This window comes from Sus scrofa, chromosome 13, assembly GCF_000003025.6.
Source record: "Sus scrofa isolate TJ Tabasco breed Duroc chromosome 13, Sscrofa11.1, whole genome shotgun sequence".
Taxonomy (NCBI): Eukaryota; Metazoa; Chordata; class Mammalia; order Artiodactyla; family Suidae; genus Sus; species Sus scrofa.
This window is the reverse complement of record NC_010455.5, coordinates 82,742,086-82,946,207: the sequence shown is the minus strand read 5'-3', so window position 1 is coordinate 82,946,207 and position 204,122 is coordinate 82,742,086. Positions and strand designations below refer to the sequence as shown.

Genomic DNA, 204,122 nt, shown 5'->3' with positions numbered 1-204,122 from the left:
GGCTATTGTGAATAGTGCTGCAATGAACATGCGGGTGCATGTGTCTCTTTTAAGTAGAGTTTTGTCCGGATAGATGCCCAAGAGTGGGATTGCGGGGTCGTATGGAAGTTCTATGTATAGATTTCTAAGGTATCTCCAAACTGTTCTCCATAGTGGCTGTACCAGTTTACATTCCCACCAACAGTACAGGAGGGTTTCCTTTTCTCCACAGCCCCTCCAGCACTTGTTATTTGTGGACTTATTAATGATGGCCATCCTGACTGGTGTGAGGTGGTATCTCATGGTAGTTTTGATTTGCATTTCTCTTATAACCAGCGATGTTGAGCATTTTTTCATGTGTTTGTTGGCCATCTGTATATCTTCTTTGGAGAAATGTCTATTCAGGTCTTTTGCCCATTTTTCCATTGATTCATTGGTTTTTTTGCTGTTGGGTTGTATAAGTTGTTTATATATTCTAGAGATTAAGCCCTTGTTGGTTGCATCATTTGAAACTATTTTCTCCCATTCTGTAAGTTGTCTTTTTGTTTTCTTTTTGGTTTCCTTTGCTGTGCAAAAGCTTTTCAGTTTGATGAGGTCCCATGGGTTTATTTTTGCTCTAATTTCTATTGCTTTGGGAGACTGACCTGAGAAAATATTCATGATGTTGATGTCAGAGAGTGTTTTGCCTATGTTTTCTTCTAGGAGTTTGATGGTGTCCTGTCATATATTTAAGTCTTTCAGCCATTTTGAGTTTATTTTTGTGCATGGTGTGAGGGTGTGTTCTAGTTTCATTGCTTTGCATGCAGCTGTCCAGGTTTCCCAGCAGTGCTTGCTGAATAGACTTTCTTTTTCCCATTTTATGTTCTTGCCTCCCTTGTCAAAGATTAATTGACCATAGGTGTCAGGGTTTATTTCCAGGTTCTCTATTCTGTTCTCTATTGGTCTGTCTGTCTATTTTGATACCAGTACCACCCTGTTTTGTTGACTGTGGCTTTGTAGTATTTCTTGAAGTCTGGGAGAGTTATGCCTCCTGCTTGATTTTTGTTTCTCAGGATTGCTTTGGTGATTCTGGGTCTTTTGTTGTTCCATATAAATGTTTGGATTGTTTGTTCTAGTTCTGTGAAAAATGTCATGGGTAATTTGATAGGGACTGCATTGAATCTGTAGATTGCTTTGGAGCTTATCCATTTTTAATGTAATAGTTTGCATCTGCTACCCCCAAACTCCCAGTCCATCCCATTCCCATAAAATTATTTTTAATGAAAAATCCAGCTTAAGAAAGTGTAGGAAAAAGTAAATGAGGATGAATGGGAGTAATCGTGGATTTTTTGCTATTTAAAAAAAGAAATAGTCCATTAAGGGGTGAAGATTGTAGGGCAAATATCTTGGATTTGCTCTGTTCCCCTTCCTTCTCACTCACCACTTGGGCAAGAATATTCGCTATCAGATCTCAGGGAATTCTCATGTCCTTTAACCCAGCTTACAGAGTTCTTTCTCTCCCAGAAAGTCCTGTCTGTCAGCATCACAGCTTCATGACCAAACTCTGTCAAGAACTGAGAAGAGTTTGGAATTTTACTCTACTTGGAAACTAACAAGTTAGCCTCCTACAATTCCATGGATCCTGGCAGGAGATAGAAGACTCCTGCCAGTATCAGAGATTAAAGACTTTATATGATATAACAAACATCATGATCTTTTTATTTGCATCATTTCCCTTTGCCTCTTAACTCCCACATGGAATGTCCAGGTTGATCCTGTGCAGGCAGTGGGTTTGCTCTACAGTTGAGCAATCACAAGCTCAGGAAACTCTAGTCTTTTGTAGTGGACAGCAAGCATTGTGCCTGATGCTTGCTCCAGAGGAAATTATTTTTATTATCCAGGACAGGAAACAAAACTACCCTCCACTCTGGAGGGAGATCTTACTGCTGTTTTACAACAGAGACCTTGGTGCCTCTGCTTTTAAGGAGAGCAAAAACGAGGGAGCCACATAAAATTGCCTCCCAATTCTAATAAACTCACTATCTTGATTGTGGCAGTGGTTTTATGGGTATATACATATGTCAGAACTCATGAGTTACTGCATAGTTTATGTCAGTTTTACATTAGTACAACAGGAGGGAAAAAAAGTCTTTCGACTCCAGTGTGTTGCTGGGACCAATAACCTCAGTGTCACCAGAGTGCTTTTCAGAAAAGCAGAACTTTAGGCCTCATTCAAAATCTACTGAATCAGGGAGTCCCTGTTGTGGCTCAGTGGTTAATGAATCTGACTAGGAACCATGAGGTTGTGGGTTCAATCCCTGGCCTCGCTCGGTGGGTTAAGGATCCAGTGTGGCTGTGGCTGTGGCTGTGGCGTAGGCTGGCTACTACAGCTCTGATTAGACCCCTAGCCTGGAACCTCCTTATGCTATGGGTGTGGCCCTAAAAAGACAAACAAACAAACAAAAATCTGAATCAGAATCTTTGTTTTAATAAGATTCCTCTAGTATTTAGGGTTGGGTTTTGTTTTACTGTTTTTGTTTTTTTGTTTTTGGCCATGCTTGCAGCATGCAGAAGTTCCCAGGCCAGAAATTGAACCTGCACCACAGTAGTGACCTGAGTCACAGAAGTGACAACACTGGATCCTTAACCCACTGAGCCATCAAGGAACTCCAAGGGTTAGTTTGTGGTTTTTTTTTTTGTTTTTTTTTTTTTTAATTGAAATATAGTTGATTTCCAGTGTTTGGTTTTTTAACTTTTTATTCTGAAGTAATTTTAGACGTGCAGAAAAGTTGTAAAAGTAGTACACCGAGTTCCTCCTTCCCTCCAGTTTCTCCTAGTTAACATCTTACATAACCATAATAGAATTACTCAAACAAGGAAATCCACATTGATACAGTAGTATAAACTAATCCACAGACTTTACTTGAATTTTGTCAGTTTTCCAACTCTTGTCCTTTTTCTGGCCCAGGATTCAAGCCAGGATTCCTACATTGCATTTAATATTCATGTCTTCTTAGTCTCCTCCAATCTGTGACATTCCCCTAGTTTTTCTTTCTTTCATGAGCTTCACATTTTTTGAGAGCACTGGCAGTTATGTTTTAGAACGTCTCTCGACTTGGGTGGGCCTGATATTTCTTGGGATGAGATTAGGGTCTGAATTTTGTTAGGATCCTGCAGAAGTGATGTCCGAGGCCTTAGTGCATCCTCTCAGGAAGACATCAGCATGTCTTACTATTGTTGTTCATCTCGGTCACTTGATTAAGAGGGTGCCTGCCAGATTTTCCCATTGTAACATTACTATTGTCCCCCTTTGTAGGGGATAAGAATCTTCTGAGGAGATACTTTTAGACCATGTAAATATTCTTGTTTCCCATCACACTTTCACTCACTAATTTTAGCATCCTCAGATGCTTTTTGCCTGCCACAATTATTCCTGTACTATTTGCTTAATGGTGGTGATTTTTCTATTTCCTGGGTAATGTTTAAACAACGAGGATGGGAGGCCGTGTATAAATCCTACTCTTTTTTTCTCCTTAAGTGGACAGTTCTGAGTGTGCTCTTCATAGCTCCTTGGAGAAGAGTTCATTTCAGTAACACATCCTTGGATTGGCTTTTCCTCCTTCACGTGTCACCCTTCCTAGCCCCTACTTTTGTTCCTTGGAATCATCGTCCAAAATAAGCCACTTTCACATAAGAATTTGTCTCAAATGGGAGTAGGGAAGGACAAGCAAAGATCTGTGTGTTACCTGTTGTTAAACATTTGACTCTTTAAGACTCTGTGGAAACTTCCATGTGTGCAAGAATATTCATAACAGCAGAATAGGAAAAAAAAAATGTAGAAAACCCAAATGCCCATCAATAAGAAAATGGATTATATAAATTTTGTTATTCTTACATCAGTGAAATATAATGAACTACATCCATCAAGATGGATGACTCAAAATTTTGAGCAAATACACAGTTCAGAAAGACGCAAAACCAAGAAATATATTGTATAGTGTTACATACATATATGCTAATTTTTTTTTTTTTTTTTGCTTCCGTGGGGTCAAATCAGAGATACAGCTGCTGGCCTACAGCCACAGCAATGCAGGATCCAAGCTGCATCTGTGACCTATGCCATAGCTCATGGCAACGCCAGATCCTTAGCCCACTGAGAAAGGCCAGGATCATACCCACAACCTCATGGTTCCTAGTCGGATTCATTTCCACTGCGCCACGATGGGAACTCATCTTTTTTTTTTTCATATGTTTTAAAATTATAAAGAAAACCAAGGAGGAGTTCCCTAGTGGCTCAGTAAGTTAAGGATCTGGTGTTGTCACTGCTGTGGTGCGGGTTTGATCCCTGGCCCCAGAATTTCCATATACTGCAGGCCCGACCAAAAGAATGAATGAATGAATGAATAAATAAATAAATAAATATTTAAAAAAATAAATAAATAAATAAAGGAAACCAAGGAAATTCAGAATTGGGTTTTTTGGGGGAGGGAAAGGCAGAGAGGCATGTGGGGTAGGTACATTTTCTATTTCTCAGGCTGGTACATGAAGCTTTATCATTTCTTATACCTCATTTATATTTTTATTTCTAGGATGAATAAAATATGTATCAAAGTAATTTTAGGAGTTCCCATTGTGGTGCAGTGGAAACGAATCTGACTAGTACCCATGAGGATTCAGGTTGATCTCTGGCCTTGCTCAGTGTGTCAGGGAGCTTCCATATGCCGTGGGTGTGGCCCTAAAAGGCAAAAAAAAAAAAAGTAATTTTAGGTTTGATATTAAGAAGAGGTTACTTTTATTAATGGTGACTGTGGAATCCTTCTGCAGCTAGAACCAGTTCATTTCAGAAATAAACTAAGGAGAAAGTCATGTCCCTCATGGAGAAAATTCCAAGGCTTTGATCCTACCCTGCCTTATTAATGTGACTAAGCTGCACATAATAGGACTGTCTCTGGAAGACAAAGCTTTGATTTAACACCTTTTTTCTCTTAAGTGTTTTTTCTTTTGTCACTGCATGGCTTAGGAGTGAAAACCGGATGCTTTTTTTTTTTTTAAGTCATATTTGCAACTATAAAGGTCTAGACAACTATAGGCCTCTGGGAATGATAGAAAGGTGTCACTGAGGACCTTGTCACTCAAAGTGTGATGTCTGGTGAAGCAGCACCATTTGGGAGTTTGTTGTAAATTCAGACTCTACACCCCGCCTCAGGCCTGCTAATTCAGAATCTGAATTTTAGTTTTACAAATTTTTATGGAAATATAGTTGATTTAAAATGCTGTGTTAGTTTCAGGTGTGCAGCAATGTGGCTCAGTTATATATACATATATATAATTATATGTATATAATTTTTTTACATTCTCCTTTATAATAGGTTATTATAGGATATTGCGTGTAGTTCCCTGTGCTATACAGTAGGTCCTTACTGGTTACCTATTTTATATTTTAGTGAGGTGTATATTTTAATCTCAAATTCCTCATTTATTCCTTCCACTCTTTCCCCTCTGGTAACAATACATTTGTTTTCTTTGTCTGGGAGTCTCTTTCAGTTTTGTATCTAAATTCATTTGTATCCTTTTTTTAGATTCCACTTTGTCTTTGACTGACTTCACTTAGCAGGATACTCTCTAGATCTATCCATGTTGCTGCAAATGGCATTATTTCATTCTTTTTTTATGGCTGAGTTTGAATTTTAACAAGATCTCTGATTCCCTGTGCACATCAAAGTCTGAGGCACTGGTCCTGGGGTCTATAGCTCCACCTACAGGAAGTGGCATCAGTCCCAGGACAGGGGCAGCACAGGGACATTTCTCAGGTTGAACTGTAACAGATCTGTCTCTTTCATGGCTATTTGTTTGTGGGTTTCCAAATTTACAAGTAGGGACCTATTTATTTATGCCTGTCTCCTCTTTCCAAGGGGGCTGGGCTGTGGCGCTCTAATCCATTCGGTAAAAACTTAGTGAGCTTCCTTCAATCACAGAAGATACTGTAGTGAATAGGGTGGACAACATAGCTCCATATCGCAAGGAGCTTGCAGTGTAACAGGATACAAATATTTAAAGTAGGAATTACAAGTCCGATGAATGTTAGAAAGACAAAGAATTGTATGGGAAAAGAGCTGGAGATAAGGAGTCAGAGGAAGCTTTCTGGAGAAAATGCTGTTTTAGTTAGGATGAGAAGGTTCATGTAGATGAGCTGTTTGTGAACTGGAGATGTTTTAAATTTTTTGGCCATGCCCTCTGGCACGTGGAAGGTCTCCAGTCAGAAACTGAACCTGTGCCATAGCAGTGACCTGAGCCACAGCAGTGACAACGCCGAATTCTTAACCACTTAGGCCACCAGGGGGATTTTTCTAAGCACAAGGAATATCCATGAATGAAGCTCTTTGGACATTTGTGGGTGTATTTCCAATGCCTTGCACTGTTGTTGGCATACAATAAGTGCTTAATAAGTGTTTGCCAAATCAGTAAGCATTCTGTTATGGGTCTGACATCTACTCTCTTGCCTTGGAGATAGTGGAAGCTTTATTTTCCTCTTCAAAGGAAATCAGATCCCTTAATGGGGAAATGAGAAGGAAGGGAGAAAGCTGACTCTTGTGCAAATTGCTAAATTGGAACTGTGAGTGGGAATGCAAAATTGATTTACATGAATTTTCCTCCCTGAAGCAACCTGACAATTTATTCTGTTCTGAAGAATTTTCAGTTTTTGGCTTCAAAACCAAGCTGTTCCTTATTCTGAATTTCTTGGCCTGCTGTGAAACTAGCATTTAGTGTCTTTTACAGCATACCCTGATTAGGTCATGGAAATTCACAGCTAGATCAAACCAGTATATGGAAAATTTGAAACTTGCACTGCCCATTTTACTTCATGGTTTTGGAAGGTGTTATGAAACATTGACTTTTAAATAATTTTTTTTTCCAAAAGCACTATTCTCAAGTGATCATAATAATTGCAATCATTGGTAGAACCCTTACTATATGCATTATATTGCAAAATCCTCATCTTAACTCTAAAAGAGTAAGTTGAGCCATAGGAAAATTGCCCGATATGAGCAATTTCATATGGTTGAACTTACTATTATGTTCAGATTCTCACCTTAAAAATTTACCAAGAGCTTAGAGAATCCCTGATAACCATAGCCTTACTCTAAAATTTAGCCCTGAGTTGTCTTCACAGATAAAGAGATCTTGGGGTCCAGCTCCTTAAGATTATCTACCACCACCCCTCCCCCATGAGCCCAAGCACTGCTCTGTTTCTCCCGCCACAACTGCTTACACTTTGTACTCTGTGTCTTGCTTACACCTTGTGCTGGGGAGATTTACAATCCATCTCCCCTGCTAGACTGAGCTCCCTGAGGAAAGAAGTTTTGTCTCTTTTGCTCATGTTCATACCTTTGTGCCTAGAGTGTCTGAAAAGTATTGAAGTTGAAACCTTAACAAAATTTCTGTGGAAACTAAACAAAACCTATTGATTTGTTACTGAAAAAATGCAAGGTAATGACTCCATCGGGGCTTTTGCATTTTAGAATCAGTCCAAGGAGACTGCCTTTGGCATTCTTGAACGCCTGACTTTATCTAGGTACAATTATGCAGAAATTATCTCTCCACTCCACCCCAGAGAAAGGTCCAAAGGTACTTTCTCACCTCCCCCACCTCGTTTAGGTATTTATTTAAATGGCACCTTTCCTGCTGCCTTCCCTGGGTACTGTGTTTAAGACAAGCCATCCTTCAAACACCCTCTCTACTAGACTGTTTTCCCCACAGCATGTGTACCAGCATGTAACAGCTAATATCTTGCTTATCTCTTTTGCATATTGTCTTTCCCACCCCACTAAAATGTAAGCTCACATGATTTTCAGATAGGCACACAATTAATAAAATGTATTAATATTGGAAGTGTATTTGGGGATAGGAGCCGTGATTTTCTCTTCAGCTTCTAGTGACCTGGCCTGGTTTGGATCTTATATGCCAGTGATTGAAGGACCCACATCCCGGGGCTCTCTAACCCACTGTCTGAACAATTCACAGGGTATTGCACACTTGGCCTCACACGTGGCCTCAATCACTTGTCCCCATTCTCCTTCACTCTGCTCCCCTGGAGATGACCCATTCGAATGCCTAGGGACGGAGATGTAACCGCCCTAGTTCCCCCTTTTCTAAGGGAGATAGGGTTTTCCTGCTTTAGGCTGAGGGGATGGGGGAGGATGAAAAAGTCAAGATTCCCACCATGGCCAGGGGAGACAGGGGAGGGTGTTTCTATATATTTTAGGCCTCAGGCCTGTAGCCTGCCCTGGAGGGGGCCGGGGAGCCGTGTGGTGGGACCGCTGCGGGGGGCCCACCAGGAACCTCCAGTGAGCTACCCAAGGCCGGTGCAGAGTGCAAGAGACCCCGCTTCCCCACCTGGCGGCCCCCTCCTCTCTTTGGGAAGCCTGGGGGCGGGGTTTGTTTACTCCTTGCACGCACCGCCGGCTTGGCCAATGCGTGGGGAGAGGCGCCTTACGTCACTCATGCCGAAGGCCAATCGGCGCTCACCGTGCTGCTCCGCCGCCAAAGCTCGCGCGGGGGAAGCGGGGCAGTGGCGGGGCCGGGAAAGGGCGGACGAAGCCGCCAGCGCTCTCTGCTGCAGCCGCCGGAGCTGCTCGGTAAGCGGGGCGCGCCCTGACCCTTCCTCTTTGGGCAGGCTCGAGGTCGCGCGCGCGCGCGGTCGGCGTCCCGGGGCCTCGAACTCCAGGGCCTCCACTGGGCAGGCCGCGGATCGCCCACCCTGCCCCGAGTGTAAATCCACCGGGACCTGGCCGCCGCCAAGCGCCGGCGCCACTGGAGCGGCGGCGCCCGAAGACGCGCCCCAGGCTCGAAGAAGAGCCCTGCGTGGCCGCCTTGTCCTCTGCAACCTAGCGGCGGTAAGGTCCAGGGCGAGGGCGCGGGCTCCGTGCCGAGGGCCTCTGGATTCGGCCCGCCGAGTTCCCGGGCAGGTTTCCCTCCATGAGCCTCCGGCCCCCTTGCAACCTCGGGTCCCATCTGTTTATTCCCACGCGTTCTTCCAGGCCTCGCCGAGTAACCCTTAAGGGTCTGGGGAAGAGTCGGAAACTCGAGACTCCCCTACTACCCCACTCCCCCGTACAAATTGGAGTGAGCCACCGTGCCTGAGTCACGCCTCGTGGAAGAGAGGAAAGGCTGCTTTCTCCTCTCTCGGCATCTTCAGGGGAGAAGGATGGCGTTAAGTCTAGGTTTCCGACTTTTCCTCCTTTCATGACCCATAGGCCTCCATCTCTCTCTATCAGGTGTATTTCAGAGTGCCAAAGCCTTTTGCGATTGGAAGAACCTCATCGCCCCCATAAGGGAACTTTTCTCTAAAGTAGAGGATCACTTTTGGGGCCCAGGCTCCTTTGAGAAATTCCAGAGAGCCAAGGTCTCCTCCCCTCTCCACCTTCCAGAAAAGTATAAAGGTTTTTGTAGGATCTTGTAGAGAGACTATGCAGCCAAGTGGGTGAGCTCTCAGCCTCTGCTACCAGCTGGTATTACCTTGCGTGTGGTCTCTTTCTTCATCTGTAAAAGAGTATCCACCTATTCGGGTTGTTGCCGGGAGTAAATGGACTAATAGGTGGAACCCTTTGGAACAAAGCTCATCTCCTATTAAGTGCTCTGCCCTGAATGAGTTAGGCCTTTAATTGACCACCGTGAATGGTGGTTTGTAAAAGGTCCCTCTATTGATGTTTCTCTTTTTTCTGCTGAAACAGTTAACAGGCTCATCATCCCTTTCTGTATTCACTGCTGAAGCTCCTTTTGAGCCTTTGAATACTTTGAATGCTTTTCTCTTCCTCATTCTATCTCTGAGGATTCAGACTCCCTTCCCACTTCTTTACTCTCTTTTTAGTAAGGCATTCCCTCCCTTCTCCGTTCTCCCCCAAATCTTTGTCTTGTGTTTTTTCATTTGACTTCTATAGCCTCATTCCGCCCCCCCGCCCCCCCACCGGGCCACTTTTCTTTTCTCTTATTGGCTTGTAATCATCTTCACCTAGTTGACATAGTTGAGGTTATTCATCTGTCCTCTGTACAAAATTACATAGAATTTAGTTGATTTGATCTTGCATGTTGCTTTTCCATTTCATTGGTTAGCCTATAATTTAGCTAAGCTTTATCACTATCCTGTTACTGTAATAAATCTTTCATGGCAGTGTCCATTCTCAAGTAGCACCCGGAGAAAAATCAAATGCCTAGACCCCGGATTCTGTCACACTTGTGTGCTGGCTCTCAATGCATTTGTTATTTATTAGAACATCTTGTGCCTGGAACTAGAGTCTAGTCTCATGGCAGACATGGTGTCTGTAGCACTGTTCTGGCAGTACAGTTGCAGTTTCAGCAATATGGCGCTTATATTTAATAAATGCCCAAGGCTTATTAAACTCTTATTTTTGAGTTCTCTTTATTTCTAATTGTTTAATTAAGAGGAGAAAACAATTTTCAAGTGTGTAATACCGTACATTACCATTTTGTGGTCATGTACCTTTCCATCCAACTCTTGGAACTCTGTCCTCCAACTGGCACCTTTACGTTTTTCCCTTGCAGCCAAAATCTTGACTGAGCTATGTCCTCTCAATGCAGCTTGAAATTGGATGTACAAATATGTTTCTCCTTTATGGGAAGGCATTTGCTGATGCAAATTATTCACTAAAACATACCCTAAGGATTCAGAGATGGCTTTTTTGTAATTAGGAATCGAAATGTGAATATACATTTGCTTTGTTGTTTTTTTTTTTTAGCGTGATAGATTGGCTTTGTTTTCTTGCTGTTGTTGTTTTATACAAAATGCATGAGTTAGTTATATTTACATTGACTTTACCATTTTTAAAACCCGTTTAGATATATGAAAGTTTTTAGAACATGGTGGGGAAACAGAGTGAGCTAAAATTAAATTCAAGGCAAAGGGAGTTCCCGTCGTGGCTTAGCGGTAGTAAACTCGACTAGTATCCATGAGGACATGGGTTCCACCCCTGGCCTTGCTCAGAATCCGGCATTGCTGTGAGCTGTGGTATAGTTCGAAGACGCACTCAGATTCAGTGTTGCTGTGGTGTAAGCCGGCAGCTGAAGCTCTGATTTGACCTCCTAACCTGGGAACCTCCATATGCTGTGGGTGGGGCCCTAAAAAGACAAAAAGTAAAAAAATTAAAAAAAAAAACATTCATAGCAAATTTAGTAAAATAGAACCTAGTGCTCTGACTTCTGGTCCATTGTTTCTTAGTTTGTCAAACTTAACAGTTAACCAGGAGTAAAAGATGAAAAGGGAGAATTTAAGATGAAGTCTTGAAAGCAAAGGGGGGACTTTCTAATTTGGGCGTTAAATATTAGATATTGAGTAGTACATTATCACCTTATTTTATCTTTAAGCTTAGGTATGTTTCTTTTAAGGTTTAAATAAATAATAAGACATTATTACTTATAGTCACAACTTACTTATGGGCAGTTTACATTGTCATTTGGCAAACTTCATTTCACTTTTTTGTGAACTCGCCATCCTTCTTCTTTTTTGCTGCACTCATAGAATGTGGAAGTTCCTGGCCCAGCGATTGAGCGAACCTGAGCCACACAGCAACTCAAGTCGCTGCAGTGACAAAACTGGATCCTTAACCCACTGCACCACAAGAGAACGCCCCAATTTTTTTTTTTTTTTAAGTAGACAGACCTTTTTGAATTTAAAAAATTTGTATTGATTTATTTTTATTTTTTGGCCACTGGCGTGCAGCAGCTTGATGGGGGGTTTCAGTTCTGAGACCAAGGATTGAACTCTGGGCCTCAGTGGTAAAAGTACCGGATCCTAACTACTAGACCACCAGAGAACTCCCTTGCCATCCTATTTTAAACTCTTACTGCAGCATGTATCTTAATATATGTTAGAGGAGACTAGAAAGCATAGAGTTCAGGGTTTTTAGATCATAAAATTTTAAGTTGTAATCAGTTCTAAAGATTATTAAATATACTCACCTTTTCTACTTAAATCCTTTCCATTTTAACCTGAGATATATGATTTTAGGGGTAGGAAGGACATGAATACATTTAAAGTAGATTTGTGAACCCTTGGAAATTTTATAAAAAAATATATGCATTTGTGTATTTTTCTGAAGCAAAGATATTTGGACAACTCTAATTTTTGTACAATTATTTCTTTTACTGAACTGGAAGTTACATCTTTACTGGTTCCAGTTCTGTCTCTTCTATATGTGGGTTTTCAAATATCTGGAGATACCTCCTATATTCTGATTCTTCAATTCTCTAGTCAGAAAATATTTTCGGTCTTTAATCTCCTCTAATGATTTTATTGTTTTGATCTGTACCTCCTCATAATACCTATGGCTCATTTGTGGATTTGTGTCATTTCCTCCATATTCTTCTTAAAAGTGTGGTACCCATAATTAGATGTTAACCAGCAGAGAAGACCATGTTACCACTCTGATTTTAAAGCATGTACTTGAAGATTAAGAGTGGACTTGTTTCTTTGGCAACCGCATCACACTGTTAATTCATGCTAATGACCTGTCTAAAAAAGACAGACTCAGGGGCCAGCCTGCTTGGGTTTAAATCCTAGCTCCACAGTTAATCAGCAGGATGGCCTTGAGTAAATTATGTAAACGTTTTGGGGCCTCAGTCTTCTCATCTGTAAAAAGGGTTTGTAACAGTACCCATCTCATAGGGTTGTTCTAAGGAATAAATGAGTGCATATATGTTAAACACTTAGAATGGTCCCTGGCATTTGAGTGCTATGTACTTTAACCATTATTGATTTTTTTTTTCTTTTTTTTCTTTTTTTTTTTTTTTTTTTGGCTATTTCTTGGGCCGCTCCCTCGGCATATGGAGGTTCCCAGGCTAGGGGTCAAATCGGAGCTGTAGTCTGCACCAGAGCCACAGCAACGTGGGATCAGAGCTTCGTCTGCAACTTATACCACAGCTTACGGCAACGCCGGATCGTTAACCCACTGAGCAAGGGCAGGGACCGAACCCGAAACCTTATGGTTCCTAGTCAGATTCGTTAACCACTGCGCCACGCCGGGAACTCCCCCATTATTGATTTTTTAGTCAACTGAAATTCTTGAGTTGTTTTGTCCATGCTCCCAGTTCTTTAATAGATTATTTTTTTTTGGTAGGATTTTACATTTTATCCGAATTAAATTTTGCTTTGTCAGATTGGTTCCAGTATGTTGACTCTGAAGGAAAAAAAAATCTTCAATAAAGAAGCTTTTTGGTTTATGCATAGATTTGATAAACTATAAGTTTGATAATGTTGACATAGCCCTCATGTAAATATTATTAAAATGTTGACTAGGGAGGCCTAAGAGCAGAGCTCTTGCCCTTCTAGAGACCTCTTAATATTGATTTAAAAAAAACTTGTTGGGGAGTTCCTGTTGTGGCTCTGGTAATGAACCCCACTAATATCCATGAGAATGCAGGTTTGATCCCTGGCCTCACTCGCTGGGTGAGTTAAGGATTGGGTGTTGCCATGAGCCCAATCTGTAGTGTAGGTGTAGGTCGCAGACACAACTGGGATCCTGCATTGCTGTGGCTGTAGTGTAGGTAGGTGACGACAGCTCCGATTAGACCCTTAGCCTGGGAACTTCCATTTGCTGTGGGTATAGCCCTGAAAAGACAAAAAAACAAACAAACAAAACAAAACAGAATTTGTTGGAGTTCCCAGGTGGTGCAGCAGGGTTTGGGGATCTGGTGTTGTCACTGCTGTGACTCAGGTTGCTGCTGAGGGCCTGGCCCTGGAATTTCCACATACTGTAGATGCTGCCAGGAAAAAAAAATCTTTTTAATTCTTTGGTTGTATGTGTTCAGCCAATTAAAAATCCAGCTAATTTGTCATTATCTACCTCAGATATTTCCAGGTTTTCACAAGGGATATATAAGGAACTGTAATGATTGCCTTCTTTTAGGAGGTTTTAACCCAGATAATTTTATATACTTCATTTAAAAAGATCCTGTCTGTTCAGTAAATGTCAGGAGAAGAGCATTAATCTGTCATTATGTGTCCTTAATGAAACTGTACTCGTTTCCAACAGCAGTATGTTGGTTACTACCTTTTCTGTGTTCATAAACTTCTCTCAGTAATGACTCTAAAATCTTGTTCAGAATTACATTTAACTTCACTGATCAGGATCCCCTTTCTCCAGCAGCTGCATGAACATTTATCTGGAGTTACATACCTTGTTAAAGATTTCCTTAGAGCAGTTAGGAACTCTCTTTAATCTTCTCATCCATATTAGCTTTGGTTTCCATTAATTCATGTTTAAATTTATTAAATGCCTATTTTGCACACGATAACAATGCTTGTTTAACCCCATCTGATCTGAAAAGAATTTTTTGGAAGAGATACTTGAAGGAAGAAGGTAATCCTTGTCCATTTTTCTCCATTCTTGTGTAGTCTGGACCTCCATTCCTTCTTTACTCTGCAAAAACAACTTCCTGTTAACCTTTCTTCTTCCGGATCTTTTTCTGTCTCCAGTCCTTTAGCACTGTAGCTAGAGTCATCTTTGTTTTTAAAGTGCGTATACCTCGGAGTTCCTGTTGTGGCTCATCGGAAATGAATCTGACTAGTATTCATGAGGACGCAGGTTTGATCCCTGGTCTTACTCAGTGGGTTAAGGCTCTGGCGATGCTGTGAGCTGTGGCGTGGGTTGCAGACATGGCTCGGATCTGGCATTGCCGTGGCTGTGGCATAGGCCAGTGGCTACAGCTCTGATTCGACCCCTTAGCCTGGGAACTTCCATATGACATGGGTGTGGCCCTAAAAAAAGGATAAAAATAAATAAATAAAGTACATATATCTCTAAAGTCTTTACTTCCCTGATAGAAAAATCTAAGATGATCTAATTAGATTTTTAGTTTCAAGTACTTTTCAACTCTCTTATTCTGTTTTCTATTTACTATCCTTCTAGATTCAAGACCCTTTCCCCTTTTTCACCTTCTTTATTCTTAGAGATGATATGAACCATCAGCCAGGCAGTAGGCATGGAGAGATAGTGGTTCCCCACAAGCTGGTCCATGTGTGTCCCTCGGGTTGTCAGCTGTTACAGGCACTGTGTGAGGCACTGAATTGACAAAGGAGCATGACATAGCCTCAGGCTTTGAAGAATTCTAAGTGCAGGGAAAGATAGACCAGAGGAAACTGTTTGGAGAAAACTTTTTTTTTAATACTCAAAAGCATAATAGGTTTATGTAACGGATTCCATTTTACTTTGAAAAGAGCCAAGTATGTTGTTATGAAAGAATGAGTTTGTTAAAGTGACCAATTCCATTCTGTTTAAGTTAAATCAAATTGTAAAATCATAAACCCATGAATGTAGAAGAACAGTCTATATTTCAAAACTGCCAAAATAAACTATTTAATCAAAACTGGAAGTACTAACGTGTTTTTTACATGCCACTTGAGAGTGAACAATTGCAAAATCAGCCTACCAAGTTTTTCTTCACAGCATCCTTGAAATTGTGGTGATGAGATAAAACTACCTGTGAAAGAGAAGCTTTATGCTATTCAGAGGAGTAGGGGGAGAGGGAGAGAAGGAAAGGGGATGAGGCAGGAGAGGAGAGGATGATCAACAGTCGCTATTAGAACTAGGATGAAATATACAATGTGACAGGTAGAATTAAACACCTCTGTATGTTATACAAGAAAGCTGTTAAGAGAGTGAAACCTAAGAGCTCTCATGGCAAGAAGAACAATTTTTTCTCTTTAATTTTGTATCTATATGAGATGATGGATGTTCACTAGGCTTATAATGATATTCCCTTCCTGAGGTATGTAGATAAATCATTATGTTGACCACCTTAAACTTATATAGTGCTCTTTGACAACTAGGCCTCAATAAAACCGGAAGAAAGGAAAGAACATATACAGCTATGGGAGTTCCTGTCCTGGCTCAGCAGTAACAAAACCGACTAGGATCCCTGAGGACATGGGTTCAATCCCTGGCCTCACTCAGTGGGTTAAGGATTTGGCATTGCTGTGAGCTGTGGTGTAGGTTGCAGACAAGGCTTAGATCCCAAGTTGCTGTGGCTGTGGCAAGGCAAGCTGCTGCAGCTCTGATTTGACCCCTAGCCTGAATGTGGCCCTAAAAATACAAAAAAAAAAAAAAAAAAAGGAACATACATAATTAACAAACAGTGAATAAAATGATTTCTGGACTAATGAAAGTGTGGAAAAACTGTTACATAAATGATTCTGCACTAATTGATACATTTTTAGTTATAAAGTTCTTTACAAGTACATTTTGTGAGCATGATGATGATGTATTTTTAAGCTGAACAGACCCATGTTCAAAGATAAGACTATTACTTGTATAGGCATTCTAAGACGTATACACTGAAAATGTGTGTCGAAAGTGCCATCATTATATATGAAAAGCAGTAGGATACTTATTGATGTTAACATTTTGCCTACATACAATTTTGCCATTAAGTTCATACTGTTCAGGGAGTTCCTGTCATGGCTGAACAGTTAATGAATCTGACTAGCATCCATGAGGACGAAGGTTCGATCCCTGGTCTTGCTCAGTGGGTTAAGGATCCAGCATTGCTTGTGAGCCATGGTGTAGGTCTCCGACATGGCTTGGATCCTGCGTTGCTGTAGTTGTGACATGGGCTGGCAGCTGTAGCTCCAGTTAGACCTCTGGCCTGGGAACCTCCATATGCTGTGAGTGCGGCCCTAAAAAGCGCACGCGCACACACACACACACAATTCATACTGTTCAGCACGTTGTACTATATCACAGTTAACTGTTTTAAAAAACAACTACTGGAGTTCCTGTGGTGGCTCTGTGCTTAATGAATCTGACTAGGAACCATGAGGTTGTGGGTTTGATTCCTGGCCTCGATCAGTAGGTTAAGGATCTGGCGCGTTGCCCTAAGCTGTGGTGTTGCCTGCAGATGCGGCTCCAATCCTGTGTTGCTGCGGCTCTGGCATAGGCCGGTGGCTACAGCTCCAATTTGACCTCTGGCCTGGGAACCTCCATATGCTGTGGGTGTGGCCCTAAAAAGACAGACAAATAAATAAATAAATAACAACTACTAAACATCTTTAAAGAAAATGATTTATGGAATATTGAGAATTGTGGTCAGAAAAGTTGTTTTAGAAAAGTTTTCCAAGAGTACTTGACTACTTTGGATCTTGAAAAGCTTATTTGAAAATAAGCTTACTTTTTTTAAAAGTTAGTTTTTCATAAGATGATTTATTTTGATTGGAAAAGGGTTGCGTGAGGGCAGCTTAAATTCTTATCTAAAAAAAACAATTACAGTATGAATTCCTTGATTATTATATGGGAAAAGAATCATGAGCCTTGTTATTGAAATCTTTGTACTGTCATAATAAAAACTTTAGATGATAATTCAGACAATTAAGATAACAAAAATGAAAAGCAAAAGGCAAACAATCATCTGATTTTAATTCAGGTGCCAAAATGCTAAGCATTAGTCAGTGGTTCTTGTCTTTTTTTTTTTAAATGGAAGAATAAAAAAGGCATTCTCTTGTGGCACAGTGGGTTAAGATCCAGCATTGTCCCTGCAGCAGCCGTGGCATGGGTTTGATCCCTGGCCAGGGAACTTCCACATGCTGCCGGTGTGGCCAAAAATTCAAAGCAGTAATAAATTAAAAATAAAACCCGGAACATTTAGTAAAGCTCAGGAAAAACTGGAGTAGATGCAGCTGTTTAGTTTTCAAATATAAAAAGTGCATGGTTCCTAGGGATGTGTTTGGCTTCTTTCAAGTTTCAGCTTGTGTGTGTGTGCGCACGCTCTTTTTTAGGGCCGCATCTGTGGCATATGAAGTTCCTGGGCTAGGCATTAAATAGGAGCTGCAGCTGTGGACAGCAATTCAGGATCTGAGCTGAGTCTTTGACCTACACCACAGCTCACGGTAATGCCAGATACTTAACCCAGTGAACGAGGCCAGGGCTCAAACCTGCATCCTCATGGATACTAGTTAGGTTTATAACCCATTGAGCCACAATGGGAACTCCCTCAAGTTTCAGCTTTTCAAAGCTGGAACTCAGCAGAGCAAGTAAATGAACAGGTTTACTGTGGAAGCAAGTAATAGAAAAACAATTGTTAAATAATTCAATGCTGAAATTTCTTCAGTAGTACTATCAGTGAGTTATTTTGAACCAAGAAACTGCTATGGCATACATTTCCATTATGGGGTACCAGTATTTATTTAGGTGTTAACAGATGTTAGATTCTTTTCTAATTCATATCAGAATGATTTTAGGACTATGGGTTGTAATAACATCTTCCATTGACCTTAACATTTGAGCAGACTTGCTAACTTAATTAGTAAACTAGTTAATTACAATGTTAGAATTGGATAATTTTTTTTCAATAAATGAGCTCTGAAAGAATTTAAAAAAGTATTCCTTCTTCCCAGGTTGAATTATTTTCTTTTATTGTTATTATAGCAGATCCAGTAATATCCTTGAGAAAAATCTGTTCTGAATTAGTAATTTCTTAGGTTAATTGAAGTTACACCCTGGGGAAAAAGTTCAGACAATTGAATTCCCTCTCTCTCTCTCTTTCTTTTTTTTTTGCTTTTTAGGACCGCACCCCAAGCATATGGAAGTTCCCAGGCCAGGGGTCGAATTGGAGCTACAGCTGCCAGCCTAAGCCACAGCCATAGCAACTCGGGATCTGAGCTGCATCTGTGACCTACACCACAACTCACAGCCACGCCAGATCCTCTATCCACTGAGCGAGGCCAGGGATTGAACCCACATCCTCATGGATGCCAGTCGGATTGGTTTCTACTGAGCCACAATGAGAACTCTGAATTTCCTCTCTTGACATAAGTGACATAAAGTAAGAATAAATTTCAAGAAACTGAAATACTGAGCAAAAGCATGTGAAACTAATGCTAGGGAAAAAAAGACTTTTAGAAAGAGGTCACTACATAAAAAACCCTTCTCGCCCATAAGGAAAAGAAATTTCAGAAGAGATGAGACGATAGTAAAGAAAATAAAAGATTGTATTAGTATAAGCAGCTCAATGAAAAAAGTGAAAGCCTGTTTACTGGGCTGTTTTTTTTTTTTTTTTTTTGTCTTTTTACCTTTTCTAGGGCCGCTCCCGCTGCATATGGAGTTCCCAGGCTAGGGGTCTAATCAGAGCTGTAGCCACCAGTCCACACCAGAGCAATATGGGATTCGAGCTGCGTCTGTGACCTACACCACAGCTCACGGCAACGCCGGACTTTTAACCCACTGAGCAAGGCCAGAGATCGAACCCGCAACCTCATGGTTCCTAGTTGGATTGGTTAACCACTGCGCCATGACGGGAACTCCAGGGGCTGTTTTTTTATAACCTACAAAATGTAAAAGACTGTAGCAAATTTTCTAGGATTGAGTAAGGAAATAAAGATCCATAATCTAAAAGCTTTGTATCCATTATGAATTTTAATGACTTGCTTTGCTAAACACTTCCAATGCGAAAAGGATCTCATTTAATCCTTCCCCAAAGTGTACGAGATAGGTTTAATTGTTTTTCATTTTATAGGTGAGGACACAGTTGCTTCACTTGGATTAAAAAGATAGGGAGGGTGGAGTTTCTGTCCTGGTGCAGTGGTTAATGAATCTGACTAGGAACCATGAGGTTTCAGGTTCGATCCCTGGCTTTGCTCAGTGGGTTTAAGGATCCTGTGTTGCTGTGAGCTGTGGTCTAGGTTGCAGACGTGGCTCGGATTCCGAGTTGCTGTGGCTCTGGCATAGGCCGGTGGCTACAGCTCTGATTCGACCCCTAGCCTGGGAACCTCCATGTGCCGCGGGAGTGGCCCTAGAAAAGGCAAAAAGACAAAAAAAAAAAAAAAAAGGACAGGGAGGGCAGAGCTCCAACAAGAATCTGACTGTAATGCTAGCCGCTGCACTAGATTCCTTCGCTGAAATACTTAGGCCTTCAGCATTCACGCAAGAACCCCCATGAATTTTGGCCACCCGGAGGCATATGGAATTCTTGGGCCAGGGATAAGGTCTCTGCCACAGTCTTGACCTAAGCCACAGTTGACTTAACCCACTGTGCCGGGCCAGAATTCAAACCTGTGTCCCAGCACTCCCAAGATGCTACCAATTCTGTTGCACCACAGTGGGAGCTCCATGGGTCTTCGTATAGTATCTGTTTTTTCCTGGTGTGTTATAAATTTATCCAAATAGTGAGTGAATTGAAAATTAGCCTTTTTTTTTTTTTTTTTTGGCAGTAGTATGCAGCAGCTTGATGTGGCATCTCAGTCCCCAGACTAGGGATTGAACCTGGTGAAAACCCTGAATCCTAAACACTGGACCAGCAGGGATCTCTTCATCATTTTTGATTGATCACCCTTTCTCTAGCATCACTGTTTACTGTAATTTATTTATTTTATTTTTTTGCTTTTTTTTTTTAGAGCCACACAGGTGGCATATGGAAGTTCGCAGGCTAGGGTCCAAGCCTCGTCTGTGGCCTGCACCACAGCTCATGGCAATGCCAGATCCCTCAACCCACTGAATGAGGCCGGGGATCGAACCCAAATCCTCATGGGTACTAGGTGGATTTGTTTCTGCAGAGCCATGATGGGAACTCCATTTACTGTAATTTAAAAACAGACCATTTCTCCGGAGTTCCCATTGTGGTGCAGTGGAAACGAATATGACGAGGAACCATGACGTTGTGGGTTTGATCCCTGGCCTTGCTCAGTGGGTTAAGGATCCAGCATTGCCGTGAGCTGTGGTGTAGGTCACAGATGTGGCTCGGATCCTGAATTGCTGTGGCATAGGCTCCGATTAGACTCCTAGCCTGGGAACCTCCATATGCTGCAGGTGTGGCCCTGAGAGGACAAAAAACAAACAAAAAACCCAGACCATTTCTTTATAATGTTGTGTATGGTATCTTAAATTTAGCTGTATTTCAGTTAATGAGTTAAATCATGATTATGAGCTCTGTGAATCTAATATACTGACGGGTCTGCTGTGAATAGAAACAAGAACATGCTTAGATAAGACATTAACCTAACTCCTTTGTAACATAAATTTTAAGTTTTATTTTAATAGGCTATTTTGACTTGTTCCAAAATCAAATACTTGTGGGCTAAGAGAAAAAAAGGTCATTCTGAAATGATATAGAATCTTAGAGTTGTGATGAAAGGAGAGACAAAGGCTAAAAGTGTTCCTAAAAGTGAGAAGAATAAAAATAATATAGCAAACAATAGGAGCAGTGTTTATTCTTAGTCACAGAGCAGGAGCACCCTGTATTTCATAGTCAAAGATGCTGTGGCTAATGATGCTGTTATCAGCAGGATGTGGATGTGTCAACAACGAAATGTATACATGAAAATAAGAATGATAGTACATATCTTTTCACCAAAGTAGAAGACATTGTACAAAGGATTTTTTTTTTGTCTTTATCTTTAGGTATATATTGAAGCCTTCCAACCAACTGCAGAATAGAGCTCAGACTGGCCATCTATCTGTCTAGTTATTTATCTATCTTAGAATCAAAAGCCTTTGACATCTTATGGTACTTCCTGTTTGTATAAAACTCTCTCCCCCATTTCACCCTGGAAAGAAACTCTTTGACTCAGATTGGCCTTGAGTGAAAACAGGGAACTCTTGGATTAATTTGATTTAGTCAGTGTAAACCTTTTTCTGTTTTTTTTTTTTTAATCATTTTAACTACCTCAAGGATAGAGAAATTCTCAGCCCACTATCTAATTATTTTTTAGGCTTTCTGTAATAACAGACACAATATGAAGTGCTTTTTTCATGTTGTGACTAATAGTAACTTTGATGAATTTTTCACATTGAATCTACATGTCTTATGTAACCAGTCTGTGTTTGGTAATATTTTATGTCCCATATGAGGAGCTCTCACAAGTTGTCATTTTCTAGTGCTTACTATGTGTGAATCTTATTGTGTCTGATAGTCCCTTGATGATACTCCCTATTATAGCCACTCTTAGTTTTAGCTCTTGATTGTCTTGCACAAATCCCACTCTTTCTTGGAAGAATAAGGGTGAGGAAGAACATTAGATCAGTTGGGCTTTCTGGATTCTTCTGGACCTCTGGTCCAAGTTTGCCTTTCTGAATACGTGTATTAATATTTGGCAGCTATCAGTTTTAAAACTTTCTGAAGGAGAAGTCTTCTTCATATTTGTACTTCCACTTTCCAGAGGTAAAACCACATATTGAAAAAATGCATTTTTACTGAAAGATGATAGATTTCTACATTCTGGCAGATTTTTACTAAATAGCACATCTGTGTAACTAGCACCTTAGATTCAAAACCAGACTGTGACCAGTTGTATCTCTTTCCAGTAGTGGACATCTCTTTCCTGACTTCTAAGAGCATAAATTGGTAAAACTACCTTTAACCATATCTGCCTTTAGGTTTTTTTTTTTTTTTTACTGATTATCACTCTTAATGGTATAATTATTGCTGTGTTTCTTTTAAAAACCTTCTTTTGAACCAGTTTTAGACATAATAAAAAGGATACAGTTTCCTAATGTTGAGATTTTCATAACCATGGTATAATTATCAGGGTCAAGAAATTAACAACAGGGGAGTTCCCATTGCGGCACATCAGGTTAAGGACCCTCTGTTGTTTCTGTGAGGATGTGAGTTCGATCCCTGGCTTTGCTCAGTGGGTTAAGGATCCGGCATTGCCACAAGCTGCAGTGTAGGTCACAGCTCAGATCACGGTGTTGTGGTGGCTGTGATGTAGAGTTTGACCCCTGGTCCAGGAATTTCCATATACTGCAGGTACAGCCATAAAAAGAAAAAAAGAAAAGAAATTAACATCAGTACAATATTATTAACTAAACTACAGACCTTAGGGAGTTTTTGTTGTGGCTTAGCGATAGTGAACCCAACTAGTATCTCATGGATGAGGGTTTGATCCCTAGCCTCACACAGTGGGTTAAGGATCTTGCATTGCTGTGGCTCTGGTGTAGGCCAGTGGCTAGATTCAGCTCCTAGCCTGGGAGCATCCATGTGCCGCAAATGTGGCTCCAAAAAGAAAAAAAAAAAAAAAAGACGAACTTGTTTTAATGTCTGGTTAGGGCTATTTTCCTGTCATAGTTTTTCTTTTTCAGTACTTTTCTAGTTATTCTTGCATATTTGTTTTCCATATCAACATTAATGGTGATTTGTGTAACTATAAAATGACATGTAAGTATATTTACTTGTTGGGATTACATTAAATTTATATATTAATTTAGGGAGAATTTATATCCTTACAATGTTTAATTGTCTTATCAAAGAGCAGGGTATGTCTTTTTCCTTTGTTCAGTCTTTTTTTGTTTTTGCTCTTTTTGGCTATACCCATGGCTTGTGGAATTTCTGAGGCCAGGTGTCAAACCCTTGATATAGCAGTGACAATGCCAGATCCTTAACCTGCTGAGGCACTAGGGAACTCCTCTATTGTTCAAGTTTTTTTTTTTTAAGAGTATTTAAATATTTCCTGAGCTTTTTTTTAAATATAAAGAGCTTTTTGAGATTTAATTCACATATCATAAAATTTTATCATAAAAGGTATAAACATACCTTTTAAAGTGTATGATTCAGGGGTTTTTGGTACATTCACAGATATGTGCAAACATCATCACCACCTCAATCCAGAACATTTCCATCACCACAAAGAGAAACGCTGTATCGGGAGCAGTCTTCCCCATTCCCTTCTCCCTCCAGCCCTTGGCAACTATTGATTTACTTTGTTTCTAAGGATTTTCCTACTTTGAACATTTCATGTAAATGGAATCTTACATCATGGGCGTTTTGTGACAGTCTTTTTTTTTTTTTTTTTGGTCTTTTTGGAGCCACACCCATAGCACATGGAGGTTTCTGGGCTAGGGGTTGAATCGGAGCTCTAGCCGCTGGCCTATGCCACAGCCACAGCAATGCAGGATCCTTAACTCACTGGGTGAGGCCAGGGATTGAACCTGCGTCCTCATGCATGCTAGTCAACTTGTTTCCACTGAGCCGCTAAGGGAACTCCGCGACAGCCTTCTTTCACTTACCCTCATATTTCCTAGGTTGATACATGCTGTAACATGATCAGTATTTCATCTCCTTTTTATTGCCAGATAATATGCGTTCCATTGCATAGGTATAGCCCATCTTATTTACCCATCACTTTTTGGCCATAATGATAATGCTGCTGTGAGCATTCACAGGCAGGCTTTGTGTGGGCATATGTTTGTTTGTTTTGGTTTTGTTGGTTTCTGGCTGCCTGGAAGCATATGGAGCTCCCGGGCCAGGGATCAGATCTGAGCCACAGTTTCCACCTAAGCCACAGCTGGGGCGGATCCTTAACCCACTGTCAGGCTGGGGGATTAAATCTGTGTCCCAGAGCTCCCAAGACAGCACTGATCCTGTTGGCCACCGCAGGAACTTCTGTGTAGGTGTATGTTTTCAGTTCCCTCTTGCAAGTTTTATACATTTCTTGTAATTTATTATGAAGTGTTTAATCTCTCCTACTATTGGACTTTACCATTATACCCCTCCTAGTGTTTATTGATTTCTGTGTTTTTCTGTATTGATTTTGTTTTGGTATATAAGTTAAACTCGACTGCAATTTAACATATTGGTCCTGTCGTTATCTGGCTTTGGTGTAAAGGTTATACTGACCTCATTAAATGAGATGCTGTTTTGAAGAGAATTCTTTGGAAGACAATGTGTATTCTCCCATTTTGGGGGCAGCTTGCTACATGTGTCTCTCTCTCACGCTCTCTCTCTCTCTGTTTTGTTTTTTTTTTTTTTTTGGTTTTAGGGCTGCACCTATGGCATATGCAAGTTCCCAGGCTTGGGGTGAATCTAAGCTACAGCTGCCGGCCTACACCAAAGCCACAGCAATGCTGGATCCAAGCCTCATCTGTGACCCACACCACAGTTCATGGCAGCAACGGATCCTTAACCCACTGTGTGAGGCCAGGGATCAAACCTGCATCTTCATGGATTCTAATCAGGCTTGTTTTCTCTTAAACCACACTTAACTGTGTTGATGCAATTTTGTATATCCTTACTGACTTTCTTATTTTATCTGTTTGGCTGTATTAGTCTCTTGTTATTGTGGATTTCTCAGTTTGTTGTTGTACATTTGTCTCTTCTTTCGCCTTATACATTAGTAAACTGTGTTATAAAATACATCAGATTTAGAATATTTGTCTTCCTGCTGAAAAGAACCTTTAATCATTGTCCTCTTTATCCTCTGTAATGCTCTTACTGTAAAGACTATTTGTCTATTTATAGTCACATTGTCTTTCTTTTTTTCACTCTGTTACTTTCTCTGGCGGTATGCTTTAGAGATTGCAGAGAGCAGTTGGATTTTGTTTTGCTTTTTGTTGTTTGTTTTAAACCCAGTGTGACAGTCTTTAAACTGATGAGTTTATTCACGTATTTGCTTTTCTTTCTACCATCTATTTATGTTGCCTTTTCTGAGCTGCTTCTATTCTTCTGTCCTCTCTGCTTTTGATTACTCTTTTATACTTTCAGTGGTTGCCTTTAAATTTTTAGTGAGCATATTTAATTTAACACCATATTTCCTAAATAGCATCAGGCTCTTAGAATTCTTTAATTCTGATCACATGCCTCCCTCCTGATGTTATTGTTGTCCAAGAGGCATATCTTCTCCTGTTTTTACCCCCTACATTCTTCGTCTTCTAAAATTTTTCAGTATAGCTATTGTACAGATGTTTGTACACACTCATATAATTTTTGTTCATTTCTCTTTCTTGAATTTCTTTTGCATTTTCAGTTTTGTTTCCATTTTCCTGAGGGACATCCTTTGGATGTCTCTTTTTTGAATGTCTATTGAAGGTAAATGCATGGAAAATGTCTTTTATTTCACCCTTATTTATATTATTGCTTTTTAGGGCTGCACTGGTAGCATGTGAAGTTTCCCAGGCTAGGGGTCTAATTGGAGCTATAGCTGCCAGCCTACACCACAGCCACAGCAACGTGGATCCGAGTCGCATCTGCGACCTACACCACAGCTCATGGCAACGTAGGATCCTTAACCCACTGAGTGAGGACAGGGATCAAACCCGCAACCTCATGGTTCCTAGTTGGATTCATTTCTGCTGTGTCTTGGCGGGAACTCCTATTTCACCCTTATTTTTGAAAAATAGTTTAGAATTCTAGTTTGCTCTTATTTTCCCTTAACACCTTGAGGCTGTTACTTCACTATGTTTTTGCTTTTACTGCTGTTGAGAAATCTTCTGCAGGCTAATTGGCATTCCTTTGTAGATAGTCTTTTTTCCTCTGCCTGTGTTTTTTCCTTCAGTTTTTTTTTTTTTTATTGTGGTAAAATACATATAACAAAGTTTACTATTTGAACCATTTTAAAATGTATGGTTCCGTGTTAAGTACATTCATATTGTTGTGCAATCATCACCACCATCTCCAAAACTGTTTTCCTCTTGAAAAACTGAAACTCTGTGCCCGTTAAACAATAATGACCATTCTCCTCTTCTCCAGTCCCTGACAACTACTGTTCTGCTTTCTGTCTCTGATTTTGATTACTCTAAGTAGTGATATATAGCATAGATGTAGAATCATGCAGTATTTATCTTTGTGTGATTGAATTATTTCACTTAGCATAGTATCCTCAGGGTTCATCCATGTTATAGTATGTGTCATAATTTTCTTTTAAAGTCAAACAATATTCCATTGAATACCACCCCCCCATATTTTGCTTATTCATTCATCTGTCAGTGGTTACTCAGGTTACTTCCAAGTTTTAGCTGTTGTGTGTAGTACTGCTGTGAACATGGATGTACAAATATCTCTTTGAGACCCTGCTTTCAGTTATTTGTAGTATATACCCAAAAGTGGAATTGCAGGATCACACAGTAATTCTATTTGCATTTTTTTCAGTAACTCTCATACCATTTAAACTCTACACTGGCTATACCATTTTATATTCCTACTGGCAGTTCAGAGTCTCAGTTTTTGTACATCCTTGCCAACACTTCTTGTCTGGTTTTTTTTTTTTTTTCTTCTTATTTTGCTTTTACGGGCCGTGCCTGCAGCATATGGAGGTTCCCAGGTCAAGGGTTGAATCGGAGCAATAGCTGGTGGCCTACGCCACAGCCACAGCAACGTGGGATTGGAGCTGTGTCTTCGACCTACACCACAGCTCATGGCAACGCTGCATCCTCAGCCCACTGAATGGGGTCAGGGATAGAATCTGCATCTTCATAGATTCTAGTCAGATTTGTTACTGCTGAGCAATGATGGAAACTCCAAAAATGTCAATTTTTTTGGTATAATGTCTTTCCTTTTATTACGCTTTCCTTTTTCTGAAACTCCCTTTTAGTTGGACATGCTGGATTGGTTTTCTTATTTTTAAAACTTCTGTTCTGGTTTGTGGGAGAGTTCTGGCTTTTTCTTTTCTCTCTCTCCTTCCTTCTTCCTTCCTTCCTCCCCTCCCCTCACCTCGTTCCTTTCTTTCTCTCTCTCTCTCCTGTTTTTTAATTCAGTCTCTTTATTTCACGTTAGACACTTTCCTCAATTTTTTGATAAATTTGCCATCTGTTGAGATTAAAGAGTGAGGCAATAAAAACTCTGTCCATGGGGAGTTGTTAACTGCAAGTCTTAATACAGGTGACTGTAGGTCTTTTCTGGTGCGTCAGATTCCCTGTGGTGGAATCTCCTAGTCTCCTGCTTGATTGGCCTGTGTTCCGGAAGCTAGTTTGGGGAGGAGGGCTGGGGTCCGCTGCTCAGCATGTAAATCTTATTTAATCTCTTTGTGGTATCCTATGACACACAACCCTGTGTGTGCCTGAATTCTACATCCTGTCTGATCTGCTGTCTTAAGGTAAACCATGTGTCTCTTGCTAGGGTGCAGGAGATCCAGTTTCTTGGCTACATGGGAAGGCTTCTGGGTAAAAACTGTTCCTTATTCAATTTTTCAACCAATATTCTGTTGTCATCTTTGATCCAGACCCCTACCTTAGGATGCCTCCAATTCTTAAGCCTTTCTGTTGTGTTTGCAGCTTACTGGTTTCATACCCTCACCCACCCTCACATGCATAGGTTTGTGGTCTATTTTACCAAGCTGCTTACTGTTCAGCTATCCTCTATCTAACTTCAGAAAGTTTTATTTAGGTCCCTCATCAGCTCTTGTTTCCTTTCAAGATATATCTGTATATGTTTTTTGGTAGGTTTGTTCTTTGTAAATCCTTTAGCCTCATTTTAGTGCCACGTCAGGAGAGAATGGATGTAAACCTATGTTTTCATATTTAACTAAAAGAACCTTGGGGAGATGGGATTAAGATGGAGGAATAGAAGGACTGGGGCTCAACTTCTCTCCTAAAAACAACAAAATTCACAACTTAAGACTGAGAAGTCTTCACCCAAATGGACTGGAAGCCTTAAAAAAGGCTACTCCAGAAGAAAAAGAGGAGGTCACATCAAGAGGTAGGAGGGGTGATTTCATGATATAAACAACCCCATACATCCCGGGTGGGAAGCCCCACAGACTGGAAAGTAACTGGTTCGCAGAAACTCACAGGAGTGAGAGTTCTGAACCCCACATCAAACTCTCATGTGTGGAAATCTGGCACTGGGAGAAAGAGCCCCTGGAGCATCTGGCATTGAAGGCCAGTGGGGCTTGTGTGCAGGAGCTCCATGGGACTGGGGGAAACAGAGACCCTGTTCTGTTCTTAAAAGGCGCACACAGACTTTCACATGCACTGGGTCCCAGGGCAAAGCAAAGTCTCTGTAGGACTCTGGGTCAAACCTGGCTGCAGTTCTTGGAGGACATCCTGGGAAAACAGGGGTGGAGGTGGCTTGTTGTGAGGGAAGGACATTGAAAGCAAAGCTCACAGGAATATTCAGCGGCCATGCCTTTCTCTGGAGGGGGCCATTTTGGGAAAATCTGGCCCCACCCGTCAGTGAGCACTGAGAAGCCCCAGGGCAAACAACAACCCAGGTGGGATCAGAGCCCCGCCCCTCAGTAAACGGGCTACCTAAAGACCCCTCAGGCACACAGCTGCCTCTAATCCCATCCAGAGACTCAGCCTCACCCACCAGAGGGATTAGAATCGGCTCCACCTACCAGGGGGCAGGCATCGGCCCCTCCCATCAGGAAGCTGCAGCAAGCCCCCATACGGACTTCAGCCACAAGGGAGGCAGACACCAGAAGTACTAGAGGCTACAACTCTATTATCTGTAAAAAGGTCACCACACCAAAAACCTATAAAAATGAAAAGACAGATAACTATAACTCAGATGAGGGAGAAAGGAAAACCCCCAGAAAAACAGTTAGGCAATGAGATTCTCAGCCTGCAGGAAAAAGACTTTAGACTGTTGATGCTGAAGATGATGCAAGACGTTGGAAATAAACTGGAGGCAAAGATGGATAATTTACAGGAAACACTGAGCAAAGAGATACAAGATTTACAACTTAAACAAGAAGAGATGCAAAATACAATAACTGAAATAAAAAATTCACTAGAAGCAGCCAACAGCAGAATACAGAAGGCAGAAGAACGCATAAGCGAGGTGGAGGACAGATTAGTGGAAATCACGGATGCAGAACAGAAAAGAGAAAAAAGATTGAAAACAAATGAAGAGAGTCTCAGAAAACTCTGGGACAACGTTAAATGCACCAACATCCGTATTATAGGGGTGCCAGAAGGAGAAGAGAGAAAGAAGGACACAGAAAAAATATTCCAAGAGACGATAGCCGAAAACTCCCCTAACATAGAAAAGGAACCACTCACTCAAATCCAGGAAGCACAATGAGTACCATATAAAATAGACCCGAGGAGGAACACCCCGAAACACATACTAATCAAACTAACCAAAATTAAAGACAAAGAGAAAATATTGAAAGCAGCTAGGAAAAAGAAACAAGTAATATACAAGGGAACCCCAATAAGGTTATCGGCAGATTTTTTAGCAGAAACTCTGCAGGCCAGAAGGGAGTGGCATGACATACTTAACGTGATGAAAGGAAAAAACCTCCAATCAAGATTACTTTACCCAGCAAGGCTCTCATTCAGATTTGAAGGAGAAATCAAAAGCTTCACAGATAAGCAAAAGCTAAGAGAATTCAGCAACACTAAACCAGCTTTACAACAAATACTAAAGGTACTTCTCTAGGCAGAAAAAGACAGCGACAGGAAACAAAAATTCCACAAATGATAAGGCTCACCAGTAAAGGTATACATACAGTAAATATATGAAATCATCCATGCACAATTATACCACCAAATTCAGAAATCATGAGAAGAGGTGGGTACAAATGCAGGACACTGGAGATGAACTTGCAATTAAGAGAACAACAACTGAAAACAGTTTCATATACATATACACTCTTATATCAAAACTTCAGAATAACTGCAAACCAAAAATCTACAATTGATACACAAATAAATAAGAAAAATCAACTCAAATACAACACTAAAGATAGTCATCAAACCAGAAGAGGAGAGAATAAGAGAAGAAGGGAAGAAAAAAGAGCAACAAAAACAAATCCAAAGCAATTAATAAAATGGCAATAAGAACATACATATCAATAATGACCTTAAATGTTAATGGACTAATTGCCCCAGCCAAAAGACATAGACTGGCTGAATGGATCCAAAAACAAGATCCATATATATGCTGTCTTCAAGAGAACCACTTCACTTCTAGGGACACATACAAATTGAAACTGAGGGGATGGAAGAAAATATTTCCTGTAAACAGGCATCAAATAAAGCTGGAGTAGCAATACTCATAACAGACAAAATAGACTTTAAAATGAAGAATATTTTAAGGGACAAAGAAAGTCATTACATAATGATCAAAGGATCAATCCAAGAATAAGATATAACAATTTTAAATATCTACACACCCAACATAGGTTCACCACAATATATAAGGCAACTGCTAACAATCTTAAAAGGACAAACTGACAATAACACAATAATAATGGGGGACTTTAACACCCCACTTACAGCAATGGACAGATCAACCAGACAGAAAATCAATAAGGAAACACAGGCCCTGAATGATGCATTAAACCAAATGGACTTAATAGATATTTATAGGCCATTCCATCCAAAAGCAACAATACACATTCTTCTCAAGTGCACATGGAACATTCTCTAAGATTGATCACTTCCTGGGCTACAAATCCAACCTTGGTAACTTTAAGAAAATTGAAATCATATCAAGCATCTTTTCTGACCACAACGCTATACAATTGGAAATCAACAACAAGAAAACATCTGCAAAAAACACAAACACGTGGAGAGTCAACAACATGCTACCAAACAACCAATGGATCACTGAAGAGATCAAAGAGGAAATTAAAAAATACCTAGCAGCAAAGGACAATGAAGGTAAAACACTCCAAAACCTATTGGATGCAGCAAAAGCTGTTCTAAGAGGAAATTTACAGCAATACAAGCCCACCTCAGGAAACAAGAAAAAGCTCAAATAAACAACCTAACTGTATAGCTAAAGCAGCTCAAGAGTGAAGAACAGACAAGACCTAACGTCAGCAGAAAGAAAGAAAGAAATAAAGCTCAGAGCAGAAAGCAATGAAATACAAACAAAGAAAACCATAGAAAAGATCAATGAAATGAAAAGCTGGTTCTTTGAAAAGATCAACAAAATTGATAAACCCTTAGCCAGACTTATCAAGAAAAAGAGAGAAGACTCAAGTCAATAAAATTAGAAATGAAAAAGGAGAAGTAACAACGGACATCACAGAACTACAAAGGATCATAAGAGACTACTATATGCAACTATATGCCAATAAAATGGAAAACCTAGATGAAATGGACAAATTCTTAGAAAAGTACAATCTTCCAAGACTAAACCAAGATGAAAGAGAAAAGATGAATGGACCCATCACAAGAACTGAAATTGAAACTGTGATTAAAAAACTTCCGACAAACAAAAGTCCAGGACCAGATGGCTTCACAGGCGAATTCTAGCAAACATTTAGAGAAAAGCTAACACCTATCCTTCTGAAACTATTTCAAAACATTGCAGAGGAAGGGATACTCCCAAACTCATTGTATAAGGTGCCATCACCCTGATACCAAAACCAGACAAAGATACCACAAAAAAAGAAAACTACAGGCCAGTTTCACTGATGAACATTGATGCAAAAATCCTCAACAAAATACTCACAAACCGCATCCAACAATACATTAAAAGGATTGTACATCATGATCAAGCGGGATGTATCCCAGGGATGCAAGGGTTCTTCAATATCTGCAAATCCGTCAGTGTGATACATCACATTAACAAACTGAAGAATAAAAACCATATGATCCTCTCAATAGACATGGAAAAAGCCTTGACAAAATCCAACACCCATTTCTGATGAAAACCCTTCAGAAAGTGGGCATAGAGGGAACCCACCTCAACACAATAAAGGCCATATATGACAAACCCACAGCGAACATCATTCTCAATGGTGAAAAGCTGAAAGAATTCCCACTGAGATCAGGAACAAGACAAGGATGTCCACTCTCACCACTATCCTTCAACATAATTTCGCAAGTGCTAGCCATGGTAATCAGAGAAGTAAAAGAAATAAAAGGAATCCAAATTGGAAAGGAAGAAGTAAAACTATTCCTACTTGCAGATGACCTGCATGATACTATACCTAGAGAATCCTAAAGACTCTACCAGAAAACTGTTAGAGCTCATCGATGAATTTGTCAAAGTTTCAGGATACAAAATTAATACACAGAAATTGACGGCATTTCTATTTGACAGAAAGAGCAGAAAAAGAAATTAGGGAAGCAATCCCATTTACCATTGCATCCAAAAGAATAAAATACCTAGGAGTAAACCTACCTAAAGAGACAAAAGATGTGTACTCTGAAAACTATAAGACATGATGAAAGAAATCAAAGATAACACAAATAGGTGAAAAGATATACTATGTGGATTGGAAGAGTTTATATTATCAAAACATTATACTATACTACCTAAGGCGATCTACAGATTCAATGCAATCCCTATCAAATTACCAAGGACATTTTTCACAGAACTCGAATAAAATATTTTAAAGTTTGTTTGGAAGCACAAAAGACCCAGAATAGCCAAAGACATCCTGACAAAGAAAAATGGAGCTGGAGGAATCAGGCTCCCTGACTTCATACTATACTGCAAAGCAACAGTCTTCAAAACCATATGGTATTGGCACAAAGACAGAAATACAGATCAGTGGAACAGGATAGAAAGCCCAGAATTAAACCCACACACCTACAGCCAACTAATCTATGACAGAGGAGGCAAGAATATACAATGGAGAAAGGACAGCCTGTTCAATAAGGGGTGCTAGGAAAATTGGAGAGCCCCATGGGAAAGAATGAAATTAGAACACTCCCTAATACCATACACAAAGATAAACTCCAAATGGATTAAAGACCTAGATAGAAGACCAGACACTATAAAACTCTTAGAGGAAAACATAGGCCAAACACTCTCGGACAAAAAATGACAGCAGCATCTTTTCAGATCCACCTCTTAGTGTATTGACACTAAAAACAAAAATAAACAAATGGCACCTAATCAAACTTAAAAGTTTCTGCTCAGCAAAGGAAACCCTAAACAAAACGAAAAGACAATCCACAGAATGAAAGAAAATCTTTGCAAGTGAATCAACTGACGAGGGATTCATCTCCAAAATTTATAAACACCTTCTGCAGCTCCATACCAAAAAAAGCAAACAACCCCATCCAAAAATGGGCAGAAGATCTAAACAGACAGTTCTCCAAAGAAGACACACAAATGGCCAAAAAACACATGAAAAGATATTCAACATCACTCATTATTAGAAAAATGCAAATCAAAACCTCTATGAGGTACCACCTTACACCGGCCAGAATGACCATCATCAAAAAGTCTACACACAATAAGTGCTGGATAGGGTGTGGAGAAAAAGGAATCCTAGTACACTGTTGGTGGGATTGTACATTGGTGCAACCACTGTGGAAAGCAGTATGGAGATTCCTCAGAAAACTTAACATAGAACTACCATTTGATCTAGCAGTTCCACTCCTGGGCATCTATCCAGAGAAAACCAGGACTCGCAAAGACACATGCACTCTGATGTTCATTTCAGCACTATTTTCAATAGCCAAGACATGGAAACAACCTAAATGTCCATCGACAGAGGAGTGGATCCAGAAGATGTTGTACATATACACAATGAAATATTACTCAGCCATTAAAAAGAATGAAATACCGGCATTTTTAGCAACATGGATGGACCTAGAAATTATGCTAAGTGAAGTCAGCCATACAATGAGACACCAGCATCAAGTGCTTTCACTGACATGTGGAATCTGAAGAAAGGACAGACTGAACTTCTTTGCAGAACAGATGCTGACTCTCAGGCATTGAAAAACTTCTGGTCTCCGGACGAGACAGTTTGGGGGGTGGGGGGATGTGCTTGGGCTGTGGGATGGAAGTCCTGTGAAATCAGATTATTATGATCATTATACAATTACAGATGTGATAAATTCATTTGAGTAATTAAAAAACAAAAAAGAATGGAAATAGCCTAATGTTCACCAATAAACTGCTTTTTTTTTTTTTTTTTTAAAAAGAACCTTATGTAAACTACATACAAAAGAATGACATTAGAGAAGTTCTCTCGTGGCACAGCTGGTTAAAGATCTGGCATTGTCACTGCTGTGGTGTCGGTTCAATCCCTGGTCCGGGAACTTCCACATTCTGTGGCCACACGCACCCCCCCCCCCAAAGATTGACATTACAACATTTTCTTATACCATATACAAAAATAAACTCAAAATGGACTTTTATTTATTTATTTATTATTTATTTATTTATTTTGTCTTTCGTCTCTTTAGGGCTGCACTCGCGGCATGTGGAGGTTTTCAGGCTAGGGGTCTAATCAGAGCTGTTGCCACTGGCCTACTCCAAAGCCACAGCAGTGCCAGATACGAGCCGTGTCTGTGACCTACACCACAGCTCATGATAAAGCCAGATCCTTAACCCATTGAGCAAGGCCAAGGATTGAACCCTCAACCTCACAGTTCCTAGTCAGATATGCTTCCGCTGCGCCACCATGGGAACTCCCAAAATGGACTTTTAAAGTAAGCCTGGAAACCGTAAAACTCCTAAAAGAAAACATAGGCAGAACACTCTTGGACATAAATCATTGCAGCATTTTTTTTTTTTTTTGAAGATCCATTTCTCAAGGCAAAGGAAACAAGGTAGAAATAAACAAATGGACCCAATTAAGCTTAAGAAGCTTTTGCACAGCAAAGTAAACCACTGACAAAATGGAAAGACAATCTACTGAATAGAAGAAGGTACTTGGAAATGATATGATGATAAAGGATTAATACTCCAAATATATAAACAGCACATACAACTCAGTTTTAAAAAACAAACAGCCCCATCAGAAAATAGGCAAAAGATCTGAATAGACTTTTTTTTTTCAAAGAAGACTTACGATAGCCAAGGGGTGTATTAAAAGAGGCCCAACATTGCTATCATTAGAGAAATCCAAATCAGAACCACAATGAGATATGAGCTCATGCCTGTCAGAATACCTGTCCTCAGACTACAAATAACAAATGTTAGCAAGGATGTGGAGAAAAGGGAACCGCTGTATACTTATTGTTGGTGTGAATGCAAATTGGTGCAACTACCATGGAAAAGAGTATGGAGGGTCCTCAGAAAACTAAAATCAGAACTACCATGTAATGTAGCAATTCCACTCCTAGGTATATGCCTGAAGAAAATGAAAAACACTAATTCAAAAAGATACTTGCACCCCAGTGTTCCTAGTGGCATTATTTATAATAGCCAAGATACAGAAGCAATCCAAGTGTGGCATCAACAGATGAGTGGGTGAAGATGTATGTATATTCAATGGAATACTACTCAGCCTTAAAAAAAGAATGAAAAATTTCCATTTGCAACAATGTGGATGGACTTGGAGGGTGTTATGTTTAGTGAAATAAATCAGAGAAAAACAAATACTGTAAGTTATCACTTACATGTGGAACCAAAAAAATAAAACAAACTAGTGAATATAACATAAAAACAGGCTCAAATGTAAAGAACAAACTAATGCTGAGCAATGGGGAGAGGGGATAGGGAAAAGACAAAATAGAGTTAGAGGATTCAGAGGTACAGACTACTATGTGTAAAATAAGTGACAAGGATGTATATAGCACAAGGAGTATAGCCAATATTTTTTATAATAACTATAATCTTTAAAAATTGTGACTCACTATATTATACACCTAAACTTATAACAACCTTATAATACATTTTAAGTATGTTATATTCACTTAACATAGTATTGTTATAAATTCAAGAATTTCCTTTCTTCCTTTTCCACTAATGTTTATTTCAGTTTCACATCTTGCGTGAAGAGTAGGATAGGTAAATATAGGAGGGAAGGAGGAAGGGCAACCAGAGAGACCTGAAGAAGATCTGTTTATAACAGAAGCTGAGAGGCTTAGAGGTAGGTACCAGGGAGACTTTAATGAAGTAATAGCGCCCTCTTCTGGCTTTTTAAAAACTTGTGTTTCTGTTTGGAATTCCACGTATTGGTTCCCTACCTTATTGTGGAAGGCTTTTCTTTACACAGGATTTGATTACAGTATAACAGCTAGGTTTTTTTAAGCTCTCTAAGCAAAGATTCTGTCTGAAGTATTATAAAAGCCATACTCTATCTCTGTACCTCAGGTGGTTATTTCTACTTATTTTTTTTGAAAGCAAAAAGTATTGTTTCTGTACAAAGGAAAACACAGAATTGAAAAAGTTTAAGTTAGTGTGGTATATAGATACGTTCTTTGTGTTTCTGGTGAAAATAGAGAAGGTATAAAGGATGTAAGTAGCTCATCTTATTATTTCCTTAAGATTAGTCAAATAAAAGAAAAATGTGTTCTTCTCACACTTGCCCATATATCCACCCATTTCCTTTGCCTCTGAGGTAGTCTTTCTCATACAAATGCTGTAATGTTACACACACTTCTCTTTCACTTGCTTCTTTTCACTGGACAGTTTACATTGGAGGTCATTCTATCTATACACAATGAGCTCCCTTCTTTTTTTAGACTGCGATTTGTTTAACCAGTCTACTACCAGGGTTTGTCTTAACTTTTGCTATGAAATAGATACCCTAGGGAGTGTCTTTGTGTATCTGTGGTTTCACATGACCCTAGGAAAAAACCTCATGGGAATATGTGCATGTATAATTTTCATAGATATGCTGAAGTTATCCTCTATAAGATTGTACCTATCTATTCTACCACCAGCAGGTATGATAAAGTCTATTTTCCTTCGTCTCTATCAATACAGTGTACTGGTATCAATATTTTTGATCTTATATATTACAACTTTATTTTGTATTTCTCTTATGAGAGAGGTTGGATGAGTTTTTTTTTATGTTTAAAAGCCATTTGTGTTTTCTGTTATGCATCCTTTGCCCTTTTTTCTTTAGGCTCTTGGTGTTCTATTTATATATAGGAGCTTTCATAGGCTAGAAATTAACTCTTTTTCTGTAACGTGAATTGCATGTATTCTTTCCCAGTTTATTTTTCCTATGACTTGCATTGTGGTGTTTTCTTTTCTTTCTTTCTTTCCTTTTTTTTTTTTTTGTCTTTTTAGGGCCGCACCTGCAGCATATGGAGGTTCCCAGGCTAGGGGTCGAACAAGAGCTGTAGCTGCTGACCCACAGCCACAGCCATAGCAATGTGGGATCTGAGCCGCATCTGTGACCTACACCATAGCTCATGGCAACGCCGGATCCTTAACCCACTGAGCAAAGTCAAGGATCAAACCCACATCCTCATGTATCAGGTTCGTTAACCACTGAGCCATGAAGGGAACTCCCAAGAATTTTTTTTATTGTGGTAAAATATACATGAAATTTACCACTTTAACCATTTTAAGTATATAGTTCATATTGTATAACCAGCAGCACTCATGTCCATAACTCTTTTTATCTTATAAAACTGAAACTCTGTACACATTAAATAGTCATCCTCCATTCCTGCCTCCCGTCCCCCAGCCCTTGACAGCCATCATTTACTTTCTAACTCTATGATTTTGTCTTCTCTAAGTACTTCATATAGGTAGAATCATAGTTTTCTTGTGACTGGTTTATTTTGCTTAGTGTAATGTCTGTAGGGTTTATCCATGTTGTGGAATATAGCAGAATTTCCTTTTTTTAAGACTGAATAATATTCCATTGTATGTATATATGTACCACATTTTGCTTATCCAATCATCTGTCAATGGATACAACTGCTTCCATGTTTTAGCTATTGTGGATAATGCTATTATGAACATGAGTGTACAGATACCTCTTTGAGATCCTACTTCCAGTTCTTTTGTGTATGTATCCAGAAGTGGAATTGCTGGATCATACAGTTATTGTTTTTAATTTTTAATTTTTTTTCTATTTTGGCTGCACCTGCAGCATGTAGAAGTTCCTGGGCCAGAGATTGAACCCATGCCACAACAGGAACCCAAGCCACAGCAGTGACAATGCTGGGTCCTTAACCTACCACACAACATGAGAACTCCTTAATTTTTAATTTTTTGAGGAACTGCTGTACTGTTTTCCATAGCAGATATACTATATTATAGTCTCACCAACTGTGTACAGGGGTCCAGTTTCTGCACATCCTCACCAACACTCGTTTTCTATTTTTTGATAGTGGCCATCTAGATAGGTGTGAGGTGGTATCTCATTGTAGTTCTGATTTGCATTTCACTAGTGATTAGTGATGTTGAGCATCTTTTCTTGTGCTTATAGGTCATTTGTATATCTTTTTTGGAGTGATGTCCATTCAAGTCCTATTTTCATTTTTGAATTGGATTTTTTTTTTTTGTCATTGAGTTTTAGTTCTTCCCATATTTTTTTGGATGTTAATCCCTATCAGATTTTTGAATCTCTTTCAGATTTTGGATTTGCAAATTTTTTTCTCTTTCATGGGTAGCATACTTTGACTCTATGGCTTGTGTCTTTTTTTCAGCCGCTCCTGTGGCATGTAGAAGTTCCTGGGCCAGGGATCGAGCCTGAGCCATAGCAATGACCAAAGCTGTTGCAGTGACATTGCCAGATCCTTAACTCACTGTATCACAAGAGAACTCCAGGTTGTGTCTTTTTTTCTTTTTTTTTTTTCTTTTTTTAGGGCCGTACCTGTGGCATGTGGAGGTTCCCATGCTAAGGGTTGAATAGGAGCTGTAGCCGCCAGCCTATACCACAGCCACAGCAATGAGTTATCTGCTGTATCCCTTACTGGGAGTCGCCCTTGGCCAAGTATGTTCCCTCCCAGAGGTGTCCTGTGAGAGCTAACTGAGTGCTGCCGGATATAAGATCCGACCAGATTCACCTCCTTTTGGGACAACTCTGAATGGCATCCCAGCTCTAGAGCTCCATTAATATCAGCTGAGGCCCAAGTTGCCCCTGTGTTGGGCCAGTTTCTTCCCATTCCCACCTCTGCCTCCTTCACTTACTTATAGGTGTGTCTGCTAAGGGCATTTCCCAGGAAATTTCCCTGCATCCTAGTCACCCTCTCTCTTTTTCAAGGGAATGAATTTAAGACAAGTTGGTATTTTCTTTCAGATGGATAATGAATTGTGTAAAGTAATCTTTTATTAAGTCATCTCTTATGAGGCATAAATCTTAAGTGCCTTATAATGCCACTTACTGTTTGTCATTGCCGTGTGTATTATGTTATATTTACTGTGTTTATTTATATGTTCTCTTTGCTTTTTTAAAGCATCTCTTCTGGCATTTAGGAATATTTGTATTTTTATTCTAGTAGTCCTAGTGTGTTAATAATTTTTATATTGTCCTTAATCTTTTTTCACTTTTTATTACAGTTTTAATTGTCATTTGACTCCCATCGTTAACTATATAACAGTTAGTGATCTTATTTTACTTTCCTCCTTTTCCTTCCTCTCTCCTTCCAGTTTTTAGTTGCCTTCTAACTACTTTGTCAGAACACGTAATGTTTACACATTGTTCTTCACACCATAACCTCAATCTTGTTTTAGTGTTACCTTTACAATTGAATGTGTAAAGTGGTCACTGCAGGTCTTTTTGCAATACTTCCCCAGGCATATTTTGGTTGGTGAAGCTAATTCTCTAACAGATTCCTCAGAGGGGGTATATATTCATAGTATTACCATTCAGACTCCCCCCCCCCCAGTTTTATTGATGTAACTAATGTAACATTGTATGAGTTTAAGGTGGATAATATACATGTTTTTAAAATTTTTATTGAAGTGTAGATGATTGACAATGTTGTGTTAATTTCTACTGTATAGCAAAGTGATTCAGTGATACAAACATACATATTTTTTTCGTATTCTTTTTTTTTTTTCTTTTAGGGCCACACATACAACATATGGAAGTTCCCAGGTTTGGGTTTGAATCAGAGCTGTAGCTGCTGGCCTACACCACAGCCACAGCAATGTAGGACTCAAGCCACATCTGTGACCTATACCACAGCTTACGGCAATGCTAGATCCTTAACCCACTGAGTGAGAGCAGGGATTGAACCCACATCCTCATGGATACTAGTTGCGTTCTTAACCTTCTGAGCCTCAATGGGAACTCTGTATTTTTTTGTATTCTTTTTTTTTTTTTTTTTTTTTGTCTTTTTGCTATTTCTTTGGGTCGCTCCTGCGGCATATGGAGGTTCCCAGGCTAGGGGTCAAATTGGAGCTGTAGCCACTGGCCTATGCCACAGCCACAGCAACTCGGGATCCGAGCCGCGTCTGCGACCTACACCACAGCTCACGGCAACGCCAGATCGTCAACCTACTGAGCAAGGGCAGGGATCAAACCCCCAACCTCATGGTTCCTAGTCGGATTCGTTAACCACTGCGCCTCGATGGGAACTCCCGTATTCTTTTCCATTATGCTTTATTACAGGATATTAAATATAGTTCCCTGTGCTACACAGTGGGACCTTGTTATTCATCCATTCTATATGTAATAGTTTGCATCTGCTAATCCCAAACTCCCTATCCATTCCTCCCCCACCTCCTGTCCCTTTTGGCAACCACAAGTCTGTTCTTGGTCTGTGAGTCTACTGTTTTGTAGATAGATTGATTTGTGTCACATTTTAGATTCCACTGTAAGTGATCTCATATGGTATTTGCCTTTCTCTTTCTGACTTACTTCACTTAGTATGAGTATCTATGGTTGCATCCATGTTGCTGCAAATGGTGTTATTTTGTTCTTTTTTATGGCTTAGGATTCCATTGTATGTGTGTACCACATCTTACATTCATCTGTTGATGGACATTTAGGTTGTTTCTATGTCTTGGCTACAATATGCATGTTTTTACTGTAAAATGATGACCACAGGAAGTTTAAATTATTAATTCACATAGTTAAACATTTTTTTTTGTTGTTATTTTTTTGTCTTTTCTAGGGCCACACCTGTGGCATATGGAGGTTCCCAGGATAGGGGTCTAATTGGAGCTGTAGCTGCCGGCCTGCACCAGAGCCACAGCAACGCGGGATCTGACCAACGTCTGTGACCTCCACCACAGCTCACGGCAATGCTGGATCCTTAATCCACTGAGCGAGGCCACGGATTGAACCTGCAATCTCATGGTTCCTAGTCGGATTTGTTTCCACTGCGCCACGATGGGAACTCTGAGATAGTATTGTTTATTGTAGCCACAATGCAGTGCACTACAGCCCCAAAACTTATTTATCTTATTTAAAAGTTATTTATTCCATGTGTAGGTGAGATCATACAGTATTTGTCCTTTTCTGTTTGATTTATTTTACTTAGGTTATTACATTCAAGGTGTATCCATGTTATTGCAAATGACAGGATGTCTTTCTTTTTATGGCTGAATAATATTCTCTTGTACATATAGCATATTTTCTTTATCCATTCATCCATCAGTGGACCCTTAGGTTGTTTTCATGTATTGATTATTGTAAAGAATGCTTTGATGAACATGGGGAGGCAGCTATCTCTTTGAGATAGTGGTTTTATTTCCTTCAGACATGTACCTAGAAGTGGAATTGCTGAATCACATGGTAGTTCTATTTTTAATTTTTTGAGGAGTCTTCATACTGTTTCCAGTAGGGACTGCACCAGTTTACATTCCCACCAAAAGTACATGAGGGTCCCTTTTACTCCACATCCTTGCCAACACTTTTTTTTTTTTTTTTAATGATACCATTCTAACAGGTATGAAGTGGTATCTCCTTGTGGTTTTGATTTGCATCTCCCTGATGCCTAGTGATGTTAATTAAGTACCTTTTCATGTACCTCCTGATTTTCCTGAACCTCTTGAGTAAAAGTATGTCTTCTTTGGAAGAAATGTTTATTCAGATACTCTGCCCATTTTTAAAACTGGTTATTTGGTTTTTTGCTATTGAATTGTATGAGTTCTTTATGTGTTTGTTGGATATTAGTCATCAGATATATGATTTACAAATATTTTCTCCCATTTGGTAGGTTGCTTTTTTGTTTTATTGATGATTTCCTTTGCTGTACAGAAGCTTTTTAGTTTGGTGTAGTCCCATTTGTTTATTTTTGCTTTTGTTGCCTTTGCTTTTAGTGTCAAATCCAAAAAATCATTGCCAAGACCAATATCAAGGAGCTTACCCTCAACATTGTTTTTTGATGTTTTTGAAACCTGCAGAACAGCTTGGCAGGATATAATATCCTTGGTTTACATTTTCTTTCCTTAAGTTGCTTAAAAATGCTGCTCTGCTGTTTCCTTGATTTATATGTTATTTTTGAAGTAATTTATTGCTGGCCTAGCTTCCTTACCTTTGTAAATTATTTCATCTTTTTTTGCCTGAATGTCCTGAAGTGTTTTTTTTTTTTTTTTTTTTTTCTTCCCTTTAAACAATTTTTCAAGGATATGTCTTACAGTTGCTCATTCTGGGTCAGGTTTCCCAGGTTACCTGGTAGGCCTTTTGAACATGTAGATTCAGGACATTTATTTCTGGAAAGTTTTTGTATTTCATAGTTTAGTGCTGACCTGTTGTTTTGACTCTCTTCCTTAGGGACTTCAGTCATATTGCTGATGTTCTCCCCTCTTTGCTTATCATCTGTATCAGCCAATTTCTCTCTGACCCGTTTGCTTCTTTCTTTTTCCTTTTTTTTTTTTGGGCCGGTGGGGGGGGGCTCACCCTCAGCAGGTGAAAGTTCCTGGGCCAGGGATCGATCCCACACCACGGCAGCAACCCAAGTCACTGAAGTGACAATGCTGTATTCTTAACCCACTGCGCCACAGTGGGAACTCTGCTTCTTTCTTTATTTCACTTTCATTTTCTTTATTGTTTTCTGCTTTTCTTAAACATCCTTTGTTAAGTCTTTATTAATACCCCTTATGTGCCTTATAATTAATTTTCATTTTTATATGATTTTATCTTCTCTTTCTTTCTGGAGTTCAGTCTACTGTATTTAATTTCTTTTTTTTCTTCCAGTTTTATTGAGATATAATCAACATACTGCACTGTACAAGTTTAAGGTGCATAGCAAAATGACTTGACTTTATATACATCATAAAATGATGATCACAATAAGTTTAGTGAACATTCATCATCTCATATAGATACAACATTAAAGAAATAAAAAACAATTTTTTTCCTTGTGATGAGAACTCAGGATTCACTCTCTTGACAGTGTTCATATATAATGTACAACAGTGTTAACTATATTTATCATGTTGTATGTTACATCTCTCTCTTGCTGGTTTTGTCCATTTTGGCTCTTAGTTTTTTTATTTCTGACTCAAGGTTTTCTTTCATACTCATAAAATCTTTTTTGAGGAGATGTAATTCAATATTGAGTGTGTTACAGTTTTTTCCAACTTCGTAGTTGGTTTATGGGGGATAAAACCATCAACAGAAAAGCTTTCTTTTGGGTTTTTCTGGCTTTCTGCAGCACTTTTGTTGTTGTTGTTGTCTATTCATTTTGTGGACAGAGTTTCTAGTTTGAGAGTTCTGATTTTGTCACTATTCCCTCTCCTGTTCAGTATCTTTTATGAATTTGTGGCGTAGATGGTGAGGAAGAAGGCTAGAGGAAGGCTTGGTATGTTTTGTTTTTATTTCCTTTCTGGAGAATCCTTAACTTCCTACCTCCTACAGCCTTCCTTCCATTCATTGCTTTGTCTCCAAGAGGTACCATCTCCTCTTCCATCTATATACCTGATTCTCCTCTGGAAGTAGTTCTCAGGGGCTGTCACTTCTGTTCCAGCAGTTTCCATACACTTTCCACATTCCTAGGGCTATCAGTTATCTTCCTAATTTGTGTCCACTATTAGCTTTCATTGTTTTACTTTTTCTGGGGGTCATTTTGTCTGTGCTTTCTGATCCTCCTTGCTTTTTAAAAAAAAAATTTTTTTTTTTTTTTAATGTTTCCATGGCACAAGGAAATTCCTGGGCCTGGGATTGAACCCACACCATGGCAGAGACAATGCTGAATCCTTAACCACTAGGCCACCAGGGAACTCCCCCTCTGCTCTTTGCATAGTCTTTTTAGCTTCCTCACTCACTTTCTGCATCCACCAGCTTGCCGAAGGTAGGCAGTTGGACTTCTTATGGAATTTATTTTTTTCTCCCTAACTTATAGGTAATTTGAGTGTTGTTGTGATCTCTGTCTTCTGATAATGACAGTGTTGAAGGCATGGGTTCTGTGTGGTTTTATTTATTTTCCTTGTTTCTTTTATATCTGCTTGGGGAAGCTGAGGGAAAGATTTGTACTTTGAGGGAAAGATGGCTACCAGAATTATTCTGCAAACTTGAAAGTTTCAACAATCCCTATTTTCATATAATTTTATACCTGAAAAACCCAAAAGAGTCAGCTGAAGAACCACTACAGACGACAAGAGGATTCAGTTATATAGTACTGCATAAAATTAATTAACAGAGGGAGTTCCCACTGTAGTGCAGCAAGTTAAGGATCCAGTGTTCTACATCTGTGGCATAGATTGCAGCTGTTGCTCAGATTCAGTCCCTGGCCATGGGTGCATAATAAAAAAAAAAAGAAAAAAAATCAATAGAAATCCATAATTTTTTAAGTACAAAGAGTTCAGAAGATATAATGGAGAATTCTATGTATAATAGGAAAACGACCAGCTAAAAAAAACCCTCAAAAAGCAAAAAATAAAATGCCTAGAATAACTGTAACAGGAAATGCCTAAAACCCGTTGCATTAGTTTGCTAGGGCTGCTATAACAAAGTACTGCACACTGGATATCTTTAACAACAGAAATTTATTCTTTCCCTGTTCTTATAGATATCTGAAATCCAGGTGTCTGCAGGACCATCCTCCCTTCAAAGCCTTTAGAGAAGGAGCCTCCTTTGCCTTTTTCAGCTCCTAGTAGTGCAAGGCATTTCTTGATTCTGGAAGCATAACTCCAGTCTTTGCCTCCATCTTCACTTGGCCAACTCCCTGTTGTGTTTTTGTATCTTTTCTCTTTTCTTTTTTTTTTTTTGGGGGGGGTTGCACACACGCATATGGAGGTTCCCAGGCTAGGGGGTTGAATCAGAGCTGTAGCTGCCAGCCTACACCACAGCCACAGCAAAGCCAGACCCAAGCCCAATCTGTGACCTACACCACAGCCCATGGCAACGCCAGATCCTTAACTCAATGAGCGAGGCCAGGGATCAAACCCACAACCTCATGGTTCCTAGTTGGGTTCATTACCACTGAGCCACAACGAGAACTCCTAATTAGTTAATTTTTAAACCAGTGTTAAATAAATCAGATTGAAAATATGTTATGTGATTGTTCTTTTTAAGTGGCTAGAGGGCTCATACAAAGAAGACAAGTTTTCTAATACTCTCTTGTCTCCAGAAGTCTCTTTTAGATAATTTTAAACTGTATAATACTGGTGTTTTTCAGATAACCCAAACTTCCTTAAATGTTTTAAAAATCTTAAATTACTTTAAAATGAAAACTGCCCGGGACTCATCTTTTTGTGATATCATGGAACGTGTATATACTCACATCCCGCTAACCTAAACTTTATTATGAATTTTGGTTGTACGTGACCTTGCCCAAGTTATTTGTGCTGACTCAGTTTTCCCGCCTGTAGAAATGGAGTTAATAACTATTTATAGGGTTATTTGGGGGTAATAATATAGTAAATAGCTTGTGTGATGATGCTGATTATAAAATTGTTTCATTTTCGTGGAATATAGGTTAAGTGTTTATATAAGTAAAGCACTATTCTAAATGAGGATTAGAAAATGCTATTTTCTTCAGAGATTGCTTTTATTGCTCCCATTTTTCTTTTCTTCTTGGACTCAGAGGTAAACTGAACATTTTATGCTTGCATAGTTTTGTACAACATTTTGGTCTGTAAGTTATATTAATACACAAATGATATTTTAAAAACTCATCTAGCCTTATCAAGTAAGGATGAGTCTTGACATTTGTATTACTAATCTAAAGATATATTTATTTGGAGATGAGACTTTGCTGAAGAGCATATGGGCAACAGGTGACCTAATCCATGTAGTCATTGTGCATAAATTGATTAATGGTTTAAAAATTGGCTTGTACTACTTGATAAAAGAACCTTTCTTTGGGTTCTTTGCAGGATCTTGAAAGGTGATTTTGTTCTGAATTTGGGTCATCTCTTCTGATGCTGCTTATTTGGACAGGGCAGAAATAAGTTTTCTCTCTTGTTTTCAGTAATTAAGAACAAATAATAAGTGTTATGATTTATGAAAATGTTTGAAACAGAAGCATTCCTTAGGTTTTGTTGTGTGTATAGGAATATGTCATTAATCCAGTTTTGCCAAGGAATGAGGGAGGAATTCTGTTTCAGTAAATTTACTTGGTAAAATACAATCATGTGTATATTTTTCTTCAGTACTAAGCTGCCAGTTGTCAATTTGTCAGTATGCTCATCTGTAACAGTGCCTAGCTATTTGCCCCCTATCCTTTCTATTGAGTATAATTGGCTTCAAGCCTGATAACCAAGATAAACAAATTTACTAAGAATTTTATGTTGAATTAAATCAGTAGGGTGAAGAAAGGCCTAAGTGCTTGAGTTACTGACCAGTGCATAGGTTTTGTGGAAGCTAGTTTAAGAGCTGGGGACTCCCCCCCCCCCACCTTATTTCTGAGTTTTGAGTTTTGTTCCAGTTGGTTAAGGTAAATGAATTGTAAATGGTGGGTATACATTTATTTGGTATAGTCAAGAAATGGAGGTATTCCCTTGTGGCTCAGCGGTAACAAACCCGACTAGTATCCATGAGGATGTGGGTTCAATTCCTGGCCTTGCTCAGTGGGTTCAGGATCCGGTGTTGCTGTGAGCTGTGGTGTAGGTTGCCTTGGATGTCATATAGGCTGGCAGCTGCAGTTCCGATTCAGCCCCTAACCTGGGAACTTCCATATGCTACAGGTACGGCCCTAGAAAACCAAAAAAAAAAAAAAAAAAAAAAAAAAACCAAAAAGAAAGAAAAGAAATCTTTAAAAAGAAGAAAAGCCTGACCCAGTGATATATGATTTGTCCTATATTAAAGGAATTCTTTTGGTAAATAAGTTTTCCTTTTATACATGGATTTATTATCATAGTAATTACATATTTTGTTGTATTTTGGGAATATATTATATCTCAAAGCAAATATATTTTATAAATTAGCATAGCAGTTAACATGCGTGCTGGTCTAAGTTCCTGGATTGATATTCTGGCATTGCTATTTACACAGTTCCTTAACTGAGCAATTATTTCAACTTTCTAAAGCTCAGTTTTATCTTCCGTAAAATGTGACTAGTAATAATGTTTACCTGATAGACTTGTGGTATGAGTTGATTGAGATTATATATGTGAAGCACTTAGGTAGATATGCTTATCACCAAAGAAAAAGCTACATACTATCACTTTCTATGAGAATATCTTCTAATCACCACCATTTATCAAGTTTAGAGTGCAGAAAAAGAACACTGAAGGAAGTTAACGTCAAAAACTTACTGTAGTTGCCTTTCAGAGGCTGCTGTTTGTTACCTGCTTTATTGTTGTGTATGTTTTTCCAAACTTTGAGATATGAACAGGTATTTAAAATTTCTACTGTCTTCCTTTTAAATATGCTGGCTCTGCTGAAATTTAATTTTTAGGAGCCTGTTTTTCAGCAATGTTAGAAAGTCTGCAAACCCCACTTCAAGTAATGTTAGTTCTACAGATATATCCATAATTATTTTTGCTTTCTTCCCTATGTTCTGATTAATGTTGTACCAATTTAAAAGGCTTTGTGCCCACAGCTGCTAAATTGTGATTGGAGAGGAAAGGGGTTTGAATTTTGAGACCATCTGTGGGAGTTGCATTGTCTGAGTCTGACAAGAGATCATGGCAGATGGTGAGGTCACTAAGACTGACTTTTTGAGCTTGACATAATGTGTTCATGAAGCTGGAAGAAGAAATCCGACTTATTTTTTTAACCAACAGAAGAGCATGGTGACAGGAAGAAGTGCACAATTGTTAAGTCTGGATGAAACATAATGCATCAGTGCACATGACTGGTTTATCTTTGAGAATCACCAGTACTGCCAAAGATGGCAGTTTCTTGAAACATTTGGTGCCTTGTTTATTTACTTTCTAGGCACTTGGTTTAAGTCATACACGGCAAATGATTTTTAGATTAAAGACAGTGTAAAAGACAAAAGCTTTACAAATACTTAGAAATGTATACTTTTGAATTAAAAGGGTATAAGCTGTCACTCAAAGCCAGTACATTATACTTCTTTTTTTTTTTTTTTTGTCTTTTGTCCTTTTAGGGCCGCACTCATGGCATATGGAGGTTCCCAGGCTAGGGGTCTAATGGGAGCTGTTGCTGCTGGCCTAGGCCACATCCACAGCCACAGCAACGCCAGATCCCAGCACAGCTCATGGCAATGCCGGATCCTTAACCCACTGAGCAAGGCCAGGGATTGAACCTCCAACCTCATGGTTCCTAGTCAGATTCGTTTCTGCTGCGCTGCAACAGGAACTTCATACTTTTTCTTTTTTTTTCTTTTTGTCTTTTGTCTTTTGTCTTTTTTGTTGTTGTTGTTGTTGTTGTTGCTATTTCTTGGGCTGCTCCCGCGGCATATGGAGGTTCCCAGGCTAGGGGTTGAATCGGAGCTGTAGCCACCGGCCTACGCCAGAGCCACAGCAACGCAGGATCCGAGCCACGTCTGCAACCTACACCACAGCTCACGGCAATGCCAGATCGTTAACCCACTGAGCAAGGGCAGGGACCGAACCCGCAACCTCATGGTTCCTAGTTGGATTCGTTAACCACTGCACCACGACGGGAACTCCCATACTTTTTCATTTTTAATTGAATGCAGATCTCTATCGTAGTCCCATTTATTTTTATTACATTTATCATAATGTAATTTTATTTAAGCTAAATTACCCTTGAAGGTTTATGCTTAACCTTCATCTGCTAGGAGGTCTCCAGTGCCTGCATTAGTGTTTTCACCCTCAGTGGGTATTCAGTAAATGCGGGATAGAAAGGTAAAGTAATGAATGAAGTTATTGCCTACTCCTGTTGATTTTAGAAGAGTTTTTCCTAACCACAATTAATCACTTTTTTTCTGCTTTAAAATTGTATTTATGTTGTGCTATTTATTACTTCCACTCCATGTGAATTATGTATTTATTTTGGAGGAAGAAACTTTAATTTGTCAGAAGTCAATAAACCACTTTTTCCCTTAACATTGATTGAGTACTTTACCTCTTGTTAGGCAGTGTCCTAATTATTTTCCTTGTCTTGACTCATTTAATTAAGTAGAAGTACGACGGCTATTTTACAGAGGAAGAAATTGAGGCCCAGTGATGTTTAATGTAAATTTGCTCAAGTTATTCATGCACTTTGGCTCTATTTCAAGCATTTGTTGTTTAGGTAACATTTAGAGGTTGCAGTTTATGCTGAGCTCTGGTGAGAAGATATAAAGGGAATACTAAAGAAAACTATGTTTTGTCCTATCAAACTCAATTAATGTGGCTAAGAAGTATTTTCTGTTGATCACCTCTTAACAGTGTGTTGAAATAGTAACACCCTGTTAATTTCTCTTTGTTTGCATGAGTAACACAGTGCTGCTCAGTAGCCCAGCCCTTGTGACATATAATCCTGTGTTGAACACTGAATATAGTAATGAAGCAGATGCATGGAGACAAGGAGCTCTAGCCATGACAACCATACTCTGGAAATGAAGAAATGGGGAGATGTGGGAAAATGATATTTACTAGCTGAATCTGGTAGCCCAGCCCAACAATGTCTGCTTATATTTCATTGGTCAGAATTATATCATAGTCAATCCCATCTGAGAGGAAGGCCAAGAATATAGTATTTTTAGTTGGGCAGGTTGCCACCTTCAACTTCTCCCAAGGAAGAAGAGGAACATGATAGGTAACAGGATCTGCCTTAGGTAGATATAGCGGCTTTCTAAAATTTAGCAAGTATTTTGGATGGAAAAACTTCAATTTTTTTGTTATATTTTAATAAGTCATAAGGCAATCTAGAAAATATTTAATACTGAATTTTCTCCTTGGCTGGGAGTGTTCAGTAGAAGGCATTTGTTACATTGACTTGGTGGATCTGGTGCTTGTCACTTTGATACAATGTATCCAATTTATTTCTACCCTAACCCTGAAAAATTCTACATACCTATTTTTCAAATGAGGACACTGAGGCTCAAAGAGGTTAAATCCTTTGTTCGAGGTCATACAAGTAATAAATATCAGAGCTGAGACTGAGTCTGTGTTTAAAACGAAAAAAAAATTCCATGCTCTTTCCATTCTGCCACACTGCTGCTTTACTTCTTAGATGTCTATGTCAAGTAGACATCTATTTAGTAATAATAAAATCAAAAGAATGGCTTAGAAACAGTTGTTATTTTGATTTTTTTCCATTAATTCTTGCTCCTTGATTTTCTTCTTTCTTTGAGTTCCCACTTATCTTTTTTAAAATTAATTAATTAATGTTTGTCTTTTGTCCTTTTTAGGGTCACACCCTCGCCATATGGAGGTTCCCAGGCTAGGGGTCGAATCGGAGCTGTAGACGCTGGCCTCCGCCAGAGCCACAGCAACGCGGGATCCGAGCCGCGTCTGCGACTACACACCACAGCTCACGGCAACAACGGATCCTGAACCCCACTGAGCAAGGCCAGGGATCGAACTGGCAACCTCACGGTTCCTAGTCGGATTTGTTTCTGCTGCGCCACAACAGGAACTCCCCCACTGATCTTTTTAAACTTTTAAGTTAGTCACTTAATAAATTTAAAAAATGTAAATTTACTTCTGTTACTACTGTTTCACTGGTACTTTACAATTCATTCCTAAATATTTCAAATTTCCCTCTTTAATTCATGGTTTCTTTGAACAGTAATATAGTTTTCTAAATATATGACTTTTTAAGAAATTATTGATTCCTACTTTAATTGCATTGTGATCTGAGACTATAATCCACATAATATTGTCTCTTTGAGATTTGTTACTACTCCATTGGTGATTTTTGTATGTGGACAAATTTTGTAAATATGTACTCAAAGAGATGTTTCGTATCCACTAGGTACAGAGTTTGATGTAGATCTGTTAAATCAAGCTTGCTTAAAATATTAATCTTCGGAATTAAATACTTAAATGTTAGCCTTAAATTCTTAGTTTGAATATGTCAGATGGTTTTGTCAATGGGATATCAAGAATTTGTGCTTTATTATTTATCTTATATTTGTAACACTGAAGAGGACATAAATAATTGATAAATGTGAGACAATTCCAGTGTAGGAACTTGAGTCTTATATTAGGTCATAATATCCATGACCAAATCCATGGCTACAATGGAAAGCAAAAATCACAGTTGTAGTTCAGGTCTTACTTGGATTTTTAAAATATATATTTTATCATTGAAAAATAACCTTGTATTGAAAAGTAAAAACCAGAGATCCCGTCGTAGCTCAGTGGTTAACAAATCCGACTAGGAACCATGAGGTTGCGGGTTTAATCCCTGGCCTTGCTTAGTGGGTTAGGGATCCAGCATTGCCGTGAGCTGTGGTGTAGGTTGCAGACGCGGCTCAGATCCCGCGTTGCTGTGGCTCTGGCGTGGGCCGGCGTACAGCTCCAATTCGACCCCTAGCCTGGGAACCTCCATATGCTGTGGGAGTGGCCCTAGAAAAGACCAAAAAATAAAAATAAAAAATAAAAAACCTCATTCCCCTCCCCAGAGTTTTACTTGTGGATTCAAATTCTAGCATATAAGGCAAACATTTGAAGCCTCCATTTCTTCAAGCCCCTATTATTTATGATCTTTTCAAATTTTTTACTTTATCCTTCCTCTTGAATGTCTAAGTCAAGAAGTTTAATTGTGAAATAATTTTAAAATAAGAGAAAAGTGGCAGAAATAGGGCAAAGACCTCCTGAATACCCTTTACCTAGATTCGCCAGCTGTCAGCATTTTGCCACATATGCTTTAATGCTCCCACTTTCTATGTATAGATTATGTACTTTTTTCATGATTTGAAAGTAAGTTCCTGCTATCATACCCTTTCACTCCTAAATATTTTGATATATTTTTTTCTAAGAACAAGGATATTCACTTAAAAAAAAAAAAATAACCACATACACAAAGTCCTCTGATCAAAAGCGGGAAACGTTAACAGTCTCTGTTACTTCTTAGCTGAGTTGATTTGGTCAGATTATTTAACATCTCTAAATTGTAATTTTTATCTGGAAAATGACAATTAGAATGGTGTAGATCTCATAGTGTTATAAGGATTAATTTAGATAATTCGCTTAAAGAACAATGCATGTCTCATAGTAAATATGACAGATGTTGCTTATTATTATCATATTATTATTATTACATTACTATTCCCTTTTTTCCCTTTAACAGGATGTTCTTTTAAAGAATTATTGAAGACGAAGTTTTTTTTTATTTTTGTTTTTTGTTGATTTTTTAATGGCTTTACAGAATTTTAAATTGAATACAGTTTGACATGACGGCAAAAAATGTAAGTACTTGTAAATTTTTAAATGTAAGTATTTTAAAAATGGGTTGTACTTTTTCCTATACATATTTTTTCACTATTCTGGATTAATCACATTCAGTTTACCACATTAATTTATCTCTGTTTTTGTTTCTGCGTAGAGAGATGGTAAACTTTAACACTACTGAGTGTCATGCTCTCATGGGCATGGTAGCAATCTTGTAAATCCCTGCCAGGTCGCTCCATCAACAGCTGCAAAATTGCTGTCTCCGGAAAGTTTCCCACCCCCTCCTGTTTTGGCTACTGTTAATACATTTGTTTTGGTCCCTGCTAGTGAGTTAGCTCCTTGGCCTAATTGAGAAAAATCAGTGTTTTCTTCAGCTCCATTTTTTTTTTTCTTTGGGATTTACTCTTGGAAATGTGTAAGTCAGATGTTGTGCAAAAAGCAGCCTGCTGTCCTCCATGAGATGATTCCCGAGAGAACAGTAGACTTTGGATGTTGTAGGGAAACTAGTTGTTTTCTTCTGCTTCAGATAGACTGTCAATTCTGAATCTTCTTCCTTTCTTTTTTTTTTTTTTTTTGTCTTTTGTTGTTGTTGTTGTTGTTGCTATTTCTTGGGCCGCTCCCGCGGCATATGGAGGTTCCCAGGCTAGGGGTTGAATCGGAGTTGTAGCCGCCGGCCTACGCCAGAGCCACAGCAACGCGGGATCCGAGCCGCGTCTGCAACCTACACCACAGCTCACAGCAATGCCAGATCGTTAACCCACTGAGCAAGGGCAGGGACCGAACCCGCAACCTCATGGTTCCTAGTCGGATTCGTTAACCACTGCGCCACGACGGGAACTCCTGAATCTTCTTCCTTTCAAGTTACATTCTTACGGTCACCCAGTATCAATGGATTTATTTCCACTTATGGTGAAAGATTATGCCAGAAAGTAAGTACTACAACAGACAGGAAAATAACTGATTGTAATTGCTGTACTGGTCCCAGATTATTATGTTGGAAACTTTGATCACAGGTAACAAAAAACAGCTTGGCTCCCTTAAACAGAAAGAGGATTTGTTATAAAGATGCAGGAATGTCTCAAGGGATACAAGAATAGAAATTTAGCAGGCCCTCAGAAAGATCTGGGTCCAGAAACTTGAAAGCTACCAGGCATCGAAGCAGGATTTGATTTCTGTTTGTCATCCCTATTTGTTTCTGTGCATCTACTTTGTTCCTCTCTGTCTCTCTGCAAATCTTACTCAGTTCTCTGGTCAGCATCTCCACCTACATGTTACAGCACCAGTTTGTTCAGGGACAGAGAGAGATGAAGGAAGGAGGGGGCAGCCTGACAAATCCTGTCTGCCTAACTGCAGACTCCTCGGGAAGGACCTCTGGCACTGCTGCTGTCTGACATCCACTAGTAGTGTGGCTAGTTGTGACCAGAGCAAGTGTTATAATGTGTAAAAAGATCTTGTGAGTCGGACAGATAGTCCCAGATACTACCCATTATATACATCTAAAGAAGAGCATCAAAAACCTGTGTTTACTTATCTCTATTTTCATATTATTGACCTTGCTTTTAACATGCATTTGTAGCTATAAGCAGGTACAGATTTTGCTTCATTATCATCTAATTAATTTTATTTTGATAAATTATCTGGACTAGATTGCTTTAATTTATGGCTCTTGTATGTATTCATTAGACTGCTGTTTGGGGAAAAGAAGAAGCAAAGTTTTGGTCTGTGTATTGGGAATTTTCTCGCAGGATAATTTCTTGATTTTTCTCTCCATTAGAAAAAAAACTGTTGCCTTTGGAATGGATTAACAATGAGATTCTGCTGTGTAGCCCTGGGAACTATGTCTAGTCACTTATGATGGAGCATGATAATTTGAGAAAAAAGAATATATGCATGTATATATAACTGTCTTGCCATGCTGTACAGTAGAAAAAAATTTGTATTGGGGAAATAACAATTAAAAAAAAAAGAAAAAAAAAAAGAAAATGTAAAAGTTATCCTGAACAGTAAGGTGGTTCACATTCAAATAGCAAGTATGTTTTGGCTTAAAATGTACCTTGAATCAAATATAATCTTCCCAGCTGTAAGTACTGTTTGCTTTATTAAAAGTTGTTTTCTGGAGTTCCTTTTATGGCTCAGCAGTTAATGAACCTGACTAGGATCCATAAGGATTTGGGTTCAATCCCTGGTCTCACTCAGTGGGTTAAGGTTCCGGCGTTGCCATGAGCTGTGGTGTAGGTCACAGGCACCGCTCAGATCCCATGTTGCTGTGGCTGCGGCACAGACTGGCAGCTGTAGCTCTGATTCCACCCCTAGCCTGGGAACTTCCATATGCCGCAGTGCAGCCCTAAAAAGCAAAAAAAGCAAAAAAAAAAAAAAAAAAAAAAAAGTTGTTTTCCGAAGGTAACATAAAACCTTTGAGCCAGTGGTAACCGTGCTCCTGTTATTTTGTTTGGGTCTTTGAAAGAACTCAAACAGTAATGCAGTTCGTTTCTCCTTCTGCTACAGCAGTTTAGGAGCAGGGGGATAGTGAGCTGACCCTCTACTGATACCCTGGAATTGGGGACGTGGAGGGTTCAGGCCTCAGACTGGGCGAAGCATGTGGGAAAGAATTGAGATAGGCTGTCTGAATATCCAGTCAAATTCACAGCCATTCTGCAATAGACAAGAACATTTTTGTGGCTTTTAATAGGGTCAGAATACTTACTGGAAGGATTATACCAGGGCCACGAGCAATTCCCTCTCCTCTCTCCCCTCCCTTTCTTTCTCCAACAAATAAATGTATCCAATAACATTCCAGGCTCCTGCCTTCTTGAAATTTATAGCATTGTGGGAGAAGATAAATAAATAATGTCCCATAATGATAAATGTTATGAAGAAAAATAAAACAGGGTAAGAGGAGAGAAAGTGATGGGAGTAGGGGGATCTTTTTAAACAAGGTGTTTAGCAGAGTCCTCTTGAAGGCAATAACGCTTAGGCAGAGGAATGCTCTTAATTCTCAATCGAAGAAGGCTCCAGCCATGTGATTATCTGGGGAAAGAGAATTCCAGGTAGAGGCAGGAGAAGGTGTAGTTGTTCAAGAACAGCAAGATGGGGAGTTCCCGTCATGGCTCAGTGGTAAGGAACCCAACCGTATCTCTGAGGATGCAGGTTAGATCCTTGGCCTCGCTCAGCGGGTTAAGGATCCGGTGCTGCTGTGAGCTGTGGTGTAGTCTCAGACGCGGCTCAGATCCTGAGTTGCTGTGGCTGTGGGGTAGGCTGGCAGCTACAGCTCTGATTTGACCCCTAGCCTGGGAACCCCTATATGCTGTGGGTATGGTCCTAAAAAGACAAGACAAAAAAAAAAAAAAGAAGAAGAAGAAGAAGAAGAAAGAAAGAAAAAGAACAGCAAGATGCCCAGTTGACAGATGAAACAGTCCTAACTAAGCAAAGGATCGTGGGAGGAGATGGAGTTGGGGAGAAAGCAGGAGCCAGGTCACGGGGAGCCTTAGCCTTGAGGACTGGGGTGAGTGGTATATATTTTAAATGTCAGTGGGAAGCTATTGGAGGTTTGAGGATGGTTGTGTGACCTGACTTAGCATTTTGAAGAGTTTGTTTTGGATGCTGAGTGAATGGCCTGAAAAGGGACATAGTAGAAGGAGGAGGACTCATTTGATACTTAGTCCAGTAGTTAGACAACAGAGTATGGTGACTAGGTCTGGGGTCCTGATATGGGAGAGGGGGAAAAGCGGCTGGACCTGGGATGTATTTGAAAGGACAGCCTTCAGGACTTATTGAGTAATTAGGATATGGGGACAGGGAAGAAGTTAGAGATTTCTCAGCATTTGGCTTGTGTAACTCGCTAAGTGGCTTTGTGGTTTAATAAGAAGAGGAACTCTTGGGGAAGTGCAGGATTTTGTGGCAACTTCAAAAGTTGTTTTGAACATATTAAAGTTAGGGACCTGAAAACAGGAGATATTGGCCAGGTAGTTAATTAAATGAGAAATAAATGACTCTCAGGGGAAAGTATGGGGCTGGATATAGAAATTTTGGAATCACTGCATATTAAATTACTTTAAAGCAGTGGGACTCCATGCATGGCCACAAATTACATAAGTACCAAGGTCTGAACACAGGGTTCTCCAACAACTGGGGAGGAGGAGAGGCAGCAGAGGAGACTTATGGAATGAACAGAAAAGAAGGAACTGGGGGTACCCTGATGATGTGGAAGCCAAGTGAAGAAAGTGTTTCAAGAAAGAGTGAGTGATCATTGTGTCACACACCACTGAATAGTGACTCTTAGACATGGAAGAGATTGCCAAGGTCTTACAGAGGCGTTATTAAACGTGTCCAAATATTTATGTCTTTATTTCGTGTTTCTCATTTTGCATTTCTCTTATGAGAACTGGTTTGTGGGTTTTGTTTTGTGAAGACTTACTTTTGCCTTATCTATGCCACTCTAGGTCTCTTATGGTTACAGGTGTTAGAAACTCTATTCAGAATAGCTCAAGACAAAAAGTAGAATGGTTTGATTGGTATAACTGGAAAGTCTGGAGTACTCTGGCTTCAAATACAGCTGTAGTCAGGGGATCAATGGAGCCAGGGCTCTGTCTCCGTTTTTCCAGCCCTTGGCTTCATAATGCTATCTCAGAAGAAAAGAGGGACCTCTTTTTTTTTTGGCCGTATCCATGGCACATGGAAGTTCCTGGGCCAGGGACTGAACCTGCACCACAGCAGTGACATCAGATCTTTAACCCACTGAGCCACCCAAGAGCTTCAAGAGGGAACTTTTCTTTCCTGACATTACATTTTAGATTCCATGGAGGAGCTTTGGTTGATGCCTCTTGGCCCACATGCTTAGACAAGTAATTGTAGAGAAGGAAGTGGGGTACTGCAAACGGCCCACTGCTTCCCTCTGAGTTGCGAGTCCACTTCTGCTGCTGTAGCACACTTGAGGCTCTCAGATTAACAGCCCTGCCAGAACTCCCATGGATTGTGGGATAGATCATTTTGCAAAAGGATGTTCTGCAGATCTGGCTATATATTCATTGTATCTGTGATAAAGCTGTTATCAAGTAGTATCTATTATCCAGTGATAATCTTCTAGAACAGAAATGCAGGTATGGGAGTTCCTGTTGTGGCTCAGCATACGAAACAAATATGAGTAGCATTCATGAGGATGCAGGTTCAATCCCTGGTCTTGCTCAGTGGGTGAAGGATCCAGCGTTGCTGTGAGCTGTGCTGAAGGTCACAGATGTGGCTTGGATCCCGCATTGCTGTGGCCGTGGCATAGGCCAGCAGCCACGGCTCTAATTAGACCCCTAGCCCTGGAAACTCCATATGCCATGGATGCGGCCCTGAAAGGGGGGGGGGCAAAAAAAATCCAGGTGTGTTCTCAGTATACAGTAAAAGAATTTGAAATATATTTGAGATACAATTTTTTGCCTTGTCAAAGAATCTTTTAAAAATATGTAAGCCATGATATTTATTATAAAAAAAATTAGAAAATACAGATAAAGAAAAACTAGCATAGAGATTATCAGCAAAATTCTATGAATATATCTGGTATATACACAAACGTGTATGTATATGTCATATAAAATTATGTATTATATGTCAGAGATGTACATTATGCATCTATGTATATTATATATCCGAGAAGTTATAGTCTATGTATATTATATATCAGATAATTTTGGGTTTTTTGGCTATGCCTGCAGCATGGAGAAGCTCCTGGGCCAGGAATTGAACCCATACTACAGCGGCGATCTGAGCCTCAGCAATGACAATGCTGGATCCTTAACCTGCTGCCCCAGCCCGGAATTCCTTTCTTAACTTTTTATTCTTGTTTACTCCTTGGATTACTTCTAAGAAGAAAAATCTTATGAAATTACTAATCCAAAGGATGTGTACCTTTCAGGGGACTTTTGATTCATATTGCTAAGTTGCATATCAGAAAGATTGCACAGTTTATATATTCACCAGTGGTGTATGAGATTGCCATTTCCCTTTATTTTCTTTTTAATCTTTGTCAAACCGAGCAAAAACGGTATGTAATTTACTAAATTTCTCTGATTGCTAGTGAGGTCAAACTGGTATTCTCTATATTTACTGGTCAGTAAACATATAGAATGTTTCTCTTACGAATTGTCTAGGTCCTTGTGCAAGTAGTAGAACCATTGCCATTTGAATAACAACCCACATTTGAATATTGCTCTGCCGTTAATGAACATGTTCACATAATTATCTGAAGAGCTGAGTTTGTCGTACACATATGTATTGTCATCCCCATTTTGCAGTGACTGTTCTAAGATCACCTTGATTGTGAGTGAACAGTAGAGCTCTGAATCCTGTTTTCTTTCAGTTATATCAATCTGAAATGTTAACTATCAGAGAAATTATAATGCTATTGTTGGGCAGTATCATTTGACTCAACATTTGGGCTTTGGATATTTTTATTCAATAGACATTAAATGTCTGTGTTTGAATGTCCAGATAGAAAACTTTTCTCAGGAGCTTATTAGATGAAAAATGTCGCATAAAATGAGTTTACTTTTTTCTCTTGATTTGTGAATCATTATAGAAAGATCCTTTTTAAAATAGATCAAGGAAAAAATAGCTAATATTTTTAAATGCCTCTCCTAGTTAACTTTTTCTACTCTCAAATAATCTACTTTTTCTTTAAATCTTTAAACTATACAGTATTTATGAAAGAAATTAATACATTTTGAAATTTTAATTAAGTTTTAGTAGTAGTTATTTAAGTTGTAAATACAGACACCATCCTTCCGTCTATGAGACCAAAATCACACACACTTTTGACTCACAATTGGCCTTTGCCTTTTTGGAGTATAGTCTGTTGGTTACTGAGGTGCAGGTGTACAGCTGCTTAAAAAGTTTCCGAATTTGTTTGCCCCTTCACTCTGCAGAAGTTGGACAGTAGAGCAGGTGTTTAAATGTAGCAGTAATCCAGTAACCGTGAACTCTCGGCTGTGAATATGTGGTTTTAGTTGAGGTTTTTGCCGTTATCTTTATATAATAACAAAAAAGAGATAAACTGATATTTTTCAAGTTACTGTAATACATGTGTTAAACAATCACATTGAATTAAGCATGGACTATATTAAAGGTTGTCTTTGCCTTCTTTGCTCTCTCTTTACAGTAGAACACCAAGTTTCGCCTTTCTCTTCTTTTTATAGGAGAAGAGCTTAAAAAGAGGAGGCTGTTAGTGATGCCACAGTAAACTCTTGACATTTACAAATTGAACACTTAACCTTAATATTTGTGAGTGCCTCTGGAGATCCATGCAGTGGTAATTTGTTGGAAATTTTGGTGCAAAAGGTTTACTTCTAATAGAATACTTATAAGAAACTGGACAAGATTAAAGATCTGCACCATTATCGACATGGATTTAAGAACCTATGTCTTAGATGTCTTTGTCTCAGCCGCTGCCATGAAAATTTAATGTTAGATGCTGGAGATAGATTATCAGAATTAATTTTTTCTGTGATTCGAATAATAGTAGAAATGCTTCTGGCAACATTTCTTGACAAAAAGAAATAGCTCTTAGTAGAACATGTGAACTACCAAATGATGAAATAATTAGCTATGACATTGTGAAATTATAAAGTGTCAAAAGAGTAGTTTTGAAGGATATATAGTGTTAAAGTAGTAGATAGCTTAAAAACATAAAGCAAGTACATACATATGAACCTCAAGAGCTTTGTATGCCTATAAATGCTTTCAATGTGTTAGTACTTTGAAATGATATTTGGGGTACCAAATCAGCCTTGATGTTTTAAGATTACACATCTACAGGGATTAAAACAATAATATTGTAGTCATAGTAGAACCATTTATTGGATACTGCTTTGTGACAAGTTTTCAAAAATGGAGGGTTTTTCCTGCTGTCTTTATAATAAAATTTTAAAATTCCATTTGATAATCCTACCATATTGAGTTCTTGATTCCAGGTAGTCCAGTGGACATCACATTAAAAGAAATAAATTGTCTAAGGGTGAATTTATAAACAGTCCTTCAAGTTATCATGCAAACAGTAATGAGTGTTAGCACGGATTAGGCACTGTGCTTTATAAGAATTCTTTCTTAATCTTTTTTAACAATCTGAATCGGTAAGCACCTCTAGCACCCCCTTATTGACAGATGAGGAGACTGAGGTATAGAGATTTTATGTGTCTTGATGAGCTGGAAGATGAACTGAAACAGTTAGACTTGAGGTCTGTGGACCTCACTTCTGTATTGTGGTATTGCTGGTCTTTAATAATCCATCACATGCCATAATGGTGGCAGGCATTATAGGCAGTGATTATGAACAGTAAGAATTAAGGGCAGCACCGAGGGTGGAATTTTGGTATATCTATTAGCAACGTCATGGCTGCCACAGTATTTACTTTCAAATAACCATCGGTAAAACCTGCTGATACCATTTTGCTCATAAGTGACATTATTTTATTAATTTCTCTTCATCTGGGCAATTCATATTTTTCCCAGTTCAAGCAATACGGCAAGATTTTTCTTTAAATCCTAGTCCTGCAGTTGATATAATTAACTCATCTTTATGTGACTACATATACTATTTGATATGGAATTCTGGTGGAAGGTTATTAATAATAGCTTATTAGGTGATCACATAATATTTAAGAACCTATTTTTAATTTTTAAAACTATTTTATTTAGGTTGGTTTGACTTCCACAAATGCAGAACTAAGAGGATTTATAGATCAGAATCTCAGTCCAACAAAAGGTAAGGACAGTTGAACAAAAATTTTCTGCATTGAGCTAGTATTTTTTTTTGCATTTGTTTTATAAAATAAGCAGCTACTTAAATTATATATATAGTAACAATTACCTAATATTACTTTATGTATACTAACAATTATGTAATATTACTGTGTTGTATTATCAAATAACTTGTATCATAAAAGTCAGTTACTCTGAGAGGTAGAGAGAACAAGAGAGAGTGTATGTATTTGTGTTTGTGTTTGAGAGCCTTACTTCCTAGTGATTTGACTTGTAAGGCAGTGCGATAGAATGAATGCATCTGTATGTAATACTTCGGTCTAATATATGGTTTACTGAGGGAGTGCTTATATTAAGAAACTGGCCCAACAGTACAAGAATTTATGCAGGACCCTGGTCAGTATCTTTCACTTATGTACCTTTCAACAGTATCTTTTGGAATGTAGCAGTAATGTACTGATATCTTTATGGTTGAAATAATATGACCTTTGGGATTGGCTTCCAGGTGATCCATTGGGGGAAGAAAAATAAAGTGAGTGAAGGTATAGATAAAGAGAATTGTCTGTGAGTTAGTTAATTGAGCTTGGTGATAGCTTCAAAGGGTTTCATTACTATTTTCTCTCTTTCTTTGTATATGTTTGAATTTTTCCATTATACATGTACAAAGGTAGATACAAAATGTATGCTGTTAGAATACAGATAGCTGAGAGAGAATCATCAGCTTTCTCAAAGGCTTTATGTCTAAGGGCTATATACTCTGGGAGACAGCTAGAGAAATCTGTATTTTAGTATAAAAATGTCTAGCTTATTAGTAGTAATGGTCTATAGAAATAGTCTAAGAATTTAAATGTATTAGGAAGCAATGAAAGAGATGCTTGAAACCTTGATGGTTCTCATTTTCCCCCAATTTTTTTTATTGTGGTCAAATACAAGTAACTTAAAATTTATTCTTCAAATATTTTTGGGAGTATAATTCAGTGGCCTTGAGTACATTCATGTTTTGCAGCTGTCCCACCATCATCCACATCCATAATACTCCTCATCTTGCGAAACTGAAATTCCAGACCCATTAAACAACAACTCCCCAATTCCTCCTCCTCTCAGCCTCTGGCAAGAACCATTCTACTTTCTGTATCTATGATTTTGACTACTCTGTGTACCTCATATAAGTAGAATCATATGGTATTTGTCTTTTTGTGATTGGCTTACTTTGCTTAGCGTGATGTTCATTTCATGATCATGCATCCTTGGCCTCTTTTGGCTCTGCCAGTGTCGCATACTTTCCATGGTTTGATAACTTGACAGTTTTGAGCTTTACTGGTTAGATGTTTTGTGGAATGTCCCTCAACTGGGATTTTTCTGATTGTTTTTATCATACTTAGATTGGAGCTATAGGTTTTTGAGAGAAAGACCACAAAGATAAAGTGCCGTTTTTATCACATCAAGAGTTATCAACATGATTTATCATTATTTCAATTAAAAAAAATGTTTGCAGCCTATAGTTGACTTACAATGTTGTATTAGTTTCAAGTGTGCAGCAAAATATTCAGTTAGGTATATGCATATATCTACTCCTTTTTTCCCATAGAGGTATTACAGAATATTGAATAGATTTCCTAGTGCTATACAGTAGGGCATTGTTAATTACCTATTTATATACTGTAGTGTGTATGCCCCCAATTTATCCCTCTCCCCCATGCTTCCCCCTATGGTAAAAAAAAGTTTGATTTCGAAAATCTGTGAGTTTGTTTCTATTTTATTTACTTTATTTCATTTTATTTTTTGTCTTTTTATTAGGGCTGCCCCCTGAGGCATATGGAGGTTCCTAGGCTAGGGGTCGAATCGGAGCTGTAGCTGCTGGCCTGCACTGCAGCTGCGAGGGATCCTTAACCACTGAGTGAGGCCAGGGATCGAACCTGAGTACTCAGTGGATGCTAGTTGGGTTTGTTAACCACTGAGCCATGACAGGAACTCCTGTTTCTATTTTATAATTTCTTTTGTATCATTTTTATTAGATTCCGTGTATAAGTGATACCATATGATATTTATCTTTCTTTGCCTTACTTCACTTAGTATGATAATCTCTAGGTCCCTCCACGTTGCTGCAAATGGCATTATTTCATTCTTTTTTATGGCTGAGTGGTATTCCACTGTATATATGTATCACATCTTTTTTTTTTCTTCATCTTTTTGCCTTTTCTAGGGCTGCTCCTGCAGCATATGGAGGTTCCCAGGCTAGGGGTCCAATTGGAGCTGTGGCCACTGGCCTACGGCACAGCCACAGCAACACCGGATCCTTAACCCACTGAGGAAGGCCAGGGATCGAACCTGCAACCTCATGGTTCCTAGTTGGATTTGTTTCCTCTGCAGCATATTGGGAACTCCATACCTCACTGTAGTTTTGATTTGCCTTTCTCTAGTAATAAGTGATGATGTGTTGAGCATTTTTCTGTTTTTTTAAAAAATTTTTTATTTAAAATTTTTTGATATTTATTTATTTACTTTTGTCTTTTTGCCATTTCTAGGGCTGCTCCCATGGCATATGGAGGTTCTCAGGCTAGGAGTCTAATCGGAGCTGTAGCCGCCGGCCTACGCCAGAGCCACAGCAACTCGGGATCCGAGCCCCATCTGCAACCGATACCATAGCTCACGGCGATGCCGGATCCTTAACCCACTGAGCAAGGCCAGGGATTGAACCCTCAACCTCATGGTTCCTAGTCGGATTCATTAACCACTGCGCCATGACGGGAACTCCTGATTTTTATTTTTTTCTGTCTTTTTGGGGCCTCGCCTGAGGCATATGGAGGTTCCCAGGCTAGGGGTCGAATCGGAGCTGTAACCGCCAGCCTACACCACAGCCACAGCGACGCCAGATCCCTAACCTACTGATTGAGGCCGTGATTGAACCTGCAACCTCATGGTTCCTAGTCGGAGTCATTTCCTCTGCGCCATGGTGGGAACTCCTTGAGTATCTTTTCATGTGCTTTTTGGCCATTTGCATGACTTATCATTATGGATGTGAACCTTGATCACCTGGCTGACAGTGTTTCTCATATGTCTCTACTCTACAGTGACTCTCTACTCCCCACCCCCACCCCCTCTTTCTATACTATAGGCTTTGGAAGGAAGCAATTATGTGCAGCCCACACTTGAGAAGTCGAAAGTTTGCTCTTCTTCTTTGAGGTGCGAGTATCTACATAATGTTTTTTCTTTTTCTTTTTTTGGGGGGCTACACCCATGTCATGTGGAAGTTCCTGCATCAGGGATCACACCCATATCACAGCAGTAACAACGTGATCCTTAACTTGTTGTACCACCAGTGAACTCCTCTACATGATTTGTTTGGAATTCTTCTACCCTAGATTTGTCTCTTCTTTCATATTTATTTCTTTAGTTAGTTAGCTAATTCTTTATTTATACCAGAATGGACTCCTGAATATTTTGTTTATACTTTGGATCATTGTCTAACAGTACTTTCTTGTTCAGGTTGTTAGAGCTGTGGGGAATCGGTGGCTTCTCTGGAGCACTGGAATGCAGGTTCGATCTCTGGCGAGGCACAGTGGGTTAAGGATTCAGCATTGCTGCAGCAGCAGCATAGGTCATAACTATGGCTCAGACTTGATTCCTGGCCCAGGAACTCCATCTGCCTTCAGGGCAGCCAAAACAGAAAAAAAAACTAAAACAAACCTATTTCCCCTTTTCTTTTTCCCATCTTACTGAATAGTAGTACTTTCCACCCTTTGCCCAACAACCAGAAACTGAAACATCTATCACCTTTGACTCTTTTTTCTTTCTCTTTTATTTTAATTGTATTGTCACTATTATTATTTTTTTTTTTTTCAGGGCCGCACCTGCGGCATTTGGAGGTTCCCAGGCTCGAGGTCCAATAAGAGCTACAGCTGCCGGCCTACACCACAGCCACAGCAATGCCATATCCAAGCTGCATCTGTGACCTACACCACAGCTCACAGCAATGCTGGATCCTTAACCCACTGAGTGAGGCCAGGGATTGAACCTGCAACCTCATGGTTCCTAGTCAGATTTGTTTCTGCTGCACCACGACGGGAACTCCCAATTTTTAAGTTTTAATTAATTTTAATTTTATTTATTTATTTGTTTAGGCCACACAGCACGCAAAGTTCTGTAGCTGGGGGTCAAGTTTGTGCTACAGCAGTAACCCCAGCCACAACAGTGACAATGCTGGATCCTTAACCCACTGAGCCAGCAAGGAACTCCTCATTTTTCTTGCTCTTTACTCCCAATCAGATCACTTACAAGACTTGCTAATTCCACCTAAATCTCTCAGTCCTCCCACCCATTTCCTCTATTCCATTGCTATTATCTTAGTTCAGACTACTGTAAACCATTTCCTGGATACTATAGCTATTTTCCTTCCCGATTTTATTTCTTTCTGTTTCATTCACTTTACTATAGCTACATTTTCTCAAACACAAATCTGAACAAGCCTTTTCATGTTAAAAAATTATTTTTCGTTCATTATTACCTTCAAGATAAAGTCCGAACTCCAATTTTCAAGATCCTTCAAGATACGATTCTTGCTTTCATCTTTAGCCTTATCTCAGACCTTAGGCATCTGCCACCCTGAACTACATTCTCTCTGTCTCTCCCCCACCTCTTCCTCCTCTTCTCCTCTCCTCCCTTCTCCGTCTCTCCCTCTCTCTGCCTTTGTCTTTCTGTATGTTCTCCTCTGTGCCTGTAATGTTATGACTCTGTGACACCGTCTTCTACTTTGCTCCTGATGTATATATATAGATAGATTTTTACCTGGCTAACTTCGGCTCATTCCTCACATCTAAGTTTAGGTCTTATTTCCTCTTGGCCCATAAGCCTGAGATACTCTCTACTTATCCCTGTTACAGTGTTTATCACCCTGGACTTTAATTACTGATTTACTTACCGGCCCCCACCTGACTCCATGAAGTCAGAGACTTTTCATCTTATTTATCATTGTATGTCTAGGATAGGCATTTCAAAGTATCTATCCCATAGTATCTGTCCCACTCTAGGACCTTTGTTGAAAGAATATATGTCTTTCCTTCTCTCTCTATTTCCATTGGCCACTGGACAAATTCCTGTACACTCTTTAAAATCTAGCTGACCATGAATTCCTTTGTACCTCCATATTGCCGTGCCTCCTTTGTGTTAACCTTTGGACCCTGTACTTACTTTATTATTGTCCTTGTCACATTATATTGTATTTCTTTATGCGGTTGTCCTTTTCTTTTACTAGACTCTGAACTCTTTAAGGGCAGAGTCTAGTATTTTTTTTTTTTTTTCATATTTTCTTCCTCAGAATCTAGCCTAGAGTCTGGTGTAGTTAAACATAGTACATTTTTAAACTAATTAATTCGTAAAATTGAAGTGTAGTTAATTTACAAGGTTGTGTTAGTTTCTTTTTTTTTTTTTTTTTTTTGTCTTTTGTCTTTTTGTCTTTTGTTGTTGTTGTTGCTATTTCTTGGGCCGCTCCCGAGGCATATGGAGGTTCCCAGGCTAGGGGTTGAATCGGAGCTGTAGCCACCGGCCTACGCCAGAGCCACAGCAACGCAGGATCCGAGCCGTGTCTGCAACCTACACCACAGCTCACGGCAACGCCAGATCGTTAACCCACTGAGCAAGGGCAGGGATCGAACCCGCAACCTCATGGTTCCTAGTCAGATTCGTTAACCACTGCGCCACGACGGGAACTCCGGTTGTGTTAGTTTCTGTTGCACAGCAGAGTGATTCATTTTTTTAAAATATATATGTATGTCCATATACACGCACACACACATACTCTTTTTCATATTCTTTTCTATTATAGTTTATTTCAAGATATTGCATATAGGAGTTCCTGTTGTGGCTCAGAAGGTTACAAACCCAACTAGTATGCATGAGGATGTGGGTTAATCCCTGGCCTCAATCAGTGGATTAAGGATCTGTCATTGCTATGAGCTGCGGTATAGGTCAGAGATGCAGCTCAGATCCTATGTGCCTGGGGCTGTGAGTAGGCTGGCAGCTTCAGCTCTGATTTGACCCCTAGCCCAGAAACTTCCATATGTCGCAAGTTTGGCACTAAAAAGAAAAAAAAAGAAAAAATTAAAAAGATATTGAATATAGGAGTTCCCGTCTCAGCTCAGTGGTTACCGAACCTGACTAGGAACCACGAGGCTGTGTGTGATCCCTGGCCTTGCTCAGTGGGTTAAGGATCTGGCGTTGCGGTGAGCTGTGGTGTAGGTTGCAGGTGTGGCTTGGATCCTTTGTTGCTGTGGCTCTGGCGTAGGCCAGTGGCTGTAGCTCTGATTGGGCCCTTAACCTGGGAACCTCCATAGGCCATGGGTGCAGCCCTGGAAAAGACAAAAAAAAAAAAAAAGATATTGAATATAGTTCCTTGTGTTATACAGCAGGACCTTGTTTATCTATTTTATATAGCTCGTATCAACTAAACCTGAATACCTAATTTATCCTTCCCTATTCCTCTTTGCATACTCAGTAAATATTGAGCTTACGAGCTTAATTTGCCAGTCTTTTGATTTTTGATGAAGATGTTTATTTATCTGACCTTTGAGAAGTATATAAAGAAAGAACTTATCTTAAATACTTATGGAAACAAAACATTAAGGTATTCAGTGAGGAAGGTTTTCTGAGCTTTTTGTTTTAGGGCATCTGAGAGTTGGAGGTCTAAAAAAGTTACATAATTCATTAAAATAAGAATAAGCCTGAAAGTGATTATATTCAGTCATAATGAGAGGAGTAGCAGAGTATTTAAAGCAGTTGAGTATTTGCATATCCTTTCATAATCATGGAATTTTGTGTTATTTTAAAAAATGAAAGAAAAAAATATTGTAAGTCAGGGCTTCAATATCTATATTTTTGAAAGCCCAGTGGAACCTTTGTTGAAGATCAGGGATTCCTCAGTTATCTGAGAGGCACTTACTGTTTTGTGAGCTGTACCTTTGGGTGGTTCTGGCATGTGAAAGAGGCAACATTTGCTTCTAAGCTATATGTAGCCCTCTGGGAAGCTGCCCGATCAGCAGTGGCTGTCGTTTGAATTGCTCATATCCCTGCAGGTAGATGAACTCCACCCGGTATCCTCCTCTTGTTCCTTAATGTCCTCAGCAGAGCAGTGCCACCTTGCCAGCTCATACATTGCTTGCCCATCAGATTTGAAATATGTGTATCTTTTATTTACTGCCAGTTCTGCACCATCCAAGAGATTACAGTAGCCTACAGCTATTAAAATGACAACCTATTGAAAGGAATGCAACAACTCAAAAGAGGGAATATCACTGAATAATCAGTTTCCTCCTGTGGAGGCAGAACTAATGGACAAGGTGAGAGAGAGCATCATGGGAAGAAAGGGGAATGGAAACTCTCAAGAGGATACAGTTGCAACACAGAGAAAGTTGTTTTGGAACTGAAAATATATTCAGGATTCTTAAATCTCAAAAAGATTGAAAATAAAAATATTGCCAACGATGTACCATGAGTAAAATAATATTGATATCAAATAAAATGTACTAACAGACTCAAGCTATTAAAAGGACAAAGAGGAATATTGTGTAGTGATGAAAGGAACAGTCAAACCAACAATCCAGTTTTTTAGGGAATGGGCAAAACTTACTAGTTTACAGAAAATATTAACGGCTGTTACACAGATGAAAGTGTACTCTACCTCATTCATAAAATATAACGTAGTTTAAGTACTGAGTACCATTTTTCACTGTATAAGATTGGTGAATATTAAGAAGTTTGATAAAGCACTGTTGTCAAGGGTGTGGAATATTTCTACTGCTGATGGGAACATAACCTTTATGGGAAACGATTTCACAATATTTATTTATTTAACATTCACATTTTCTATGAACAGTTCCAGTTTTAGGAGTGTGTTCTACTGATACGCTTGTAAGTTTAAGTGATAACTCTTAATCTTTACTATATTGTATGTAATAGCAAAATATTGGCAGTAGTGTAAATCCATCAGTAAGACCTGGTTAAAAAAGTTGCGTTTGTGGGAGTTCCCCTCGTGGCTCAGTGGTTAACGAATCTGACTAGGAACCATGAGGTTGCAGGTTCGGTCCCTGCCCTTGCTCAGTGGGTTAACTTGCGGCTCGGATCCAAAGTTGCTGTGGCTCTGGTGTAGGCCGGCGGCTACAACTCCGATTCGACCCCTAGCCTGGGAACCTCCATATTCCGCGGGAGCGGCTCAAGAAATAGCTAAAAAGACAAAAAAAAAAAAAAAAAAAAAAAAAAAAAAAGTTGCGTTTGATACATGTAATGGAATACTATGCAGATGTAAAATTGGGAGTGAAAAAGCTATGTGCAAATGTGGAATGATCTACAAAGACACATTAAGTCAACAAAAGTGCAGAACAGTGTGCTTAATAACCGTTTGTTTAAAAAGAAGTGACATACAAACACAGGTATGGCGTTTCCTGGAAGGGTACACCCAGACTCGACATTCCTGATCTGGTAGTGGAGAAACAGTATCTTTCACAGAGAAGTTTTAATTTGGATAAAGTCCAACATTAAAGTCTATTAATTTTTTTTTGTTCATGGATCATGCTTTTTGGTGTTGTATCTATACAGTCATTACTACACTGACGGTCAGTTAGATTTTCCCCTGTTTTTTATTCCTAAGAGTTTTTTGGTTTGCATTTAAGTCTGGGATCCATTCTGAGTTGATTTTGTGACAAGTGCGAGGTCTGTATCTAATTTTTTTTTTTTTGCATGTGGATAGACTCATTTGTCGAAAAGACTTTCCCTTCACCATTGAATTCCCTTTGCTTCTTTGGCAAAGTTGAGTCGAATGTATTTGTGTAGGTTTGCTCCTAGGCCCTCTATTCCATTGATCTATTTTCATATTCTTTTACTGATATCACTGTCTTGATTACTCTGTGTTTATAATAAATCCTGAGGTTGGGTGGTGTCAGTCCAGTCCTCTAACTTTTCTTCTTCAGTATTGTGTGGGCTATTCTTTTTTTTTTTTAAAGGGCCACACCCGAGGTAAATGGAAGTTCTCAATCTAGGGGTCGAATCGGAGCTGTAGCTGCTGCCAGTGCCACAGCCACAGCAACTGGGGATCCAAGCCATGCCTGCGACCTACACCACAGCTCACAGCAATGCCGGATCTTTAACCAATTGAGCGAGGCCAGGGATCAAACCTACGTCCTCATGGATACTAGTCAGATTCATTTCTGCTGAGCCACAATGGGGATGCCTGTGTTGGCTATTCAGTCTTCTGCCTTTTCATATAAATTTTAGAGTCAGTTTGTTGATACCCACAAAATAACTTAGCAGAGTTTTGATTGAGATTGCATTAGATCTGTACATCAAGTTGGAACTGACATCTTTTTTTCCCCAAGGTATGTAACTATTTTGAAATAGTTTTAGATGAACAGAAGAGTTGTAGAGTTACTACAGAGACTTTCCCTACACTCTTCACCCAGCTTCCCTCATGTTCATATTTTACATAACTAGGGCACATTTATCAAAAACTGATAGGTTAATGTTGGTACAGACTCTTAACTAAGTTATGGATTTATTTGGATTTTACTCATGTCCATTTCTTGTTCCAGTATCTAATCCAGGAAACCACGTCATTATCTCTCCTCAATGTCCTATTGTCTGTGACAGTTTTCCAGAGCCTGCTGCTAAATCAGGGGTTCTCAGCCCTGACTGTCCTCTAGAATCACCTGGAAGCCTTTGAAAAGCACTGAGTCCAGAGCCATCCACCAGTTATACCAGAGTTGCTGGGTATGGGCAGGACTAACATTTTTTCCTAAAGCTCCAGATGATTCTGATGTGCAACCAGTCAGAGAGTGACATCTTCTTAACTGTATTGATTCTTCCTAGCCTGTGAACATGGACTCTCTTTCTATTAATTACATCTCTGATTTCTTTCATCACAATTATGTAGTTTTCCACATATCAATCTTAAACATATTAATTAGATATATCCTTAAGTATTTCGTTTTTTTGGTGCTAATGTAAATGGCTTTGTGTTTTTAATTTCAGACGCCAGTTATTCATTGCTGGTATGTAAGAAAGCAGTTGAGTTTTCCTAACCTTGTATCCTGCAACCTTGCTGTGATCATGTATTAGTTCTGGGATTTTTTTTGTTTTGTAAATGGTATTTTTAATTTCAGTTTTCATTTTCTTTGCTAGTAGGCACAGTTGGTTTTTGGATTTTTTGAAGCCTATCATCTTGTGCTACTAATTTCTGGTAACTTTTTTATAGATTTTTTTTTTTAGGATTTTCCCCATATAGTCTCATCTTTTTTGTAAAAACACTTTAACTTTTCCATTCCAACGTGTATTTCTTTTTCTTTTCCTAATGTCTGATTAGGACTTCCAGTTCAAGGTTGAATAGAAATGGTGAGAACAGAAATCCTTGCCTTGCTCCTCATCTTAGGAGGAGAGTATTAAGTTTTATATTAGGTATGACGTTAGCTGTAGAGTTTTCATAGTCACCTTCTATCTGGTTGAGTAAGTTTCCTTTCTACATTTTCTGAGTGTTTTGATAATGAATGGTTGTTGGATTTTGCTAAATGTTTTTTTCTGCATCTATTGCAATGATTATATGGTGGGATGTTTTAGCGCATGAATTACACTGGTTGATCTTTCCATGTCATGAAAACTTCCAATTCCTCTGGAAAGACACTACTTAATTATGAGAGAAGCTTGTGAGTTCTCCATTTAGAGAGTATTGTTGATTAGAACCTGTTTTGTACAATTTTTAATCCCTTATAATCTGTAAATGATTCTGGGATCCCTGAGTAGAAGCAGGGAACCAGTCGAGGTTGGAGTACCTAGAAATTTATAGTGGAACCAATTGTTCAGGTTTTGTAACATTTTTTGAAAAGATCTTCACAGCCTGGAAACAGGAATAAAAGAAAGCATTTTGTGGGCAAGGCAGTAGGAATAGACAGAATTTAGAATTTCCCCCAAACTGTTGCTGGAATGTCTCCTTATAGGGACCATTTGAGTGCATGTCTGCCAAGACGGGAATGTGAAAACTTCACTTTCTTGATGAGAAAAAGTTTACAAGGAACTGGAAAGGTGAAAGGGTAGGGAATTGATGTTAGAGATTAAACACTTCAGTGCTCAAAATCTTAAAAACAGAAGATAGTTTGTATATTTTGGAATTATATGTTTAGGCTGCTAATATTTGCCCCTATTCTTTTTTTCTTTTCTTAGTACCTTCACAAATTTAAGTCTAGTAAACTTTTGTTTTACTGTGAACAGGAGGTATAAGTGACATTTGGTTGTTATTTCTATAAAAATTCTTTGGCAGGCGTCTAAATTTGAGGTCATGTTAGGGTAACTTGGGCTGCTCTTACAGTGTGAGGCTTAGTGAGAGATTGTATTTTAATAAACACAGTTAATGGTTCTGGCTTTGCCTTTTTGAATCTGGATTTAATTTCAGGATATTTAAAAATATAATGATCTGAAAATAAGACAACTAGCCCTTGTACAAGTAGTTTTATTGACCTGTTCAGTCCAGTAGCTTGCTTTTCCTGTAGGACCTGTGCCATCTGATCTTTTTCTCTCTTTGTACTTTTCCTCTTATTTATCTACAGTATGTTTTACTTAAATAATCATGTTTAGTTTGCCATATTACATAATTAAATATTATAATTCAAATGAAATAAGAATTATCTTTTAGAAATAATATTTGAGTTCCTGATTTAAAACAAAAAATAAAGGAAAAAATTAAATTGTTTTAAAATAGACTGGTTACTACATCTTTTATCTTCCTCTTAACTGCTTTCACAATATGTATTGTGGTTAGATAGAATTACATAACTTTCCTCTGTGTTTTGATTGCATGTTGTAGACATAAATAATTTTGATAACATGTTATACCTCAGCCCCAATAAATGGCTTTTTTTTTCGTTTTTAATATGAAGTTTTGTTCTCTGTTCCGATAGTTTATGTAAATTGCTTTATTATACAGCATGACATGAGGCTACCTATTTTTCATTGTTATGAGATAATCAGTTACGGTTTTTTGTGAAAGTATAATAAACAGATATTCTTTTTGGTGGAAAGGATATCTGCAGTCTTGTTTCTGTGGTATTTCAAAATTCATTTTCAGTGAATCAGCTTGTAACTGAGTTGGCAGAATAGAAGCTGTTGACAAAAGGTCTTTCTTTATATGATTTCTTATTTGCTTAGCAGTTGGAAAATGGAGTTGATCTAATTGTCTGTTTTTATTTCCTATCCCACATGACTTATGATCTTCTAGAAGAAAACTTTTCCGTATCTTTAACTTAGCTTTAACCGTTTGCTTAAGGTTGGTGGCACCTATTGGTACTTGTTAATTTCAGACCCACACATGAAGGGAAAAAGATAATTTTGATTGCCAGTTGGAATTCAGTTCTAAAAGCAACCTCTTACATGTTTTTGTTTTCTTTTTAAAAAATTATTATTATTTTTGTCTTCTTTTTAGTGCTGCACTTGTGGCATATGGAGGTTCCTAGTCTAGGGACTGAATCAGAGCTGTAGCTGCTGGCCTGCGCCAGAGCCACAGCAACGCCAGATCTGAGCCACATCTGCAACTTACACCACAGCTCACGGCAATGCCGGATCCTTAAACCACTGAGCGTGGCCAGAGATCAAACCTACATCCTCATGGATGCTAGTCAGATTCATTTCCACTGAGCCATGATGGGAACTCCCTCTTTTTTAATTTCATCATTTAAATTTATCCTGTTTATGACCAACTAGACTTTGCATGAGTTGCCAAAAGTATGTGTAAAGCTGTTAAGCTATATTGTCAACACAGTGTTTTTAAAACTGAATATTGCAATTTAAATCACAAATGTTTATTATTTAGGAAAGATTAAATTGCCTTTTCTGACATTTAACCTGATTTTTCCTCTTCTTTATAAATTACATAATAAATAAAAATGGTAGCGAAACTCTTCTTTTTTAAAGCTACCATATATGCTTTAAAAAAATACTATGTAGGAAAACTATTAAAAATTCCTAAAATGTTACTACCTATAATTATTGCTTGAGAAATTTTTATTCACTCTAATGAAAATACCTTGTGTTTTGTTTTGTGTTGTAAAGTTTGATATATTTGAAAAGGTACAGCTTTTGGAACCATTGAAGCAAAGCTTCACATTTCAACTTTGCTATTTACAAGGTCTGCAGTTGATAACATAGAAATTTGACTAAATCTCTATCACCGTCGTATTTTGGCGCTAGTAATACCAACCTCAGAGGGATTATATTTTCTCATTTAACTCTCATCTATAAAGCTTTATCTTAGGATGTAGTGAGTGCTCAGTAAAATATTAATTCTCTTCTCCTTTACTTCCTTCATTGTTCCTTTGATAGTTGAGCCTAATCGCTATATTAAATAGGCAGAAAATATCTGCAACCTGGTTACATTATTGAAAAAGACTAGCCTGAATACAAGCTGTATTTTGAAGTGAAAGGAAATTGTTACCGGGATTTACTGATAATACAAATTACTTATTTCATTTTCTGCTTGTGAAACTAAGTAATTTTTGCATATCACAGAATAAGCTTGGAACTCTTTCATCATCCATTCTCTAGTGACATGTGACATCCTTTACATTCTCTTTAGTGTGGCCTTTTAGGACCCATTAAAGTATGAAAAGTAGCACAACTGACCTTGCAGACACATAAATCACTAGTCTAAAGGCAGTGTAACAGAAAATGAAACTACGTATCCAACAAGAAGGTCCTCAGTCTCCCAGATGAGCAAAGTAGCAATTAGAATAATCCTTTCAAAAAATTATTTATCTTTTTCCATTCCCTAATTAATAAAGGTGAGGTTTCCTTAGTATCTGTGGAGGTTATGAATGCCTTAGTCCAATTGTTCTTAAATTTTAGCAAGCATCATGATCACCTGAAGGGCATCTGATAAAGATTGCTTCTAGAGTTTCTGATTCAGGTGGTCTTAGGTGAGTCCGAGAATTCATCTTTCTAGCAAGTTCCTAGGTGTAGCTGATATCGCTAGCCCTGGACCACACTTTGAGAGTTAGTGCTCTAAGGGTGTAGAGAAGTGGGGATTAAGCAAAAGGTAGAATCAAACTCATTTTCCTGCCACTCCATTCAGAAAACTTCCCCCCCCCCCAGTACTTTCTGTGTGTTCAATACTGAGGTATCATCAAGCTTCACGTGCCTTAGACTTTTGGGCCACAGATTTTCACTTCACTGAGGGACTCTATGGGCAAGGGAACATTTTCCAAAAGGAAAGGCTAGTGACAAAAGGAAGAAAGGTTATCAATTTTGTTACTTTTTATTTCTGTTTTGTTGCTTTTTCAAATATCTGTGCTCATGTTATAGCAGTAGTTTATCTTTTTCTAATTTTAATGCAAGAACATTGGCTCAATTCTAAGTATTCTAAGGAAGTAAATTTTGACTTACAATTAATATAGACAAAGATAATTATTGTAGCATTATTTATAGCAAAAAAGTAGCCCACACACAAAAGTGTTTTACTAGGTGATTTTAAAGTAAGTTGTGGAGTTCCCGTCGTGGCGCAGTGGTTAACGAATCCGACTAGGAACCATGAGGTTGCGGGTTCGGTCCCTGCCCTTGCTCAGTGGGTTGACGATCCGGCGTTGCCGTGAGCTGTGGTGTAGGTTGCAGACGCGGCTCGGATCCCGCGTTGCTGTGGCTCTGGCGTAGGCCGGTGGCTACAGCTCCGATTGGACCCCTAGCCTGGGAACCTCCATATGCCACGGGAGCGGCCCAAGAAATGGCAAAAAGACAAAAAAAAAAAAAAAAAAAAAAAAAAAAAAAAGTAAATTGTGTATGTATGTATATGATAGCCGATTTGGTAGTCAGACCTTGCTTTTGAAGAGAAACATTTTAAAGATTAAAAAATGCCTGCTACACACGATTATTTTATATAGAGTTATTTTTATATAATTTAACCACTCACATACAAGTAAAATTCTATGTATTATATGTTTTTATCTATATGACATTTATAGAGAAAATAAGGAAATATGTCAGTTTACTACAAGTATCTTTTAGAAGATGAGATAGATTATGATTGATTGGTCCCATGTATTCTTTTTTGTATTCTGTAGTGTATCCATAATGGGGTTTTTACTTTTATAATGAAAATATTCATGTCACATACTTATGTTTGTATTTATATTTCAAGTTTTTGTTTAAATATATAGAGAAGAGCACACACGTAGGTGTACAGCCCAGTGAAATTTCACAAACAAGCACTTGAACTAGAAGCAGAGTACCAGCACCTCACACCTCAGAAGTCTGCTTTGAGTTCCCTTTCAGGGCTGACTGATATCTTGACTTCTAACAGGATAGACTATTTTTGTCTGGTATGTGTGCGCGTGTGTGTGTGTGTGCGCGCACGCACGCACGCTTTACATATGCAGTCATACAGTATTTTTCTTCTGTGACTAGCTTTTCCTGCTCAGCATGTTTGGGAGATTCATTCATATTGCATGTAGTTGTAGTTGACTCTTTCTCATTGCTATGTAATGTTTCATTGTGTGTGAACCATAATTTATATATTTATTCCAATGTATTTGGGCATTTGGGTAGTTTTCCTTTTGGGGCTATTGCAATTAGTGGTCTCATGAACATTCCAGGTAATGTCCTTTAGTGAACATTTCTGCAGGGCATATACCTTGGATTGTAATAATTTGGTTGGAATATACAGATGCTCATCTTTAATAGATACTTGCAGAAGACTTTTTCCAAGTGATAATACCAATTTACTCTGCCACCAGCAGTATATGAAGATTCCCTATGGCTAATACTTTTTTTTTTTTTTTTTTTTTTTGTCTTTTGTTGTTGTTGTTGCTATTTCTTGGGCCGCTCCCGCGGCATATGGAGGTTCCCTGGCTAGGGGTTGAATTGGAGCTGTAGCCACTGGCCTACGCCAGAGCCACAGCAATGCAAGATCCGAGCCGCGTCTGCAACCTACACCACAGCTCACGGCAACGCCGGATCGTTAACCCACTGAGTAAGGGCAGGGACCGAACCCGCAACCTCATGGTTCCTAGTCAGATTCGTTAACCACTGCGCCATGACGGGGACTCCCCCTATGGCTAATACTTTTTTGCCAGTACTTGGTATTTTTCATCTTTCTGTTTATGCTCACTTTGGTGGGTGTGTAGTAATTAATGCATTGTGGTTTCACTTTGCAATTCTCTGATGATTAATGAAGTCATGAGTCTTTTCTGTATTTTTGGTTGTAAATTATGATAAAATCATGTTGTGATGTGCAGTTCTGTATCAGACATATTTTAGCTTCATTCCAGAGAGGTGAATTTCAAGAAATATTTTACCAGTATTTTATGCATTAAGGAATATAACCCAAACAACCCAATTAAAAAATGGGCCGAATACCTAAATAGACATTTTTTTCAAAGACACACAGCCAACAGGAATATGAAAAAATGCTCAGCATTGCTAATTTTTAAAGAAATGCAAATCAAAACTACAATGAGGCATCACCTCACACCAGTCAGAATGGCCATCAGAAAGTCTACAAATAATAAATGCTTGGAGAAGGTGTGAAGAAAAGGGCACCCCTGTACACTGTTGGTGGGAATGTGAATTGGTGTAGCCACTATGGAAAACAATAGGGAGTTTCCTTAAAAAATAGAGTTACCGTATATATGATTCAGCAGTCCAACTCCTGGGTATATATCCAGAAAAAATGAAAACTCTGTAATTTGAAAACATACACACCCCGCAAAGTTCATACCAACACTATTTACAATAGCCAAGGTATGGAAACAACCCAAGTGCCTGTTTACGGACAATTGGCTTAAAATGGTGTAGTATGTATATTACAGTGGAATATTACTCATCCATAAAAAAGAATGAAATATTGCCATTTACAGCAGCACGTATGGACCTAGAGAACATTATGCTCTATGAAATAAGAGAAAGACAAGTACTGATAATCACTTCTATGTGGAATCTAAAAAAATAATATAAATGAATCCATATGCAAAGCAGAAACTGACTCATAGACGTAGAAAACCAAATTTATGGTTACCAAAGGGAAAGGGAGAACAGGAAGGACAAAGTGGGAGTATGGGATTAGTAGATACAAACTGCTGTACATAAAATAGATAAGCAACAAAGATTTACTGTATAGCATAGAGAATATTATCCAATATCTTATAGTAAACTATAATGGAAAATAATCTTTAAAAAAATTAAATCGCTATGCTATACACCTGAAACTAATGCAATATTATAAATCAACTATACTTCGGTTTTAAAAGAGGGGGCATATAACCTGAGGAAAGATCATGGGTATGGATCTTAAAAATACCATACATTTAATACTTGAAGTGTTAAATCTAATAACTCATAGTATAATGTCATATTCTTTGATATGATATCTAATAAGATTTGTTTTGAGTCTGTCAAGTATTTTTTGTAATTGAATTTTATTATCCTGTTCAGTTATATAATTGAGGATATGTTCTCATATGAAAATTCTTCAGTAAAATGAGTTTAAATTTTTTGGTAAGCTGATAGACCCAGTTGGCAGTTGTAATCAGGAACATTGCTAGACTTGAATAAAATAATATTTATGAAGCACTACACAGATTTTTATATTGCTTTTAGAGCTTTGATAACATTGAAATGTTCTTATCATCTTGATTTTCTTTCTGTTTTTATTCACGGAAACACTTATTCCTAACTGTACATGTGCAGTTCTCAGAATTTATTCCTCTCTTCCTATTGGCTGAAACTTTAGGACAAAATGGAAAGCACAAAATAATTTAAAAACTCTCCCTCCAAACCCAGTTTGTGTATATATTAATTATGTGTATATAATTTTGGTATTTTAAGATTACATTGCAATGGCAGACTCTTCAGACAAAGTGGGATTTGTACCTAGTGCCTGACTCATAGGGGCATGATATCTATTTGTGGAGTGGGTGAAACCATGACAGAAATTCCACTGTCAAGTTTTTCTGTTTTCAGGTTTCATTGGAGTTTCCACTTATCCCCTTCTGTCCAATTTTGAATCTACAGTTTAAAAATAGGTACTTGAGAGTTCCCTGGTGGCCTAGTGGGATAAGGATCCCACATTGTCACTGCTGTGTCTCAGGTCACTGCTGTGGTGATGTGGGTTTGATCCCTAGCCCAGGATTTTCCTTATGCCATGGCCATGGCAAAACAAAACAAAACAAATAAAAAAACCAACCAAACAAACAGTACTTGAGATAATAAGAGAAAATTGTTACTAGTGGAATTTTTTTTTTTTTTTTTTTTTTTTTTTTTGTCTTTTTGCTATTTCTTTGGGTCGCTCCTGCAGCATATGACAGTTCCCAGGCTAGAGGTCAAATTGGAGCTATAGCCACTGGCCTAAGCCAGAGCCACAGCAATGCGGGATCTGAGCCGCGTCTGCAACCTACACCACAGCTCATGGCAACGCCGGATTGTTAACCCACTGAGCAAGGGCAGGGACCGAACCTGCAACCTCATGGTTCCTAGTCAGATTCGTCAACCACTGCGCCACGACGGGAACTCTACTAGTGGAATTTTTTAAAGTGGGACTTTCTCTCAAGATAACCCACCCCATAGACAAGTCAGAAAAGAGAAAGGTAAAATCATGAAGTCACTGGAGATATGGTTTTAGTGGGGTGTGTGTGTGTTTTTATATGTAGTTCTAATTTTGGGAGACTATTCAAATTCTCATTAAAATAAAAAGCAGAATTATCTTAATATTAATTAAGATGTATCAGTGAAATTATTTTTATATATGTATATATGTGTGTGTGTATATATATATATATATAGAGAGAGAGAGAGAGAGAGAGAGTTAATTATGAACTAGGGAAAAATGACGCTTTAAGAAGAGTGAAATAAAAGAAGTTCCAAATATGAAGAAAGCAAGCTGGAGGCAGAGAGATCAGGAACAATGAAACACTGTCTAACCAGCATCTGTTATCCTAGATGATATTAAAGAGTTTTGTGTTGAATGTTTTTTTTCTCAACCCTCTTCTACTTTAGATCGCAAAATTTTATAGTGTATTGTTTATTTAGAAAAGACAGCTAATCCTCTAGAAATTGTTGATTATTTGCTGCCAGTTTTTAAATGTTTCCTTAGTTTTTGGTTCCAGATCTTTAAACCTCACTATGAACCAACCCAGTTGTTGAGAAACATTGGATACAGTCACTGGAAAATCGTAACCATGTGTGTTAAGAGTGGCTACAAAGAAAATGCACAGGGCTTAGGTCTGAAACTTCAGTGCTGTGTTTAAGATGTGTATCCTCTGTTTGGGAAAAGCATCTTAGGAACTTTGGAAACCAGCAATTTAAGAACCATTCTTCTAATCCTGGACTTGAGCTGCAACAGCCCTCACCTAACCTAGCTCGTTTCAGACCAGCCCCCACAATCTGAATTGGTTCTTTCCAATCCTGTTAACTGTTGGTCCTAAGTCAGTGGTTTTTGTAAATGGACAAGACTGCTTGGTATGTCCTGTCTGAGGCCAAATGGAGATTACGTCAGCAACCAAGGACCTCTCGAGTCCTGAGCTTTTAGCCTTACAGGGCTTGTCCCCATACTTGTGTACAGAGGTGCAGTTATACTACCCCTTAAATTTTGTTAATATGTTAATGCTATTTCACATTACACCCTTAAGGCTCTAGAACTTAGCACTGTCAGTGAAATTTTAAGTATTAATAAAACAGTATTATACACATGAAAATGTGTAGCAATTTTATATAATCAGTCAAAGCAAAAATGTAAAACTATTACTTAATTCTACATAAAAATACCTAAATAACTATTGTATTATTCTGTAGTTTCAGACACTCAATCAGAGATACTCTAGATTTTATTTTTTGAGTTCCCTGGTGGTTTGGTGGTTAAGGATTTGGCATTGTCACTGCTGTGGCTCGGGTTTGATCCCAGGCCCTGGGAACTTCAGCATGCTGTTTTGTAGCCAAAATTTCTTAAAAATAAAAAATAGAATTTTTTTTTTTTTTTTTTTTTTTGTTCTTTAGGGCTGCCCTTGAGGCATATGGAAGTTCCCAAGCTAGGGGTCCAATCAGAGCTACATATGTAGGCCTGCACCACAGCCACAGCAACGCAAGATCTGAGCTGTGCCTGCAACCTACACCACAGATTATGGCAACGCTACATTCTTAACCCACTGAGCAGGGCCAGGGATCGAACCTGCATCCTCATGGATCCTAGTCAGGTTCATTACTGCTGAGTTACAACAGAAACTCCCCAAAATAGATTTTATTTATTTTGATCTCTCTGTTCTCTCTTCAAATATCTAGGATTAGTATTCTAAGATTTATTTATTTTATTTTTTTGTCTTTTTGCCTTTTCTAGGGCCGCTCCCGTGGCATGTGGAGGTTCCCCGGCCAGGGTTCCAATCGGAGCTGTAGCCACCAGCCTACGCCAGAGCCACAGCAATGTGGGATCCAAGCCGCGTCTGCAACCTACACCACAGCTCACGGCATCGTGGGATCCTTAACCCACTGAGAAAGGCCAGGGATCGAACCCAAAACCTCATGGTTCCTAGTTGGATTCGTTAACTACTGCACCATGGCGGGAACTCTTAAGATAATTTTAAAATGAATTTAGTATTTAAAAAATACACTCCTGGATTTCCTGTTGTGGCGCAGTGGTTAACGAATCTGACTAGGAACCATGAGGTTACGGGTTCGATCCCTGGCCTTGCTCAGTGGGTTAAGGATCCGGTGTTGCCATGAGCTGTGGTGTAGGTTGGTGGCTACAGTTGCGATTAGACCTAGAAAAGGCAAAAAGACAAAAAACAACAACAAAAAGACACTCCTAACATCTGGAACTAAGATAATATTCTGTCAACTAACTTCAATATTGAATAAATTTGAATAAAATAGTGAATAAAATTTTAAAAGGCTACTATACCATATTAATTTATATAGAAATTTCTAGAAAACATAGGTTAGATTAGGCTTTATTTAGATCAGTGAGTTATATTATCTTGAAAATATAAGCTTTTCAAGGGAATTGTGACTCTTCTTCAAGCCATACAGTGATATAATGTCGGATATATTCTGGAACTCAGACTTTAAAGATTCTAGCATTAACACAACCTAAGTTCAGTTGATGTAGAGCTGGCCTGGGGAGTAATATCATATGAACTCTGAGGTGGATTGGTTAGAAAACCTTACTATAAAGCTAAGGACACTAAGTCTGGAGGCTGTGGTCAAAGATGACTTAAGCATCTCCCTGCAGCCATGTTTAGCTCTACAGCTATTTCCCGCTCCCTTCCTACTCAGCCTGTATTTTGGGGAAAGGAGGGAAATGTCTTTGTCTGAGATTTTCTGTTCCTATTAGATAATTTGATTGCAATTGCTTACATTTAGTCTATTGGGATGAAATAATTCACAGAATTCACAACATTCAAATTGTTTTAGCAAAGTACTCTTGGAAACTCCTGGTTAGTTGATTAATCACAGTGCACAGCTCTTCAGTTGCACATTATCCTTAAGTTTCAGAAATTCCTTTCTGGATGGGAGAGTCAAAACAACCCAGCCAGGAACAAATTATTTTCTTGGTTGGCAAAGCAACCTCAATTCTTAACATACATGAAATCTAGCTAAGAACCAAGATTTGGAGTTTTCTTAGCTCTGCCAATTTTTTCTTTTATTTTGCTCGTGTTTCTAATTCCACACAATTCCCTCCAATGGTTAAGCTGATCTCAGGAAACTATTTTTTATTTTATGAATTAAAAAAAGACCTTTTGAAGTTATTTTGTTTCAGAAAGGATAAACTGTCATTAATAAGCTTTTCATTATCCCAGGGAGGCCCTGGAAATACACCATTCAGATCTCCTGCCGGAGGGAGGCGTGACTGACTGGCAGTGGCAGCTGTGGCCCCTCTGGATCCACCACCTCATTCTTGCTGAGGCCACCCACACTAATTGTGGCTGCTCCCAGCAGTGAATGAGCATGGGGACCAGCACAGGTCCCTTCTTAGAGGATTCAGAGCTTCTCTCATGGTCAGGGCACTTCTTTTGCTATATATCAAGTTATCCTGAAGCCCAACACCTTAAAATAACAAATATTTATTGCCTCACAGAGGTTCTGAGGGCCAGTATTCTGCCTCAGGGTCTCTCATGTCATCAGGCCATAGGTCAGGGCTATCGTCATCTGAGGGCTGGACTATGGCTGGAAGATCTGCTTCCAAGATGACTCACTTAGGTGGCTCTTGACAAGGGTCCTCCATTCTTCCCTTGCTGTTGTCATGAGGTTTCAGATCCTTGCCACACGGGTGCCTCCCTAGGCCAGCAACAAAACATATTTTCAGGGTCCAAATGTGTCATGGATAAGTAATGATTCAGCTTTCATCTTAGGTCTTATTACCTCTTATTTATTTGAAATTCAGATTTAACTGGATGTCATGGAGCCCTGCTGTTATCCTCTCTGGGTTTAGTGTGTCTTGTCTGTGCTCCTGTGGCACGCTGTGCTGCCCTATCTCTCTGCACTATTTTAATTGTCTATTTTAGTTGTCGCCATCTTCCTACCAGGGTGAAACTTCCCTGTGAGTAGGAACTATGTCTTCTTTATCTTGTTTACTGATCTCTCCCCAGTGCCAAGCACTGTGCTTCATCTTTATGGGTTCTCAATAAATACACCTGGGCACTTCAAAGAAGGAAAACACTTGATCTTATAATGGCATTTTTTTTTCTTTGTCTTTTTTGCCTTTTCTAGGGCCGCTTCCGTGGCATATAGAGGTTCCCAGGCTAGGGGTCCAAGCAGAGCTGTAGCCACTGGCCTACGTCAGAGCCACAGCAAAGCGGGATCCGAGCTGCCTGTGCAGCCTACACCACAGCTCATGGCAACACTGGATCCTTAACTCACTGAGCAAGGCCAGGGATGGAACCCACAACCTCATGGTTCCTGGTCGGATTCATTAACCACGATGGGAACTCCTAATGGCATGTTTTTTTATCCTCCTCCATCTTTTTTTCTTCTTCACCATCATCATTTTCATGATGAATGTTTAGGGAATTTTCATAATGAATGTCTAGAGAAAGGGCTAGGAACTCCAGGATTTACACTCTTGTTTTATCGCTTCATGTATAAGCTTTAGTTTCTTTTTCTGATAGGTGGAGGTAATATCTGTTCCCTACCTACCTTAGATCATATCTCCCTCCAGTCTACCTTAGGAGAAAAGCAAAAATCATTAAGCCTACTATTTTCTAGAAACTGCGCTTCATTAACTAGAAGCTGGGCTTTTTCTATAGCAGTAATAGGTTTTAAGTCACAGTAAGGGCATGAAATCAAAAGCTCTGAGTTTGGGTCTTACTTAGCCTTGCCACTCTCATGTCACATACTAAATTGTGTTCCAGTCAGAAGGTCAGATTTCTCATCTCTAAGAAAGGAATATTGATCGCATCTCTAAAACAGCTACCCAGTAGCTGATAAGGGCAGTTGTGAAGATTAAATGGCAAAACACGTGATCTTGCACATGTTTTTGGTGCATGGCAGGTACACAGCGGCTTCCCTCATGAAGCGTCTAGGCCCGGCCATATTAGCATTTTTTGAGTGACTTTGGCTTTTGATTTATAGGCATTCATAATTCCACCAATTGTAAATTCTTAGCCAAGCACATAATACAAAATATCTGATCCTATGATTTCTCTTAAGAAGATGGATTACTATGGCAACAACACATCGGCAAAGTGAAACTAACTTGTTTTCTATCAGTCTAAAATAGCTTATTTTCCCTGTATGTATGGTGCTTGTTGAATCCTTTTCCCAATGATGGAAGGGAACTACACTGAAGAATCAAAAATGGATGCTTCTGTGATTGGTTGTCTGCCCTATGGTGACTTTCTTTTATCTCCTGTTTAAATCCCAAATGATAAGTTACTGGCCTCATGCATTAGGATTGCTGTTTGTACCACCCCAATGCCCCACCACTGTCTGTCCCTGCCTTACCTTGGTACTTCTCAGTTTAATGAATAAAGACACTGGGTTTTAAAAAGATTAAATGACTTACCGCACGTCACCCATGTATGACCTGGTCAACTGGGACTTGAATCCAGGTATCCTTTTTGCACTGCAGCATGTGTAGTACATTCCATTTGTTTTATGGAATGAGGATTATGGAGCCTATGGGTTGATAGACAAATGTTGTTATTAGTATGGTGAAGTGCACACAATAACGCCAAGGCAGAAATCAGTTTGTCACTGATTTAAGGAGACAAGACACATAATTTAAATAACAAAAGATAATAAGTGCCAATGATTTATATAACCAAAAAAAAAAATCTATTGAAAGTCAGAATCATTTTTAGTTATACAGAATACTTTGTATACTTTATTAATATCATTTGTGTCTAGACTTTTTTTTTGCCTTTTTGCCTTTTCTAGGGCCGCTCCCGCGGCATATGGAGGTTCCCAGGCTAGGGGTCTAATCAGAGCTGTAGCCGCCGGCCTATGCCAGAGCCATAGCCAAGCAGGATCTGAGCCACATCTGCAACCTACACCACAGCTCACGGCAACGCCGGATCGTTAACCCACTGAGCAAGGCCAGGGATCGAACCAGCAACCTCCTGGTTCCTAGTCAGATTCGTTACCCGCTGAGCCACAATGGGAATGCCTGTGTCTAGTCTCTTACACTTAGGATACTGTTTTTGAGATTTATTCATGTTGTTACGTGTATCAGTTCTCTTTTTATTCCATTGTACAGATACATCACAATTTGTTTATCCATTCATGAGTTAGTGAACATTTGTGTTGTTTCCAGTTGTGGACTGTTGTGAATAAAGCTGTTAATGATTAATATTCAAATACAAACTCATGTGTTGACGTAAGTTTTCGTTGTGCGTGGAATTGCCGAGTCTATGGTACGTGTAAGATTAACTTTAAAAGAAATCACCAAACACGTTTCCCAAAGTGTCTGTACAAATCAGTCATCTCATCAGCAATGAGTTCTAGTTGCCTTGCATCCTTGTCAGCACTTGATAATGGTCAGTTTTTCTTAATTTTAGCTATTCAAGTGCGTTTATAAGTGGTATCTCCGTGTGGATTTAATTTGTATTTCCCCAGTGAGTAATGGTGTTGTGCTTCTTTTCATGTGTTTATTTTCCTTCAGCGTATCTTCTCTGAAGTAGCAGTTTAAATTTTTGTGCATTTTTTGACTGGGTTGTTTGTCTTATCTTATTCTGAATACAAGCCCTTTATCAGATTTATATATTTGCCACTATTTTTCTCCCAGCCTGTAGCTTGCCTTTTACTTTTCCTAACATTAAATGTTTGAAGAACAAACACATTTTCAATTTTAATGGGCAGTTGTTAATTCAAAAATTAGTTTGTTGTAAATTCATGGACTTGGAGAACAGACTTGTGGTCGCCAAGGGGGAGGGGAAGGGATTGGGGTGGACTGGGAGTTTGTGGTTAGTAGATGCAAAACTATTGCATTTGGAGTGGATAAGCAGTGAAATCCTGCTGTGTAGCACAGGGAACTGTATCTAGTCACTTGTGATGGAACATGATGGAGGATAATGTGAGAAAAGGAATATATATATGTATACACACACATATTATATATGTATGTATGTATGAATGACTGGATCACTTTGCTGTATAGCAGAAATTGACAGAACAATGTAAATCAAGTATAATAGAATAAATAAAAACCTAAAAAATTTTAGTTTGTTTTTCTATATGTCCAGTTTAAGAAATCTTTGTCTAAGGCAAAATTACTAAGGTTTTCAGTTATGTTTTTTCTTGGAGTTTGTTTTTGCGTTTAAATTTAAGCCTAGGGTAAGTTTTGAGTTAAATTTTTTGTATGGGGTGAGGTGAGGGATGAGGAACCAATCGTTATAATCTCTTATTTCATTTTCAAATTTACTGTTATTATAAATTTGATCTTTTTATTTCAGTCTCTGACTTTTTAATTGTGAGAACATAGAAATACAGTTTTTTTTTTTGTTGTTGTTGTTTTTTTTTTTTTTTTTTTGGCCATGCCTATGGCATGTGGAAGTTCTGGGCCAGGGATCGAACCAGCACTGCACTTGTGGCCTGTGCCACAGCAGCAGCAAGGCCAGATCCTTAACCCACTATGCCACAGGGAACTTCCAGTTTATTTTTTTATATTGACCTTGTTGCCTGTGGCCTTGCTAACAAACTTACTCCTTCATTAGTATGTAAATTTTTATAGATTTCATTGGATTTTCCACATAGACCAACATTTTGTCTCTTTTGCTTATTCTTTTCTTATCTTTATGCCTTTTTTCCATTTTCTTGATTTATTGTACTGCCTAAAACTCCTGTCCACTATTGTTTGACGTAATGAAAATGGACATCATTTTCTTGTTCCTGATCTTAGAGGGAAAGCATTCATTTTTTTACCATTGAGTGTAATTTTTAGCTTTAGGTTTTCTGCAGTTGCCTTTTAGCACATTGAGGAGGTTTCCACTTGTTTCCTTATCTGTTGAAAGCTATTATCATGAATGATTGTTGAACTTTGTCAAATACCTTATCTGGGATAGTGTAGTCTTTCTTTTTTATTCTGTTGATACATGGTGAACTACATTGATTGATTTTTTTGATACTAAATCGACATTTCATTCCTGGGATAAACTCCTCTTAGGCATGATATATTATCCTTTTTATATACTCTGGGATTCAGTTTCCTGAAATTTTATTTAGAATTTTTGAGGGAGGTTGGTCTATAATTTACTTTTAATGTTTTTATTTGTTTTCTTTTGTTTATCTTGGTTCTTTTTCTGAAGTACCATTTAACTTTAGTTGCCACTTTTTTTTTTTTAGGGCTGCACCATGGCATAGGAAATTCCCAAGCTAGAGGTTGAATTGGAGCTGTAGCTGCCAGCCTACACCACAGCTCACAGCAATGACAGATCCTTAACCCACTGAGTGAGGCCAGGGATCAAACCTGCGTCCTCATGGATACTACTCAGGTTGGTTACTGCTGGGCTACCATGGGAACTCCTAGTTGCCATCTTTTTTAATCTCAGCATTTTCAAGGGATTAACACTTTGAATGAAGAGGTCAATTTCCTTACTATAAAAAGTCTATTGTGTTTTGAGTACTGTTTGCTAGGGACTGTGCTAATAAGCTCTTTGTGTTCAGTATTTCATATAATCTTCACAACCTCCTGTTAAGGTAAGTACCATTATTGCAATCATTTTTAGAGATGAGAAAACTGAGGCTTTGGGTAGTTAATTAACTTTCCCAAATGGCAGAGGCAATTCACATCATGTCTTTCAGGTTAGAGGTCAATCTTCTAAAAACATTGCTCCAAATTCCTATCTTTCTTAGGGAATTTTTGATTAACATGCAATTATTGACAAGACCAAAGGAATTTAAAGAAGTGTACCAGTAATCCAAGTCCCCCTTGTTATGCTAATTGATTTTAGTATTATTTGTGTGCTAACTTACTTTTCAGTTTATTTTGAGAGTGTCTCTGATAACTGGCCTATTATTTCATCAATTTATGTAAGTTTTATCATATATGCTTTATTGTGGAGGAAGTTGTAAATTTCTAGTTGGTTGCTACAGTGCTTAGGTTTAAATCTTACATCTTGACATTTTAATACGGATTAGAGCTTCCTTGAGAGAAAAATTACACTCTCCTTTTTACTATGTTCTATTCTATATGCTCAATAATATCAATAGGAGGAGTTCCTGTTGTGGCTCAGTGGTTAACAAATCCGACTAGGAACCATGAGGTTGCAGGTTTGATCCCTGGCCTTGCTCAGTGGGTTAAGGATCTGGTGTTGCCGTGAGCTGTGGTGTAGGTCGCAGACATGGCTTGGATCCCGCATTTCTGTGGCTGTGGTATGGGCCAGTGGCTACAGCTCTGATTAGACCCCTAGCCTGGAAACCTCCATGTGCTGCAGGAGCGGCCCAAGAAATGGCAAAAAAGCCAAAAAAAAAAAAAAAAGGAAAGAAATCAATAGGCATATTTCTGTTTATGTAAATTTTGTCGTGTGGTTGAAAGTTAAGGGAGGCGAGAGTAGCTAAGAAGCTGTTTCTTCCACTTATCTGAAATTCCCAGGTTGAACACATGCCAGAGAAAGGTAGGACCTTTTAGCTTCAAAATTTCAACTATGAGAAGCCTGGGTTTAGCTGGCAGCCAGCTAGTGGACCCAATTGAATCTCCTCTGTTATCCCCATAGTCAAATAGGTGAAAATACACAGTGAAGCAGAGTTACAAACAGAATCAGAAACTAGAAATACAAGTTGAAATATGCCAGGCATAAGGAGGATTTTCTATCAGTAAAAGTAAAGACAGATCCTCAAGACAAAATAGCAGGGACAGGCAGGAAAAAGGTCATTTTCTACCCATCTCTATTGCATACCTGCAATTTAAGGAAGTGGGGTCTTTGCCAACCAGAAACTTGGCAACTGCCCGCTGTGGTGTTGCAACTGCTATCTGCAGCATCCAGGACTCCTTTTCTCCCTCCCATTTCTCTTATCATTGCCTCTCTACTTCCCTTAGTGACCACAGTTCTGTAAAGGCGGGGGCAGAGGTGGACTGCTTGTGGTGCATGTTCAGATGTGAAGTGGGAAGGGGCAGAAGGAAGAAAATCCATGGAGTGGTATGCATTTTTTCAGGCCCTAGTTCAAATAAAAGTTTCTATTTTCAGATTTTCCTAGATTTACAAAGAGTAAAAAGAACAGTTTAATGAACTCCCTCGTACCAGTCACCAGCTTAAACTAGTCTTCGTTAGGCCCTCCTTTTGACTAGGGAAGAACTACATTCTGTTTTAAAGTAACTAGGATTACATTACCAGTTACATGCATCAAATAATGAGGCAGCAGGATCAGCAGAGTCTTCCTTAGCTCATCAAAGCTGTATAAATCAGGGGATCCTTAACCTCCAACCCATGAATTGACTTCAAGGCATGACAGGCTGAATCAGTGAGCAAAATTCTACATTCTGGAGAGACTATGTAATTTTAATGGGATCCTCAAAGAGATCCGTAATCTCCAAAATAGATGAGAGCCATAATAGTATGTGACTGCTTAATATGCTAGAAACTTGGCTAGGAGTTGTGTGAATCAGTCTTTTCTCCAACCTAAGAGTTAAAAGTCAAATAATACCCTGATAGACAGTAAAGAGGAGAGACTAGAATTTTCCTAATATTTTTCTTAGTAAACACCTCACCTGGATATTTTCTCAACGTTTAAATAATTGACAGCATTTTTAAAAAAGGCATTATGGCTCATTCAAAAATTCTGCAAATGAAAGAAGGAGATTTTATATATAAAGCACGGGAAAATCAGGCTTGGAAAAAATTGATAAAAGAAACAAGATAATATGATATGATATTTGCTTTCTTCTCACAGTTATTCTATGAATCTGAAATAGTATGTAAAAGATAGTGGATCAACATAGATGGAAGCCAGCTAAGATAACAGCAGAGAGTATAGTAATAATAGCTAAATATTTATTGAGTGCCAGCTCCTGTATCAAAACTCTTCACAAACTAACAGATTAAATAATTAAATGATTATTCCCAATAAAATTGGAGCAAATAGGTTAAATTACTTTCCTTAAGATTATACAACTAATCAGAGAGAGGTGTCAGATTTGAATCCAGGTAAACTGACTGCAAGGCCCTGGAACTACAGGAAATAAGGATGATGAGAAAGGATCTCGAATCATTCTTTGTACTTTCTTTTTTTATTTTTTTTTTTGTTTTTCTTTTTTTGGCTGCACCTGTGGCATGCGGAAGTTCCAAAAATCAAACCCACCCAAGCTGCTGCAGTAATGTAATGCTGTCTCTTTAACCCGCTGTATCACAAGAGAGCACTTTGTACTTTTATGCATTTTAAATTTTCCTCAAAATGCCTCAAAACTCATAAAGATAGTGAAAGTCAATGTACTGTTAAAATCCACATTGAGGAAGTCAAAAGATAGTCCATGGTGGAAATCATGTCATGATGTGGAACAGGGCCGGAGAAGGTCTTCTAGAATGCAGCGGTGGAAAAGGGTACAAAAGATGAAAACGATAGGTACAGAGGATAAAGATTCAGTACGTAGATAAGTAGTGTTCCTGAGTAAAGGAGAACATAGGAGAGAAGCAGTAATCACGGGTAAGCTGGAAGACAACATCTTTGAGCTCAAGAAGGACAAAAATTTACAGTTTAAAGGATTTCACTGATATATGGAAAACACTAGATGTATCCGGCTGAAAAATTTGAGGAGAATTAAAAAATATATTGTAAGCATCCAGGTAGGGGGTGAAAAGGAGACTGCTACAAAAAGCAGTCTGTTCACTACTAAATAGTGAAAGACAGTGGAACAATATTTATAGTATTATTAAGAAAAAGAAAATGTCTACGGTATGATTAGCCAAGGACAGAAGATAAAGGAAGTAATGATAAAGAGCAGCAAGAATAATAGAGAGTGACAGAATGTAAGACCACCTCATTGGTAATTAGAGTAACAGTGAATGCATTTATGTATATGTTCAAAAGACGGAGACACAGGTTGGGTCAAAAAACAATATCCAAGACTCCTACTACCTGATTTTGAGGCTTACTATAAAGCTACAGTAAGCAAGACCCTCATAGTGTTAGGGAAAGAATAGAAACAGATAAATGGAGCAGAATAGACCCCAGAAACAGACCTGTTTATATACACGAATATAGTCAACTAGTCTTTGACAAAGGAGGAAAGGCAATTGAGTGGTGAAAGGAATCTTGTCAACAAACGAGGCTGGAATAATTGAAATCCATACCCCTGTGCCCGTCTCCCCCACCCCCCACCCCCCGCCTGCCATCAAAAAAAAAATGAAGCTAGACACAGACTCTAAACTTTTCACAAAAATTAACTCAAAATGGATCATGGACCTAAATGTAAACATAAAAAGAGAAACTTTCAGAAGAAAAATGAGAGAAAATCTAGGTGATCTTGTGTGCGGCAATGATTTTTTTTAGATAAAACAGCGAAACAGGAGTTCCCGTTGTGATGCAGTGGTTAACGAATCTGACTAGGAACCATGAGGTTCGATCCCTGGCCTTGCTCAGTGGGTTAAGGAGCCAGCGTTGCCGTGAGCTGTGGTGTAGGCTGCAGACACAGCTCAGATCCCGCGTTGCTGTGGCTCTGGTGTAGGCCAGTGGCTATGGCTCCGTTTAGACCCCTAGCCTGGGAACCTCCATATGCCGTGGGAGCGGCCCAAGAAATGGCAAAAAGACAAAAAAACCAAAAAACAAACAAACAAAAAAAACCCAGCAAAACACCTATTTAGCAAAGGACTTTGCAAAGTTAGCCAATTGCAAAGTTTAAGTGTAGTGCACAAAAGCCTGGCCTTGCTTCTAACACCAGATGTAAATTCAGGGTTCTCCAAAACCACCTTTTAGGTTTGCTAATTCTCTGGAAAGACTCACAGAATTCTTTGAAAGCTGTTATACTCATGGCTATGATTTATTATAGCTGAAGGATACAGTGTAAAATCAATCCAGTAAAAAGGCCCTTAGGGCAGAGTCCAGAAAATTAGCACACGTGGAGCTTCCAGTTGTCTTCCCCATGGAGTCACGGACAGTGTTACTTTCCCAGTATTGATACTCACATGGAGTATTGTCGGCCACAGAACTCATGTGAGCTTTGGTATCCAGAGTCTTTACTGGGGGCTGATCATGTCAACCTGACCAGCTACTCAGATGGCTGATTTAAGTCTCTAGTCCCTCAGAGGGGCGTGGGGAGTGTCAAGCTGCTACCATATAGTCCAGATACCCCCAGACTAAATCTTATTATTTATGACTTAAAGCCTCCATCCCAAATGACATGGCTACTATGTGACTGTTCATTTGCCCCCAGTTAAACTGAGACAGTTTTATCAGATGAGACTTTCCAAGGGTTTAGAGATTACTTCCCAGAAACTAAGGGCAAAAGCCAGACCTCTCTTTGGGCAAGATTAAATTCTTTCCTACCTAGATGTATCCAAAGTATAAAAAGAATGTAACAACAAGAATTAAACAACCACCCAATTAAAAAGTGGGCAAAAGATCTGAACAGACACTTCACCAAGGAATGTATACAGAAGGCATATAAGCATAACATACTTGATATGTTTTATAATTAAGGGATTGAAAATTAAAACAATAATAGTCTGTGCTACACACTTTTTGGAATTATCGAAATTCAAAAAGCTGACAATACCAAATTGTTGACAGGAATGCAGAGTAGCAGGGACTCTCCTTCATTGTTAGTGGGAATGCAAAATGGTGCACGCACTTTGGAAGGCAGTTTGGTAGTTCCTTACAAAGCTAAACAGCCTTCTAGAAGAAGTCCTTCTGTCTCCCATTGTCCTTTATATGTCTATTTACATGCTTAATTTCCCATATAATTTCTCATCTCTGCCACTCCCCCCACCAAATGAACACCTCATTCACATTTATCGCCAACACTGGGTACCTTACAAAGAATACCCCTTCTCCTCAAGCATCCATGGAATGTTTATAGAAAGTAACCGTACTAGAAAACAGAAAAATCTCAATATAGTGTTTAAAGCAGAAATTTGATTGGTCATTTTTTTTTATCTGGCCACAGTGCAATAAAATTTGGAATTAATGGAAGAAGTCCACTTGTCATTTCTTTCCCCAAAAAGCTGTTAAGTCAAGTCAGAAATCTAAACAAATGAATATTAACAATAAATGATAATTTTATATAAATGTACACATATACATGGGATACAGTCAAAATTGTATGTGTGCTTTTTAATTTTTTCTTTTTCTTTTTTTGGCTGCCTTTGGCTTATGGGATTCCTGGGCCAGGGATTAGATCTGAGCCACAGTTGCAACCTATGCCACAGGTATGGCAATGCTGGGCTTTAAGCCATTGTGCTGGGCTGGGGATGGAACCTGTTTCTCAGCTCTCCAGAGATGATGCTGATCCTGCTACCCTACAGCTGGAACTCCTTATTTGTGCTTTTTAAAAATGAAATGAAACAAGGTATTCACCTCCCCGCATTGGCCCAAGCTTGGCAAAAAGAAATTTATAATTAAAATAAAAACAAAATTGAACAAGATTAGAAGATTGAAAAGTGGTAAAACTGGATATCCTCTTGTGGTGCAGCAGGTTAAGAATCCGGTGTTGCCATAGCAGGTCGAAAAGTGGTAAAACTGAAAGATCCAGGTAGATGGACCATAATAAACTCTGGGAGGTCATTTAGCAAAATGTTGTAATATTAGGAACATTAGAGGAGTATTAGAAATATTAGAGGATTTTAAAACAAATTTTAATAAATGTTCAGATTACCATATAATAGTTTTGTTGAAGAATTTGAAAGTACTGATAAAAAAAATTATTTGAAGGAAAATAAATTACCAAGACTGATTTTTTTTTTAAAGAGTAGAAAACTTCAAAAGTTTAATATGGTGGTAGAAATAGAAAATCTTGTCCAATAAAATAACTTTAAAAAAGACTCTATTCGTGACAGTTTTATGGACAAACTTTTTCCTGTTTCTATGAATAGATAATCCAGGCAATAAAGCATGCAAAGAATAAAAGCAAAGACTTCTCAGTACACAGAACAAAACTGATTTAACTCATAAATAAAACTTAACAGTACAGATAATTATAAGCCAATCACATAGCTGTAGAAGCAAAAAACCTTAAATATTAGCAAATAAAATTAACATTGTGTTCAGATGAACGAAGTAAGATTTGCCTGAAGAAAGTAAGGATGGTCAATTAAGAAATTACCAATAACATATTTACATAGGTAGATTAAAGAGGAACGATAGTTTTGTCTGAAATTCTTTTTTTTTGTTTTTTTAGGGCACCTTTGGCATATGGAGGTTCCCAGGGCAGGGGTGGAATCGGAGCCATAGCCACTGGCCTACACCATAGCCAGAGCAACACCAGATCCAAGCTACATCTGAGGCCTACACCGCAGCTTGTGGCAACACCATATGCTTAACCCACTGGGCAAGGCCAGGGATCAAACCGTTATCCTCATGAACACTAGTCAGGTTCTTAACCTCTTGAGCCACAATGGGAACTCCTGAAATACTTTTCAGGATCCATTTTAAAAATTTTGTTCATTTAGGAGTTCCCATTGTGGCGCAGTGGTTAACAAATCCGACTAAGAACCATGAGGACACGGGTTCGATCCCTGCCCTTGCTCAGTGGGTTAAGGATCCGGCATTGCCATGAGCTGTGGTGTAGGTCGCAGACACGGCTCGGATCCCGCATTGCTGTGGCTCTGGCGTAGGCCAGCAGCTACAGCTCCGATTCAACCCCTAGCCTGGGAACCTTCATATGCCATGGGAGCGGCCCAAGAAACGGCAAAATGACAAAATTTTGGTCACTTAAAAAAAAAATCTTGTGAACTAGAGATTAAAGATACTTTTAAATATAATTTTTAGTCTCTCATTTATTACTTTTGATAGCTTTTTTTGTGGATTATTTTGCATTATCTATGCCAACCAGCATTCTGTGGATAAATACCACTTGCATGTAATGTTTATCCCCCCCTTTTTTTTAGCTGTACCTGAGGCATGTGGAAGTTCCTGGGCCAGGATTGAACCTGTGCCACAGTTATTACCTGTGCCACGGATGTGGCAACATTGGACCTTTAACCTGTTGTACCATACAGGAGATTCCTGTATTATCATTTTTATCTATTACTGGATTAAGTTTGCTAACATTTTGCTAAGGTTTCTTTATTATGGTGGTAAAATACATATAACATAAAATTTACCCTTTTAACCATTTTCCAATGTATAATTTGATGGCTTTAAGTACAGTCATCTTGTGCACTAATCACCACTATTCAGCTCCAGAATTTTTTAGTCATTCAAAATGAAGCTCTACACATTCAATAATAATTCCCTGGAGTTCCCATCGTGGCTCAGTGGTTAACAAATCCGACTAGGAAACCATGAGGTTGCTGGTTCCATCCCTGGCCTTGCTCAGTGGGTTAAGGATCCGGCGTTGCTGTGAGCTGTGGCGTAGGTCACAGATGTGGCTCGGATACCATGTTCCTGTGGCTATGGCGGAGGCCAGCAGCTACAGCTCTGCTTCGACCCCTAGCCTGGAAACCTCCATATGCTGCAGGAGTGGCCCAAGAAAATGGCAAAAAGATCAATCAGTCAATCAATCAATCAATCCCTGTTCTCCTTTCTCTAGCCACTGGTAACTGTTGTTCTAGTTTTTGTCTCGGAATTTGACATTTCTAGGTACCTGATATAAGTGGAAATATACCTTATTTTTCTTTTTGGATCTGGCTGATTGCACTTAGTATATATTGTTTTCCAGGTTTATCAATGTTGTGGCATGTATCAGAACTGCATTCCTTTTTAAGGCTTGTTAAGGTTTTTTGTAACTGTGTTCATGAAGGATGTGGGTTTGAAATTTTCTTATAATTCATTTGTTTAGTCTCAGTATCAGGGTTGTGTTGGCCTTACCAAGAGTTTGTTTAATATCAGATTGTTTTATTGTAACTATTTAGTGGAAATTGCCAATGAAGCCATGTAGGCTTGGAGTTTTCCTTGTGAGGAGGTTTTAAACTGGGCATTCAATTTGTATAATAGGGAACTCAATTTCCATGACAGGTATAATAGGTATTGTCTCTTTTTCCTTGAGGGAGCTCTGGTAGTTTTTAATCTGTCAATGAATTTGAAAATGTGTTGTTAAGTTGCTAAATATTTGGAGATTTTCCAGAAATATTCTGTTATTGATTTCTAATTCAATTCTATTGTGATTAGAGAACATCTTTGGGGGATTATTTTAGTTGTTTCACAGCTTTGAAGTTTGCTTCAAGATCTGTTGTATGGCCTCTTAGTAAATGTTCCAAGTGCTCTGAAAAGAACTTGAATTTTGCTGATGCTGAGTGGAGTGTTCTATAAATATCAGTGATGTCAAGATGATTGCCAGTGTTGATCATATTTTCTATATCCTTTCTATCTGCTTGTTCTGCTTATTGCTAAGAGAGGAATGTTGGTTTCCAAGCATAATTTTTTTTCTATTTTTCCCATTTCTCTGTCAGTTTTTCCTGCATGTATTTTGAAACTCTTGTTGGACACATGCACATTTAGGATTGTTTTATTTTGTTCATTTGTTTGTGGTGTTTTCTTTTATCATTATGCAATACCTACCTATATCCCTGGTTACATTCCTTGTTCTGGGAATCTAAGGACTTTAAAGGGCCTCTAGATAATTATATTTAATATAATTTGATATAGTTGAGTTTAAATCGGCCATACTGCTATTTTTTCCCCTCTCTGTCTCATCTATTTCCAGTTCTATTTCTTTCTTTTTCTTTACTTATTTTGGATAAAATAGATTTTTTTATGATTTTATTTTATTTATATTACTTTTTTTTTTTTTTTTTTGTCTTTTAGGGCTGCACCCGCCAGCATATGGAGTTTCCCAGGCTAGGGGTCCAGTTGGAACTGCAGCTGCTGGCCATAGCCACAGCAACAGCAACGTGGGATCCAAGCCGCATCTGCGACTTACACCACAGCTCACGGCAATGCTGGATCCTTAACCCACTGAGCGAGGCCAGGAATCGAACCTGCATCCTCATGGATACTAGTCAGATTCGTTTCCACTGCACCACAATGGGAACTCCCATTTTATTTATATTCTGCCTTTGCTTATTTGTTATACCTATTTGTAAGTTTTAGTTTTGTTGTAATTTTATTTTTCAAATGCCACATATAAGTGATAAGATACAGTATTTGTCTGATTTATTTCACAAACTGTAATACCTTCCTGGTCCATCCATGTTGTTGCAGATAGCAGAACTTCATTCTTTTTTATGGCTGAGTAGTATTTGTGTGTGTGTGTGTGTGTGTGTGTGTGTGTGTGTGTGTGACCTTTATCCACTCATCTCTTGATGAACATTTAGGTTGCTTCCATTGTCTTGGCTATTGTAAATAATGCTGGGATACATGTATCTTTTTGAATTGCTGTTTTCAATTTCTTTGGATGTATACCCAGGAGTGGAATTGCTGGATTGTAGGAGAGTTCTACTTTTAGAGGCTTTTTTTTTTTTTTTAATGTTATGGCTGCACCTACAGCATGTGGACGTTCCTGGGCCAGCAACTGAATCCAAGCTGTAGCTTCAACCTGCGCCACAGCTGTGGCAGCACTGGATCCTTTAACCCACTCCTCTGGGCCAGGGAACAAACCCTGGCCTCCGCAATCACCTGAGCCACTGTAGTCATATTCTTAACCTGCTGGTCATAGCGGGAACTCCTATTTTTAGTATTTTGAAGAAACTTCATGCTGTTTTCCATAGTGGCTGTGCCAGTTTACATTCCCACTAGCAGTACACAAGGGTTTCCTTTTTTCCAGTTCCCATCCTCATTGGTTATTTGTGGTCTTTTTGATAACAGCCCTTCTGACAGGTGTGAGGTGATATCTGACTGTGTTTTGATTGCATTCCTCTGATGATTAGTGATGTCCAGTATCTTTCCATGTGCCTATTGGCCATCTGTATGTCTTCTTTGGGAAAATATCTATTCAGATCTTTTACCCATTTTTTGATTGGGTGTTTTACTTTTTTGATATTGAGTTGTATGAACTGCCTCTAATTTTAGATATTAACCCCTTATTAGTAATATCATTTGCAAATATTTTTTCTTATTCAGTAGGTTGTCTTTGTGTTTTGTCAGTGGTTTTCTTGGCTGTGTAAAACCTTTTAAGTTTAATTAGGTCCCACTTGTTTATCTTTACTTTTGTTTCCTTTGCTTAGGAGATAGATCCCAAAAATGTTACTACCATTTATGTCTAAGAGTGTTCTACCTAGGTTTTCTTCTAGGAGTTTTATGATTTCCAATCTTATATTTAGGTCTTTAATCCATTTTGAGTTTATTTTTTGTATGTGGTATAAGAAAATGTTCTAATTTCATTCTTTTACATGTAGTGGTCCAGTTATCCCAGCACCACTTAGTGAAGAAATTATCTTTTTCCCATTGTATATTCTTGCCTCCTTTGTTGTAGATTGTAGACCATAAGTGCATGAGTTTATTTCTGGGCTCTCTGTTCTGTTTCCTTGATATATATGTCTGTTTTTGTATCAGTAAAATACTGTCTTGATTACTATAGCTTTGTAGTATAGTCTGAAGTCAGGAAACATGATACCTTCATCTCTGTTCTTTTTCTTTTTCTTTTTTTCAAAATTGTTTGGGCTACTCAGAGTCTTTTAGAATTTTTTTGTTTTTGTTTTGTGAAAAATGCCATGAGTATTTTGATGGGAATTGCATTGGGGAATTGCATTGAATCTGTAGATTTCCTTGGGTAGTATGATCATTTTGAAAATATTAATTCTTCCAATCCATGATTATAGTATATCTTTCCATCTGTTTGTGTTTCAGTTTCTTTTGTCAGTGTCTTATAGTTTACCAAGTACAGATCTTTTACCTTCTTATTTAAGTTTATTCCTAGCCATTTTATCCTATTTGATGCAATGTCAAATGAGATTGTTTTCTTAATTTTCTCTCTTAGCTAATTATTAGTATAGAGAAATGCCACAGATTTCTGTATATTAATTTTTTTGGCTGTATCCACAGCATGCAGAAGTTCCTGGGCCAGGGATCAAACCCATGCCACAGTTGTAACCAGAGCCATGGCAGTGACAATGCTGGTTCCTTAACCCACTGAGCCACAAGGGAACTCCTAGGGTTTTCTATGTATAGTGTCAAGACATCTTCAAACAGTACCAGAATTTTACTTCTTCCTTTCTAATTTGGCTTCCTTTTATTTTTTTTCTTGTCTGATTGCTCTGGCTATGACTTCTAATACTATATTAAGTAGAAGTGGTGAGAGGGAGCATCTTCTCTTATTCCTGATCTTAGAGGAAAGGCTTTCAGCCTTTCACCTTTGAATATGATGTTATCTGTGGGTTTGTAGTGAGTGAGCTTTATTACACTGAAATATGTTCCCTTCATACCCACTTTGATGAGAGTTTTTATTATGAATGGGTGTTGAGCTTTGTCAGATGTTTTGTTGATGTTTTTTCTGCATCTGTTGAGATGACCATATGATTTTTATTCTTCAGTTTGCTAATGTTGTTTGCTTTAGGGTTTACACTGTACATCTTTAAGTTATCACAGGCTACTTTCAAAGAATGTTACACCATACTATGTATATTTCCTTTTCCTCTCTCCTCTTTTGTCCTATAGTTAGCATACATTTTATTTTTACATAGTTATAAAGCTCATAATACATCATTAGTGTCTTAGCTTAGACTTTATCTTTTCAAGTGATTAAGATTAAAGATAAGAAAAAAATTTCTTCCAGTCTAATAATGAGAAAGTTGAAATAGTTATCTTAAAGCCCCTGTCTTGATATTTTCAGTTTCTAGGTCATGTATGAGTCTGTTTCTATTTGGCTGCTTTATTTCTTGCAGTGTGGGTGTTCTTTTTTTTTTTTTTTTTTGGTGCATTATTAAAATTTTAATTTAATGCCAGACATCTTGTATAGAAGAACAGCAGAGATTGAAGTAAACAGTATTTATACTGGGCCATAGGCACACTTGTACTTCTGTTAGGCCATTTGTTTGTGGGAACGAGTCAGTCAGTTAGGAGTTAATGTGGGTTTGGGCTTTGACGTTGCCATGATTATGTTCAGTGTACCTCAGAGGAAAAAAGCGGTTGAAAAATCTGGTCTTTAGAAAGCAGAAAAGATTGTGATTATTTCATGGTGGTTCTTACTAGGGTTTGTCTTATGGCCAGATCTCTTCAAGTTATGTGTGAATCCTATGCGTGTAGGATGGTTATAAGTTTTTATGAAAACAACAAAAAAATTACCTTTCAAAATATAATTTAATGAGAATCATGTTAAGTCACAAACAGTGCTGCTTCTATCTGTATTTTATAAGGTTATCTAGTAAGGAAGCAAAATATTCCTTATTTCAAAAAAGGCAAACTTGGAGTTCCATCGTGGCTTAGTGGTTAATGAAATCTAACTAGGATCCATGAGGATGAAGGTTCCATCCCTGGCCTTGATCAGTGGGTGAAGGATCCAAAGTTGCTGTGAGCTCTGGTGTAGGATTGCAGACGCAGCTCAGATTCTGTGTGGCTATGGCGTAGGCCAGCAGCTACAACTCTGATTCAGCCCCTAGTCTGGGAACTTCCATATGCCGTGGGTGCAGCCCTAAAAAGCAAAAAAAAAAAAAAAAAAAAAAAGGGCAAACTTGAAGTTTTGGCATTTTATAAATGCTCAGTGTTTCTGCAGAGGAAGGGGGAGGTGATCTGTGCCTGGTGGAGGCAGCATTACTCAGCAGACTTACTGGCAGTGAGCTGGTAATGAGGCCATGTGAGAGACTAAAGTGGTGTTTTTCTATCTTAGATACATATTGTAATCACCTGAGACCTTTTAGAACAATATGTCCCACCCTCAAAGGTTCCAGTGAAGTTGGTTTGAGACATGAACTGGACATAAGATTTTTAAGTTTCCCAGTTGATTCTAATGTGCAGCCATGGCTGAGGCTCATTCCTCTAAAGGCTCACAGAAATCCTGTGGGCTTTGTAAAGTCTGGAAGATTTGCATTAGCAGATGGAGGAAATATCAATGATATTTAACTTATGATCACTGCTGTGATATACAGAAAAAGTAATTGTTCGGTTATTTACTGAGAAACATAAAAGACAACACAACTCAATAAATGAAAGTTGTTCTGTATTCCTAGGAGAAAAAAATAAGTCTTTTAAAGGTGACAGTTCTTTTCAAAGCAAATAAAAATTATGTAATGCATTTCAATAAAATATTAGAGTTTTTAAAAGCCATAATGTTGCCTACCACCTAGATTTTGGTTTCTAATACTATTCTGCAATGAAAGAATCCAAGGCTATTTGGGAAAATAACTAATCTAGATTTGGACAGGAATATACAAAAACAACCTGCAGTGTCTCATAGTACCAGAAAGTAAGGAAATATTAAAAAAAAAAAAAAAAAAAAAAAAGCAAACATACCAGAGCAACACAGGAGCCAACCAGAAAAAGATCCCAGTGGCCAAAACTGGAGCACTTTGAGCAATAAAATAAATAACATAATGTTGGATTTTAACCTAAAGTATAAAATAAAAATATATAAGAACATGTTCATGTAAATGACTGAATAAATAAGTGGGGCATGAAGAAACAAGTTTCCCTGTACAGAATTTCAAAATATTTGCATAGTTTTCTCCCTCTTTAAGGAGGTAGAGCTTAAACCCTCCAACCCCTCCTTGGGTGTGAGCTACATTTATTGTAGTGCTTCCAAGAGAAACTTATGTAAATATGGGGTGAAGAAAAGCCAGCTTGTCCAGGACATCCTCAGAGTTAACTTTAGTTGTCATAGTCATTTTGAGAGCATGTGCCCTCAATATATGATGAGATCTTTCTTGCAGTAATATATAACTTTAGTCTAACAATGAGAAAAAGAAAAAAAAAGTATTGGAAAAACCCAGATTGAGTGGCTTTCTACAAAACACCTGACCAGGACTTCCCAAAACTTGTCCACCTTTTCATAAACAAGGCAGATCTGAGAAACTGCCACAGACCAGAGGCTTAGTAACCATGATCATTCAATATAATAAAGAAATAAGTAAATGTGAGTTCCCTTTGTGGCTCAGCAGTTACCAAACCTGACTAGAATCCATGAGGATTCAGGTTCGATCCCTGGCCTTGCCCAGTGGGTTAAGGATCTGGGGTTGCTGTGAGCTGTGGTGTAGGCCGGCAGCTACAGCTCCAATTCAACCTCTAGCCTGGGAATCTCCATATGCTGTGAGTGCGGCCCTAAAATAGCAAAGAAAAAAAAAAAGAAACAGAAAAGAAATAAGTAAATGAAATATTGGCATTACAAGAAAAAACAGGACAGCAGGATGGGAAATTCACAGAAGAAATGCAAATCCCTAATAAAAATACTAATATATATTCATTTAACCAGTAATCAAAGTGTAAATTTAAATGATAAAAGCCAGTATTTGCCAATCTTATTAGCAAAGTGATTTTTTTTGGTTAATTGTCACTTTAGGCAGAGGATAGTATGGGGATTCATAAAATGAAACAACCTCTTTGAAGGATAGTTTGCTCAGCACCCCTCAAAAGTCTTAAAAATATGCAACCCCTGACTCAGCATTTTCTCTTCTGTAGGTTTATCCTAATTAAAGAAAGATCTTCAGGAAGATTTGAGCAAATAATGTTTACCACAACATTGGTGATAAGAATGAAACATTGGAAGCGGTGTGATAAATAAACTGAGTCTATTGTGACGCTTTTGTATTCTGGCCTTCTATAGATATTATAATCTAAAAAATTTATTACGTTCAGAAAGTTAAACCAGCATGTAAAGTATGACTCCTGTCCCCCGTCTTCTTTTTTTGGAAAAAGAAAAATGTAGCATAGGAAAGGACTTGATATATGTGTATAAGACACTATAACTGTTTCTGGGTGTTGTAATTATAGATGATTTTAAATTTCTCATATGTGCTTTTCTAGTTTTTTTAAAATTGTGGCCGCATCGGCGGTACATGGAAGTTCTCAGGCCAGGGGTTGAATCTGAGCTGCAGTTGTGACCTACGTCACAGCTGTGACAACACCAGATCTTTTAACCCACTGTGCCACAGAAGGAACTCCTGTGCTTTTCTGTATTTTGTAATTTTTCTAAAATGTTCATGTGCAGTATTTTGGGCATCATGTAAAAGCTCTTTAAAAACAAAATCTTCTTCCTATTTGAAATTAACAAAGACTTTCTTAAAGTTGTGACCTGTGTCAGCAAAGGTAAGAAACATTGGTATCTTCGTTTTATATCCACTTTTTCTTAACTCTGTTTATTCTTACTTTCTTATCTACTTCAGTTAGGAGCATGAATCAGCACAAGCACTCAGGGCAGATTAGTAATACATATTGAACTCCTTAAAGAAATTTGTATTTTTTGGAGTTCCCTGTCGTGGCTCAGTGGTTAACGAATCTGACTAGGAACTATGAGGTTGCGGGTTCGATCCCTGGCCTTGCTCAGTGGGTTAAGGATCTGGCGTGTGAGCTGTGGTGTAGGTCGAAGACGTGGCTCGGATCTGGCGTTGCTGTGGCTCTGATGGAGGCCAGCAGCTACAGCTCCGATTTGACCCCTAGCCTGGGAACCTCCATATGCCTCGGGTACGGCTCTAGAAATGGCAAAAGACAAAAAAAAAACCCAAAAAAACAACGAAATTTGTATTTTTTCACCTACTAGAAACTCTTCTGGGATTGTGCATTAGAAAAGGCTAAGAAATTATTGCATGTAGAAGTGCTTATTATATAATTGTTTATAATGGCAGAATATGGAGACTGTAAATATCCATTGATAGGGAAATAAAATATGACAGTGGAGTAATTAATGCATTCATGATTATGTTTAGAGCATATTTATTGAGGTCTGATAATGCTCATGTTCCTTTTTAGTCTTCTGCTCACAGTGGCATTCATGATCCTTATTCTTTTTTTCTAAATATATATTAGAGTACAAAAAAATTATTGATAGGATATCTTTTTTTTTCTTTTTTTTTGGCTACACCCATGGCAGAGAGCAAATGTAATGTTTCACTTTATAGGCGAGGAAGTAGGAGCTTGAAAGTGTTAATAAATAAGATGCCCAACCAGAGGGGCTGGGCAGAGGAAGTGGGTTGGATGGGGAATTTGGGGTTGGTAGAGGCAAACTGTTACATTAATTAATTCTTTGGTTTTCCTAAAAAGTTTTATTTGGTCAGACCTAGGGATGGGGAGGGCCAGCATCTAAATGAAGATGTTGGACCTCTTGGTGGTGAAGCGTGGCTTGTGCTGGCGATGGAGGACCCTGGTAGAGGGAACTTGATCTTGGAGTCGTGGAACTGCTTGATTGCTGGTTGGCAGCAGTTGCTGGCTGTGATCTCCTCCATCTTCATGACCTGGATGGAGTGGGCCCCGGGCCCAGAGCCGGGTGCCCATGTCTCGGTAGCACTGGGTGATGGCGCTAGCCCTGGTCAGGCCCCGGCACTGCCGGTATATATGGTGGGTGTTGCTGCAGGAGTCATAGTGCAACCAGATGCCCAAGTTCTCCCACCGCAGGGGAGACGTCTCAAACACCTGTCCATAGCAGACTATTTCTCCTGAAGACTTCATCTTCTTCAGCTGAAACACAAAGTACCAGAAGCAGGGCCTGGCAACAACGTGATTAGGCGGAGAGATTCGAATGTGATAGAGAGGTGGCACGCTGGCATGTGGGGGGTGGGCAGGCAGTGCCCCACCGCCTTGTACTCTCACACCATGCCCGAGGCTGTTCTCTCCGTGTTCGCTGCCACCCACAAAAAGACCAGACTATTACATTTAGAATGGATAAGCAATGAGGTCCTACCGTTCAGCACAGGGAACTATATCCAGTCTCTTGGGATAGACCATGATGGAAGATAGTATGAGAAAATGAATGTATATATATGTATGACTGGGTCACTATGCGGTATAGCAGAAATTGACTCAACACTGTAAATCACCGATTCCCTAATGAAAAATAAATAAATAAAATAACAATCTAAAAAACAAAACTAGCAAAGGAACAAAATGAAAACAGACTCATAAATAGGACAAAAACATAGATGGAAAAGGAGGGGTGTGTGTGTGTGTGTGTGAAATATTGGTCCTGATTCCTTCTCCATGTACTTTGCTTTAGCCCCAGGTAAGAAAATAACAAGTGGGTTGCTTCTACTATTTTTTTGAAAATAACCCAAGCTAGTAAATTCCTTTTTTCCCCCAAACCCTCCCTTATGTGTATTTTATTTGTCGTCCTCAGTTTCCGTTTATTTGCTTTACTTTTACTTGTGGGTGTCATATGAGTATTTTCACAGTTCTGTTCTCACATAGAATGCTCTTCTCTCTGCTTTTACTGTAGCTAACACCTCCTCATTTTCCAGGTTTTAGCTTAAATATCACTCCTCTCAGAAATCTTCCTGGACCACTTTATCTGAAAGACTGTGCAAGTAATACCCCTTCCCAGCTCTGTAATGCCCACTAGTTTCTTTCATAGCAATGAAGACAATTGATATTTTTGTACGTGTTTACTTGTTTATAGTGCTTCCTCTGTTAGACTGTGACTTCCTGAGGCTGGGATTATATCTTTTCCTTCACCAGTGTATTTTTAGGTCCCCTTCTTATGGTTGGTATGTTTTTAACAGTTAGTAAATATGAATAGATTGAATGAACAAACTTAATTTTTATAGCTTTGACAACAAACAGCTCATTAAGAATTTATCGTGTTATTTAGGTGAGTTGTTTTAACGGTGAGTTGTTTTAACGGAGATTGTACCAATGTTATTCTTATAGCACATACTCATTTATCTTAGCTATGCTAGTCTTGATATTTTAGTGTATTTTATGTAGGAATTTAAAGGAAGGAAGTTAGGTTAGACTCAGGAGGTAATAGAAGCCCTTAGAGTAGAGGTGGAACTACTGCTGGTGCTGAGAAATGGGTAGACTTTGAAGAGGCAAAGAAGAGGGAAAAGCCACTTTGGACAAGACTGTTTTATACTTTTTAAAAATAGACTTTATTTTTTATTTATTTCTTTTTGTCTTTTTAGGGCTACACCCGTGGCATATGGAAGTTCCCAGGCTAGGGGTTGAGTTGGAGCTGTAGTTGCCGGCCTACACCACACCCACAGCAATGCAGGATCTTTAATCCACTGAGCGAAGCCAAGGATTAAACCTGCATCCTTATGGCTGCTAGTCAGATTCATTTCTGCTGAGCCACGACAAGAACTCCTAGACTTTATTTTTCTAAGTAAAGTTTTAAGTGCATAGCAGAATTAAGCAAAAGATACAGATACTTCCCATATACCCTCTATCCCCAATCCTACATGCATTTTGTTTTAAAACTGTGGTAAAATACACATGAAATTCACCGTCTTGGCCATTGTTAAGTATGCCTTTCTGTGGTACTGAATATACTCATAATGTTGTCCAACCATCAAGCCATACATCCCTGTCTCTTGTTTCATCTTGTGAAAATGAAACTCTGTGCCTATTAAACAGTAACTCCCCATATCTTCCTCTTCCTAGACTCTGCTAACCACTGTTTCATTTTCTATCTCTAGGCTATTGATCATTCTAAGTACTTCATATAAGTAGAATCATACAGTATTTGCCGTTTTGTGACTGGCTTTTTTCACTCAGCACAATGTCCTTATGGTTCATCCATGTTGTAGTGTGTCAGAATTTCCTTCCTTTTTAAGGCTGAATACTATTCCATTGTATGTATATATCACATTTTTCTTATCAGGGGACAAATGGGTTGCTTTCATTTGTAGCCACTGTGAATAAGGCTGCTGTGATTACGGGAGTACAGATGTCTCTTCAAGATTCTGCTTTTACTTCTTTGAGGTGTCTACCTAGAAGTGGAATTGACCCAGCAGGATCGTATGATAATTCTATTTTTAATATTTTAAGCAATCAAAGTCCCAGTTTATACAATAGCAGTACCATTTTGCATTCCCACCAGTAGTTATACAAGGGTTCTGATTTCTTTACAACTTCACTAACACTTGTTGCTTGCTGTTTTGGGGGTTTGTTTATTTGTCTTTTTAGGGCTGCACCCATGGCATATGGAGGTTCCCAGGCTAGGGGTCAAATTGGAGCTACAGCTGCCAGTCTACACGACAGCCACAGTAACACCAGATCCAAGGTGCATGTGCCACCTACATCACAGTTCACGGCAATGCCAGATCCTTAACCCACTGAGTAAGGCCAGGGATCGAACCCACGGCCTCACGGATACTAGTTGGGTTTGTTAACCACTGAACCACGATGGGAACTCCGTGTTTGTTTGTTTGTTTTTTATAATAACCACCCTAATTGGTGTGAGGTGATATCTCAGTGTAATTTTGATTTGCATTTCCTTAATGATTAGCAATGTTGAATATCTTTTCATGTGCGTATTGGACATCTGTATATCTTATTTTGAAAAATATCTATTTAAGTCCTTTGCCTACTTTTAATTAGGTTATTTGGCTTTGTTGTTGTTGTTGTTGTTGAGTTTTAGATTTTTTTTAATATGTCCTGGATAGTAATCCCTTATCAGGTATGTGATTTGTATGTGACAATTCACTTTTTGCTTGATGCTTTCAAGATCCTCTCTGTCTTTGTCTTTTTCGGGTTTGATTATAATGCATCTCTTTGAGTTCATCTTACCCTGGGTTTGTTGAGCTTCTTGATATTAATATTTATGTCATCTATTAAATTGAGGAAGTCTTCAGTCATTATTTCTTCAAATATTCTCCCTTTTTCTGTCTTCTCCTTTTGGGAGTCCCCCAGGTCCCTTCCAGGTCCCTTAGTCTCTGTTCACTTTTTTCCTTCTTTTTTTAGCTTGCTCATTTCCATTGTTCTGTGTTCAAGTTGTCGATTTCTTTTTTCATTTCAGTTATTTTACTTTTTAGCTCCAGAATTTCTTTTTGGTTCCTTTTTAGGTTTTCTTTCTCTTTATTGATATTTCCATTTTGTTGTATCATTTTCTTGACTTTCTCCACATCTTCCTTTAGTTCTTTGAGCATCTTTAAGAGAGAGTTGTTTTAAAGTCTTTGTCTAATATATCTGCCATCAGGACTTTCTCAGGGACTGTTTCTACTGTTTTATTTTTTTCCCCTTGAATTGGTCGTAATTTCCTGTTCTTGGTATGTCTTGTGATAGTTTTTACTGTTGAAAAACTGGTTGTTTGAATTTAATAATGTAGTAACTGTGGAAGTTGGAATTTCCCTCTTCCCCAAGGTTTACTCTTTATTAGTTTTGTTCATTTTTTAAAAAATTGTCTTGGGCTGTCTCTGTGCCAGGGATAGCCCTAGGTGTAAACTTAAGGTCTTCTCAGGTCTTTTCTGAGCCTTTCCCTGGCTGTGTGTAGTTACTTTCTAATTTTTCCCACATATGCAGTTGTTTTTAAGTGTCCTGGTCTTTAATGTGTGGTTCCCTAAGGGGTAAATGGAGAAAAATGAAGGGTGGGAAAGACACTAGTCCTTTAAATCCTCCAAAATTCACTTCAGCCAAAGTGGGGGTGGGGGTGGGGGACCGTGGGGAGACAGAGCAACAATGGCTGCCCACTTTTTCTGCACTTCTGCAAGCAGAAGCAGCAGTCCCCGGTCAGAACACAGATGCCTGGTATTTGGATGTTTTTGTACATCCTGGACCCCATATCCTGTGTACAAACTGCTCCGGGAACATGTGCACAGCTGCCTGCCACATGGCTGCTGTTGGGGGAGGGGTAGCTGCTACTGCACCACCAGCTATAAGTTGACAAAAATTAGTTGCAATTTACCATCCAAGCCTTCCCCTGCAAGTTGCAGGACTTCGTTAGACTCCAGAGATTCAAAATAGTTACATGAGACGGATTCTGCCAGTGCAGTTGTTGCCCAGGTAAGAAGACAGATTCTTAGCGCTTCCTATTCTGCTGTCTTTTTAGAATCCTCTTTCCTACAAAAGTTTTTAGGGCGGGACTGCAGGAATATCTTTGGCGTGTCTGGGAAACCATTACAGAAAATTGTAGATTACTATTGGAGAAAGAAGCTAGTTTCTAATCATTAAGAGCTTGGAAAATCAAAGTAGATAAAATTTTTCTGCTGTAAGTGGAGTTCTTTTAACAGATGGGAAGCTACTGAAGGTATTTGATCAGTAAAGGACACTTGTTCATCCACTTATTTGTTTAGCAGATATTGTTTGAATACACACTGTGTGCAATATGGTTTTCCAGACAGAAAGGGTGCAAGGATGAAATAGGAGGAATGGAGAGCCAAAAACCTGTTGTGGAGGAATTCACACGCTACTGGAAGTGACAGACCTGCAAGTTATTACAAAGGAATATAATATATGTTATAATAAATGTATGTCCACAATGTTGTGGGAACTTAAAATAGGACCACGCCTGCTTTGGAGAATTGGGAATATCTTAACTGAAGGGGTGACATTTTATGGTCTGGGGAGAGGAGGACTGATTTACCAGGTGAAGAATATTAAGACCTTAACAATAAGGTTATGAGCTGTTCACGGAATGGTAAATAATCCTTGCCTCTGGAGTTGTGGGAAATAAACCTAGAACAACAATGTGGGATCCAGTTATTAAGGGCCTAATGTGATCTCTTTGACGAGGGAACCATCAAGGATTGTTAGGCAGGGGACTGAGATGGTTTTCTTTCTTTTTTTTCTCATCTGGAGTAGTTGATGTGGCATTAATGAACTAATACATGACATAGAGAACAATACCACATTTTAGTAAGCCTTTTGATTATATCTGCTTGTTGAATTTATATCTGTAATTAATGCCCATAGTCACTAAGTATGTGGACTTTGAGAAGTTAAGAATTGAATTAGGATCATAGTTCTGCTGCTTTGTAGCGTTTATGCAAGTAATTTGATATGGCGAGCCTCCATTTTCTTATCTGAATAATGGGGCTTCTGAGTAGTTTCTGGGCATTACCAGTTACTGGCAAGTGATGAGATTTCTGTTGGATGGGAAAGAAGTCAAAGGAGATGTCCCCCACCCCCCCAACATAATATAGTCGTGTATACGCTCAATATTGAGCGGAGGTAGGCTTTCAGGTGGACTTGGGAGTCAGCCATTAAAAAGGTGTACATTTAATCTAAAAGAGATAGTTAGTGCTAAATAGTTTTTGTATGCTATGCTTTAAGATTTGGAGAAGGGGACTTTTGAAGGTTTTTAAGCAGGAATCCATGTGACTGAGTTTTTCCAAGCAGCTTCAGGGTAATTATTAATAGTGTGCCCCCTTTAACTCTCAATGGTTAACCCAGTTTGGATAATAAATTATGTGGTCTGGCTACAGCTCCGATTCGACCCCTAGCCTGGGAACCTCCATATGTCGCGGGAGCGGCCCTAGAAAAGGCAAAAAGACAAAAGAAAAAAAATAAATAAGTAAAAATAAATTATGTGGCCAGTCACCTTCCAAAACAAAAATATAGTAAGAACAAAGGGCTCTGGTTGAGCCATTTAGATTACAAATATGGAGGAAAAAAAATAAAGGAATCAGCCCAGAGCGTTGGGAGTAAAACAGAGAAGAAACAGTCTTTATAAAAGACAAGAGAGGATAGTTTTTTTTGTTTGTCTTTCTTTTGTCTTTTTAGGGCCGCACCTGAGGCATATGGAGGTTCCCAGGCTAGGAGTCGAATTGGAGCCGCAGCTACCAGCCTACACCACAGCCACAGCCACAGCCACAGCAATGCAGTATCTGCACCATGTCTGCAAATCTGCGACCTACCTCACAGTTCACAGCAATGTTGGATCCTTAACCCATTGAACAAGGCCAGGGATCAAACCTGCGTCCTCATGCTTGTTCAGTTCATTTCTGCTGAGCTACGACAGGAACTCCAAGAGAGGATAGTTTTAATAAATAGTATTAAGCAGGCAAGATTTGTGAGATCAACAGGGTCAGACTAGCAAGGTTCGGGAGCATACACATACGTTTGATTCATCAAGGTAGAGCTCCTTTTCTACTTCAGACAGTGCGGTTTCATATGAGCACTTGGAGAGAAGCCAAATTGGGTAGTTTCTTTGAGGATAAGGACCATGCCTTTTATTTTTATATCCCTAGTGCCTAGCACAGTAGTTATCATGTAGGAGGTACTTGGTGCATTTTTGAAGAATTGAAATATAATTAATAGTTGGTGAAAAAGATGAGTTAGTAGCTATAGATATCACACTGAAAAAAAAATTGGCGGAATGGAAAGGAGGAGGTTTTTAGTTTGGCAGCAGTTACAGAGGAAAAATCTTTGCATTTAAATGTTGAGATGAACTCAGCAGAGAGGGAAAAATTAAAGTTTCTGAAGAGGGAAGGAAGTTTGAAAGCTGAAGTCCTTGCTGCTTGGGTAAGAATCTATTGCAACGTGAACAGTGTGGCCTTCAAGAGGTAACACCCCCTCACCTCCCTCGCCCCAACCTTTGATGATGTAGGAATATTCTAATGAAAAGAGACAGTCTTTGGAGTCAGAAAACCTAGAGCTAAATCTTGACTTTACCTTTTACTAGATCACTGGCATATCATGTATTCTTTTAGGTTTAAATGACTCAGCTAGAGATTTAGTGACCAACTGTAGGATGCCTAGAAACTCATCCGCCGCCCATGTCTTCCTCATCTTCCAGCTACTACATTTTATGATTATGTCCTTCTGGCCACAGTCGATTGTCCCAGCCCATTATTGCTCTGAGGACATTTCACTGGCCAGGATGAGCACCTGACCCACATGCAACCAGTGCTTGTCTTCCTGGTGTTTTTAAGGCCCAGGGTGCGAGAGGATTAATGGAATCTATAAGCCAGAAAACTTGTGACACATCAGGGCTGTGTTTCCCACCCGCTGAAGAATGCTGATCTGTGGTGAAAGAGAATGATGCTGACATGAGAGAAAATCAGAGGCAAAGGAAAGGAGTCAGACAGAGCCACCTGGTCCCAGCAACCTCGCAGTTCCTGAGCCCTTGCTGCATCCCTGACCCTCCTAATTTGGTTCTCTAACCCTTTCTTGCATCCAGTGAGCCAGTTGAGCTGACTCAGTTCTTTTCAAATCAGACTCGTTTGAGTTGAGTTTCTTTACCTTATAATTCAACTCATACCTGAATTTGGATGAATTGCTCTGACTCTGGTGACCATCCTTTCCTTCACTAGAACTTAAGTCTTTCTCAAGGGCTAAAGTCTTACGTCTAAGGCTCCATCCCTTCCTAACTTGTGAGGGCTTTAGGGAACCATTTCTGAGCTGTCAACTTTGGTTTTTACCCCTTTCATAGGTCCTTCTCTGAGGTACTGGCAAATGCCTCTCTCCTCCTCTAAAGCCTTCAACTTGATTCTTTGGGCTCCACTAATTCCATTTTGACTAAAGCATGCATAGGAATATGGTAGAAGACAAAATTAGAAGGTTGAAGTTAGGGGCCTGATTGAGGAAAATTGGCACTTCAGTCTTATGTAGTTTGCTGTTATTGTCTGGACCAGAGAGCTCTAACAGAACTTTCTGTGATAATGGAAATGCTCTGTTTCTGCAAGCTGTTAACCACAAACATGTATCTGCCACGACTGGGAAATTGAATATTTATTTATTTATTTATGCAATTATTTATTTATGTATTTATTTTGTCTTTGTAGGACTGCTCCTGCAGCACATGGAGATTCCCAGGCTAGGGGTTGAATCAGAGCTGTAGCTGCTGACCTGTACCAGATCCAAGCTGCGTCTTCGACCTACACCGCAGCTCATGGCAACATGGGATCCTTAACCAGCTGAGGGATCGAACCTGCGTCTTCCTGGTTCCTAGTCAGATTCATTTCTGCTGAGCCTCGACAGGAACTCCTTATTTATTTTTTAAAATATTTTTTGGGCTGGGCCTGCAGCAAGCAGAAGTTCCCAGACCATAGCAGTGACAATGTGTCCCAGCAGTGACGATGCCAAATACCTGACTGCCGGGGAACTCCTGAATTTTTTTTTTTTTTTTGTCTTTTTTGTTGTTGTTGTTGTTGTTGTTGCTATTTCTTGGGCCGCTCCCGCGGCATATGGAGGTTCCCAGGCTAGGGGTTGAATCGGAGCTGTAGCCACCGGCCTACGCCAGAGCCACAGCAACGCGGGATCCAAGCCGCGTCTGCAACCTACACCACAGCTCACGGCAACGCCGGATCGTTAACCCACTGAGCAAGGGCAGGGACCGAACCCGCGACCTCATGGTTCCTAGTCGGATTCGTTAACCACTGCGCCATGACGGGAACTCCCCTGAATTTTTAATTTCATTTAACTTTAATCCGTGTAAATAAGGCTACCACTGTTGATAATGTAGCTCTAGACATCAGGAGGTCATCAAAAGTTATATTTCTTATTTCTTTTGTTTTGATGTATGTTTTAGGAAAAAAAACCTGGAAATAGTGTGGGCATTTGACTCTTTCTTGAGTCAAGAATAGAAAATCACTATTTATTTGCGATGATGCTGTCTTTAACAAGGACGCAGAACATAGGAGGGTGAGCTAATTTGGGACAGTAGATGTGGAGTTAAGTCCTGAAGAAGTTGCTTGACAAAATGGGATGTCCAATAGGGCGCTGCAAATAAGAGTTAAGAATTGAGGAGTTCCCGTTGTGGCACAGCGGAAACGAATCCGATTAGGAACCATGAGGTCTCAGGTTCAATCCCTGGCCTTGCTCAGTGGGTTAAGGATCCAGCGTTGCTGTGAGCTGTGGTGTAGGTTGCAGACACGGCTCAGATCTGGTGTTGCTGTGGTGTAGGCTGGCAGCTACAGCTCCAATTTGATCCCTAAACTGGGAACCTCCACATGCCATAGGCCCGACCCTGAAGCAAAAAAAAAAGAAAAAAAAGAAAAAGAAAAAAGACTTTAAGAGTTGAGCAGAACAGAGGAGGCTAAGACCGGGAGTATGTTTTGTTGTCATCTGCATAAAGGTGATTAAAGCCATAGAGATGGCTAATGTTCTCCAAAGAAGGAATATAAATCTTGGAGAAAGGAGCATCAAGGGCACATAACCTTGAAAAATGCCTACATTGGAAAGGTAGAGGGGTTCCTGTTGTGATGAGTGGGTTTAGACTTTGACTGTAATGGCTTGGGTCTCTGGAGGCACAGGTTTGATCCCTCGCCCCACACAGTGGGTTAAAGTGTCCGGCATTGCTCCAGCTGCGGCTTAGATTTGATCCCTGGCCATCCATGTGGCACAAGAGTGGCCATAAAATTAAAAAAAAAAAAAGTATGAAGGTGAAGTTACTATATGATATTTCTAAGAAACCAGCACTTATCCATGTGACTGATAGCAGAAATCCTTTGCTTTGGCGTAGTCCTCATCACAGAGATTAGACATTTTACTTGAAAATGTGAATACAGATATATGATATGGATCTGACAGATAGTTATATTTAGCAGGCATGGGGCAAGTAGAAACTATCATTGTGCCATCATAGTATCATTTCTGCCTATAGAATCATAATATATCTGTAAAATGTGGTTAATCTTTGGTCCAGTTGCCAATAAACATAGCAAACTCTAGCTCAAATAAATTAGCTTACAAACCGGGCAAGCAAACGCCTAGCCCCCTTTGGTATTTTCCAGATCATCAGTGCTTGCCAATGATATGATGCTTAAGTGGATTTTTGTATCCAAGATTAAGGAGAAATTGTTTGCGAGAACGTACATAAGATGCGTTTTATTATGCAGTGGGAAGACTCATGAATTTCCCCACAATGAAGGCATACAGAAGGTAGTGATTAAGCTGCCTGCCAAGAAAGGCTTAATAGATTGAAGGGCAGTGTGAATAAGGAATTTGGGAGTTGAGAGGGGGGCGCTGGCAAGGAAGACAAGCAGGGAGAAAGAAACAGAAGACTAGAGAAAGGCTTAATGTCAGGTCTCTGGGGTAAGACAGTAGGGAGCAAGGCACTTTGCTGCCTAGCTCAGTGCCTGAATCATAGTAGGTGCTCAGAAAGTATTTGTGGAAGGAAAGATGAATGATGGTTAGGGAGAAGAAACATTGCTCCTACAGGGCTGATGGAATCAACTTCGGCCCCATGTTATTTTATCCATTACCTGACCTCAGTCATCACAATGTCTTCCTGATCTTGGGTTGCTGTTAATTTATTGTAGAATATATACTAAGTGTGTGACTATTTCAGGTAAAAGATTTGAACATGCAAATCACCATCCAGCCCTGGGTGGGGGTGAGGGAGGGATGCTCTGCTATTTAGAAGTAGGGTGAGGGTACCTTATCCTTTTGTTTTAAGACTGTAACAAGTAGGTATGACATATAAACCTGAATATCCTGGCCTTGGGTGGCATGGGTGATCACTTCTGGGTATTCTCACAGGTTAGGGGTGTGTACTTATTTCCTCTGTATGGTTTCTGGTAAGGCGATTAAGAATGGTGAGAAGCAGGACGGGGAGGTTGAAGTTATTTCCAGATAGGAGTATTTAAACAGATATCAGCACATTAGACTTTAATACACAAAACTGAATGGATGCTGTTTAATTTTAAAGTTTTTTTTTTTTTTTTTAACTCAAAACTCCTCTGAAATCTGATGGTCCACAAAACCTTAGTGTATAGAATTTTAACTGATTCCTTTACGTGAATGTTATGGTGACCTGATATCTAATATTGAAAACAGATTTTAGAGTCTGAAAAATACAGGGCTGCATAGGTTGTATTTTAAATTTTAAGCTAAAATGTACTTGCAGCTCAATTTAATTTACACCCTAGGCTGTATCATTTTTTACATATCTCTGTGTGTATATAAATGTAATATGTGGTACATAGTCTGTTTAAAAAGAAAAATTTGACTAAGAAAAAGCTCTGATCTGTTTCATTCAGTATATATTTATTTGAGTGTCTAACAAGCAGAATTTTAGACACTGGGATGCAGCACTGAACAAAGCACAAGATCTTTGCTCTGCTGGAGCTGTTGTCAAGACTTATTTTCAGAGGGAAATATTTCAGATTAGCTGGTACCTAATCAAAGAAGGAGAGGTACCTTAATCATCTAGAAAAGTTGTACTTTCACAGAACTGAGATATAAACTAAACCCCACTGAAGACAGGGATTTTCATTTGGCTTTTGTCTTGTGTTCACTGCTGTATCCCCAGAGCTCAAAATAGCGCTTGGCTCAAATGTCATTGATTGCAGTGTTTGTTGTTTTGAATTTTATAATGAGACATGTACTTTAATAAATGATTCTTAAATCTAGTACATTGAAAATTTTATAATCTCATTTACCTTATTTTTATGTTTCTTGCCTACTTTTTGTTTCTCTTTGTGTCCACATGTCAGGATGCAGACACAGCTTATTAATATTAATAATCAGTCATATGGTAATCTGATATTGCAAAGGTTAGATTTGGAAAGGAATTTAAGGGGTCATCTTTTGTTCAGCTTCCTGCCTAGGAAAAACTAAGATAATTAGGTATGTATTTTTAATTAATCATTTTTTAAAAAGGGGACAGTATAATTGCGTTCTCTCTTGAGAAAATGGAGAAAGGTACTTAACCCTAGATATAAAGGTACTAACCTGAAAAAAGTTAGAACTTCTAACTGTGTGGGAAAGTAAAAAAAAAAAAAATCGAGCACCACTAAGCTGCTCTTTGTTGATATCAGAAATGGGCCTGTCATTCATTTTGGCATTGAAGCATAGCCTCCTATCTCAGGGGGGCAGAACCAGGACTTTTTTTTTCCTCCCAGAGGAGCTGGACAGTTATTACAGGTTGAAAAGCCTGACCAGTTTTTCAAGAGTTTCTCCTCCCCCCCACCCCCCACCCCCGAAACTCCTGGTGCCTTTGCTTTGCTTTCAAGATGCACTAAGGTCTCCGGCTTTGTGACTGCTTTGGAGCTAACAGCACTCTGACATGTATAATTCAAAATATGCAGGTTTCTTGAGTAAGTTCCATCTAATTTTTTTAGCCGGTTAAAATTCCAGTGATTTTTAGAAAAATGTTAGCGTGGAGTTAGACATTGTATTGTTTCACCACTTTGATTTTAAGCTTATTTCTAAAGCAATCTTTAATAAGTCAAGAGTCTACATAAAAAGACCCCTTGGTCTCTTAAGACCTGTACTTTCATTTTCTTTTTAAGTGTCTTTGTTGCATGAGATGGTATTCACATGTCTCTGAAAAGCCAGTAACTCAATGATTTTCTTGAGCATCTTTTTAGTTTTTCTGAGAAGTATTTTAAATTGAGCCTTTCTGAGCTCGATTGCTCATGTCTGACACAGTCTCAAGTTTCCAGTGAATGGTAACAAAGACTGTAGAGTGTTGTTGGTACTGCAGTGAGAGGCATGCTTCTTTAGACCAGGTAAGAGAGATCATTTTGTTTCTTACTGTTGGGTGCTTTTTTACAGCGTTTATTTTATATTCAACAGCAGCAATGCTAAATGGATAAATAGCCAGGAGCACGCTGAATTCAAGACGTCCTTGCTTGTTGCAGACAGGAAAACTACAGGGTATGGGGGTTGGGGTGGGCATGGGGGGAGGGGTAGAGTACGCATAGTTTATCACTCAGTTACTTATATAAATCAATTAAAATGTAAAAATAATTCCCGGGCTCAGTTTTCTCCGTTCAAGAACTAAAGCAGCAGTTGAGGAAATGAATAATTTGAAAGGTACTTCGTGGTTCTTACTTGTGAGTGCAATTCAAATGTGAGTTTTTACTTTCATTTCTTTCCAGTAGTTAATAAAATAAGCTTTGCCTCTAACTATACATTTTTTTCCATTTATGAAAACATCTACATTGTCAGTAGCAAAATATGCTTCCTCGGGATCTTTGGAATGAACCTGACACTTATAAAAATGTTGCAGCTTTTAGAGCTGTTTCATTCCCTTTTTTCCTAGGACATTTTTCTTAAAAGTATTTGTGCTTTGAAAATGTCAGCTGTATTCTAATGAAGCTCAGGCATTGTTTGCTCATAAAGGGGCCGGTGCATTCCACTGCTTTATGGTTTATTATGAGGCACAGTGTGAGAGTGTGGGTGGCACCATTTGGTGTCTGCCTCTTGGGGTAGTGACTGCCATTATGTTAGCATTGGGTTGGCAAAGAAAATATAGCATGCAAGATTCTGTATGAATCTGGATCCTGTGAAGAAAACCTTAGCCATAAATGACACTCAGTGAGCCCAGGATGTGTGCCAACTTGAGTTGATCACTTCAAGTATACTCTTGAAGCCTGCATTTTAGTTACAATGGGTATTTTCCCCTTCACATCTCTGGGGTTTTGATGTATGTAACATTTACTCCTTCTCTAAACTTTGGTGAAGCCAGTGTTTCTAGGTAAACTGTGACATTTTAAATGGAACAGCGTAATTATCAGTAATACATTTACTTTAAAAAAAAGTTTAAGGAACTTAGTGTGGGTGGGGAGGGGGAGTGGAAGAGGAGGTCAGGCAGAGAGGCTTTCTTTCAGTTTAGGAGAGCCCTGAGGAAGAAAAAAAAAAGCAACAGATGTTTCTTCTGTTACAATTGAGGTTGTTTCATTCAAAATTCACAGTAGCTGGGATGGGGAGGGGAGGTCATAAATCTCACTTAATCAGTGAATAAAGAAAACTTAGTCATTTAAATTTTATTCTTTTATATTCAGGATTTGAGAAACAGTATAGAGTAACATACTCTGCTAACATACTTTTTGAAGAGGTTTTTTTAGTCTTAAAAAATTATGTGTGATTAGTGGAAATGTGAGAAAGTTTTAATTCCTTTAAGTGATGGGAAAAAATGATCATTAATCCATATAGACTATTAGGAAAAAACTAAGCCATTATAAGATATATAAGGAATACTTAGGTGGCAGATGTTTGTAATTGCACAATAGATATTAAGGCTCAAAATGAAATTGCAGTATGAAACGTCATTTGCATTTAGTGAGAGACTTGTATCTTCAGTGAGAAGCATGAGACTTATTGCTAAAGATCTTTGACTAAGAAATGTGGGACAAATATTTTGAGTCAATTAGAAATGATGTGTTGCAGTTTCCCTCTTTAAAAAAAAAAGGATAGTAAGCTTTGAGTAGGTAAACTAATGGAAAGAGGGGATTGTTTATCTGCTGAAAGAGTAGGAAGGAAGAGAGCTTAGAAGCGACATGCATGTAATGAAACCGGTCAAAGAAATAGGTTTTTAACTTGTGCAGTTCATAATGAGTAAAGTAAAAATCTGCCCTTTCACAAGTAACACATAGAGAAGTTCTGTGCTCTCACATAGTGTGCGTTTACAAATGTTAGAGCTTTATGCATTTCTTAAAGTTGGCTGTTAGAAAACCAGTGCTGAGCACCAGATCTTTCACATATTAGGCACTTAGGAAATTTTGCCCTACCCTACACTATAAAGTTAGTAATAATATGTAATAAACAATTCTTTGAACCGTAGTTCAAAATTTGCATATGGAGCAAATGTTAAACGGTTTTCTCAATGTTTAATTGGTCTAAGAAGAGGACTGGGAAAGATTAGCAACGGTGAAGGAGATTATTAGGAACTTCTCTTGCTGTTTGCTAGGATCTGTGGGCTTCCCTGAAGATTTTTCTTTGCTTCAAATAATGACAACAGAATTTAGAGATGTTGAAACTTTTTAGATCATTGTTTGAATTAAGATTTGAGTCCAAAATTGATCTATGCACATTTTGCTTGTTTAAGGAATATTAACGTGTAGCAGTTTGAGTTTTTTTCTAAGATAACTTACATGGAGTGTAAAATGGATTTACAAAGTTATAGGTTTGTTTAGAGTAAGAACTTTGAGAATTTTGACCAAGGAATGTTTAGTTTTGATGGAATAGACAGCCCTAAAAATTTTGATGATCTTACTTGCGATTATAACCATGACAGCATCGTAGGTTGTAGTTTTCAAAAATGTGTGTCTTATATATTACAAATGTAGTCATGACAGCACTTTACAGCATCAGCATCTATAGTTAGTAATCAGCATCAGTAGAAGTAATTGAGACTGTTAACCCTTCAACTTAAGAACAATATACTGAAAAAAAGCTTCTGGAATGAAGTACCTGTGGTTCCTGCCTTATATAGAATCTCTTTAGCACAAAACCGAGGTCTCGGGGTTGGGGGGGCGGGATAGGGGAGTCTAAGCTTTCCCTATTCATCTTTCTCGGAGTCAGAATACCCAGAGAGTGACTGATTTAGATGTTCTCTCTGCCTTACATATTTTTATGCAGTTAGAAACTACCGGTGGTTACCTAGAAATCGCTCATCTCTGGTGTGGAATCAGAAGGAAGATTTGCCTGACACTTGTATTTTTCTTTATATTGTTGTTTAGGAGCAGGCATGAGTGTTGTGCTTTAAGTGTATTATGAGCTAACTCTGTTTTGCAAGTGGCTCCAGGAACCTATGGTGTAATAGCATTGTTTCTTTCTACCAAGTTTTAAGCAACCAGTTTTCAAATGAGCTTTTGGGTCTTGACTCTAAAGCTGGTGATCATCAAGCAGGAAGCTTTGCTTTTGGCACTTTGCTCACTTGTGCAAAGTTTGGCAGCTCTCTTGGCAATTTCTCTGACAGAAAAATGAAGAGATTTCTAACTGAGCACATACTGTATGCTAGGTGGACCCAGTAGAACTTACTTATAAAAGTTTGCAGACTCTTTTAATGGTTAAGATTTCAATACAAAAGATTTTGTTGATATTGATGTCTAAGATATCTTGCTCTTGACAATATGGTTTAAATGTAGCTCAGTAATAGCTCTCAAGTGAAACTTGTTACTGAAATAAGAATACTGATAACAGTGCAGTTTTGAATAAGCTTCTTAGCATGGCATATGGAATGCAACCATCCCTTTTTTTGTTTGCTAAGGAAAAGAACTGCTTTGAAATTCTGATTCACGGGTGGTATTGGCCTTTTTGAATTTGTGTCCTAAAGTTTTAAATTTATTTGAAGAACGCAACTTTTAATTTCTACATCTGTGTGCAGTCTTCATCACCCTTTGAAAATATTAAAAAATATCTTCTCTTGACTGTAAATTTCAAATGATTTGTTTGTTAACACTGTCTGGGTTACCATCTCTGAGGCCTCTGGGCTTCTTCATGAGAGTGATTTCCAATGAAGTACCCTTGGGTATTCTCATGCTCATCAGGCCTGATCCTTGTGGTTGCACCCAGCTGCCTTGATCTGCTCTAGCCATTCACTGGCTGTTGGTGCAAGATAAAAATGTGCTGCTTTCCGCTCCCTCTCTTTTCCAGGCCTGCAGACAGCGTCTGTGTGCCATCTGGTGGGTGTTTTGGCCTCAGTGACTGTGCTAAAAGTAGTGGTTGAAAATAGGCTAAACAGTGAAAAGATACAACGTTTAAGAACAAGAGACAGTAAATAAGAGTCACTGGGCCCTTTCTCTTTTTAAGCTGAAAATGGAGATAAGTAGTAGATTCTGCTCAGATGACATTACTTCTCTGATTGGAGCACAGAGACAATGGGCACTTCGCTTGTAGCAGTCTGTCCCATTTTGCTGGCTCGTAGGAATCATCGGAGGCACTCCTTTAAAATATGCATTCCCACCTGGCTTCTTCACGCTTCTAGTGCTCCAACCGAAACAATGTGTTTTGAATAAGAGGGACTCTACCCTCTCCCGCTTTTGGGGTGGGGGTGGGGTGGGGGGGTGGGACATGATGTTCTTGGGTCAGGGATCAAACCCATGCCACATCAGTGACAACACTGACTCCTTAACTGCTGTACCACCAGGGAACTCAAAGGCTAATTTAAAAAATTTTTATTATTTTTTTTTTATTTGGCTGCACCCGTGGCCTACAGAAGTCCCTGAGCCAGGGATCAAACCCAAGCCACTGTAGGGCCAACACTGGATCCTTAACTGCTAGGCTGACGTGAATCTCTTTACCATTTCCCACTTCTGTCACCCCCTTTATATCCTTTGACCAGGCACAACTGAAAAGAATTACTGGGAATGCCTGGAAAAATCAGTTGTTTGAAGCCATATGATAAATTTCTTCAGTTATTAATCAGAAGATAGATAGCATGCCCCAAAATGGGAAGTTCGAATTAAGCAGGTGGATGAGAAATGAGAAAATTGAGAATTAAAAGATTTCCCTGTCTGAGCAAGGTAAATAGAAAAAGGACAAAATGATATTTTAACTAAAGATAAAGAAGCCAGTGAAGAAACAGTAGGATCCAACCTTAAGGTGAGACTAATGTTTTGGGATGGACATTTTAAAAATATTGGGAGGGAAAGGTCCTACCAAAGAAACCCAGTGAGTTTTCTAAGATCTTCTAGCTTTGAGGTTTGATGAACTAAATAAAAACAGTTATAACATTCCAGATACCAGAGCTTGAATTAAGGAGTTGATGTAAGAAATGAAGAGGTACTGTTTAAATCCTGGCATGTGGGAAGATGGAAAAATAATTTTTTTTCTCCTTTCAAGTTGAAGAATCCGGGGCATTTATGGTTCTGGATACCAGAGAAAGAAGGAGCTAGCTAATTGTTTTAAAAGGTGTCCTCCAAGTAAAAATGCTTTTCCAAGCCATGAGAACAGACTTGATCCTCTAGGGAAAGTATGTAGGAAAGACTGACTTAAAAGATTTATTGACCCTTTGGGAGCATGCCCTGAGGGCTGTAGAGCTGGGCTTTGTTATGGTCATTTCAAGGATCCTTTCTGTGGTTCATTGGAGAGATTCTGGTTAGGTGGTCCATTGGGATGGGAGGAATCCTTGAAGTCCTGTGTTCTGACAGCTGCATAAACATCCCAGGTTTGGCTTCCATGCCTGTGACATGTAGGAATGTGCATTTCAGATCTTCTGTCTTTATCTTTGCACCAAAGAGGCTCCAGTTTGGAACTACATACAGAGAGGGAGGTTCTAGGGGTCACTAAACCATTATACTTTGGAGTTGTTATGAACTTTTATCTTCCGTTTCTCACTCTTCCCATTTATAGTGATACTGTGGTTTAATAATGGTGTCCGTCTTTGGATGTAATCTTTGCAACTTCAGTGAACATGATTGAGTGCAGACGCAACAAAATAGAGCATTACAGTGTTACAAGGTGCATATAAGTAATGCACATTATAGCTGTACTAACAGCTACGCTATAAATGGAATGAAAACTACCCCCCCAAATGAGTATGTTTAAACATAAAAATGAATGAAATCAGAGTGGCTGCAAGGTTTATTTATTTACCTTCATCCTCTATTCCTGATGTGCATACTATATACAGATGTGCTATTTTACTCGTTTTACAGATTTGGTATTTTCAGTTGGATATTCTGTCTTTTCAAAGTAATTATGAGTTGTTAATATGTGTTTCATTAGTGCTGTTGATCTGTTGGTCATGAGTTATTTTTCAAATGAAGGTGATAGATACCCCTGGGCCATCCATATTGTTCTCTCTTCTTCATCCTTTCTTCAATGACATATGGCGCTTTCTAGCTGGCTGGCTGAAATTAGAAATACAGTCTGAAGGTTGTGGAGTCTTTGCTCTCTGCAAAATGAATGATCCTATTCCAGAATCGACCTGTGACTTGACCTCATTAGTGCTGTATTTGAAACTGATCAATAGTCCTTTACAACAGTTAGGAACAAGTAATTAAAAGGTAGTATGGAAAGGAAAGAAATGCCTAACACTTTCTTTTTCTGATTCTCTTCCTTCTCTGTTGGAAATGGTTGTGAATGAAATAAAGCATGTGATACTGTCATGTAAATAGATCAGTGAAGCAGAATAGAAAGTCAATAAATTGACCTAAATAAGTAAATGATCAAGGTAGACTTTTATATTAACATGGGAGAGGCATAGATTATTCATTAAAAGTAGCCATCTAGGAAAGAAAATTGGATCTTTCACTTCTCACATCAAATAAATTCCAGAAGGGTCAAGGATGTACAATCTTATTTTATTTTATTTTATTTTTGTCTTTTTGCCTTTTCTAGGGCCGCTCCCGCAGCATATGGAGGTTCCCAGGCTAGGGGTCGAATCAGAGCTGTAGCCACCGGCCCACGCCACAGCCACAGCAACTCGGAATCCGAGCCATGTCTGCGACCTACACCACAGCTCACAGCAACACAGGATCCTTAGCCCGCTGAGCAAGGCCAGGGATCGAACCCGCAACCTCATGGTTCCTAGTTGGATTCGTTAACCACTGCACCACGACGGGAACTCCCAAGTATGTACAATTTTAAATGAAGGCATTGAAGTGTTAAGAAAACATGAGGAATATGATTTTTTTTTTTTTTTTTTCTTGGCTGCACTCACAGCATGCAGAAGTTCCTGGGCCAGGGACTGAACCCATACCATAGCAGAGACTCAGGCTGCTGCAGTGGCAATGCAGGATCCTTTACCTGAGCCACAGGAGAACTCCCATGAGGAATGTTTAACACAATCTTTAGTATGTAATTAATGATAATTAATTTCAAAGAACAGCATATCCAACTGGAAAGAGCAAACCTTTAAAGATAAGTGAAATATAGTATGTCCATGTATAGTATGTACCTCCAGAGTGGGAAGCGAAGATAAGTAAACTTTGCAGTTACTCTGACCTCCTTTATCTTCATATTTAAACATATTCACAGACCTTTTTGTTATGACACTACAGCCATACAAGGAAAGAACAGTAAAACTGATGACATTCTTTAAAAATGTGCCAAGTAAATCATATATAAAGGCAAAAGACAAATGTCGAATTGGGAAAACCATTTGCAGCAGGTGTAACAAAGAATGTACTTATTCCTTCAGCATTTAAGAGGGTCATCCAATAAAAAATCACCAACAGCCAATAGAAAGATGGGTGTAATTCTCAGGAGGGAGAGTTTGGGTGACTTTTTAAAAAAATATGTCTTATTCATAGTAATAAAACCAAAATAAAATCAAAAGGAGATACTACTTTTAACCTGAAGATTGACAGAAATAAAGTTTGATAACACACTGAGTTATAAGGATATGTGGAAATGGACACATTCACACATTTCTGAGGAGAGGGTGAATTGCTACAGGCAGTTGGTACAACTGATATGTATAAAGGCATATGTATAGTCATTGCTGTGTTATTTATAGTAATAAAAGATTTTACTATTAATAATGTTTGTAATGCTAAAAGCTCTCCATTACCAAGTGATTCAAATAAATACTAAGGCCATAAAAAGAAATATTACATAGCTAACAAAGTAAATACTGATGGAAAATTCCATATACAGGTATGGAAAGATCTAAATAGATACAATATTGTTAAGTGGGGAGGAGTATGCAAACTGCTATATTATTCAACTGTATATTTAAGGAAGAAAGGATATTTATGCATACATATTTATATATGCCTAGACATTTCTGGAAAGTAAGATTCGGATTGGCACTGAGACCTGTCACTAGGGAAGGGAATGTTTAGATGGTGGTTGGAGATAGGAGGAGACTTAGTTTTCACTGTACATGCCTGTCTCCTAAATTTCTATCATATGGTTCTGTGCAGATATTCATATATTCATTCATTCATTCGTTTATCCAACCAATATTTGTTGAATTGTTTTGTGACCCACTCACTGTGCTGCGTGCTGGAGGTAGAGCAGTGAATGCAATCAAAGATAATGATTCCCTATCTTTGTAGAACTTCTTCTGAGAGTGGGTGGGCTAAGGACAAGTAATAATCACATAAGCAAGTAAATGTAAATATGCAGTGTATCGTATGGAGATAAGTGCTATGGTGAAAAATCATAATAGGTGAAGAAGAGCTGACGTAGGGTGATCAGGCATCTCTGATGTTAGTGACAAGTGAGCAGACTTGAAGGAACCTGGGGAATAAGGCATGTATATAGATATCTGGGGGAAGAAAGTTACTGGCAGAACAAAAGCCATGAGGCAAAAATTTGCTTGGCCTGGTTTGAGGAACAGCAAAGAGGCCTGGGTGAATGAATGTAGTGGAATGAAGTGAGACTGGGGAGAGATCTGGCAGATGACCAGGTCAGAAGGGAGGGGTCAGGTGACAGAGGGCTCTGTAAACCATCATGAGGACATATGCTCACTGAGATGCAAAGCCAACTGGAGGGTTTTAAAAGAGGAGGATTACTCCGCAAAGCAGGATCACTCTGACGGCTGTGTGATGGTGGATAAAACAGTGCTGTCCAGTAGGATAATGTAAGTCATGTAATTTCAGATCTTCTAGGGAGTTCCCATTTTGGCTCAGCAGGTCACAAACCTGACTAGTATCCATGAGGACGCAGGTTTGATCCCTGGCCTTGCTCAGTGGGTTAAGGATCCGGCGCTGCTGTGAGCTGTGGTTGTAGGTTGCAGATGCCGCTCATATCTGCTGTTACTGTGGCTGTGGCATAGGCTGGCAGCTGTAGCTCTGATTCGACCCCTTGGCTGGGAACTACCATAGCCTAGGAGTTTCCATTGTGGCTCAGCAGGTTAAGGACTCGACATTGACTCTGTGAGGTTGGGAGTTTGATTCCTGGCCTTAGTGGGTTAAGTTAAGGATCCAGCATTGCTGTAAACTGCAGCATAGGTCGCAGATGAGGCTCAGATCCATTGTTGCCGTGGCTGTGGCGTAGGCTGGCAGCGGCATCTCCAGTTTGATCCCTGGCCCAGGAACTTCCACATGCTGCAGGCGCAGCTGTAAAAAGAGAAAAAAAAAAAAAATATATATATATATATATATTTATATGTATATACACACATATATATAATACACACACACACATATATATAAGCAAATTTTAAATGACGTTATACAGATTTTAGGTTCTTAGCCTTCAAAAATCTGTATTTTACTTTTACATCACATCTCAATTTAGACGTTAAATTTTCAGCAACAGAGGTGAAATGTAGTTTAACCGAAACAATAATGTTTTTGAAAAATGTTTTATACTGCTTCAGTTTTAAATTTTAAATTAATTAAAATTAAATACATTTAAGAAATTTGGTCCTCAGTCACATAAGCTCCATTTCAGGTACTTACTAACTGCTGCGTCTAGTGACTACCGTGTTGTAAAGCTTGGGAGTGGAATTGTGGGGTGAGGTGGCCTAAGGCAGGACAGGTGGATGAATCAGGAAGACACTGCAGTTCAAGCCAGAGATGGTAACTTGGATGGAGTGGTAGCAGTAGAGTGAATGAGAAGTGCTTACATTCAAGATAAGTTTTATTTTTTTTGTCTTTTTTTTTTTTTTTTTTTTTTTTGTCTTTTGTCTTTTGTCTTTTTAGGGCTGCACCCAGGGCACATGGAGGTTCCCAGGCTAGGGATCTAATTGGAGCTGTAGCCACCGGCCTACACCAGAGCCACAGCAATGAGGGATCCGAGCCGCATCTGCAACCTACACCACAGCTCACGGCAACGCCGGACCGTTAACCCACTGAGCAAGGGCAGGGACCGAACCCGCAACCTCATGGTTCCTAGTTGGATTCGTTGACCACTGCGCCACGACGGGAACTCCGAGATACTTCTTAAACATCAAAATGGAGATATTCAAACTATCAGTTGGATATATGAATCTGAAGTTCAGGAGAGAGGTTTAATCTGGAGAAATACGCATGGGAGCGCTCAGATGACCTGGTGAGGAAGAGTTGACAGAGATGAGCTGGAGGAGGATCCAGCAACCAGGACTGAGAAGGAGAGGTGAGTGAGTTGGGAGGAAAACCAAGAGAGAGGTTTAGAGGCCAAGTGAAGAGTATTTGAAAGGAAGGTATGGTTTTTAAAAGTGTCACACGTGGCTGGTAGTTTAAGTTGAGAACTGAGAATTGGGTTTAGCAACATGGAGATGATCTTGGCAAGAGCTATTTCGGTGAAGTTGGGGTGGGGTGGGAATGAGAGTGGGTTAAAGAAAACAGTGGAGAAGTGGAGACAGCAGATGTTGACAGATTTTGTGAGTTTTGATGTCATGGGCAACAGAAATGAGTTCGTAGCTGGAGAGTGTGGTTCAGGGAAGTTTTTTTTTTTTTAAGATGAAAGAAGTAGGAGTTCTTGCTGTGGCTCAGCGGAAATGAATCTGACTAGCATCCATGAGGATGCAGGTTTGATACCTGGCCTTGCTCAGTGGGTTAAGGATCCAGTGTCACCATGAGCTGTGGTCACAGAGGTGGCTCGGATCCCGAGTTGCTGTGGCTGTGGCCTAGGCCAGCAGCTACAAGCTCTGATTTGACCCCTAGCCTGGAAACTTCCTTATGCCTTGGGTGCGGCCCTAGAAGAAGAAGAAAAAAAAAGACAAGATGAAAGAAATAATGTGTGTTTATATGCTGATGAGAATGATCCAGCAGAGGGGGAAAGATTGTGATGATGTAGGAGGCTTTGAAAGAGAGAGTAGCTGGAGGGATGTAATTTAGACAAATACATGATTGCCCATTTATAAAATAGTGTTTTTTTTTTTTTTTTTTTTTTTTTTTTTTTTTTTTTTGCTTTACCCACAGCATATAGAAGTTCCAGGGCCAGGGATCAAATCCAAGCCACAGCTTCAACCTAAGCCACAGCTGTGGCAGTACCAGGTCCTTAGCCCACTGTGCCACAGTGGGAACTCCTTTAAATAAATTTTAAAAGTAGGTAATAGAAGTAACAGAAGAAGAAAAGCAGGAGGATTGTATAATCTATAATTAATGTTTTACTAATAAGTATGAAATTGCCTTGGTCACTTTTCTCCATTTTTTTAAAAAATTAAGGCATAATTTACAGGTAGTGAAATTAACCCTTTTTAGCCTAGAGTTCCTAGAGTTCTTTGGGTTTGACAAACACATATACTACCACAGTGTAAGTCATTTTAAAACTTTTATTTAGTGCTATAGGTTTAGATTGTCCTGTGAGGTTTGGACCCTGTATATATGGGATATACACTACTTCTGATTTGAGGTATTTATAAACCCATAAAGTAAGGATATTCTTTCCTATAATAAATTACTAATTTGGTTTTTCTAGGAGGAAGTGATATAGGCTTGGGTGACGGAGATTTTTCCCCAAAGTCATTTCAGGCCAAAAAAAATTTTTCCCCCCAGCATGTCAGGGCTGTGAAAAATAACTTACAGTGACATCATGTAGACAGTTATTTGACTGAACTTTTCATTTTAATTGGACATACTGAAGGTGACTAACTATACCTGGAAACTGACCCCCCCAAAAAAAGGAATTATGTGTGTGAAAGAAACCTTTGGTGTCAGGACAATTCTAATGGAAAACAGAGATTCCAATTACTAAAGAAATTCAAATCGATTTTGAGCCAAAATTTTGTGCCTGTGCCAAGATTTGGCATAGATTTTTTTTTTTTAATAAGCTTTTTTTTTTTTTTTTTTTTTTTTTGTCTTTTTGCTATTCCTTTGGGCCGCTCCTGTGGCATATGGAGGTTCCCAGGCTAGGGGTCGAATCGGAGCTGTAGCCCCTGTGGCCTACGCCAGAGCCACAGCAACGTGGGATCCGAGCCACGTCTGCAACTTACACCACAGCTCACGGCAACGCCGGATCGTTAACCCACTGAGCAAGGCCAGGGACTGAGCCCGCAACCTCATGGTTCCTAGTTGGATTCGTTAACCACTGCGCCACGACAGGAACTTCCTGGCATAGGTTTTTAGCTTTTTTTTCTAGCCCTTTTCCTAGGTGATTGATCTCATTAGTTAAATCAGGGAATTGCCAGGACTAAAATCCAGGCAGGTCTTTAAATTTTTGTTTTTAATAAATACATCAAGTGCCAGGCATTTGCTTCTGGACAGTGTTAGGACCCATGTTGCCAAGGAGCTATGAATTAAGGCCAGATACTTAGGAAAAATTGTTAAGACTTGGTTTGGTTTACTTCTAATGTGGCTGAAATTTCAGGAGACTAGGTGTTTATAAACTATTTAAATGACCCTTTAGAGTCCAAAAAATTATACTTCTGCTGCTGAACCCAGTCAATTTGATGAAAGTAAATTATGTCTAAATCCATGGCTTTTATTTCTAGGTATTATTACAATTGTTGAATTCCCAAAGGGGCCCCTTTAATTGTTTCTAAAGCAGACATTTTTACTAATCATAAATCACAGATCATTTATAGATCTTCAGTTTGTTTCAGCAACTGTGGCTGATTCCCTCTCACTTTTTTCTTCAGTATGGCGATAGCTTTTTACATGATAAAACTAGTGCATGCATGTTCATTACACTTTTAATAATAAAAAAGTATAGGACTTTCGTTGTGGTGCAGCTGAAATGAGTCCAACCAGTATCCATGAGGATGTGGGTTTGATCCCTGGCCTCGCTCAATGGATCAGGGATCCGGTGTTGCAGTGATCTGTGGTGTAGGTAGCAGACGCGGCTCAGATCTGGCGTTGCTTAAGCTTTGCCGTAAGCTGGCAGCTGTAGCTCACATTTGATCCCTGGCCTAGGAACTTCCATATGTGGCACATGCAACCCATAAAAGAAAAAAAAAAAAAGTGTAAAACAAGTAGAACATTTCTCCATTCTGCTCATCCAGAGCTAACCTCTATTACATTTATTGTTTATCTTGCCGAACTCTTTATGCATGTGTAAACTTGGGTGTATATGTAGTTTTTAAGGTTAATGGAGTCATATTAATCCTACTTTATTACAGTGGGCACATTTTTCCATGGCAGTACATCCTTGTCTTTTTTTAGGGGCTCGATAATATTCTGTCATATACATGTATACCAAAGACGTTTAAAGGTTTAACTTGTTTCCAAGGTTTCGCTTTATTTTATCCACAGTACTGCAATCCTAGGACATGTGTAACTGTTCTTAGCTACTTGGTTTATTAGGATGCATATCCAGCAAAGGAATTGCTGGTCAGGGGGTAGGGCCATTTTTAACTATGACGTTGTTGGAGAGGCCAGGGGTCAGCTTGCCACTTGGGCAACAGAAGACAGTTGAAAGGATATTTGTTGGGGTGGGAAGAGGCTTTAAAATTTGTAATTGTTTTTAAAGGACTTACCTAAAATTTTCTTCTCTAACACGCAATCCCATAACTCCTCTCTAAATAAATACACTGTTGGACCGCCTTCCAAAAAGGCTCCCCAGGAGATGTGTCCTTGAGCGCAGTGGACAGTTCATTTGCCCTGAGGATCTGTAGCACTTAGCATTACTGCTTGACATATACTAGGTACCAAGCAGATGTTTTTTCCTTTTTTTCTTTTTAGAGCCACACCTGTGGTATATGGAAGTTCCCAGGCTAGGGGTTGAATTGGAGCTACAGCTGCCAGCCTACACCACAGCCACAGCAACACAGGTGTCTGTGACCTACACCACAGTTCATGGCAACACCAGATCCTTAACCCAATGAGCACGGCAAGGGATCGGACCCATGTCCTCATGGATACTAGTTGGATTCCTAACCCACTGCATCAAAACGGGAACTCCCTCAAACTTCTTAATCTTTATCAATCTGGTACATTAAAACGTTTCTTTTTTTAAAAAGTGTTAATTTTGTACTATTAAAATTAAGCATTGCTTCCTGTGTGAATTTGTTCACCACATCTGAGATTTGTCTTAAGTGTGTTAGGTCTTCTGCTATTTAGAAGATATTTATTTTTCGGTAGTCAAATCTGTTGATCTGTTTTCTAAATTCTGTAACATGCTTAGAAGGGCCTTTATCCCAGATTATGTTTTTTAAAATTATGTTTTCTGGAGTTCCCGTCGTGGCGCAGTGGTTAACGAATCCGAATAGGAACCATGAGGTTGCAGGTTCGATCCCTGGCCTTGCTCAGTGGGTTAAGGATTTGGTGTTGCTATGATCTGTGGTGTAAGTCACAGATGCGACTTGGATCTGGCGTTGCTGTGGCTCTGGTGTAGGCTGGCAGCTGTAGCTCCAATTAGACCCCTAGCCTAGGAACCTCCATGTGCCACCCATGTGGCCATAAAAAGACAAAAGACCAAAATAATAAAATAAATAAATAAATAAATAAAATTATATTTCTAATACTTCTATGGATTAATGTATTTAAATATTTTCTGTTTCTGGGATTTATTTTTGTGCAAAATGAGAAATCGAAATCTAAGGTTTCTTTTATCTCAGTGGACAATTTCTTGTCTTAACATTTCTTAAGTAATCTACCCTTCCTCCATTCATTTGAAATGCTGCTTTTACCGTACATAGAATTTTCATAAGTAAATAGAGTAGTTTTTGGACTTTAATTTCTGTTTTGACAGTTTCTTTGCATCTTAGCCAATGTCATATGATTTCAGTCCCTTTAGCTATGTAATAATTGTGAAATCTGGGAGCCCAAAGTTCCTCTCTTCCCCATTATGCCTTTTTTTTTTCAAAATTTTCTTGGCTGTTCTTGATCTTTATTCGTCCAAATACACTTTAGATTCAACTTGTCGGACTTATTAACATCCCTCTAAATTCCTTGGTATTAACTGGCGTGACCAATCTGACTTTAATGATATTTTTCTTTTTGCTTTTCTCTAAGTTTTATATTCTTAATTTTCCTTGACTGTTAGGTTTCAAATTAGGGTTAATCTGTTCCATAACCTTTTTTTGGTATTTTTCTTGCTTTACTTTTTTCTGCATGTTTTTGACTTTTGTTTCTAACATAGTATATCATAGATGATCTTACTATAAACATTCAGCAGCATTAAAAGTCATTTTAAAAAACCATTTGCGAGCCAGACTCTTTTAGGACTGGGTTCTTCTCACATGGATATATGGGGTGTTCCTTTTCTGCTCAGGAATGAGTTTATGACACATGTCTGTCAATTACAGAGCTCTCCTAGACTCATAGATTAGTATTTTCCAGCTAAGTGGATTTTTAAACAGATGAATAACCATATTTGGGGAGTTGTGATAATAACCTTACTCTTTAGCAATTGATAAGATATGCATGTAAATCAGTTGCAGTTACAGAGTATGGAAACTATTTGACAATACCAGTTATATCATGTTTTAAAAACAGTAAACAAAGGACCTACGGTTTAAATTTGTTTCAGACTCAGTATTTATGACACCTCTTAAAAAATAACAAAAGAGGAGTTCCCATCGTGGCTCAGTGGTTAACGAATCCGACTAGGAAACATGAGGTTGCGGGTTCAATCCCTGGCCTCGCTTAGTGGATTAAGGATCCAGCATTGCCGTGAGCTGTGGTGTAGGTCACAGATTCAACTTGGATCCCGTGTTGCTGTGGCTGTGGTGTAGGCCAGTGGCTACAGCTCCGATTCGACCCCTAGCCTGGGAACCTCCATATGCCGAGGGAGTGGGCCAAGAAATGGCAAAAAGACAAAAAAAAAAAAAAAAAAGAGTTTAGGCAACCTTACAGGAAGTTTGGCATCCAGATTAGGAAAGGTAACAGCTCCAATCTGTGCAAATCAAGCAGTTTTTATTGTTTCATGCACCTCTTTGGTGCCAGGGACTAGAGCAGATGTCAGTCTGCAAAGCTGAAATGTAGCTTACGAATAGTAGAATGACAGGTAAGTAACAGTAGGCTTTATGAAAATCCAGAAGAAGGGCATCCAAGACCTAGACTCTTGAGGCTGGAGACACCTTATTTAAGGAGGAGGTGACGCAGAGAGCAGAAGCTTTGGAGGTGGAGCTTTGGCCCTTTACTGCCTGGGAGACCTTGTACAGATTAGTTAGCCTCACTCTGTCTTCATTTCTTCATGTGTTAGAGTCAGTAATAATATACTCCCCACTGTCATTTTAAGCACTGAGATGATATATACATATATGGGACGCCTCTGGAGCGAATTCTAGTATGTAGTAATTGCTCAGAAAACGGTATGCAGTAAAAGTGCTGCAAGGCAGGAGTTGTCCCAGCGGAGAGAGACTTCCCAGCAGAAGGAAGGGTATGCACCAAAGCTGGAGTGGTTGAGCGGGGGCCTTTCTGGAACTGCAGAGTATCTAATCTGATTGGAGTAGAGGGTGCACGAGGACGGAGTAGCTGATGATGAAACTGGGAAGGGAGGAGGCAGGGGTGAGATCTCCACAAGAAAGCTTTGTGCCATGTTGAGGAGCCTGAGAGGCATTTAGGAGGGGCTAGGGCATCTCTGAAGGCCTTCAGTAGGGAGTGTCTAGATCAGTTTTCCCAGTGGAAAGACCGGTTTGTCCCAGATGTGTGGAGGGGCTAGGAAAGCTGTTTGAAGTAAGATATCCAGTTGAGGAAGTGGTGCTCAGCTCTGGCTGCACCTTGGGAACTACCTGGAGAACTTTTACCTGTCTGATGCCCAGGTTCACGCCGTATCAACCGCTCTGGAGGTAAGACCCAGGCACTGGTGGTTTTTTATTGCTTCCCAGATAATTCTGTTATTCAAACCAGATTTGATAAAATTCCAAATTAAACAAGTGCTGGCAACATAAAGGAAAGAGGGAGAGGAGATAACAAGTAGGACATGATGGTCATTTGAATGAGGTTTCTGGATTGGGTCACTGGGTGCGTGGTGATCCTGAACCAAGACTGAAGGAGAAGCAGATTTGGGTTCTAGGCCTTGCTGAGTGAGCATGAGGAAGGTAAAGAATTTGACTTTGAAATGTGGAATTTGAGGGGAAATGATCCCTGACAAAAGGGCAAAGGAAAGCAGAAGGAAAGGAGCTAATGGCACAGTGGAAAGCTCAGGAGACAGAGTAAATAACTGATGAGTGAGCTCCCTGAGGAGGCATGAATGAATTGACTTTGTGTGAGAATTTCTACTCAGAAATAACTAAAAACATATGAGGGTGCAGATAAGTCCACAGGTTGAGGATGAGTAGCTGTAAGTGAGCCTGGTGGTCTGAGTTCCTTACTGCCAAAGATCTGCTGAGAGGAGATAAGAGATGGGCATTCAGGAGTTGGCAAGCTTTAGAAGTGGTAAGGAAGGAAGCCACCTGAGGAGCCATGTGTCTTTCTGGTCCTGCTCTTAAATGTTGGTTTTTTCCCCAGAGTTTCAATATTGACTCTCACAAACTTCCTGTGTGATCTCCTTTATTACATTAGATGACAGTTATAAGAGAAACATTGATAGACTGTTAAGGAGGAGTTAAGTAGTTGATATTGTAAGTTGGCAAATTATTGATTGGGTTTTTGCTTTAGAGGATAGCACTTTGCTGCCTTAATTTGAAATGTAAATTGTTTAAATCCCTTGGTAATACTCTATAGCCCCCATAGTTTTCACCATCAGTAATTAGGTGGCACCACATTTAATTTCTCAACTATAATAAAACTTTAAAAAACTCAGCTCAAACATTTTGAAAACATGTTAACTTTTAGTATAAATTTTTATAGTATACTATAAAGAAATTCTAATAGAAATCTATTTCGTATCATATAGTATACTTCCTGCATTTTGTTGTTGTTGTTGTTCTGTGATTTCTAATAAAGATCTAAGTGGAATTCTCAACTGATATAAACTCTCTTAAGTATTTTTCCCTTTAAAAAAACAACTAAAAGAACTGTGGTTGTCAAATAGACTGAACTATTTCATTTACAAGTTTGCTGTTCAGTGGAACTAACTGTATTCACTACAACAAAGAAATAGTTACTCTGGCTTTTCACTATGGCTTCTTGTTCCTAACTTCCTTATTAAGATAATTACACATTGCTTAAGCAAAGCTGAAGTTAGGACCATGCATGTATAGATACATAGAAAGTGGCCTTGATATTGCAGAACATTAACCTAGAGTTTTGCTCTCATTTCAGGTAATATTTCATTTGTTGCATTTCCAGTTTCCAGCACCAACTCACCAACAAAGATTTTACCAAAAACCTTAGGACCAATAAATGTGAATGTTGGACCCCAAATGGTAAGAAAATCATCAAATTTTAGGACTTAAAAGTTTGCTTAGGTAAGACTAATTCAAAGGATACTTGTACTAAAGATGCTTGGTCACATATTCCAGTTAATTTCTTTCATTAGTCATTTCTTTTTTGAAGTTTTCTTTCTATCTGAATGTAACTGACTAGTCTTGAGAAAAAGAAAAGCATTGTGCTCCTCGGTGTTTAATTTTCACGTATTTGAATCTGGTTTCTGAATGTGTCATATTAAGGTTTTTGGTTCTTAAATGAGGCTTCTTTTGTTTTCAGTTGTTTAGTTAAATTGATTTGAAATCTATTATGGTTTATGTTCTCCTTTTTTCTTTTTCTTGTAAAACAGCTTTTACTGCACTAAGCCGTGTACACTCATATAGATTGATTATGACCCAACAGTTAATCCATATCTGGAGCTACTAATTTGAAACGCTTTGATTAAAGGACATTTGAGAATAAACAGCTCACCAATTCATTTTAATCTTTAGAAGTAGAAATAGTGGAAAATAGCTGTTTCTCTGAAGGTATCCCATTAATTATGCTAAAGCTTAAGGTATATAGAATTTTTTTTTTTTTTTTTTGGTCTTTTTGCCATTTCTTGGGCCACTCCCACAGCATATGGAGGTTCCCAGGCTAGGGGTCGAATCGGAGCTGTAGCCGCCGGCCTACGCCAGAGCCACAGCAACACGGGATCCAAGCGGAGTCTGCAACCTACACACAGCTCACGGCAACACTGGATCTTTAACCCACTGAGCAAGCCCAGGGGTCGAACCGCAACCTCATGGTTCCTATTCGGATTCGTTAACCACTGAGCCATGATGGGAGCTCCATCAAAGTATGTAGAACTTTTAAGAAAGCATTATTTAGGGAGTTCCCATTGTAGCTCAGCAGTCACAAATCCAGCTAGCATCCCTGAGGACATGGGTTCAATCCCCGGCCTCGCTTAGTGGGGTAAGGATCTGGTGGTGCCGTGTGGTATAGGTTGCAGATGTGGCTCAGATCCTATGTTGCTGTGGCTGTGATGTAGGCCGGCTGCTATAGCTCCGATTCAATTCCTAGCCTGGAAACTTCCATATGGTGCAGGCACGGCCCTAAAAAGACAAAAAATAAATAAAAATTCAAAAGAAAGCATTATTTAGGAGTTCCCGTTGTGGCACAGTGGTTAACGAATCTGACTAGGAACCATGAGGTCGCGGGTTCGGTTCCTGCCCTTGCTCCATGGGTTAACAATCCGGTGTTGCCGTGAGCTGTGGTGTAGGTTGCAGACGTGGCTTGGATCCTGCGTTGCTGTGGCTCTGGCGTAGGCCGGTGGCTACAGCTCCGATTAGACCCCCTAGCCTGGGAACCTCCATATGCCGCGGAAGCGGCCCAAGAAATAGCAAAAAGACAAAAAAAAAAAAAAAGAAAGCATTATTTATGGACAAAGTTGCGTAGAGCTAATCTAAAAACTATACCTAATTTAAATGGCCTCAACCATCTCTAGCAAAAATATGTAAACATCTGAACAATAATTCTTCCTTGTCGGTGCTTACATCTTATCTACAGAGCAATAAGTATAAATTTTTATTTGTAATGTACTGTACCATGGACTACATTAAATGCAAAATTATTTAGACAGAAATTGCTTTTTACATTCTTTGTGGCTTCGGAAAGTCTTTAGGATCTTAAGACATTCTAGACATGACATTTTTCTGGATCCCTTGGGGAGAGTTAATCATCTGCAGAATCTAAGCTAAAGTTGTTGCACAATACTATAGCTATGTAAAGAATGTAATCTAGCTCTAAGCCTCATAGAAACTTAAGCCCAGGTGAGTACCCCCATTTCAAGGTAGTTCAGGGTATATTTTTGAGCACTTGATAAGCATCTCCCCTTCACCAGCCACTATAGTGGGTGCAAATGAGAGTGCATAGCTGACTTGAAAGTCAGTATTTTGAAATGTGAATTATATGAATATCAAAATTAAACAAACGTACCTGAACTTTCATGAGTTTGGCCCTTAAAGTGCTCCTCTGTCTTGAGAGACCATTTCCTCTTGGTATTTTAGCAATGCTGCTATGGCTCAAATTTGTGGGGGGTTTTGTTTATTTTTTTAAATTTTATTGAAGTATAGTTGATTTACAGTATTTGTTAATTTCTGCTCTATAGGGTAGTGATTCAGTTATGCATACATATATATGTCATCATTCGTCGTATATCATTCTTTGTCATATTCTTGTCATTTGTGGGGTTTTTTTTTTTTTTTTTTTTGTCTTTAGGGCTGCATCCGTAGCATATGGAGGTTCCCAGGCTAGGGGTCCAACTGGAGCTACAACTGCCGGCCTATACCACAGCTGCAGCAATGCCAGATCCGGGCTGTGTTTGCGACCTACACCACAGTTCATGGCAACGCCGTATTTTTGACCCACTGAGCGAGGCCAGGGATCGAACCCGCAACCTCACGGTTCCTAGTTGAATTCATTTCTGCTGTGCCACGACGGGAACTCCCATTGTGGTTTATCATAGGAGATTGAATACAGTTCCCTGTGCTATATAGTAGGACTTTGTTGTTTATCCATGCTTTGGCTCAAGTTTGATTTCCTCTTTTGGAAATGTAATTTTTCTTCCGATTGTCAGTTTGAACTAGTGTACATTTAAGCCTTTACACACTTCAGTTGTGACAATAAGTGATCATGTGTGTTCCTAATTTCTGCACACCTGAGAATCAGCAAAGCAAAAGTTGGAAGAAGAGATTTGAGGCTCTCCTTTAAAACAGGCCAGCCCAAGGCCTTCATTTGTCTCCCTATTTCTGAGTAGCTTTTTGCAGTTCTGAGTCTCTTCCACGTATCAGAATTTTCTTTTTGATTTCCTGATTTGTTGTAGTTTGATTTCCTAATATATTGTAGAACCGCAATGAAAGCATTTCTCTCTTCTTCTCTTACTTGTCTCTTTTAAACATTTTCCCCTCACCTTCAATCTCTCATCCATGATTTTTAAAAAAAATTGTTAGAAAATTCTTAAACAAAACCTCACCTGTTTGCTTCTTACATTTGTCCTTCTCTGCTTACCCTTTAAATTTTCCGTGTCTCTTTGGAAGCCTAATCTTAACGGTAGAAGTTTCTTTTCTTTTCTTGTTTTTTTTTTGTTTGTTTGTTTTTTGCCTTTTTAGGGCAGTACCCATGGCATATGGAGGTTCCCAGGCTAGGGCTGAAATTGGAGCTGTAGCTGCTGGCCTACATCAGAGCCACAGCAACGCCAGATCCGAGCTGCATCTGTGACCTATACCACAGCTCACGGCAACGCCAGATTCTTAACCCACTGAGAAAGACCAGGGATCAAACCTGCATCCTCGTGGATGCTAGTCAGATTTGTTTCCACTGAGCCATGACCAGAATTCCATAATGGTAGAAATTTCAAAAGGCCTCATTAAAAAAAGGTGTTTCCTGTGTTTATAGAAACTAGCAGTAACTGTTTTAGTTTGGGATACTTACCATTTTCTTAAGAGGATCTGGTTTTCTCTATGTAAGATAATCTCATGCTTGTCTTTATTTTAACATGGTTTAAAAATTGAGTATTTCTTACGGTGAAACAAAAATTTTGTCAAACAGTGAAATCCTCTAAAGTAACATTTTATAATTATATAGAGTCTTTCTTTTCAGAATATAGATGCTCTGTTGGCTTTTCTTGTTGTATAGATGGCAGTAGCACATAAAATATCTTGATTGAGGACAGAAAATCTCCAGAATGAGGTTCAGTTGCTCTATGATTTTCGTAGGCCAACTGTAATCAATTGTCAAAGAAATATATGATTACATTTAAATTAAGGATGTGTGGGGTATTTTTGTGGGGAGGTGGAGAAGAATATACAGTTTAAAATGTTCATTTTTCTTATCCGATCAACTGAATATTACTTTAATTTGGGATTTCAAAATTAAGGTTCATTTTTTATAAATGTGTGTTACTTATCACCTATATGCACTACTTTTCCAGTGTTCACTGGTTGATCAAGTTGTGTTGACTTTCCTTGGGTTTTGTTTCTTTTAAAATTTTTTTTTGGCTGCACTTGAGGATCCAACTGCACCACAGTGGTGACCTGAGCCATGGCAGTGATGATGAATCCTTAACCACCAGGCCATAGGGAACTCCTGGTTTTGTTTCTTAAAGCTATTGCTATCCTAGCTTTTTTTTTTTTTTTTTTTTTCTTTTCTTTTTGGCCGCCCCCGAGACATATGGAAGTGCCCAGACACGGATCGAATCTCAGCCCGAGCTAAGACCCACGCCACAGCTGTGGCAATGCTGGATCCTTAACCCACTGTGTTGGCCTGGGGATCAAACCTGCATCTCTGCAGAGACAAGCCAGATCATTAACCCATTGTGCCACAGCAGGAACTCCTGTCATGGTCGTAGTTTAAGAACTCATTGCAGGAGTTCCCATCGTGGCACAGCAGAAACGAATCTGACTAGGAACCATGAGGTTGCAGGTTCAAACCCTGGCTCCACTCAGTGGGTTAAGGATCCGGTGTTGCTGTGAGCTGTGGTTTAGGTCGCAGTCATGGCTCAGATCCCAAGTTGCTGTGGCCGTGGCATAGGTCGGCAGCTGTAGCTCTGATTCAAGCCCTAGCCTGGGAGCCTCCATATGCCCCAGATGTGGCCCTAAAAGACAAAAAATATATATGTTGTCAGTTGACAACTTAATCCTTCCAAATTGCTGTTCACGTGCTGAAACCTACCTTGTGATTTCATATCAGTATTCAGGGTACTGTGCTTAGCTTAGGATATAAGTGAGTCAAAGGGATTGCTTGTGTTTGAGATGCTTGATATTAAGTACATTTTAGACTGTAAGGTTTCCTCCTTGTGTGTAGGTAAGCATCAGCATTATTTTCTCCCTGTAGGCTTTTCTTAACAACTGTGAATATTGTTTTCTTTGTCCTGCCTTACAGATTATAAGCACACCACAGAGACTAACCAGTTCAGGAAGTGTTCTGATTGGGAGTCCATATACCCCTGCGCCAGCAATGGTTACTCAGACACACATAGCAGAAGCTACTGGCTGGGTCCCTGGGTAAGCCTTTTGCTGCAGATTACCATGTTTAAAAGCATTTTTTTTTTTTAAGTTATAATCTTTTTTTCTATCTTCTGTTCTTTTTTTATGTTCTTAAAAGTATCTTTCCTTTAAAATCACCCATTTTATTTTACTTTATATCTTAGATGTAAATCAGCTCTGGAGCAAGCATTTTTTATTTTTTTATTTTAAATTTAAAAAATTTTTTAAATGACTTTTTATTTTTTCCATTATAGTTGTTTTATGGAGCAACTATTTTTAAACAGAAAAATAGTATAATAACTGATTGTAACTGAATCTTCTGACTTTCTTCAACTCTGGAGGAAGACTGCTTTTCATGATTATGACATTTAGCTGCTTTGGGAATGTGAAAAGTACATTTTATATTGTTTTAACAAACTTAAGAAAGGAGTCACACATCGAAGGAGTTGAATATTAAGTTTTATATATATATATATATATATATATATACTCAGAATTTTCCCTCTGCATTCTTATTCCCTTTAAAACTGGAAAAGGAAATAGGAAAAGGAGGCCAAATACATTAAAACTTTCATTGAGTTTTATTTTAATTCTTTTCTTTTTTTTATTTCCCCAATATGTTATTTTTTTTCCACTTTTGTTTCTCTTGATTCTTTTTTTTTTTTTTTTTGTCTTTTTGTCTTTTGTTGTTGTTGTTGCTATTTCTTGGGCCGCTCCTGCGGCATATGGAGGTTCCCAGGCTAGGGATCTAATCGGAGCTGTAGCCCCCCCGCCTACGCCAGAGCCACAGCAACGTGGGATCCGAGCTGAGTCTGCAACCTACACCACAGCTCACGGCAACGCCGGATCGTTAACCCACTGAGCAAGGGCAGGGACCGAACCCGCAACCTCATGGTTCCTAGTCAGATTCGTTTACCACTGCGCCACGACGGGAACTCCCTCTCTTTATTCTTTTTAATCACTGGCAGTTAATTCAGTATTCCTTCTGTGTTACTGATTTGCCACTTTGAGTATCAAGTCTGTACATGTTTCATCTTTATCTGTAAAATCCCTTTACCTGATCTTTCTCTACTCCTTATCACTTTAGCATCTCATCCTTCCGTAAAAGGAAAAGAAATAATAAAATAAATGACCCAAAACTTCATTTCCTCACTTTAGAAGTTCTTTCCAGAGTGGCATCCGTGCTGTGGTTCTATCATTGACTTAACACTTGTGAGTTCTAGCAAGCAGACAGGAAGTCTTAGCTACGAATCTCCTTGCTTCAAGGATATTGAAGAAATGAATCAAATAACAATGCTGGAAGTGCTTTAAGACACACATACACAACAGAGAAGGGTTTCATATATATACATACTTTTCCAATAAAATGAAGTGACAGAATCACCTCTAATTCCGTGGCCCTTATTCAGTCCTTAACAACATTCTCATGTAGATCTAAAATTTTTTTCATACGTGAAAACCAAGCTTACGCCAGTAGTGTTGGCCCACTCTTGAGATGACCAGAGTTTGGCTATTTTTGGCACCAGCTGTGCTTTATTTTGGGGGTAGTGTAATTTTCTAGTATTTTGATAGTCATCTCAAAGTGATAAAACTTTTCTGTGCCTTCTCCTCTATGAATCTGTAATATATTCCTCTCTAAAGATTCATTGAGCTCATTTCAAAGTACGACTATTATGTTGTGATTTCTTGGTCCAATTGATAAAGTTTTTATTTTATGTACATATCTCTTATATTTGCTAGTTTTGTGTTTGGATATGGAATTAGCCAAGTTATAATCAGGTATTCATTAAATAAAGTTTTTCATGCATATATTCTTTTTATGGTATCTTTTCTTCTTTGCAGTGATAGAAAACGGGCTAGAGAATTTATAGACTCTGACTTTTCAGAAAGGTGAGTACAAGTACAAGTACTTTGTTTAAGAGATGCTACTGCATAGAGAAGGGTTTGGTGCCCAAACTCTAAGTCATGAGATGTTTTTCTTCATATAACTTTAACTTTGTTGAGTTTCTACTATAATTTCATTCCACATTAGTATTCTGCTTCACTCATCATTACGTGAATATATTATATTTGTGTGGTTTCAAAAGATATTCAATGAGGAGACTGGCTGTTGGAAGTATGCCATTTAGTCCCCTCCTTCCTTTTGGGAGTTGGATTTTTCTACCAAAGTTAATATTCCACATTACCTCAACATACCCAAACTTTTTAAAAACAATTTTTATTGCACATACTTAAAGATCCTAGTAAATTCTCATTTCTTTTATTTTTTTGATCAGGTTTTATTGAGATATATACTGCACTAAGTTTAAGGTATACAGCATAATGATTTGTTTTACATATGAAATGATTATCACAGTAAGTTTAGTACCATCTGTCATCTCATATGGGTACAAAATTTAAGAAAATAAAATATTTTGGGAGTTCTCATTGTGGTACAGTGGAAACAAATCTGACTAGGAGCCATGAAGTTGCCGATTCAATCCCTCTCCTTGCTCAGGGGTTACAGATCTGGCATTCCCGTGAACTGTGGTGTAGGCCACAGACTTGGCTCGGATCTGATGTTGCTGTGGCGAAGGCTGGTAGCTGTAGCTCCAATTAGACCCCTAGCCCGGGAACCTCCATATGCTGCGGGTGCATCCCTAAAAAGCAAAAAAAAAAAAAATGTTTTCTTGTGATGAGAACTCTTAAGATTTACTCTCTTAACAAACGTTTGTATATAACGTACAGCTGTGTCAATTTATCATCTGGTCTATTACATCTTCATTCTTTCTTAAATAATACATGGAAGATAGCATAACCTTTCCTTAGGTTATACTGTTAGGATCTTGGCTCTCAGCTCCTGGTGTGCATCAGAATCACCTCTGGTCTGTTGAATAAACTAAAATTGCCTAAGTCAGAAGCTCCAGGATTAAAAATGTTCACCTTAGGGTCATTAATTGAATTTAAGTTCAATATTCCACACAAGCCACTATACTGAATTTCATGGTAATGTCATACTATGTTAAAATAAGACAATCTCAGACCCATTAAATTCTGTAAGATGGATATCATTTTATTTATTTATTTATTTTTTGTCTTTTTGCCTTTTCTAGGGCCGCTCCTGTGGCATATGGCGGTTCCCGGGCTAGGGGTCGAATTGGAGCTATAGCCGCCAGCCTACGCCAGAGCCACAGCAACGTGGGATCCAAGCCGAGTCTTTGACCTACACCACAGCTCATGGCAACGCTGGATCCTTAACCCACTGAGCAAGGCCAGGGATCGAACCCACAACGTCATGGTTCCTAGTCGGATTTGTTAACCACTGAGCCACGACGGGAACTCCTGGATATCATTTTAGATGAGACTTTACCAGTAATACTTCTTTAAATTTAATTTTGGTTGTAAGATTTATGTAATTGCTTTTTTCAACAGTATTTTAGTTTCCTTTCTCCTGTTAAGTCATCTGCTTTCAATACAACAGTTTCTGTCTTCAGTTTCTAGTAGCAGTCTCTGGGTTTTCTGTGCATTGAGAAACTAGATGGCCAGAGGTGTTAGAGTTCAGTCTAAAATAAGAGTGAGTAAGCTCTGGGTGAGGACCTCAGGGCTGTATAAAAAAATGTATGTTTTCTTGCATTGACACCAGCTCTGCTTTAGTTCCTTGGTGGCCTTTGTTCTTACATCTTGGATTGGATCTTAACTGTTTTAAACCGTGTCTGAGGAACTGCTGTATCATGTAGAAAAAGATGACAAGATGGTCTTTTCTCTCTAATGGAAATTCCTTTTTTCCAGCTCATACTGGTTTTTCTTCATGTTTATCCTTGGAAAGGGCAGCAGTACAAGTTTTTAATTGTATGTTTAGCAAGATTTAAGGCCTTATAGTGGAACTATTCATTAGTTATGATTGGTGGTACTTGTGTATTGCAAATAATATAAAAGTAAGTTTTTAAAAATCTTTTAATGATTTTTTTTATTATAGCTAGTTTACAGTGCTCTGTCATTTTTCTACCATACAGCAAGGTGACCCAGTCTCTCTCTCTCTCTCTCTCACACACACACACACACACACACACACACACACACACACACACACACGTATATTCAAAAAATAAGGTTCTTTTTATTCCTTATAAGAGAGAAGACTCTGAAGATCACAAATAAAAGTGCTAGGTTAAATTTGTTGCAACAGCCATTGATTTGACTTTCCCTTTTAGCATTTGATTCAGTGGGCTTTTTTTCTTATGCTTTTTATTCTTTTTTGTTTTTTTAATTTTTATTTATTTAATTATTTATTTTTCCCCAATACATTACATTTTTTTCCTGCTGTACAGCAAGATGACCCAGTTATACATACATGTATACATTCTTTTTACTCACATTATCATGCTCCATCGTAAGTGACCAGACTCTTTTTATTCCTTAATGTAACTTTTCTGTAATAAATCCTATCCCCCCCAACCAAACCACAAAGATTACTACACATGCTTTTCTTTTTCTGTCGTTCTAACAAGTGTTATTTTCCTCCAAATATATGTTTTTCTATAATGCCATGAGAAGTCTTCAGTTCCTTTTTCCCACGTGCTGAACTTCAAAAAGCCAGCTCTCAACCACAAATTAATCTTCTTCATCTCTTCATTGTTTTTGTATGTTGATTTACTATCATACATAGTTCGATATTAGTGTTTCTCAGGGATAAGGAGATGTATATTACATGTGTTTATTTACATATGTATATAGAAAACATCCTCCCACATAGATACATGCATAAGCTTTTCATCCTCATCTTACCACTTGACAGTTCAACTTGAAGTGTGCTTTACACAGCTGTTTCTTCATGGGGTTCATTTGCAAGAGTAGATCAGTTTCCAAAGAAATTGTGTGGGTATGTAAAGGATCCACTGGGGAGTTCTCATTAGTTTTTTCTTTGTGTTCTGATCCATTAGACTTCTTTGCAAAGAGTTTATGGAAGGAGCTGTGAAAGCCCCCTTTCTGGTTTTGCCCAGGGTTTTGTTTTGTTTTTTTTCCCCCTCTTTTTTTAGGGCTGCATCTGTGGCATGTGGAAGTTCCCAGGCTAGGGCTGGAATCAGGGCTGTAGCTGCCAGCCTATGCCACAGCAACACCAGATCCGAGCCACGTCTGCACTCTACACCACAGCTCATGGCAATACTGATCCTTAACCCACTGAGCAGGGCCATGGATCAAACCCACGTGTTCGTGATACTAGTCAGGTTTGTTACGACTGAGTTACAACGGACACTCTTTGCCTGAGGTTTTGATCCTGAAGGTTGTTGGTTCACTTTCACTTTCTCCTTTTGGATAGAATCTTCCTTTGGACAGAATTCTCCTAAATGGGTCTCTTTCTAATAGGGAAGGGACCTATTTGGGACCTTTGTTGGGGGATGAAGGTCCTGCCTATATCACGGGCAGCGGCACTAGCCTACATATATGTCATTTTATTCCTGTCTTAGCTGAATAGGATTTAGCTCAATGGTGTTTCACTTTTCCTCTGTGCTCATATAATCTTAAGATCTTTTTTTCCTGCTGGATTACATTTAAAATCCTTTTATTTCCAATAAACTAATATAATTTAAACTATAGTAAGCTAATACTGACAAAAAATCAATGTAATTAATATCTGCACTGCTTCAGTGATGTTTATGGGATTGTTTATTCAATAAATATTTTGAATATCTGCTAAATGTTGGTATTTTCTAGGCATTAGCAAGAATAATAAACAAGATGGATAAGTCTTGGAGTTCCTGCTGTAGCACAGTGGGTTAAGGATCCAGTGTTGCCACAGCTGTGTGCCACAGATTCAATCCCTGGCCCAGGAGTTTCCATACGCCATGGTTGCAGCCAAAAAAAAAAAAAAAAAGATGGATAAGTCTCTGCCCTTAAAGTGCTTATATTTGGGGTAGGGAGCAATAAGCAAGATAATTTTATATTGTGATAGGTGGTATGTAGGAAACTTAGAAGAGTGGTTTGTAGGGTATTGGAAGGGTGGTGGCTACCTTGGTTGGAAAGGCTTCTCCGAGAAGGGGACATTTGAGTGCAGAGAAGTCAGCCATGTAGATATCCTGGGGAATCCAGGGATTCAAGGTTGAGGAAATGGCAGAGACCTAGCTCCTCATTGAGGGACCAGGTAATACTTGGGGCACAGTGACTTGGAGATAGTGAGAGAGTCAGAGTGAGATGAGGATGGAGAGGTAGGCAGCGGTTGTAGTATGAAAGGCCTTATAGATCATGATAGAGAATTTGGTTTGTATTCTAAACAGGGTTTTAAGCAGGAAAGTGACATGATCTAATTTACCCTGACTGCTGAGGGGGAAATGAACTCTAAGGAGACAAGAGAAGAAGCAGGAAAATCAGAAGGCTGTTGCAGGGGGCAGTGGCCTGACAGTGGAGATGGAGTAAAAAAGGATACATTTTGGAGGTGGAATCAGTAAGATATATTGATAGATTGAATGAAGGGGAGAAAGAAAGAAAGGATGGCTTTATTGACTTTTGTTTTGCAGTAAGAGCTGAGTGGATATTGATGCCTTTTACATTTATTGTAGTTAGGAGTAGGTTTGGGGAGGAACTGAGTTTTATTTAGGACATACAGAGTTTGAGAAGTTGATAAGTTATCTACATGATATCATTAGTGTATAAGTGATATCTAACTTGTTAATTGCCACAAGCCTGGGTGACAAGGAGGGGAGAGAGTATAGATCCATGACTGATCAACATTTCCTGTTCAACAACCCTCCCCCAACAAACACAATGTATATGTACAGGAAAAGTGGGGTTGAGTTGGGTTTTTTATTTTTCTAAATTGTATTACTAAGTTATTTTGCTGATTTAAACATTCTAGTTGACTTATTTTAATGGGAAATGACGTTTTCATTGTGTATTATATATAATTTCTTATTTATTTATTTATTTTTTGCCTTTTTGTCTTTTTTAGGGCCACATATGGAGGTTCCCAGGCTAGGGGTCAAATGAGAGCTGTAGCTGCCGGCCTACACCACAGCCACAGCAATGTGGGATCTGTGACCTACACCACAGCTCACGGCAGTGCTGGATCCTTAACCCACTGAGTGAGGCTATGGATTGAACCCGAATCCTCATGGATGCTAGTCAGGTTCGTTAACCACTGAGCCACAAGGGGAACTCCATAATTTCTTATTTAAATGGAATACATTTATTACAACTTACACCTGGAGTATACTGTTAGACTCTAAAATTAGTTTTATATTACTTTTATAGGTAAATACAAAATATTATGGGAAAATATAAAATGACAGTGGTTGTAGATTCTAGTTATGTCTCTGGAAAGATAAAATACGTTTTCTTTTATTCCTAGGGAACTCTTCTTTAAATACTTCAAATGAAATATGAATATGAAATTAAGAATACTTCAAATGAAATAAAACATAACATGCTTTTCAAACTAAATAGTTTTATTTTCTTAAATATTTAAAAAATTTTCAATTTGGTTTTATTTGGTAAAGAGTGTTTCCTATTGGTTCTTTTTTTTTTGATTCAGGGTCTAAGAGAGGTGATAGTGTTTATATCCTGTGGCCAGATTTTGGTGTTATTTGGGAAGAGGGTCTTGGTGTTTCAGAGAGCTCAGGTTTTTAAAAAAATGTGTAAATTCTACTTAGTTAAGATTTATATAGGAAACTTCTAGTTTGAAATGATGGACTGAATGCCCATTTTTAATCTGCAACTGTAAGATCATATTGAAATTTTTGTGTAAAAAGTAATGAAAGGAGAGTTCCCACTGTAGCACAATGGGGTAATGATCCAGCTTGTCTCTGTGTAGGCACCAGTTTGATCCCCAGCCTGGCGCATTGGGTTAAGGATCTGGCATTGCTACAACTGTGGTGTAGGTCGAAGCTCCACCTCAGTTTTGATCCCTGGCCTGGGAACTTCCATATGCCCTGGGGGCTTCCAAAAAAAGAAAGAAGGAAATCTCTTGAGTTGACATAAAACGTGGTAGAGATTTAGATCTTTCCAAAGATTGGATGATGAAAGGTAGTGTGATTATAATTATATGTGAAAGTACGGAAACCCACCTCTTAGCATATGCGTGAAAGTCAGCATTGGAGATGGAAGCCCTTCTTGCCTACACTGACACTGAGGGACAGAGTTGAGAAATGAAAAAATTAAGAATGAATCGGTGGGGGAAGTAATAAGGGTAATGAAATGAAGACTATCCAAAGAGCATCTGGGCCAGGGGATCTTTCTTAACCCTCTGGAGCCCTCCCCCCGACCCCTGACATAGAACTTACTATGTTGTGGCATATATCAATCATTTCGTTCCTTTTTACTGCCCAGTAATATTCCCGTTGTATGGATATACCACATTTTCTTTTTTTTTTATTATTATTAATGATGGACATTTGGGTTGTTTCTACTTGGGGCTTTTTTTTTTTTTTTTTTTTTTTTTTTTCTTTTTTGACCACATGCATGCTTATGGAAGTTCCCAGGCCAGAGATCGAATCCAGGCTGCATCTATGACCTGTGCCACAGCTGCAGCAATGCTGGATTCTTAAGCCACTGTGCAAGGCTGGGGATTGAACTCACACCACCACAGAAACAATAGTGGGAACTCCTGCTTTGGGCTGTTATAAATGATGCTGCTGTGAAATTTGTGAACAAGTTTTTGTTTATTTTATTTATTTATTTATTTATTTGCCTCTTCTAGAGCTGCACCTGCGGTATATGGAGGTTCCTAGGCTAGGGGTCTAATCAGAGCTGCAGACGCTGGCCTATGCCACAGCCACAGCAATGCCAGATCCGAGCCGTGTCTGTGACCTACACCACAGCTCACAGAAACTCCGGATCCTTAACCCACTGAGCAAGGCCAGGGATCGAACCTGTAACCTCATGGTTCCTAGTCGAATTTGTTAACCTCTGAGCCATGATGGGAACTCTGTGAAGGTTTTTAATATGGATGTAAGTTCTCATTTCTCTTGGATACATAACACCTAGGAGTGGAATTGCTGGGTCATATGGTAATTCTTTAGCCTTTTGAGTAACTGACAGACTATTTTCCAGAGTAGCTGTTACCGTCCCCACCAGCAAAAGTTTCCAGTTTCTTCAAATTCTTGCCAGCACTTATTATCCACCTTTTTTTTTTTTTTACATATAGATACATTCTGTTTCTCACATTATCCTCCATCATGTTCCATCACGAGTGACTAGTATAGTTCTGCCCTTTTTTATTATGGCCATTCTTGTGGATATGAAATGGTGTCTTATTCTGTTTTTTTTTTTTTGTTTTTGTTTTTGTTTTGCTTTTTAGGGCTGCATCTGAGGCATATGGAGGTTCCCAGGCTAGGGGTCAAATCAGAGCTACAGCTGCTGGCCTACACCACAGCCACAGCAACACAGGATCTAGCCTCTGTCTGTGACCTACACCACAGCTCATGGCCACGCCAGATCCTTAACCTACTGAGTGAGGCCAAGCAATCCAACCCTCAACCTCATGGTTCCTAGTTGGATTTGTTTCCGCTGTGCCATGTTGGGAACTCCTCATTCTGGTTTTGATTTGCTTTACTTTAATGGTTGATGATGTCGAGCATCTTTTCATGTGCTTACTGGCCATTTGTATATCTTCTTCTCTTCTTCTTCTTTTTTTACTAGTACAAACATTCGTAAGTAATTTTTGGCAGTTTCTAACCAATGGAGTATATTGCACAGTAAACCACTGCACATCTTCCAGGAAGAAAAAAACCACTAAAATTGAATGACAATGACATTGCCCACTGAATTAGGACACTGTTAAAATATACTTTAAATATTCCTTTGCAAGAGGGGACAACACACTGCTACTCAAACAGTCCAGAGGTCCTTTATGATTTTTCTCACCTGTCATGCTGTGATTTCACCGGGACTGGGTTCCACCATCTCAGGCTCCTTGCCATTGATTCTCAAAATGTGTGCGCGTCTCTGGGTGGGGCAGGCTAGCACTTTAGTTGAACCCAACTACCTTTCTCTGGCTTTTCTTTCTTCTTGTGGTCGTCTTCCTTCTCATGTTTCAAGAACCTCTTTCAGCTCTTAGAGTGCTCATTGTGCTCCATGTGGACATTAATTCTCTTGGCAGGAATCTTGCCCTTGTTTGTTTACAGCAATGCCACCAGCATGCTGGGTAACATTATAGACTCTTCCAATTTGGCTGTAGTTGCATTTGTGGGGCATTTCTTTTTGGAAAGTGCCCATTCCCTCAATGTCTACAGTACGATCACCTTTCTTGTAGAAGCACATCTTTGTGGCCGAAGGAACAATTCCATGTTTTCTAAAAGGCCTAGAGAACATACAGCAGGGGCCTTTCATCTTTCCTTTTGTGTTGGACATTTGGCGAATTACTGAAACATGGCCTTCTGGCTGAAAGGAACGCTAAGTATCTCCCTTGAAGAACTCTATTCAGATCCTTTGGGTTGTTGTTTTGCTATTGAGTTATAAGGGTTCTTTATGGATTATAGATATAAGACCGTTACTGACATAGGAGTTGCAAGAAGTTCTATTCCGTGGATTGTTTTTGTTTTTTACCTACTTGCACATAGAAATATTAAATTTGACTGTTATCTGTTTATATTTTTCCTGTGTTACTTAAGTTTTTGGTAACATAGCTTATTTTTTTTCACTTGCCGATTCCAAGATCACAAAGACTTATGCCTATATTTTCTTCAAAGAGTTTTATGGGTTTTTTTCTTACATTTAGATCTTCAAAGAGTTCCCATCATGGCGCAGCAGAAACGAATCCGACTACGAACCATGAGGTTGCGGGTTCGGTCCCTGCCCTTGCTCAGTGGGTTAATGATCTGGCGTTGCCGTGAGCTGTGGTGTAGGTTGCAGACGCGGCTCAGATCCCACATTGCTGTGGCTCTGGCGTAGGCCAGGGGCTACAGCTCCGATTCGACCCCTAGCCTGGGAACCTCCATATGCCACTGGAGCGGCCCAAAGAAATAGCAAAAAGACAAAAACAAACAAACAAACAAACAAAACCCCCCTAGAATTACATGAAAAACAACCACCTTGCTTTGTCCCTGGCTTTTAGAAAGTATGTAAACACTGAGTTGAGAATTTTACTTATGTTAAGCTATTGTCCAATTCTTAGCATAAATATAAAACCATATACACAACATATTTCTTTCAAAATAACTCCTGGGCTCCTATTTTGAGCAATTCTTACTTACTTTTGACACCTAACTTGTACTAATTATATAACTTTATGTGTGACTAGCCATTTATATCTAAATACACTAAACTCTAAAGGTAAAGCAGCATAGAATGGGCTTTGTGAGGAAATGTATCTAGAAAATGGGAACTGACGGATTCAATAACTTAGTGCAGTGACCAGCACATAGTTGGATTCAGTAGGTGTATATTCTTTACCGCCAACACTAGCTTATCAAATTTATGTGGAAAGACCATCATGATGACCATATGGAAAAAGCCTTGGAACACCTCTAGGCAGCACAAAGGAGAACGGTTATACAGCTCTAGTTGTGTTTTTTTCCCTTAAAAATTTTTTTATTGAACTATAGTTGATATAATATTGTGTTAGTTTCAGGTGTACAGCAAAATAATTCCATTATATGTTTTATATATATGTATTTTTTCTAGATTCTTTTCCATTAGAGCTTTTTACAAGATATTGAATATAGTTCCCTGTGCTATAGAATAGGTCCTTGTTGGTTATCTGTTTTATTTTATTTTTTAATTAAAAAAAATTTTTTTTGTGTGTCTTTTTAGGGCCATGCCTATGGCACATGGAAGTTCCCAGGCGAGGGATCCACAGTCAGAGCTGCAGCTGCCAGCCTACACCACAGCCACAGCAACACCAGATCAGAGCCACATGTGCAACCTATGCCTCAGCTTGTGGCAACGCTGAGTGAGGCCAGAGATTGAACCCTCATCCTCATAAATACTAATCAGGTTCCTAACCTACTGAGCCACAACAGGAACTCCAGTTACCTATTTTTGGATCTTGTGTATATGTTAATCCCATATTACTAGCTTATCCCTCTCCCACCTTTCCCCTTTGGCAACCATAAATTTGTTTTTTGTGTCCATAAATCTGTGACCATTTTGTAAATAATTTATTTGTATCATTTTTTTAGATTCTGCATATAAGTGATATGTGGTATTTGTCTTCATCTGACTTACTTCACTTAGTATGATAATCTCGAGGTCCATCCATGTTGTTGCAGATGGCGTTATTTCATTCTTTTTTATGTCTGGTTATATTCTGAGATAGATTATGAGGGCCTTAAATAGGGCAGTGGGAGCAGAGAGAAGAGGTTGCATTCAAGAGCTATTTATTTACTTATTTTTTTTTTGTTTGTCTTTTTGCCATTTCTTGGGCCGCTCCCACAGCATATGGAGGTTCCCAGAGGTCCAATTGGAGCTGTAGCCGCCAGCCTACACCATAGCCACAGCAACTCGGGATCCGAGCTACGTCTGTGACCTACACCACAGCTCACGGCAACACAGTATCCTTAACCCACTGAGCAAGGCCAGGAATGGAACCCGCAACCCCATGGTTCCTAGTCGGATTCGTTAACCACTGTGCCATGATGGGAACTCCTCAAGAGCTATTTAGACAAGACTTAGATTAGGTTAGATTTGATAAAATTAGATTGATTAGATAAAAAGCGAGATCAGGAGCATAGGATAAATCTCTTGTTTCCGGCTTGGGTGATTGGGTGGATGGTGCTGTCAGTTATCTAGATGAGAACTGAGTAGGATCAGGAGGTTTGTATTGAACACGTTGAGTTCTCCTTTGTATTAATATGGTATTGTTATGTATAAGGACTCCTTCCCAAGAAGGCTGGGCCGAGTGTGGGAAACTGAGCCTAAGTACTAAACCTAAGTACTAAACCTATGTAAATAACCACAATCCATTCTTTCTTTCTCTCTCTCTCTCTCTCTTAATTCTCCATCTTAGAGAATTAAAAAAAAATTTTTTTTGTCTCTTTAGGACCGCACCCGTGCCACGTAGATGTTCCCAGGCCAGGGGTGACCACAGCCATAGCAATTCTGGATCCCAGCAGTGTCTGTGACCTACACCACAGCTCACAGCAACCCCGGATCTTTGATCCACTGAGCAAGGCCAGGGACCAAACCCGCATCCTCATTGATAGTAGTTGGCCTTGCCACTGCTGAACCAGGACAGGAACTCCAATCTTAAAGAACTTTAAATATAAAAGTAGATGATTCATATGATGAGCCTCCTATGTACCCATCTCTGAACTTCAGCAGTGATCAACTCATGATGTCTCTTGTTTTGTATATAGCCCTTCTGTATTATTTTACAGTGAATCCCAGGCTTCCTTTCATCTTCATCAGAAGTATCTTGGAGTTACTTGGTGGCTCAGCAGGTTGAGGATCCGGCATTGTCACTGCTGTGATGCTGGTTACAGCGGTGGCATGGGTTTGATCCCTGGCCTGGGAACTTATGCATGCCACAGACTCTGCCAGAATAAATTAATAAATAAATAAACAAATAAATATCTCAGTATTTATATCTAAAAACTCATTTTTAAACATATCTGCAATATTGTCATTATACCTAGGAAAATTTAACAGTAATTCCTTAATATTCCAACTATCTCGTAAGTATCCAAATTTCAGGTTGTTCCAAAGGTCATGTCTTATTTGTTTGTTCTTTTTAATTTTTAAATTTTACTTTATTTTGTTTTTCTTTTTTGCGGTTGCAGCGTATGCAAATTCCCAGACTAGGGGTCAAATCAGAGCTACAGCTGAGGCCTATGCTACAATCATAACACAGATTCGAGTGGCATCTGTGACCTATGAACACATTGCTTAGTGCTGGATCCTTAACCCACTGAGAGGCCAGGAATTGAACCCACATCCTCAGAGACACTATTTTGGGTTCTTAACCTATTGAGCCACAACAGTGGGGTTTTCATAAAACTTTGCTTTTTAAATTTTATTTATTTATTTTATATAATGATTTTTTTTTCATTATAGCTGGTTTACAGTGTTCTGTCAGTTTTCTACTGTATAGCATGGTGACCCAGTTACACATACATGTACAGATTTATTTTTTCTCACATTATCATGCTCCATCATAAGTGACTAGATATAGTTCCCAGTGCTAACAGCAGGATCTCATTGCTTATCCATGCCAAAGGCAATAGTTTGCATCTATTAAACCCAAATTCCCAGTCCATCCCACTCCCTCCCCCTCCCCCTTGGCAACCACAAGTCTGTTCTCCAAGTCCATGAGTTTCTTTTCTGTAGAAAAGTTCATTTGTGCCCTATATTAGATTCCAGATATAAGTGATATCATATGGTATTTGTCTTTCTCTTTCTGACTTACTTCACTTAGTATGAGAGTCTCTAGTTCCATCCATGTTGCTGCAAATGGCATTATTTTGTTCTTTTCTATGGCTGAGTAGTATTTCATTATACATATATGCCACATCTTCCTAATCCAGTCATCCGTTGATGGACATTTAGGTTGTTTCCATGTCGTGGCTATTGTGAAAAGTGCTGCAATGAACATGGGGGTGCATGTGTCTTTTTTTAAGGCAAGTTTTGTCTAGATATATGCCCAGAGTGAGATTGCTGCGTCATATGGTAGTTCTATGTATAGTTTTCTAAGTGGTTGTACCAACTTACATTCTCACCAACAGTTCAAGAGGGTTCCCTTTTCTCCACACCCCCTCCAGCAGTTGTTATTTGTGGACTTATTAATGACAGCCATGCTGACTGGTGTGAGGTGGTATCTTGTGGTAGTTTTGATTTGCATTTCTCTAATAATCAGTGATGTTGAGCATTTTTTCATGTGCTTGTTTTAGCCATCAGTTTATCTTCTTTGGAGAAATGTGTGTTCAGGTCTTTTGCCCATTTTTCCATTGGTTTGTTGGCTTTTTTGCTGTTGAGTTGTGTAAGTTGTTTGTATATTTTAGAGACTAAGCCCTTGTCAGTTGCATCATTTGAAACTATTATCTCCCATTCTATAGATTGTCCTTTTTTTTTTTTTTTTAATGGTTTCCTTTGCTGTGCAAAAGCTTGGCAATTCGATTTGGTCCCATTGGTTTATTTTTGCTTTTATTTCTGTTGCTTTGGATGACTGATCTGAGAAAACATTTGTCAGGTTGATGTCAGAGAATGTTTTGCCTATGTTCTCTTCTAGGAGTTTGACAGTGTCTTGTCTTACATATAAGTCTTTAAGCCATTTTGAGTTTATTTTTGTGCATGGTGTGAGGGTGTGTTCTAGTTTCACTGATTTGCATGCAGCTGTCCAGGTTTCCCAGCAGTACTTGCTGAAAAGACTGTCTTTTTCCCATTTTATATTCTTGCCTCCGTTGTCATGTTTGCTTTCAAAAAAAAAAAAGTCTACAGATCACAGAAAATCACCAAAATGTAAATGTGTAACTAATTAATTACTTTAAGGCAAACACTCTTGCAACCACCCCAGATGAAATAGAACCTGAGAAGCCCCTCCATCCATCCTGCCCCAGTCACCATCCCCCTCCCCTATAAATAACCATTATCCTGATTTTTACAGTTATCATTTCCTTGTGTTCACTTAAATGTGCATTCTTTGGGACTACATTTTAGTCTTATTCATTAAAAACAACGGTTGGTGTGTCTTTTGTATATAGAAATTTCTTCTGTCCCATTATTTTTTTATTCTTTAGTCATTGAAGGAACTAGGCTCTTTAATCTGTGGAGTTTCCCAAGTCTAGATTTTGCTGGTCGCATAATACTCCAGTGCCTCTCAATATATGCCTCTGTTCCTGGTATCTCCTGTAGTTTGATTGTGAGATTCAGAGACTTTATCAGATCAATCCTTTGGCAAGAGTATAGATAGTGGTGTGTTTTTCCATTTTAAAGTACAGAAGGTTTGATTTTATCACTTTTTTATGATGTGAACACCACCGATACTTAATGCTTGTATCTGTTAATTCATTGTCGGTTGCTGTTAGTGTATTCTAACTCTGTTACTTAACATTTCACTTACTACTGGCACTACTTTTATATGAAGACACTTTCCCTCTTCTACTAATTTGTTTATCTGGAGGGAAAGCAGAATAAAGCTTAATCCCTTCCCTTTACTGACCAGTTTTTAAGATGATGAGTTTGTGTCTTCTTCCAAAGGTGAATAAATCTTCCTTTTAAAAAATATCATTGTAGGAGTTCCCGTCATGGCTCAGTGGTTAACAAACCCAACTAGAATCCATGAGGACACAGGTTCGATCCTTGGCCTTGCTCAGTATATTAAGGATCCGGCATTGCCATGAAGCTGTGGTGTACATTGTAAATGTGGCTTGTATCCTGAGTTGCTGTGGCTCTGGTGTAGGCTGGCAGCTATAGTTCCAATTCGACCCCTAGCCTGGGAACCCCCATATGCCCCAGGTGCGGCCTTAAGAAAAAAAAAAGACGAATAAAATAAAAATATCATTATAAACTCTGAATTTAAACATACCTCATGAGTTTCATATATTACAATTATTATTGTTATTGAAACTTAAATTTTCCCTTCTTCAGATTGTGGGCGCCTCTTCTAGTTGACTCTTAAGTCCTTTTGATATGGCCCTAGTTGTCTTTGATAGCTTCTTTGTTATCTGGTATGACAAGGTGTTCCAAGTTCATCTTGTCCACTTCCTGCCCTGTACGTAGAATCAGCCATTTCTCTAAGAAGCCCTGATTTCCTTTAGTGTGAATTATATGTCAAGCTTAGTGGCTAGGAATGCTCACTGCTACTAGGTTGGTCATGTCTTCTAGTCCCTTTTTTTTTCTTTATAGGGCTGCACCTTTGGCATATGGAAGTTACTGGGCTAGGGTCTGGTCAGAGCTGCAGCTACTGGCCTACACAACAGTTCACAGCAACACTGGTTCCAAGCTGCATGTGACCTACGCCACAGCTTGTGGCAGTGCTGGATCCTTAACCCACTGAGTGAGGCCAGGGAGCCAGCCCACATCCTCATGGATACTAACTAGCCAGGTTCTTAACCCTCTGAGCCACAGTGGAAACTGTGTGTTATAGTCCTTTTAAATAGAAGAGCTAAGATACACACACACACAGAGATACAGTACTTCATGAATTCGTATTCATACTTTCAATTCCAGTCTTTTTCAGCCTCCTTTCCATTACATCCTAATTCTCTTTCTCTACCCTAAGAATCTTAATTTTTAAGCACATTGGAAATGAAAGGAATAATGAAATTAGTGTACTGGTAATTGTTCATTGATTGACTTTATCCACATTACATGCTCAGTAGTTCCAAATAATAATACTAATGTAACCATTATTATTGTGAGTATTGAAAACATTAAAAAATGTTGCATGTGCTCTCTTCATTCTCTCACCATTTTTTTTTCTTTTTTTTAGTGCTGTACCCACAGTATATGGAAGTTCCCAGGCTAAGGGTCAAAACAGAGCCGCAGCTGCTGTCTTACGCCACAGCTCACGGCAACACCAACCAGATCCTTAACCCACTGAGTGGGGCCAGGGTTCAAACCTGAAACATCGTGGATACTAGTTGGGTTTGTTACCACTGAGTCACAACGGGAACTTCATATTTTTTCCCTCCCCATTTTTCAGATAGTCATACATAATAGTCCCACAGTGTTGGTGCATATACCTCTTTATGTAGTGTGTTCTTGGCCTCTTAGCTCTCATTTAGTCTGACATCTGCAGGGAACTACATTAAATACTTGCCAGGCCTTTATGTCAGCGTCTCTCCAGTCATTTTGATTGTCTTGGTCAGTTTTGCTGGATACAAAAATCTTTGGCTCATACTTTCTTTCACTTTCTTAAATATATTAACTTTCTTCTATTATAACACCTTGCTATTGAAAAATCTGTTGTGCTTTTTGTCTAGATGCCTAAAGAAATCTTTTTCTTTGAAATTCAATGATTTTACTAGAATGGTTTGGTACTAGGTTGATAGTCCCTTTATTTATTCTATTTCATGAATATTTTCTTGACTTACACATTTAGTATTTATTCTGTTCCTTTACCTTGATTTTCTTATGCGATACTCTTATTGTCTGTATGTTCTTTGCCTGCCTCCAACATTTTTCATTGTCTCTTCAATTTCAATTGTGGGTGTCACATGGACTAGATTATTGCAACCTTTTCAGTCTTTATTGTAGCCTCTTGCACTCAGCTGCTATTGAAGAGGGCAGAACTGCTTCTCATATCAATGGCTGATCTCAAATTGGCCTGTTGTGTTTCCTACTAAATTCTGGTTGGCTGTTTTGGACATAGCCTATTCTAAGTTCCATTAAATTCAGCCCCATTGAGTATTTCTTTTTCTGCCCCTGCAGACACTAACATAGAAGCCTTTTGGCTATTGGTGATTTGTATTCTGGGGTTGTCAAAGATACCTTGTGATCTGGTTTTGTTGTAGAGGCTAAGGGGTTCAAGGTTTTGCCATCTAGTTGCTCCATCTTTTTTTATGTGAGGCTGTAGAAAGTTTGAGACCTGTGCTGCTGTTGCTGTCTTCCCAGACTCCACCATAACAGGAGAGAGAGAGAGAGAGAGAGAGAGAGAGAGAGAGAGTGTGTATGTGTGTACCATAATTTAAATAAATCGGTAAGTCTCTTTTTTGGCTGTACCCACAGCCCATGGAAGTTCCTGGGCCAGGGATCGAACCTGCACCTCCACAGCGACCCCAGCCCCTGTGTTGGATTCTTCACCCACTGTATCATGGAGGGAACTCCAGTAAAGCTGTTATCTTGAAAAAGGAAGTTAGAATCGAAAAGGAGGAGGGTTGCCTAATCCTCTGAGACTTGTAGGAAGGAGGTTGGCGTGAGTATACATGCTGATTAGGTTGTAAGTGACTCTCCCACTAGCTGTAGACTTTATACTCAACTATCTATTGAATATAACCCTTTAGATATTCTGTAGGCCTGTCAAACTCAACATCATTGCTGCCCAATAGAATGTAATATAAGCCACAGATAAGTTTTAATTTCCTGGCAGCCAATTTAAAAAGTAAGTTGAAACATGTGAAACTGACTTGTACATCTTTAATATATCTAAAATAATATATCTCAACATTTAATATAAAAGTCATACATGAGCTATTTTACATTCATTTCTCATGTAGGTCCTTGAAATTCAGTGTGTGTTTCTCACAGCACATCTAAATTCAGACTTGCCACTTTTCAGGTGCTCAGTAGTCACATGTGGGTTTTGCCTAGAGTATTGAACAGTGCAAACGAGAAGGTTTAAAATGGCATTCCTGATTTTGTTCCTTCTCCTTGATCCCAGTAAATGACCCCTTCCTTTATGGGTCATTGTCCTATTTCTCTCTTCCTAACCATCCATGTTAATTAATCACTTAGTTCTGCTGATTTTTATCTTTAACATTTTACAGATCCATTGCTTTTTGTCCAATTCTACCAATTGCCCCTCTTCCGGGACTCAGCATTTCTTGCCTGGACTAATACAGTAGCGTCTCTTGACCGGTCTTCCTGTTTCTGCTTTTGTCCTACATAAATTACTTTGCAGCCAGAATCTCTGCCTCACTGCAAATTTCCCTCCCTCACTAATACCACTTAGTAGTATCTCATTATTTCAGTAGTAGTCTGTGACCACAGCGATGCGATTGGGGTGGGGGATAGATGTCTGTCCTTATTCTTTTAAAAAGTACACTTAGCATCTGTATTAGTGGATATAACATAGTAGAACATGTAAAAATTTATAAATGAATATAATGGTATTGATGGAATATGATAAAGTCTAGGTTCCTTTGCATAGCAAAATCCCCATTTCCCTTTTCCCTCCAGCCTCTGGCAAGCACCATTCTAATCTCTGCTTCTGTGAGTGTGACTGTTTCAGATACCTCATATAAGTGGAATCATGCAGTGTTTGTCCCTCTGTGACTGGCTTATTTCACTTAGCATAATGCCCTCCAAGGTTCAGCCATGTTGTCATATATGGCAGGATTTCCTTTTTTTTTTTTTTAAGGCTGAATCATGTTCTATTGTATGTATATACTACATTTTTTTAATCCATTCATCTACCTATGGACATTTGGGTTTTCATGTCTTGGCTGTTGTAAATAAAGCCAAAATGAACATGGGAAAGCAGATATCTCTTTAAGAACCTGATTTCAATTCTTTTGGATATATACCCAGAAGTGGGATTGCTGGATTATATGGTGGTAACTTTTTTTTGGTCTTCTTAGGGGTGTACCTGTAGCATAAGGAAGTTCCCAGGGTTGAATCAGAGCTGTAGCTGCCAGCCTACACCACAGCCACAGCAACGCCAGATGCGAGCTGCATCTGTGACCTACAGATGCCACTCATGGCAATGCTGGATCCTTAACCCACTGAGCGAGGCCAGGGATCAAACCTGTGTCATCATGAATACTACTTGGGTTCATAACTCACTGAACCACAAGGGGAACTCCTGGAAGTTACATTTTTAATTTTTTGAGGAACCTCCATACTTTTTTCCACAGTAGTTGAACCATTTTATATTCCCGCCAACAGTGCACAGGGTTTCTAATTCCCCTTTATCCTCGCTAACACTTACCTTTTTTAAAGAGTAGTCATCTGAACAGGTGTGAAATAATATGTCATTGTGGTTTTGGAGAAATGTCTATTTATGTCCTTTGCCTGTTTTTGTTTTTGTTTGTTTGTTTTAGAGCTGCATCTGCGGCATATGGAAGTTCCCAGGCTAGGGGTCTGATTGGAGCTGCAGCTGCCAGCCTCCGCCACAGCCACAGCAACATGGATCTGAGCTGCAGCTGCAACCACAGGCTGCAGCAGTGCCAGATCTTCAACCCACTGAGTGAGGCTGGGGATCAAACCCACATCCTCGTGGATATTAGTGGGGTTCTTAACCCGCTGGCCATAAAGGGAATTCCCCTTTGCCTCTTTTTTAATTGGGTTATTTGTTTTGCTTTTGAGTTGTAGGAGTTTCTTAGATATTCTAGATATTAACCACTAATCATTAAAGGTTTACAAACATGTTCTCCCATTCGATAGATTACCTTTTCAGTGTATTGATTGTTTCCACTTATTTTTACTCTAGTAAGTCTTCCTCCTCTAGGTTAGACTAGATATTCCTCTTTCCAATTCCCATAGAACAGTGTGAATAACTCTTGAGTTGGCACTTATTTTATTATATTGGAGTTATCTGCCATTCTATGTCTGTTTGCCTCTCTTCCATCCACAAGACTCATTGAGGGAAAGGATTTTGCCCCAATTATGTTTTTTATACTGCCAGTCCCTAGGACACTTCTTGGCATATCATTGGTACTCAGGTAGTAGTGGAACTAAACTGAATCCCTGAAATTTTAATGATTAAGTCATTTATCAAAGTTTAGGCCTAGCTGTTAACCAGACTTCAGATAATTGAAGACGTTGATCCATTATTAATATCAATGACCTCTGAAAACTGGAACTGAGAATAGTGGTACTTTTAATTTTAGGTTTAAAAAAACCATGTAGCATACATAGAGTACAAAAAGATAAGTATTGAGAATATAAACTCTGAAAGGGCGAAGGTTTTGTCTCTTGTTTTCATGGATCGTTTCCCAGTGTGTAGAACAATGCCTGGCTCATACTAGTAAGTAGCTGGTCAATAAATATTTGTGAAATGAATGAGTAATGAATAGAGAAAAGCACTTTAGCTTCATATTTTATTAAGCTTTTAAGGCAAAAATTAAGTTTAAAACATTTCCTCACCTCTCTTTCAATGTAGAATTTACCACTTGGGACAAAAAATCAAATGCCTGTCTTCTCACATTATTTTATGTGAAGGAAGCCTTTAATAAGTGTAATGGAGTATAATTTCTTTTCTCTCTTTTAGCAAACGAAGCAAAAAAGGAGATAAAAATGGAAAAGGCTTGAGACATTTTTCGATGAAAGTGTGTGAGAAAGTTCAGCGGAAAGGTACCACATCATATAATGAAGTAGCCGATGAGCTGGTGTCCGAGTTCACCAATTCAAATAACCATCTGGCAGCTGATTCGGTAGGTAGATCATGCACTTGGCATTGACTGAGTGATGCAGCAGTGTACCTCTCTGAGTTGTCTATGTCAATTGGAGGACTCCGACAAGCTAGGAAATCCCCACCTCCTCTTTTACTTGAGGGTTTCATATTGTCTGTTGGAGAATTTTGTTTTGACTTTTTTTATTTTAGAAAGGCTTCTTTTACTACGTATTTAAACATAAAGATGGACAAGTATTTTTAAAATATTATTTTGGGAGTTACTTAAGGAACATACTATTTTTGTTTTGTTTTGTTTTGTTTTAGGGTGGCATATGGAGGTTCTTAGGCTAGGGGTCAAATCAGAGCTGTAGCTGACAGCCTACACCACAGCCCCAGCAATGTGGGATCCGAGCCACGTCTGCGACCTGTACTGCAGCTCACTGCAATGCTGGATCCTTGACCCACTGAGCAAGGCAAGGGATGGAACCTGTGTCCTCATGGATGCTAGTCAGATTCATTTTCACTGAGCCATTATGGGAACTCTGAACATACGGTTATTATTATACTTTTTATATTTGAATGACTTCAGATTCATTTCTGAGTCTTTGAGTGTTTCCTCCATGTCTAAATCAATAGAAACATTTTTATCTTGGAATTCCTGCCGTGGTGTAATGGGTTAAGAATCTGACTGCAGCAGTTGAGGTTGTTTGGCAGGTTACTGCAGAGGTGCAGGTTCGATCCCTGGCCTGGTAAGTAGATTAAAGGATCCAACGTTGGTGCAGCTGCAGTGTAGGTCATAGCTAAGGCTTGGATTCAGTCCCTGGCCCAGGAACTTCCATATGCCATGGGTGTGTCCATTAAAAGTTTTTTTTATCTTATTTCTAATTGAAAAAATACTACATGAACATGTTTATAAAAATTCAGTTGTACCAAAGCATGTATAATAAAAAAAATCTCTCTTCTACCTCTTTCAAAGGCACTGTTTACTATTGCCAGATTCCTGAGTATTCTTTATGTATATGAACATTGTAAATCAACTATACTGTAATAAAAAATAAATAAATAAGCACATAAACAACCAAGAAAAAAAAGAAATAGATGTTGAGTTTCATCAAATTCTGGATAATTTCCCGAAAATTTAGGATTTATACAGTGGTATTCATGAATGGGAGTGGTGGAGTCTTTTTGCTTTTGTTTTTACCATTTTGCAATTTTAATAACATTAAAAATTTTTTTTTGGCTGCACTGGTAACATGTGGAAGTTCCCTGGCCAGGGATTGAACCTGAGGCACGCTGGTGACAAGGCCAAATCCTTAGCCATAGGCCACCAGGGAACTCTAGCAGTTTTTTTCCTTTGTTTTGCATGCAGTTCATATATGACAGTCCCAAATCCAGAACTTGGTTTTTCTCTTCTAACTTGGATATTCTTTCAGTGTCTATGTCAACACAGCATTTCTCCCAATAGCATATGCAGTTTGATCCTCATCAAAGTGGGTACACATAGGCCCTCAAAGTTCCATGCTCTTCAGCATCAGAACCTGGGTCCTCTGTTTTGACTGTACCCATGTTGGTCTCTGATGGGGCTTTGCCACCTTGATGCCATCACCCCTGAGGTATCCTTCAGCCAGGAATGTCAAACATGTCACGTGCCAACTCTGAATAAGTACAAGGCTACTTGGATCCTAGGGTTAAGGGTAAGGAGGCAGACTCTGTCTGGTTCTATTACAGAGAATGCTGTGCCTGATTAGCAATGTCTGCCAAGGCAACACTCACTAGACCTCTTTGGAATGGGGATATTGGGAGAAGAGGCTTCATGCTGGCTGCAGGTTCAGAAAGGGACAAGGCCTGCTTTTCATCCTTGCCTTGGATGGTTGTTCTGTTTCAAAGGTGTGTTGTCTCTCTGGTGGCTGGGGAGGTAGGCTAAAGGCTACCAAGTTTCAGATGGCTCCTCCAGGACTCGGATGGAAGTGCATAAGCCCCAAGCTAGAGGGATCTTGAGAGGGCAACCCATCAGAGTCTACACACCTCAGGCCACCCTAGCATTTGCTCCCTATCCTCTGGAGTCAGCTTCATCCAGGCAAAGCCAACTGACTGCTGTTGGAAGAGTTAGATGCAACTCGGGGGTGGGGTGAGGGGGGGACACTTTTCCATGGCACTTACAGAAATAACCTTAAGCTCTGATAAACTTTCAAAAATTCCCAGTCCAAACTAAAATGGTTTATGTCCTGTGTACTACTGAGAAATCAAGATAGAGTAAAAGGACAGTCTTGAATCATGTTCCAGAATGAGGGCACACTGCCTTGAAAAGCAGCATCTCAGCAGAAGACACAAGGTTGTAAAAAAATGTTTTTAGAAAATAGCAAAGGTGGAGTTCCCGTCATGGCTCAGTGGTTAACGAATCCGACTAAGAACCATGAGGTTGAGGGTTCGAACCCTGGCCGTGCTCCATGGGTTAAGGATCTGGCGTTGCCGAGAGCTGTGGTGTAGGTTGCAGACGCGGCTCGGATCCCGAGTTGCTGTGGCTCTGGCGTAGGCTGGCGGCTACAGCTCCGATTCGGCCCCTAGTCTGGGAACCTCCGTATGCTGCGGGAGCAGCCCTAGAAAAGGCCAAAAAAAAGAAAAAAAAAGAAAATAGCAAAGGCACCAAACATAACTCCATCTTCTCCTTCTGCTTCCCCTACATGTCCCTGGCAGGGAGGCGGCTCTGCGGAGCTGACCCTGGACACGTCCTAGTGCTTGTGAGTGTGTGCAGGTATCTGCTGAGCCCTCTGCTCTCTGCCCGTGGGTATGGGATGCTTTCTTCAGGAGACTCTCTGTTTATCGCTTCTCCTTCATCTCCCTGAAGGCCACCTGGGCCAGGGTCCCTTGTCCCGGCCACACTGCCTCTCCTCCTTGTTCTTTATGCTCGTTCCCATTGCCTTGTCCTTGTCCTTTTTCTTTTGCTTCATCATGCCAAGCTCCGCAAAGCCTTTCAGCTTGAAGGGCCCCTTCTGGACCTGCTCACAGCCCTCCATGGCGCCCGTCTGCCATTCAGTATCATCTTTGCAATTTTTATTAGTAGTGTTATGCTAATAACATAACCTGTTATTTTGTAAAATGAATTTAGAGGCCTTCTTTTTCTCTCTCTTTACTCCATCATAGATTTAATGGTATTGGATATCCAGTTCTGGTCTCGGAAATTTTATAACAATCACCTGAGTTCCCATCTAGGCCTGGTGATTTGGTGAGGGGTAAAGCTTAGATAGCTTTCTCCATTTCTTCTCTGGTAATTAGTCTGTTCACAGTTTCTTTTTTTCTTTTTATGGCCATACCCTCGGCATACGGAGGTTCCCAGGCTAGGGGTTGAATCAGAGCTGCAGGCGCCGGCCTACACCACAGCCACAGCAATGCAGAATCCAAGCCCACATTTGTAGCCTACCTGCAACTCATAGCAGTGCCTAATCCTTTAACCCACTTAGCGAGGCCGGGGATGGAACCCACAACCTCATGGTTACTAGTTGTGTTCATTAACCACTGAGCCATGATGGGAGTTCTTATTCACTGCCTTGTTGTTTTTTCTGATAATTTGGAAGTTTTGTAGTCTATAATTCTTTAATTGGTTATTTTTAATAATTTCAAGTAACTTTAGCATTTTATTTGTTATCACCTATTATAGACCAGTATCTGTTGATTACAGAGGGAAAAAGAAATATGTCTAAATCTACTCCTGTCTCTCATCTTCCCCCTCTACACAGGATTCAGATTGACTATATTAGTGGCAGTTGTTAAAAGAATATTATTATAGTTGTTTTATGACTTTAAATCAATATATTGTGTCAGAATTATTTAGTTCATCTGAATTGAATTTATACCCTTCCAATATCAAAGAGGAGGAAATCAGCAGACCTATTCTTACCTCCGCCTGATATTTGTCATTATATTATCACTATTTCTACAGTTTCAGAAATTTTGGTTTTATGTTCAGTTCTACAGCTTAAATCTCCCATTTATTTAAGTTTAGTTCTATATTTAAATGGATTCCGTGTTCTCCAGCATCTTTTATTATCATGGCATTTGATTGATTAGATTTTGTCTTTAGGAACCACCTGTCCACATGAAGGGCCTTTTCCACAATGTAGTTAACATAGTTTCTTTCATTAAGTCCTGCTACCAAAAATAAAAAAATAATCAGCTGAACTAAACAGTGTGCTTAGTGATCTGCATGATTACATTTTGGCACAAGCTCATTGTTTTCATTGTATACTAGTAAGAGTTTGCGGATCATCATTAGTCCACGGACCACATTTCAAGAAGCACTATTTATTAGTGCTTAAAACATGCGTTCTTGGGAGTTCCCATCTGGCTCAGCAGTAACGAACCCGACTAGTATTCATGAGGACACGGATTCAATCCCTGGCCTTGCTCAGTGGGTTAAGGATCTGGCGTTGCCGTGAGCTGTGGTGTACGTCGCAGACGAGGCTCACTCGGATCCCAGGCTGCTGTGGCTGTGGTGTAGGCTGGCAGCTGTAGCTCCCATTTGACCCCTAGCCTGGGAACTTCAATAGGCCACAGGTGTGGCCCTAAAAAGCAAGGCAAGACAAAACAAAACATGCATCCTTGACTTTTCAAAGTCTGCCTTTAACTCCATTCCCCTTTCTCATGTATAGACTGTTACTGCACGTATATTAGTTCTGTGTGTATTCCAGATTCCATAAGACATTATGTTATATTCAGTGAGTATTAATTGAGATTTACCTTTTGAGCCGGTCCTCGTTCCAAGCTCCCATCTTAGATTTTTTTTTTTTTTCTTTTTAGGGCCACACCTGCAGCATATGGAGGTTCCCAGGCTAGGGGTCGAGTTGGAGTTGTAGCCACTGGCCTACACCACAGCCACAGCAACCAGGGTCTGAGGCAAGTCTGCGACCTACGCAACAGCTCCCGGCATTGCCAGATTCTTAACCCACTGAGTGAGGCCAGAGATCGAACCTGCAACCTCATGCTTCCTAGTCAGATTCATTTCTGCTGCGCCACAACAGGAACTCCTAGATTATTTTTCTTTTTCCTCAAGGGCCCTTTAGCATTAATTTAGATCTTTTGGTTTATGTTTTAGATTGTTTAAGAATATCTTTTTTAAGAGTATTTTTTTGTTTAATAATATTTCATCTTTATTTTTGAAGGATACATTTCCTAGATGTAGAATTTTTCTAGCACTTTGTAATTTGTAATAATACTAATTAAATATTTTAATATCCTGTGACTATATCTTAACCTTTAAATTTATCACTCAATAAAAATATTTTTTAGCAGGCTTATGACCAAAAGAACATTAGGCGAAGAGTTTACGATGCTTTAAATGTGCTAATGGCAATGAACATAATTTCAAAGGAAAAAAAAGAAATCAAGTGGATTGGCCTGCCTACCAATTCTGCTCAGGAATGTCAGAACCTGGAGGTAAGTGAGGAAAATCTGTTCACAGATAGTAGTTTGTTTTATTGTACATCAGAGACATTATAATTTAGAAATATAGTCACATAGTATTAAATTACTCCTGGATTGTTCATGTATACTATGCCTTTTTTAAAAACAGACTCGTTTATGTAGAATTTTAAAACTGGAAGATTTGGAAAGGTTTGATCTGACTATTGTCCTGACGAAAGCAAGGGACAGAGAAATGCCTTGATTTTTACTGTTTTTTTTTTTTTTTCTTTTTTAGATTTTAATTTTTATTCTAATATAATTCTGAACACCCTACTAAAAAACATTTGGGGAGTTCCCGTTGTGGCTCAGTGGTTAACGAATCCAATTAGGAACCACGAGGTTGCAGATTCGATCCCTGGCCTTGCTGAGTGGGTTAAGGATCCTGCGTTGCCATGAGCTGTGGTCTAGGTCACAGATGCAGCTCTGTCCCGAATTGCTGTGGCTCTGGCATAGGCCATCAGCTGTAGCTCTGATTAGACCCCTATCCTGGGAACCTCCATATGCTGCGGGAAGCAGCCCTAGAAAAAGCAAAAAAAAAAAGACTAAAAAAAAAAATTGGGGGTGTGTACTAGAAATGATATCTTATTTGATGATATATGCTTGCTATATGCATCCAAAAAAAGGGGGGGGGATTAAGTTGGTGATCCTTTGACTCTACAATCAGTGGCCACAGAACAGTATGGTATTTCACTTGAATCTTAATTGGAATGGATAGAATGTTCAGATTACATGAATTTGGGGATGATGTGTGCAGAAGCATATTTAAATGTTAACTTAAATCATTATACAAAATCTTTTTTAAATGAGTGTGCATCCTGACATACAGTTTCTGAATTGATTTTATGTGATTTTACTGTCATAGCCATAAAGGTAATACATCGAGGCTGACTACAGCTTATAGAGGTGAAAATGGTTGATTGCCTGCTTGTCTTAGGCCTTTGTCCACCCAGCAAATAAAAAAAAAAAATTGGTATTATTATACTTACGGATGGAGGGAGAAATCAGGCAGCCATCAAAAGTTAGAGCACAGTGTGGTTCATGGGCTACAGTGGAAATGTTCTTTTTTTCTCCTCTGGATAGAGTGAGATTTGAGGGTTACTTTAATTACCAGTAATATTAAGCCAGTAACAAAGATGAAATGAGCAAAAATCATCAATATCTATCTACCATGTGCCCTTTTTTTTTCTTGGCTACCCCTGTGGCATGTGGATGTTCCCGAGGCCAGGGGTGAAACCTGCACCACAATAGTGACCCAAGCCACTGTAGTGGCAACACCAGGTCCTTAACCCTCTCAACCACAAGGGAACTCCCTACCATGTACTTAACGATTATAAGGAGTTCCCTGGTGGCCTGTTTGTTAAGGATCCAGCATTGTCATTGCCGTGGCTCAAGTTCGATCCCTGGACTGGCCGAAAATAAACAAAGATTATATGAGACAAAATTTCTGACCCCATGAAGCTTTCATTCTAATTGAAGAGAGGAGAAATGAAAAAGGAGTTACCTAGGTGTTCCCGTCGTGGCTTAGTGGTAATGAACCCTCCTAGGATCCATGAGGATACGGGTTCAATCCCTGACCTTTCTCAGTGGGTTAAGGATCCAGCATTGCCATGAACTGTGGTGTAGGTGGCAGACATGGCTCAGATCTGGCGTGGCTGTGACTGTGGTGTGGGCCGGCTGTTGTAGCTTTAATTCAGTCCCTAGCTTGGGAACCTCCATATGCTGTGAGTGCAGCCCTAAAAGCAAAAAAAAAAAAAGGAGTTACCCAAAATGTGGTGACTCCTGTGCAAGAAGTCTGTACAAATTCTCTGGAAAGGGAGGGCTTTACCAAGAAAAAAAAAAAAGCCCTGTGCTCATTCCGGAGGGAGGAGTAGGAATTTGCCAAAGGGTTTAGGTCAAGGGGCCTTTGAGGCGCCGCATGGGCGGAGGCAGGCTGAAGACGGCACGCCTGCAGCTGAGTGTGGCCAAGGTACAGACAGGAGAGGGCATAGGGTTGAGTGGTAAGCAGTTGGGACCTGAACCTCTAAACGGCAGGAAGCTGCTGGAGAATTACAAAGAGGAGGGCTGAGAGGATGTGTTCCAAAGGAACCCTCTACTAGTGGCTTGGAAGTTGAAGTGACAGGAAGGTGAGGAGGGCAGTTGGAAGGGGTAGTTTGGAGAGGGTCTGAGTCACGGCTGCAGCAGCGAGGTTGCAAAAGTGTTTTAGAAGTAGAATCAGTACAGCTTGGCCTCGTTGGATGTGGGGCCTGAGGGGCAGCTGGGGCCACCCCATCACAGCTTCAGATGCAGGGAAAACCCCTGCAACATTTTTTTTTTTTTTTTCCTCATATGGAGGTTCCCAGGCTAGGGGTTAAATCAGAGCCGTAGTCACTGCTTACGCCAGAGCCACAGCAATGCAGGATCCGAGCTGCATCTGTGACCTACACCACAGCTCACGGAATGCTAGATCCTTAACCCACTGAGCAAGGCCAGGGATCGAACCTGTGTCCTTATGGATACTGGTCGGGTTCGTTTCTGATGAGCCACGATGGGAGCTCCATGCAACATCTTTTCAAATGTAGAAGAGCACAGAGATTTTACTGAGGATCTTTAAGTATTTTAGGATTAAATTGGTGGTGGTTAGAGGAACTGAGAGGAAACTCTTCGGGAAGACTAGGTGGGAAACAAATAAGAAAGATGCTATTGAAGTAGACAAGAAAAATGTCTGACTTAACGTCACTGGCTTTTGCCCAAAGACACAGTGAAACTAAGATCCCAATATATGTTTCCTAGGCAGTTGCAAGAGTGAGGAAGACACTAGTTGTTTGAAGCTTGGAAATTTGTCCTATAAGCATGTTTCTTATTACAAATAGGGGGTAGATATTGACTACGTAGACTCTAGGAGTTCCCTGGTGGCCTAGTGGTTAAGGAGTTGGTGCTGTCACTGGTGTGGCACAGCTTCAATCCCTGGCCTGGAAACTTGGTGCTGCAGGCACAGCCAAAAGAAAAAAAGTCATAACTGACTATGAAGGCTCTCTGTGCCCTTTTGAAAGTCAAACTGAGATCTTAAATGCGATCTTACTCTCATTCTTGAGGGGTGAATAAAGCAAAGTAATTAATAATAGGGTCGCTGAAACCAGATGGCTTCGGTTCAGATCTTGGCCCTGCCACTCACCAGCTGTGAGAGCCTGAGCAGTTACTTAGCCCTCTGCGCCTCCGTTTCCTTATGTGCAAAATGAGTGACAGCTGTACTTACTCTAGGGTTTTTGTAAATTTAGATAACACGTGTCAAGTGCTCCGCTCAGTGCATGCTCACTGAGTGCAGGCTATTACTCTGATGAGCACTCCTGTAATAAGTAGCAACAGGTACTGCAGGGTGGGAGTATTCATTAAGGGGATGGACGTCATTTTGACGTCAGTTGCTACAATTCTGCTGTCTTACCGGCTTGCTCCCCCAACCCCTGCACCCAGAAGGTGTGATTGGCCTTTCTTGATGTTGGTAGTTAAAATGGGTTGAGTTTCTCTAAGGAAAATTCTTGATGTCTCAGAACTGGGACCTGAAAAGTGAGCTGCACTTGATACGCTACCAGTGTTCATACTGTCTTGTAACCTGTGTTTTAAAGATAGAGAAGCAGAGGCGGATAGAACGGATAAAGCAGAAGCGGGCCCAGCTTCAAGAACTTCTCCTGCAGGTAAAGAAGCTGGGGTGTGTTTCATTGCCTTCCCTACTTACTTGTATTCTGCTTCTTTCCTTACTTGGTTTAAGAGTCAGTGTTTTCGGAGTTCCCGTCGTGGTGCAGTGGTTAACGAATCCGACTAGGAACCATGAGGTTGCGGGTTCGGTCCCTGCCCTTGCTCAGTGGGTTAACGATCCGGCGTTGCCGTGAGCTGTGGTGTAGGTTGCAGACGCGGCTCGGATCCTGCGTTGCTGAGGCTCTGGCGTGGGCCGGAGGCTACAGCTCCGATTCGACCCCTAGCCTGGGAACCTCCATATGCCGCAGGAGCGGCCCAAGAAATAGCAAAAAAGACCAAAAAAAAAAAAAAAAAAGTCAGTGTTTTCTACTTTGGGTGCCCTTGAGTATCTGGTGGGGCTGCACTGGGGTAGCCTCCCCCACATCCGAGCTCATCACCAGCTACACCATTTGCCTTTAAGATGCTTCTGTCTTTTACCACCATCAGGCCCTCCCGGCAGCTCTGATGTTTTAACATATTATGCAGAAGTTACTTTTGACTCTGATCCTTACTCTGAACAGAAATAATTTTAGCCCTAAATTGGAATAGCAAGGAGTAAGGCTAGTTAATTTGTAGGTGCTTTGAGTAAAATAATCTAATCCACCTATAAACTATAAATGACAGTAACATAATAAGCTTTGTAGAAATAACAAAACTTTAAAAAATGCATTTCTGTTTAAAAAAATTAAATGTTATAGTGTAAGAAGGATCCTTATATTGATGCATTTTTGGATAATTGTCTAGAATTTGGATAATTTTAAAAATGAAATAGAGCTTTTGTATAAAATCATGTGACATAAAAATCACAGGGTAGATAGACTTTTTTTCCTATTTTTGGTAATTGCAATTGGTATAAAAATTCACTTTGAGCAGTAGTGAGGCCATTTTCAGTCCATTCAGAAAAATTATGAAATGAGCCAGTGAATCTTTATACTGGGGTTTTTAATCAGCAAGTTGTTTTTATATGAAACCCTTTCAACCAATTCTAAAGCCCATTTTGATTTGAACAGTTACAGGTCCTCTTTAATTTTTTTATTGTCTTTTATTTTAGGGCCACACTCATGGCATATGGAAGTTCCCAGGCTAGGGGTATAGTATAATTAGAGCTCCTCCACAGCCACAGCAACACGGGACCTGAGCCGAGTCTGCAGCCTACACCACAGCTCACAGCAACGCCCCATCCTCAACCCACTGAGCGAGGCCAGGGATCGAACCTATATCCTCATGGTTGCTAGTCAGATTCGTTACCCCTGAGCCACAACAGGAACTCCCATGACAAATTTTTTTTTCTTTCCTAAAATACTCACTTTGTCTTTTGGACAGAATGTGTTAAGTATTCTTACATATTCCAGATTTTTGTTATTCATGTTCGAGATGGTCATATTTGTTTTGTTTTTTTTTTTTCTTTCACATTCACATACACACCAAAGAGGCAAGAGAAAGGCCAGTAGCTCTTGCAGAGCTGTGTGTGGGCTGGGAAGGAAGCAGGACCAGGCGAGGCGCAGCAGCTGTTCCGCCCTCATCCGGCTTCTCTTTCTTACTGTTCCGTGTCTCCATCTCACACTGACCCCTGTGGGACCCACCTGAGGAGCTACCGCTGGAGCAGGCAATCTATGCATTTTTCATACTGGGTTTCCAAGATTAGGTTTTGTTTGAAGAGAGCATTCTGTTGCTTCTTAAACAAAAGCAAAACAAAACTCGAAAGCTGATGGTTTATTCCTGTGCTCCTCCCTGTGGAATTCTGCCTGATGGGATACCCGGCCTGCCTCGCTGTCACCGTCCCGGGCTGCCTCTCTGTAGTCCTTGTCCCCACATCCATATCTGCAGTATTTCTCTCCCAACTCACAGTCCCTAAACCTCTGTGCAAGGGCTTCCTCAGATTTCCTCAAAACCCTCATGGAGCCTTTGGAGCTTGATTTTTGGCATGTGTTATTATGAAAACCTGCTTATCAGTCTGCTTGTAAGTATCTGTTTATCAGAAGGATTTGTGCTGGGCAAGATTGTCCTCTTGTATGTATGTAGGGCTTTCCCATCTCGAGATGGCCAGCACTGAGAATGGAGGTGGTTTTTTTTTTTTTTTTCCCTTCCCCCCTGCTTATCTTTACACAATGAATTTTGCATTTTTTAAGTACCGTATTTCTTTTCCTTGAGTCTCTCCCAAACCAAATATTTATGGATGATTTCAGCCCAGGCGCAACCCAGCTGTCGACATTTAAAGCAGGTCTCTCTAAACATTAAAATGAAACCCAAAGTATCACTGAAAACAACTACTTCTGGTAGACAAACAGCTTATTTCTTCCTAATGTTTCCTTTTCCTTTCTTTCATCAAAGACCATTTATGAAGTTCTCGCAGAAAGTAAAATAAGCAGGTTGTCCCTGAACACCACGAGTTTGTCTTGCTGTGACCAAGCTAGCTTAATTTCTTTAACAAGTTAATGTCACAGCTGTTGACATCATACGACCCAAGTAACTTTTACCTACACGCCATCACTTCTCATTTATCCTTGGTGATAATGTAGGAGTGGGATGATGTGAGTAGGTTAGATTTACAGATAACCCAGGTGCCCTACTTTTATCAATACAGTTGTCCCTTGAAGCCCTTAAACCTTTTACAGAGCTACTAATGCAGAGCACAATGAACGAACACACCTGAAGCTGTTTAGCCTCTGTCAGTGAGCCTGGAAAAGAACAAAAGGCTGTGAGTTCCCTTGTGGCTCAACAGGTAAAGGACCTGGCGTTGTCACTGCTGTGGCTCAGGTTCAGTCCTTGGCCTGGGAACTTCTGCATGCCCTGGGTATGGCCAAAAAGAAAATAACAACAACAACAAAAGACCAAAAGAAATTAGTTCAAAACAAATGGGGAGTGGTATTTCTTTTTTACTCTCAAAATAACATATGTGTTTTTACTGCTTTCTTCACTTGAAAAATCTTTGCTGTCAAGGGAACATAGTATCGAACAATGAATCATAAATACATAAGAACTGTTACTTATCCCTGTTTATATCCCCCCCCATGCCAACCCCCTCCCAATGGCACTAGGACCACAAAGCTAGGCAAAATATAGGGGCGTCTCTGAGATGCTTTTTCTAGAAGAGAGCAGAAGTATTCAAACATACAATTCATTTCCCCAGTTTTACAGGTTCAGCATATTTTTTCTCCATATTAAGTGAAGGAAGTATTGAATATGAAATAGTCTTAGTTCATTAGCAGCAGAAAATAACACATAGGACCCAAGTAATGTTTGGTAATGAATGGTATCGACAGTGATGGTTTTGGGTAGTGACTTTTGGACACACTTTTAGGCCTAGAATATACTGGTGTCCCTTCTGTTTCGTGCATTTTCAAAAAGTAAATGTTTACTTTCCAGGGAGATAGCACCCAGCCATTTAAAAATAATAATTGTAACCAAACTTCAGTAAGGCCCAGAACCTAAAATAAACCACCTTAGAATAAGGCTATTGAAATGTAGAAAATAAACTCATCACTGCTGGGGGAGAAGATGGAGCAAGCCGAAGAAAGATTCCAACTTTAGTTTTTAAAACTAGTATCCGTTCTATGAGCAGATCAAAGACTTCAGTTGCCTAAGGTTTTTGTAACTGTGGGTTCTGCCTTATTTAAAAAGCGGTAGTAGGGACCAGGTCATGGAGATGTAGTTCCCTCGTCCCCTGAGACCTCGCCCTGGAAATGACCTTGCATCTTCTTTTGGTCTGACAGTGGGCCCCAGGGACTGGGGGCTCGCACCCTGCAGGCTGGCCCTACATCTGCCCTCTGCAGAGGGTCCAGGGGGAATTCACTGCCTACCCTTCCTGCCTTGTGGACAGTAGCTCCTCTTAAGCTAACTGGGCCATAGTTTCATGTTGATGGCAGAGCCATAGAGAGAAAGAAATTTCTGTGTGCAAGTCCATTTTCAAGCCTGTGCATTATTTCTGCCAACATCCCATTGGCCAAAGCAAATTACAAATCAAATGGTAGGGATGTAGGAGCAAAGAGAGAACTGTGACTTTTTTTGCCATCTATTACAATGATTACATTGAAATGTCGTTTTGTGCCAGAGGAAGCTATGGCCTCAAAATCCTGACAATGGTCTTGTAGGCAGACGGTGAACTGCCCCAGACAAGCATTCCACACAGTTGCTTGGGGGAGCAGTTCCAAATGATCTGCGACTACAGTGGCATCGTTAGAAGGAAGGGTCTGGCCTCTGAGGTGACTTTTGGGGCGGACAGTGCCCTCTTGGATGAAGGTTTTAGATGAGGGTTTCATCATGTGCTGGTTGGGTGGAACCAAGTCTGCCTTGAAAGTTTTACCTTGTGGTCCCCAAATGGAAAACAGTGGGGGGGCTGTGGTAGGAATTCCTTTTGTGGCTCAGGGGGTTAAGAACCTGACTAGTACCCATGAGGGTGCAGGTTCACTTCTTGGCCCTACTTAGTGGATTAAGGATCCTGCATTGCCACAACTTGCATGTAAGTCGAAGATGCAGCTCAGGTTTGATGTGGCTGGGGCATACGCTGGCAGCTGCAGCTCTGATTCGACCCCTAGCCTGGGAACTTCCATATGCTGCGGGTGCAGCCCTAGTAAGAAAAAGGGGAGGCGGGGGTCACTTTCTATGCCTTATGAGTAATGGTTATAACTAAAAGTAGCGAGATTCAGTGTAAAGATTCAGGCCTTGGTATATCTTAGAATCAGTTTCCTCATCTGGAAGATGTCAGGTGGGCAGAGGTTGGGCCAGGTTCCAGACTCTGCCCTCAGGATGCTTAGAAGTTCTGTGAAGGATCTCAGGTGAGGGCAGACCTGTTGGGGCTTAGGGCTCAGGACTCAGTCCCATGCATCCAGCCAGAGCAATGCTGCTTTCATCTGTTATATAAATAGTGGCTGTCCCAGAAGATGTCATTTGAAGAAAGGGTTCTGTGGCTTTATAAAATTTGCATATTTCTGGGCTAGACAATCTAAGAAGTGTATTTCATGCTAAGCTCTCAGGAGTCTGTGTTAGATAAATGAAAACAAGTCCACTTGGTGTCACTTTCTCTGTATTACTCACTCTATGAGTTGTGGGTGCACTGGCTTCTCCCAGATCTGTAAGATCCTGCTTTAGTGGGTGGTGGAAGCCATGGGCCCTATTATTTACATTAGGATACGTTAGACACCATTTAAGAGTATATTTTTCCCTTGAAATTTATTGAGTTGGATCGTTCTAATCTTTCTTCTTAAATATTTAATTTTAATTAACCCAGAGGTGAAAGGCCTCTTTAAATGCTCTCATTTTAAACTATATTTTAAGCGTATTCATCATAATCCATTTAGTTCCACCTCCTTTATCCACATGAAATGACTAAATGTATGTTTTTATTGATCATCACAGCAAATTGCTTTCAAAAACCTGGTACAGAGAAATCGGCAAAATGAACAGCAGAACCAGGGCCCTCCAGCTCTGAACTCCACCATCCAGCTGCCGTTTATAATCATCAACACAAGCAGAAAAACAGTCATAGATTGCAGCATCTCCAGTGACAAGTAAGTGGGGAACGAGCAGCAGAGTGCAGGGCTCACCTTCTAACGTTATGCCGAACAATTGCAAAATTAAGAGGGTTGTGCTCCAAGGCTGACTTCCTCAAGGCATATGAAACGGCTTTGCAGACATGGGGTGCCGTCACCTGCTAGTGCTTGCTCTGTCATTCACCCTCCGCAACCCCCTCTCTTGGGCCTGGCCCTGTGCTGCCTTTGTCATATGCATGGTGGTGCCCATGTATGTACATGTAGGTGGTGTAACTCTGGGCAGGTAAAGTAGAGCATCACTCAGGTAGGTTCGCTGGTGATTCACTGTCGTAGTTGATGCTGAGAATGGTTTAGATCAATGCTGCACTAAAGCAGTTGTTTTCCTTTGCTGTGTCAGAGTTGAGTGTGCTTCTCTTTATGATGAACGAACAGATGTGAAAATGCTAGATGTGTTCTCTGCTTTCTTTCTTATTTATCTCATCCTGTGAAGTCTGTACCTTTTGACCATCTTCATTCATTTCACTCACCCCCCATGTCTGGCAGGTTACCAGTCTGTTCTCTGCATCTGTGAGTTTGGTTTTGTTTTTTTTGTTTGTTTGTTTGTTTGTTTTTTTTGGTCTTTTCTAGGGCCACTCCCGTGGCACATGGAGGTTCCCAGGCTAGGGGTCTAATCGGAGCTGTAGCTGCCAGCCTATGCCAGAGCCACAGCAACGCGGGATCCGAGCCACGTCTGCAACCTACACCACAGCTCACGGCAACGCCAGATCTTTTAACCCACTGAGCAAAGGCAGGGATCGAACCCACAACCTCATGGTTCCTAGTCGGATTCGTTAACCACTGCGCCACGATGGGAACTCCTGAGTTTGGTTTTGGTTTTAGTTTTTGTTTTTTTAAGATTCCACTTATGAGATCGTACACTATTTGTTTTTCTCTTTTTGTCTCACTTAGCGTAATACTCTCAAGGGGCATCCATGTTGTTGCAAATGGCAGGATTTCCTTCTTTTTTTATGGCTGAATGACCCATTGTGTGTATACCCCACATTTTCTTTATCCATTCATCTGATGGTGGACACAGATTGTTTCCATGCCTCGGCTGTTGGAAATGATGCTGTAGGCAGTAAACATGGGAATGCAGGTTATCTGCTCAGGATTGTGATTTCCTTCAGATACATACCCAGAGGTGGGATTGCTGGGTCATTTTAATTTTTTGAGGAACCTCCATACTGTTTTCCCGAGCAGTTGGACCAGTTTACATTCCCACCAGTATGATTTTCATTTTAACTAAGATTGCTGCTACTGTTTATCATACTAGGTAAGCAGTAGCAGTTTTCAAATTACAGAATTTGTAATTTATTTTACTCTTCATGAAGACAGTAGTGGTCTTCAGGCTGTGACCATTATCGAGTTAGTTCAGGGCATAGGGTGCGGAGTGAGACAGATCCAAGTATGGATTGTGGCTCCCCCATTTAACTGCTCCAAGCTGTTTTCCTAAGAACTAATGGGGACCGTCCAAGGGTGTCTCATCACTTCGGTGGCTGCCATGATGCTTAAATAAGATGATGCCTCTAAGAGGTCTGACTCAAGGCAAGTGCTGCTGTCCCAAGGAGTCAGCATATAATTTGAGAGCAAAAGAAGGCTCAGTGATCACAGAGGCACAGCCCAGGACTGTTCCAGGGCTGGAACTGCTGGTTTCCTTAGAGCTAGGGTGTCACTAGGGGGCTAAATTTACCGTCGCTGGCGTTTCCCACTCTTTTCTCTAGCAGTGTTGCTTTCCTGTCTGTCCTGATTGCATACAGAGATTCTGGGTCACTTAAATAAGAAGGCACTTAAAAAAAAAAAAGGAGAAGGAGGAAGAAGAAGAAAAAATGAGGGTTTCAAAAGTATTTGATAATTAAGACTACAGACACAACTGGGAATTGTCAGGACCATGCAGGCTGTGAAGTCAGAAGATCCATTTTTCAGTCTTTCCTCTAACTACATAGTTTCTTAACCTCTCCGAGATCTCATTTCTTCCTCCATAAAAATAAGAATTAAAGCATTTATTTAACTTGCTGGTTTGCAAAGGTAAATCCCCAAAAGACCAGCCCACTGGTCAGTAAATGGTAGGTGTGTTAGTATTCACACACTTAAAATTCCTTACAAAAACCTATGTCTACAAGGACTGTTAACCATACTCTCTCATAAATCTGAGAATTCTAGAGAATGGTTAACATATTTTCAGGAAAAATGAACTGTTTTTGTGGGGAATTACTAAATTCTGTTCTTTGGTTCGTCTTAAGTCTAAAAAGAGTAGCAGGTTATCACAACATTGTATATCAACTGTACCTCAATAAAACTTAAAAAATGGAAAAGATAGGAGTTCTGGTCGTGGCTCAGTGGTTAACGAATCCAACTAGGAACCATGAGGTTGCAGGTTTGATCCCTGGCCTTGCTCAGTGGGTTAAGGATCTGGCTTTGCCATGAGCTGTGGTGTAGGTTGCACACGCGGCTCGGATCCCGTGTTGCTGTGGCTCTGGCGGAGGCCCGCGGCTACAGCTCCTATTAGACCCCTAGCTTGGTTTCTCCATTTGTCGTGGGAGCGGCCCTAGAAAAGGCAAAGAGACCAAAAAAAAAAAAAAAAAAAGGAAAAGATAAATAAAAAGAGCAGCAGGAAAGTCTGGGGACCAGTAGCCTAAAGGATTTATGGATTCTCTTCATCTCAGGCAGGGGTTCTAGTGAGGTTTCCTTCTTGGGTGGTTACTGACTCCGCCCTTTCCTCGCCCTCCCCTGAGTGAAAGAGGCACTAAGCTGCCTGAAGCTTGTCATTCAGGGTGGGGTCGTAAAGCCTGGTCTTCTGGTTATTTTGGTGATGTAGTCTTTCACCCTTAGCCGGGAGGCTTTCCCCCAATGAGGATTACATTTACAAAACTATCAGCTTTTAATGTATGCCTGAAATCATCCCTGTTGCAGGCATCCACTCCAGTTTGTGTGTGTGTTTCTGAAAATGTTAATGTACTTTATTCAACTTTATATACTTCAAATTACTTCAGTATGCCATTTTGCTTTAAATTGAAAATTGTGCCCTGATCTAAGATCTGGCATAAAAAGTTTTACACTTACCTGATTTTAATAGAATTTCGTGACACTGTAAGCCCACCATTGTCCCAGAACTTTGACCTACACTCTGTCCCCAAGGGCATGCCAGGGGCTAGGAGTCAAAAAGACTGTTTCTCCTTACCGTCGCCTTATTATTAAAAGCCTGTGTCAGGCAGCCAGGCATCCTGATTTGGTACTTTTCAAAGACATTCGGAAATGTGCGATGTATTATATGTGACACTTTTTCCCTAAGGCATTGTTACTCCTTAGGCCTTCAGGAATTGGGGGGCTGGGAGTTGTGAGTGTACCTTCCATTTATTGCTCATCTAAGGTGTAGCTAACACTTGACTCAGGAAAGTGAAACATCCAAAATCTTTTTTCCTTAATCCTAGGTCAGCTCATACTAGGAATATAGATATTAAGAAGGTTCTCTTTTTGTGGGTTTTTTTTTAAAATGATGCTTCATTTGCTTTATTTTTATTTAAGTATAGTTGACAATACAGTATTAGGTTTCAGGTGTGCTACACAGTGATTTGACATTTGCATACATTACAAAATGATGACCACGATAAGTCTCGCAACCATCTGTTCCTGTAAAACTTATATCATTGACCATATTCCTTATGCCATATATGATACCTCCTTGGCTTATGTATTTTATACCTGGAGGTTTGTGCCTTTACTCAGCTTCACCTCTTTCACCCACCACCGCCTCACCTCCCCTCTGGCAGCCACCCATTTGTTTTGCTGTATCTGTGAGCCTATCTTCATTTCATCTGTTTATTTTTTAGATTCCACACATGAGTAAGATTGTATGGTATTTGTCTTTCTGTCTGACTTACTTCACTTACCTTAATACCCTCCAGATCTATCCATGTTATCAATGGCAAGGTTTTTTTTAATGGCTGAGTATAATATTCCTGTGTGCGTGCGTGTACACACACCACATTTTCTTTAGTCATTCATTTATTGATGGGCACTTAAGCTGCATCCATATCTTGGCTATTGTGAAGATTACCTCAGTGAGGAGTTCCCATTGTGGCTCATCAGAAATGAACCCAACTAGTATCCGTGAGAATGCGGGTTTGACCCCTGACCTCGCTCAGTGGACTAAGGATCTGGTGTTGCCATGAGCTGTGGTATACTGCATGTGTGGCTCAGATCTGGCGTGGCTGTGGTGTAGGCTGGCAGCTGTAGCTCTGATTCAACCCCTAGCCTCGGAACTTCCATATGCCTTGGGTGCAGCTCTAAAAAGAAAAAAAAAAGACTACTTCAGTGAACATTGGATACGCACATATCTTTTTGAATTTTTGTTTTCTTTGAGGAAACACTTAGAATTGCTGGATTGTATGGCTATCCCATTTTTAATTTTTTGAGGTAACCTCCATATTGTTTTTCACAGTAGCTGCACCAGTTTACATTCCCAGCAACCATGTAGAAGGGTTCCCTTTCTCCCCATCCTTGTCAGCATTTGCTATTTGTTGTCTTTTTGATGATAGTCATTCTGACAGGTGTGAGGTGGTGTCTTTGTGGTCTTGATTTGTATTTCCCTGATGCGTAGTGACGTTGAGCATTTTTCCATGAGTCTTTTGGCCATTTGTAGGTCTTCTTTGGAAAAATGTCTACTTGGAAAGGCTTCCTTAATATTTTATCTGTTGTGACAAACCCATAGACAACTTCGAACAGTACTGGATTTAGACCAAAATTTCTGTCTCCAGTTTGCAGCAGTTTAATGAGGCATGAAATTTATGGATGCCTTTTGTCTGTCACAGGAGAATTGTTTGAGTTGGGAAAGTGGTTTATTTGAGATGTCATTCTTCTGAACCCAGCAGAATGACTCATTGCTCTAAATGGTGATGATTTCTAGTACATCCTCATTCTTATTTTTGATTATACAGAGCTCAAAACTATTTAGACTCCCCTAATACCACGCAGAAGCCCATTTTAACTTTGTTTCCTGATGCAGGTTTGAATATCTTTTTAATTTTGACAACACCTTTGAGATTCATGATGACATAGAAGTGCTGAAGCGGATGGGGATGTCCTTTGGCCTGGAGTCCGGCAAATGCTCTCTGGAGGATCTGAAACTTGCTAAATCACTGGTGCCAAAGGCTCTAGAAGGTTATATCACAGGTATGTTAACTAGTGCTTTCAAGTGTTGTGCTTGATTAGATATCAGACCTTAACTTGTTGAAACCTTTCTCATAGAAAATTAAAGCCCGCTGTATTCTCGTCGTCCATCCTCTGCCCTTCCTACCCCCAAATGTAACCTGTCTTTTGTATTTCTTACTTACCACTTGCTTTCCTTTACAAATACACAGTAGGCTAGAAACAATTTATTATTTAGTTTTGCCTCATTCTCACCTTTATATAAATGGAATCACAGTAATATATTCTTTGGTGATTTAACTTTTTTCACTCGGTGTCATGTTCTTTAGATTTGGCCACACGATTTAGTTTAGCTGTCATTCATGTTTTTTTTTTTTTTTTGGTTTTTAGTACTGCTCCTGTGGCATATGGAGGTTCCCAGGCTAGGAAATCAGAGCTGTAGCCGCAGGCCACAGCCACAGCAATGCCAGATCTGAGCCTCGTCTGCAACCTACAATCACAGCTCATGGCTACGCCAGATCCTTAACCCACAACCTCATGGTTCCTGGTTGATTTGTTTCCGCTTTGCCATGATGGGAATTCCAATTTATGCATTTTTACTGCTCTATAGAATTCCCTTATGTGATGTATCATTATTTGTTTGCTTTACTGACAATAAACCTTAAGTTTTGTTTCCAGTTTCTTGATATTTAAAGTGCGAGTTCAAACACTCCTATAACTGTATTCCATTGACCATGTGCAGGTGTAAAGAGACTGCTGGGTCAGAGTGTGTACCTTCCTTGTTGCTAGATAAAGCCACAGCTTCTGATTTGATGTCGCCTAGTTAATACTCTCACCTGCAGAGTAGAAGTGTTTTCTCTTCCCAGGCAGGTGAACGTGAAATGGTTTCACTGTAATTTTTTAAAATCAAGATTGAATTCATGTACCATCAAATACACCATTTTAAAGTGTACAATTCAGTGATTTTTAATACATTCACAACGTTGTGCAGTCATCACCATTAGTCATTTTATCACTACCAAAAGAAACCCCGCATGCATTAGCAGTCCCCTCATTGCTCCATCCCTCCCGGTTCCTGGCAGCCTCTAGCTTCCTGTCACTGGGGGCTTGTCTGTCCTGGGCCTTTCATGCAAGTGGAATCATACAATATGTAGCCTTTGTGACTGACTTCTTTTACTTAGTGTAATGTTTTTAAGATTTATCCATGCACTATCAGTACTTTATTCCTTTTTATTGCTGTTTTTGTGAACATTCATTAGCTGGAGGTCATGGGGATTGTTTTCACTTTTTGGCTATTGTGAACAATTTGCTAGAAACATTCTTAAGCTTTGGATTCTGTTGGGTGTATACCTAGCTTTGGAATTGCAGGGTCATATGATAACTATATTTAACATTCTGAGGAAGTGCCAAACTATTTGCCAAAGCAGCTGTACCATTTTACAATCCTACCAGCAATATATGAGGGTTCTGCTTTCTTCTTATCCTTCTCAACACTTGTTATTGTTCATCTGTTTTATTATAAACCTCCTAGTGAATGTGAAGTGGTGTTTCACTGTGGTTTTGATTTGCATTTTCCTAATAACTAATGATGTTGAGCATCTTTGCATGTGCTTGTTTCCTGGCTATTTTTATATCTCCTTTGGAGAAATGTCTCTTCAGAGCCTTTGCCTATTTTAAAATTGGGTTGCCTTTTCTTTGTGAATTATCAGAGTATACCTGAAAATGCTATGTTTTGCATGTTCTAAAATTCATTTTTCACTGATTCAGAAATCTTTGATTGTCCTAATTCCTAAGATTGTGGTATATTCTGCACATACAATTTGGATGTATAGACAAAAGCCTTCTTTTGCTTTTGCCGGTTTCCTTCTTTTTTAAGTATTACTACCTGGAATTTCATATCATGTTTTAAAGTTATTTTAATACTGATTAGGTATATTAGTATCATTCTAAGGTATATTGAGCCAAATATAAGCAAAAAAGTAATGTTTTATTTTGTTTTTGTTTGATGCTTTTGGCTCTTTGGTCATAACAAAAATTTGGTGATTTGAGATTTCATTCCTGTTGGATTTAGTTCTTAAAATTCGCACCATTCACCTCCCCCAGTGTGACGCCCCCTTCCTGCCCTTCAGCCACTCAGTACCGAATCTTCACCCCCACCCCCTCCAGAAGGACCTGCTGTTTTATTAGCGGGTCAGTCATCCTGGCTGTCCAGCAGGGTCTGCATAAAGACCTTACTCCATAAATCACCAGGACTCTATTTTAGCTCATTCTTGGTGAAAAGACTCAGGGTGATGAGACAGGCTCTGTGGTTTTGATCTCTCTGTGACCTCATTTGCAGACTGGGGGACAGACTTTCTGGTTAGTTCAGAAGCAGAAACATGTGCCTTTGTGAGCAGAGGCACAGGGTGGCTCTGGAGGAGGATTGTGAGAACTGTTGTGTGGGTTCTATGATGATGTGAAAGGCTTTTCAGAGCCATTGTGAAAAGAGAATGTATCAATAGCTGTGTTCTGACAGAAGGTTTCCACACATACTAATTAATATTTAGCACAGGATTCTGGCTTTAATTTCATCATGTACCGACTTGTTCTTATTGTATGTATTTAAAGTCTGCTATTCTTTTTAGCATTGAAGGTTTTTTTTTGTTTTTTTTTTTTTTTCCCCCACAGCTGCCTTAGTTAGCCTGTGAAGAAAAGATTCACAAGGCCATTTTAAGATTAATGTAGTCATTTAATTTACTCTTTTCCTACGTGGGAAGCTTCTCACTTGGTCAGATGGTGCTAGGATAGCAGTTTCCAATCCCAGTACACGGTTTCTTTTCTTTTTTGCACAGTAATCATAAAACTCTTTCGATTGAATGTAATAAAAGCTTGTTTTGGCAGATTACATTTTCTGAGCATATATTTGGTCTTATCTTACAGTGTAAATCAATTTCTTTCAGGAATTCATTTCTAACTATCTCCTGTTTTGTAAACTCACTCTTGAAAAAGATGATACTCATTTAGTATCACTTAGATCTTGTATGTTCCAGTCACTGCCTTCTTTAACATTCTAGATAAGGCTATAAGTGTTAAACAAGTAAAATTTCAGTAAGAATTGGTCAAGGTTGGGAGTTCCCTTGTGGCTCAAGTGGGTTGAGTATCCAGCATTGTCACTGCTGTGGCTTAGGTTTGATTCCTGGCCCAAGAACTTCCGCAGCCTGCAGGCTTGACCAAAAAAAAAAAAGACTGAATTAGTCATGGTTGTGATAGAAGAAATATGATAAATTTGTAGAAAATAAAGTTACAAGGATCTATCCAGAATATTTTATGCAGACTAAAACAGTAGTGCCTGGCTCACTTTCAAGAAAAACTGCATATGGCCTCTTAAAATTTAAGGTTTAGTTCAAGTTATAAAGCAGAGGATACCAGGAAAGAGAATAGGTCTTTGATGAACAGTAGCCCTGAGCGCACTACAAGGCACTTGAAAAGATGGTGCGTGAGGGTTTTGGCCAAAATTTCTCTGTCTGACAAGATACTCTTAAAATTTAAGGTTTAGTTCAAGTTATAAAGCAGAGGATACCAGGAAAGAGAATAGGTCTTTGATGAACAGTAGCCCTGAGCGCACTACAAGGCACTTGAAAAGATGGTGCGTGAGGGTTTTGGCCAAAATTTCTCTGTCTGACAAGATACTCTGACCTGACTTTTTCAGCCCCTCCTGCTCTGGTTCAGCCCCGGCCAGAGGCTTTTGTGGCGAGTCCAGCGGGTGTCCAGGAATTGTACACCTATGACTGCTCAGTGAGCTGCCCTCTCTTACGTAAGAAAAAAGAATGAAGAGAGTCTGATCAGTTTTAATTTAAATTCTTTCCTGCTGTTGTCTGCCTTTCGGTACTGCCTCTCCCCCTCCCCTCTTGTGTTCTAGAAATTTCTTTTTTCCAAGCTGAGGAAACCTGGGTTCTTCCGGGGGCAGGAGACTCGTCCAGCTATAATTCAGACCAGACCTTAACAAAAGCAGCCACAGAACTTAACAGCGCCTATGTCTGTTTTTGTTTTCTCCTGTAGATATCTCCACAGGACCTTCTTGGTTAAATCAGGGACTGCTTTTGAATTCTACCCAGTCAGTTTCAAATTTAGACCTGACCACTGGTGCCACCCTGTCCCAATCAAGGTATGTATTTTTTCGGGGTTAGAAAGGTGAGCCACCAGGCCCTGACCCTCTCTGGAGGGGAGGAGAGCTGGCATGTGGCTGCCCACCTGGCCCGGGGCAGATTCTGGCAGAGCTGCCAATGGCCCCTCCTTTCCCGGTGCTTTTATTCCTGTGTTTTGCAAAGCTTAAAACATGTACCACATTAATGAGCCTGTGTGTTTTTAATTGTTTGCTAGTGTAAACCAAGGGTTATGCTTGGATGCTGAAGTGGCCTTAGCAACGGGGCAGTTCCTTGCCCCAAACAGTCACCAGTCCAGCAGTGCGGCCTCTCACTGCTCTGAGTCCCGAGGCGAGACCCCCTGTTCCTTCAACGACGAAGATGAGGAAGATGACGAGGAGGATTCCTCCTCCCCAGAATAAAGACAGGCGCAAACCCGCGTTTTACTATTTGATGCTCATGTGTGTTTTTAGTGTGAGCTCTTGTTTTTGAAATGATCGCTTCAGTCTTTGCCTTTGTTTGCACTGTGTGTTCAGTGAAAACTAGGGAAACACAATAAGCAAATTACACGAAGGCTGAGATGAGTGAGATGAAAGCTAACGTAGTGTGAATGAAAACTCTGAACAGCAGAGCAGTAGATCACATGGCAAACAAAGCGTGTGCTCTGAGGTGATGGAGGGGAGAGGCCCAGAGCCACTGCAGCATGAATGCGGCGCATTTATCTTCCGAGAGGCGGGGACTTTGTTTCCCCCCTCGCCCACCCACACAGCCTCCTTAGAGAACCACCCCATCCCACTTCACAGGCCGGAGGAGCTGTGCCGTGAGGGGTGGGGCCCGCGACCCTCGGGGCACAGATTGAACTGCTGAACTAGTTGACAGTCTAGCCAAGGTGCTTTACGCATCTGCTGCCTTAGACGGCTTCTAGGAAGGAGCGAGCGCTAATTCCAAGTACTTAAGTGACATTTAGAATAATTGATAGTCAAACTGAACTTATCACTGTTAGCCAATGCATTGGTGCATAGAATTTTCTAGGGCTACTTCTGGAAGCCAAAATAGAATAGCGTTTCCATGTGCATTAAATACTTTGCCAGCACTGCCTTTCGCCAGCATTCTAAATCTGGAATTTTACACAGAAGGAAATCTGTCATTTTAATCAAAGCTATGCATTTCATACAGCGTTTTCATTTAAAACAGAGAAACAAATCCCCATGACCAAACTGCTTGCTTACAGTTCCCTGTAGTATAATTGTATGATTTCACCCAGTGTGCAATTTGTGAAAATGAACTGTCATTACTTTTGTCTTAAAAGTATTTCAAGAATATGAACAGCTATGTTTTCCTGTACACGTCACCTTTTGTACATTCTCCTTAATCAAAATGACCATATTGAGTTTATTACTGGGTAAATTGCATTTCAAACTAACCTGATATTCAGGGTTCCACAGAAACACAGAAATATAGAGCACGTGCAGTAAGTAGAGCAGGATGCAGACAGCGGTGTCAGAGCCCAGGATGCCGCTAGGGGTCGCCGTGCTGCTGGGCTCAGTTACACACACACACACCGCCCCCCCCCACCCCGTAGGAGCACAGAAGCATCTGCTGCCAGGGCCAGTCCCCGACTTCAGTTCACGTTAAGGACTTGGAAGGGAGCAAATGATAATGGGAAATTAAGTCTTGGACTTGAATCATATTGATTTGCCCTTAGTTATGCATCCAGCATCTGTGGGTGGAGCACTGAGCTCAGCCCAAACCCCTTCTTTTCTAAATCCCACAGGGAAGCGCAGATGCCTCCTGAGGCCTCTTTAAAGCTCTGTTGCCCTGCTGACAGTAAGCTGAGGAGAAGGACCTGACCGACCTAAAGAGCTAATAAATACACAAGAACATATAATATTAAGTTCCTCTGAGACAAAGCCCATTCTGTCAGAAATAAGCCTAGTGCAGACTGAGCATTCAGCAGGGAGGGAGTTGTGGCAGCCTGGGTTCCAGGCACAGCTCTGAGGCTGGGGGTGGGGGCAGGAGCCCACCGGCCTCCAAGAGACGATCTGACTGGACGCTCATGAGGTGCACAGTCAACTAAAACTGGGTCTCCTTCAGGCTGTCTCTCCTTTTACCAACCCCAACCTTTCTCATCTCTGTACTTAAAAGGGGCCCAGCAGGGATGCAGAGAGGCCAAGGGCCACAGCTAGCTTTTCAGACTTCAAAATACCCCTTCTTGGGGTATACTCCCTTCTCTGTTCTCTGCTGCTGCTGATAAAACAGGTTTCAAAGAAAAAGCAACCAAAGACTCAGCATAAGTGGCCTCTGATCCTCAGTGAGGTGTTCGGGTTACTGCTGAGGGCGTGCACCAGAGTCACACTGTGGTCACCAGGACTCGTCACTGGTACAAAGCTTTACCTGAGCAGAAAACGAGATTGAGATGTTTAGAAGGAGAAATCCTGTTACTCTCTTTCTCCCCTAAACAGATGTAGCTGGGTCTGAAGTTCATCACTCAGGTACCATTTCATATAGAAATCAAAAGGAATGTTAGGAAATTGTAGTTACAACATCCACGCTGCTTTACGGGAGCAGCACTTGGGGTTATTTGCACCCGCACATGTCCTCACACACCCTCCCAGGTCATGTTCTGCTTTGAGGGGAGTTCAGGAGGCCTTTTTCCCTGAGGACCACTTTAGTGGTGACCCTTCCAGTGCACTGGACCACCAGCCAGTGAATTCGAGCTACCCTCCACACTCAGGCAGACGGCAGCAAGCCTGCCCCATTTGGCCCCAGGGTGGGAAGGGTCCACATCACTGTTCACAGCGCCCAGGCGCCTACCAGGCCTCCCTTCCCCTTCTGTCTCATGCATGTCATCTTTTCTTTTGACGACAAGGTGGTGAAAACAGCCTCAGTAAGTGTTGGTCTAAACTGTGCCTTATGATCACGGGGGACCTTGGGGAGGGGGGGCCAGGAAAGAGAGGACTAAGACGATGACTCCTCACCTCTCAGCGACACCTGCCACCCCTGCCAGACTTTACAAATAATGACCCCGTGTTTTGTCCCCTTCAAGTTAATGTTTTGTAGAAGTGGCGGGGAGAAAACTGTCGGCAATTTCTGGCATTTTACGCCGGGATAGAGAGTGACTCCTCATTAGCAAGATCTATAGCTGTAACCATTACTCTGTGTACGTGGGAAGTGATGCCAATGTTAGCCTCAGACACACACTGGCCTCTACAGATGATTCAGATGGAGCTTTTCCACAAAGGAGCAGCTCACTGGAGCCATGCAGATATCACAAACTTGACTGATCGCTAAAACACAACCCTCTCTGGGCTACTCAGGTTGTTGAGACAGCCACGTTTGGATATAACGTAGGCCCTGGGACTGGGTGGGTGTCCGTGGCGGCAGGGAAGTGCCTCAGAACCACATGCAGAGGGAGAAACCTGGTTAGCTTCACGGGTGACTCACTTCTAGTGCCCTTTAATACTAGCAAGCCCCTCCCGGCGGGCACATGGGTGAGACAGACCTGAAGGCCACAGTGGTCCCTGCAGCTGGGGCTGGACAGTGGCGGTGAGGATTTAACCCAGTAAGTGTTTGAGGGAATAGAGAGCAGAAGACATTCAGATTGATTAGTGCTAGGGAAAAAAAGGACAGGGCCATGGGACAGAGGGGGAAAGGTGCCTTTGGCTGGTGGTGTTGGGGGAAGGCCACCTGAGAAAGTGACTATTGTTCTGAATCAGACAATTAATTGAAAGCCATCTCTACCCCATACTGTGCACTTGGAATCTCTGCTAAACTCCTAAGGCCCCACTGTTCCAGCTTTAAGAGCATATATTTTGGAGTCTATTAGGGTATTTTTAAGATTAAAAAAACAAACCACTACCAGCAGTATCCATAAACTAAGAACATTCTAACCCATGAGGTTCTCATTATTAGCTTTGTTACCTTCCGATCGAACCTACACGATAGAGAAGTGATTAGAAATGGAACTTTTCTAGGTGTTCTAGTTTTACAAGTTGTTAGATACATAAAAATCTACTTTTTATATCCGATACATAAAAGAACCTTTTACCCTGCACGTGGACCGGCTTTAGTGGCACTAAAGACTATCTAAGGACCGTTTCCCCAGGTAGGTTCCCCAGTTCAGGCGCCCAGCCAGGGAGATGGTTCACATGTTTGCATCGGGACCCACAGTGGTGCCAGGGCTTCAGCCTCAGCCCGGCCTCCCTGCCCGCTGGTTCACAGTGCATACAATGTCCTATTCGGTTGCCTAACTTCCACTCAAGTCAAACACCATTACTCAAAAGGAAAAAGTGTCTGATGTTACGATTTTACCTTTTTCTAAGAAATTCAAGCTACTTGCCCACCTAATTACATTTCTCAGGAATGAGCCAAGTTGTCCCTGAAAAATTGTGCTTAAATAACCTTTAGGATCCAGTTTTCCCACCCACATCCACACTCATGCTGTGCTAAGGAAGAAAAAGCAGGGGCACAAAACTTCGCCCCTCCAGGAATCCTTGGCAAGTACAGAAGCTTTTAGTGGCAGCAAAGGTCCACTGCCCATGAGCACAGTGGGCACTTAGCAGTGTCCTGAAAAGCCGTACTGAGATAGGAGAAAGTGTATTCACTTACTTCGGCGCAGCTGTTCTTTCAGAAAGAATCTTGCATCGTTCTTTACACAAAGCCCGTGAATCTCATGCTGTCTTGACCCCTGGCTATTCCAGCAGCGGGGACTTTGTTCCTCCTTGCTTGGAACTGCCTTAGAAGCCAGTGTAGCTGAAACAGGGGCAGTTCTCGCCCCTTCTCCACCAAGGGCCTAGAATTGAGAACTCTTCTGCCCGACTCATTCAGGTGTATGAAGCAAACCCAGAGCTAAACCTGCCCGGTGCCCCTCAGCCCGTCTGCCAGGGCCCACACCACACCCAGAATCTCCTTCCTGTGAGGGCCACTTTGCCTCCTCCAAACCAGGCCCTCACCACAGCCCTTCCAGAGGGCTCTTGGATCAGCATCAGCCCCCTGTCACAACAAGTGCTAAACAACTGAGGAGCAGGAGCGGGACTTGGCTCAGGAGTCCCAGCGTGAGGCTGTGCTCTCAGATCTGGACCTCCCAGCTCAGAAGGTCCAGGCTTAGTCACACCTGGGAAGAAACCTGTTCCCCCGGGCAGATGCATCACGCACACTGGAGGTTCCTGGCCCCTCTCATCCCATGCTAGCTTATTTCTGTCCATTTCCATCTCAACCTAACAAGGAACTGTCCCTCAGTCATCACTTTGTTGCTTCAAACTCACCATTTTGTCACTTACATTTGCCATCTTCACCATCTGATAACTAGTGATGGTTCTGGTTGCTCCCCAATGGGGCCAAGACTTTTTCTCATATGAAAAGTCTCTGGGGAACCCAGATTCTTTTCCGCTAAGGCTTTGCTGAGCACACTGCAGTTCTGTTTTGCCCAGTAGTGCCATGGCGGGTTCAACCATCCAGTGTCCTGAAAAGTGGAAGTACCCAGCCGCACCGGAGCTTGGAGGACCGCGGCAGCTCAGTCCCCTGAGTTCCTCGAGGCGGCTGTTGGCCGTCACCATCCTGTTAGACAGAAAGAAGGGCTGTAAGCCCCAAGCCCCAGTTAGTTCACCTTGTCATTTGGAGATGTCCTACTCTGATCATATGCTATCAGGTTTTATTTCCAGGAAATTTAGTTGCTTTTTTTCTGCATGAAGGAGAAACATCATGGTGCCACATGCTTTAAAGCAATTGAAATGAGAGATATAAGGGGAAAATGCAAACACCATATCCGACCTGCCTAATGTAGACTTTATTAGATCAATGTACCTAACCTAATATGATGTATTATTTTGTAGCATCTCAAACTTTGTAAATAAATACCATTATTTTTATATGGAAATTTTATAGAAGAGCTATTTCTGTATACTTAATTATTCCTGGATTTTCTGAATTGCTTCCAATAGGTAATGGACAAGCCCTAATCTGTGTTTCTGGTAAGGATGGTTCAAGGACCACCCACGGCATAAATGACGGGGGGGAGGGAGAGTTTCTAAATTTTCCATCCCTAGGACCCACCACAGCGGCTCACTCTAAAGCTCTGAGGGTTGGGCCTGGGAAGCTGTATTTTTAATAAACTGAGTGATGGTTTTTGCCCATTAGTGTTGTACCTTTGTCCATCACGTAAGATTAAAAGAAGGAAAGAATAAGCATTTGAAATTGTACTTGAGGAAAAAATGTTATCAGACTGTTCTATGATTTGAATGAGATGTACTATATAGAAAAAATAAATAATTAAAAAAAATAGTAGTCTCATCATTAGCAGGCTGACGGAAGGGTTAGTGGATATTGTGGTGCCCTGCCCAGCCCCTGCCCCAGCCGTGCCCTTCCCACAGGAACTGCCCTCAAGAGGGAGCTTCCTCACTGAGGTCACACCACATGCAAACAGGGAGATGGTAGAGAAGCCCAGCCTCTTTGCCCCAACTCAGGGTATCTGAAGGGCCTTCTCAGCTTCAGGTGCCCCATGGCATTGGATGGTTCCTCTGGCAACTGTGTCCTCACCCTGCTCTACTCATAGGTCATGTTCCACGTCTCACCTGGGATGGAAATGTGTCAGATGGTTAAAGGTTTTCTGTTAGAGACCTTTATAAGGTCACTTTACAGCAATGTAGAAATGACTGAATTGAATAGTTTTTTAGGGAAAACGTGTCTCTTCCCTTTAACCAAACCAGCATCAGAGGGAACAGCTACAATGATGAGTAGAGTGCTCCCAGGCCTCAGGAGCCCCCCACCCTCCTCTTCTGCTCAAACATCTTGGGGAGAGGAAGGGGCCCTGGTTAAGGCTGTCATAACATGTAGTCTGAGCTGGGTGCTTGGCAGGCATGTGGACAGAGGAGGGTTTGAAGCTGCTGGGGATCACAGAATGGGGCCACGTCTTAAACTCTAGGACCTGGTTAAGGAAATGATTGAATGTTGGAGTGGGGAGCCAGTGCCCAGCTCTTACCCCAAGGACTTCCTGGGGTGGTGAGCTTGAACTGCTATCATGTCTTCTCTGCTTCTTCTGTCCTACTGTAGCTACTTTTTTTTTTTTAAGGCTATACCCGTGGCATACGGACGTTCCCAGGCTAGGGGGTCTAATTGGAGCTGCAGCCGCCGGCCTACGCCAGGGCCACAGCAACACCAGATCCAAGCCGTGTCTGCAACCTACACTGCGGCTCACAGCAACGCTGGATCATTAACCCACTGAGCAAGGCCGGGGACTGAACCTGCCTCCCCACGGACACTATGTCAGGTTCTTAATCCGCAGAGTCACAATGGGAATTCGGTATTTCTTAGGGCCATTTGGCCGTGAGAAAGTGCCTTCACTCTTGTGGCCACATGAGCGTGTTGAGGACGGCTGGTGGCCATTAACATAGCTACTGGCCACACTGCTGAGCAGGGGGAAGATATCAGCAGAGCCCAAGGAGTTGTTTACTTAAACACAGCTTCATGATGAGCTGGGCTCCACTCTGGTAACAAGGCTCTTTGCCTCTTGGGAGAAGACGGCTTCGACCAGGAGAGACGTATCCAGAAGACGAAACTCAACCTGCCTTTTTCCGGTTCCTACTCCATTCTTTCTGGCGGATGCATTGCTTCTGCTGTTCCACACTTTTCCAGTTCTGTCTTGTTTATCTGAGCACAGGCTCCTCTCCCTGCTTAAGCCCAGACACCTCCAACGTTCCCCGCTTTGTTGCCTGGGAAGAGGGCTCTGTGTGTTCTTTCTGTGGACAGTTGCCATGTGCGCAGGAGCTCACTGCTCACCACCAGCCCAACTTTCTTCCTGAGAGGGCTTTCCAGCTTCTTGCTGAAACTTGTTTTCAGGAAATCTCTGTGGTTTAAAGGAAGGCTTGTGTCAGGGTGGGTGAAACCAATCCCATTGAATGCAAAGTACAATTTGTCATAACTGCTCTTTCACTTTCATGCCAGTCACTTTCTGGCATTTTTCTGCTGGGGCACAGCAACTATCACCAACCACTTCCTCCTTGCTTGCTTGTCTTCTGCCTTGCTCAAGGGCTTCAAGTACAATATCGCCCACTGTACTGAGGTCAGGAGCTTTGTTTTCATGCCCTAGCACTTGGACGTGCCCCCAGAGCCAGAATTCAATTAGAAATCCTGAGAAGAGTGTGCATTAAAGCCTGAAAATGATGGTCCTAAACAAGGGACCATCTCCACAGGATTGATTTTCAGATTCTGCTAATAAATACTTTTTTTGGGATCTCTGGTAAACAAAGGCTTGTATTGGATCTTCAACCTGAATACAATAGTGCTTTCACAGAAGGTGTTTTTAGAGCATTTAGGTGCTGCCTGCCTTGTTGATGGTCACTGGGGTGCAGACCAGGCCTTCTTGCCACTGGAGCAGCAGTGGGTACTTCTGCATGCAGAGCTGCTGCCACCCTGCCATCATCTAAAAGAACCACTGGAGTTCCCGTCATGGCGCAGCGGTTAACAAATCCGACTAGGAACCATGAGGTTGCAGGTTCGATCCCTGGCCTTGCTCAGTGGGTTAAGGATCCAGCATTGCCGTGAGCTGTGGTGTGGGTTGCAGAAGCGGCTCGGATCCTGCGTTGCTGTGGCTCTGGCATAGGTCAGCGGCTACAGCTCCGACTGGACCCCTAGCCTGGGAACCTCCATATGTTGCGGGAAGCGGCCCTAAAAAAGGCAAAAAGACAAAATAAAATAAAATAAAAAAAAAATAGGAACCATTGCCTCAAGTTTTATCAAGATTTGGTTTATCAATCACTATTAACAGTTAAAGATGGGAACAAGAATATTTCAAAAATACTTGTGGAGAGAGTTCCTGTTTTGGCTTGGCAGGTTAAGACCCTCATATAGTGTCTGCGAGGATGTGGGTTTGATCCCTGGCTTCAGTGGGTTAAGGATCCAGTGTTGCCACTAGCTGTGTAGGTCACAGATGTGGCTCAGATCTATGCCATGGCTGTGGTGTAGACTGAAGCTGCAGCTCCAATGGGACCCCTAGCCTGGGAACTTCCACATGCTGTAGGTGTGGTTATAAAAAAATTAAAAAACAAAACTGGTGGAGGAGTTCCCTTGCGGTGCAGCAGATTAAGGATCTGGCCTTCTCACTGCAGGGACTCAGGTCACTGCTGTGCCTTGGGTTTGATCCCTGGCCCAGTAACTTCTACATGTCATGGGCACAGCCCCAAAAAAACACTTGTGGAAATTATTTTTAAGAACCAAAACCAAGGATCTGGCATTGCCGTAAGCTGTGGTGTAGGTTGCAGACGCGGCTCAGATCCTGTGTTGCTGTGGCTGCAGTGTAAGCCGGTGGCTACAGCTCCAATTAGACCTGTAGCCTGGGAACCTCCATATGCCAAGGAAGCAGCCCTAGGAAAGGCAAAAAGACACACACACACACACACACACACCCCCACACCCACACACACATACACACACAAACGAAAACCAAAACTTGAGCCCAGTGGCTACCCTTGAAAGTTGGATTAAAGGCATGTAAGGAGGAGTTCCCATCGTGGCTTAGTGGTTAATGAATCCGACTGGGAACCATGAGGTTTCGGGCCTTGCCTAGTGGGTTAAGGATCCTGCGTTGCCGTGGCTGTGGTGTAGGCCGTTGGCTGCGGCTCTGATCGGACCCCTAGGCAGGGAACCTCCATGTGCTGCGAGAGTGGCCCTAGAAAAGGCAAAAAAAAAAAAAAAAAAAAAAAAAAAAAAGGCATGGAATAAGATGCAGCCCATCAAACTGCAGTTTCTACGAGGAATATTAGCGTCCCTTCACCCTCCCACCCCCTCAGGCAGGCAAGGAAGGGCAGGGCGTGGGGCTGTGGGGCTGCCTGCTACTTTCACCACAGTTGTTGACTCAGACCCTTGCAGCACAGCAGAGAAAGCAGGCAGCTTCAAAAGTCATGGGCTCCTGGATGTAGACCTCTGCAGGAGGAGTTTGTCTTCAAAGACAGAGAACACCTTCTCCAGGGCTTCCAGAGACAGTTTCTTAAAAGACATTTCTCAAACCTCTTGGATAAGGATCAATATCAGGGCAGCTGTACCTCCCTATTGGGCCTGTGCCAGGGAACTTGCCTATACATTTATTGTGCAGGTCAAAGACAAGCCTGGCCAAAAAAAAAATCTGCTTGCTGAGGAGAGAGAATTTCCCCTCATGACCTCCCCACCCTGACTCCCCTTTGAAAGGCTTCTCAGAGCCTGGAGGGCAAAAGCATGAGTATGTTGCAGGGTTGGGGTTAGGCCAGAGAGGTAGGTGCCTGCTGGGGCAGGCTGTGACCACTCCCAGTCGTCATGACAAAGGACAGACAAGGAGCGGGCGGGAGAAATGTTTGGGGAGAAATACCATAGCCAAAACAAGCATGGAAATGAAAAGACTGCAACACCCACATATCAGTAGCCATGTGGGCCACAGAGGTGCTGGAGGGCCCGGCCTGTCCACCAGCAGCAGCTGAGGGAGAGGCGAAAACTCCAGCATCAGCTGCATCTGGTTGGAAGCGCAATCTCCAGTGTGGTAGTGGTGTGCTCTGCTTCGGTTTTTGTTTGTAACACTCAACTAATACCAGCTGCTGCACTGGGAGTCTCTGAGCTAAAGCCCTGCAGGGTACACATTAGCTGATTGACGAGATAAGACAAGCCTACTCGATTGATGACTTTGGATGAGCTGCCATCTGAAAAATTTTAGTTGACATTTCTTTACATAGGTGTATATATGTATATATCCAAATCCCATAAAATAATTCCTATCCACAATCCTCTAACAAATTCTAATTTTTTTTTTTTTTTCAGGGCACACCTGGGGCATAATACGGAGGTTCCCAGGCTAGGGGTCAAATCCAAGCTACAGCTGCCAGCGTACACCACAGCCACAGAAATGCCAGATCCAAGCCACGCCTGCACCTACACCACAGCTCAAGTTAATGCCAGATCCTTAACCCACTGAGCGAGGCCAGGGATCAAACCTGTATCCTCATGGATGCTAGTCAGATTCTTTTCTGCTGAGCCACAGCAGGAACTGCAAAAATTCTAATTTTTCTGTAGGATTTTTTCATGTTCAATACATAGTGTTAACACACTCTGCGTTGACGGTCTGATCAAACATCCTCAAGGATACTAGACATATTCGTTACCACTGATCCACAATGGGAACTCCCACTTTCTTGGCAAACTCATAGGGAGAGTAGGGGGTATACTTTGCACATCATGACCTGACCTCCTGTCTCTGATAAGATACTCTGCGTGTGTGCGTGCGTGTGTGTGTGTGTGTGTGTGTGTGTGTGTTGCGTGTGTGCACCTCACCCTGTGGCGGTTGTGGCTGTCTGAGGGACCCATGTTTGAAGAATGGTGTCTGAGGCAGAGGAAGGAGGGAGGGTGGTTGCAGCTCAGAGGCTCAGGCATCAAAGGCCAGCACCCACCTGAAATGGGAATTCTCAAGCTTCACAGTCAGTATGAGGGAACCCAGTGAAAATCTTTGTTTCTCAGAATTAGAAATTCTCTGAAAATAGCCTACAATTCATTTGTTATACATGGACTGATCTTTGTAAATTCAGGGCCTGGTTTAGTAGCTCATATATAATGATAGGTTCTTTTTTTTTTTTTTTTTTCCTCCTATTTTTCCTAGGGCCGCACGACGGCATGTGGAGGTTCTCAGGCTAGGGTTCTAATCGGAGCTACAGCTGCCAGCCTACGCCAGAGTCACAGCAACGCAGGATCCAAGCCGCGTCTGTGACCTACACCACAGCTCACAGCAACACCAGATCCTTAACCCACTGAGCGAGGCCAGGGATCAAACCTGCAACCTCGTGGTTCCTAGTTGGATTCGTTAACCACTGAACCATGACAGTAACTCCTAATGATAGGTTCTTAATCTTTACTGAACAAATAAGTGAATGAATGAATATTAAGTAAACTACATACTTTTTATGCTGAACCTTTGGTTAGTCTGAATAACCAAATAGTGCTCTTGCCTTCAGCATGAATAACCTGGCCAAAGTGTGGGCAAGCTTGAAAGACTGGGCTCCTTCCAACATCTATTCATGATAAAAACTCTTACCAAAGTGGGTATAGAGGGAACATACCTTAACATAATGAAAGTCACTTATGACAAACCTACAGTAAATATAATACTTTTTTTTTTTGAAGGCTCAATAAAGTATTTTTAATTAAGTTACGTAATTTGATTTTTTTTTTTTAATCTTCCCACTGTACAGCAAGGGGGTCAGGTTATCCTTACACGTATACATTACAATTACAGTTTTTCCCCCAAATATAATACTTGATGGAGAAAAGCTGAAAGCCTTCCCACTAAAATCTGGAACAAGAAAAGGATGTCCACTGTCACCACTTTGATTCAACAGAGCATTGGAAGTCCTAGCCACAGCAATCAGACAAACAAAAGAATTTCTCCAAACTGGAAGAGAAGAGGTAAAATCATCACTTTATGCAGATGACATACTATATATAGAAAACCCTAAGGACTCCACACAAAAAACTATTCAAACTGACCAATGAAAATTCTGCAAACTAGCAGATACAAGATTAACATTCAGAAATCAGTCACATTTCTGTATACTAACAATGAAATATTAGAAAAGGAATATAAAAACACAATACCTTTTAAAATTACGCCCCAGAAAATTAAATACTTAGGAATAAACCTGACCAAGTAGGTGAAAGATTTATATGCTGAGAACTGAAAAACATGAATCAAGGAAATTAAAGAGGATTCAAAGAAATGGAAAGATATCCCATGCTCTTGGTTTAGAAGATTTAATATTGTGAAAATGGCCATACTACCCAAAGCAATCTACAGATTTACTACAATCCCAATCAAATTACCCATGACATTCTTCACAGAACTATAAAAAACAGTCCCAAAATTCATATGGAACCATAAAAGACCCAGAATTGCCAAAGCAATTCTGAGAAACAAAAACCAAGCAGGAGGCATAACTTTCTCAGATTTCAGACAATATTATAAAGCCAGTGTAATCAAGATAGTGTGGTACTGGTATAAAAACTGACATACAGACAAATGTAACAGAAGAGAGAACCCAGAAATAAACCCAAACACGTATGGTCAATTAATCTTTGACAAAGGTAAGAATATAAAATGGGAAAAAGACAGTCTTTTCATTAAGTGGTGCTGGGAAAACTGGACAGCTGCCTGTAAATCAATGAAACTAGAACACACCCTTATGCCATGCACAAAAATAAACTCAAAATGGCTTAAAGACTTGAACATAAGACAAGATGCCATAAAACTCTAACACAGGCAAAATATTCTCTGACATCAACCGTACAAATGTTTTCTTAGGTTAGTCTCCTAAAGCAATAGAAATAAAATAGAAAATAAGCCTTGGGACTAATCAAACTTAAAAGCTTTTGCACAGCAAAGGAAACCACTTTAAAAAAATGAAAAGACAACCTACAGAATGAGAGAAAAATTTCAAATGATGCAACTGACAAGGGCTTAATCTCCAAAATATACAAACAACTCATACAACTCAATGGCAAAAAAACCAAACAACTCAACTGAAAAATGGGCAGAAGACCTGAATAGAAACTTCTCCAAAGAAGACATATGGGGAGTTCCCATGGTGGCTCAGGGGAAATGAATCTGACTAGTATCCATGAGGATGCGGGTCAATCCCTGGCCTTGCTCAGTGGGTCAGGGATCCGGTGTTGCAGTGAACTGTGGTGCAGGTCGCAGATGCGGCTCACATCTCCAGTTGCTGTGGCTGTGGTGTAGGCCAGCGGCTATAGCTCCAATTCAACCTCTAGCCTGGGAACTTCCATATGCCATGGGTGTGGCCCTAAAAAGCAAAAAACAAAAACAAAACAAAACCCCCCAAAAAACGATGTAGTACATACGCACAATGGACTACACTCACCCATAAGAAAGAACAAAATAATGCTATTTTCAGCAACACAAATGGAACTAGAGACTCTCATATTAAGTGAGGTCAGAAAAAGACCAACAGCATATGATATCACTTAAATCTGGAATCTAATTTATGACCCAAATGAACCTATCTACAGAAAAGAAACAAACTCATGGACATGGAAAAAAGACCTGTGGTTTCCAAGAGGAAGGGGGAGGGAGAGGGAGGGACTGGGAGCTTGGGGTTAGTAGATGCAAACTACTGCATTTGGAGTGGATAAGCAATGAGGTTCTGCTGCATAGTACTGGGAACTATATCCAGTCACTTGTGATGGAACATGATAGGAGGAAAACGTGAAAAAAAGAATGCCTATACATGTATAACTAGGACACTTTGCTGAACAGCAGAAACTGACAGAATACTGTAAATCAACTATAAAAAAAAAAAAAAAAAGATTGGCCTCTTACCACCCTATGTTTTGCCCTATGTTGGAGTTAAAAGAGGACAACATGGAGAAAAGAGTGAGACATTTGTATGGCTGGATGGTAGGAGCAAATAAGCTGATTTAAGGAGAAAAACACTGCCTCTAGGGAAGGAAGTGCAGGGGCAAAGGAACTCACTGTCACACAAATCCTTTCTAGCACTCACTCTCCCAGTGACCTGACTGTGCCTTTCCAACCAGCCCAGGCCCCTGCATACTGTACCCTTTCTCTCCCCACCAGGAAAGTTAGCAGTTTATGAGCCAGGATATCCTGCTCCAGAAAACAAAAAGGAGGCAACATGAAGAGATAGCAGGGGCTATTTTGCGATATAAGCAATTCCATACCTCCCAGGCGCAAGCCCCACAGACTGGAAAGTAACTGGTTCACAGAGACTCACCTACAGGAGTGAGAGTACTGAGCCCCACATCAAACTCCCACTTGTGGGGATCTGGCACTGAGAGAAAGAGCCCCCAGAGCATCTGGCATTGAAGGCCAGTGGGGCTTATGCACAGGAGCTCCATAGGACTGGGGGTAATAGAGACTCCCCAGTCTTCAAAGGCACACACAGACTTTCACATGCACGGGGGCCCAGGGCAAAGCAAAGTCTCCATAAGAATCTGGGTCAGACCTGACCGCAGTTCTTGGAGGACCTCCTGGGAAAACAGGGGTGAAGGTGGCTTGTTGTGGGGAAGGACATTGGAAGCAAAGCTCTCAGGAATATTCAGCAGCATGCCTTTCTCTGGACGTGGCCATTTGGGGAAAATCTAGCCCCACCCATCAGCACTGAGAAGCCCCAGGGCAAACAACAATCCAAGTGAGATCACAGCCCCACCCATCAGTAAGCAGGCTACCTAAAGACCCCCCAGGCACACAGCCACCTCTAATCTCACCCAGAGACAAAGCCCCATCCACCAGAGGGATAAGAATCAGCTCCACCTACCAGTGGGCAGGCGCCAGTCCCTCCTGTCAGGAAGCCTACAACAAGCCCCTGTACCAACTTCAGCCACAAGGGGGGCAGACACAAGAAGTAAAAGAGGCTATAACCCTATTATCTGTAAAAAGGTCACCGCACCAAAAACCCATAAAAATGAAAAGACAGAGAACTATAACGCAGATAAGGGAGCAAGAAAAAACCCCAGAAAAACAGCTAAGTGATCAGATTTTCAGCCTCCAGGAAAAAGACTTTAGACTGTTGATAGTGAAGATGATAAAGACATTGGAAATAAACTGGAGGTAAAGATGGATAACTTGCGGGAAACACTGAGCAAAGAGATACAAGATATAAAACTTAAACAAGAAGAGATGTGAAATACAATAACTGAAATTAAAAAATTCATTAGAAGCAGCCAACAGAAGAATACAGGAGGCAGAAGAATGAATAAATGAGGTGGAGGACAGATTAGTGGAAATCATGGGTGCAGAACAGAAAAGAGAAAAAAGACTGAAAATAAATGAAGAGAATCTCAGAGAACTCTGGGACAATGTTAAATGCACCAACACCCATTTTATAGGGTTGCCAGAAAGAGAAGAGAAAGGGACAGAAAAAATGTTCTTAGACATAATAGCCAAAAGCTTTCCTAACATGGGAAAGGAACCACTCGCTCAAATCAAGGTAGTACAACGAGTCCATATAAAATAAACCCCAAGAGGAACAGCCCAAGACACATACTAATCACACTGACCAAAATTAATGACAAAGAGAAAATCTTGAAAGCAGCTAGGGAAAAGAAACAAATAACATACAAGGGAACCCCAATAAGTTTATGGAGGATTTTTCAGCAGAAACTCTGCTGGCCAGAAGGGAGTGGCATGATATACTTAACATGATGAAAGGGAAAAACCTCCAACCAAGACTACTCAGCAAGGCTCTCATTCAGATTTGAAGGAGAAATTGAAAGCTTCACAGATTAGCAAAAGCTAAGAGAATTCAGCAACACTAAACCAGCTTTACAACAGCTACTAAAGGAACTTCTCGGAGTTCCCGTCGTGGCGCAGTGGTTAACGAATCCGACTAGGAACCATGAGGTTGCGGGTTCGGTCCCTGCCCTTGCTCAGTGGGTTAACGATCCGGCGTTGCCGTGAGCTGTGGTGTAGGTTGCAGACGCGGCTCGGATCCCGCGTTGCTGTGGCTCTGGCGTAGGCCGGTGGCTACAGCTCCGATTCAACCCCTAGCCTGGGAACCTCCATATGCCGCGGGAGCGGCCCAAGAAATAGCAACAACAACAAAAAGACAAAAGACAAAAAAAAAAAAAAAAAAAAAAAAAGGAACTTCTCTAGGCAAAAA

The 204,122-nt window shown here is 39.9% G+C and overlaps 1 protein-coding gene and 2 pseudogenes across 15 annotated transcripts; 1 reads left to right on the top strand and 2 right to left on the bottom strand.

Moving 5' to 3' along the window:
• On the top strand, nucleotides 8,418–193,762 carry TFDP2 (transcription factor Dp-2). 15 transcript variants are annotated; one of them, XM_021069553.1, is made up of 13 exons: nucleotides 8,456–8,594; nucleotides 52,772–52,889; nucleotides 61,546–61,612; nucleotides 136,500–136,603; nucleotides 141,525–141,646; nucleotides 143,471–143,518; nucleotides 163,404–163,566; nucleotides 168,810–168,956; nucleotides 172,583–172,651; nucleotides 178,047–178,198; nucleotides 183,222–183,388; nucleotides 187,403–187,508; nucleotides 187,724–191,076. In XM_021069553.1, exons 2-13 carry the CDS (start codon nucleotides 52,875–52,877, stop codon nucleotides 187,905–187,907), a joined length of 1,344 nt encoding a protein of 447 aa, XP_020925212.1. In that variant the 5' UTR covers nucleotides 8,456–8,594; nucleotides 52,772–52,874; the 3' UTR covers nucleotides 187,908–191,076. The 15 variants fall into 15 exon arrangements, with proteins under 15 accessions (XP_020925210.1, XP_020925212.1, XP_020925213.1 ...); XM_021069554.1 differs by having other exon boundaries at nucleotides 8,522–8,594; nucleotides 168,813–168,956; nucleotides 187,724–193,612; XM_021069555.1 differs by having other exon boundaries at nucleotides 8,523–8,852; nucleotides 168,813–168,956.
• LOC100620366 lies at nucleotides 105,292–112,650 on the bottom strand (annotated as a pseudogene).
• On the bottom strand, nucleotides 151,121–152,008 carry LOC102161158 (annotated as a pseudogene).

Coding starts and splice junctions, on each gene's coding strand:
- TFDP2 (XM_021069551.1), top strand. CDS start 8,430: ATGCGTGGGGAGAGGCGCCTTACGTCACTCATGCCGAAGGCCAATCGG. Junction 8,595..61,545: donor GCAGCCGCCGGAGCTGCTCG/GTAAGCGGGGCG, acceptor TATTTTATTTAG/GTTGGTTTGACTTCCACAAA. Junction 187,509..187,723: donor GCCACCCTGTCCCAATCAAG/GTATGTATTTTT, acceptor ATTGTTTGCTAG/TGTAAACCAAGGGTTATGCT.